The sequence below is a fragment of the Pezoporus wallicus genome, unplaced genomic scaffold, assembly GCF_028554395.1.
Source record: "Pezoporus wallicus isolate ANWC-B61680 ecotype Strahan unplaced genomic scaffold, APGP_CSIRO_Pwel_v1 contig_8166, whole genome shotgun sequence".
NCBI classification, from domain to species: domain Eukaryota; kingdom Metazoa; phylum Chordata; class Aves; order Psittaciformes; family Psittacidae; genus Pezoporus; species Pezoporus wallicus.
The window spans coordinates 59,735-342,344 of NW_026638114.1; the positions used below are offsets into that span (position 1 = coordinate 59,735).

At 47.8% G+C, this 282,610-nt stretch overlaps 9 protein-coding genes and 1 long non-coding RNA gene across 17 annotated transcripts; 8 read left to right on the top strand and 2 right to left on the bottom strand.

The window, feature by feature from the left end:
* Positions 1–7,690: 7,690 nt before the first annotated feature.
* LOC130599169 (uncharacterized) lies at positions 7,691–16,467 on the top strand. The gene is made up of 3 exons (XR_008972179.1): positions 7,691–10,217; positions 13,480–13,611; positions 16,225–16,467. It is a non-coding gene; the product is annotated as an uncharacterized LOC130599169 (long non-coding RNA).
* Positions 16,468–19,995: 3,528 nt separating this feature from the next.
* On the top strand, positions 19,996–93,963 carry JADE2 (jade family PHD finger 2). 3 transcript variants are annotated; one of them, XM_057409411.1, is made up of 12 exons: positions 19,996–20,067; positions 27,435–27,492; positions 30,420–30,505; positions 41,349–41,506; positions 59,541–59,710; positions 69,812–70,023; positions 74,354–74,521; positions 75,034–75,150; positions 80,940–81,401; positions 85,385–85,502; positions 90,077–90,205; positions 91,794–93,963. In XM_057409411.1, exons 2-12 carry the CDS (start codon positions 27,435–27,437, stop codon positions 92,642–92,644), a joined length of 2,529 nt encoding a protein of 842 aa, XP_057265394.1. In that variant the 5' UTR covers positions 19,996–20,067; the 3' UTR covers positions 92,645–93,963. The 3 variants fall into 3 exon arrangements, with proteins under 3 accessions (XP_057265394.1, XP_057265393.1, XP_057265396.1); XM_057409410.1 differs by lacking the exon at positions 19,996–20,067 and adding an exon at positions 20,493–20,723; XM_057409413.1 differs by lacking the exons at positions 19,996–20,067; positions 90,077–90,205 and adding an exon at positions 20,493–20,723.
* A 20,022-nt stretch (positions 93,964–113,985) lies between these two features.
* Positions 113,986–128,424, bottom strand: SAR1B (secretion associated Ras related GTPase 1B). Of its 2 annotated transcripts, none has more exons than XR_008972180.1 (7): positions 123,983–124,062; positions 120,412–120,531; positions 119,566–119,631; positions 118,920–119,023; positions 118,630–118,761; positions 116,785–116,971; positions 113,986–116,620 (listed from the first exon to the last, which is right to left on the bottom strand). XR_008972180.1 is itself a non-coding variant. In XM_057409416.1 (7 exons), exons 2-7 carry the CDS (start codon positions 124,038–124,040, stop codon positions 116,855–116,857), a joined length of 597 nt encoding a protein of 198 aa, XP_057265399.1. In that variant the 5' UTR covers positions 124,041–124,056; positions 128,362–128,424; the 3' UTR covers positions 113,986–116,854. The 2 variants fall into 2 exon arrangements, 1 of the variants encoding a protein (XP_057265399.1); XM_057409416.1 differs by adding an exon at positions 128,362–128,424 and having other exon boundaries at positions 113,986–116,971; positions 123,983–124,056.
* Positions 128,425–128,513: 89 nt separating this feature from the next.
* On the top strand, positions 128,514–154,095 carry SEC24A (SEC24 homolog A, COPII coat complex component). 2 transcript variants are annotated; one of them, XM_057409415.1, is made up of 23 exons: positions 128,514–128,657; positions 133,794–134,315; positions 136,555–136,722; positions 138,151–138,228; positions 138,558–138,724; positions 139,811–139,983; positions 140,907–141,009; positions 141,782–141,908; positions 142,252–142,361; positions 142,741–142,853; positions 143,477–143,595; positions 144,222–144,277; positions 144,585–144,791; positions 145,101–145,221; positions 145,798–145,956; positions 146,418–146,591; positions 146,996–147,106; positions 147,466–147,641; positions 149,006–149,143; positions 149,680–149,784; positions 149,931–150,023; positions 150,556–150,659; positions 151,063–154,095. In XM_057409415.1, the coding sequence occupies exons 1-23, from the start codon at positions 128,585–128,587 to the stop codon at positions 151,175–151,177; spliced, it is 3,312 nt and encodes a 1,103-aa protein (XP_057265398.1). In that variant the 5' UTR covers positions 128,514–128,584; the 3' UTR covers positions 151,178–154,095. The 2 variants fall into 2 exon arrangements, with proteins under 2 accessions (XP_057265398.1, XP_057265397.1); XM_057409414.1 differs by having other exon boundaries at positions 128,522–128,657; positions 133,779–134,315.
* A 2,709-nt stretch (positions 154,096–156,804) lies between these two features.
* On the top strand, positions 156,805–161,333 carry CAMLG (calcium modulating ligand). Its single transcript, XM_057409417.1, has 4 exons — positions 156,805–156,988; positions 158,243–158,685; positions 159,401–159,466; positions 161,024–161,333. The coding sequence occupies exons 1-4, from the start codon at positions 156,832–156,834 to the stop codon at positions 161,213–161,215; spliced, it is 858 nt and encodes a 285-aa protein (XP_057265400.1). The 5' UTR covers positions 156,805–156,831; the 3' UTR covers positions 161,216–161,333.
* Positions 161,334–163,628: 2,295 nt separating this feature from the next.
* Positions 163,629–182,436, top strand: DDX46 (DEAD-box helicase 46). Its single transcript, XM_057409418.1, has 23 exons — positions 163,629–163,739; positions 166,040–166,222; positions 166,491–166,631; positions 167,008–167,125; positions 168,028–168,193; positions 168,476–168,627; positions 168,932–169,045; positions 169,693–169,858; positions 170,211–170,331; positions 170,671–170,846; positions 171,275–171,396; positions 172,105–172,183; positions 173,981–174,063; positions 174,778–174,942; positions 175,292–175,454; positions 176,254–176,447; positions 177,020–177,157; positions 177,832–177,981; positions 178,633–178,827; positions 179,162–179,380; positions 180,590–180,734; positions 181,306–181,379; positions 182,107–182,436. The coding sequence occupies exons 1-23, from the start codon at positions 163,723–163,725 to the stop codon at positions 182,152–182,154; spliced, it is 3,129 nt and encodes a 1,042-aa protein (XP_057265401.1). The 5' UTR covers positions 163,629–163,722; the 3' UTR covers positions 182,155–182,436.
* A 6,713-nt stretch (positions 182,437–189,149) lies between these two features.
* CUNH5orf24 (chromosome unknown C5orf24 homolog) lies at positions 189,150–202,225 on the top strand. 2 transcript variants are annotated; one of them, XM_057409419.1, is made up of 2 exons: positions 189,150–189,270; positions 197,537–199,573. In XM_057409419.1, exon 2 carries the CDS (start codon positions 197,540–197,542, stop codon positions 198,104–198,106), a length of 567 nt encoding a protein of 188 aa, XP_057265402.1. In that variant the 5' UTR covers positions 189,150–189,270; positions 197,537–197,539; the 3' UTR covers positions 198,107–199,573. The 2 variants fall into 2 exon arrangements, with proteins under 2 accessions (XP_057265402.1, XP_057265404.1); XM_057409421.1 differs by lacking the exon at positions 189,150–189,270 and adding an exon at positions 199,809–202,225 and having other exon boundaries at positions 197,537–197,966.
* A 1,904-nt stretch (positions 202,226–204,129) lies between these two features.
* Positions 204,130–207,047, top strand: TXNDC15 (thioredoxin domain containing 15). Its single transcript, XM_057409422.1, has 5 exons — positions 204,130–204,195; positions 204,283–204,692; positions 205,200–205,363; positions 205,564–205,694; positions 206,209–207,047. The coding sequence occupies exons 1-5, from the start codon at positions 204,144–204,146 to the stop codon at positions 206,403–206,405; spliced, it is 954 nt and encodes a 317-aa protein (XP_057265405.1). The 5' UTR covers positions 204,130–204,143; the 3' UTR covers positions 206,406–207,047.
* Positions 207,048–207,834: 787 nt separating this feature from the next.
* Positions 207,835–231,134, top strand: PCBD2 (pterin-4 alpha-carbinolamine dehydratase 2). Of its 3 annotated transcripts, none has more exons than XM_057409424.1 (4): positions 207,835–207,981; positions 210,373–210,504; positions 227,464–227,544; positions 228,960–231,134. In XM_057409424.1, exons 1-4 carry the CDS (start codon positions 207,886–207,888, stop codon positions 229,053–229,055), a joined length of 405 nt encoding a protein of 134 aa, XP_057265407.1. In that variant the 5' UTR covers positions 207,835–207,885; the 3' UTR covers positions 229,056–231,134. The 3 variants fall into 3 exon arrangements, with proteins under 3 accessions (XP_057265407.1, XP_057265408.1, XP_057265409.1); XM_057409425.1 differs by lacking the exon at positions 207,835–207,981 and adding an exon at positions 209,099–209,125; XM_057409426.1 differs by lacking the exons at positions 207,835–207,981; positions 210,373–210,504 and adding an exon at positions 221,002–221,067.
* Positions 231,135–262,041: 30,907 nt separating this feature from the next.
* On the bottom strand, positions 262,042–268,313 carry PITX1 (paired like homeodomain 1). Its single transcript, XM_057409423.1, has 3 exons — positions 268,146–268,313; positions 265,240–265,445; positions 262,042–262,857 (listed from the first exon to the last, which is right to left on the bottom strand). Exons 1-3 carry the CDS (start codon positions 268,306–268,308, stop codon positions 262,318–262,320), a joined length of 909 nt encoding a protein of 302 aa, XP_057265406.1. The 5' UTR covers positions 268,309–268,313; the 3' UTR covers positions 262,042–262,317.
* Positions 268,314–282,610: the final 14,297 nt, after the last annotated feature.

Genomic DNA, 282,610 nt, shown 5'->3' on the forward strand with positions numbered 1-282,610 from the left:
AGGGCCTTAATGCGCTGCAGTTCATGACGGTAATTAGTTGGATTAAGTTGTACTGATATAAACAAAGTAATAATGAGATGCAGTGAATGGAATGGGCAGAGCTCATCCTGTGCCAGCTGCAGAGGCACTGTGGCGGTTTGGGTCCTTGGGGAGGATGTTTGCAGCCACCCCATGAATGTCCTGCTGCGGTGGTGGCTGCTAAACAGAGCAGGGTGGGGAGCAAAAGCATCACTGACATCTCGGGCGGCAAACTGGTACCAAACCCCACATAGGTGACGGCACCCACTTTTAACATGAGAGATGAAGGGCTTGGAGGAAAAGGTTGAAGCAGCAATGCTAGAAGCAGAAAATCCGCTTGGATTGCAGCGTTGCTCTGTTTTAATTGCATTAATTCCAGTTCCTTATGCTCGAAGGCATCAAATTTGTGTTGAAATTATTCAAAGCCAAGCTGCGAGTCTCACCATCAGAACGCTCGTTACGCTTCTCTGTGACCTTCCTACTATGAACCCCACCGTATTGTTGTTATTTTACATCTTCAGCGTATTATTATTGGGCTTCTGAACTCTGCTGCAGCTTGATTTATAGAAACTGCTTAGTCACTGGCAGCAGAGCAGTGCTGGGAGTGGGAGTGATGCTCAGTGGTGCCTCAGCAGAGGCTCCTGCCAAGAAGCAGCCGCTGCCCTTGAGACATCATTGAAAGCTGTTGCATGTTTCCCTCTCATGTCTGACTTCTGGAGCTGTTGCAAACCAAACCGACCTCCTTCCCCATCAAGAGCCAGGGGTGAAACACATCACGGCTTGGTTAATGCATCCCTTCCAATCAGCCAGGGCAGATTTAATGTCCTTTGCATGAAAAGCCATCTGTTGCGCTTTGGGAGCGATGCCCTAGGCTCTGGGGAGGTTGTGCCCCTGTGAAGTACCAAGGAGGGATTCAGGCTGCAGAAGGAGCAGTTTGAATGGGCAGAAGTAGTCAGCAATGCGGGAAGGAGCTGCTGTGTGGCCAGGTTGGGATGGGAGGGAGGTTCGGGCTTGGCACGGTCCATGCACTGGGCACTGAAAAGCACTTCCAACATGAAATCCAAGGGGATGGTGCCTGCTGCTTGATCACATTAATTATGGTGTCTCTGACCCCACTCGGGAGCAAATGCTCTGAGCAGGAGTTGCAGGACAGGCCCTTACAAGAAGGGTGCTTTTCCCAGGTTGTGCATGCACCAGGGCATAGTAAATGCAAATAACTTACAACTGTCTCAACAAACCAATTACAAACCTGTTTCTTTCGGTTATTTGCTGAGTAATGACTATGCTAAACTCTTTATAAAGCACATAGAAAATCACAGACCTCGCCTCTGTGCCACGTATGCCCTGACCGGGTAGGGAGCGATGCCTTGTCCACCACCTCTTCAGTCAAACTGCTTTATTCCTGCTGCAGAGCTTGATGCTCTGTGTAGCAGCAGCCCAGAGCCCTTCAAAGCCTGCACCAGAAAAGGCTTTAAAACAAAAGGTATTGAGCACTTCCATCCTGATGTCTTCCGTGGACAGGTTTAAGAACCATCGGATGACGTGTGCCTGTTTGCAACGGGCTGCTACCCTGGGGGTTTGAATGGGATAGTTCAAAGAGCACCCATCAGTTAAGTAGCTTAGTCTTTAATTTCATTCACACTGGAGTAAGCCACGGGCAGATATTCTCAGGGAGCTAACGGGAGAAAAACAATGGCTCTATTTGGCAGAGGCCAGGGGCTGAAAGGTATCAAAGGTATAAAGTCCTGAACTGCTGGGAACACTTGAAAATAACAGATTAGTTCTCCTGACTCAAGGCTTTTATTCGTTTTGACTTATTTCCTTGCCTTTTCTTCCATCCTGTGTTGTGGTGACTCGGTGTGAAAGGTCTGTAATAATGTTTCATTGCTGTAAAGTCACCAGATAACCACTATTCATCCGCTGGTCTAAGCCGGTTCCAAGTGTTTAGAATATAGCCAGAAATGGGCTGACCTCGATAGAAGAGGGTGAAATAAGAGATGGGAAGAGCATTAAAAAACCAGGTACTGAGGAATCATACACCAGAAACCAATGTTTTATATCTCTGTTGGAAATCAGAAATGGCACATGGTGACCTGGTGCTGTACAGAGCTATTGCATGGGATAAGTGGAGACACAGCAGCACGCTTCTACCCATCTCCTGTTCCAGTGGTTGCCCTTGCTCACAGATATGATGCTGGAGTTGGTATTTTCAGGAACTTTGCAGCTTACTTGGTCTCATATCTGACACTTTCTGGTCTTTATGTGGTCCTCTACAAGTGCTGTGAGCTGAGCATCCTGCAGTAGCGGATCTGAGCTGAGGTGGGAGCCACCATCTGGTTCAGTTTAGGCTCTGGTGTTAGAGCAGCTGGAGGATGAGGTGCGACCTCTCACAGCCCAGTCTGGAGTTTGCCAGCTCATTCAGATGCCCAAATGCTGCTCTATAGAGCAGAGAGCCTCATCTTGGAGGCTGATTTCCTCTCATAGCCAGGGCATCTGAGGACTAGAGACATCAAGGCTTGGCCTAATAATAAACCTATTGACTTCAGGCATTTGGGGGCAGAGATTCAATAAACTTGCATTTCGGTGAGCACAGGGTTGGCCAAGTCCCTTCTGCTAAAAGCACATCTCTTCTGAAGCAACCAGGGCTCCAACTGCAGCAAAATGGGGAGGGGATAAAAGAAGTGCTGGCCTGGCAATATTACACAGTCCCATCTCAGCCTGGGTCCAGTTTTGAGCCATTCTCTGCCTTCAGCCCAATAGTAAAGTCCTATTTATTTACTTGGCTCTGCTGTGTTAATGCAAAAGCCACTTAACACAACAACGAGAAGGAAGGACATTTGCAACCAATTATGGTATTGCTGATCAGTCAAATGGTGCTGGAAATTGCATGTTGAAGTTCAGCCCAGGCAGCTGATCAATTACCTGGTAGCTTGGCACGGGTGCACGCTATCAGCTTCATAAATCAGTGTAATTCAGTTGCTACACCAGAATATAGATGTGTACTCGATATGGCATCAATATTCCATAGTGATGGTTAAAACTAGTTGGCCAAAAGCTGTGCTTTCTTATCTGCTGTGCAGCCCCACTGGTGCTCCAGCAGCCAGGGTGGAATTGGGCTTAGTTGTTCTTTAAATATACCCCTGGGCATCATTTAAAATCATGTTTTTCAAGCCTTTCTTTTCTTTGCAACCACAAGGGAAGTTAGCACTCCAGCACGTAATTCAGGGCTGACCAAATTGCCAGCCTAGCTACCTGCTTCAAGAGGAAGACTTTCTCTTGGGTGGCAGATGCGCATCTTGGCTGCCTTATGCACAGCTTCCTCTTCTTAATTAGCTCTGACATTTTAGTGATCATAATAGGGGGTTGGTTTAGAAGTGAAGGCTCAAAGCCCTGGGTTTGTGCTGAAAGCAAAGTTTGCTGTAAGTGCATGGAAACCAGGGCACTTCTAACAGTGATGGGCTGGAGCATGGAACAACACGAGCTTCTGGAAGCACTGACGGTCGCTTCTCCCACACCTGATAGCAGCAGTTTGTGCTCTGTGCTTGTATAGAATCATAGAATAGTTAGGGTTGGAAAGGACCTTAAGGTCATTCAGTTCCAACCCCCTGCCATGGGCAGGGACACCTCACACTAAACCATCTCACCCAAGGCTTCATCCAGCCTGGTCTTGAACACTGCCAGGGATGGAGCATTCACAACCTCCCTGGGCAACCCATTCCAGTGCCTCACCACCCTCACAGGAAAGAATTTCCTCCTTAGATCCAATCTAAACTTCCCCTGTTTCAGTTTTAACCCGTTACCCCTTGTCCTGTCACTGTAGTCCCTAATGAAGAGTCCCTCTCCAGCATCCTTATAGGTCCCTTTCAGATACTGGAAGCTGCTATGAGGTCTCCACGCAGCTTTCTCTTCTCCAGGCTGAACAGCCCCAACTTTCTCAGCCTGTCTCCATACAGGAGGTGCTCCAGCCCCTGATCATCCTCATGGCCTCCTCTGGACTTGTTCCAACAGTTCCATATCCTTTATATGTTGAGGACACCAGAACTGCACACAATGCTCCAGGTGAGGTCTCACAGGAGCAGAGTAGAGGGGCAGGATCACCTCCTTCGACCTGCTGGTCACGCTGCTTTTGATGCAGCCCAGGATACGGTTGCTTTCTGTGATGCAAGCACACACTGTTCATTTTCTCATCAAGCAACACCCCCAAGTCCTTCTCCACAGGGCTGCTCTGAATCTCTTCTCTGCCCAGCCTGTAGCTGTGCCTGGGATTGCCCTGACAATCTCACCCTCACTCTTGTCCAACTGATCTTTGTTTGCCCTCCCGTTCTGCACCAGTGACAACTGCAGTTCACTGGTAGTTCCCAGCTCTGCTGTACCTCTGTTACCAGTGCATGTTCGTATTTGGGAGCATGCACAGGGACCTGAGCCATGGCTGCTGCGTTAGGTGCTTTGCAGAAGCAGGGTTTAAAGAAAGGCAATCCCTGCCCTGAGGGACCTGTGTTCTGCAGGCAGTAATAACAGCGGTCATACAGCATACAAAATACAGATGTACAAAAGGCAAGGACCCTTCTTGGGTGGTGTGACTTGGTTGGGCTGATGCTTGGCTGAGAATGGAGGGAGGAGAGAAAACCTTAGCTCCTCCGCTGCCCAGCCATAGGCAAGGTTGTGTTTGGAAGGGATTTTTGGCAGGAGGGAGTTGCAGGGATGGTTTTGGAGGAGGAGGAGGAAGGAGTGGCTGCTCAGATTTTATCGGGAAGGTTTTCCCAGGCTTAAAAGAAAGCTGGGCAGAAAGTGAGGCTGCGCTTAGGGAAGGAGCTGACAGACAGATTCTAGAGGCTGGTGGGGCAAAGGTGATGGGCTGGCCGTATGGTAGGTGGGTTATTGGTTCAGCGAGGTAAGAGGAGATGTGGAAAGGTAACAGGAATACAGAGGGGAAGGCAAGAAGCTTCTGAATTATGTAAGCAGAGGACCAGAGTGACTGTGGAGTGAATTGATGTGGTCTTGAGGGCAGCTGCTGGAACGGGAGATGACGATAACTGATGGATGAAGAGGGAGGCTTAGTGGAGAACAGAGAGAGAGAAAGGGGTTTAGATGTTTATAAAGGCAAGCTTGAGACATGGTTCCAAAGCAAACCAGCCTGCCTGTGGTGGGTGAGACTGTGGGCCTAAGTGAGAGGTTAGGGAGTCTCTGAGAGAGAGATGTTGTCCCTGACTGAGGGGGAAAAGAGGGAGGATGGCAGCAAACAACCTATACCTGGCTTACCAGGAGGGGTAGAAAGCGGTGATCTGAGCTGTTCTGTGGAGCTGTTGCTATCTCTTTGCGTTATCGGAGTGTTTTTGCCATCTATTTTTTGATGAATGGATCTTTATATCATTACTGATCCTGGTAACTCGCCCAGTGCCATAGAATACAGGTGGCTGCGGGGGGTATTCCATCAGCCTGATTCTCCATCATCTCCCACCAGCTTCACACCAGCGAGGTTCCTTTTGCTGTTTCCACTTCCTAGCAGAAGAATTACTCTGGGAATATCTTGCCTTGTGGTGGTTTGTCCCTTCTGGCTCTGGCCATCACCCCGATAAATGTGGCAATGGTCAGTGGAGAAAAGAGCAATGATTAAACCCTAGATGCTTGCTTCCCTTTTTCCAGTTTACCCTTTTGAGTTCTCTTTTCCATTTCCCCATTCCCAAGAAGAGACGCACTCAAGGAACGTTCCCCTTAATGTCACAATGCAGAGTAATCCCTAGAGGAGTCTTTCAAAGATGACTTTGTATTTGTCCTGTCAATGCAGGACATTGGCGGTTTTTCTCCTCCCCCAAACATTTACATCTGGGAATGTGATGAAGTTGATTTTTATTCTTCCTAAATCTGTTTGGCTGGGGAAAAAAAAAATTGCTTTTATATTGATTTTTCAGTTTGTTCCTGTTGGAGTATAAAACCAGGGTGTAGAACAGTTGGGTACCGGGCGGGGGGGGGGGATTTATCAGTTGAAGTTGGAGAGCATCATATCCCAGGATGGAATGATGCAAATAAGGTGTGAAAACCTGGATCCAGGTAGCAATTGAGTAGCAATATTTCCTTTAGTTTTCCTTTATTATGCGTAATAGGGTAATTCATACTTTAAAGAGCAAGCACTGATTGCTCCAAAATAGGTGATGACTTTGTGATCCTTTTCAAATCAGAAGCCATCTGCAAAGTATCCCAGACTGGTTGGGGTTGGAAGGGACCTTAAAGCTCATCCAGCTCCAACCCCAGGGACACCTTCCACTAGAGCAGGTTGAACATTCAGCTCCCAATGCTATAACACAGCAAGGAGGATCTGCAGGAGGACTTTTCTGCTGGGAAACAGAGCCCCAGGTGATGGGCATCTCTCTGTTCAGGCTCCTCTCTCTGCTATCCCAGCTGCGGTACCACGTTTGCATAAGAAGCAACAGGGTGAGTAATGCCTGCCTCTGCAGACATCAAATGCTGCAGGTATTTTGTGGTAAACCTGATGCTGCTCTGGGCAGGGAGGATGCACTTTACTCTGAAAGCAAAGGATGAAAGCCTTTGTGGCAAGGGCTGGGCTTTGAGAGCGACTGAGCCCGATCCCCTGCACAAACAGCTGTTGTATTATCGCAATAGCTCATCTCCCAAAGCACCTGGGGCCACGGAGCCAGCGCACGCTGCAGCCTTGCAGCCTTCTGCTGGTGCTGCTGAGTGTCGCGATCCTACTCCAGCAATATATTGCTGTTCAATGCAATGAAACAGTGGATTTAAGGGATGCACCTCTTCAGGTTGCTTGTTCAAGCATGCTCAAGGTGATACACGGTGAAAACCAACCACTCTTAGATGGCTTGCCTATAGCTGTGCCCTGAAATGGCTGTATTTGCCCAATTCCTGAGCTATAGGTGTGTGGTGATGCAGACCTGGGGCTGTTGTCACCAAACTTGAGTCTAAGAATGGAGTAGATTTGCACCATTCCTCTCTGTTTGTAGGTGAAAGTGTTACTTGAGAGCCAGGGCATGGATGTAGCTGGCGGACAGACCTTGAAGCTGGGTGCTGGGTTATTGCCACTTACAACACTGGAGCAAAACTCTGTGTTTTCTTACATGGAGGTAAGGCTGCAGGTCCCTGGATTAAAAGTGCTATTAAGGAGCCACATTAGAAACATTACAGGGTGGCCAGTGTGCAGAAGCTTCCTCAATGAGTGTGTGCATTGGTGAAAGGGCAGGAGAAACGACGCAGGAGGATGTTCTCGCCTCTATAGGCAGAGGGAATGGATTTCCTGTGGAGCAGCCAAGAGTTTCTATTTACTGTGAAAACTCCCAATCCCGCTCTCCGTTTGGCAGCAAGATAAACCGCAGGCACTTGGTTGAACCGAATGCTCCAGAGGTTTAATTACCGCCACTCGCTAATCGGAATCAACACGGAGCGCAGTCCGCAGCGCCCAGCTTCAAGGAGAAATGCAGTCAGTAAAAGGAAGAGCCATAGCAGGCGCTCAGGTTGTTGTGGTCCTTCCCATAGCTGACCTAGCAAATGCTCTCTTTGAAACCTCAGGTTCTCCCTTAGCCGTTATCAAACTCCATAGCTCCTTGTTACTACACTCTTCTGTATATAGTGTCTATAAATGGGGCACTGAATTAAGGGAGTTCACAGCCCTGGAAACTAAATTTGCTATTTTTCCTGGTCTGAACTAGTCTCAATTCTGGCAATTATTCAGCCACAGAATTGCTGTATTACTGCAGCTTTATGAGGATCTTGGTTGGAAAAGGTGTCAAGAAGGCAGGTAAAGTTTTGGTGTGATCTCTGGCAGGGGCCCCTGCTCTGTGGGATGAATCAGGCATAGAATCCCAGATTGGTTTGGGTTGGAAGGGACCTTAAAGCTCATCCAGTTGCAACCCCTGCCACAGGCAGGGACACCTTCCACTAGAGCAGGATGCTCCAAGCACAGGTACTGCTGGCAATGGAGCTGCACTCCCTGCCTTCTGCCAGGGATCAAGCCCTGGCTTTACATCATGGGATGCTCCCAGGCTGGAGATGTTTATGCGGGAGCTGCTGTAGGAACCACATAAGTTGCTCTAAACCCTGTTCTCCATTTCCTTCTGTATAAGCAGGAGTTAGGTTTTCTCATCATCAGCAGCAGCAGCACACTTTGTATCCTGCCCCTACTGATTCATGGCAATAAGAGACCCTAAGAGCAATCCTTGTCCAAAGCAAGCAGCGTCCCGGTTAGTGCCAGCACCTTCCAGCACTGCTATTTGGGCTTTTTCCATGCTCTTAATCTTATAAATTGAATCGAGCCTGATGATAGAAGTGACTTCCTGGATATTGTGTAACAGCTTGTGCTTGTCAGGATGGGAGACAAACCAACCTGACCTTGAACTCCGGCGTTTCCTCCCAGCAGGTAGGAGCTTCCAACAGCCTGCGCTGATGTGGGGATTGCCAGAGGAGGCTCCTGGTCTCCTCAATGCCCTGGGACAGCAGCGAGGCTTCCATGGCAAAGGAGCTTTGGAAAATGCTTTGGATTCCCCTCTAGGGACTGGAGGATGCCCTGGAAAGCACTGCGGCAGGAAGGCAGCAGCGTGTTCCCGCTCCAGAAAGGAGGCAGAGAAGGAATCCCGTCCCTATCTGGCATGGTTTAACCTCCTGGGATTAATTAAAGGCTTTCTCAGTTTTTCTTTCAAACCTCACAACATTCATCTCTCCCTCGCTGAATAGGGAAAAGCAGAGGCATCTTCTCTGGTGAATCACCAGCCTGGTCCAGTGCTCAGTTTTACGTTGCAGTAATAGCTTTTCCCTAAGGGAATACCGCAGGAAGGGCAGACTTTGGCTTCTCACCACTGGAGCATTACATCATTAACACGAGCTGGGAATCTGAGCGGCGGGAGAAACAAATGTCCCTAAATCCAGCAATCCCCCTTCCCTTGGTGCTTCTGTCCCCTCTTCCCTGCCCATGGGTAGGGCAGGTGATGGTGGTGGCAGAGCCAGTGTGGGGCAGGGGACCACGTGCATGGCGATGTTACAGGAGCAGGGATGTGTCCTGCATCCTCTGAGCTGCTGGCAGTGCGAGGACTGGAGACTAATGGAGCTCTGGGACAGCGAAATCCTTCCTTCTACAACTCAGGCTTGTGGTGATGGATGCAATGGCAGGGAAGGAGCCACATGTCTCAGTGCTCTCTGAAACACACAGGGTCTTTCATATGGTTTCCTAATACCAGAGAAAGATGAGACCCGAGTCTCTAGTTCTTGAGCATCCTGAAGAAGCACCACAGCTCCTGGCTCAGCAAGCCCTGAGTACATGCATGGTCTCTATCCACTGGCCCTGCAGACCCTCCGGCTATGCCCTGGCTGCACAGTGTTTGTTTCCTGACCCCATTACCTATTCCCGTTTGCATTTCAGCTGCTTAGGCTTGATTCTTTTAAGCCCCCTCTATCTGATTATCAGCAGCCCAGCCAGGCAGATAGGAAGCTTCCTGCGGGATCCCCGGCAGCGCTGCAGGAGGATGTTTTGCCTCATTTATGCTCCTGGAGGTGACTGATCGACAAAGGGGCAGCGGAGAAGTTATGGGGGCAGTTCAAGGCTCCCCTGTGGTGCAGGCTCGTAAGTCTGGGACACTTTGCTGCGTGATGCTTTTCCTTGCTCCCAAGGGCACGCAGGGAGATGCAAACTTTGTTCCCAGGAGGCGTGGGTGACAGGCACCACATGCAAACCTGCATCCGCACCGCAGGATGCTTCTGGGAGCAGAGAGGAGCGCGGTTGCTGCTGCTGACCAGCGCAGGGACACGGTGGCATGGCAGGGTAGAGCAGATGGGTACTGAAACCCTGTGCAACCCTCCCAGAGCTGCCCTGCTCTTGCTTTGCGGTTTCCTATTGTTATCCTAACGCCGTCCTCCTCCTCCTCCCCCGCCCAGCTGGATGAAGAAGCCTCCAGCTGGCCTAGGAGGCTTATCAGCTCTGTCTGGCTGGGTGTTAACAGTCGATTTGCATAAGTACCTGTCCCCATCATATGCTGCCTGCCTTTGTGACTCATGTGCTTGTTTGTTTCTCCTTCAGCAGCCACGCTTGTGCTGGGCTGCTCCCAGAGGTACCAGGGCAGATGCCACCACCCCGGGCACTGCGGGATGGATGCTGAGCATCCTCCCTGGCTCACCCACTGCCCCTGCCCTGCGGGACCAGCTTGGGAATGACCCGTGGAACTCGCTGTTTTCTCCTGGTTGTCAAGGTAGAATTGAACTTGAACCTTTGCTTTCACACTTCCAGATGGGGAAAGCAAGGCTTCCCCTGGGCTGCAGTCCCAGCTTGTATTGCAGGGCAGGGTGATGCAACAGTGTGATGGGTAACTCTCCTCCCTGCTGTTAGGTGGGCATGAGCTGGGATCCTTAAAGGCCTTTCTGAACTCAGGCCTCAAAGGCAAGGGCAGCACAGACTGACTCCTGTGCATTTGCTGTGCTGCAGCCATCACTACAGCTCTGCTCCGAGTGCTGGTGGTGACCGTGGAGTCACCTCCTCAGGTAGGAGCTGAGCGGTCTTGTTTCTGCTCATTAGCTCTGAAAGGTGTCTCCATCCATAATAAGGAAGTCATTAGTGTGAAACTTCCACTACCAGGTACGATTGATTAGGAGATTATAACCACTGTAAAGGAGGGGATGCGTTGCATATACAATGCATTAAAGTCCCAGCATGCTGCTTTGGTTGTATGTCATTTGTGGAGCTCACCAGAGAATGGCTCAGGCAGATGGGTGGCTGCTGAGACAAGGAGGCACAAAAGCACAATGTAATCAGTCCTAAGTAACTTGAAGTTTGATGGCTTTGTAATGGACAATAACTGCAGTGCTTGAAGGTAGATGACAGGGGTTTAGGTCCTTAGGACCTTAGTACAAAAAGTGTAAGAAAAACAGAATAGAAAAACAGGACCTGGGGATGGGGAGCATCGGGGACTAGCAGATGTCCAGGATGGGCACAGTTACACTAACTGATCTGTAGGACAGGATGATTGCTGTGTTTGTGGTGTCAATGAACCCATTAAGCTGGTGTAAACATCTACTGGGGAGTATCAGGGACTAGCAGATGTCCAGGATGGAAGCAGTTAAACTAACTGATAAGTAGGACAGGTTTATTGCTGTGTCCGTGATGTAATTAAGTTGGTGCTTCAAAGACTGCCAGAAGTGATGAAGATTGTTGGGAGAAGTAAAGGACCCTCAGAGACCACCACCACCTTTGTGCATGCATGCGGGGAACCTTCAGGAAAACGATGTAACCCATGTGTAGCCTCATGAATATGTAATGCATGTATGCCCAGGGACTACATAAGGATGGCCTGTAGAGCAGCAGGGCGATACACGTTAGGAGGAGCTATCCCTTGTGTCTCCCGGCACCGCAATAAAGAATACCCGCTTATCGACTTGAAACCCTTGTTGGTGAGCTTGTTCCTGGAGTTTTCTCTGAATCACTGCTCGGAGCCTGTTTGCACAGGGCAAAGGTAAATTCACATCAACAGCTTGTACATCCTCTGTGGAAGGGCTCTAAGCCCATCCTAGGAGATGGACTCCATGGCTTTGGAAGTCCTCATGCTCTTGTTGCTGTGATATCTTACAAACAGGGTGCACAACCTTGAGGTCCTCTGTGCTTGCTGTTCAGTTTGGGATCCCCTCTGCAAGGAGCTACCAGTACTGAATAAGTTCTTCTGCATGTGGCCTAGAAACATGTCCTGGTGTGTTCTGTTTCCCCTCCACGGCTGACGAGCCAGGGAATCAGCTGCCCAGCCAGCCAGCCACTTCTTGTATGTAGAAGTTAAACACATATTTGCAGCATTCATCATCTCACTCATCGTAAAGTGCTTTTGACAGGGCATTGGTTGAGCTGTGCCAGGCGTACATTGCTCTTCTGACTGGGAGAGTGGATGGGGAAGTTGGGTGAGAAGAATGAGGGGTTCAGCTCAGCACGTCAATCTCGGTTCTGATTGTGCTGCCTGGGGTGTGATATTATGGGGCCAACTGAAGCGTTCTCTGCAATGGAGAGAGATGAGCAAGAGTGGAGAGGTGGATAACCAGCAACTTGGTATGAAGATAGGCTGGGAAAGTTGGGGCTGTTCAGCCTGGAGAAGAGAAGGCTGTGTGGAGACCTCAGAGCAGCTTCCAGTATCTGAAGGGGGCCTATAGGGATGCTGGGGAGGGACTCTTCATTAGGGACTGTAGTGACAGACAAGGGGTAACGGGTTAAACTGAAACAGGGGAAGTTTAGATTGGATCTAAGGAGGAAATTCTTTCCTGTGAGGGTGCTGAGGCACTGGAATGGGTTGCCCAGGGAGGTTGTGAATGCTCCATCCCTGGCAGTGTTCAAGACCAGGCTGGACGAGGCCTTGGGTGAGATGGTTTAGTGTGAGGTGTCCCTGCCCACGGCAGGGGGGTTGGAACTGGATGATCTTAAGGTCCTTTCCAACCCAAACTGTTCTGTGATTCTATGATTCTAATATAATCACTGAAGAGGATCAGTGGACTGGATTGTCCAAAGGAAAATGCAATGAGCAGCAGAGGGAGGAAGAAACAGGCAATAACCACATGAGTCATTCAAGAAGCGGCTGAAAGAGGAGCAGAACCACAACAGGTTCAATTCACAAAGCCAAGAGAGGGCTGCAGGGATTCCAGGTCGGTGGCCGTTCCGGCTTTAGAGACACGATGAAATGGGATGGCTGCAGCTTCCTTGGATTTACTTTGCTCCCAACTAAGCAGCCTAAAAGTGAATTAGAAAACTACAAATCCCATAAAACGTGGCTGGGTCAAACCCAGAATGACTGAAATAAAATTAGCAGGATTACTCCAGAGGAGCCTGGGGCAGTGGATGCTCTCTGTCTGCTCCTCCTCCTCCAAAGTACTGTGCTTCTGTGGAAGTGGAGAAGAGAGTTCATGTGGTGGTTCTGGTGTTATCCAGTCTTGGGACCGCCAGCAGCACATGGACCTATGGTACAAAAAGCACCTGAGATAGACAGGACTCAGCATCTTGCTCAGCAAAGCAATTTGTCAATGTGCATGAATGGCAGCACGAGCCTTATTTCAGTCCTGTTCTAACAGGAGACAAAAAAGACCGGATCAATGTCTTCCATCAGAGGAGCAGAAGGCGGAGATGTTGGATCTGAAATCTTATTTACCCTCCCTCTCTCACAGCCCTTTGTACCTTCTGCTAATAAGTAGTGCTGCACATGCACAACTTGATCCAAACCCTGAAGAAATCAATAGGAATTGCCAGGTGCTCCATCCTCTGAAAACCAGACCGTGCTTTTATGTGTCTAAACATGGGGCTTTTGGAGCCAGCTTTTGGGCATCCTTTTGAGAAGCTCGGATTGTGGCATTTTGTATCAGGTCCTGCCTGTGTTCAATCCTGATGAATACTGTGTGAAGTTGTAAATCTCAGGAAATCCTTCACTTTCCACCTTCATCTCTTTTCCCCAAATGCATTAACACCTGATTTGTCCTTTTGGCTACTCTTAGGTCCTTCCGAGTCATCATCGCCCATCCCACATCCCTCTCTGCTCGAAGCATCCAGGATAAGTTTGCTGCTTGGGAACATCGCTCAGGAGATGGAGTGTCTGTGGCAACCCCCCTATGGTTAAAATCAACCCTGTAAGCAAACCCTCATTACTTTATTTATGACTTTTGGATGAGATAATGGTTTTCCACTTTCAAAAAGGAAGGTCTCCACTTCAACACTTATTTTCTATAACTCCTTTGGCATTTATATTGCAACAGGAGCCTATTTGGTGACATTATCTGATAAATATCGTGTTATACAGCTGCAATTTACAATGCATGTATTTTTAACAGAGCTTCTAAGCTAAATTAAATGCTTCTAAAATACGGTGCTTATGGAAAACTAATGCCTGCTCTAGCAATTTTGGTTTTCAGGGTACACTCTTTTTTTAAACCCAGATACCATCTTTATCCTGTCAGGCAGTAAATTATGCACTTGCACTTTCATAAACTCTCCCCTTGGGAACTTAGTCAATGAAATGGAAATGTCTTTTTCACACCTTCCAACTCCGGAGGAATACAGGGGAATAGCCAACTCGGTTATGAACTGAATGCCTAGAGGGAATCCGTCTAAAATGTGGTTTAATGCAGTCCTGATGCATGTATTGCTTCGCATACGTCCTGCTCAGTGCATTGAATCGCGACTTACATCCTTAATGTCTCTCTTTGGTTTTAATTGAGAAAGTAATGGCATGTTGTGTGGTGGGATCTGCAGGTAGGAAGACACCCACTGGTACCTTGGCTGTTGCCCTTAGCTGTGGGAGGAGGAGAACCCTGTTGGCTTGCTCAGGGGAGTAAACCAGAACTGCTTTTACACCTATGTGGATCCTCTCCTGCATCGCAGGGTGGGAATGAGCAGGGAAAAGGTTTGCAATGGCATGTCCTGCCTCTGGGATAGCCTTTCATGAGGGAGGGAAGAGGTTCTTAGGTAGCTGGGCTAAATGATCCTTGTAGGTCCTTTCCAACTGAACTATTCTAAATCCACTTCTATGTTCATCATCCATCACCCAGAACTGCTGAGTTTGCCCGTAGCAGTCAAACATCTTCATGTGAAGGTCTGAACAGCTGTGTTATCCCATCTCCATATCTAATGTGGAAAGTTTGAAATGCCTCCCGAAAGGGAGCAAAGTGGGGAAGTGTGTAGGGGAAGTCTTCTGGGATGCCTAGGGATGTATCCAAAGCAGGAGGAGCCACGACAGGTCTTCTGTCGCAGGAGCATCACTGAAGCTGTTCAGCTGATCACTGATGCTCCTTATTTCCCCACATCCACCCTATGAAAACCCCAGTTCTTCCAGTCTGGGGACTGCAGGAAACATGTGATATACTAGATGTACTTTGCAATAGAAGTGAACTTACAGGAAACAGGGAAACCAAAACCAGCAGAAAACCAAGCTTAACATTTGGCAGGAAAAAAATCAGTGCATAAACCCCACAAGAACGTGAGCATCTTTGCACAAAACCACTTACCGATGCATCCCTTAAAGGTAATCCCTTCAGACAGAGAGGCTGCCATTTCTTTACAAGATATTAAAGCAGCTGTTGCTAGAACATAGGGAATGTTTGAGCTATCCATCAAGGGAAGGACATTTGTAATGTTATATCCACTGTTTTTTTTTCTGTTTACAGTTTATTTTGGTACCAAATTCCTACCTACTGCAGGTAATTGAGACTGCAAACAAAATCTCACTATCCTCTGAGCTGCCAAATCACATTTTCTTCTCCTGTAAGCACATTTTCCCTTGGCTTCAGAGAGGAACGCAATTATGCCGAATGAATGAGAAAAGGGATTAGTTCATATAATGACCATAGCAGCCATCTCTCCCTTGATCTTTCCTTAGTAGCTCACTCTCGAAGATGGGAATGATTATTATTGTAATTCAGAACAGAGCTTGTTCTTTTTCCTTCCGCAGCATCTGCTTCCTACTCTCCAAATTAACACCTATCGCAATAAAAACTAAATATCCTGGCTGTAGGTGGGCTATTGGATGACCCTACCTGGGACATGGAGGCAAGTTTCATCATCTTTGTGCTCCCCTCCTGGAATGGCTGTGTATTGTTCTGGCCCTTGATAGAAATCAAAGTAGCCATGAGGCTATATTGATGACTTGAGGCTATATTGATGACTTGAGGCTATATTGATGACTTCTGGCAACCAGAGGCTTCACAAGAGGGTATCCAAGGCAGTAAATTACCAGCCATGTGTCTCCTGTGCTGTTTTCAAGTTGTGAAACAGGTTGTTTCTGAAGGTCTTCAAAACAACATTGGACTTTCATGATAGCTGGGGACTACCTGCACTCCCTTGGACATGCCCTATCCGTGTGTCTGGCGCTAATTCACTGCAGTAATCAAATTCGATGCCAACAAGGCAACTGGGTTTTCTTCTTCCTTTCCATGAGATCCGTCTGCACTGATTTTTCACGGGTCCCAAGCCTTGGTCAGAAGCTTTATTACACCAAAGCATTGGGAGATGATCTATTTTATAAGCTTTGCTGTCCTAAAGCTGCTTTAACAGTTTTGTAGTCGTAGCTGTAGGTGAGCCAATTCACCCCTAAAGTCAATGTGTTCACACCTTGTCATGCCAGCAACAGGCTTTAGCTCTGCAGAACTCATCCAAAGCTCATAGAGATTCCATCCTTCGCTTTCAAATACCTGTTAATTCTACTTAGGTGCTCATTATTGAGAGGTTACCTATATTTTTCCTTTTAGATTTGCAAAAATAAGCACTGGTGAATGAAGATGAAAGGAAAACATTGCTGTTTTCTTCCCTGGAGATTGTATTTCTCACTTGTTGCATAACTGCTTATTTTAGCATCAATCAGCTGAGTCTTTGTTGTGTAGACAACTCTGTCCTTTCAGAGGATTTGTGCAGTATTATTTCCTTTAAAATGCCTGGGTTTTGGTTGTTTTTATTATTAGATTTATTTCTTCTCTGGGCAAATGCCAGCTGACAACGCCTGTAAGTGTTACATAAATGTCATGCTATGTAAGCTGAGTATCATGCAGATCATACACACGACCTTTCTGCAGAGCTATCCTTCAGGTGTTACCTGTGTGTTTTGTTTGTCTGTGTTACATGCATGCACCTATATATGAGTTTTGTTTAAGTGTGTATATATGGTAGGCAAAAATCTGCTAAGCTACTGACCAGGAAAGTACTCAAAATGCAGAAATGTCCGAACTCTTGTTGGCACAACTTTCATCTGCACCCTATTGTTGAAGCAGGAGATGATTGTAATTGCATGTTGACACGCTGTTTTTCTTCTGCATCTCTATATGGTGTGCAGGGAGCGAGATGCAGCGAGGGGCTCCGCAATGCTGGCTTGTTCCTATTGTTCAGCACACGATGCTAGGCCTGAGCTCAGCACATTATCCACATGTCTGACCACTTCTGGATTCCGCAGCAGTAGGAAACACAGCTCCACTCTTTCTGTGTGCACTTTCCAAAGCCAGAACAAGGTGCTCCTCTTCTGCATAGCAAAAATGCTTCGAGGTTGCACCGAGGGATGCTGTGACCTGCAGCACACAACCCATCTGCACCAAGGAACTGGGTTTTGATATTCCATGACCTCCTTTAGAGGGGTTGTCCAGAAGTCCTGGAGGAATGGCCAGAAGGGCTGTAGGGTTATGGTGCGCTGCACAGGACCATTGCCAGGTTCCTCCGGAGACAGGATTATTAATTTCCTCATGGCTTTTCCTACAGTTCTTTCCACTACCCTGCGTCAGTGCTTCAGCACCTTCATTAATCCTTCCCCAAACACCCGTTATGAAGATGGGTCAGGGTGACACATGGATGGATTAAGGTCAGTTTTGACTAATTCGGGGTAGTCCATCTGAGGAGCAGAATGTCTGCGTTTTCAGAGCATTTAACATGATACAGCACTTCGTGCATGCAAGCGCAGCACCCGCTGCTTCCAGCTGTACTAAGATGGATGTCAGCAATTCAGGCAAAAGGTTTCAGGCTACACTGTGGGCAACACAACCCTCAGCAGCCAGAAGTTTGGTTTAATGAGTTCGTTTGCGTTACGAAGCCTGTGGCAAGAGCAAGGAGAGAATCCTGCTCTTTGGAAGAGTTTTATCCTGTCCTCAGCCTGTATGTTAAAGCCCTTTTATCGTGCTGTGGGCAGCTTTTGGTTCTGAAGATGGAGATCTGGCCAAACTTTGTTTCCTATTTGACTTACAGAGCAGGTCCATGGGCTGCAGGTGTCATATGGAAAACAGATTGTGAGTACATAATTAAGAACTGCATTAGAATATGCACGTGCAAGAAAGCTCCATAAATTGGTATGGAATGCCTCACTTTGGATGTTTGTGACATTGTGACCAAGTAACACAGTGACCTTCAAAATATCCCTTAAGGCAGCCCGTGCACTTAGCTGAAGTGGGATCCATAGGTGAACTCCTGGCAGGGAGTGCACTGGGTGCCAGAGCAGCGGGGCTAACAGCTGCCAAGGCACTTAGGGCCGATGGGGACTGACAGAAAGGGGTTGTGTTCATGTGTCCCATTGCTGCTGCACTACAAGGGAAGGCTTTTCTTACCTGGGGGCTGAAGTTTCAAGTGAGCTGCTGAGCAGCGCCTTGAGAGACCTCAGCATCCAGAACCAGGCATGATTTTTGCTGTGTGCTGTAAGCTGCTGTTCTTTAAACCCAGTAATAAGGCTAACTTGGGTGGGTTTATCTAAAACACCATAAAGGCCATCTCACACCAAGTTGTAAGACCCTATTTCTAGAGTTACAGTCCAAAAAACCACAGCAAGCCTGAGGATGACCGACACAATACTCCTTTGCTTTCAGCCTTGGAAGAGCCAAAGGACTTGGAGCATTCAGACCACAGCCTGCCGAAGCAGAAAGTTGCAGCCTAAATTCCTTCAAGTTAGGTAAATTATAAGGGCTGTGCAGTGGGGAGCATCCGCACGCCTCATCTGTGGTGGTTCTGTGGTCCCAATGGTTTTGAACGACCGGGAAAGCTGGCTAGCTGAATGGATTTACGAGACGATGGCAGCCTGTGACTGGAAGAACATCTTTAACCTGGATTTAAACCTTCTGCAGCAACTGAAGCAGCGCAAGACAGCTCCTGCAACGTGTTTGACTGGAGGGCCTCTGGGACTGAAAGGATGTGCACGGTACAGAGCATGCCATGCAATTAGCACTGTTTTAACTGAAGAAAGCGGGTCTATCTCACAGCAGCGCTGCGCTGTTGGGAATCCTGGGGAACGAGCTCCCACAGGGCAGAGCCTGAAACTCCCCTTTGGGGGCCCTGGGGTGGGGGTAACCTGGGACATAAGTGAAGTTTGGGGGGGGGGGTTCACACATATACGTTCTACAGACACACATACACAGTCTATAGACACACACATACGGTCTATAAACATACATACACGGTCTATAGACACACATACACGGTCTATAGACACACATACACGGTCTACAGACACACATACACGGTCTATAGACACACATATACAGTCTATAGACATACATACATGTTCTATAGACACATATGCACAGTCTCTAGATGCACATGTATGTTCTATAGACACACATACACGGTCTATAGACAAACATATATGTTCTATAGACACACATACATCGTTTATAGACAAACATATATGCTCTATAGACACACATACACGGTTTATAGACAAACATATATGTTCTATAGATGCACATACACGGTCTATAGACACACATATATGGTCTATAGACACACATACAAAGTCTATGGACAAACATATATGTTCTATAGACACACATATATGTTCTATAGACACATATACAGTCTGTAGACGCACATATATGTTCTATAGACACACATATACTTTTATAGACACACATACATGGTCTATAGACGCACATACATGTTCTATAGACACACATATATGTTCTATAGATGCACATACATGGTCTATAGAAACACATACATGGTCTATAGACGCACATTACATGTCCTATAGACACACATACATGGTCTATAGACGCACATACATGTCCTATAGACGCACATACATGTTCTATAGACACACATACATGTCCTATAGACGCACATACATGGTCTATAGACGCACATACATGTTCTATAGATGCACATACATGGTCTACAGACACACATACATGGTCTATAGACGCACATACATGTTCTATAGATGCACATACATGGTCTATAGACACACATACATGGTCTATAGACGCACATACATGTCCTATAGACACACATACATGTTCTATAGACACACATACACGGTCTATAGACACCCACATGCAGACACGCACACGGGGCTTCGCTGCTGCAGCCCCTCCGTGGCCCTCCCCGGCAATTCCCACGCCGCCGGCCCGCCCGCCCCGCGGCCGCGGAAGTTTGCTACGCGGGGAAGGGGTGTGTGTGGTGTGTGTGTGTGTGTGTTTGTGTGTGTGTGTGTGTGTGTGTGTGCGCGCGGGTGGAGGGGGGGGCACGGCTGGGGGGTGTGTGTGTAAACGGCTCCGCACCGCGTTCCCCGCCCGCTCCGCGATGGGCAAGAACCGTCTTTTTGACGCAGGAGAAATGGCAAATTTGAAGTACGTCATTAATATGGCGCCAAAAGGGCTGTTTTTTTTTTTTTTAAAGTATAAGCTTATTTTTTATTATTTTTTTTTTATTTAAGGAGCGGCCCCCGTTTACGCGTGTGCGCAGCGCGGAGCGGAGCGGGGCTGGGCGGGGGGTGGGGGGGGAAGAGCCGTGAGTGCGGGTGTGTGCGGGGCCGGCTGCGGGGCGGCTCCGGGGCTCCGGGCAGCGCCATGGGGCCCCGGCGGCCGGCGGCGGGGTGAGGGGCGGGCGGCAGCGGGCCGGGATGGGACCGGCGCTGCCCGCACCCGGCCCTGCCGCTGCGGCGCGGGGAGGACGGACGGGAAGAAACTGAACGTTTGGGGCGGCAGCAGCGGCGGGAGGGGGGGAGGGTTGGGGTTGGGGTTGGGGGGGGGGGGGGTGGTGGTGGTGGCGGCCGCCGCGGAGCGGCCATCTCGGCTGGGAGCGGGGTTGCATCCATGGAGTTACCGGGCGGGCGCTCCTAAAGGAGGGCCCCGGCGGCGCGGCCCCGGCAATGACACCGGATTGAGGCGGTCGACGGGGGGCTCTCCCGGCCGGGGACTGCGGGAGCATCCCCCGCCCCCCGCCTCCTCCCCGCCCGTAACCCGAGAGACCGGCTCAACTCTTGGAGGACACTCTGCTGGCAAAGGTAAAGGCGCGGCGGGCGCGGGGCTGCTTTTCCCGCGGGAGGGGATTCCGCGGCTTTTGCTGCCGTTGATTTATTTCTTGAAAATCTTCATTTTTGATTTATTTCTCTTTTTTTTGTGTGTGTGTGTGTGTGTCCTTTCCACCCCCTTCCCTACCCCCCCCCCACCCCCCCACCCTCCCCAAGCGCTGCGAGGCGGGGGATGTGCAGCATTTCCAGGGGCGGATTGCGCATGTTGGTCACTCCTGGTTTAAAGTGTACGAGGGAGGCAGCGGGAACGTAAACACCAACTTTTCCAGGGTCGGCTCCCGGCTCCGCCGCGGTTGTTTTGATTCCATTCTCTATTTACTTGTTATTTATCTCCCCCCCAACCACCACCACCACCACCCCGAATTAATGACTGCGGCAGAGGCAGCCCTGCGCTCTCCTTGCCCGCCGCGGGGCGGGAGCGCGCTCCGCGGCTCCGCGGGGCGGTGCGCGGCCCCGTGGGGGGGGGCTGTGTTGAGGATCCGCGGTTCCCGCGGGCGCGCAGCGCTGCGCGGGGCCGGGATGGCGCTGCCCGGGGGCGTGGCGGTGCCGGCTCCCGCCTGCCCTTCCCTCGCTCCATTCCCCCTTCCTTCCCCACCGCCTGTCCCCGATGGGTCCCCGGGATGCCGGGCCCTGGAGGCGCCCTCATCCCCCCCGCCCCGCGTATCCCCCAGGGACAAACGCATCCCCTCCCTGGTCCCCGTGCGCCGTGGGGGTCCTGCGTAGTGCGGTGCCGTCCCCCCCCCCCCCCCCAAACCGGAACCGGGCACCTGCCCTCGGGCTCCCTCCTCATCCTCCGGGGACCCCGCGCCGCTTCCCTCCTGCCGAACGGGGCATCCAGCGCTTTGCAACGGGATGCGGGGTGGGATGGAGCCCTTACCTGCAGCCCCGGGGTGGGATTGAGGTCTCAGCCGCCCCAGGATGCAGGATGGGATAGCTCTTAGCTGCCGCCCCAGGGTGGGATGGGGTGAGATAGAGCCTTTACCTGCTGCCCCAGGGTGGGATGCAGGGTGGGATGGGATCCTTACCTTGGGCTCCCTGGCTGGTGGAAGCACCGAGCTGGAGTTGGGAAGCGCTGCAGAGGCAGGGGAGCTCCTGAGTTGTCAACCTCGGGTGCAATTAGGAGGAGAGATATCATATATATATATATATATATATTTTTCCATACCTGTACATCTTGAGCGCTGAGTGGGAAGGGAAGGATGGCATTCAGAGGGAAAATTCCCAGCTCCTGCTCTCAGCACCCACGGTGAATATTGTTTACTGATGGGTTGGAGCTGAGACCCTCCTACCGCTGGGACATTGCTCCGAGGGGGTTTTGCTTGGGAAAGGCAAAAAATCGGTGATCTCAGCCTTTCTCCCCGGGGTAAGGAGCCCCGCTCTTAGGAATGGTGTTTGACCTTTAAGGGTTTATTGGCTACTGAGGTTAAAATAAGCTTGAGATAGAAGTAAAAATAGCTTGCCGAAAGGTTAAATCAAAGGTTAAATTTGTTTTTCCTAGGAAAATTGAGGGCTGATGGCCAAAAATGAAGGCTTGGAGTAAAGCATGGGAGAGTACACGTTAGGTCTGTAGGCAGGGAGATGCTGTTCATTTGAAGTACTGGTGGCTGCTGGTAGTGTTTGACACCCAAGTTTGGGAAGTTGGTGGATGGGTGGTCCCCAAAGGAAGGGATTTCAAATAAGATCTGGTCTTTGCCTGTTCGTGGGTGTTTGGTACAAAGAGTGGTGTGCTCATAGCAACTGTTGATTCTCTGAGGTGGGAATGCTCAGAGACCTGTAGGATGGGGCAGCCGACTGCGGGCAAGGAGACGGGTCCCTGTATCCCTGTGTCCCCGCTTGCTTCCTCCTGCCCAAAGGCAGGGGTGGCCCCAAGTGCCCGCAATAACCTTTCTGATTACCTGTGCTCTGTCTGAGCTTGCTGAAGAAAAAAGCATGGCTAATTAGAGGGTAAGGAGTCAGAAGAGGCAAGCAAAGTTATAAATGTCAGTAGTAAAGGAATAAACCCCAAAGCATCCCCCTGTAGACGTGGAAAAGGGCAAAGCACAGGAAGTAAACGGGGCTTGGTTTGTTTTAAATTTAAATGAGATGAAGTTTTGCCCCAGGGAGCCCAGGCAGGGATGCAGGGGAGGAGAGGAGGAATGGCTCTCCCTTCACCTGGGCAGTTGAGTTCTTGCTTAAGAGGTGGGAGCTGACAGCAGGCTGTGGAGGAGGCAGAGGAGCTGCAGGGACAGGCTCCCACCGCCCAGAAAATGACTGTTCTGGGTACCAGGCTCGTGCCTTTCCACACTGACACTTCACAGGGTTACAAGGGAGGGTAGGAGAGGAGCAGTGTGGCTTCCCCGCTCTAAGATGTAAGGACTGTGCACCAGGATCTGTTGGCACAGCCGCTGCACATCCTTCGGTCAACAAGTTTGTTCTGCTGTTGTTGTGAAATAGGGGCTGTGCCTGCATTGGAGGATGCTGCTGCTCCGTCAGAGCCTCCTATAGCAGTGCTTGGCTCCAAAGTGGTTAACGAAAGGGAAATCCTATGGGGACAACCGTTGTACCATCAAGGCTGGGACCTTCCAGCCCTCCACCCTTCCTATAGTTATGCTTGCTTATACCGGCCCTCTTATACTTTCTAACAACTGGCTGGTATTCCTAGACAGAGCAAAGGAATAGTTCAGGCAGAGGGGATGCACTGAGAGCAGCCCCTCGGCTCCACGGTACCCACCGGGGTGCAGACAATGGGACGGGGGGGTGCAGGACCGGGTGTCCCCGGGTATTGGGGGTCCCTGTGAGCGGGGTGCGGGCCGGCCGGAGCGGTGTGGGTGCCGCTGGGGGCACTCTCTTTCTGTTTGTGTTCCTATTTCTGTGCTGGAAGAACAAACAGGGAAGTGGTTTTTCTGCAGTCTCATTGCAGCTCGCAAACAGAGCACATCATTCAGCCGGTGTTGCTCAACTGTCACAGCGTCAGAGGTGACGGCAAAGGGGGGACCGAGCGCGGCGCATCCCCGAGCCTGCGGGTGGGCGCTGGGGAGAGGCGATGACACGATGACAAATACTTGGGGGTTTTTGGGTTTCGTACTGCAACTGATGCAGGTTTCTGTGCCTGTTCCCTGTGGGAGCAGTGAGCGCAGGCATGGATGCATTTCTCTGCTCACCACAGTCCAGAGTAGCTCATTCTCACAAACAGCCCCTGCATAGGCTGTTGGGATGCTGCTGGGAGCTCCCCTGTGGACTCGATGTGCCAAAGAGTTCACAGGGAGCTGGGAGACATCGCAGTTCCCCAGGGATTGTGGAGGGGTCCGGAGAGGGTGAGGAGCTGTTTGCTGGATGAGGCTGGATGGTGGTTTAGTGTGGATGGGAGCAGTGGGGAAGCGGGACAGGAGCTCAGGGTCTGAGCATCTCTGTGTGTGAAGAGTTCTGCTGCCTTCACCTCTCCCTGGTTGCATGGGCTGCATCTCCAAAAGCTCCTTTCCAGCCCCTCCCCTGCTGGACCAGGCAGCCTGAGGCCATCACCTCAAATCTTTCTAATTTGTCCTTGGCGCTAGTGATTTACATTTGTTTAGGCTGATGGGGGGCCATCATCTTCCCGGGTTTAGCATCTATCTGCCTTTCTCAGCTTGAACAAAGGCGATGCTGCGCATGTGGTAAGTTTGCAGGCAGTTTTTGGGTTCGCAGGCATTAGAGCTGGGCTTTGCCTGTGGGTTTGAGTTGCGGACACTTCAGGGGGATGTTCATTTGTTTAGAAAAGAAACCCACATCTGTTTCTGTTTGAATTTTCTAAGCAAGCATACATAGAAACCTTCCTCTTGGTTTCTGGCTCTGTAAGAGCTGGGTTTGGGGCCAAGTTTGACCTAACAGTGACCTGCTCAAAGTATTACAAATTTTGTTGGTATTTGTTGATGACTTTCATGATGATGCCATGCAGGGAATGGGTCACTTCAAGGTGAAATTAGCTTCTAATGTAAACAGAAGAGTCGTTTTGGAGCAGAGACTGTGTCTTGTGGAGACTCCAAATGGCTCAGATGCGCACCAAGTGAATTGTTTCTATGAGCTCGGTGGGGGGTTTTTGGGGGCTGGAGCTCCTTCGCTTTGGAATGGGTGGGATGTGGCAGTGGGTCCCTGTGCTGGGTTCCAATGGCTTAGCCAGCCACCATCAGACTTTATAACCCTGTGCTCCAGGTGGAAAAATGGCTCAGTTACTACTTCTACAGAAAATCCCTCTGTTAAGGACCATACTATTTCACTGCTCAAGAAGATGAGTCCATCAGAAAACAGCATCTTCTTAGCACTGCCTGGAAGTTACCATTTTTTGAAAAGGCTTGGCTGAACCCTGTGGATTTTGCCCCAGAGTTTGCTCCCTTTAGGCACACAGCGCCTGTGGGGCTGTTCTGTGCCATTCCCATCCCAGGCAGCAGTTGCTTTTCTTGCTGCTGTGTTCAGAGATGTCAGCGCTTTGCTCAAGCCAGGATTTCATTCAGAGCAATTTAATGCAATTTGGTTCAGAGGATGCTGTCTTGGATCCTGCCAAACAGTGGCAAAATGATTTCCTGAAGTAGAGCTGCTATTTTACCTGCAGTGTGAACCACTGCTGTATGTGAATATAAATCCATACTGTTACACAGTGAGCATGTAACAGTATGTTGTGTAGGACGGAAGCAGGATGCAGGGGACCAAGCTCAACTAAAGGGACGAGCAGTGCATCTTCTCACATCTGTATCAGAGCCAAAACCAGTCCCAGCATCCTGACAGCTGTGCTGTACATTAATCATGCACCTTTTTCCCTCCCTTGGAAGGAAAGGGATGCCCACGGCACTGTCTTGCTGTAAAGGCAAAGATGGGAAGCACTGGAAATCTCACTGGTTATCAGTAGCGTTTCTTTGCTTCAGCTCAGGTGTTTCTTTTCCCCATTGACTTTGGTTTATTTAATCTCTGTGACGAGGAACTCCATGAGCAATAAAAGCATAGCTCCAGCTTTGTGCTCTGTTAGCCACTTCAAACCAGGAGGAACCAGTTTAGAAGGTTCAGGTCGAATTCCCACTAACAGTAAGTAAACTGCAGTTAGAGCCATCTTCAATATCGCTTTCCCCTAGCAAAATCTGGTGGCTGCTTGCAACAAGGCTGGTTTAATAACATCTGTTTCCCCTGGAATCCATGGGGGAAAGTATTGATATTGCCATACTCTTAAGGAACATTTTGTGCCTTACCACAACACTGGTAGTTAAAGGTTTATGATACTTGGTAGTATTATCCCTTATAATGGTGTGATAAAACATAGCACATATAGTGTAAAATACAGGTGTTGCAGAGGTTCTATATGCTTATGTGGGACTTTTCCTGTTGTTTGGGGGTATGACATGCTCTCGCCTCCTATCCAGTTTGAGTGCTTCTAGTACCTGCTGTGACCAAAGCACACAAGAGCAGTGTTTTATTATCATTCCCACTTCCCAGTTGAGGGAAGCAGCAGTGTGTGTGCCATGTCAGCACCCTGAGGTTCTTACAGAGTATCTCAGAAACCACTAGGAAGGTGTCCATGAGGTTAACATTGTTTTCTGCAGGTGTATTTTAGCTCACAGCCTCTTGGAGAGGTCTCTGGTCCATGGGTAGCCCTTCCCACCCAGCGCTCCCTAAGCCCTGTATTGGGGTCACACTGGTCAGCCACCAGCCACACTGATAAGCTGGGGTCTTCAGAAGTTTAAAATCTCTTCTTCCTTTCTTTTTCCCTTCCTCCTTTCTTTGATCCCTTCCTTCTGTCTTTTTCCCCTTCCTTCTTCCTTCTTTCTTGTTCCATCACCTACTGATAAAGGTACTTAACTTTCAACTCCAAATGCTTGGTTCCTGAGGGGCAACTCCAGGAGAGCCCTCTGATTTCAAGTGTTTCTATGGTTTGTTCATAGTCACAAAGCAAACCAGCACCCAAGCTCGAAATGGGTCTTCTGTCCTCCCAGTTGGTGCAGTGGTACCCAGTGCCATGGTTTGTATCTGAGCGGATGGAGAGCTCACAGCAGCTGTGCAGAAGCCACTTGCTCACCCCCTGGGGCTGCACTGGAGCAGGCAGAGCAGCTCTGGGTGATGGGAAGCATGCTTCAGGCTTGGCTAGAGTGTGCTGGCTGTGTGACAGAGACACCAGAAGTCTTAGAAGTAGATGCTGCCTGAGTGGGAAGATGAGTCAGAGGGTAAAACCCCAGGCTTATTGTACACAGGGGTCCTCTTCAGCTCCAGGATGCTTGGACTTCCCCCTGCAGCCATACTGAAAGTGTGCAGGGTTTCTGTTCTACGTGTGCACTTCTCAAAGTTGCAGCCTGGATGGGTGGCTCCCAGCGGGGATGTCTTTTGTCCCATCCGACAGCATCATGGTCCCTGGTGGGGCATCCTTAGGCGATGATGCTCTTGCAGCAGCAGAGCCATTGGTTGTGAATCCTTCATAGGCAAATCACCATGCAAAGCTGGGTGATAAGAGTGTACTCGCTGGTCCCCCTAGGAGAAGGGAAAGCTGGTTGAGATACTGACACCCTTACAGAAAAGCCCTATGAGGATTGTTTTCTTCCTGTTTTTAAGCCCCTGGGTAGGTGTGCGTGTGAGGGTAAGTGCTGGCTGGTGCTGAGGTAACTCCGTGTGTTGATAATGCAGAGATAACAGTGACTTGGTGCTGAGATGGGTTTCCTGGACATCACATGTAATGTTCAATTTCTTTTGTTACAGATGGAAGAGAAACGACGCAAGTACTCGATCAGCAGTGATAACTCAGACACCACTGACAGTAAGACCTTTAATTCAAGGCTTTGAACGAGATTCACCTCCAGCAGGGAAAAGGCTTGAATAATTAACTTTGCAAAGAGTGGAGGAAGCTGCATTTACTGGGAAGTCTCTGCACGATGAATTGTGTGCGGGGCTGGGTTTGTCAGAGATGCAGCAACAACCTGATAGCAATTTAAATGCCTGGCTGTGGCTCCTCTGTACTGATGAGAGTGTCTCCCTTCTGTGAGGAGCCCGGGCAAGGGAGAGCTGCTGATGGCAAACCTGCTAACGAAGCAGATACCCTTTATAGGCAAGTTGTCCTTTCCTGCTGCAGCCTGAGACTGGTTAGCTCTTGATTGAGTTGTACTGGGGGAAAGGGAAGTTTTTAGTGGAGTCAGATTAAAACCGGAGCCGCCTTGTTCCCTCCTTGTGAGCTGAAGAGTGATGTGGGAAAAGGGATGAGGTTCAAGCCAGCAGAGCTTGCAAGCCCACGCTTGCTATTCACCATCTACCTCACTTCATCCTCATTCAGGAAGGCACAGAAGCATGTGCTCAACAATAAACATGGATTTTGGCTATAAATAGAGCGCTTCCCTCTCCCACTTCTTCCAGGGTTTCACCCAGTGCAGACATACCGCAGTGCCTTCGTGTTCAGTACCCTCCAGGCACCAGTCTAATCCCTTGTCTGGGCTCCCGAGTTTCTCCCTGGTTCCCCTTGGTTTCTTACGAATGTCACAGTAATTTCATCTGGGCCGTGCTGGGATTTTGCTCTCCACACTTTACAGGATCTGGCCGCTGGATACCCGAGACCGAACGGGACTTTGCTAAAGACACTAAAACTTCTGGGCCTTTTCCTAACAGGATGATGGGGAGATTACAGGGGGTTAGGGAAGGGCTGATCTCGCTGGGTTTGACTGCCGTTCCCACAGCTATAGCCAAAAAAACCTGTCAGCCTGAGTGCAGCTCGCACCATTGCTGCCGATGGGAACCTGCTGTTTGGCTGCTGGAGGGGACCCCCATCCCGCTGGAGCCGTAGGGAGGGGGCCGGGGGCTGAGCTGTGCCTATGGGAAGTGCTTCAGGCTCTGCCAGCGCCGCTGGCTTCTCGTACAAGGAAACATCTCTGTCTCAGAGGAGGGTTTGTTTTGGAAGCCGTGCTCCCAACTTCCCCTCTCCTAATCCCCACATGCTCAAAGGCTTACGGAGCCGAGCCGTGCTACCTGGCTGCTCTGCCTTTCGGGGGTAAGGCATCTTTAATCACAGTATTGAACAACATGGCCTTATCTCTGTTGGGCTTGGATATTCCTGCTGCAGGTGACATCTAAGCTGTTGACAAATGCTCTCCGGCAGGATAACTGTAAACAAAGTGATGACCTTCCTTTTGATTCCTCTGCCAGGAAAGGATGGCAGTGGCACGTTATCTACCTCTGTGTAGCTGTAGCACCGCGCTGTAGCTAGGGAAGAGGGGGCAAGGTGGATGTAGTGCCTCAGTCTCCCAGTAGAAGCTGTGGTTCTGGTGCTGCGATGCTCTGAGGAGCTCACTGAGTCCAGAGGCATTTCCCGGTGGCTGCAGCAGGGGACTTCAGCCGTGGGCTTTCCCTAGGGAGTCCTGTTGTGTACTGAAATGATTAAAGGAAGGCGTTTGTGTGGAGCCCACCAATGATACCTAGCTTGACACTGCAGTCAGAAAACCAGGGGTGCTTTGGGGACGACTGATGCTGTCAGATCTGGGCTTCATTTCATGGAGTACAAGAAAGAGGGTGCAAAGAGCGCAGGGTGAACCAGTGCCTCCTGCCCTGCCAGCAGAAATAGGCACGTGAGGTTTGTCTGGGCTCAGGAGGGACTCAATGGCCTGAGCTGGCAGAGGAAGGCGCGTTTCCCACCGCAGTGATACTGCATCAGGGACAGCCCTGGTCCCTCGGGACAGCTCGGCCTCTGGGCAGAGCTCCTGAAGCCCTTGTGTGCATGGCTCCATCAGGTCTGCCAGTTCCCTGTGTGCATGGTGTGGTTTCCTCCTGCTCAGCCATCCAAGGGTAATATCAGTGTTAAATAGACTTACTGATAGTTAATTTGCTGCACCCCCCAAAAACATCTCTATCTACTGGAATCTGGAGGGGTCCTGCTCTACAGAAGACCCAGCTGTCCTCCTCATTATAAAAAGATTCCAATAATTAGTTTATTATTTCTTATTACAAAATACATGTCTTTGGGTTTTTTTTTAGTGATAGTAACACACCTGGGTTGGAAACAAAGATTAATAACTTCATGGTCCCAGCACATTCCAGGCTTCAGCTGCCCTTGCCTTGTGGAAGGTGGTAGCAGTGGTGATGATACTGCTCCAGTCAGGATGGTGAGAGTCCATTCATAATGCTCCCAGAGGAAAGAAATCCCAAATCCCAAAGCAAATGCTGTCTTCCTGCTGAAAAGTGTAAATTCATTTGCTTGATGTGTCCTGTTGCATGGTTCCCACCAGGTGCTGAACAGGCATGGGAATGCTCAGTCCTGGCATGGACCCAATTTGGGCAGTGTTTCTGACTATGGGGTCTGAAGTCCTTGAGCAGTTCAGGTCCTTTTCTGTACACATCCTTGTTAGAAAACTTCTAGTCTTACTTCCTGAATTCCTGATCCCAGCAGATCTCAGGAATGAGCCCTTGCTCATTCCCCCTTAGAAGCTGTTCTTACTTCATGTCTTTAGGTTTCTCATTTCTAATGTTTGCATTCCAGAAGCCTCTGCTTCAATCATCTATAGCAGCAGGAAAGTAACGTTAATCTCTTTTGGTGAAGTACCCTGGGATGTGCACACCAGTAATGCCACGTCAATGTATTACTGCCTCTTAGTGTTGACCCAGAGCCTTGGTTGAGGCTGTAGGAGTGGCAGTGGGGTGGGGACAAAGATGGGGAATAAAATGGATCTGTTCTCCAGGTAACCTGTCTCTGTTGCCTTATTGCAGGTCACACGACCTCTGCCTCCAGATGCTCCAAGATTCCAAGTACCAAATCCCCCTGGTCACGGCAGAAGGAGAAGAAGCCCTCTGAGGTACGTGGGCTTTTGCCAGAGGAGAGCTTTTCTTTAGGGAAAAACCAGATGTGCATGGCAACCACAGCTGGCTGCGGGTGGTGGGTACCAGGACAGGATATCCTCCAGGATGATGGAGCCAGTGGTGCCTTGGCCTTAGCCTTGTGCTTGGTTCTGCTGGGAGGGAGCAGGCAGAGGTACCCTGCAGACATCACTGACGGAGGGTGAGGGGTTCTTGTGCTCACTGCATCCCTGTTGATGCAAGTGGGGAGAGGTGGAGTTTGGTGGGACTGGGAGGTCCTGCACTATCAGAGTAGCTACATGGCTGAGGTTCCCTGGTTTGGTGCCCGCCTGGATGCCCTTTCATTAATAGCTCAGGTCATAGCACTGATGCCAGGAAGGGTGGCTCAGTGGCACAGGGCTCCTCCCCGTGAGCAAGTGGGAGGTTCAGGGCTGTGAAATGAGACACGGCACAGCTGAGCTGCAGATGAAGTTGTGTTGGGTTCCTCCTGTCACGGGGCTCAAGGGCATTGAGCTGAGGCCATTGGTGCCTGACCTTGCTGCTGGGTTTTCCCTTGCTCCTGGCTGGCACAGGGCAGTGCTGCCTGCCCCGGGGCATTGCCCTGGTTGCCCTTTCCAGCTCTGTGTTGCAGGGGCTGCGACCAGGTCGGGGGAACTCTGCTTCCCAAGGACTGTGCTGGAAGGGATGATGCTGTGCCCTGTTTTCCCTTGCGTGCCTCGGATACATTTTCACTAGACATGGAAACTATACCAGGCATGAGCTGCTGTTGTAGCAACTGCAGTGTTTAGTGGTGGTCACCTTCCTTTCAAGAGCAGCATGAGCAAAGCCAGAGGGACATTGTTCTTGCATTCCTTTTCCTCTGGACCGGGGTCTGGAGTCAAACAGAGCTATGTTTAGAAGCAGGTGAGGCTGGCACGGCTGATGCCTGCTCACAGGCTGTAAACTCCATCCCAAGCCCCTATGTTACACCTCTCCTGAGGCTGTGGCTAAGCACAAACCTCTCTAACATCCTCCCTTTGCATCATGCTGAGTAGAGATTTTGAGGTTTTCCTGTGGTCACTGCGTGAATCACAGCTGTGCTTGGCTCTTGCCACTCTGACACATTTGCATTGGTGCATCTAAGGGATCGGCGATGGACAGACTTTAAAAGTCTGAGTTGTTTGTGCTTTGGATAAAGAGAGGGGCTGAAAAGCTGTTATTACCAGCGGAGGTAGTTGGAAACACTCTAGAGAACAAAGAACCAGGGTGCAGATGTCACTGGCTGCTGACAGGGCTGTCGGGAAGTTGTGCATTAGGGCTGGTAATGCCATTTTTTGGTTATAGATGTGTCTCTTGAAATGGGTGAGGGTGTGATCTGTGAGCTGATCCCTCACTGAAAAAGTGAAGCATTTCGGGCATCTCCTCCTGCTGGGACACTGTGAAATAACTGCCCATCCCTGTGCTTGATGGCAATAAATCATCAGATTTGACATGGAGGTGCCTTCAGGGGTCCTGCAGGGATGCTCATCAGTAGACCTGGTCACATGTGCAAGGATGTGACTTGTGACACCCACAGTTTACTTGTCTGCTAATGAAGTTACTGGGTGGAAGTCCCAAGACTCCCAAGTGAAAACACTTCTGCACTTGAAGGATGTTCAGACCCGGATCCAAGTTTTGCTGCTGTACAACAGCTGGAGTGAAAACTAGATCTCAGTCCACAGCACCCGGCGAGACATCAGATGGGGAGCCTGCAGGGGCCAGGCTTATCTCTCTGCTTCATGCTCTGTTATACCCAGAGGATAGTTCTCAGTGAAATGTAGCTCTGGAACAAATAAAGTGAAGCAAAAGCTTAACAGTGCCCAGCTTAGCAGCAGTTGGGACAGAAAGTGAACCTCGGTGCCACATCTGAACTGAAACTCCAGGGGAATTTGGGGAGGCCGTGAGTAATGACTCAAGCTGGAGTTGGGCCAGGATGCTCAAGCTGCCAAACCATCTTTTACAAGAGCATGGTGGGAACCTGAGCAGATGGGAGCAGCCCAGGTCTCAGCTGGCCTCCCCTTACCCTGCATCTCCTCTGCAGCTGCTGGCATCCAGCTCTGCCCCAATTCAGCTCCAGGTGAAACCCAGGGGTCAGGAGAACACGTCCATGGGGTTGGATGTGGACTGCCACACACAGCAGGTCCAACACGTGTAGCAGCACATGGTAATGGTTTGGAGGTCATCCCAGTGAGCGCTGGTTTATGGATTTCCTCTGCGACAGCATCTTCCGTGGTTTTCCATGAATGACCCAATGTTTCTTGCTGTGAGCATCCAAGTGTGGGATCCACTGTCTGTCACCTATGAAACCTGCAGGGTTTGGCATGTCCCAGGGGATTTCTTGCAGGAGCCCTGAAGCATTTCAGGCACAGAGAGGGATGGGCATTGTGTCCTGCTGGAGCAAGTACTGGGAAGCGTAAAGCATAAACCACACCGCTGTCAAACAGCTTCACGTGAAATAGTGAAGTACCTTTCTCTTTGCTGTCTGTTGAGGATGGCAGCCACAGGAGGGTAACAGGGAGAGCATGGTAAATGTATTGCAAGGAGGTTCTGGGGACGTCCAGAGGGGTGGTGATGCTGGAGGCCAGGCTGGGGGAGCAGGGGTTTGTGTGCATGGAGAGCTGTCCCTCTCAAAGTCATGGCCCTGTTGGTCTGCGAGCTGCAGTCTGCATTCCCCCTGCCAACCCGAGCAGGAGATGAAACGACTCCAGAGCATTAGTGTTCCATAGTTATTAGCCAGGTCAGGGGGTGATGTTTATTATGAAAGACTCTGTGAGAAGGGATTAACTCCACACATTAAAAACCACCCGATACAAGGCATCTGGAAAAACAAGCTTCTTAACGTGGAAAAGTACTGAGCTGTTTGTAAACATCCGCCAAGGGGGCCATTGCCAGCGAGGGTGATTATATTTATCTGTGCCTGTCACGGGGCTCTGCCCGGGCTCTTTCCTGATGTGTCCCAGGCACCAGGCCTCTGTCCTGGCTGCCTCCCTTGCAGAGATGACTCTTGTCCTCTCCTGCCCCAAGCATGGGCAGCAGAGACCTCAGGGCTGAGCTCCAGTGCGATGCCAATGGTGCCCCAGGCATGGGCATGGCTCTGCTGCCCTGCCAGTAGGCAGAGGATGGATGTGGGCAGGTGCCAGCAGCTTCTTGCATCTGCATTGATAGGAGTCTACCGATCTGGTCATTTTAATTAATCCCATTAGAGCTTGTTTGTCTCTGAACCTGGACGCAGATGGAGCGTGGTGGTCGGTACGCATGCCTGGGTGCTGCTGGCCAAGGAGCTCAGTGAGGAGGTGCTGCTTGTGCTCCCTGCTCCAGGAGCTGGAGGGAGGAGGATGCTCACTCAGGTCCTCCCTTGTTTTGAATGCTGAATCTGCAGCAGGGAGTAAGATGTGCCTGAAGTGTGGATTTCTGCTGCTTTTAGCGGCGCATTAGTGCAATCCTGCCCCCGGCTATAGGGCTGCTGGGGATACGAGCGCAAGCCTTGCTGGTTAGACTGCAGTCATCAAGCCCTCTCTCCTGTTCCTGACAGAGAACAGTTGTCAGTGTCTAAGGAGAGAATACAGGAACAAGGCCAGTGTGTAGTGATAGCTGCCAGTTCTATCCGCCAGCTCCCAGCCATCAGCAGCCTGGGGACTCCCTCAGATGCTGCCTCTGAATCACTGCCTTAGCCGGGGTGTTGGTCCTGAGCTCCTCAGCTACTTGGGATGCAGACCACTATCCTGCAGTGAGTTGCACTGATAGAAGATACAGTGGGGAGGAAAAGAATCCTGCTTTTTGTGCTAACCACCTGCCTGGCAGCCCTGCCGCCACCCTGTTCCGAGCTGCAGAGCTCTGTGTGGTCTCAGCTCTCCTCAGTGGGTGCTGCTCCTCTCGCCGGACATCCTCATCACCCTTCTCCTTCGGTCCAGACCTTCTGGAAGCAAAGAGACCGCAGCTGCAGGCAGGGTTCAAGATGAAGGGGAAACCACAAGATTTATACAATTTACATTATTTTCTGCTTGCCTTGTTTAGATACTGCTTCCGTGTTTTGAAAGATGCCTTTTTATATCTCTTTACAAGGATTTAACCCTTTTAGCCAACATCCTCCTTGCTTTCCTTCTAAAACCTTCTAAAAGGTAACTCTTAGTGCATTGAATCTTGGTTTTCCCCCTGCGATAGGTATATCATGGCCCAGTGCAATGTGAATTTAGTCCCAGGGCTTTCCATGCTTGACGAAGGGCTTTTATGAGGATGGCCAAGCAAGACTGGACATGCTTTTGCTGGGCTGGATGAGGAGTAAATCCGTCTGTTGAAAGATTTGACCGCAGTGGCTTTGTCACTTTTCCTGAGCTGACATGGGAATAGCAGTCTAATACCATTGTCTTCTGAATGCTGAGAAGGGCCAAAAAAAAATGCTTCTTGTTCCTATTTTAAATTCTGTTGTTCATTGGATCTTTAGCATTCAGCATTGTGAGAGGAAACAAGGCGAGATGAAGAGATAGCAGGCTGGCTCCCAAATGAGCACGAGAGTAAGTATTTTTTCCCCCACAGGCAGATAGTATCACTGCTTACACACACAAACCAGGCATTGCTGTGCTTCAGAGCCTTGCTACTGAGCATCAGTGCTCCTCTCCTCTTAGAAAGGGCTGGAAAACTGTGATATAATGGCAGGGAAATAGGGCTGGAGGGGAGCAGGGCTGGCCAGCCAAGGGCTGCACCCGTGGAGGTGCCGGCTCAAGCTGATACGAAGACAGTTTGTACAACCAAAAACTATTCCCAGGGCTCCCATTGTTCCCGTTGTTTTCTCTTTCTCTGAAAATCCTTGTGACTCATGAGCTACAGCAAACAATTTTATGCTTGAGAGAATGAAGGGCTAATAGCACTGGCTGGAAGTGAGCAGGGAGCCCTGCAGATGAGGCAGCCGGAGACACCCCTGGTCCTGATGTGGAAGGAGGAAGGGGGTTATGGTTGCGGGGTGCACAGGACACAGCTGCTTTGGGAGAAGAGTGTTGTACCAGAAGCTAATCAAAGCCTGTTATGTTGGTGTCAGAAAGCATTCCCACATCCTTTATATGCTGACCTGCTGCTGCCAGTCTCGCTATGGAGAGGTGGTCCATGTGAGATGCCGTATGGCACCATGGATGTGAGGGCACTGTGTGAGCATCGCAGATGTGTTACAGGGTTATAGGAGGTAATTGATTCAGATTGGGTTATAGGAGGGAATAGATTCAAATGTGAGATTTGAGGTGCAGGCTGTGGTCAACACCTCTCCCGTTCCCCCTCTTCCTCCTGAGCACATTGTGCTTTCCACCGTGCACTTGATTCTGAACGATGGGCTTCATTTCTCTTACGCTTCAAACCAGTGCTTTGCAGTGTGTCATGCTTTGGAAAGGAGTGTTTTATCCTATAAACTGTCAGGGATATAGATGTTACTGTGTGTTAAAAGAATTGTATCCCATGCTGGGAATGGGAGAAGGGCCGGAGCTCATCCTTCCACCCCTAGAGAAAGGTCTAAAGGCCCCAAGGGTGCAGGGGGAAATGTGTAACCCAGTTCCTGCCGCCTCAGCAAGCCCTGTGTGGGGGGACCTGTCCTGCTGGAGCCCATCTGTGCCTGGCTGAGCCTCCTGCTGCCTTCAGAGCCGGTTTCCACCCGGGCTGCTTTGCAGACCTCAGAGCACCCATGTTGGGTGCTGCTGAGGTCGTGCTGCCTCGCTGGGTGCGCTCATCCATGTGGATCCTGCGTGGCGGTCCCTGGGCTGGCTGCTGCTTCCAAAGCTAATTAAAACCAGTGCTAGATGAGTGTTTCTTCTCGTTTCGAGTTAAAGCCCAAACCAGATAGGGCTCTTTGGCTCCAGCCCAGGAGCTGGTTTTGTATGAGTGGAAAGTCTTTGCTGCAGGATCTGAATGTGATGTTTTCGGGTTGGTGTTTGGAGTTAAAGGAGTAGTTGGCAGGCTCAGACCAATGGTGCAGCCACTTGAAAAGCTGAGATCTTGACAGAGCACATAAAGTGAGAGCTGAATGGTGGTGAGATTGATGGGCCACTCTGTTCAAAGGGATTGTGAGTGAGTCAGAGAACCTGGAAATCAATATGAGGATTGCACAGAAAGGTGGTGAAGTACAGACAGGGGCTGGTCAGCTGTGGAGGACACAGGAGGAGGAGAAGGAATGCAGCTGCAAAGCATTGCAGTCTGGGAACCCTCTGCTAAGGGAGGGATGGGAGTGCAGTTTGTGATGCTGTGTGGCATTCCCATTGCCCTTCCCTTCATAGTGAGGCATTGTGCACCATGGCTTCTCCTTCCAGGGGTAGGTGTTTCTCTTGGAGGTGGTCCAGGTGTTGGACAAGTAGATGTTGGTCCACGAAGAGCTCATGGAGGTGCCTCGCAGCCATCTCGGGATGAAGGGAATGGCTGTGTCTGATGGGTGAAGCAGTAGATTGGAGCTAAACAAGGGGCATGTGGCTCAGGCAGGAGCTGAATCCAGCCCCTGCCTTGCAAGTCTTTGCCATAACCACAGGAACATCCTTCCCACACCAAACTGGGTCCAAGTAAAGCATTAGGATGTGAAGATATGTAATATTTAATTAGCTTGGGGGGATTTTTTTATTTTGAGATAATATCAATACAGCTTTTGCTTCTCAACAGCAGATCACAGAAGTAACAGAAAAGGCTGATGTATCCTTGTGAAATGTGATGGCTTTGGTGTCCCAGTGACTTTTGATGTTCCTGAACCTCCAGGACCAGCTGTCCTGGGGGAGACAGTCACTCCAGCACTGCAAGCTGGTGGGATGAAAGGATGGGGGGATAGAGGTCTGCAATACAAGCTTGCCTGGCTGGTGAGATGTGAGTACCAAGGCCTGAAGGCTCACAGACCTTAGAAATGAAGCCAGGCTGGAGCAGTTGGATCTGCAGGACCAGGCTGTGGTGGCACTGGTGGTGCTTGGACAGGAGGGATGAGCTCGGGTCTGGTTTTGCCCAGTAGTTCTTTGGTCTGGGGAGCAGTACAAAGGCATATCTTGGGCTATTGCAATTGCACTTCTTTTCCCCATCTTTAAAGCTGATGCTAGCAAAGGGCGAGGTTGGCCTCTGGGCATTGGTGTGATGCATCTCCGAGCATCACTGAATCCTGCCTGCGGTTCCCGAGCAAGCAGAGGTAATAAAGGGAACGTCTCGGTTTGGCCTTCGCTGTTGCCACGGATCGATAGGCAATAAACCGGATCCGCTGCCGGCCTGGAAGGGGAGGCCAGAGCCTGGCCAGGGCTGGGGTGGGGGGGAGCGGGGCAGCCGAGACGATTTGTCAGCTCCTGCAGCCGGGGAGAAACAGTAAACACTCTATTGAGGGAAAATTGCTTGTTTTCTGGTACCCAACTTCCTCTTCACCGCCAGGTCCTCGGTTCATCAGTGCCCAATTTATCCTTTATTTGCTTTTCATAAATAATTCAGAGGAGTTTGAGTAGAATAATTGAGTCTTTTCCCAACCCTAATCCCAGACAATTCAAAACAAAAAGACATTTAGATTACAATTTGAGCGTATTAGCTGTTGGGAGATTTCCAGACAACTGATCTGCTTTCCTTTACAATTTCTGTGCCGTTCCGCTCGCTTCTAAAGTGTTCTGCTTTGATAGTTAATAATTTGAGCATTCCCAGCTCTTCATGAAAAGACAGAGGCGGCGTGGTGATAAAGCGAGGCCGCGCACGCTGCCTTTGGATGGGCAAGCTTATCTGTTTTCCAAGGAGGAACTAAATAAATGAAGTCGTGAGATTGCAAATCCAGCCCTCGATGTGGCTTATCGTCGGCAGGGAAAGAGATACAATCGCGCTGATTTGGCTTAAAATTAAGACTAAGCTTCTGCGCCGATGTGAGCTGAAAAGCCAGAAGGGATGAGTTTGGGGAAGGCTTAATGCAGGAAAACATGAGCCTGGGATCTGCTCCATGCAGGGGGGAGAAATGAGACCGCGGGCTGATCTCCGTGCTGCGCTTTCCAGTGCAGAGGCTATGAGGGACGTTTGGCGGTTTGCTGGAGGGTTTTGCATCTGCTGAGGGTGTTGCAGAGCATTGGTGAGGCTGGTCCTGCTGGTTCAGAGTGGTGGTGAGCAGTGTGGGATGCACGGGCAGCTCAGCTGCCTGTGGGATGCTCCAGGGTGCTGGACCACCAAAGCCGTGACCCCAGCTGACAGCTGAGAGCACTAAGGAGGTTACCTAAGTAATAGCTCTAAGCAGGGCAAAATGTGTTCAGTTTCTGACATGAGGATCTGGTTTATTTCCTACCCGTGGGCAGCAGCCCTTGGGGGGACCAGGCTCCCCAGCAGCTTTGCCAGCTCCTCCTTAGGCAGGTTGCACGATGCAGTTCAGGCGCCTCCGTGATGCTCTTCATCAGCAGGAGGAAGGTGATGGGCCAGGCATTGACATAAATCCACTGTGGCTGCCCACGCCTGGTGTTACAGCAGAGTGATGGGGCTTACCACCTCTCAGGCTCTTGCCTGGTGCTGACTTTGCAAAAGAGAGTGGGGATCCTTGTTTGGGGTAAGGCTCTAGAAAGGTGCTGCACTGGGTGCCAGCATCCCAGGGAGAGAGGATGCCGGGGGTATTTATGACATGGCTGGTCCCTCTGGAGGGCTGGAAAGGGCAGTCCTGTGCTGGCTGCCAGCTCGTGTGCCTGCAGCAGCAACATGAACATGCCTGCTGCCTGCCCTGTGCTGCCTGTGGGGCCCTGGAGGAACTGTGTGTTTGTGTGCCACAGAGGAGTGATGCAATGCTCCTGCACCCCGTGGCATCGAAGGGGGTGTCCTCAGGAGGTGGTGGGGTTGGCAGTAAAGGAGGTGGAGGGCACTTGGATGTCAGCAGGGTCCAGTCCAGGGAGGTTTGAAACCTATTGGGTGCCCAGCACCTTTGGAAGCCATTCCGACCTGGCTTTGCCCACAGATCCCAAGGGTGAGTGTCTCCAAAACAGTGTTTGCTATAACAGTTTGGCAAATGGAGCAGTATAGAAGTGGTGCATCACTCCTGACATGGGGCTGGTGGCTGGAGCAGGGAGCTGGCACCATCCCTTAAACCGCCCTCAGCCACATGTGGTCCAGGCATGGGGGAGCATCTCATCCATCAAAGCAGAGCAGTCAGATGTGAGAAGAGTCACTTGGGTTTGTGTTGTCCTTATTGAAGATGGGCACCAAACCTCGGTAATGGGAGATGCTGTTTGCCCGAGTTGTGACCCTGGCAGTGCAGGGGTGCCAAGAGCAGAGGGCGTTTCTACATTGTATTTTAAGCACCAAGCCACAGTAGGGTTACTTTGCTTGTGTTACTCTGCAGCCCCAGAAGGGCTGTGATATCTCACATATCCCTTCTCATGTTTAATTAACGTCTGGCTTCGTATTTTATCATTCTGTTAAAGTTCTCACACTGGCAGTGTATTAAAAGGTTACTGTGGCGTCTGGATCCATGCGTTTGTAGCACAGAGACTTGAAGGACCCTGATCTTTCTCAAGCTGAACCTAATTCTGACTGTAATATGTAGGCTGTTAATTATGTTTGTTGAAGGATGCGCTGAGGCTGTGTCTGGCCAACTCACATCAGGTTTATATAGGCATAGGCAAAAATACCTCCAGGCAGATGCATCAAGAGGTACCAGTAAGATTCAAAGAGGACCCAAGATGGAAAAGGTTGTTTATGTATTATATTTAACTCTAATTGGGTTAGGAGCTGAGACTCTGAGGATTAAATAAACTGACCTAAATACTGGTCTCAGTGGTCTTAGTTAAAGTCTGGTTTCCTGTATCTCAGCCGACTTGGTTTCCCAAGTTCTCTCCAAAGGCAGTTATCTTTGTATGGAAGGTGTCAAGCCATATTTTATCATTTATTGTGGCTCTGACAAAGCAATACTCATTTGGGGAATAGACCCTGGGAATTGAACAGTGTCTGAAGAGAACACCTGATCCATCCCAGCCCCACAGAAGGTTAATGCAGAAGAAGCAGGGATGGGGTAGACAGAGCGAGCTGGTGTCCAGGCATGATTGCTGGCACTGTTAGTTATTATCTCAGCTAATAGCAGATGGTGGAGAGGAAGAAATCATCCATTTTCATTTACAATTTATTTTTATGCTGCAAGAGGCAGGATTGCTCGAGTCGTTGCTGTCAGGCAATCCTCTGCAAGGAAAATCTTATTTACTGTGAGGGGTATTTTTGGAATCAGTTTTTTATTGGAGTATATTGGGAGAAGACTCTGCAGGGCCAGAACTGAGGTGGAGAACAAGCCCATTCACTGTCCGAGGGGCTCGGAGGGTTTTCATAGAGGAGGGGGCCAGGGCTGGTTATCACAGGAGGTTTGTTGGGGCAGGAGAAATCTGTGTGTTTGGCTGTGGATGTGTAAGCAGGAACCTAGATCACCTTTTAGTGGATGTTTTCCAGCTGTAGCATAACCCCTCATGGCTATATTTTGCCTTGTGATCCTTGGTGACCACTGGAGCAATTGAGCCCTGATGATAGGGTACCTTCAGCTTTTACGTGTCCCTGCTTGGGGCAGTGAGGTGATGTGATGGGGACACGAAGGTGTTGGGGGCAGTGAGGTGACATGATGGTGGTCAGGGCTCTGTGTTTCCCACAGCTTCATTCACATCAGGAGCATCGTTTTCCCCAGTAAGGCTGGTGTGGAGAAGCCCAGTTGCTGCGCATCCCTGGGCATTTGGAGCGGATACTCTTGTGCCTATGTTGAAAACATTGATCCCCTAAGAGGAAGCAGCCTCTTGTTTCTTCAGTTCAGTAGCGATGCTTGGTCTGTGTCTCAGCCAGGCTTGCACCCTCTGCCAGACCCCTTCACTCTGCCTGTTGGACCTTTTCTTTATTCCGGTGCAGGTTTTCCGTACGGATCTGATAACAGCCATGAAGATCCCTGACTCCTTCCAGCTGAGCCCCGATGAGTACTACATCCTGGCTGATCCTTGGAGGCAGGAGTGGGAGAAGGGTGTCCAGGTGCCAGCGAGTGCCGAGGCCATTCCTGAGCCTGTGGTCAGGTAAGTGAGTGGGGTCCCATGTGCCTGGTCCTCTCTGCCCTGGTGGGATGGACACCATCTCGGGGTGCATCGGGATCCTGGGCTTGCACAGAGATGCGGGGGACCTCCTGCTGCATCTTGTCTTAGGCATTTGCTTGCTGGAAGTCCCTCTTGTGTGTGCAGCAGGTTGCTGTGCCGGGTGACCGGCTCCTTGCTTGCTTTTTACTGGGGAAGTTTTAGAAAGACCTGATAAAATCAAAGGGAGGATAAAAACCTGCCAAGAGAAAACCACCCAGAACCACCTCTGCTTGGCTGCTTGATGCATCTCGGTCTAGAAACACATGGCTCTGCTGCTGTTTCATGGCAGGGGTGCAAGAGCTTGGACTAAAACCTTCCCTCTTTACCGTGTAAGCTGTCTGTGGAAGTGTGATGGGCATGCGAGGTTCCTGGCTTGGAAAAGCAGCTCGGGGAACAGAGGAGCATCTCGCAGACCTCGTAGCGACGACGTCTATCGGCCTAGCCCCGTGTCTCATTAGCTATTTTAAAATAGGGAACTCAGGTTTAAAATAGACACTTAAACAGCTGCTCGGGCTAAAAAAGAAGCGACGTGGGGGAGCTGCTACCCATCCGCTCTGTGTGTGGGAATATCCCGGGGTGATGGGTGAAGCGCGGGGGAAAGGCTGGAGGAGGGAAGCAGGCAGGTTGGGAAGGGACCCCAGAACTGGCAGGGTCAGACCCTAAACCTCACAGGGTCGGACTCCACAGCTCGCAGGCTTCGCAGGAGCTTTGCAGCTCCCCCGTTCCCTCCGTGGTGCGTGACCCTGGGTGCACAAACACCGCTGACAGCATCGTGATGCTGGGGCTGCCCGCGGGAGCCAGGCTTTGCTGAGGGGCTTGGGCAAAGCTGGTGGAGGCTCTGCTTGTCCCACAGCAACAGCAGCTGCTCCTGCAGCTGCCGGCCCTGCTGCTGAAGTAAACTTTTGTGTACGCTCCCCTTCCTCCCCCCGGGGAAAACAGAGAGAGAAATGAAACTTTAATGAGGCTGAACACATCAAAAGGGAAGTTGTAAAGGGGCTGTTGAGTTGATTTAATCCTTGGGAAGGGAAAAAAAAAACCCAGACAAAAAAAAAAAAGCCCAGCAAAAAAATAACAGGGAAAAATCCTCCTGTGTGTGGAATATCTTTTTTTAGTTGTCTTTGATAGCTAACCACAGTCTGGGCTCCTCAGTGCTCTGCTCCCCAGCTGAGGCCTTGTGCCCGTGCTATTTGCAGCTGAAAAGTGATAGCCTGGGGCTGCCGGGGCCGGTGGTGCCCATGGGAAGGCAGCCTGACCTGTGGCTGCTGCGGGCGCTGCTTCTCCCTACTCCATCGGGTGCCTTTGCATCCCAGACCTCGGAGCCCAGATTCAGGGCAGGCAGGCTGTGGATGTGCTCCTCTGCTTTTTGCCAAGCCCTTGGTTTTAGGGATCCTGGGGAAGCTTTCACAGTGATGCACATTCCCACACAGGGACGCTCCTGAAGCGATGCTGGTGCGGGTCATCCCTCCAGCATCCCCATCCCACTCTGTCCTGTTCTAGCACCAGCCCTTTCCCAGTATCTTTCACATGGTTTTGGGCTGCCCTCATGTCTCCTCTCCATCCTCTCTCCTCTAAACTAAGCAGATCCATTTACTTTCAGCTTCCATCTATGGCTGTGTTTTCCGGAGTTGTGTCATCATCTTCCAGGCTTCCCCTGGTCTCACCCATGTCACCACAGGGACATGCCCGCAGGCTTCGGAGGGGACATCAGACACCCCACCACAGCCTGGTGCTGCACACTTGCCTTGAGCATGGGTTTCACTTCCACCACCAGGTCATGCTCTGAAGAATTTCCTAATGCTTTGGGTTATTTTGCTCGTTGGATTAGAATAGAATCATAGAATAGTTAGGGTTGGAAAGGATCTGAAGATCATCCAGTTCCAACCCCCCTGCCATGGGCAGGGACACCTCACACTAAACCATCTCACCCAAAGCCTCATCCAACCTGGTCTTGAACACTGCCAGGGATGGAGCATTCACAGCTTCTTTGGGCAACCCATTCTAGTGCCTCACCACCCTCACAGGAAAGAATTTCCTCCTTAGATCCAATCTAAACTTCCCCTGTTTAAGTTTTAACCCGTTACCCCTTGTCCTGTCACTACAGTCCCTAATGAAGAGTCCCTCCCCAGCATCCCTATAGGCCCCCTTCAGATACTGGAAGGCTGCTATGTCCTCAGGCTCAGCACTGTGCCATAATCCTTGATGAGTTGCCTCTCGCGATGCTTCCAGCTCTTTCTCAATGCCTTTTGGAGTTCAAGCCTTGCTCTCCGAAGAGTTTGTGACTTCCCTTGAAGTCATGCTCAGCAGACTGTGAGCAAGAGCACCCATGTCTGTGTGAGGAAGCCTGGCCCTGCAAGAGGTGTCAGCACAGCCCACGGCCACCGGGAGCAGCTCCTGATAGGTAGTGTTGAAGCCTTGCTAAGTGAAGATGGGTCCCATCTGCTCCTCTCCTATCCACCCACCGCAGAGGTCCCGTCCCATGTCAGATGGTTCTTATCCCCTGTTACTTTCTGTCTGTATTCATGTAGGTTGAGTGTTTCAGTGGGTTTCCCTGAGTTTTATTTGTAGAGGCAGATATTGAGTGTCATCTCCTGCTCTTCTGAAATGTGACCTCTTCTTTGGGACCTCCCAGAGATCCTCATCAGTGGCTCCGTCACTCAGGTGGGTTTCTGCAGCCCGTCTGGGTTCTGATGTTCCCAAGTCATCCCAGACTGCTGTGGGATAATGCTGCTTACCCACAGCCTTCGCTTCCTTGGAGGTCTTTCCTCTCTTGTTGCTCCATCTGCTTGTCCTGCACTGTGTCCCATCTGCCTGAACCATCTCTTGGCTGGCAAGACAGCGAGCATGGCCTGAAGGGCTTTGTCCTTATTCTGAAGCCTGTTTGGGATATTCCACCTTCACTAGTGCAATGTGAGTGGAATGAAGATCTCATTTTGCAGCAGTGTTAATGGTTCCACCTGCTTTGTGCCATGATGCACATCCCAGGGGGATAAGCGGTGCCAGATTTGTTTCGAGCAGGACAGCATCTCTCCACAGGCACACCAAAGAGATGTGTGAGCAGTTCTCTCTCCCATAGCATCCCTGCCCTCAGTGTTCTCCCACTTGGGTGACCCTTGTGAGTTGGGGATGGGAGAGAGCAGCATTCAGATGAAGACTGCAATCTCTTTTGTATCTCCAGTGTTAGACAGCTCCCTCTTGCAGCTTGCCCTCCTTTGGAGAAATGTCAAGTGTCCTTTCACAGGAGATGACTATATTTCATCTGCCTGAAGAGAGCAGCCTGAAAAGGCCTTACAGCTCCATTTACCTCCCTGGTTTAATTGCTTTAATTTGCCCCTGTCTCCATCCCAGCAGCAGTGAGCAGGTGCCTCGCTGGTCCCACCTGAGCTGCTGCTTTCACTGCCCCACACCTCTGCACCGGTTTCCCCCCTTTGCTTCCAAACTTTCCTTCTTCCCTGCTCAAAATATGTCACATAAACCCCATGGATCCTCCCTGTGTTGGATATGGACAATCCTAATTCCTTTCTCTGCTGAAAAGCATCGCAGACTGGGAAATGCAGAGTCCCTTCCTCGCTGTCAGGGCAGCATTTTGCTTCCCCCCATCCCAAAGGTGTAACACAAGGATGTGACAGAGTATCCTGCCCTTTGTGGGAACCAGGGAATGGATGCCCGTGGCAATCCACTCCTCATGTTGTCACTCCTGACAGCCATTGCCCTGTTAAATTCCTAGAGGGAAGCAGGCAGGGAGAAGCCACAAGAGCCTCTGGGAGCTGGAGAGCCAGCAAGCACTGCCTGCAGCATCACACTGAGCCCATCATCCTGACCCCAGGGGACTGGTTCTTGGGCTGGGTGATTGGCAGCGAGCAGCTTTTGCCATGGAGGGTGTGAGAGCCTTTTCCCACTCCGGAGATGGATCTCACCCTCCGAAAGGTGCCTTGTATGCAGCCGCTGCTGCTCTTCCCATCTCCCACCTGAGCGCTTGGTACCCGCACCCTGCCTCTGGGTTTTGTGCCTCCGAAGCTGAAAATGAGATTGTTCTGAAGCATTTTCTTTTGCTGGAGCTGTAAAATGTCACAAGCTGGGGGTGAGGCAGGAGGGAAGAGCTGCAGTTTAAGGAGTGCTTTCCCCAGAAAGCATCATCTCAAAATGTCTCCACCAAGAGCCACCTTAAACCCGAGGGTCCTTTCTAGGTTAGCACAAATCGCAGTGCAGTTGTGAGGAAAGCAGTGGGGGAAGAGGTGCAGCATCTCTTGGCTCCGTGTCCCAGGAGGCACGGATGCTGCTGATGGCCATGGGTGATCAGGCAGCACAGATCAGCTGCTTCCTCTCCACAATCATTTCTGGCTCATTGCTGCTGAAAAGGGTTTTATTTTGTGTAGTAACAGGTCTGAGAATTGCCCAGAGCTTGCAGGGCTCCAGTGTAGTGAAAAAAGCCTTTTGCAGTCAGATGAGAGAGGAGTAGAGATGAGTTTCCCTCTGGCGAGGCAGGGAGCAGCAGGGTGGCATCCTCTGCTTGTGCATCCCCTGTACATCGCCCTCCCTGGGATGCAGGTGGTGATGGTGACGCTGCATCCCAGTGATGACACTACATCCCACCTCTGCTGGAGCCCATAGCTGAAAGATCTCCAGTGGCTTTCCAGAGCCAGAGGTGAGCCTTACAACCCTCCTGTGAATTGTTTCACGATTGGGTAAACTGAGGGACAGAGGTTTCCACCATGGGTCAATGGTAGAGCCAGGTTTGAGGTCCCAGCCTGGTGCAGGGCACAGCTGGGTGCTGGATGTGATGTTGGACTATCTCAGCACGACTTGAGTGTAAGGATTAAGCATAACAAAGTAATGGGAAGAGTTGTCACAACAGTTGCGGAGCATCAGGGCTGTGGGTACCACTCCTGTTACAAAAGGGAAGGAGAAGCTTTAGGTGAGCTTTGTCTTCCCTGGGCCACACCGTGATACACCCAAGAGGAAAGTGGACCTTGCTGGTTCTCCATGGGTGCTTATAGGAGGCTGCAAAGCCTTCTTTGGAGAGTGGGTGTGCCGGGACCTTACCTGGGCTCATCCATACCTACAGGCATCAATGCCAGTGCTGTGCATGGTGCTGCATTCAGCTTGCCCAGCAGAGCATCACTCCATAAAGCAGTGGCCCCTACATGGGATTTTATGCACCTGTACAGGCTTTAATTCCTCCTTTATTTAATGATTTAACGTTTTTGGCACACGGCTCCTTCCCCAGGCTGACGGGGCTGCAGGCAGGATCTAGAGGTGGCTCTTGGATCTCACATTAAGCCACATTAGTATGTGCTGTAGATTCTGTTTCCTGTGAATTTGCACACAGCGGGAGGACGAGCAGGAAGGCTGCTTCTTGCTGGCAGCCTTCCCAGATATTCTTGGCGTTGCAGATCTATACTTGCATCGTCGCTGTGGCCCTGTTTTAACAGAAAACAGAAAGTGCTGTGGCAACAGGAAGGCACAACCTCTGCGAGTACCAGCTCGGCGATGGCGGTGGCACCAGCGCAAACGCCGTCTGCCACGTCGGCACAGTGTTTGTGTCCCTGCCCTGTCCTGGTCCCCCTCTGGTCCTCCTCCTTCAATGACCACACACACAGGTAAAGCATCTCCTTGCTGCCCTGTGTGTGAAGCTGGGGTGGTGGTGCTGAGGCTGGGTTGCATTGTGGACCTGCTCAGTGTTCATCTCCTTCAGGCTGCATTGTTCTGTAGTGAGCTCCAGAGTCGCCCCAACATCTCCAGGAGGTCCAGCAGCTCTTTGAGAGGGTGCAGAGTTGTTGGCAGGGGTGTTTGTGTCGTGGTTGTGCAATACCAACATCACTTGAAAGGGAGTGGGTCCACTTGTGGGGTGCAGTGTTGGAGATCAGTGTACTGGGGTGGGGAGAAGTAATTGGTGCACCAGTAGCGTGTGTAGGGCTGAGCACATCCCTGCCCTTCTTCCCTTCTGCCCCAGTGAGTGAACACTGTGGGGCATCCCATTGGGACTGGACGCTGCATCCAGAACAGGGAGGGAATGATTCCATCAAAGGGAGAAAATAATGCTGGGAGCAGAGTGTGTTGCAGTGGGGAGCTTGGTAGCACCGAGGAGCTGTGGCCAGGCTGGACAGCAGCGGGGTGGCACGATGCGAATGTCCCAGCAGTGCCTGGCCTTCACCTCTCCCTCTCCCCTGGTGTGCAGCGGGAGCCCTGGATGCTGTCCAGGCTGTATCCCTGCGGCAGCGCGGCTTCCAGCCCGGGGAGGGCTTCCCGAGGCTGCGTTCTCAGCATGTACTCTATGAACCAGCACACTTTGTTCTCGAGTGTTGGGATTGGACTTCCTCTGCTCGGTCGGCGACGCAGGCTGGCTGTTGACTCATCAGCAGCTTCCCTTGGGCTTCGCTGCAGAAGGGGCAGGCAGGATTCTGCTGCAGTTTGTGGATCTTTTGGAACAGAGCTGCTGGGTTGGTTTTTTTTTTAACATGATCTTTCCTTTTTTTTTTTTTTTTAAGCCTTTTTTTTTTCCTTCCTTCCCTCCAGCTCATCATGAAAAATGTGTGAGTTTGGAGCTTGCAGATGGCACGCTGGTGCTCATACAAAGGGCTGTTTCTTGGGTCAGTTATCCCCATTCTGCCCTTAAATAAGCCTGGGTTCGGGTGTGCTTCAGAAATCTATGTATGCTTCCCTTTCTTCCCTTTCAAGATCTGAGGCTCTGCTCAGATCAAAAGAAGTAACAATCCCAACTGCTCTACTGGTAAATGTGTGGATCGCAAGCCCTGGGACGTGGGAGCACAGAGGGAGGAAAGCTTGATGCTGGTACACTCCCTGTGCTCCTGGGTACCCCCATGGTGATGCTCAGCCATGGTGAGGACGGGATGTCCAGTGGCACTGATCCAGGACAGCAAAAAACCCCATTGATGTGACATCAGTGAGTTCCCTCTGCAGCTCTGCTGCTGCGAAAGGGAGGTTTTCACTCGGGTCTGCTCAGGCAGCCCTTGTCCCCACAAGCAGCTGGGAGGGATGGGCTGTTGGCAGGGTGGCCTGTCATAGCATCAGAATGGTTTGGGTTGAAGGGACCTTAAAGCTCCTCCAGCTCCAACCCCTGCCACGGGCAGGGACCCCCTCCACTGGAGCAGCTTGCTCCAAGCCCCTGTGTCCAGCCTGGCCTTGAACACTGCCAGGGATGGGGCAGCCACAGCTTCTCTGGGCACCCTGTGCCAGCGCCTCAGCACCCTCACAGGGAAGAGCTTCTGCCTGAGAGCTCATCTCAGTCTCCCCATTTTCAGTTTAAAGCCTTTCCCCCTTGTCCTGTCACTATCTGGCGCTGTAAAATGTCCCTCTCCAGATTTCCCTTTAGGTACTGAAAGGCTGGTCTTTTAGATGCCTGATTGAGGATGAGATGAATCACCTCTGTGTCAGCAGCAGTTTGGTGGCTCAGAGGGTCTGGGCAGTACAAAAGGCGCTATTGGTGCTGTAGAGGGCTGTTTTCGGTGCCTGAGAGTGCTTTGCAAAGAAGTAAGTGGGATTTACTCTGTTACTTGTAATCATTTCTGGTTTACAGTCTGCTTGACAAGTTCTCGTGTGGGCTTTCAGCAGGTCCTCACCTTTATTTGCTGCAGGAAACATGTTAATCCAACCTGTTCTTACCTAGTGCTGAGCCACTTGGACTTTTACTTTGAATGTTTGCTAATCCTCCCAGTGGATGCCTGTGGTTTATACTGGACCAAGCACACAGAAAGTCAAGTGTACTTCAGCAGTAAATGTATAGAACAAGCAGGTTTGATTTCTCACTGCTCTGTAACGAGGTTTGCAGCTCTCAGAAGGAGCTCTGGTTTGGTACAGCCTTGGGAGCCTCCGTATCTCGCTCCATCACCTCCACTCTCCATTCACAACCATGGATTTAGTGTTTAGCTGGGCAAACCCTGGCAGATTTGATCACTGCTGCTTGCAACAGCAGCAGTAATTAAATCACCTGCTAGTGATTTAGCATACCTTGTGTCCCCATTGAACAACACAAGAAACTATTACTTTTAAGCGCTCTTCAGAGTGCTGGGAGGAGCAGGACAGGACTAGCTGCTCTGTTCTTGGTGCTGTGGATAATCCTGTTGGATTTAGGTGAAGCGTTGCTGGAGCTGTCCCAGGACCTTGGTGAGGTGGAGAAGGTGGTTTTGTTGTCAGTGCACTTCCAGATGTGTAAAACACCCCAAAAGAAGCGTAGCTGCAGAGCAGTCCGAGGATGGTGCTTGAGGCAGACGGGTCCCTCCTGGTGTGGGATGGGCTGTGTGCTGTTCCCAGTGACTCAGCGTCGGAGCTGTTCTCGTGTGTCTCAGGGTTCAGCCTTAGTGCAGTGATTCAGAATGCATTAAAGAAATGGCTGGATGCTGCCTTTCCAAATTCCTCAAAGCTTTGCTTTCCTTGGGCTGGATTTCTGTAAGGAGACATGTGCAGTGGCCACAGCAGCAGTCATCCTGCTGCCCTGCTCTGTATCTTGAGCTTTCCCATGCTCAGCTCCATTTAACAGCAGGGTCGGGGGGGGGATTTGGCTGGCTCCTGATGTGCTGTGGCTCGTGGCCACAGCCCCTGCTCAGCCCATGGCAGGTGCTGCCATCACCCGCAGCCTCTGCCTCTGGTCCCCAGAGTGGGATGCAAGCACAAGCAGAGCTGTTTGTGTTACTGGAATAATTGTGGAAACATTATCTGGCTGAGATAATTAATTCCAGATGCTTTAACGTTAGTAGCTTGGCTTAGGTTACATAAAGAAGCAACAGTTTTTGTCTTTTTATATCCAGAAAACATATACTCAAGTGTCCCTGGCTTCCCTAGCAGCCATTCCAAGGTACATATTGCTTACATGGAAATGAGCAGAATGCTAGCAGCCGGCTGGCTGGGTTTGGGGAAGGTTGGCGGGTGGCATGGGTGCCTGAGGGGCCACTGGGTAGTGGGGCTATGGGAGAAAGAGGAGAGCAGCACCCATGGGTGCCGACGCTGGCTCTGTCTTCCTTGCCCATGGGGAGCAGATGTTGCCTGAGCATCCTCTGGGGTCAGTGGCCACTGTGTTTTGCTGGGCTTTGGAGCCAGAACAGCAGCACAAGGCTGTGCCTCCTCACAGCAGCAGGTCGGAGTCCTGCTGCTTTTGATCATAGAATCCTAGAATGGTTTGAGTTGGAAAGGACCTTAAAGATCATCCGGTTCCAACCCCTTGCCACCAGCAGGGACAATGCCACTGTTAGGGCACAGAGAGAAAAGGGGTAAAGGAATAGGGAGAAGATCCTGGCACCACATCAGAGTTTGTGTGTATTTTGCTCTCAGCCCAGACGCTGCTTTCTTCTATCAACCAGAAACACATCTGTGTTCTGTTGTTCCAAGCAGCCCACCAGCAAACCACTGCCTGGCCATTGCTGCCTGCCCATGCAGCCCTGGTTTGCTGCTGCCCAGCAGCTGTGCACATGAAGCCTGCTGTGAAACAGTGCCCGTCCTCTCCTCCACCTCGGGAAGGTGGATGCAGCTCTGCAGCTTCCCAGCGCTGCACCTGGATGCTTCCTTGCCAAGTCCCTTCTCTGGTCTACATCACAGTGGTTTTCTGGGCACTGAATCAGAGCTGAGATTTAAATGGTTGAGCTAAATCTCAGTGAGATTTGGGCTGGAATGTAAACGTGAGAAAGACAGGGACATCAACGCTCTGGTCTTGATCTAGTCTGCCCAGGATCAGGCTTTTTATATGGTGATAAACAGCTCCAAAGGGAAATTGGACAAGCTGGCTGGGTTTCACAAGATGGCTGTTTAGTGCCTCCTGTTCACTTGTTTTCCTCTTTTTATCACATCAAAGGAGAGTGAATCACTTCTCCTTAGAGGATTACATTATTCCAGAGGCCTGGAAGGACCCACTCTGGTTACAGGCTGTTACTGGAGGAGATTTTAGACAGAGAGGAGAAAACAGCATTTCTCTTATTGCACCTGTTAATTGCAATTTGGAGCTTGAGCTTCCTTCCAGTAAAACTTCCAGAGCCTGCCTATATACATCTTAAGCTGCACATCAGGGGCCACCCACCCCCGACCTGACCATCCTGCACAGGAATGGGGTTAATAGAGGGACGTTTCCAATCCCAAACAGTGAGACCCTGAATCCTGATCCCGGAGCCAAAAGGAGTTTCCCAGCCAAGAAGCAGGCACAGGGCTGGCAACTGCAGGATGTGCCCTGTGGAGCTGAGCATCCCGATCGTTGGGAGCAGTTTAAAAGCTGGTAATGATAATTCCTGATGTTCACTGGATAGTGCTGAGTGTCCAGGGTTTAGCTGGGAAAAACAACAGCTAAAGGGATGGTTGGTGTCGGTGAGACGCGCTGTCCTGTGCTGATCCCTGCCTGGCCGAGGACACTGGGATCCCGGATGCATCCCAGGGTCCTCCGCGTATCCCGAGGTTCCCTATGCATCCCGGGGTCCCTGACACATCTCCAGTGCAGGAGGGATGGGGTGTGCAGCCTGCAAGCAGCCACCCAGGCATTACGTCACCCCGAGCCACACTCACTGGCTGCTGGTACCCAGAGGGCAGGACACTGCTGCAAACAGTGTTAACCCCTTCCTGAGCATCCCCAGTGCCACTTGGGTAACACAAAGGGACCTTCACCCGGCTGAGCATTGGCCAACGATGTCTGTGCAGTCAGGGGATGCTTTTTGGGCATGGGTGCTCCTGTTACAGAGCTTGGTGGATCCTTCCAGGGCCAAACGAAGCTGCTTTTTGTTCTCCCAAAACAGCAGCAAGAAGCCGAATGAGAGCTTCAAAGCTGAACCAAGTGTTTATCACCTGTGTATGTGTTTGGGACAAGCTTTACTGAAGGTTTAGGGTATATTAGAGAGAGTGCCAGCCCAGCCATCCATCACACCCATCAGCAGTGGTGGTGATGAACCGCATGGTTGCACCGGGCTGCTTGCTCAAGCATGGATGAGCACAGGAAGGATCAATGTTGTGTTACCTCCATCAACTTCTTTTGCTAGAAATGTGCTTTTTAGAGCCCCTTAACACAAGGATAGTTCATGAATGGCACAAAGTGGGGTGGCAGACTGGGCCACCAGGCCAGACAGCCACTGCAGGTTTCTCTTCCCACCTTTGACTCCTGGGCTGAGCCCTGTGCCCGCTCTGTTATGTATGTATGAATTTTTGTGGGTTTGCAGAGGCTGTTGCCAAATCTCGAGGGGTTTTGGCTCCAGCAGCCAGTGAGGAAATACTGCACATTCTTACTTTGCTGCCCAGAGTGGTCCCAGCAGTGCCAGCTGAAAACGGGGCTTTAAATCTGTTGATGCTCTTGTTTGTTATAATAAAGAGGTTTGTTGCTGTGACCGTTCACCCCATCCTCTGCCTTTATGTCACTGCTCTCCTATGGGCAAGCTATAGCACCTATGAAATCTATTAGCTTAAGTTCCTAAGAAGGTTGGGTCTCTGCTCCAAATGCCCTGCTAGATATTAATCACCAGAGGATGAAAAGCACCCCTTTAAATTGCCTTTTGAAAGTTGTCATGTGCTGCAGGAGAACTCCCCCCATGAGCAGAGCTGCTGGTGAGAACAGGATCAGCGTCCACTGAAGGCTGCTGGCAGAGTTCTCTTTCCACTGACTTTCCTAAGCTGATTTATTTATGGACGCTGGACAAGACTAATTTAGAGTGGGATGTAAGTAAAGAAAAGATGATTGACTAAAGCCTTCGTCGTAATAAAATGCAGTCTTTTCAGCAGAGAAACTGGATTAATTATTTCTATCTAGCGTATTAGAAGGGAGCATATAGGAAAAATTGCCTTCTCCCTTCAGCCAAGTGAAGCGTTCAGTTTACAGAGATGATTAACCATGGGAATTTGCTGAGTATATTTTATTACTGTGTAATGTTCTCCAGGGATACATGTGATCCTCAAGAGTGTTGGGGTCCACTTACTCCTTTTCCTCAAGTGCCCTTGAGACCCACTTTCAGACTAATGGCCCCAGGTTTGTTGTGCTTTTGAGGTTGCTCCCAATTTTCAACCCTTCGTTTAAATAAGCCCTTGATTGATACAGGGTTTGATGGGTTTTAATGCTGTGTCTCTGGCTGGATAAATAGAGGAGTAAATGCTCCTCCAGTGTAATCGAGCTTCTGCAGATGGTTTGGTGCTTGGGGGAGGCTTTGCCTTGGTGATGCTTTGCTGTGAGGATGGAGGGAGAGTCCCAGCATCTCAGTGGTGGCACATCACCAGCAAACACCAGTAGTTGCAATGGGCACACGTGTGGTCCCACCATCAGAGCCCTGCTTGGAGAATAGGTCATCCCTGAAGTGTGTTGCACAGGGAGGGCACACATCACCCTTACCCCAGGTTGCTGGGTTGGCAGCGAGGTGCTGACGGGAAGCCACTGTGATGGAGTGCTCTGGCTTAAGGAAGGCAACCAAGCTCACCAGGGTCCAGCCAAGAGGTTTCTTTGTGAGTTCTTTAAGGTGTATTTTGAAATGAAGAAAATCCTTGGGTAATCCTGTACTCCAGCTATGTGTATTCATGACAGGCCATGCTGTTCATTCATTTCCTGCTTTGGCACTGTTCATCCTCTGCCACCTGCCCAGTTTGGTGTATTTGAAACATTTCCCGTTGGGATACGGATCACCTCAGCTTCACAATGCTTTCCATCCCCAACCCAGGTTCGTGTACAGCACTTTGTCTTCTCTTAACACCCCTTGCACATCACAGAGCCTCGGAAGCTCAGGGTCTTGGCTTGTCTATGTTCTTCATAACACATTGCTTGCTACCTAGGACTCTTTTGCTCTAATTTAGGTGAAGAGAAGTGGTCTGGGGCTCTTTGGAGCATGTTCTTGCTTTTTCTGCATGCCTGGTTTGGTTGGGTTGGTTGTGCCCTGCACAAGGTCCCTGGCTGCAAGGTGTGTCACCGTCACCCTTTATATGGAACATACCAAAGCTGATAGAGCCCCATTCCTGTGTGTAAGGGAAGCCCTGATGACATCTCTGCCAGCCCCAGCTCTCAGAGCCCAGCAGGAGATGCTGGTTAAGGTGGCCTCCATGGTTTGTTCCCTTTACTTAGCTGTGTCTCCAGTGCAGTGTGTGGGCAGCACAAAGTTTACAGCTTTTTGGGCTCCAGTTCTCTTTGCTGTTGCTGTCGATGAGGAGAGGTGCACAGCATGGGCTGTTCTCTGTGTTGCTGTAAATCAGGGCATGGTTTTATCCAGAGGATTGCTCTCTTGTATTAAATCATAGAACCTCTTCCTGCCAGTGTTTCTCCTAGCCCAAGGCAACTGTCTCTGCAGTCATTGATCTTTGTATCTGAACATTTATATGCGGTGTGTTCGCATGGATCAGGGAGGAATGGGTTGCTCTTTAGGAACATGATTCTACACACTAGTCCAAATCCAGGAGTAAGTGAGAGGCTGTGCCTCTCCAGGCATTGCATCCTTGGTCTTCCCAGAGGCTTGGGGTGTCCCATGTGAGCCCCAGGCTGCCTCCTGCACCTGCTGGGATGGGAGGGATGCTCATAGGGACAGGGATAGCCTTTGGTGTGGTTTGCTGAGCCATAAAAATCTTGTGTTTTAACTGAGTGCTGCAGATGAGTCGGGTTGATGTGGACCAGGCTTCCAGCAGGTCTCTATATATAGGTTGTACATGCTGTTTACTGTATAAAACCCAATTCTGCAGTTATTTCCAAGGTGCTATTTGGCAGCACATACCAGCGCCACTTGAGTCACAGCTCAAAGCCACCCAGCAGGGCAAAGTGTCCCAACAAAAGGCAGTGCTGTCCCTATGGAGGTGCAGACCTGGTTCTGGAAGTAGTGTAAGAGTTTCTTATCTTGGGATTCTTCCTGAATCTTTGTATCTTAATTGACTTGATCTTGAGCAGCAGAGGAGCAAAGAGGCCCTCTGCAAATTCCAGTTCCTCTTCAACCAAAGCAAACTCCGTTTAATGGAGCAGTGTCAGGAAAAGCTGAATGCGGAGCTCTTTTGCTGGTGGTGCTGTTATCCCCAGTGAGGCTCCCTGTGATCTCTGCATCACCAGGGTCTCTGCAAAGCCAGGACCTGAGGGTCTAAGCATGCAACCAGGTTTTGGGGGGCTCGGTAGCATTCAGGTGGCTTCATGACTGGGGGGATTCATTTATCTCCCATGTGTGAGCACCAGGTTCAGCAAAAATCCTTTTCCATGAGCTAGCTGCGATGAGAAGGCGGAGGCTGCACACACACATGGGACCTGACCTGACCTCACCTGGGGTGGCTGCTATGTCCTGCACACCGGCAGCACTGGGAGCACAGCGCCTCGGCTCTTGGTATGTGGTATCATCTGTCCCACACTAGAGATAACCCAAAGGGGTTCCTCCAGTCACCATCCGCATCCTTACCACACTAAGTGCACTTCAGTGCCTGTCAATACAGCACACGACCTGCTCAGGCTGCTCCTTTGATAGGAACACAGAGCAGGAATCTTTGCACTTCTATGCCAGGCTAAAATTAGCGGCTCCTTTCTCCTGAGCATCCCCGGCTGGCCCGCGTCACCCCATCACCTGCTGCAGCCGGTTGTTCAGCAAGCAGCTTGTGTAACGCGGCTTAAGGAAGGCTTATGGCTCTTTCCAACAGGAATATTCATTGCAGTCAGAGGATTAGGGTTTTTTCTCAACAGCTTTGAGCTTTCTCCTGTAAGACCCCAGTGCTGACCCACCATGGGCCCTTTGCAAAGCTGGACCTTGTGGGAAGGAGAGGTTCAGTCCTTCTTGGACCAGTTCACGTTGCACCGTGACTCCTGTATATCTTAAGGGGTTGGGAGCTCCCTAGATGACATTCCTGAAGCCTGAGTAGGAGCACGCCTCGTTTCAGTGTTATTACTGCTGTTCTGCATTAAATACAGACATTGCTGAATCCCCAGGCCCTGTCCTAGATTACACTTGAGCTCGTTTTAAGATCTAGGGAGTGAGAGCTGTCTTTTCACGGGGTTATTTTCAGATCCTGAGCTGAAATTTGGAGGTGTCCTCAGGGCATTGGGGTACATCTTCATTTTGGGGAAGGTAAGGCAGAGGAAGCAAAATGAGCCCCTTTCTTGAGGTTTTCCTCTCCGAGCAATGGAATTACTGCTTCTCCCGCTGGTGGCTCTGGGAGTGCCTCCAACGGTTGTGGCTGCAGAGGACAGCAGTTAAACAACGTGTCTGGGTCTGGAGAAACTCCAGGTTCCTTTTCCTGCCCTGCCACAGATTTCCTTCCCGACCTTGGGCAAGGCAGGTGGGGTCCTGTTCACAGGGGCAATTGTGCACATATCTCTTGCCTTGGCACTTACAGGCCTTGGAGCATCATCTGGTTACATGATGGACACGATGGCTTTGCCCCAGGCACATCACAGAGCACGAAGCCCTCGATGCTCTGACATTAACTCACAGATCAGGACAGGAGGCAGACTGTGGGGGCCAGCGGGCTTCCCAGCTGGTGCTGGTGCAGGAGCAGGGCTGGAAGGGGGTGATGTGCTGCAGCAGGTTGCTGTTGGCTTGTTTGTTTCTTTGCAGCATCTTTCTGTGTCGACATTGGTGCCGGGGGTGGTATTTGTGGGGGAACGACACAACGACGCACACGTGAGCTGTGCAGATCCTGCAGCCAGCACCCAACTTTGCAGGGATCTCTCAGCTGGCACCACAGGCTGCTTTTCCTTTCCAGCTTGCCCTCTACTTGCATGCCATTACGCATGGCACTGTTGACGTGTGCATGGCAAGTGTCATGCCTGCTGCCGCAGGGCTGCCAAGGGAAGGCAGAAGAGCTGACAGCCAGCGCCTGTTCGCTTTCTGTGCAGGGAGCTTGCAGTACATGAGGCAGCTCCTCTCCCCATCCCTGTGGTGGGGAATAGAGAGTGCTCAGAGCCCATCTCGCAGACCACCATGGGATGTTCTCCATTGCTGAGCTGCCCGTCACGGTGTGAGTGCAGCACTAAAGTGCATGGTGTGCTGGAGGGTGTTTTAAATCAGAGGGTGCTCTGCCTGCAAAGGGTGCTTTAGGGAGCGGATGTCTGCAGAGAGGGGCTTGAGCATCTCATCCGAGCAGCCCAGGACCAGGATCTGGTCTCTGTTGTGCTCTGGTAAATTGCAAGATCAGTTTGTGTTGGAAGGGACCTTTAAGCCCATCCAGTTCCAACCCCCTGCTGTGGGCAGGGACACCTTCCACTAGAGCAGCTTGCTCCAAGCCCCTGTGTCCAACCTGGCCTTGAGGGATGGGGCAGCCACAGCTTCTCTGGGCACTCAGTGCCTCAGCACCCTCACAGGGAAGAGCCACCCTCATAGTGAAGAAGTTAATTAGCAGTAATGGCTTGCGTTGATGGCTGTTACTGTTCCTGTTAATTGCTGTTGCTGTTCCTATCAGTATTTGGACCATTGTATCCATTGGACCTCATTTTTCTCATGTAAGGGGTTAATTTCTGTAGATGAATGGGAAAACTGTAGCTGGAAAGTTTCCATTTAGGGTACTTAACAATTCACTTACTTAACAACACTGTTTCCTACAGCAGCGGTGGGTGGCTTCTGGTCGCCAAACTATAACTCCTCCATCCCACAGTCAGGTCCTGGGCTGGAGAGAGGGGAAGGACAGGGGGAACTGGGGCTTCCTCCAGTCCCCAGAGGCCTCTGGAGAGACTTGAGAGATGCTTCTGCTCCTTGAGCACTTGGGGCAGGGTGCAGTGGGGAGAGGGCGCTGGCTGAGCTCATGTTTCCTAGTGTAACTAGGATGGAACATTGTGCTTGGGTTCATCCGCTGGGCAGAGAGTCTCATATTCACAGAGGGCACGGCGGTGCCAAACCCAGTGTCTGTGTGCCACCATCCTGCCTGCAGGGTGGAAGGAGCTGTGTTGGCAGCGTGGCCGAGATGGCAGCGTGGGGAGCAGGAGCCCTTTCCTTAGCCCTGTCTCAGTGTTTATCCCATGGCTTGGGCGCATCCTGCCTTTCTGGGGATGTGGGATGCTCTGTGTAGCCATGGAGCAGGGAGGGGTTGGTACCGTTGTCCCCATCGCCAGCAGGCCCACTGGCTCCGGGCAGGAGCATCGCTGTTGGAAACAACCCTGGTCCTGTGCTTGCATGTGCTTTCCACAGCACATTTCCCAGTTTCACAGGCAGGACAGGGTACTTCTCCCAAAACAGGGTGTTTCTGCCCTGATGTGGTATTCCTGTGTGAGCCCTGTGGGGAGGAGCAACCCTCTTACATCAGGGGCAGCAACATGAGGTTGGTACCAGCGGTTGTAGCCGTAGGTTGAGTTACTGACCTGGGAATCCAAACCTGTGGGAGGCTGCTGCCACCGGGCTGGTGGGAATGCAAGGCAGAGAGGGAGAAAGGAGCCAGACAAAGTGGAAGAATGGCTTCATTTCTCATGGTGTGAGGGGGAACTGGGGAACTGATGAAGAGCAGGAGTGTGCCCACAGAGAGCCCGGCGCTGAACCGCCTGCTCGGTGCTGCTGGAGCCATGCAGGGTGCAAGCTGGTTTGTACCTGAAAGCATCAGTGGGTGTTTGGGATGGATGAGATGCTTGTGAGCAGCACTGGTATGGTTTTATATCTGATGGGATTGGTGTTATGCCACCGGTCTGCAGTGAGGAATACAATAGCAAATTCCTGCTTCCCAACCTGCTCCTTCCCTTCCTGATCACAGCCCGAGGCAGCAGGCGCGATGCCGGAGCCATTCCCTCTCTTCTACTGCTTTTCTCTGGGACACTGGGAAAAGCACAAACCCCAGGTCTGAGGTCCTTAGGAGGGGAGCTGGGAGCTGGAAAATCAGCTTGTTTTGACACATCCCAACTCAAACCATCACACAGGTGCCCAGACCAGCAGTCTGTGGGAAGGCGCTTGTGTCCAAGTTACAGTCCTCAGAACATTCAAGGCACAGGAGACAACACTGAGTGTGCAAAACCCCCTTGATTTTGTTGGCTTGCTTTCATTCTTAGAGCCGGGTTTGCAGACGGTGTGGTCACATCCTCCATGGCAAGAGATGGGGTACTTCTGCAAGTTGTAGCTCTCAACCTCTCCTCCTTTCCTTCCAGGATCATGCCCCAGCTCGAGAGCTCGCCTTCACAGGTTTCACCGAGCAGCCTGCCTGGCTCTGAGATTTCAGAAGCTACGAGGACTTACCTGCAAGGAGTGAGCCGCTATGACCTGGACGAGCTCGATGCTTGCTGGTTGGAACTTGTTAATATGGAGCTCAAGGAGATGGGTGAGTGTTGCTGTTGTTTATCTCCTTGCCTGGGCATCCCAGAGTGGGCATTCAGGCTTTTCAAGTAATGGTGTGGAACAAAAGGCCTTGAAGAAGAAATCTTTGCTAAGGCATTCCAGAAGAGGTTATGTGGATGGCTGCAGCACTAGATGTTGTGTATATCTCAGTGCTTCTTATTCACCCAGGGATGTGGTGCAAGAAGAACAGGGTAAACCAGATGATGGTAGGAGCAGTGCAGTGTGGGCTGTGGAGCAGGGGTCTGATTTGCAGCAGAATTGATAGATGCAGATCACTCACGATCATCATCACCTCCCATACTGACCGCTGAGCATCCGTACTGCAGGTGTTGGTCAGGATGGGGGTGATGAGCATGACCCCTCTTCCTTTGGTCAGATCTGAAAGCATTGCTCCAGCATTTCTCCAGCTGTAGCCAGCTGGGCAGATGGGAGTCAAAAGAAAGAGGATTTCCTACTTAAAATATCACTTCTTTCCCAGGTGTCTTGAAGCATCACAGTGTAACATGGCCTGCACCCCTGCTGTTACATCACTGCACATTCTTAAGATCCATTAGTGCCTTTCAGTTGAGTGCAAGTGCCTGGGCTTGGAATTTGACCATTGGCACTAGTGCTTAGCATGGTCTGCTGGGCAGATCCGCTGGCACAGACACATGGGTGTGTAGCCCTGCCAGGCTCTGGAGGGATTTTCCAGTCCTTGTTAGGTAAGGCTTGCTGTGGTGTGGCTGCTGCCACGCAGGTAAGAACAACAGCACAATAAACCATTCACCTTGCGAGGTCAGTGAAGGCTGAAGCGTGCCTACATGAAGCATTACTCCCCGTTGCAAAGGTCTTTCAAGGGTGGGACAAAGTATGTTATCAGTGCTTGAGCAGACAGGGAGGTTGTGCTGAGCCTCCCAGCTGGGGAGCTGGAGCAGGTTCAGTGGGATTGCAGGGAGATCCAGTTCAGTGAGCTCACAGGGAGCACAAAGCAGCTCAGAAGCTGACCACTGCATTGGCTGATGTAGGTTCCAGGAGACCTCTGTTCTTCTGGGGTACTCATGATTTACAGCCAGGTTTTGTTGCCATGAACTCTGGCACCATGAGGAAGTTGTAGGGGCTGCTCTTAAAGTTTGACTCATTAGCTATTATATATATTCTGTGTATTGGATTTCCCATAATCTCAGCCTTATGGAGCCCATAGTATCACTAGCAAATCACAGTCAGCTTTGCCTTCATTAACTGGCCCTGCATTAGCAGCCTCAGCTCTGTCATTAGCCCATCCAGGTTTTGAGATACTGGCAGCTACAGTGCAGTCCTTGGGCAGAGCAGAGGGTGCTCCTGGGCAAAGCCAAGTGGCTTGGTCCTGCTGAGCTACCTTGCAGAGGATCCACCCTTCCTAACACTGCAAAGCTGCCCTTTCTGCATCAAGAAACTAGCTTGTACCACACTGGACATCCTTCTGAATGCACTGTGCTTTCACTGCATCTCCTACTGCGTTTCTCTCACTGTTTCCACAGCGGGGAGGCCGTCAGAGGTGTCTCTGGGCTTCAGGGAAGAGTTGTCTCTATTCCCCCTCCCCTTTGTGTGTATTCCGTAAGTCTCTAGAAAGGCAGCGGGCAGAGGTTTGGCCTCTCCAGCTCAGTTGGGTTAAATCTGGCTCGCTTTATTATTTCTCCAAAGTATTAGGTTACCAGTGCAGTGTCTAAATGGCTTTCAGCTGTGGAGCTCCCATGCTAGTGGATTAACAGGAAGGTTGAGATGAGAGGGGTGCCATCGGGGCAGGGATGCCAGACAGGAGCTGGCTATCCCGAGTGGCACATCACCATCGGGCTGGCATGTGCCAAACCTGAGTGTGCTGGGGAAGAAGTGGTCTTGCTAGCAGCACTGCATTGGGAGCATCTGGATTTAGAAGGGGAGTTTGAGCATCACTGCAGCCATATGCTCCTGCTGTCCCTGCTCCTGGCAGGTGTGCTGTGTGGGCTGGCATCACAGTATCCCAGTGAGCGCACCCTGAGCCCAGTGTTGGGATACAGGCGATGCTTTTTGGCACTGACCCTCTGCAGTTCTGAGCAAGCTGCGTTTTTCTTTCTCAGCCTCCATGCCATTTATCAGCCAGTCACTTTTTTCAGGGATGGTCCTTAGGTGTTCATGCAGCACCAGGCTGGATGGGACCATAGTCCTTGACAAAGCCCCTGCGCCCTCCCTCCATAACCAACTATAGATGGTAACAACAAACCCAGGGGATTTCAGCAGTGGTAATGCAGAGAGCCTCACTGCCCGTCAGCTGATTCTCCAGCCTGTCTCTGTTGCTGAAAGAGCTCTCTAATTACTGACTGAGCCTTAAATATGCTGGGGAGAGAGGAGCTTTGAAAACCAGCGTTTGGCGTGTGAAATCCACTGCGGATATGGCTTCAGCCGAAAGAATTCTGGTATCCATCCCCCAGCCCCGGCGACTTCCCAAGCAGAATGAGGGCTAGTGCATTTTTTCCAGTGACTTGAAAGGGAAAACATGTGGCATTGATTAATATCCCAGCCGTGGCACTGCAGGGAGCTGGGTCTGCCAGGTAGGGACCGGGATGGGTGCTGATGCTCTTGGCTGTGGGACCATGGACACATCACCCGCGCTGCCTGGGCTTCTCTAGGGGAATGCATTTTCCTACCCGTGGAAGTGATGGGGTTTGGGTGCTCATAGAGGGAAGCTGCTGCAGGAAATCTGTCACTGCTCACCTCCCGGGCTGTGCTGCAGCAGGGGCTCTGCTCCCTCTGCTTCCCATATGGGAGAATCCATGCAGCCAGGCACGGTGAGGCTGGGATTTGGGTGCCCTTCACCACCCAGGGCAGGAGATTGCCGCCTGCCTCGGTTGGTCTGAAGGCAGTCCATAAATAGTGCTTTCTCCCGGAAGCCCTTGACATTAATGACACGCTGAGATTTCCAAACCAGCTTTGCTAATCTCGGAGATCATTAACGTGACTTAAGTGGAGAACTGCAGCCTCTCCTGTTCAGAGGGGTCCGGCGTTATCTCCCGGCTCTAAGAGATGTGCTGAGGTTTAAATTCCTCCTGGTGTTCCGCTGAGCCGCTGTCATGGGGCAGTCCAGGGGCACTGTTTGTCATTCCCAAAACAGTTAGTGACAAAGAAGGAGCCTGATCTCTGACTGGCTCCTGAGGAGCGGCGGGGAGGAGAGCTGGAAAACACCTATGAGATCATCCATCTCGCTTTGCCGTTAGCGCCGCGTTGATCCACGTAGCACGTAGCACATAGCACATGCCTTTTCCAGTCCTTTTTAGGTCACCCCGGGGATGGAATTTTATCACCGAGATCAGATAAAGCTCGGGATAGCTCCAGCTCTCTGCGCTCTGCCGGCTCCTCTTCCAATTAGGTGGAATTGCTCCAAAAAGCAAGTGTCTTGCATGTAAAACAGCTTTAAATAGTTCTAACCCCCCCAGTGCGATGCCTCAGTGCGGGTAGGAACACACTGTTGAAAGAACTTGTGTGTGCTAGAGGTGAAATCAATATTTAAGTGTGCCTGAATGTTTCATTTGCTGCTGCTGCAATACGAGATAGTAAAACAGTGGGTCTGAAGGAGGCTGAATGAAACCCTGAACCAGATTTATGTACACGCCACCCCAGGCAGCACAGGCCTTCCCTTTTACAGTGCTGTAAGTCTTCGTTCTTATATTACCGTTTTATGCTCTGTTTTGTGATCTCCACTAAATCCAAAGGTATGGGAAGAGCGGGGCTAGAGACACTTCAGAGGCCAAGGCTGAAGGATCCTTTTGGAGTGATCCGAAACACACGGAAAATCCTCAAGGAATTGCTAAAACTGTTGCCGGAATCAATTTTGCTGAAGGCAGAGTCGAAGTTTCCAAGTATTCCCTTTGACTTACTCCATATGGTGTATGCTGCTCACATATGCCCACCACAGCTTCTATCTTGGGAGCTGGAGGTGTTCCTGGTATTTTATGGCAGGAACATGCAAAGGTCACATGTATTGCTTTTGAAGCTCCCGGGGGGAATTCATCACTGCGTACTTGAGATATGTCTGTGCGCTAATGAGATGATACCTCCCTCGGTGGAGGTGAGGTTGGTCAAGTAGATGTAGAATAAACCAAAGTCAGTGGAGTAACGCTGGGAAAGATGTGCTCAATGGAGCAGAAGCTGCTGTTAAATATACGCCTAGGAGAGCGGCTGCTTCCCTCCCTGGCAGGGCTGGGAGTCCCTTTCCAAGGCTGCCCCATCCTACTGCATCCTTTTGGGGTACAGGGAGCCCCGATGCAGCATGTTGGCACTCCCCATGCAGCCACAACCCACCCATGGGTGCCCGTCACCATGCCCACTGCATGGGGCTACCCCAATAGCCATCATTGGAGGTTCTTCTATTACTTCAAGGATTTTGGGTGCTGTGCTGGTGCCAGAGGTGCAGCCCCATTCCCAGGGGATCCAGGGACTGCTGTCCTTCCTGTGGGATGCTCCCCAGCCCCAGCTGGCAGGAGGATGTGTGGGGGTCTGTCTTTTTTGTAGTGGGATCCGTTTCCTTTAACCACCATCCAGCCTTCCCCTTTTCAAGTGTCTTTTCCCCCCCACAGACCACAGCCATCAGGGACTGCTCGCAGCGATGGCTTTTCCACCCCCTTCCCCGCTGTATCCTGCACCCAGGCTCACCCTGCTTGCTGCTCCTCACTTGAGCAAGCTTAGCCCATTAATAATTCAGGGTCTGTTTGTTTGGGCTTCTTCTTGTTGTTGTTTTGAAGCAATCCTGCCAGTTTGGAGCTGTTTTATAACATGTCTGTGCTGCAGCCCACAACAAACATCCGCGCGTAGCCTGAAATCCCTATTCTTCACTGAGATCATAAGCTCATTGCACAAGTAATCATTTCAGCAGCAGACCGGTTTGGTGCGTGGATAGATGAAGCAGCAAATCCCCCACTACTTGGTGGTATATTACAAGCAAGAGATGTATTTAGTAGAGGTACCGATGTAGAGCATGGAAGTATCTTGGGAACAGATTTAGGGCTGGAAGCTGTTCTCAGTTACATCGCTGCTGATCTGGATTAGTGCTGTGGGTATCAATGGGAGGAGGACTCGCCTGAGCTGCCTGTAGGCAGGTGCCACGCTTGTGCTTGCTGGTGGGTTGTTGCTGTTAACATAGGGCTGTGTACCCCAGTTTAATGGAGGAAGAAGAAGAATAATCCAGGCGCAAATAATCCAGGCCAATTTTGTGGAATGTTTGCTTTTAGGCTTATCTGTAAGGAAATCCATAAATACTTTCAGCTGGCATTTCCTTAACGTCGTAGGCAGAGATGAAAACACCACAGGCCTCTGGAAGGGGAAGCTGAGCTTATTTATCTCTTATTTAACTGCCCATAGCAGGGGGGTTGGAGCCAGGTGATCTTCAAGATCCCTTCCAACCCAAACCATTCTCTGATGAGCTCCTTATAGAAACAGGTAAGCAGGAAAGTTGGGTATAGGTTAATCATAGAATGGTTTAGGTTGGAAGGGACCTTTAAAGCTCATCTGGTTCCAATTAATGTATGGATTAACATATTAATGGCATGAAGGCTATGTGTTAACATACAGATCAGCAGGGTTGGAGATGAGTGGGAGACGCTTTAGACGTTTTGCCTCCATGTTTTTCAGCACAGCCTTTATGTCAAGTCATTGTTTCTGCCATTTCCATAAATTCCTCGCAGTAATTGCAGTCGTTCCCAATGATATTCAGAGTTCTGCTGCTGGATGGAGCGAGGAGGCTTTCATCACAAGTGCTCCAGGACAGCTCTGTCAGTGCCGAGCATCGCTGGAGAGAGACAGCGGCTTAGAAAGTGGCTTCTAAAATACTCTGTCATCATCATCTTAAATTTGAGCAATAATTGATGTCGGTGGGTGGCAGAAAGGGTGATAATTGGTTTCTGTAAATCTTTTAAGTGCATTAGCAGGCTGTTTGTAACAAAATATGTGGAAGTTTCGCCACGGATGCACCTCTCGCGCCGGTTGCGTGGCGCTGGTTGCTTCGTCGGTCACGCTCTACGTTAAGAGCCTGTTATAAATAACGTGGATAAAAGGTTCATGTACACTCATCTCCCAAGCATTGCGTGCCTGCAGGTGATGGGTTAGGGGTGGCTGAGTCCCGCATGGCCTTGTGTCGTGTTGGGGTGGTTAGCTGTCATCCCCTGACCTATTGGGATGCCCTAGGGAGCACCCAGGCTAGGGCAGGGGTAGCTGGTGTCCCCATGGGTGCCTTATTCAGAGGCAAGTCATGCTTCTCCCAAAGCATCCTTTTGCACAGCAGTGCCTACACTCAGTTCAGCATCTAACCAGTGACTTTTATGTTTGGGCTGCTTTCATTCTCTCAGTCTCCAAGGGGGGAAGGATTCTCTTTGCAGGGGCAGAAGCTGAAGCGAGCAGGTTTGAAGTGACCCTGAGTGAGCTGGAAGGAGATCTTAGGAGCCTGTGGTCCCTGTGCTGTGTCTGAACACCCCGTCAGGGAGCTGGCATCCTCTCACTCTCAGTGTTTCAAAGACTAAGAGACAAGCCTGCATCTTCTAACAAGTGCTTTCCTGTATTTAAACCCAGTAGTTTTGCTTGTTTCTATATACTGAAAAGTAGACTCCAAGGCTTATAGCTTGATAAACCAGCCTGCGGTCCTGATGACTGTTTGTTCATGAGCTGTTTCATCTCCAGGTATCCTCCCCAGCATAAAAGGATTTATTGTGTCAGTAAATTGATTTTAGTGGCACACACTTTAGTCAGGAATAGGTCTCCCTTTTGTGAAAGGTGCCTCTTCAGCTGTTTTTTTTCTCCCTGTGCAGCGAGTCGGCTCGCTCTGTGAGAAGGAGCAGCTGAGGATTCATTTAGCAGAAGAATATTGCTCCTTCATGCCACATAAATTGTGGTATTACAGGAGTAATTATAACGGAGGGCGGCGTTGTGTAAAGGGATGGGCTTGGTGGTTCTCCCAGACCTGGTGCCAGCCAACGATCCCAGCTCCTTTGGGATAAAGGAGGTCATCATTAACACGCTGAAGTGCTAATGGGGAGAGGGTATGGGTGGTCCCCTGGAAGGGGTGGTGGGACATGGAGCCTTTTACTCCTGTGTCAGTGTTTTGAACGCAGCTTTTCATACAAGAGCTTGGTGTACCAGGTGTACCAGGTGAAAATACCTCTCTCTTGGTCAGCAGGTAGCATCCACAGTCCCGATGATGGTCTCAAACATGACTTAGCCCATTGATATCGCTGGATTTATTCATTGTAGCCAAGATCAGTATCTGGGTCTTGGCTTATCCTTCCCTGGGGACAACGTTGGTGTCACTTGTACAGTACACAGGGAGTGTTGTGGTGGAGCGTTCCTTGGGGTTTCCTATTTGGTTGTCCACAATCAATACTGAGAGCGTTTTTGCAGCCAAAAAGATGGCAGTTTTATGAATGGAGTGTAATCGCACAAACTTGATACGATACAGAAGGAGATAAATGGAGCACAAATGGAAAAAGCACTTCACCCCCAGGCCCCATTGTTTAGTGTTTCATAAACGATTAATCGCTTCATCCCCATCCAGTGCAATTGTCAGTTCAATAAGCTCCGAGGTATTCTGAATGACGCTTGGCAAACGGATTCCTGATGTAATTACATCTAAATGGAGTGTGAGAGCGTGTGTGTGAGGGAGGGGAGAGATCTATATATCTCCATGTAGTGGTATAGCAACTACACTGCACGTGGGCTGATGCAGAAACCTCACTGGGGTGCTGGTGGTGCTCCAGTGTGTGTTTAGGGATCAGTTTCTCACCAGGGTTAAGCTGGAGATGCAGCGGATGGAAAGTGCCGGGGATGGGATGGGAGCCGGTTCTTTCCACTCGAGGTGAATGGGAACAGTGGTGGTGCCAGCACGATCCCAGCCCTGCAGGCAGGTCAGGGTCATGATTCCTGTGGAAACCTCCCTCCCTTTCCTTCCTCGTGCTGCCTGCAGCTGCCGGCTCTCTGCCTGCTCTTTTCCCTCCTCACAGGGTGGCTCTGGAAGGTGTGTGCGGAAAGGCACTGGGACCACTCTAATGATCATTGTGCCTTCCAGAACAGCAGAGAGAGCAGAGGCTGGAATGGTGGGAGAAAGAAAGGGAGTAACTCCAGGCTGATGCTCTGGTGCCTGGGATCATTCACAGATGTGGAACAGTGACCCAGATTCTTGTTGGGCTTAGAGTCATGGCTTGTGGCTCTCCACAGAGCAACTTCAACTTAGGTGATGTGTTTATAGAGTATATATAGAGAGAGTATATATATGTTATAGAGTGTATATATATATATATATATATATATATATATATAGCAAATAATACCCTGGCTTTACCTATAACCCACTACCTGCCATGTTACATCCAACCGGCACGGTGCCACAAGCGAGCTGGTGGCTCCATCCCAGCTCCGATGCGTGGATCTTGCTGTGCCACCGTGCCAGCACATGATGCTTCATCACCGAGCTCCCAGGCAGTCTGTGCCAGCCTGGAGCCATGCAGAGATCCCGTGCCCATCACCAGGGCCCCTTGGGAATCAAACAGGTACCGGCAGGTTCCTCGGCGTGTTGCGGCACAGCAGCCCCAGCGCTTGAAAGGGCTGCGATAGGGAACAGTGTTGTCTGTCTTAGATGGTATCTCAGACTCGACAGAGACATGTAAAATGCCAGGCTAGATGTTTGCAGAGACTTGTCAAGCCAAGGGAACCCGTGCCAATGCGAAACACTGGGGAAGAGCAGAAGCAGGCAGGCATTGGTGCGCCTGCTCGCCTGCGGGTTGCTTTCCCCCTTGACAGAGATATTTCAGCCAGTCCATGGCCATAAGGGAAAGGTGCAGCCCCACCAGCCCCATCCAGCCAGAGGTGCTGGGACTGCTGCCCAGGACCCCTTCCTTCCCCACCTCTCGTAGCCCAGGGTTCAGCCCAGGATGGGGGTATCACACCGTGGCTCGAGGGATGCCCAACATGGCGAATTTCTCCCTGAAATAACTGCTTCACATTGCTATTTCCTCAAGCCTTTTTTTTTCCCCTTCTCTGCTCATAAATGAGATATTTTCTGCCGTTGCCTTGCAACAGGAATGGTGAACAGCAGCGCGGGTCAGGCTCCTGCACTGCCTGCTGCATACTGGAGTATCCTGGCCGTCATCGTGGGTAATACACACAACTGAAATACAAAGCTTAAGTGTTTTGTATTGCATTCTGCTGTATCTCCATTCCCATCTCTATGTAATCATCTCCAGTGATGAAATACTGCTCATGGGGAGATGGGGTGTGGTGAGGACTCTGCCTCCTACCCCTCGCACAGAACCTTTCTCTTGCTGCTGACAGATTTTTTCCCCTCTTTGTTTCCTTTACCTGGAGTGACCTCATATAGTGTGTGTGGCAACAGGAGCTTTGTGGGCAGGTGAGAGGCAGCCTGTTTGCAGCCAAGCATCAGGCAGCAGCAGCCCCCTGTAATGGTATCCAGGTATCCCACTGCTGGAGGCTGCTGCTCTGTGAAAGCCTCTCCTGGTTATTGTGTTGCTGGTTATCACTGTAGAGAAACCTCTGGTAAAGCACCTCTGCCACTTCTTTCCACTAAAGATACTGGTGTAGGGGGAATAAAAGGCACTGCAGCAGATCCGAGCCCACCTGTAGCTGGGTCTGTCCTTCTGGTTCTGCTAAACCCAACCAGGAATAAGCCCCTTTGTTCTCCGTGTCGGCCTTTGGCTTCCCTTTCACAGCTCCGTTTAATTCGCCTCAAAAAAGGTCAATTTTCAGCCTTCACAATTAAAGCATTGACTTAGTGTTGCCAAAGCTTGTCCGAGCCCTCGCTGCAGAACGCATCTCTGCAGAACTTGTCTCCTTGAACACTGAAACTGTCAGCCCTAATTATCCGCATTGCTTCAGCTGAATGGGTTTCGTTCCTCTCAGCCAGCAGCAATATTTTGTTACTGTCTATGAAATATAAACTGCATCCTGAGTTCGGAGCAGCCGTTTTCTGAATCACTGCTCTTGCCATCGCCGTGGATTTGCCTCTTGAGTTGCAATCTGAAACGCTCAGCCCTTTGCAAAGCGCTCCCTGAAGGCACCGGAGCTGCATCAGTGACTTCCTCTGCCTTCTGCCTTGCAGAAAAGCCCGAGCTGGATGAGATCACCCTGGAGCGAGTGTTGGAGGAGCTGGAGACCATGTGCTATGAGAACATGAACATCGCCATCGAAACAGAGGAGGGCTTGGGCATCGAGTACGACGAGGACGTGGTGTGCGACGTGTGCCGCTCGCCGGAGGGGGAGGACGGCAACGAGATGGTGTTTTGTGACAAGTGCAACGTCTGCGTGCACCAGGTGAGCTGAGAGCAGCAGCTCTGGGCTGCCTGCACGGCGTGATTCTGTATGGAGAGGGGCTGTGGGCAAGGGCCTGGAGGGACAGGCCAAGGGGAATGGCTTTAACCTGCCAGAGGGGAGACTGAGCTGAGCTCTTAGGCAGAAGCTCTTCCCTGTGAGGGTGCTGAGGCGCTGGCACAGGGTGCCCAGAGAAGCTGTGGCTGCCCCATCCCTGGCAGTGTTCAAGGCCAGGTTGGACACAGGGGCTTGGAGCAAGCTGCTCCAGTGGAAGGGGTCCCTGCCCGTGGCAGGGGTTGGAGCTGGAGGAGCTTTAAGGTCCCTTCTAACCCAAACCCGTCTGTGATTCTGTTATTCTGTATGCTCCTCTGGGTTCCTCCCATCCCCAGCGTTCCCACTGCCCTGAGCTGTAGATCTCTGATAGGCTTTTCTGATGGGTTCCCAGTGCAATTTTGGTGGAACAAGGGTAGCAAATGAGGTCTTGGACAGCTGACAGGCTGCAAACTTGCTATTCTTAGTTTCTTAGCCCCAACCCTTCATAAATGCCCATAGAAATACACAACAGAGATTGAAAACAGCCTCCTGCTTTGCCCCTCTTCCTTATTCTCTGATCTCTGTCATGTTTTATTTTATGTCTCCTCCTCTTCTTCTTTATCCCATCTTTCTTTATTAAACTGCAGTGAGATCTTTAGCACCATGTGCAGGACTGGCTGCTGGGCTGGGAAGGATGTGGGTCTGCAGCCCCACAGTCACCCTGCTCTCAAGGAGGGATGGGCATGCACAGACCTCCAACGTCCTCCTCTCCCGCAGCATACCACAGGGGTAGCAGGACCTGCCAGCTCCACGAGCACTGGTTCTCGTTGCAATAGGAGGGTAGGGTTTCATTTGATTGTGCTGCCTGCAGGGAAATAGCTTTATTTTTAGAACTGAATGCAAATGCTTCGTGCCCTTCCTGGGGGGGAGCCTGCGCTGGGGGAAACCTTGACAAGGAGAAAGCAGCCGTGTGAGGGTCTCCATGGGTCCGGGGAGGTTTTGCTACTTGTGCTTTGAGGGGAAGCACTGTGTGGTGCTGGGATAGCAGCAACAGCTTCTGGGCTTCACCCTCTGCATGAAAGGGTTTTTGTTGCTCTGAAGAGAGCCGTTTTGCTCATCTTTTGGGCAGCGTTTCCATCAGCGCTTCCTGGAGGTGGGAGAGCACTGGAGATATCTATAGTTGCGGGAGGTGGGTGTTTTGAATGGTTTCCATCAGTGAATCAGATTCCACAAAATGCCAGCATGAATTCAGGCTTGGGGTTGAGTGATGTTGGGTTGGGGCTGGGTTTTTAACAAGCCCAGGTTGCAGTGTCAGGCTGTGAGCTGACCGCTGCGGGTGGGCAGAGGCTCAGGGGGAGGTGGTCAGCGTGCACAGGGTGTCATGGGGCCATACGGACCCTGGCTGTCAGAAGGGGATGCAGCAGGCTGGATTTCGAGGCTGCGGAAGGAAAAGGGGGATTTTCCATTGTTTTCAGGGAGCAGAGTCCAGCCCTAAGCCTCATGCCAGCCCATAAGCTGCCTGTGATTCGATCTCTGCCCCAATTTGCACCCTGAGCCACAAAGTCCAGAGCCACAGCATGGGATGTTACATGGCATCACATTTCTCACCTAACCTGCCCCGTGCCTCTGTCAGCCCCACATCCCAAACCTGCTGGGGATGATGCTTTCCCAGCTGAGAAGGGGAACTGGGGGTCCCATCAGAAGCAGCCAGAGCCATGGTTCATCCTCCTGCATCCCATCGGGAAGGGGCAGAGGCAGGGTTGCACTCAGACACACGTTGGTAGGTGCTGGTGCCGGAAGGTATGGTTGTAAACATCTCATCTGCATGAGGCAAGCCACGAGGCTTGCTATTAATTAATTCCTGTGAAGCGTAGCTTCTAGTAAGCACATGCAATCTTCGTTCCCAGATCTTCAGTGAGGAGGAATCTTCCCCCCTGCTGCTAAATCGTTGTGGTTCATTGCTGTCACGGTGGCAACATCACACTTCTCTTTAGCATAGGAGTGAGCCATCTCCAGCTTCCAACCACCGTGCAGGGTCCTGTCATTACTGAGCTCCCCTTCCCTGGTGTGAGGACGTGGCCAAGCCCTCCCTCTGTTGCATGCACCACACTAAGCTTCCCTGTGGCTCAGCATCCTCCCCGGTTTTTAGCATCCCTCTCAGTGATGTTGCACCCGTGACAGGCACAGCAATAAAAATAGCTGCTCTGCTCCTACTCAGCATTGCTCGGGCTCCGTATTCCCATAGCACCTTCTGGCTGGTGATGGACTGGGAGAGCGTGTTTAGCTGATAACCCACCTCCTATCTAGAAGCACTCCTTGTCCAGGTCAGAGACGCTGTAGTATTTGCTGCTCGGAGCAGAACTGCACCTTCAGCTGCTCTAAAACCTCCAGGAGTAAAGAACTGAGAGCCAAGACTCTGCTAGAGATGCACAAGTGGTCATAATTCCTGCTTTCCCCTGGATTTTGAGCTCAATCTGCCAGTTTATGCTCCTGACAGTACATACCAGGCTGCTTTTTGTTTGGTACTAAATCACATGGTTTATAGAACTCTGTTACAGAAATGGTTTATCTCTCAGGTTTGGAGGTGCTGTGAAGCACACAGTTAGGTCTCTGTGAGCCATGTAGACATGCAACAACAATATTACCTGCCTTAATACCTTGTTATCCCAATAATCTTTTCATGAAGTGGCTTTTTCCCTTTGGAAATCACTGTCTTGAGTCGATTTGTGCTTCGGGGCAGCCAAAAGTCATAGAATCATAGAATCCCAGACTGGGTTGGGTTGGAAGAGAGCTTAAAACTCCTCCAGCTCCACCCCCTGCCACGGGCAGGGACCCCTTCCACTAGAGCAGCTTGCTCCAAGCCCCTGTGTCCAACCTGGCCTTGAACACTGCCATGGATGGGGCAGCCACAGCTTCTCTGGGCACCCCGTGCCAGCGCCTCAGCACCCTCACAGGGAAGAGCTTCTGCCTAAGAGCTCATCTCAGTCTCCCCTGGGGCAGGTTAAAGCCATTCCCCTTGGCCTGTCCCTGCCTCTCCTTGTGAAAAGTCCCTGTCCAGATTTCCTGTCATTATGAAGTCTGTTCTTGGCCAGCAAAGACTGAGGATGTGCTTTTCCCACGCTCATGCCTCTCCGTGTGCCCCCTCTGCCCCTGTCACTTGCAGTGGCGGTGACCTCCAGCAGGATGAAAAGCTGGTTTGGGGCGGGGGGGGGGGGGTAAACTTCAAGCATCAGAGCTGACAAATGCCTGGGCTCATTCCCAGCCAGCAGCACCGGGTCCTTACTGCCGCTTCCCTCCTGCAGGGATTCAGAGCAGACAGCTCTAGTATGAATTACATCTCCTCGCTTAAGATAGTGGCACAGCCCCGCGTTATGCCCGAGGCAGTTGTGTGCCACTCGCTGAAAGCCTGAGTGCAACTTGCCAGGACCTGCTGGTTACAAACTGCCTGGTTTTAGGAGTAGCTGTTTAATACTGTCATGAGTTACAGCCGGAGTGGAAAGTATTTTATCACCATCACTATGGGATAGGGCTTATCATTTGGCTCTTCCCCAAGAACGGAACAGAAGTATTTATGAACGCTTTGGCTTCTCTGTGTCCTGCACTATCTCAGCAGGTCGGGGAGCTCCGTGGGTGAGCCGAGTCCTTTAGTTCCAGCTCTCTTGGCTGTAGACTTGTTCTTGTGTCATTTAGATTTATTGTCCTTGATGTTTATTATCCTCTATGGTTCCTCCTTTCTGATTCATATGTGTGACTATCGCTTTCCCCTTTTTACCTTTCTGTAGTTATTTTCACTTCCCCTCCAGGCCGTGTTGGGGTGTAACCAGTGTGGCCATCTTTCTCAATGATGAGGTTGTGGCTTTTCAGCCCTCAGCTACCTCAGAGGTTTCTCCACATGGCATTTCTTACTCCTCTGAGTTGTTGTGGGTCTGATAGCTGTCTAGAAACAGGCTTTGCCCACAGAGCAGAGCTGCTGGTGTCGGAGCAGCTGGGTTGCCCACCCCAGACCTAGAGCCAGGAGGATGCTTGGCACGATGCACAGCACATTTTTACACTTAGCTTTTAGTTAAAACCCCAGACATACTGATCCAGCATGAGTATCTGTGTGAAAATAGGGAAGGTAGCAATGAAGGAAGAGCTTAACCTCGCTGTCAGTGACTGCAGAACTGCTTTACATTAGGACGCCCAGATGCGGTGGGAGGAAGCCAGCGGTAGTGAAAAAGGGGGGAGCAAAGGAGGAGGTGTGGGATGATGCTTTACCTGCTCTTAGATGCCCTAACCCTCCTGCCTCCTGTCTGCACAGGCGTGCTACGGCATCCTGAAGGTGCCCATCGGGAGCTGGCTGTGCCGGACCTGCGCCCTTGGGGTTCAGCCAAAGTGTCTACTGTGCCCGAAGAGGGGGGGAGCGCTGAAGCCCACCCGGAGCGGGACGAAATGGGTCCACGTTAGCTGTGCCTTATGGATACCTGAAGTAAGATGTTTCCCGACCTCCTCTTGACGGGCGGGCGGGCGGGCATGGACCTGGTTTCAAGTCACAGCCCAGGATGTCCATTAATGGTGTAAATAGCAAGTCCAGTTTGGGTGACGGCTGTGATACTGGTGGGTCGCCAGGCTGTGTGTTTGATTAGCAGCCATGGGGCAGCCTATTAAGGGAGGACACAGAGGTGGGGTGCAAGGGCAGAGAGGTGGGGGGCATTCACAAGACCTCCAGGTAAGGTAAAGCTCATTCCATGTGCCCATCTGAGATACACAGCAACAGCCGGGTGAGGAGTTAGTTCAGAGGAAAGACATAGATCTTTCCTTCCATTTCCCCCAAACTGGTTTCTGGGTTTGGGGGTTTGGTTTTATTTTCCAGCTTACAAGTGACCCTGAAAAATAACAAACAGGAAATGGATCCCTCATTCACACTACTACAGATACCCTCTTGTGGGAGATTTGGGGTGGAAGGCAGGATTTACAACTTGTCTTCTGTTTCGTGGCCAGGTTAGCATTGGATGTCCTGAAAAAATGGAACCCATTACGAAGATCTCTCATATCCCAGCAAGCAGATGGGCTTTGTCCTGCAGCCTTTGCAAGGAGTGCACTGGGACTTGTATTCAGGTATGTAACCTGGCACCAAAGAAACTCAGACCTCTGGGGTTGTGCCTCTAGTTGCCACTGGAGATTCTCGACATGCTGGAGGATGTGATCTGGCTGAGGCTTATTCCTGCTCGGAGTAAACCTAATGACAGGGAGCAGGAGCGCCCATCAGATATCATGAGGTGTTTGCAATCATTTAATGTATTGGGTGCTAGGAATCTAGATTAACTTTCTTTGCATAACACAGTGATGTTGCTGTAGTGACACTAATTACCAGGGCTGCAAATGACCTTGGTTTGAAACCAGGAGCCTCCAGCAGAAAGGCTTGGCAGAGCTGCCGGGAAAGTGGGATGCTCGTGGGATACAGAGCCCAAGTACTTCACAAACCAGTGGGAAGCCTTTCTGTTGGGGGGATATCAGGGAGCCCCAGGATTAGGTAGTCCCCACCAGCCTGCTGGCTTGGAAAATGCAGTATTTACCATGTATTAATCATAGGATCATAGAGTAGTTCAGGTTGGGAAGGACCTTGAGATCATCAGTTTCCAACCCCCCTGCCATGGGCAGGGACATCTCACACTAAAGTAGAGTATACATTCCCACGTATAAATAGAGTATTTACCATTGCATTCCCACATTTTCTCCTGTTTGCCACACCTAAGCAGACATCTGATTGCCTGCTCTCCCTGCCGCAGGAGGGTAAGTTCTCTTTTCAGACAGAAAGCAGGATGCTCTGGGTTTTCCTATTACAAAAGTGGGACAGAGCTTCCTTGGCCGTGAGCTCTCTTCTTGGAGAGCAAAGAAGAGAAGCTCTCATCCAAAATGCAGCACTCTTGGTGTGAGAGCATCTGGGAATCCTTGCTGTGATTCTCCCTGCTTCCCTGTGCTTGGCCGGTGCAATATCCCAATGGTCCCAGGGAATGGGCGTGGGGATCTGCTGTTCTACAGTGCCTGTGCCTGTTGCTTTCACTGGTAAAGCCGGCATTGAAGCAGTCTTGGGGTGCAGGAGAGGACAGAATAACCATTAAGCTCTGAGAAACTGGGAGAAGGTTTGGGATGTGGACCAGTCCAAACTGATCAGCTCCAGTACAGCAACGGGAGCTGCACCTCGGAGGTTGGTGTTCACAGCACTCACTATGGGAGATGAGGAGCAGCTGGCTGGTTGCAGAAGGGGTGATAGGAATAGGAGGTCTGCAGGCTCTGTTGCGTTCATGTCGCTGCTCTGGGTTTAATACTTTAAAGGGAGCTATTTAAAAGCAATCCCCTTAGCTTGAAATGAAATCTCACAATACTTCTTTAAATCTCTGGCGTTGACTCACATCTTTTTTGATGGCTCCGGGTGGATCTGCTTATTCACCCTGCCAGATGGAGAGACTGTGTCATAACGGCAACTGCTTTCAAAGAACGGAAGGGCAGGGAAGGAGGCAAACAGGCTTGGCAGCATCAAAAAGAATTCAGCTTCTCTGAGGCTTCATCCTCTTAGTGCCGGCATGGCATGGGAGCTGTGAGATCCCGGGGACTGAATGGATTTGCATTAAAGGTCACCTGAGATGGAACAGAAGCTTTATTGTCTCATGAGCCGGCAGCTCATGGTTTATAAGGCTTCATGAGATTGCCACCACAGTGCTTGCCGAGGCCACCCTTCCATGCTCGGGGTGCTTTTGCTTCAAGGAAAAGGGGGAGAAGGGGGGAAAAAGGGCAGCAGAGCCTTTATTTAAGGATTGATGGGGTAAATCAACAAGTTCCTGCACAGGTAAATAAGCACACTCTGTACTCATCAGCGGTACAGAGCTCTGTTTTGCAAGCTTCTGTTTATGGAGCGTGTTTTTGATCAGTGCCTGTTTATACAGGTGTAATCCAACCACCTTTGTCAGCGTTTTGGGTTCAGGACCCAGCTCTGACAGGAGGAGGTTGTTCTCTGTTCCAGCACTGAGCTTTTCTTGATTCAGGAATCAGGTGCTGCAGGTGGGGCAGGTTTGGGGATGAAAGGGAGTTGTTTCCAGGAGGGGGGTTTCCAAGTGGCTGGTTGGAAATGGGCTTTGTTGGACCAGGAGGTGAAATCTGGAAGGCAGACTGGAGGGGTGGAAGAGCATCATCCCAACGGAGCATGGGGATGCTCAGGGGCAGCAAGGAAACACCCACCTGGACCACATGGGCAGAGACAAACGTGAGATGTTTTTGCATGGGGACCTCTGAGCATCGAGGTGTTTTTCCTCATCCAAATCTGACCATCAAAGGGTCAAATCCCAAGGGAAGGGATTCCCACTGCCTGACCTTCCTGCTTCCTCATAATGACTTCCCTTGCTTTCTGGTACAGAGCTTTGAACGCGGTGTAACTTGTCATATCCATAGTTGAGCCAGAGCTCCTGGACACTGGGCAGGGATGCAGCCCTGGCGTCACCCTATCCCCGGCTCCTGTTAAAGGGAAATCATGACTTCATGGTGGTTCTTGTGGTCAGACACCAGGACATGCCAAGGGGAGCTCGGTATCCAGCAGGAATTTTTTCATTTGCATTGCTGAGATGGAAAAGAAAGTGCCAGGAGTCCTGACCACGCTTCCTTGGGACCCAGCTCCCTCCTCACCAAATCCCTGTCAGAACAACTGGAAGTGCTCACCGAGGCCTTTCAACACAGTACAAAATGCCAGGTCCCTGTTAGCTGCTGGCAGGCTTCTCCAAAGGGCACAATCTTTTCCCGTCACCATCTTCCAGCTTTCTTTTTGTTGTTGCTTTTTGGAGGAAAAAGCCCTCAAAAGTATCCTCCACCATCCAATCGTTCCTTATTGCTCCTCTTCCCACTGCTCCCCTTTGAGCTGCTTGTGCCGCTGGTCCCCATCCACTGGGATAACTGGTGCAGTGGTTCCCGGATGCTGAGAATTGCCTGTTTGGGCTGAGAAACGCTACCAGGATCCAGACCATCTGTGGTCACTGAGCATCACATGGTGGTGTTGGTAAGGATGCAGGAGTGTCCTGGCTGATGGCTTGGCTGCAGTTCAGCACCGGTAATTCATTTTCCCTTCCTGAGTCCCCCTTGCAGGTCTGTTGGAGGAGCTGCTTCCTTCCCCTCCGGCCCCAAACTGCATCAGAGCACCTCTGTAAGCTGGAAAACTTCTGTTTGAGCTCCCTTAGCGCATAAAACCATCCTTCTGTTTCTTCCCAGTCAGTGGTTTGAGGACTCATTATCAGCCCACAGTAATCTCTGGTGCAGTTTTCATCCTCTCTGTCTCGGAACTGTTTGGGAATGGATTTGTCTGGATGAGCAAAGTGAGCTGAGATCCTCGAGTGAAAGGTCCTGTGAGATAATCATCAATACCGAAGCAGACTTAGGGGCTGGGCCAGTCTTTTGAGCCTGGTTTATTCTGCATGGCAGATCCCTTCTCCCGCGATGAGCTGCTTCATTCCAGCGCTGTTCTGGGGTGGATCAGTGTGGGTTTATTGTCAGTGTATGGAAGGTCCTTGGGTAGCCGTGGCTGAGCAGGTACCTTGCTCTGTTGCCCTGTCAGCTGGGCTGCCTGATGATTTTCTGTTTGCATTTTGGGCACAGTTTCTGCCGAGTGCTGCTTGCCATCTGTCAGAGGAGAGATCCGGCACGGGTGACATTCCATGTGCTTTGTTCCTAAGGTGGAGTGATGGTCTTTCCTGTTAGCAGGACATTGTCCTGGCAGAAGCCACAGCCCTGTTGTTAATGCTGTTGTTAGCTCTGGTGGCAGAAACATCCTTGCAGCTTTCCTTCACTCGCGTGGTTCACTGTGGTGGTGAGTTCTGTGCCCACTCTCTCCACTCTAGATATTTATGTGCATAACAGCACAAAAGGATGCTGTAGCTTGAAGCACCCCCAGCTGTTAATGCCAAAATGGCCAGGATGAAGTATATCAGAAGTACATCGGGAGTGAATCAGGAGCTCCATGGTAGTGCCATGCTACATCTTGGCTGCCAGAGAAGAAAGCTCAATTATGGGACCTTCCAGCTGGCAAAGTGTCCTGAAAGTGTTGTTAAAGTGAAGAAGGGTGAATCTCAAGTCTCATTGCATCTCCTTGTGCCAGTGGCTGCAGAAGTGCATGCCAGAGCTGTAAAAGCCAGTGTGTGACACACTGACTGCACCGAAGAAATCTGGAGGCTTCAAGTCAGGCTGAGCTCCCTCTGTCCCTCCTTCATCACCAAAACTGAATACTTGAGGATGGAGCTAGTGCTTCAGCCACGTGGGAGGCTGCAACAGGGCTTGTCCTATGGGTCCTGTGATGCCAGGCTCCACGCAGTTGCCGGCAGCATAGAATCATGGAATGGTTTGTGTTGGAAGGGACCTTAAAGCGCATCCAGTTCCAACAGGGCAAGCAGGGATTAGGAGTTCATAGCCTGCTTGCATTTGATGCCTGCGGGAGTTAGTGCCCAGCATCACTGCCTGGAGCCATGCTAGTACAGTTCAGGGCTCGGCCATGGGAAGGCTGCATCCAGCTCTTCCCACTGGAGGCTTTGGAGCAGGGCTTGGAGAGCCCTGGAAGTGGAGGGCTTGTACAGCACTTGCTTATGCTTTTCTTGGCCCTGGTATCTAGGCAAGTCTCTGCTTCCATAAGCACCAGCAGCTTCATTAACAAAGTCAAGGGAAAACATCTAAAAGCAGCAGTGTCAGAAGTTCACACGCTGGGTGATGGAGCAGGCATTCAGGGCCGATGGGATGAGGATAAAGAGCCGTACAGCTTCTGCTCCTCAGCTCCTAACAGAGCATACGCTTCCTTTCCCTCTGTCTGAGAACTGAAGTGCAGCAGAGCCCCAGTTAAACTGAATGGTTTGTGGTCAACATCCAGGAAATTTCATGTGCCTCCGCCTGGTCCTTCAGGCCACAGCTGCATCTTCATCCCCCACAAGAATAATTCTTCTATAAACACTGAAATACGGTGCCTACAGTAATAGCCCACTTAAAATGTCTCATTATTGCAGTTAAGCTGGTCATTAGCAGCTGGAATAGACTGATTTCTTATGGGTTATGGTAGAAATAATTACCTGATACTCAGAGCCATTAAAAACCAGTTAATGAGTAGAGGGGGAGAAGGTGCTGACATGGACACAGGCACAGCGCTGGCTTGGGGGGGGTGTTCTCTGTAGGAAACCAGGCTGAGGTTTGTTGCCTGTGGGATCCAAAGTAATATAAACTGTGGGGAACTGTTATAATGTCAGTGTGATATAAGTTTGACAGCAGTCCAGCCGCTGTGCCCGTTCGGAAAGGTTCATTTCGTGATGTTCTGCTCTGTAGATGTTGAGTTGCCCTTTTTTTTCCCCTCCCCTTTTTTAATGGAGCTAATTAGAGGCTGTGTAATTTCCAGAGGAGAGCAGCATCGTGCTCCGGGAGTGTTGGCTGCCTCTGAGATCCCATGTTCACTCATAAGCACTGACGTGTTCTGTATGCTTTCAATAAAAACAGCATATTCACTTTAGATGTGGTAACTGGAGTAGTTTAAGGGTGAAATACAGATTCCATCAGGAGAAATCCATTGACAGCCTGCGAGCATCGCGCTGTCGTCTTCGGCTGTTGTCATGTCTTGTTGGAAGAACCATTGGAAGCTCCTGCTTATTGTAGGTGAAGGGTGAGCAGAGCCCAGCAGAGAGAAGGATTAAAGCAGGTGAGGTGGGAAGGTGCCTGCTGATACCTAGTGTTTCTTCTGCTTGGGTGTCTGGCTCGTAGGTGTCTAAGACTTGGGCAATAAGGAGTACCGGTTGTGGAGCATCCATAGCTTCCCAGTGAGGGCTGTCACTCAGATGGGTTTGTGGGAAGCAGTAGGTGCTTTGTCCTGGCCATAAGCCCTGTCCTTGTCCCCGCAGTGCTCCATGCCCGCCTGCGTCACCGCGTTCCACGTCACCTGCGCCTTCGACCACAACCTCGACATGCGGACGATCCTAGCAGACAACGACGAAGTGAAGTTCAAGTCCTTCTGCCTTGAGCACAGCACCGGTGCCACGAAGCTGCCCGAGGAGGCGCGGACAGAGCCTGACCAAGCGCAGCTGGACTTGGAGAAGGTCACGCTGCGGAAGCAGAAGCTCCAGCAGCTGGAGGAGGACTTCTATGAACTCGTGAAGCCTTCGGAGGTGGCGGAGAACCTGGACTTGAGCGAGTCGCTGGTGGATTTTGTCTACCAGTACTGGAAGCTGAAGAGGAAAGCAAACTCCAACAAACCGCTGCTGACACCAAAAACAGATGAAGTGGACAACTTGGCCCAGCAAGAACAGGACGTTCTCTACCGACGCCTAAAGCTCTTCATGCACCTCAGGCAAGACTTGGAGAGGGTGAGTACAGCTTTTCCTTCGGTGGTGTGCCCATACGCTCCATCAGGGCTGCTTTAATGTGTGCTGGCATTTATAGTCTATAGTAAAGTGGAACTTGACTCAGTTCAACTCCCAAAACAGTCGGGCCCCTCCATCTAGAGCATTATCAGGAAGAATAACAGTGCTCAGTGTGTGCATCATCACTGCCAAAACACTGACACTGATGAAGGAAGTTAGTGGCAGCCTCAGCTGGGGGTTCAAAAGAACAAATGTTTATGGGGAGAGGTGCCTCGGTGGGGTCAGGTGGATGGGAGGCAGATGATGCTGCAGCTTCTATCCACTCTATCTTCACAGTCTCAAACCACAAAGCTACCCAGTGCCTGCCCCTCAGATGCTCTCCAGCAGCAAGGCACAGGAACACCTCATTATGCTCCTACATTGAACATCAAAGAGAGGGGAATGGCAGGAGGGAGCAGTGGGGCCAGCTGGACCGGGCATTCCCTACCCTGCTGCAGCCGAAAGTGGGTCAGGTCCTCAAGGAGCTGCTGGTGGAGGCAGAGCCGTGCCGGAGGATGCAGATGGAGGATGCAGGCACCTGCAGCTCCCTGTGGAGCAGGGCATCCTTGCGCAGGGGAGGGAGCAGCCACTGCCACGGCAGCTTTTGGGGTGAGAGCAAGCATCCATGGAGGAGCAGTGCCAGAGCAGTGCTGGACCTCCCCTGGCTGTGCTGGCTGCTGCAGCATCACTGCCTGCCTGTGGATTGGGCTGTCATGGCTGCATGGATGGAAGGAGCAGGGATGGGGTAGAGCAGGCTGGAGAGGAGGAGGAGCAGTGGAAGCAAGAAGCAACAAGGGGAAGAAGCACAGCACAGCACCCTGTGTCGGACAGCAAAGAGTGGCCAGGGGAGGGGATGGATGCACTGGTGCTGCTGCTGGGTGGGGGAAATGGGCATAGCACAGGGCAGCAGTGAGACAAGGAAAGGCAGGACAGGGCTGCGAGCCTGGCATGCAGGGGCCAAGCTCCTTCTTCTCCTTTGCTTAAAACCTGAGCCCTGCCTGGTCCCCCCTTCTCCTGCTCCTGCCAGAGGGGTGAATCCGTGGCCCCTGCGTGATTGCTCACTATGCAGACACCATGGAAGGGCTCAGGGAGTCACTGGGAGCAGGCGAGGAGGGAGGAAAGCAGGAAAATAGCATTGCTTTGATGCAGTGGATGTGGTGCCCTGAGCAGGGGTGCTCAGGGTGCTGCAGGGGACGTGCTGCTCCCCGGGAGGCAAAGGTGATGGTGATGCTGTCCCTGGGGTGATGCTGCTGCTCTGCACCTCTGATCCCTCTCTCCAAGCTGCTGTGGGTCTGTGGCATAGTTTAACCCTTAGAGAAAAGGGTGGTGTGGGTCAGCACCATGTTCACATCCAGGTGGGGGTTCAGCTCTGGACCAAACCATCCTGGTTCCTTGCTGCACCCACTTCCCGGGTGGGTCTCAGAGCCTGAGAGCCTTCTCCTGTGTAAAAGCAATTGGATTTCAAGCTATTGGTCTCTTTTCTGTGGCCCTTTTGGCCACTATCCCTGCATACATCATTGACATCAGTCTGTGCCTCATTTGCTCCTGCCTGTACTGCATCATGTTCCCACCTCTGTGGTGGTCTGGGCTGGTGCCACTGTTAATGGGTCTCCAGCACCAAGCTGTAGGCAACAGGCTGCAGCTGCCAGATCCGGGGGTGACAAGTTTAACTCCCTTTCTTCCCTCATCTGCTTCTCTGTAGTGTAAATCTAAACCAGGCTGCTCTGCCTCCTTCTGCTTCCACTTGCTCCCAGCTGCAGTGAACCACCGTGCATCACTGGGTACAGTCTGCAGTGCATCGCTGCATCTCTCGTACAGCCCTTTGCTCCGGGAGCTGCCTAATTCAAACCCATGGCATGGCAGCTTCTCCTTGATGTTTTTTGGTGTCAAAGCCACACTTTTTACCAGATTTCCTCATTTACCACAGTAACCTCCAGGCTTTGTGGGGTCATTCCCCGTCAGCGTTCAGCCTCTGCTTAGCAACTCCCTGCCAGGTTTCACTGCCTGGCCCTGGAAGAGCTGTTTGTTTGCTCTGCTTCTGAGACAGGGAACAATAAACACTGGCCAGATCAAAGTCCAGTGGGTGATACAGGTTTAAATCCAGTGCATCCCAGGTATCTGATCCTGCCTGTCAGCGCCGCTCACAGCCGCCCCTTTTCACTTACAAGTAGTGAGGCAAAGCATCAAATAGATGTTGTAGAAGGGCAGCCTGGAGGGGTGGCTTTGAGAAGGTGTCCGCAGGGCATCACATTCAATGTTAGTGTTCTCAGTAATTGATCTGTCAGGAACAGTTGTAATTCTGGGGCTGATAATGGTATCTGGATAAGGACTGGTGCTTTAATTCAGCTTTAACATAAAGCTGTAGTTTCCTGTCTCTCGTACCATCCAAGCTTGGCTTGGGGAAGCAGCACTGGGTGGTATTTAGCTGTGTAAGTGTGTGTAAATACCAGCAGTCTCTAAGCAGAGCACAAGTGATGTTTTCTTCCAGGAATATCAAATCATAGGGAAGAGATACCGCCAAACACTTGGAGATGCAGGTTGCCAGAGGCAGTTGTTTTTCTCATGAAGAAATTTGGGGTTGATGTTTTCTCCAATCCAGAACAAAAATACACAGCATTAGCTCACTGCTCTGCGTTTACAGCTAGCTGATTCGACAGCAAAAGGAGCAGCTTTTTCTCCTGTATTCCTACGTGTTCCCAGATTGTCCTTAGGTAAGACTGGTGCCATCAGGGGGTCATCCTGGTGCCTTCACAGCCCTTGGTGGCAGACACTAGGGATGATGTCCTGGCTTGCTTTGTCACTGTGAGAGGCACAAAGGCTCCTCACCGTGTAGGAGCAGTTCCCTAATCCTGGAAATGCCCCAGCCTTCCTCTGCAGAGCAGGGATTGAACATGAGGAGAGGGAGGAATCGGAGGCATCAGGGTCTCAGGTGCGAGTCTGGACATACCCACACACATTGCTGCAGTGCCTCCAGTCGGGCCCCCTCCTCCTCACTTCATTACAGGCAGTTTTCTCTTTCAGAGCACCAGGAAGCTGAGTAAACGCTGTCAAATCCTGTTAGAGCTGCCACTGGCATTTTCTGTTTCGCAGCTGAAAGCCTGTTTCCTCCTAAAGCCTCGCTGCCCGGTGCAGCCATGGTGACAGAGCCCGGCTCTGCAGCCACCCTGATACAGGGCTGGCAAACCCCATGGCACTGAGATTCATCACCAGGCAGATGCCAGTGGGTACCACGCGGTAGCTCTGTTGTCTCAGAAGGTGTTCATCAGCATCCCTGTGTGATGAGCAGGGTTTAACCACTCCCGTGCTGGCTCACATGAGCATTTATGTCTGGTGCTCTGCTGTTTGCAATGGGGACAGAAGGCAGCAGTGATTTGCAGGGGCAAGTGTGAGTAACCATAGAAAGGGGCTACATTTGGGGTAGGGGAGCTGCACCAGCTGCTGACCTGGGCCAGCATCACCTGCATATTTTGCTGTATTTCCTATGCTCTGTCCTAGCTGCAACAAGTACTGAATGTGAATTGTGAATGATCATAGGAGTGCAGACTGGTTTGTGTTGGAAGAGACCTCAAAGCTCCTCCTGCTCCAACCCCTGCCACGGGCAGGGACCCCTTCCACTAGAGCAGCTTGCTCCAAGCCCCTGTGTCCAACCTGGCCTTGAACACTGCCAGGGATGGGGCAGCCACAGCTTCTCTGGGCACCCTGTGCCAGCGCCTCAGCACCCTCACAGGGAAGAGCTTCTGCCTAAGAGCTCATCTCAGTCTCCCCTGGGGTAGGTTAAAGCCATTCCCCTTGGCCTGTGAGGTGAAAAGGACCGGATCCCAGGGCGTGTGGATTTCCCAGGGCAGCAGAAGCAGCAACACAGTTTGAGGGGACCCAAACTTTCCCCTCAGTTTGGGTCCCAAACCAGACACTGCCTAAACCTGACACTGTTTCTTGTGCTTCCGTAGGTTAGAAATCTGTGTTACATGGTGACGAGACGGGAGAAAATGAAGCACACCATTTGTAAGCTGCAGGAGCAGATCTTCCATCTCCAGATGAAGCTTATTGAGAAAGATCTTTACCCAGGTCAGTACCGCTTGCCAGAGCTTGTTCTCACACACTCTGTCCCTGCTGTCCTCTGAAGCCAGACGGGTGCCTAAGGCTCAGACCCCTCCCCAAGGGAACCAGAGCTCCCTCTGCCCAAGGTTGGTTTGTGTGTTGAGTCTTTACCCATCTCCAGTTTTGTTCAGAAGCACCCAATAAAGCCGTACCCTGGGTGACCGGAGTGATTTCACAGATGCCTCTTGATCCTCCTCTCCCCAGGAGTCTACCAGAAAGCCCAAGTGTTTGGCTAGGCAGTGATGCTAAGGCAGTGTTTGGGGGCTTTATGGAGATGGAGCTGTCTGGCAGGAGACAGCAAATCCTGCCCGCAGGGCTGCTGATGCTGGGGCTGGTTCACAGCAGCTGGCTCCCTGGCATGGGTCAGCAGCCCTTGCTTTGGACTCATTGCAGATGCCTTTGGCTCTGTCAGGAATCAGAGGTTAAGCTATCAGTGGGGTGTCTTTTGCTCTGAGAGACCAGCTCCGTTAGCACTGCTTGACTGCAGTCCTCTCCTCCAGATACCTGTTGGTGGAGAACATCATGCTGCCGCATGCAAAGCCTCTGGCAACTCACTGTTAAGGAACTGAAATAAAGTTGGTTTCCTTCTGTCCTACTTTCTTGCCTTTCACACAAGCATTCCCGGAGCCCGCAGCTCCTGCTGTGGTGGCAGAGCAGAGCAGACCCTGTGGCTGCAGAGCAGTTTTTCCAGCAGCAGCATCTGGCGCTTTGGCAGGCGCTTCCAGCAGTTGTTGTGTTTGTGGCTTTGGAGCCGCGTTTGAAGCCATCACATGGTTGGGGTTTCTTCAGGAACTGTCTGGGCTGAGCTTTCCTTGACAAAAGTTCCCTTTGACGGCAGTTTTGGAGCCTGAGGAGGGTGTGCGTTGAGGTGGTTGTGACTCGGAGCCTGGGCGAATTCCTCTGGAAGGCCAGAGCCAGGCAGGGATGGCCGGGACCCCAGGGTGTGCTCCAGGGAGATGTGGCTCCTGCACACCTCAGGCCCTGTGACACAGATCAGTACCACTGTGTGTTGATGCTCCATACGTCCTCACGGAACCAGTGACTGAGGTCACCAGGCTGGACAGACACAGAATGGTGTTCCCAGCTGTTGGAGACCCCACATCCCAAGAGCCGTTCTCTGGCACATGGGAATGTGCTGGATGGTGCTCCCCACAGGGATGCTGCTGGTGAGGAGGGAGGTCCAGCTCAGGAGTAACGGGTGGATAAAAGACAAGAGCAACAGTCTCAGCTCCTGCAGGCAGATTCCATGCCCTGTTCCCGTTGGGCTCTGCAGGTTTGATGGGGGATCACAGGGACTTTGTGATGTTCTTCAGTTCATCTGGGCGAACCTGGATTAGCATTTGCAGCCCTCAGAAGGTGACAGGCACAAGGGTGCTTTGCCAGGAAGGCTTTTTGAACTTGGCTCCCTCACAAACCAGGTGTTGGATGGCTGGAAATGCCCTTGGGGAATCCAACCTCTGGTCATGCCCGACCCAGTCTAGCGCAGCGATGGCGTGGCAGCTCCTCCTGAGGAGGGCTGCGATGGGGTGCAGATGCCAGCCAGGGAGGGGAGCTGTGCTGGGCTCTGCTGCTCGTGTTCTGGGGCTGTCTGCACCATTGCCCTTCCTGCAAATGGCATGCATGTACTCTGGGGAAAGCACAACTGCCTTTACCATGATGCTTGCTCTGCCTAAAGGTGAGTGATCAGAGGCAAACCCACAGCGCGAGGGTGGCTCAAGAGGTGATTGGGGTGCAGGCTGTGGCGTTCACGTTTTGATGCAGATGCTCTCCTCTCCTGCACCAAATGGATGGTGTTTGCCAGTTTGTTTTCTGCTTTGAACCAACTGAGCTGAGCTGCTCCTGGGATGGGCCTGAGCCATCCCTGCGCCTGAGCAGGGATTGCTGCCTCTGGGACCTGACTCCTGCAAGTAACTGATGCCAGGGATAGAGCCTGACCGGGGGAGTTTGGTCCTGCGATCTTCAGGTGGTTTAAGCATCTGGGTCCTTCCATGCCAGGGGGATGTTAGGGACCCAAGTGCCTTTCAGCATCGGTGTGTAGGGTCTTCCAAGCTCAGGAAGCGTTCCCTCACCAGGGTGTAGCATCAGATCTTAAGCTGCAATCCCAGATGTGGGAAGTGAGGACGGCCTGGTGAGCTGTGACAGTCGCAGTGCAGGCAGGAGCACCTTACCTCCTCCCCAGTGCAATATGTGGTCCTCATATGCGTGCTCATCTCCAACTCCTGCCCGATGGAAGGAGCAAGCCCCGGGGCTGGTGGCATTGTGGCATGGAGGGGTGGGCAGTGAAACTGAGGTCAGAGAAGGGCTCAGCCTTCCTGTGGCAGCTACACAGCCCTGCCCGTGCATGGCAGCACAGAGCAGAGCAGTGTTGTGTGCATTTTCTGCTTCAGCTCCTTCCTGTCTCATCCTCATCCCATCCTGAACGTGCACCATTATAGACCCCAGTGCTACCAAGTGCTCCCAACACCCAAGGGTTTGCTAAGCCTCCTCCGTGCCAATTGACAATACTTGGAGCTAAAGATACTTGGCACCAGTGGGACCAAAGCTATGGATAATTCACTGCTGCATATTCATAGAATCACAGAGTCCCAGAGTGTTTGGGTTGGAAGGGGCCTTAAAGCTCATCCAGCTCCAACCCCTGCCACGGGCAGGGACCCCTTCCACTAGAGCAGCTTGCTCCAAGCCCCTGCGTCCAACCTGGCCTTGAGCACTGCCAGGGATGGAGCCTTCACAACTTCCTTGGTCATCCTGTCCCTGTGCCCTCACCACATTGCAAAGCACTGACTGGTGTAAAGGTGGGGGGACTGCTCCTGTAGCATCCCCTCCCAACAGCTCCCCACCAAGCTGCTCTGGGTACCTGGGGCTTCTTGCAGGCAGGAAGAAGGCGCCATGATTTTGCCTGATTGAGGCCCGTTTCTAACTGCTGTTACAGCACTCATCGACAGAAATCTGTTGGGCTTATTCCAGAGATGGTTTTGGCACAGAAGCAGTTTTGGAACGGCTCCACCTAAAGCTCAAAGCTTGGAGGGGTTCATTTCCCCCACTGACAAGTGATCATTTGAGGAGGAGATTTCTAATAAAATCAGTGTAAGATGAACCCACCCCTCTGCCTTGTATTTTTCTTGCATGGAACGGAAAGTCAACAGTGTCTGGCTTTGAGACACGGCTGCTATTTTGACAGGTTCCTCTTCAAAAGCTGCTGCTCGGGTTTCTCTTTAGCCCCATTGTGCTGCCTGAACCGAGCCAGAGCTCTGGTCTGGAAGCCAAGTGGAAAATGTGTCTGCCCTTCTCCAGTTATTTGGCAGGAAGGCAGCGAACACCAGCTTAGCTTTTGCCTTCCTTGCTCTCAGTGGGTGCTCTGGTCAGGAGGGGGGGTCCTGGCTTGGCAAGCCCGGGGCTATAAATCCTGTTAATCCACACTCAGGCAGGTGCAGTGTGAATTCCCTCCCCTGCTCACCCCATGTATTTCCATCACAGAGGCAAGGGGAGAGGAGAGGTTATTCCCTCTGACCCATCCAGCCCATGGCCTCACTGCTGAAGCTGTTTGTAGGTGCCTAACGCATGAACCAGTTTGTTCCTTAACATCACTGCTCTGATAGCTGCTTGTGCAGGTTCAGCCACGGGCCAGACTCAGTAACTGCGTGTCTTCCATCAGCCACCCTCATCTTGGTTTTAGGGCAGTATCCTTCCCCCTCTGAAAAGTGATAGAGGTTTTAGCGTGGACTTCTCTGGGAGAGTGACCTAATGGAGTAAGTAAAAGCTGTTGAAGTGTTTTGCTTGGCAATACAAGTTGTACTTTTATGGGGTATTTGTCCTGTTTACCCAAGAGGAATAAATCCAGTAGAAGTTCAAAGCCGTTTAGGAAATACTGATTTTTAGCTGAATGGCTACATAGCTAAGAGTCATACGGCTTTCCATAGGCAGTGCTGGCCGCCTTCCTACTCTATTTGCTTATGCTCAATATACTGCTTCAGTTTTACAACTTTGGGTTGTTTCCACCCACTATGAGTGTGAGCAGTTACTATAGCCAAAAGGTCAAATTAAATCAAGGTCTGCTTTAAAACACTGCTGGCACCGTTGCTGTCCAGCTGCCTTTGCAGCTGAATCCCTCCAGGAGATGCTGTTGTTGGTGATGGGTGGCACACAGCTGGGTTTGGGGGTCCTCATCCTCCTGGAAGGAGTCTGAGCAGCGTTTGGGGTTATGCAGATCCTCACCCCAAAGCACAGATCCAGGAATGCATCTTGGTGGTGCAGAGCTTCCAGTGAGTCCCTTGCCTTCAGTGGGATAGCCCTGTGGCCACACTAAGTTCATATCCAAGGCTCCAACCTTGTTTTTATATAACCTATAGGATTCAGATCTTCTTATTGCACATAGACCTTAGCCTACAGTTGCCCAGGAAGCGCTCCCTCTTTGGCTTGGAGTTGGTTGCAGGTCTGGTCCAGCTGCCCACTGCAGGGGTGTGCCCCAAGGGGAACTTGCTCACTGCAGCATCCCTGATGCCTCGTCTCACATGGAGTTTTCCTTTCTTTCTGCAAAATGCCAGAACAAACTGGGAAGAAGACAAAGGGTAAGAAAAGTGACCCGAGGAGGAAAGGAAGAGATGGTAGAAAAAATAGTCCTGAGAAGAAAGAGAAAAGGAAATCAGTCAACGAAACTGTATTGGGACAACTGGGTAAGTCTGATTTTAGGGACCCATGCTGCTGGAGGCTCCCTGTTTTGGGGAGCAGGGTTAAGAGTCCCAGCCCCTGATCCCTCCTGCATGTACATTGCTTAGTTACACCCGAGGCCATGGGAGCCTCTTCCATCTCTCCCTTTGTGGGCATCAGCCTGAATTATTGAGGTCCTGCGGGAGAGGCCACGTTGGAGACATGGTACTCAGCAGGGAAGGGGTGTAAAGCGTCCCCCCCAGCCCTAGGGCTTGTTGGATTGGGATGATGTTACAGACCCTGTGATGTGCTGCTGCTGAAGCATGATTTCGCTTTCCAGTGATAAAATCAGACTTACCCACCTGGCAGTAGGGCTGATCCCCTGCGTCTTCTGTGCTGTGCACCCATGGTGGGTACAGCTCATGGGCTGTGGATTTGCATGGCTTAAACTGTCCAGAACCCTGTGGTTGTGCTGGTCGTGCCAGCAGCATCCAGGAGGCAGGCACAAAGTGAATCCTGTCTCTTGAATTTGCTATGGGAGATAAGGAGATGCAGGCTGGCTCTGTGGATGCTTCACCCACCTCCGGCTCTTCCCCATCAGCCACAACCTGCTGTTGCTCAGCAACAGATGGGGCTTGGGGAGAAGTAAAAAACCAAAACAAAAAGGTCTTTTTTGATAAGATCCTTGACAACTACATATGGTTTTTTACACAGAATTGGGGTTTTGTGTGACTTCCTCTGTCTGCTGGCATGCAGGGCAGGATGCGATGGGTTCCCATGTGCTCAGCTTCCCATGGAGTTTCTATGGGAAGTCTGGGGGTCTGAACCACCCTGCCTTGCTCTGCTTTGCCCTTTGCTCACCCCAACTGTTGCTTTCTGTTCGTCTCCAAGCTGTTGGGCTATGGGCAGGAGCCCCTTTGGTAACAGCTTTTGCGCTCATCTTGTCTCTGTGCTGTTCTCTGCTAAGGAAGCTTTGGCTTTGCTGGGGCAAATTCCATCAAATGATGGAGGGTGGGAAAAGCATCTCCAAGAAAAGCTGCACTGCTGCGAGCCTGGAAAACCAGGCATCCCTCCGTGAGTTCTCAGCCCTGCCTCCTGCCCTCCCTGCCTCTGCACACAGGTTTAGCACTGGCCCCACCACCCCACTGACTGCTTGGCTCCGGTGCTGCCGGGGGCTTTGGCAGCGCATGGTGGCCCAGCTGCAGCATCTCCCTGGAGAGCCCATGGACCCTTGCTTGAGCACTGGTGGCAGTCACCAGGTTTTTAGGCTTACACAGGGATGGCTTTTCTGGCACCTTTGCACAGGGATGTGTTTTCCACCCATGCTAGGGTGTGCTGGGGCTTGGCATCTTCACTGCAGAAAGATGCTCAGTTTATATCTGGGGAGGTTCATGGGGTGTTGGATGCGGGGAAGCACTCGGGTTGTTGTGCTGTAAACCCCAAATTCATCACTAGTGCTGGAGTGAACCCTGTTCTGTGTCCTGATGTGGTGTGTTACAGTTGACCTCTTGGGTGTCTCTCCACTGTGGGGTGTTGTGGTGAAGCTGGTGATGTCGAAGGGCCGCGTGGCTGTTCCTGGCTCCTGAACCAACCTTCCACGTCTGTTTTTTCCAGGCTTATCAACCTCCTTCCCCATCGACGGGACCTTCTTCAACAGCTGGTTGGCGCAGTCGGTCCAGATCACTGCCGAGAACATGGCCATGAGCGAGTGGTCCCTCAACAACGCCCACCACGAGGACAGCACCCCCGGCCTCTCCGAGGAGCTCCTGCAGGACGAGGAGACCTTGCTGAGCTTCATGATGGACCATTCCCTGCGGTCCCCGTTCAAGCAGAGCGAGGCCGCAAAGAAAGTGAAAAGCAAAACGAGAACGAACACTAAGAAAAAGCTGCCCCGGAGCAGCCCCCCCGCTGTGGGCGGGAGCCACCCGGAGAGCTCGGAGCTATGGACTAACAGCACCGGTGACTTGTCGGATGATGCCACCAAGCCCTTCGCTCCGGATTCTAGACCGAGCAAGGTGGAGAAAGGGGCTGCGAAGCTTCCCACCGACCGCAAAGGGACGGGCGAGGTGAAAAAGGCGGCCAAGAAGGGCTCTATCCCGAAAGCCTGTGAGCCTCATCCCGGGGCACGGGGCTGTGTGAGCAAGGAGGAGGAGGAGGAGGAGGAGCCGCCGCGCTGCGCTCCGCCGGAGCCCAGCCCCGCGCCCAAAGTGCCTGACTCCGTAGGTAGCCCCAAAACCGTCGTGCGGTTTAAATTACCAAAGGAGAGCCGAGGGCCGAGGCGGTCGCAGCCCCCCAAGCCCGACGGCGCCGGCGGAGCTTCCTTGCGTCGCTTCGACGCCGAGACGGACGGCTACTTCTCCGACGCCGAGATGAGCGACTCGGATGGGGAGCCCCGCAGGGCGCAGCGGGGCCAGCTGGATGCGGCCGGCGAGGACATCGTCAGGATGAGCATCCTGGCATCCTAACTCCTCCCCGGCACGCCTCGCGCGAGGCCTCACGCCCAGTTCCAACTGCCATGTCTGATTCCTGCCTGGGATCATAGCAGGGGGGGTTTTTACTATGTGTATATAGTTGGAAATTCAGCACTGTTGTCTTTCTCTTCTCTGTACGCCTGAGATACAGCTTCAGCTTCACCGACATCGATGACCGTGACAGTGGTGGTCCCTCCCCGGCTCCCTGCCAGACCCCGCTTCCCAGGAATGCAAGCCGGCATCCAGCAGGACCGATGCTGAGGGTGCCAAGGGCGGAGGGTGCTGGTACCCGTGCTCTCTGCAGGGATGGCAGTGTAATTAATGGGCATTATTTAATGAGGGGCAGATTCCTGCCCGGGATGGTTGCCCCCGGAGCAGGGAGCGAGCAGAGGGTATGGTGGTGGCTAGCTGCGGGAGGGGATGTACCCACCTGGGTACGTGTATATGAGGAAGTAAATAAGTGATGCTAAAATAAATACTGACTAAAGCACAAAAGCTTGTTGGAGGGAAGCGCTTGGGGTGGAAGAGGGCAACGTTAGTTTCTGGTTTTAGGGAAAAACCCCTCGGTCGTGATTTTTCCCTTTTTCCATCTGGTCGGGATCCGTCCATCAGCCAGGATGTGAAATTTCTCCTTACCCCTGCCCCATGGATCGACCCCCTTGAGGTCACTGTTAAAACAGACGTGATTGACTGGGGTGAATGGGTACGCTGAGAGCGATGGGAAATGGAATGTGGGGCAGGATGGAGGAGAAAAGCATCCTCTGTCAACACCGTGGGGAGCTGGGGTTAACCTGGGAGGTTGAGCGAAGTTTTCCTGCCCGTGCTTCTCTCCAATGGCTGCCGTGGTCCCACTGACGTTTGAAACCCCCTTTGCACAATGAAACACTCGGCCCCGAGGCCGGGCAGGCCATCACCGAGGGGAAATGGAAACGCTTGCCTTCACCAGTTTGTTTTCCTACTAAACGCCACAGTGGAAACGGTGAATTGATTCCTCCCCATCCCTTTCTTTGTTATTTAATTCCCTTAAATCCTGGGTACAAGCTGTTGACTCGTTGTGGGAGGGTGATTCACAGAAGCTGACATTATAAATAGTACAATAATTTAATGCATAAAACGTCCCAAATAAGCCTTAAATGTTGTTTAAAAGCCCATGGTTACCTACAAGTCAGGCGAATTTCCATGTTTGCACTTAATTGCACCATTACTTCGGTTTTGGCTTCAAAGGTCACAGTTAAAGTCGTGCTACGTGTTTTATTGGAGTGACCCCAGTGTGAGCTCAGGGAACAAAGACAAAAGAAAAAACACACACAAAAAAAAAACACAAAAAAAAAGGAATTCACTGAAACTTTTGTTGTTGTTGTTTTTTAAAAATAAGGTTTAAAAAAGAAAAAAAAAATAAAATAACAAGAATCCAGATAACCCAAAACCTGGGACACTTCCGCAACCGGTTCAACCCGTCACGAAACAAGCAACCCTGCAGTGGTCAGACCAATCCGTCAACCAGTTTTGTGGATGCCAAAGAATCTTTTTTGACAGTCAGACAGCACAGCCACAACCCGGAAACTTGTCACGATAGGAAATAATCACCAATTGGAAGTTCGATTTAGCAACAAAGGACTAAAGACACACTCATAACACACTGCTGCGGCGTTAGGTTCCAAGCTTGCTCCGAGGGATGCTGCTGCTCCGAGACCGCATCCTGCCGTTTTGGTTTCCAGTGCTTTTTGCTCATTTCACTGTGAGCTTTCTGTTTTGAAACTCTTGAGACTCCTTCACTTGACGTTTTAGGGTAGATCATCTGTTACCAGCCTTCCAAAGTCCTGATTAGTGATTAAATTGCAGCAGAGATAAGCGATGACAGCCTAGCTCATCCCAGGCATGGCAAAGCGGCTTGGGCTTCGGGTCGGATGCTTGCACCCAGCCCTGGCTAAGCCCAACACTAACCCGGCTGAGACTGACCATGCCTGGGGAGGAATCTTCCTCAGATGGGAAAAATGTGACACATGTTATTAGTGGGGGGGGAAGAAAAGGGAAAAAAACCATCAGAAAATCAACAAAACGAGAACCACCTTTGTTATAAATTAGCATAATCCATTGAGGTTGGGAATGAAAATCTCATTAATTAAGGCTCAGTATGTTCGGATAATGTTAAATACAGTAAATAGGACTTAGTTTATCTTATCAGGCTTGCTAGCTTTAGCTACAGTATCCTAGTATAAGAGTCATAACAATAATCAATATGCTGCCTTTTAATGAATCTTGCTTCCGTGTGCTTCACTCAATTATGGTTAAATCAGAGAAAGCAATCCACAAGTTTCACTGTACACAGCTCCATTCATCAGCTTCTGCACTACTTGTCTTCTCAGTACAGGAAAGCAAAGAGGGGGAGACTTTAAAGAACAACCAACCCAGCGCCACCAGCACCAGGCAATAAAACAGCTGGAAACACTCCCAAAATATCAGGCATTGTATTTTGCCATTGGGAGATGGTGTTTAGGTAGGGAAAGGTTAAGGGGGCTGGTGGGGCATGTCCAACCTGGGGAGAAGAACGGGGTAGAGGGGATAGAGAGGAGAAAAGGGGCTCTTGTGAGCCATGGGCTGGGGGGAGGACTGGACCACTCTGGTGCATCCCCTGCCCAGAGCATCCTCGCCACCGCCTTGGAACAGGGTAACCTGGCGTTTCCAAGAGAAAATGCACAAGGAAAATATTTTTGATGTACTGTAAATGTATTTTGAAATGAATAGAAAGAAAAAAAATAATTACTATAAAAGGGTTTATTTTAGTAGAGAAATATTGTCTTTTAAGATGTATAAACTACAGGAATTGACATTTGCACTGTAAGAGCACCCGTTTCCTTGGAGAAGCAGCAGCCGCTGAGATGAGGATGCAAAGAGCATCATGCCCTCATCATGGAGCACAGCCCCAACGTCAACCCCAGCCCCGATGGTGGTGGGAGTTCCCTGAGGACAGCTCCCATTCTGCACGCCCATTTCCCTCCATTCCCATTTTTCAATTACTTTTAACTATTCTTTCTTGGTTTTGCACCTATTTCCCCGGGGCTGGGTGCCTGCTGTCCATGGAGCTCATCCCGAGGCGGGTGCAGGACGGAGCCGGGAGGCGAGAGCGGGATGCGGGACGATGCTGCTGCAGGGCAGGGCACGAGGTTTGGTTGTTCTTTAAGGAGCTCACCCCGCAGTTTGCACCATTCCACATACAAACAGACCGACTTCACATCAGTTACAGGAAACGATATGAATGTCGCAGGAGGAGAAACCCTTCTGTTTTCTTTGTTTCAAAGAACGTGATGTGCCATTTGTTAATACAAAAGAGAAATATTGAAAATATATTGAAAAGAGCAATTTTAAATTATTTTTGGCTTATGTTGCAATATTTATTTTCTTGTATTAGAAATTCCTTTGTAGAGAAAAAATGTATTTTTCATTAATGCAAAAACCTATTTCTCCTTTTTGTACATTTTCCATGTTAGTTAATCCTTAAAGCAATATAATGTTCTCAAACTCGTTCTGTGTGAGACTGTATTATGCATGCTATTTGTGTTGCCTTGGAATAGCTCTGTCTGCCATTATTTTCATCCTGTTTAGATACAGTGTATGCTTTAATACACATTGGGACCATGGCCCATTGCTTATGAAAGAATCCCTTTGCATTCCTCAATGTGTTGGCAAATGCAGTCAATAAAGCAGTGTTTTCTGTGTACCTCCGTGTCGGTGTAGTGAGCAGATTTACCTGGGGACCAGCGGGCTGACCGGAGCATCCCAGGGGATGCAGCTCTGTGCGTGGGAATGCATCTCAATCTGAGATGGGTCTTCCTAGGGTCATGGGGAAGAAGAGAAGGAAATACATCTTTGAACTACCACAGCCTTGCATTTGGCTCTTAAATGAAAAGGAAAAGGATCGGTTTATTGCAAACTAAGGATTTGATTACTGGGTTGTGTTATTGCTCGCAGTGATGATGACCACCCCAGTGATGAACTCCTGGCTGGTCCAGAGCATCCCTGCTTCTGGCGCCTATATTTGAGGTATTAGAGGTGGCTGGGATGGTCTGTCTGGCCGTGTCATGGGAATGGATATGGGAAACAGAACCCAAATGCGTGGAAGTAAAGGAAGAGAAAAGAATATTTGGGGCAGCTAATAGGAGGATGTTGCCTCTGGACCTCCTTTCCCAGAGAGCCCATTTCACAAGAGTCACAATAACAGATGACAATGAAACCATCGTCAGGTGAGAGCCATCAGCCATGAGGATCACTGCTGTTTGTCCAGGACCAGGGCTCCACATTGTCCTTCTCTTAAAGCCCAACCTGGGAAATACTTTCCCAATAAAGTTAGAAATATATATATATATATATATATATGTATGTATATAGAAGCACTTACAGCACACAGGGCTTCCCTGTGTTGCTTGCTTGGGGTTTGCCTGTAGTACCCTCATCACAGATAGTGCTGAGTGCCTTGATCTGGAGTGAGCAGGTGAAGAATCATTTCAGTTTAATGGCAAAATAAATGCTAGGCTCTCCCCTGCCTGTTCTGCATAAGGATTGCAAGTGCCACCATAAATACTAATGGGGCCAATCTGCCCCAGTGGCAGTAAATCATCGGCGACGGATGTGAAAGTGAATTCATTTCCCTTCAACTTACCCTCACAGAACTGCAGCAAGGCCTGGGTTTATTGTGTTTGATTAAGTGCTGGTGGTGTAACATAATTTCCCCTACCCATTAAAAACGCCGGTGCTTGCACTTTGCCATAAACGCCTTTAATGTGATGGGAGTATTTAATATTTACTCTTCCGAAGTTAATACATTTAGGGGAGACATTTTGTGTGCTAAAAATAGCTCCTGGGTCTTGGATTTCCATGTAGGGCTGTGAAATGATGTGTCTGCTGTGATTGCAACAGATGAGCAGGGAAAAGAACTCTAAAAGAAATAAACAGGCCGATGACTAACCCACAAAACAAGGGAGAAGTCCCGCTCCGGCCAGCGCCGACCCTGGCTGAACCAGATGGCTTTCACAATTGCTGCCTCTGCCTTTCATGCCTTGCTTCACTTGACAGACCCATTCCCTGTTCATTTAAGGCACAAGTTAAAAGCGGACTCGTGTGTGCGATGGGGAGGGTTTAAACATCACCTTCCGTGGATGATCAGCGTGGGGAAGTGGGAGTGATGGAGATGGGGCTGGGTTTGCTTGTGGGCAGCTCTTTCTGCTCCTCTGCAGGCCCCATACACTGAAGTTCACCCACAGAAACAAGCGGTTTTGGGGGCACAGGGTGAGACCACGGCTTTGCCCGTATCCATCCTTCGGATGGAAAGGCACTTTTGACAAGGGCCTGTAGGGACAGGAAAAGGGGGAATGGCTTTAAACTGACAAAGGGGAAGGTTTTCAGGCTTTCTGAGGCATGAGGATGCTGAGGCACAGTCAGGCACAGGGCAGCAGCGCCGCTGTTCATCCGCATGGCAAGAGCCAAACGTGAGCCCAGCCGTGAGGACTTTGGTCATTCCTCTGATCCAAAGCCTGCGAGCATCTCCCAGTCCTCTGCGCACTAGAGAACAGCTCTAAAACTGGTTTATACAAATACAGCAGGAGGAAGAAGGACTATAAACAGCCAAGCTCCAGGAGTGCAGGCTGGGCACCGGCACAGCCAGAGCAGAGCGTGCCTCCCCACACCAACAGCAACCACAGCCACCTCTCACCAGCCAGCCATGTGCAGCGTTTTCCACCCCAAGCATTAAAGAGTAGTCATTGATGATAAAGTAACTGCCCCACCGGACACCAGGGGAGGTGATGCTGCTGCCTCCAGCTCACAGCGGTCCTTTATGGCTGGAAAACACAACCTGAGCTTTGGGACTCAGCAAATACTGTCCTCCCGGGCCAACCAGGAGGAGCAGCTCTGGTGGGAAACACCCCGTAAAGGTACTTCCATCCAGCTCCCTTCCATCCATAAAGGTGAAGCTGGATGGGATACGGCAGGGATGCAGCTGGTTGGGGAGCTGCCAGCCACCAGCACTTGTTACAGAGGTAACTAAATGTGATTGTCACTGAAGACACCCTTAAGCGGGGAAAAGACTTAACTGCTGACATAGGTTATTCTCAGCACTGGGGAGGGGTTAACGGTAAACCAAAGATCCCTTTGGAGCATGAACTGCTCCCATGGTGCCGAGCAGGAGCCAAGCAGGAGGTGGCTGCCCCGGCCATCACCTTCTCCGAGGAAGAAGAGGGAGATGCTTCAGGAGAGTGATGGGGGAAAGCCCTTGAGCAGTGCAGGCAGCAGAACCACGCTGGGTGAGGAGCAGCAGAGCTGCTCAGGTGCTCGACATGGCACCAACAGCCCAGTGCAGCATCCAGCATCCCCTGGAATGCCCAGCTATGGTGTGAACCTGCCCCCCGCCATGGTCCCTCAATGGGCATTGCTGATGTCTCGTGAATGACTTTCCTATCAAGTCTTTTGTTCAGCCTGTCCCTTACAAGCCTCCTCTGCTGAACAGCTTGCCAAATGCTGCTGGGAGCAAAGCAAGGAGCAGGGAGCAGCTCAAAACCTCAGAGGGATGAGGTCTACATGAGCTTTGCAGCACTTTAGAAGAGATTTAAATTGACTTAAACAGGGGAAGTTTAGATTGGATATAAGGAGGAAATTCTTTCCTGTGAGGGTGCTGAGGCACTGGAATGGGTTGCCCAGGGAGGTTGTGAATGCTCCATCCCTGGCAGTGTCCAAGACCAGGCTGGATGAAGCCTTGGGTGAGATGGTTTAGTGTGAGGTGTCCCTGCCCATGGCAGGGGGGTTGGAACTGGATGATCTTAAGGTCCTTTCCAACCCTAACTATTCTATGATTCTATGACTTAACCCTCTCAGGCCAGCAAAACTTCCCAGGTTGAGCAGGGATGGGAGCCCCTCCGTTCCTGCACCCTGCGGTGTTCTTGTTCTTGCAGATTCCATCATCTTACACCTCGTATTTAGATGTTGAGTGATTATTGAACCACAGCATCGTAACCGCTCTGTACGACTCCACAGCTGTGACATTTCAGGGTTATTGCCTTTGCAGCATCTGTAATAACAGAAGGATGAAGAATGTCAACATGTGGATGGGACAAGGCAAATACGCACCGAGTTGTTCGACACGGGGAGCAAAGGTAACGCGGGTGTTTCCCGTGTGATGAGTGTAGCAGTTGCAAAGGGGAAAAGGAGGTTGGCTCTGAGTGGTTTTGTTGCTCTGGCTCTCCCTGCTCACCTCCCCTTTGGGTCCAGGCATCGTCTCAGCAGGGAAGCTGGAAAAGAGCCCGTTAAATGCAGGGCACAATACACCAAACACCAGGAAACCCGGCAAAGCCTGTGCTGAAAGGTCCCTTTTGCCTCTCTGCTTGCGAGGTTGCGTTTGGGTTTGATGGTGAATAGCAAGAGAGCGATGGTGAGCTGCTGAGCTTTCATGGTGGTTTTCTATGAGCTTCTTCAAAGGTAAACGTTGGTTAAAGTGCCTTCAGAGCAAAATTAAATGGACTTTTGAAGGCTGTAATCTTCACTGAGAGGACTGCTTTGGACGTGCAGCAGCAGGGAAGCTCGGTGTTAGGATGGGTGCGTTTGCAGCTCCTGGCAGAAACACCTTCTCATAGAATGCCCCAATAGGCAGCAGAATTAAAAGGGAGTCTGGAGAAGGAGCTGGAAAACGTTTGTTTCGTCATTCCAGGGGGAAACGGCCTGGACAAATCAATAGATTCTGTTTCTCCTCTTTCTTTCCTCTGTGATTTTTGTTCAGCACCACCAAAGCTCTGCTTCCCCTCCCGGGTGCAGAAGGATGAGACCAGCAGGAGAACATCTCACCTTCAGGGTAGCTCATCCCCAACCAACAACCCCATCTGCACCGTAAGCCAAGCCCAGCTCCCCCCGAACCATGCACAAGCAAAGATGGAGGGGCACAGCCTGGTGCCTGGACTATCAGTTGGAGTGGGGACTCTTTGTTTCATTCCAAAGTCCTGGAGCCTGCTCATCCGCAGGGATTACCTTGGGCCTGGCTGCTTTGATGGACTGCATAGAGTAAGAGCAGGTTTATTTCCCAAATGAAATAGTAATCTCAGTGTAACTCTGCTTTCCAATGGGAGGACACAGGATGCCATTGACCAGCTTATGGGACTGCTGGCTGGCTTTTCTTATATACTTTATAACCTTTGGCATAGCCAAGGGGTGCCATCTCCTTACAATTCAATGGACAATGCTGCCTAAGCAGACAGAATCATTTTACACTAACTAACAAACACGTGGCCAAGCAACCCAAGGGCAGCACTTCCCTGCTAGCCAGAAGGAAATGCACTTGGACCCTAACAGAAATCCCACTCTGGCTGATTTCCCAGCCTGAAGGTGTTTGCTGGCTGCTGAGGAAGGGCTGGGATGCCGGGCGCTGCCAGCACTGAGCTCATTCTGCGTTTACAAACCCACTTCGCATTTGAGGTGTCTGTGTGTGTCCATGGAAGGGATTTGTGGAAGATGGGGGGATCATGGAGCAGGGGAAGATTTGCTGCCTGGGGATGTGAAGGGCTGTATGGCTGGGGTAAAGAAGCGAGGTATTAGCTCCTTATTGAATGACAAGAAAGAACCAGGAGTCAGTTCCCAGCAAGGACTGAAACACTTCCCAGACTCAGCTGTTGACTGAACCCAGCTCAGGTGAGCTTCCAGTGGCAGGAGCAGAGACAAAACAACTCCGTTCTCTGCTTCACTTTGTGCCCCTTTGTCTTTCCTGGGGAGGGCATGGGGCCAGGAATGTGTCCCTGCTGCGGGACCAGGGCTGTGCCCCGCTATGGGACATGGCTCCGTGTGCAGCGCCTGTCCCCAAGGATGCTCCTGCGTGCTGGTCCAAGCTGAAGCGCTGCTGCAGGGGGTAGCTTCAGTTGTGTTTGCTCTGAAGTTTTGACTCATCCCAACCTGAAACTCAGAGTGAAACCGACGGGGGACAGGGAGACCTGAGACCAAAACCAGGGGGAGGCTGGTACCCACGGGAGGAAGGCAGCGGGGAGGCTGAAGAGGACCGACATGGGCTCACTGGGACCTCAACAGTCCTGTGTGCTCCCAGCCTGGCCTCCCATGGGTGCTGCAGCCCCTTTTGGAACCATGGAATGGGCTGTATTAAAGGGACCTTAAAGCTCATCCAGCTCCAACCCCTGCCACAGCAGGGACCCCTTCCACTAGAGCAGCTTGCTCCAAGCCCCTGTGTCCAACCTGGCCTTGAACACTGCCAGGGATGGGGCATGCTCCAAGCATGTCAGTCCTCCAAGCAAGAGGACTGACAAACTAAGCTCGCCTGTGGAGGAATTTGTTTCTCATCCTGTGCCACCATCAAATGTAAATCTAAGGACTGAAATGCTGCCTCAGCTGACCCAGCCCAACCTCTGCTCTTCTAATGGCCAAGCCACATTCCCCAACCTCCACACTGGCTTTGCCGTGCTCAGCTGAGCCCTGTCAGAGCTCAGTGCAGCTCAGCAGCACGGGGAGATGCTTGCCTCCCACTCCTCTATGTGCAATTATGACCCCAAATTATCAAGGCAGGGAACCCAGCATCTCCTTCCTGAGACACGGGTCCTGCAGTTCTGCCTGTCCCACTCAGGGCTCAGCTCCCCGTGGCCATCATCTCCCCTCGGCGCGGTTCTGCCGCCTTCACCTGGGGCAGGAGACACCGGGAGCATCACCTTCCCCACGCAGCACGAGTCAGCTCTGCAGCGCAGAGCCGGTGTCAGCCCCACACACAGGATCCCAGCGCTCTGCCCGCGGGCTGCTGCGGAGAACCAGCCCAAAGGAGCGGGTTTGGCTTCCCGGCAGCACCGGCCCCCTCCTTCCTTCCTCCCTCCCTCCCCGCTCCACCGCTTTCAGCAGCCACCGGCCCTGCTCGAGAGGATGCTGCTTCTCCCAAGGCACCGCTGTTGGTTTGGGGCTTGTGGTCAATGTGGGCCCGCTGGCTCCAGAGAGAGAAACTGGGGCTGCCCCCCTCCCTCCTCAGGGTACGCGCGGCTCTCCAAGCAGTTTGGGTTGGGTCTGATGAGGTGGAGAGGGGCTTTGCCCCAAGAGAGCTTCCCTTTGTTGCTGCGCACAGGCTCTGTGCTGGCAGCACAGCCCTGCTTGAGCCCCTTCCCACCCCAGCAGTGGGGACAGGGATGGGAATAGGGACAGGGATCCCCAAGGCACATCGGGCTGTTCAGCATCACTGCAGCCTGAGGACCGTCAGCTTCCCTGTGCTCCCTGCATGCAGTGCTCTTTGCTGAATGATGAAAGCAGCATAAAGTTGTTATCACAATAAATCTATGGCTTCTCATGTCTAATTCAATGGCAAAGTGGCACTTCAGCCCCGCAGGCTGAGCCATCGCTGCTGCTCCAAATGACACAGGATGAATGGGAGCAGAAGAGACCCAGAGAGATGCAGGGATGTGCACAAAGGAGCTGCTTTCATGGTAGCAACACATGGGAATTGCTCTTTTCTGCAGGAAAAGTCCCAGCAGGTCACTGGCGAAGCTCCTGATGGAGTGTGCTTCCAGCCTGGGCACTGCCGCCTCCGTGGCAGACATCCCAGTACTGGGAAAAGCATTTATGGGACACGCAGTGCATGGGCTGGTTTGAAGCTTCCATGGGGATCACACTGAGTGCCTGCAGAGCGGCTTCATGCCCATGGGGCAGCCTAGAAGAAACCACCCCACCACCCGTTGTGCTGCCCGTGGAGGGGCAGGTCCCTGCTCCAGCGCTGTTATCAAGCACCACATTCACCATCAGTACAACAACCAAAGCAGCAAACCACAAGGGAAGGGTGGGGAGACGCTGAAGTCTGTGTTTGTTAGGTACAAACACTGCTGGGCTGCGCAGCGGTTACTTCCCCGCATGGTTTATGCAGAGCAATCGTGCAAATCAATGTAAAGCAGCACTTGCTGTAGAGACTGAGCAGAACCCTCCCGATGGCAGGAAGAGCATCACCCCCTTCCAGCGCCCGGCCCCTCAGGGGCTGCCACATCCCCTGTCCCGCAGCTCAATAGCACTGTGGGGTCCTTGCTGGGTGAAAGCCATGGACAGCTCCAGCCAGGAATGGGTGGGTTTGAACAGAGGCTCAGCTTCTTCTGGAAGGAATTGCAGGCGCTCGGTGCGTTGGAGCAGCAGGCACAGATGGAGCCTGGGAATGAGGCCCTGATAGCCCAAGCCTGAGCAGAAGGGGTTTCTAGGAAGTGTGATGCTTAAGCTGTGAATTTCCCTCCGTAACTGCGATACCTCCCTTTGGTTTGCCTGATGCAGATGTGAACCACAACAAGAAATGCCTTTAAAGCCCAAACAGCCTCGCACCTGCTCTAACGTTCCCTAACGCTATTGCTGAGAGAAGAACGATGAAACAACACCAATGGCATCAACCACCACCAAAAAGCCAAACTGCGGTGAAGGTTTCTGGTTAAAGAGCATCTCCTCATGCAGTTCCCACCTGTGGGTGCAGAAGCTTTTGGGTATTACAGCAGAGCACCAGCACCAGCATTAACCTGAAATTAAAAGGGGGTTTTAGCCTTGTAAGAGAATCCTGCAGGCACAGCTATACTGAGTAGCTTATGTGAATAGAATTTAATGCTGAAAACCCCAGTTCCTGGATTGGAATGACATGGGAAGACAGAGAGACACTCACTTATGTCCTTTACAGTCACAATGTGTGGCACCAACCATTGCCAACGCTCAGGCTTAGGACGCTCACAGCACGGCAGGATCCCTGCATGTGCTTATCCTGGACAGGGACCATCCTCTGAACTCTGCTTCCAAGGAAATCTGATTTTGGAGGGCTACCAAGAAGCTGGGGTGTTCATTGATGGTTTGAATAGGGGCTTTTTGCTGGTGCTCCTGGGTGCTTGGGACCAGTGAGAGTGACGGAGGCGGAGGGTTTCCCACCTTAGGCCAGGCAGGACCGCAGTGAGCCTGGCTCCGAGGACCACAGCAACACCCCTGCATTCTGCACATTTTATACTACATATTATGAAGAACCACTGCTCTCACAGCTCTCTGACATGAGAATGGTTCCTTGGGAATCTCCCGGAGTGCAGAAGGGAAGAAGCCACCCAAATCCAGGCAGAACACCACAGAATCCCAGCCTTCCATGCAGCATCCACCCTCCATGCAGGAACCCGCTCCCAGACCTCCTTCTCTCCCTATTCACATCCCACATGCTCATGGTTTCTAACCAAAGGCCACTGTGAACTGCGCTGAGATCACCAGCTTATTTTACGTTAGACACTAAACAGACATAAATGATCACTTCAACTTAATTACATAATAATTAAGCCCTCATATTCCTGTCATCTGCTCCTGTCAACGGCAGCCGGAGCGGAGCTGCTGCTCCTCTCAAAGAGCCGTCACTCATTGCTGCGAGCTTCTGAGAGGTGTCAAAATAGGGGTGATCCTGCCTGCAAAGCCAGGCACGGGGTGCAAACAAGGATCGTGCTTCACTTCGGAGCCCTGCTGGGGAGCGGGGGCTGTGGGGATGGAGAATTCCCACACGCTGGCAGCGTGGGGTAATGCACCGGGCTCCCAGCACAGGGTACCCCATGGCCCAGCAGTGGCACCAGCATTGCACCCGCATCGAGTGAAATGAGCTCTTTGCCTTGTGTGGGATGTGGAAAACAAATGTATTGAAACATGTTAAATGTAGGGCTGGCAAGAAAGCTGGAGAGGGGCTTGGGACAATGGCCTGTAGGGACAGGACAGGGGGAATGGCTTTAACCTGCCAGAAGGGAGACTGAGCTGAGCTCTTAGGCAGAAGCTCTTCCCTGTGAGGGTGCTGAGGCACTGGCACAGGGTGCCCAGAGAAGATGTGGCTGCCCCATCTGATACATGAACAGTGCCAGTGGGGACCTGCACCTTAATATCACTGTGAGTACAAATGCCTTGATGCTGACCTGCATCCTTTATCTTCTCCATCCTCAAGAGCGCGTTTGGGATGTGGGTGCTGGAGGAGGGCTGGCTCATGGCACTGCAGAGCCCAGGGCAGCCATGGCGTGATGCTGGCGAAGACGGATGTATCAGGATCCTGAGCACGCCATGCAGTGGGGTGATTACCACCATGGAGCAGATCACACTCCGTGTGCTGCTGGAGCAGGAGCAGCCAACCCTGCATGGCACCATCCTCATGTCCCCACCATGCCAAGCCTGCCTGGGGATGCTACAGAGACCAACCCAGGCAGGAAACAGGCATCACCCCCAGGGGAAAGCAAAGAGAGATCCTCACATCCCCGAAGTGCAAAAGCAAATCTGAGCAAACCCACTTAAATCTGCATCACAAACACGACCCCTGCACCCCGCTGCTTGTACAAGGCAAAGCTGTCACCGCATCGCTTTTCCTGGGTAACTCATCGAACACAATTGCTGCTCTTTGCCTGGGTTGGCTTGAAATAGGGGCTCATCTGCCCTTTCTTACCCCTGCGTTTGCCTTTGTGCTATTTGTCTTCATAGAGCAATTCAGCCAAGAGCTGCAAGGGATGATTTGCGCCTTGGAACATAATTCACCCCTCAGACCAGGCTCCGCGCTCCCAAGTTCCGGAGTTCACTGCACACCGCTCTGAGCTCCTGAGCAACAGCAGCCTGGAGAGGTTAAAGAGTTTACAGCCTGCTGCCACCTATGGATGGAAAGCAGAGAGAGCAGGAGAGCTCCCGAGGGCATCCCGGCCTGGAACGAGGGCTTGGACCGAAGGAGAAGAAGCGCTGACAGTGGGGAAGATGCCATCGAGACTTGGGATTCTCCTTCCTCGGACCAACTGAGCAAGGTGCAGGGCACGGAGGGATGAGGGAGGGCGTTGGGAAATCCACTGCTCATCCTGTGGATACACATAGTCCGAGGAAGGAAATAAACCCTTCCTCTGGCTTGCTGGATTAACCGGATTATGGTGTCTTTATTGACAGAGGGTAGCTTGCCCTCCCCTTTACCTAACTGGTCTGATGTAATGAAGTCCTTAAGAATAGGAAGTATCTGCATTCAGATTGCTAAAGTGATAATTCCTGCAATAAAACCTTACCGCACACATATATGTGTGTGTATATATATATATGTGCTATAACATCTCATATACATATGAGATGTTAGAGCAGCTCCCAGCACCTAAAGGGGCTCACAAGAAACCGTGGCAGGGTTGGAGCTGGAGGAGCTTTAAGGTCCCTTCCAACCCAAACCACTCTGGGATGCTAAAAGGGACTGCAGCACCCATGGGAGGCCAGGCTGGGGGCAGAGAGCACTGGCTGTCGAGGTCCCAGGCATGCAGCTCATCTCTCAATGGAACCAACCTTCTACATTAAGCAAAGGGGAGAGCACAGGGAGCACGGTGCAGAGGAATCACTGCAATTCCGTGTTAAGAGGCACTGTCATACATACACCAGTCTTAGGGCTCATACACACGGCATTCATCTGTTGCTCTGCTTGTCTGCATGCACACCCCGAGAGTGGAAAGCAAAGTGCAAGCAGGCCCAGTCGAATCCACTGGTCTCGGGGATGCACCACAACCACTTGCTCTGCAGAAAGAAGGTTGAACACTGTCAGCACAGGGTTAAAAGACATCCCATTATTTTATTCCTCTTCTTAATTTCAGCTTCTTGAAAAACCTGTTTTGCTTTTATCCTGACTCATTTCGCATGAAGAAACCATTGTTCTGAACTGTGACTCATCAGTTTGCATCACCCCTTTCCAAACCCCTCCAGGGCACACGGGCTTGGAAGCAGGGAATGGCAGCCAGCCGCTATTTACCGCTAAATAGGCACTTCATTGCTGCATTGACTCATTGCTGTTTAAGCCTCTTTTTGTTCCAGCTTCCCAACCGTGAACCCAGAGCCATCGTTCTGTTTGCTTTTGTAATCACCTTTTACGAAGGGCAGAGGCAGGAACCACTTCTTACTGACAGCCCGGCTCCTGGTTAAATACAAGTACATCAACTTGTAAGGAAGAGGCAAGGATCTAAGCGCTAGTGCTGAAATACCAAGCCTCCAAAACCCAGCAGAAACACAGCGGCTCATTACGGAGACATTGCTCATCTGGTAGAACTCATGGGGGAAAGCGGCCACCATCCCAATTATGCACTTCATTGAAACCCTTACACAGATCCGTTTGAATCCAAGCCAAAGGGAGCTCTTCCGGAGCTCGACTCCCCTCTGCCACCCAAGGGTACAGCACCCCTGCGCAGCAAATGCAGCATCAGCGACAATGTGAGGGATGAGTGTGTTTTGAATGAGGAAAAAATAGCCTTCAAATTCACAGGTGAAAGGCTTGATCCTGCTTTTCTTACGCACCCAGACCTCAGCAATGCTCCCTGTGTACACCTCCTACTAAATGACTATCAATAAAGCAAAACAAACTAAGGAGTTTGGATGCCTTATGTCCTCTGAATCCCGCAGTTGTCAAGCCTAAATGATGCTCAGCACTTTATCCTAAACACATGATGCTGCACTTCCTTGTGGAACATAAATCACAGCTCCGATATCCTGGAGTGCCAACTGGAGTCAGAGGGAGCTGCAAGCTCAGGCAGGGCGCTCCAGCAAACTCCTGCCATGGTTCCTTTGGATTGAGCTTCATCCTGAGGGCAGGATTGCACAAGGCATAGAGCAGCCTTAACAGTAACAGGAGAAGGCAAAGAAAGAACAAGAACATCACTTGAAAACCATGTCCAGCCACGCAGTATGGGGCATGGCTCTATTTTCATGGGGGAATGAGCTGAATTTGGGGTTTGGGGGTTTTCTTTGGCTCTTGAGCAGCAGCAACATGACAGCTTGCATGGGGATGCTGCTCCTTCCACTTCACCTCATCTTTTAGTCTTAGGACAAACTTCCCAAGGAGCAGGGCTGGGAGCAGATTATTCCCTAGGGAGATACAGAAAGAGGCTAAAGGGAGCAGACACAGGGATGCAATGTGTCTATAAGCTACATTACAGAGGAGAAAGACAAAGGTTTGGGGACATTGTGTGTGAATGGGAGGTCTGCTCAGGCACTTGCTGCAATGAGGCAGGGGTTGGATTGCCACTGCTCTGAAACAGTAAAACCAGGAATCGCATAAATCCAGGATCTCATTGGTGGTTTTCCCCTCCATGCTTTCCTTCTCCCTCCTTTCATGACTTCTTCCCCCAGTCCCCAGCACAGGCTCTGGTTTTCCACTCACCTGCCTGCACAGGCTGCTGCTTGTCCCAGCTCCTGCCCGGTGCAACCCAGAGCACAGCCCTGCCACTCATCCCCTCTGGCAATGGGCTCCGGATCCCAAGGAGGCTCCCTGAGCCTGCCTACAGCAGCGAGCTACACCCAGCATGGGTGCTGGATGAGGAGATGCTGCGCTAGGGTGACCTGAGGGAGGAATCCAGCATCTGGGGCAGGAACATCACTGACCTTTGGACCTGGGATGCAGGCTCGGCACGGGAGCTGATGCAGAGGTGCCTGGGATTGTCCCAGTGATGCAGAAGGGACACATAGAATCATAGAATAGTTCGGGTTTGAAAGGACCTGAAGATCATCCAGTTCCAACGCCCCTGCCATGGGCAGGGACACCTCACACTAAACCATCTCACCCAAGGCTTCATCCAGCCTGGTCTTGAACACTGCCAGGGATGGAGCGGGCTTGGAGCAGGACCAGCTATTCATTCCCCATGGCAGCCTTGTACCATGCTGGTCCCCATCAGTACCACCTACGAAGTACAAAAGCAAAGTATACACAACCCCGTAACCCATTTCTCCCCCATCTTCTTGTCCTTATTTCACAATCTTATTATTATTATAACAGTATCTTATTATTTCACCCCTTAATTATTATTTTGCAGAAGGAATCCAGGTCTCAGCCACATCTGTTTAAAGGATTTCACATCTGGACTGTACGAAAGAAAATACTACCTCTTTTTTGGATTCCTTTCTGTGAAGGGCTCTTACGTGCACAAGGTAAGGTTGCATTACACAAACTCACCCCCAGCACATTCCCCTCTTACCTGGTAACGCACCGGGTGGATTCTTTGCTTTATTACTTGACCTGCTTCCCTTTCAATAAGCATCTCCCAGCAGCGCCATGTCCTGCAGTGGGTTCAGATCCACTGCATGCTCCCAAGGAGGTGCAAGTCCAATGACAGCCGAGCAGGTCAGGCCAGGACTTGAGCAGCCCCATCTCCACAGCGGGTGTTTCATAATTCCATGTTTATGGAGACATAAATAGACCCCATCCCAGTCACATGCATGGGGATCTGTTACACGCTCTCCGCTGCAGTCAGGCTCGCGGCTGTGAACTCCAATGAACCTCGCTGGTTTTCCTCATTGCTCCCCAAATAACAACGGCAAGCAACACGTGTAAGCGTTATCCTCACTCTCTCTTGCATCCTGACAACGGCTCTGGGACCACGAGCAGAACTCCTTCTCCGACTGAAGGCCCCATGGCAAATTCCTTCCCATGGATTGTAAGCATCAAACTGCTGAGGAAAAGCTCTCCCCAAGAAAGCCAGAAGGGGAAAAAGTCCTGTTGGTTTTTAACCTCAGGAGGCAATTCCAACAGCAGATGAGGGAATGAAAGGGTATTACAGAGTGGTAACAGCAGGTAGAAGGATGGGAGGGAGACCAAAACAAGGCTATAGATCCAGAAGGAGACAGATTTTGGGGTGCAAATCTCAAATCAACACAAGCTCCTTCTGGAGCTCTTCAGAACCAGCTGAAGAGTCACAAACAGAGCCAGTGGATGGGACACGCTCCCTAAGACACTGGAGTGAACATCTCATTTGGCAGGAACACCCAAACCGCTTCACACCAATGCTCCGAGTGCCTCTGGTCCCAGGAACAAAGCAGAGGCTCCAAAGAAAGGCAAGCTGTATTATTAGCTTTGCCTCCTGCTCTGCATAAACCCAGCTCCGCAGGCAGCACCCAGCTGCTCTCCCTGCTGTAGCTGCACATCTGCATTTCCCCAGTGTCTCCTGTAATTACTTATTCACCAGTAAAGCAAAAGCTTTCCATTTGCCCGACTGCAAACTCCTCCTGAGGTTCTCTAAGCCTTTAAAACCTGCTGCAAGCACAGGCTCGCACTCAATGTCCTCTGCAATTTCATGTTAATGCCTCTTAGTAACAGTATCTTGAACAGATTTATTTTAAACCTTGTGTCTATATATATATATGCATACATATATATTTACATATTGTATATTACATGCATACACTTACAGAGCAAGGAATAGAAGAAGTTAAGTGGCACATGCAGGAGTCTTTCACAGCTCCAATTGCTTTGAACCTAAACCAAAATCCTGCTGAGAAAGCAGCGAGGTAACAGCATTTGGGCACTGGGGCTGGAACCAACAGTTCAGGCTCAAGATGCAGCTCCAAATGCCAACAGGTATAAAAGAGCTTCAGATATGGGTTGAAGTTTTGCAGTTCATGCTTATCTCTGGTCAGAAGAATCAAGCAAGTGACCTCAGCTTTGTCCTTGGGAAGGGCCCACCCAGGACCAGCTCAGCTGTAGGATGCAGGATGGATTTCCACATCAGCTGACAAACGATGGCATGACCAGAGCATGCACAGGCTGATCGAAATACAGCTCCTATCACTAGTTTCTCTCACTCCCCTTTGCTTTCCCAACCACCAGTGTTTCCCAATACCAGCCCTGGGGTCAGCCCACAAACAAGCTGTGGCAGAGCAGCACTGGGAGCCCTGTTTGTCATTGCTCTCCCTCTTACCTTGCTGGCAAGAGAACATCTTTCAACCCAGTTAATGTTTCCCTTCCTCCATTGCATAGCCAGGAACTTGGTCCTAGAGATGCTCACACAACCCACAGGGCAGCCCCCAGCCATGGTCCCCAGTGCTGACGCCTATTTCCTGCTGCCACAAAGCTTTTAGGTTCCAACAAACCTCTAACAACGATTTTAACTTAAACCAAATTCCAACCTCCCTTGTAAGAGCCACATTCTCATGGGGGAGCAGCTTCCTTCCCTCAAACCCCATGGACAAAACCTGAGCTACTGCAGATCCTCTCGACAGGGTACCCCCTTAACTCAGCTTCTCCCTCTGTACAAACTACTGCAAGCATCATCCCATCCCTGCCCAGGCAGCAGCTTGTCACTATACACCCCATGGCCATAAAGTCGCTGTATCTGCTCATGGGTTAAGGTACTCAAGTACCATCAAATTGCTAAGACCACATCTCCAATAGCTCATCTCCACCACAACCTATTGCAAGGGGCTTGCTCCAGCTAATGCTGCTCCTGGAGTTGATCAAACCGCTCTGATAGTGAAGTAGCATCTCTGAGGGGGGAAATATCTAGCCAAACAATATAAATTCTTATTCACCTTTGGCAAAATGATCCATTTAGCCCCAATACTGAAAACATGCCTTTAAATCCTCCTTTTACAAGAATAGCATTTATTTACATGGCAATTTTAGGAAAGAGAATCAGAAATTACAAGTAGATCCAAGCTTTGCACCCACTCCACACATTGCAAGTTTTTGTGTTGCTCTTTTAACTTGTTATCTACTAAATATTGTCATAGTTGGGTGCAACACAGCTGACAGTGAATGGCATACACTTAGAGCAGCTTTTTTGCTAAGAACGCAGAGGAGGTGACCCAAAATACCACTGATTTACACATGGTTTGTGTAGTACCTTCAGTAGCTTGCATGCGATGAAGGCTCCTGGCATCACTCTAGGACATGATCCCAGGTAAAGGGGGGCATTGCTTCACCCCATGTTGCTGGTGGCCACTGAGAGCTCTTCCTATTCAGGCAGTGACCAAAAGTGAACAAAACCCTCTAGACCCCACCTTCCTCACAGGTTAAGAGCCCTCTGCCTCACAAGGATGTTGAGGCTGGATTAGCAGGTAGAAAGCTTTGAGATCCTGGAAGGAAAAGCACCAAAGGCTCTAAAATATCATTACCAACTTCTTCTGTGATGGGACATGTGCCGTAAGGAATGGGGTCATGGGAAAACCAAGGGATGTGCTCCTTTAATTACTATTTGACCATAACTGCTCACCAAACACATTGCTAATTCTAGTTCAGAAGTGTCAACTAAGAAATCATTTGAAAAACATAAAGGAAGGAGAAGATAGAGTTCAGATTTAAAGCAGCTCTCTATCACAGCAGGTTAATACTCCTTCCCGTGGGCAGTGCCCAACAGCATGGAGTGGACTCAGTTTGATACATACTTAAACTCAGTGGCAAGCCCCACTCCACGCATGGCAGATCCCAGAGGGCAGCTGGATCCTGAGGCAGCACCATGCGCCTGTCAGGTCACATCCTTTTATTGCATTTTAGAACTGAAACAAAGGAAACACTTTTAACATGGTCAGTTTTCCAAGCGGAGGATTTGCTTCCATGCACACATGAACAGAAAACCTAGCAAAGGAAAGACTGATTTATTATTATACCCAGCTGAAGAACCCAAACTCACTGGCAGACCATGTACCAGACCACGCACTTTTCTCCTGGGTTTGATAATCTGACAAGAACTACCAGCTCAAACCAGAATGGGATAACACAATAACATGCACCATGTTAAGAACATGTTAAAGACCACTTTCACCTTTAGCTTTTCTTCTGCAGTTTATTATATAAATTAGGCTTTTAAACATGTATAGCACTCACATTTCAAAACAGAAAACATTCAGTTCCACGCTGAAATACTGTGCAAAGAGTGGTTTATCTCAGTGCAAATAAGTTACATTTCCCCACTGACAGCGAGTTGATGAGGCTGGTTTTAATGTAACTCCTGTATCCCTAATTAACAATTACATCACCTGCACTGGATCAGAGCATGTTGCAGTCAGCACCGGACTTTGGTTGGTAACTACCAACCACTCTTGACAGCACAAACAAGAGAATAATTCGACTTCAAGCAGACCTGTGACCACCACCATCATTTTCCTGACCTCAGTTATAAACAAGTGGATGCCAAAAGCCCTATTTCTCTTTCAAGCCATTATTAGAATACAGTAAAGCTCGCAGGCATGCAGGTGTTGTATTCCAGTGAACGCCATAGGTCACCTTTGGCACATCAGACAGCACCTAAACACTGAATACAGGAGTTAATGCAATAATCTTGATCTGGCATTAGGATAAATGAGAAAGCTCAAACATCCTTCCCGTCTCCAATGCCAACTACTGTTGCTGAAACATTCATTCAACCAAGCCTGAAGTACAGCAATGCCTCTCAGTTACACAATACGTACTAAACCCCGAGTTTAATTAAATCCAAGCAGAATAAATCTTATCCGACCCATAGATGCCACTGTATGGGGTCACCACAGTGAAATACAGGCCACTTTGTCAGAAGTGGGTATTAATATCTTAGAAAGATGAATTAACTTCTTTTAAAGAACTGTTACGACATAAAACCAAAACAAGACACTTCATAAATAACATCTTTATTAATGGGTTTCCTTTTTCACATTCTTTCAAGTGATGTTTCATTGAGTTCTGCATAGTCCAGAGTGGGGAAAAAAGAAATCATAGCAGCAGGACCCAAATGTGAACGTTGCTTTGTTCAAGTTAAGACTGGTCACAATCACAGGAGTAAGCAACCTCCAGAAATAAATGAATGGGGAGATGAGGAGGGTACGGGAATGAAAACCACCAGAAAAACTCTCATCACTGTATCTGTCTATTAATGAAGTCTTCACACAAAGACACACAACACCCATTCACGTTCATGTGCACAGCAGAACACAAACCACAGAAGAAAGATACTTCCTCTACTGAATGAAATGAAACAGAGCAAGATTGTTTGTGTATTAACAGAGTGCTGATCAGCTGTTCCCACAATGGGAACCATCACAATACCCACGTGGATAAACACAAGGTGGAGAGCTGGTCATGCCCTTATTACAACCACATTTAAACTAGCATCCTACAGGAGGAAACATGAAAATTGGAGTATTCCCATAATACTAAGAATTACTCTTAACACACACTTTCAAAGCACTATCACCTCCCTTCTCTTTTCTTAATACTATGATCCTACTGCTAATGTTATTCACAGTCAGTTGGAAGAGAAGGCGATGAGGACCCCCCCGTGCCCACGCAATGGCTCAGCCTTTGGAAGTGGTCTGCAGCAAAAGACCTCCACCTCCAGCTTCATTTCCATAAAGCACAGGCAACGCAGTCCCAAGTCTCCCACACCACCACAATGTGACTCTGCAAGTAAGTACTTTTAATATTTACACCATGTACTGATTTAGATGCTGTTCTCTGCATTATAACCACCATCAGAAAAAGCTAGAGGGGAAAATAAAGAGGCCTGTCCCCTACGTGACAGCTACAGGTAGTAAAGACTCACATACTGTCCACATGCTGGTGAGAGGCCATTTCTTACCTCCCCTTTTGATTTATGCATCAGAGACATTGCAGCTGAGCACTAGTTTAAATGCAGAATCCTCTTATGTTGGTCATATGATTCTATGATTTGGAAAAGCTATCAGATACCTGTCACTCTGAACTTTACCATGCACAAACTAGGCTTAACGCTTTGCATATGATTGTGCAGTAATAAGCTTCAGTTACAATTTGCATTAGTTAGGTTCTGAATTATTCATCTCATTCAGATGCACAGTCCAGGACTGTGGGGAACTGATCATCAATATTCAATCAGACAAGTTCAGATCTGGGCAAGGAGTAAGTCTCCTTTATTTGCTAGGAGTCTGGCACTGAAGCCCAGCAGGTCAAGGAAGTTATTTATGAAATCAAACCAGTCAAACCTATTTGCTGCCATGGATACTGCAAACAAAAAGCCCAAAGTATTTTGGAGAAGACCTACAACAGTTGAGTAAAAGGGATTCAATTAAAAACACTTGTCCAAGGGGAAAATGAACTACACAGTGAAACTCAAGCCCATCGCAACGAAACAGCAACTCCAGGGCTGAAACCCTACCTCCCTTTAACAGATCAGAGCAAAACAGCCCCAGCCCAGGGAAGCATCAACCACAGCTCCACGGCAGTGTCAGCCAGCACCAAGATGTTGACAGATACATGTGCTTCTATGCCCTTTCTTTGGCAGTAACCTGCTTTCTCCTTGGGGAACTGATGCACTCAAAGACAGGGAAACCCAGTCACGAGTCTGGAAATAAAGGCTGCAGAGAACCCAAATCTACCCCAGAAACAAGCCACGAGGGCAGCCAGCAGCCACACCGGCTGGGTGGCAGGGGAAACACACCAAAACCAACCCAGCTTGGCCCAGTTCAAGCCACCAAAACTAAACCTGGCCAGTTGAGTGTGGGCTAATTCATTTTTACAAGCAGCAATGGTCACATTTTCTTTGCTCCTGGCAGTTTCACAGGCAAACCTCCTGGCAGACCCCAAATCTGACTGAATTGGGAACAGAATATTTAGTGCAATGGAGTCCTTAATTTCTTCTTTCTTGTGTTGCTTCAGGGGTTTAATTCAAGAGACCAGCAGAGCAAGACCACTTTTGACATTAGTTCAAGATTCACACGGCAGGACTGATGGACATTACTTGTACTTTTTAAAGGTGGTGGTTATAAGGGCATCAGATCAGATTCTTCCCTTTTACTAATGCAAAACCCTAAGCTAAATGCAACTTGCTAGTCTGAAAAAGCCACCTCACTCTAACACACAATGAAACTACTTTGTGGCCTCCTGTGTTTCAGGAAAATATCCCACATATCCAGGTCATCAGGCAGCCTCACTGGTTAAGACACATTAAAAGGAAACATTTTTCCATTGAAGTAGCCAAAAATGGGATTGGCATTTATTGCATGACGTTGCATAAGAAAGTGTATTATTGAAAACCGTAAGGCATCATGCAATTCTCCATCAGCTATTTATTGTTCCTTGAAAGATGGTTTATAGGCTTTGAAGTTATAAAACCAGTTTCAAAAAAGTACATAAAAAAATTTAAACATAAGCATTTAAATATTTTTCACATGTTTGTAGGTTGTCTTTAAGCGGTTAAAAAGTGCACTCGAAACGTACTGTACTGGAAAGTTGCTCGGACCAAAAATGGTGCTGGAGGCTTGTTAAATTAAAAGCTGCAAAAGAACATTGCATGGGATTAGAAAGCTCACAGGTTGTGGCACTTACAAACCTGCTTGAAGTAATTCCTCAATCCTCACAATTTAGCATACATGATACAATTAGCTAAAAATTGTGTATTTTTAATAACTGAACAGTCAAATGAATTCAAGTTACATACACTGAGTGATCAAATAAAGAGGAGACTCAATAGTCAGACACGGGACAGAAGGTACTGATGGGATTTGGCATTATTCAATGTACTGTGCCATCCAGCGGAAGCCTTCTCCGTAGCCTTGTCTCTTTAGCACACTGCACATGAACACTTCTAGCGGCCTGGCGTTCAGTTCTTTCAATGGTATACTGCCCTGCAGGGAGACAGCAGTGTTCCAAGTTACAGTACTGGTATAAAACTCAACCTGGAGAGGAGAAGGTTCTGGGGAGACTTTAGAGCAGCCCCAGTGCCTAAAGTGGCTACAGGAAACCTTGAGAGGAACTTGGGACAAGGAATGTGGGGACAGGCCAAGGGGAATGGCTTTAACCTGCCCGAGGGGAGACTGAGCTGAGCTCTTAGGCAGAAGCTCTTCCCTGTGAGGGTGCTGAGGCGCTGGCACAGGGTGCCCAGAGAAGCTGTGGCTGCCCCATCCCTGGCAGTGCTCAAGGCCAGGTTGGACACAGGGGCTTGGAGCAAGCTGCTCTAGTGGAAGGGGTCCCTGCCCGTGGCAGGGGCTGGAGCTGGAGGAGCTTTAAGGTCCCTTCCAACCCAAAGCATACTGTGAGTCTACAATTTGCATTCTAGTTTCATATACTTCACTCTCTCCAACAGCAAGCTATACACAGGGGGTTTGAGTGCTTGGTTTTTAGATGCAGTTCCCTGCTCTGGTCCTAAAGCTTTCCAAGCAGATGAAAAGAGCATTTGTTACTAATTGTAGGAATGACCATAGCAAGAGCACAAGCTGCTTGCTTGCCAAGATCAGCACAGTGAGATAAAGCTGTTGCTCAACTGGAGATTCACAATGGTATTCGTACTTCATAGACTACGTGCAGTGTTGTCAAAACCAGGGCAAGATAAAAAAGAATAATAAGTAGTCAGCAGTAACTGTTTATAGCCCAATACACCTATTCTAAAACTAACCTGTCATCTTTTACATAGAAAAGAAGGTGAAGATTTGCTCCTGCTCAACCTAAACACTGTTTCAGAGCTTTGAGGGAAGCATCCAAGAGTGCACAAGCAAAGAGGAGTTACAGGACCTGTGCCCTCCTCAGCAGAGCCATCCTGCCAGTCACCTAACAGGAGCTGGGACAGGAGCCGGGACAGGAGCCACACTGGAAGAGCTCTGTCAGCTGCACGGACATGTCTTTCCAAGGGCAAAGGAGAGCAACTTGTTTCTAGTGCCCTGTATCCAAATGTCTCCTACAAGCAGCAGGCTGTATTTAAATTAAGAAGAGCTGCAGTATCACAACAATCTGCAATACAAATCTGCCTTGTTGTTACAGATACCAGTAGGAACTTTTTTCCTCTCACAACCTCAAAACTCAGCCTTTTACAACAGTGTAAACCTATTGCTAAGCTTCAGATAAACATGTTAAGTAACAAATTACTTAGCTGTACTAAGTCTGCATTTCAAATGAGAAAAGTCACTTACTGAAAGACTCTATCTGGTTTTCTCATACAGCTCTCACTACAACTATAGCCTCTGAGAACTTGCCCATCGTTTAAAAACACTGCATAGGAAAGCTGAAGTATTAAAAATTATCCTGAGTACAGTTAAGCTCTCTCTAAAAAAAACTGGCATTGAATATGATGTAGAAAGTTGTAGCAGGAATGCAGCTAACAAACACACAGAGATCCCAGAATTCATTCTGTATATGGTCATTATGTACCAAGTACTTTATAAATCAAACCCCATTTATTTGATGCAGTTGGAGTGAACTGAAGTCAACACAAACGTAAGACAAACTCACTCCTTAACAAAAAAAAAAAACAACCACAAAAAGAAAACCATAAAGGAAAAAGGAGCATTACCTTTCCTGTTGTCTGGCCATAGAGGCCAAACGTCTCTCGTAACCTCTCTTCACTGATGGCTTCAGGTCTGTCAATCTTGTTACCAAGAATTAGGATAGGCACATTTGCAATAGTTTCATCTGTCATTAGTGACTACAAAGGAAAGGAGAAATGAGGAGAGATTAATGTAGAACAAGAAGGTCAAATTACTATTACTCATGTCCAGGTGGCAGCAGAGCTCTATTGGGTACTAAGAAATCACTTCAAACTCACAGAAGTTAAAGTTAGAAGCTCCAAAACCTTAAACTTACATCAAGTTCTTCTTTTGATTCAAGCAATCTTTCGTGATCTGCACAGTCCACCAAGAACACGATGCCATTAATTGCAGGCAGATAGTTTTTCCACACTCTGCGAGCTACAGGAAGGTGCAAATGAAAAACAAAAGGAAGTTATCCCAAACTTCAGCGACGCGCATCAGGAATTAAGAAGCAACAGGGTTCTTCTAAGTCTTGGTTTATGCTGCCACTCTTGAGGATGCATTTTCATGTTTTACATGAAATTATTTGAAATAATGGAGCAAAAGTATCATTCCCTCCACAGTTACCACCACCCTATCCCATGTACACACTGATGCCCTGAAACTTTTCATGCTTCCTGCCCCTAAGAATTACACCAACAAAGCTAAGTTTGAAGCATAAAGCTTAGAGGTGAGCGTAAGTCAATCGAAGTACAGAATCCCCTTCAAAATACAAGTATGAACCAACAACTGCAGCTCTTGCCAAATTGTATTTGGGATTTGTGATAAGTGGTGAGACAAAAGAGCAATGAAGGGTTTTCATGCTATTAAAGAGTGTGGGAAGTCAATCTCTGCAGCACGGTCATAGCTCTGATGTGAAACAAGCCGACTGCAGACAGCTGTAACTCAATTCAGTGAAGTGAATCAATGCATTCTCTTACCTTGAGCATGTCCACCCAGATCAAAGGTAGTGAAAGTCATGCCAGCAATTGTCAGCTCTTCTGAAGCTAGAAACAATTATTTCTCTGTAAGAATTATGCAGTGGATGGGAACAGGCTAACCTTTTAGCAGGTACATTTTACTTTGTCTCTTGGTTCCTGACAGCATTTTGTTAAGAAGCAAATCAGAGTAACACATTCTCAAACTCAGTGACGCATTTGTGTAACGACATGTTATTAACCATTAGAACACATGTGGAATATCTACAATGCTAACAGGAGGGAATATTCATACATCATTTATCCCTACACATTACACAAGCAACAGTTGGCTTTGGCATCTGGCTTGTTACATTTCGTGTGTAATACTGTTCAAGGTTTCTCCTCTTCACATCTTTCCCCACTTATCACCTCCTTATTGGACTTCCCCAATTCAGAGCTTTAACCCGTGTTGAACTTTTCCTCTTGCAAGAATACCAGGACAACAACTACACAGCAACCCCTGAGCCAATAAAAATCAAACCAGGATACATAAATGACCTCAATGCTGGTTTCCCAGCTCCACAGAGAAGCTGCTCACAAACAGTACAAGCCCCAGCTTCCCACAGCTTCTGTAATCTCAGCTCTCAGGTCCATCATTCTGCTTGTTACTTACTTTTTTATTTTAAATATGCCACATTGAACTATCACACACACTTAGTTTTGAATACGACTTAAAATATCTACAGATCCCAGAAATCCCTTTGTTTCTCCACGATTACTGTTAGTCTTACGATGCATACACAGACCCTGCACTTCCTGCAACACTACAAATACTGTCCAGCTACTGAACCAGTGATATTAACTTACTGGGGTGTAACGTGGGGACGTGCTGTCCCAGTCTGTCATCTTTGAGCATGTGCAGCAGTGTAGTTTTCCCAGCATTGTCCAGTCCAAGGAACACTAGCTTGCCCGATTTCTTGTACAGTCCTAGAACACAGAAACCCCCAGTGACTAATCAGTTAAACTGGAAGGAGCTCATTTCTAGCATTAGAGATGATTTTACTCCCAGGAACAAAGTGTTACAGTACAAAATCCAGACCAGCCAAGGTCCACTGTGTGCTTTATCAATGCCCTTTATCCATGTTCTCTTAGTCATATGAACTACGCTCACACTTGCTCCCGTGCCTACTGCACTATGTGCATCATGTGCTGCTTGTGGGATACTCAGCAGGAAGGGGAGATGCACGCAAGTGATATAAATGTGTCACTTGTGTAAATGCACTTACATGTTCTTAGGAAAGCCACAGCAGAACAGGACTAAATCTTGGCAGCGCAGCTTATGCTGCCCCAATAGGCGAAGAGTTTTGCTCACAGATGGTGGAGAGGGAGCATACAGGTACAGCACCAAGAGTGGGCTCTGAAATACAGACCAGCCTGGACCTTAACAGAAGAGGCTTTGTTCAGCTACCAAGGACAGAAAACTTGGAGGCAAATATAAAGCCCAGGCTTCAATCAGGGTATTACAGAGAAACTGGTTTCAATGATAACAATCATATCAGTGTATGTATGAATTCTTATGTTGGTTCATGATTATTTTGACAAGAAGAAACATTCACCCATAGCCCCAGCTAAAGGGTGTGGATATAACCTGAATGGCATCATCAGGGCCCTTCTGACACACTTGCTGGCATGTGATAACGTTTGCATAACAGCAGTAAGAGATTTTATTGTCACTGCTTGTCATCTTTACAAAAATGACTTTTCCTTCTTTTTGTTTCGCCTACTTGTAAGCCCAGTGAATGCAACAGTTGCTGTGAAGGAGAGGAAGGACATTTGAAACATGAACACCATATTTTCTGAAGTTTGACATTATTAAAGGGCAATTCTCTTCTAATTTGTCAACACCACAGCCTATGCCAGGATTATTTTTCACGGCTTCAAAGTGATGGACATTCAAAGTAAGACCTGGCAAAGACAAACCACATTTCTTAAATACCATGTTCTGTACTGAGAAAAATGCTAAAGTAAAAAAGTGTCTTAACTTTGCCTTTTTAAAGCAGAAAATCCTCCCTTACTCCCTCTTCCAAGACCTGTGGCTGGATACCACGCACCTCCTTAGGAACCACTACCAACCCCAACAGCCTTCAGAAGACTGCACAATACACAACAGCGGGTGAGGAAATACATATTATATACATGCTGAAGTTACAGTTCCTCAAAATCAAACCTGAGCTCTGGTCCTAACGGAATTCTCTCTTCTTTCTATGCAAGAATAACTGCAAAATACAACTAAATATTGAAATGTGGGAGGTTTTTACATCACTAGGATCTTTTACTATAGTCATAGCATCATGGTGCTCTGCAATAGGCTGAAGTTTCATTTACCACCACTATGATGATACAGAAACATTGTGAAGCACACAATCAGATTTATTGCTACAGCTCAAATGTCCCATTGCCACAGTCCCTGGTAGCTGTCCAAAGGGCACGTTTACAGCATCCCTTGCTCTCCCTGCACCAGGAGGGCAGTGGGCAGAGCAGTAACATCAGTTTCTGGAGCCCTCATTTATTCTTCTTGTTTAATGTGTTACCCTCAAACATGTTTTACCCAGTGGGGTTTTAAGAGATGCTGTTGCACAGGTGGCTGCTCAGACAGCCCCACTGATGCCACATGTGGCAGACATGCCTCTGCCTGGCTGACCTTTACACTGCTGCTGTTTGCTCACCTCTCCCTCTGCCTTCAAGCTAAGCCCTGGGATCACATTCCAGCACAGAATGTTATGAAGGAATATTCATTACTGCAAGTTACACATTTCTCGGCTTATTCTATTTACGAACTTTATTACTACAGGTACTGTAGAGTGCCCTCACAGCTCTTTCAAATACAACAACTCTTACTTTCCAAACTCACCTTTTCATGTACCCAAATATGTATTAACTATTAAGCTATAGAGTGGAGGATAAAGTTATTAGTATTGACAAAGAAAGGAGGAGTGGGCAAATATTTTCATATATTAACTTACACCACAGTGAGAAACTCCAGCTCACGCCTATGAATGAAACAGAATCTTACTAAACCATAGTAAAGCAGTAATACTTTTGGCACTCTCAGCCTGGACATCCAGGAGTCTCTGCTCCCAAATCAGGTGAAACATTTCCTATTCCCAAGTGCCTTTCATACAAGCACAAGATGAATGAGTAGCAATACTTCAGTTATTAGCTGCACCAAGACCAGAGTTTATGTATATAGATTAAACAGGATGATTTATGCATTCTAAAAGCATATGTGTGCAAAGATGTACTTAAGATGTGATCTTATCAGCCTGCTGACAGGACAGTGAACTGCAGGGAGTTTCCTAAATGCTATAACCAGCCTTCTTCAACTGTAAATGCAAATGAGAATGCACAGAGAAAGCAGTTCCTCTGAAATAAGAGGGACACATTGAAAGTAATTCTGCTTCCCACTTCAAGCTCCAGTACCCTTCACCAGAATTAGCCTTTGCATGCACAGGAATGGCCAAGTGGGCCAGTGAGCAGCAATTACTGCTTGGGTAAGGAAGAGGAGATAAGAAAGATTAGTCAACATAGTTAAAATTTCACTGGCTAATATTTCGATAGCAGGCCAAGGGTCCAACATGCAGCAAAGTTGAAACTTTCAACTGATAAAAGGCAGGTGGCACAGCTCACTGGGATTCCTTCATCCCCAATGCTTTTTACCCACTCCAATTAAATCCTTCGAGCCCGTAACTTGTGCCTTTCACCTATGTGATCTGTAGCTTCTGCTCCTTGTTTCAGTACCCAAACATTCTTTTTCTTCATGGCTGGCTTGGTTTTGTCATCGTTTTCTTTTCCCCCGCCTCCTGTTTTGCACAAGCTAATATTTCACCTTGGATTGATAATGGATTGTAGACTCTTTTGGCCAGGGAATACTTTCCTGAGGCTCTTCAGCAGGTGACAGTGAAGGCTTACACAGATTTCAGTGACACCAGTCACAGAATAACGCACTGCTGAACATGAGCAAGGGCTTCAACACCCAGCACTTATTCTGAAGTGATATCCTCACATGTGAAAGAACTGAATTAAAATAACCCAGTTCAGGTCTTTATAAGAGGAAAATCAGGAGAAACTCCCTATGAATCACCTGAATTGCACCAGCTCAAATGTAGTATGACTAGAAAAACTAAACCTGTTATGTTCATAGAAGAAAATGTAGGTTTCTCACAAGGTTGAAGGATTAATGTAAGACTGAGCAGACTGCATGCTCTGGAAATACTCAGTATTGATAAGTGAAGCTTCTGTTTGAATGTTACTGAATAGACACCAAACCAAATATTATTTAACCAGCAGCTGTGTGTGAAGATAACAGAGGGGAACAGCCATTTTAGACAAGAACAGCAGAAATAAATCAGACCAAATAAACCAAACAAGGAAAACTTACCTAAAAACTGTAATACGCTACTGAAACCGCTGTAAATCCAATTAAATATGAAGGACATCGCTGAATCCTATAGTCTGAAATAGAAAATACAATGCATTAAGATTTGTTAGAACAGCCCATTAAATATTACAAGTTATTTATAGGAAACAAAAGTAACTCAAAGTCCTGTATTAAAAACAAACCCCAATTTTGTTTTGGTGAACTGTATCACGGACCAGTCAAGTGACCCCACAATGCACTAAAAATCTTAGTGCAGAAATGGAAGACAGAACCCAGATGTTGTGAGTCAACAGCAAAGACCTTTTCGTCCCCCTGGAAAGACTTCCGTGGACTGAAATCTTTGCAAAAGGCAAAACAATTCTATCTTCAGTACAGTCTGGTGGAGATGTGTGATGGGCCACTGAAGATTTCAGATGGGATCTTCACATATGCTTTCCAACTAGGAGAAGGTGGCACTTTTGAGAGGGCAACAGGAGGATGTCATTGCAGAGCCACCCTTGGGAGCTGCTGGGGGTCGAAGCAGAGATAATAAGAGGTGAAGAAGCTTTGGGAAGTAGAACCCCAGAAGTCCAATACCAAATAAATCCCTACTGTCTACACAAAACCTGCCTGTTTGCCTTGTAATGGGGAACAAGTACTTAGCACAAAGTACTGGAATTGCCATTCAGAGACCTGTAGTGTCCTGCACAGGCTGCCACAGTTTAAACCTTAAATGCTAAGGTTATGCAAACACCATGTTTCCTTCCTTCAGCTTAGATTCAGGAAGAGAAGAACAAGCTGATAGCAGCCAGGATGACTATAACCACACCTGGAGAGCCCAGAAGAACAGGTCACTACTACCAAGGCGATGCTTTGGGGCACAAGAATAAAGCCATCACTGGGTTCACTGCACAGCCATGAGCAATTCCTTTCTTAGCTTTCATCTGAATTTCCCCATTATCTAAAGTAAGGATAATCACACTGAAAGCACCAGTTTGACACAGTGAATTAGTGTCTAGCATTAAAACCTCTCAGAAGACTAAAGGCAACATCCTTAGAAGCATTTAGCCAGCTAATTCCTACTGGAGTGCATAACCTGCTAACATCAGAGGATGCTGGAGTCCAACTATCCTAGAGAAACTGGGCTGCATTGCTAAATGCAGCTGGTAGAGGTATCCACACAGCTGCAGGCTGTATGGCCACGCTCCTTTTGATGCTGCAGCAGCACCTTGGAGCATCAGAAAACGACTTGAGGGCAGCTCTGAACATGGAGCACAGCACATGGTAGTCAAAACATAGGTCAGAACCAGACCAAAATCCAGTTGTCTGAGCAATTACACTCATGACAAAGAACAGAATTTCCCCACTATACAACAACAGGTCTGTCATGGGACGATAATATGGAAAGAGGAGGAGAGAACAGCTTAGTGACAAAATCTGTTCCGATGCCAAAGCCCTGGGAGTCCTGGTTTCTCCATAAGTAACCCTGAAACCACTGCCCACATCCTACATTATCCTGAACAACACATCAGCTGCAACAGGCATAGGCTTCAGGAATACAACTGAAATACACTTGGCCGTGCTTAAACACCCAGCTACACAACGTCACCACTGAAACTGTCCCTTGCACGGCTAAAAAGCAAAGGTCAAGAACAAGCAAACACAGAACACACACGTCAGCAGATTTATTTATTGCCTGAGCAAAACAGCGAGCGGGAAAAGCCTCTGTGGGGCTCTGAAAAAAAACATCGACTCAAATAACCTGCAAATCAGGGCAAACAGCGTGATGGAAGAGAAGTGCTCAGGTTACTGAGGTGCGAATAACTTCAGAGCCTTTGGTCGTATTAACCTCTCCCATCAAGTCAAGTTATGGAGAAAACAAGATCTTTGTGCCTTACAAGACTTTAAGGGGTAAGATTCAAACGATTAAGCTGAACAGGATTACTTTGCAAACACAGCTGAAGTGGCATTAACATAGCTTAAGTTTCCATCACCACGAGGAAAGGGTGTTGGAAACAGAGCTATCCAAATACACCCGGAGCAGCCTTTGTATCAGTTGGCAGTGATTGAAGGAAAAGGCTTTTAAAACGAGGCAAAAATGGGCAGTTAATGGTAAAGGCACACGGGTAGTATTTGAACAGAGATATTAAATCTGCCCTTATCACACAGGAAAAGTAACCACATCATTCACAGCAGCGACAAATCAAACCATTAAATAAAGCCATAGCAGGGCTGCGCTCTTTGACAGAGTTGCTGCTAACACATCCAAATCACAGATACACCAAACTAAGGGGAGAGCTGAGGCTCTTCAGGACACACACACTCAAACTCGCAGGCTCACGCTAAAAATACCATAAAAGCAGAACAATGAACACTCGGGCAAACTATGGTTTAGTGTGAGGTGTCCCTGCCCATGGCAGGGGGTTGGAACTTGATGATCTTAACGTCCTTTCCAACCCTAACTATTCTACGATTCTATGAATCACTGTCCACGGGCCACAGTGCAGACAAAACCACTGCTCGATGGTTATTCCTATGATGCTATGATTTCAAGGGTTGCCTTGTAAATGATCAGTTCCAAGCAGGCAGAAGCTTTTAATGCAATGTGGTGCTGGGCACAAGGTTGATACCAACTTTTTACAGCTATCGCCAACTTCCTTATGCTTCCATCAAAACAGGAAAGCTGATTTTCTAGCATGACATCAATAACAGAAGGCTATCACTTCAAAAGGTATCCACTGATCTTGGCTACCATTATATCATCAGCAAAGCATCATTTGGTAGCTCACATGGAGCCCTATAAGCCACTCCCTAGATCAAAGAGAGGGCTTGCTTATGGGAGACCACAGGGATGTGGAATTCCTACCCTTTGGCAACATTTTGAGGCAGCCTCCTGAATGGAACATCACTGACAGAGAGGACTAGCAAGAAAACTCACACATTTCTTTTATAGTATGAAAAAGAAGATTTTCCCCTTGTACTCTCAACCTGCATTTTTCTAGCTATAGATTTATCATGTCACTTCTGAAGCACTTAGAACAACACTTGCTTCCAAAGCCTGTGAAGCTTTAGATAAGAGAGGGTATCAGGCTTTTAAAGACAGGTTTATATCCCTTCATGGAACAACAGGGAGCAGAAGCAACACCCAGACTGAACAGCTCTTGCGGTAACTGGAAACACGCTGTGCTGTGCCCGGTGGGTGCCGACAGCAAGAAAGCTCTGCCTGCCCCAGCCATGGTTACAGCTGAAAACACAACACAGGCAAGAGCTTGAAGTCTGCTCTTAGGGGTGGACTTGCAGTTTTACAAGCCGGATCTAAACTCGATCACTTGAAGCTGTAATTCCACATATAATCCTTTTAGCATCATAAAACATTACCACAGACAATAAAAATCAAGATCAGCGAATAAGCTGCTATCTGCCCTGCACAGCACAGTTTATTCTAGGATATGAAACCGCACTTGGATGTGGTACCTTAAAAGTTGAGAAAAGGGACAGAGTTGGAAAGGGAGGGAACAGCAAGGATTTTCTTTGGGCATTTTAATCATGTTTTTGATAGCAAGTCATCTTTGAGATCCCAGAAAGAGAAATCATCACACTGATCCGTTACTAATCCATTTGGCAAGCAGAAAGATCAGATACTGCATGGGAAACGACTTTAAATTCAGTTCTATCACATCTTCTGCTCTGAGCAACCTATTTGCAGACGACAAAGATCTCAAGCACACCCGAAAGAGCATCTTATCTGCAAGGACAGCACAGCCACATACACACTGGTGTCAAAGGCAGTGAATGCAGTGGCTCAGCGGCAGCCCGGCCCACCAGCACCAGCTGTCAGAGCAGTGGAGGGCCTACTACAGCAACTTACTTCCGAAAACAATAAACCTTAAAAGCCCTAATTGCCAAATAAATAACGCTACTCAGCACATCGCTACGATGCTCCAGGCGGCTGCACAAGCGGGCTAAGAGCACCTGGAGGCCACAGGACATCGCACCCCCAGCACCGCAGGCCCCAAGGGAGATAGAACCAGCGCTACGCGGAGCTGCCCGCCCCCCGCGGCGGGTTCATGGCCCGGTGCCCCCAGCCCCAGCCCCAGCTCTCCTGGGGCGAGCAAGAAGGGGGAACCCAGCCCAAGGCCCCTTCTCCGGGCCCAACCACCGCGGGCCGCCCTGACAGGATGCCGCCCCCCCCCCCCCGGCTCACCGCCGCCACCGAGCCTGAGCTGCGGACGCTCCGCTCCGCCGGCACCGACGCACAACCTCGCGGCTGCGCCCCGCTCCGCCCCCTTCCCCGGCAGCTCCTTCCGGGCTGGGCCGCACTCACACACACCGCGGCGGCCGGGCTCGGGCCCGGTGCAACGCCCCAGCTCCGCCGGGCCCGGTGCCTCCTCTCTCCCTCCCTCAGGCCCACCCGTGGCCTCTCCCTACCTCTGTCCCTGCCCCTTTAAGGCGCCAGGCCCCGCCCACTGCCGCAGCGCGCCGTTCCCGGAAGTGCCACGTGTACGCGGTGCGCCTGCGCGCGCCGCCCGGTAGTTCCGGTGCGGGGCCGGCCCGTCCCGTTCCTCCTCCCTTGAGCCGGGCCGGGCGCCGCCACACGGGCACAGCCGAGCCGAGCCCGCCGCCATGGCCCAGCCCGCCAGGCCCCCCGCTGGCTACCCCAGCCACAACGGCGCTGGCCAGCAGCCCTACAGCAACGGTGAGCGCGGAGCCGGTGCAGGGCCGCAGGGCCCGGCGGTGGGGAGAGGAGGCCTGGTCGGGGGGTGATTCCTGCCCCGCGGGGGACGGGAGCGGGGTGGGTCGGGTCCGGCTCCTCGGTTCTCCCCCCCCCCCTCCACCGCGGGAGCTCGCCCGGCCCAGTGGGGGTGCGGGGGGCTGCGGTGCGGTGGTGGCTGGAGCGCGTCCTGCCCAAACGAGCACTAAGGATAAGGTAAAGCCTCTGCCGGGCAGAGCGAACCCCGTCCCGGTCGGTTGTCGGGACGGAGGCACCCCCCCCCCCCCCCGGGTCTATTTCCGCGCGTGACCCGGCAGAGGCTTGTGGAGAGCCGAGGCGAGACGTTCGCGGGCCGCACCGGGCGCTCCTGGAGGCCGTGACACAGCCGGGGCCGCAGCCTCGGGCCCTTTGGAGCGGAGCTGTACATGTGGCACTGTGGTTATCACCGGCGGGGGGGCGGGGGGGCTCCGGCTGCGGCGCAGCCGAGATTTGCCTTGTCAGGGGTGTAAAACTGATACCGCCCTGTGCCATGAGTGAGCTGCGATCCAGGGAAGTCCTGACCGCTTTCTTACCCTCCAAATGTGTCTCTGCAACGGGAAAGATGAGGGGCGATGGGCACAAGTTACTTCTGGGGGGATTCCAGTTGGACACTACAGGAAAAATTTTCCCAATGGGAATACCCAGCCATTGGAATAATCTAACCAAGAAAGCAGTGGATTCTCCACTGTTGGACACTGTTGAGATTCGGCTGGACAGGGTGCTGGGACATCCAGTCTAGGTCGGGTTTTGGTTGGACCAGATGCTCCCTGAGGACCCTTCCAACCTGGAGTTCTGTGATGATTTTTAAAGTGAGATATTGAAGTTTCTTCCCATCAAAATACGTCTTTTGAAGGTGACACCAGCCTTTTCAGCCAGGAGGAAAGAAGCACAAGACAAGCCTTGTCTCTGTATTTGTTTTCTTTGCCTGTGTGGAAATCAGTGCTGTTGGAAGTGTTTCCTGATTTCCCATACCCAGCCAGCATCCTCCATCCTTGGCTCCTTAATTACACACGTCTGCATTTGAGTAGCTGGGCTGCATCATAAGCAGTTCAGTTCTAATGAGATCTTCTGATTTTTCTGCTGTGTGCATGAGTAATTAAATGGTTTGACTTGTCTTCCCCCTCCTCCTTTGCAGCTTATTTTCATCAAAGTCATCTGCAGAATGACATTCCACAAAGAGTTGTGTTGTTGTATATAGGGTCGGGAAAGTGGGAAGTGTATGAGCACAGGTTGGAGAGAGCCTCTTTTCTGGACAGCTTCTGGTCTACGTGGAGAGTGTACAAAGAGGACGTTAGCTAATGGAGTAGCGAAGTGGGATGATTTACTGACTGGCATTGCTTTATGTTTGCTGATTCCCCTGTAGTCGGATTAAGCACGTAATGGAAGTTCTGGAGAGGCAGTTGGAGGAGGAGGAATTTCAGGCTGCCCGGCTGTCAGGTGTATGAAAAATAAAGAACTGAAATTCAGAGTTAGGCAAATGCAAGGTAATAAATTTAAACTGTTGTTATGGTGTTAGAAGATTTGGGTTGCTGGCGTTTGAATAAATAAGAGTATTCAAGCATGGACTGTTCTTGGCAGCGTTTAAAATACACGTTGAGGAGGTGCTGCCATCCTTGACCTTTACAGTAAAAACAAGGCTTTTTGTAACAGTCTGGAGGGTACCGAGAGTGCTGTGGGGGTACTCGCAGCGAGCTGTCAGCAGGATGATGAATTGGTTTACAGCTGTCAGCTCTTCCTCTCCACTTGCTGCTCGCTTTACTGCTTGCAGGTGCCTCCCCGAGCTCGCGTGTCTGTGAAGGCAGTAAATTGTCACAGCAGCACTGTGTGCTGACTGGGAAATTGTTTAGCATGGAGCATTGGGTTGCTTAGCAGCAGCCTTCCTCTATTTCATCCATGGTTTTCTTTTAATAGGACCAGCATTCCGTATTTGTTTAACTGAAGGTTACTAATTTGCTCTCCAGTTAATAGACCTGAAGTGCAAACAAGAAGGAGAAGCAGTTCTTTTAGGACTCTTTTCCTCTCCTTACTTGATGGCACTTCAAGGTCAGCTGTTGGGTTGGAAAGCAGTGGGTCAGGGTCAGATGAAGTGGGTGCTGGCAGTGGCACATCCCATGGCTGTTCAGTTGGGATGGAGCTTTTCCATCTGTTTATCCTTGCATCTCCCTGGAGGCTGGAGAGGTTGTGGCTGGTGATAGTGAGATACTAAAGAACTGGCTTGGAGGAGGTGACAGTGAAATTGTGTGGCAGAAAATGATTTGAATCCCAGCCTCCTGTGCTAATAGTTTGACTCCTCATTTTATAAACCCACCAGGCAACCTTCAAATGCATTCTGGTGCCATTCCTGATCTTTTAGAAACATGAAATGGCCTTGTGTTCCTGTGGAGGCATCTTCTGCTGTTACGTAGGTGGCCTTTCTTCTATTACTAAATCATCTGTGGTCTCCAAGTGTCAGTTGTTTTGCTGCCATGCAGGTATGCAGCTCTTCATTGAACACTGAATTCCTGGTTGGGTTTTGGCTTCACAGAACAGCACAGAAAACCAGCATCAGCATCTGGGGAAAGCTGAAGGGCCTGGATGTTCTCTGGCTGAAGAGGTCAGGGCAAGATGGGTACCTGCCAGCAGCAAAATAGCAAATCCTGGGATTAGGTACACTGTGAAGCCCCTTGGAGAGGGTTTGTGCCTCTCAGTGCTGCTGCTTTAGTTTTGTTGGCAGCTTTATGCAGGATTGTTTTGGAAACATGAACCACATGCAGGCTATCAAGGCTTTTTTGTTGAGCTTCTGACATTAAAAATTGAAATTTGGAACATTGTGCTGTGGTGGATTTGATATTTTATTGAAAACATAGAAAATACCAAGTCAGTTTTGGATTTCACCTCACTTCTCTTGCTTTATTCTCGAGCTTATTTCTTAAGCAGGGAAAACAGTGTGTAAGACATCAGTGCAAGTACACTGATTCCTGCCTGGTCTAGAGAGTCATGCTTGAAGGTGGACAATGAAGTTATGAAGTTAATTTGCATTTGTTTTGTATTTTTCTTACAGCTTATAATAATATTATATCAACGTACATGCTGCTGCAGACAGGAGGCATGGCATCGTGTAGGAATTCTTTATTCTTAGAGTTAGCAAGTTTCATTTACAATGAGCATTGTAAATCGATCGTTGCAAACCCATCTGGTACAATGCAGGGTAGTTTTGGAAGGTGGATCAATTGTTAGTGTTTTTGACTGCAGGCTTTTTGTTTAGACACCATTGATCTTAGGGAATTATTAATTACTAAGATTTATGAGCAACATTGTAAGGACAATTGGGTATAACTGGGTCACCTAACTGTGAACGGTAAGTGGCATATTGAGATTAATGGGTGGAGAATAATATGGTGTGGACTTCTTACACATAAATAACAGAGGCAGTGAGGGTGAGATCACTGTACTACTGCTTTGGCAATGTAGTGAGTGTGGATGCTGGTGATATTCAGTGCAGTAACAGCTGTTTGTGACCCACAGCCTAAGGCTTTCTAGGAAATGAGGAGCTGAATGGCCGGTGCACTGTTTGTCCTAGTGAAGTATTCTGATGTATGTTGTGTTTAGTTTTAGTTATTGTCAGAAATGCTGAAGTTCAAAGTTATTTTACTTTGGAAATGGGAGCTTCCACACCTGCTGAAATGTAACTGGAATGTTGAATGAGAAACCAGTTGTCTTTGTTTTAATGTTAAATGAAATTCTATGAGTTCATTCTGGTGGCAGCTGTTCCCAGTACTTGTATAGTAAATATGTATCTAAGATAAATATATATCATGGGATCATAGAGTGGTTTGAGTTGGAAGGGACCTTAAAGCTTCTCCAGTTCCAACCCCCTGCCACAGTCAGGGACACCTTCCACTAGAGCAGAGTGCTCCAAGCCCCTGTGTCCAACCTGGCCTTGAACACTGCCAGGGATGGGGCGGCCACAGCTTCTCTGGGCAACATGGAAAATAGTACAGAGTTGCAAAGAAAAGAATTGTATCTCTAAACCAGGATCTCTGCTGTCAGGTGTTTAGCTGTGTATGTGTGATGTCTCTGGTGTTCAGCTGTGTGTTTCGGGGGTGAGCAGGATCATGATACAGCTGGCACACTGGAAAGTGGTTTAGTACTTTTTGACGAGTCATGGCTGGCTCCGGCATGTGTTATCTGGTGTGTTCTGCTTAGAAGGATTTCACTTGAAACTGTATAGTTTGTGGCAATGTTAGAAACAACCTGTAGTAGTGATTTTCTTGATGGAGCTCTTGTCATGCTGGAAATCTCACAATATTCTGTTTCTGTGTGAAGCAGGAATCTGATAATTCTCTTGTTTCCTCTTTGGACAGTTACTAACCTTTTTTCAATGTTTTGTTTGCTTCAATGAGTAAAACTTAGTACAGCTCCACCAACCCAAAAATACATAAAGCACCATTAACCCATCCGGTTTTATCTTCCTGATTGGTGAATTATTTTATGATGAAACTACCCTTCATTCCATCTTCATGACTAGCTGGCTGCTCACGAGTGGTATGTGTATGAATAGTTCTCTTACTAAAATTAACTGCAGAGACTTCCATAGATTAACTCTGTCACTTGAGATGCATGGAGGTGACCTATGCTGAAAGTGGCTCTTTGTGGTAAGCTGAAGTTGAAGTTAGTGTCAGTCGTCAAGTGAAACACAGTCATGATGCAATGGATGCTTCTGTTTTCGGTCTGCTTGCCTGTTCTGCTACCAGCTGTGTGGGAGAGCTCTCATCTTTGGTAGGCTTGGTTTGGGTGTTCCTGAGGATAGAAATAGTGCCATGTGTGATTTTTAGTCCAGGAGGATGGATTGTGCTCAGGCACTGGAATGCTGAGTGGTTGTGAGGCTACTGTAAAGCAAAACACTGATGTAAGTGTTGATAGCAAAATACTACCACATTCATGTCCTCTGAAGCAGTGTCACACCTGGTTGTTAAGAATCCAACATAAAAATGGCTTGGAGACTAAAATCCCCAGGAAAGAGATTCCCCGGAACAAGTCTTTTTTTCAGAAGCAATACCCAACACTGACTTTCTAAAGGGTTTGTAGTTTTTTCTCTTCCAGGTCCTGTTCAGAATCAGCTGATGCATTCACCGGATGGCCAAGGATACAGCCCTTCAGTTCCAGGATCGTATTCCCATCAGACGCCGGCCAAGGTTCCTCCACATCCATCTTTGGGACAGTATAACTATAGTGGCTCTCAGAATGTTTCTCAATTAAACAGTTACCAAGGACCTGGGCAGACTCTCAACAGACCACCACTGGCACCTTTTTCTGGGTCCCCAGTACAACAGACAGGTCCTGCTCCACAAGTGCTGCTGCCTCCATTGCAAAACTCAGCTGCTATATCATCTGCTGGTAGCTTTCCTCCTGGAGCTACCCCATTAGTGCTTTCAAACTGGCAGTACAGCCAGGCTCCCACAAGCCAGCCCCTTGGGTCTCAAACAAGCCATTTGGCACATGTGACGGGGACAGGGTCACCCCAGCCACTGTCATCGTTATCAGGAAATACAAATCCTCCAGGAAGTTATCAATATGCTGCTTCTCCAGGAGGTCCCCCGCTTCAGAACAGCTACATGAAGCCAGGTAACCATAACCTTCTGATATTTGACCAATGTCCCTTTCTCAGTGTCCTTTTAAAAGAAGAATTGATTCCACAGCAGTGTTTTGCCTGTGCAATGAAGTTGTAAAACAGAGCATTTTGAGCAAAAGGACAGCACAAATACAGGGGTGGTTTCTTTGGATTAGAAATGGAAGTTCTGTGTACCAGTCAGGCATTTCAGTTGGCTGCAGCAGGTAACTCCTGAATGCTCTTATGGTTTTGGGAAGCTGTGTGTGGGTAATGGTGTTTGTGTGACCTTCACTGTTCCTTGGGTTACATGCTTCAGTTGAGCAGGGACTTGAGGACTTCCTGGTTGAAAACTGTGGTCCTCTTCAGTGAGTGTCATCTTTTGCAGCTTAAAACTTGTTAGCCTTTGTGTTACTCACTTGGTTGAGGTAGTTCAGTGAACAGCCTCAGTCGGGTTGATGCAAACAGTCTGAGCACAGCCTGGAAAGAAAACTGCAAAGCAGTTCTGTGCCATTGAAGTAGAGCCCAGTTCAATGGGAAGCTTCCTTCCTCCAAACTTGTAACTAATAATAATGGTCAGTGTTTAGAAAGTCCTCTGAAAGTGTCAGACTTCCCTTCCTGCTGCTCATGTGCTGCTGTGTGCAGTGGTGAGAAGCTTTGCTAACGCTAGCCAGCTCCATTATGCAATTTGTGATGATTATGGAAACGAAGTGGATACTCAGGTTTCTCTTTGCTAAACTGCTGTTTGTTGTTCTAGAGGATTTCTGACCGAGCCTGCAAATAGGAGATAGATACAGAAATACTGTAAATGTTCAAGCAAATGTTTTCTCTCATATTTCAGCCTCACCAGAGCTTTTCCTTGATGCTAGCTTTGTGTTCCATGCCTGACTCATTTTGTTATGATGTTCAAACTGTCTTAAGCTCACAGAGTTTATGGAACTTATGCTGGCAGTTTATTGGCACAAACAATTAGTTACTTTGCAGTTAGCGAGGAAAATGCTGAGACGTTTTGGGAAGCGGCATATGAAATGAGAGCAAGTGTTTGGAATGAGAGAATTCCTGTATCCTTTTGATGGGGAATCCTCCTGAGCAATTCTCCTGGTAGGTTTTGTAGAGCAGTGATAACTTTTGAAAGGAGTTTAGCTTGTTTAGTGATCACACCCATTCTCAGAACAAAGGTCTGCCAGCTCCCTGCCTGCATGGCCAGCTACGGACAGCCTCTTAGACACAGAATCTCTTCCAAGCTCTGTGATAGTGTTGCCTGCATGTAGCCATTATTAATTAACTTTGGAGTATCAAATACAACCGAACAAGCAGATAACTCCACTGGATATGATTTTTTCCCCCCTTTTCCTTTCATTCTTTCCCTTCTCCCTTAAATCCTCTGTACTGTGCAGGCTCATGAAGCTGCATATTTTGTGTGGTGGCTTTTTGATCCTGTTGAACTTACAGGCTTCTGTACCACGTTGAGACCTGGTAACACTGGACAATTTGGCCTTATCTTTTGAAAGGCTACCTTTTATATTAAAACACATTGGTGCCTTCCTAGAGTTAAAGGGCAGTTATACTGGCCTCTGGAATAATAGGGAACAAAGGGGTGGAAGTGCTCTTAGGATTTGGTATTGTTTGAAGGGGAGAAAAGCAATTGGGTTTCGAAATGTCTTGGCTGGAGAAAGTCCTAGGATTTTAAAATAGAAGCAATTAAAAACTTCCCTGTGACTCTTAACACAGAGGGTTAAACGTTCCAGAGCAAAACACCTCACACTCACACAGCAAGTTCATTCAAACTGAAAATTGCTGATGCTTTCCCAAGAGAAATCGTTTCCCAAAGTAATTTTAGTAGCTGTAGAATGTGGACATTGCTGTTTTGCATCAGATTATTGAAGTGGAAGATGAGCATCCTGTCAAAAGGAATGTTTAGACCCTTATTAGTTCATTCATATGGGGCTATATGGTAACTTTATAAAGTCTAGCCTTAGTAATTGAATTGGGATTCTTCTTCTACTGCTGAAGTTCTTAATAGCAACAAAAATGTGAAAGAGTCATGGATAATAGCTACAGGAACCCAGTATGAGAAAAGTGCGACAGAAACAACCTGCAGTCGTGAAACCTTCTACAACCATATCAGGATTTATGTATCTCATGCTGTTTATCATATGAATAAGAAGCATAGAGTTCAGTCTGCATTTTGGTAACAAAGCTTCTGTGACTTCCTCATCTGGGTTAAACTCTTCCTAAAACTGAATCTCTTTACAGGATCTGCTCCTCCACCAGTGACTCAGCCTTTAACTCCGCTCCACCCTCCTGCAAGGCCACCCTTAGGGCCTCCACCTGTTGGTGGTCCACCTTTAATTAGGCCTTCAACCTTGACAGCTGGACCACCTAATACACAGTCCCTGCTAAACTCAACTGCAAGTCAAGAAGGTAAGAAATAACATGGTCTGTTTGAATTTGCACATTTCAACTTGCTCTAATGTGCAACCTCTAAAGTCAACCACACTGTTCTGTTAGAGACTCAAATGGTAAAACTGATACTAATCCAGTGTAATTTTAGCTGTCTATAGCTTCCTGTATCGTTTTATTCTTCAAGGAGAGATAAAATATGGATCCTGCAATTCCTTGTAGTTGTGCCTGATTCTTCCCTTGTGTGTAAAATCACTGAAACATATATCTTGGATTTGTTCATTTTTGGAAGGTAGTTACTAGAGGCTTTTAAGTGTCATCTGTTGAAGGCACATATAGAAACATAGAATATCTGACTTTCTCTGTCTCCTGTGGGCCCTTCACAAATATACCATCACATAAGAACTCTGTATCAAACAGACCTGCAATCGTATTGCATTTAGTGCCCTAGGATGGGCCATGTGGTAGTCGTCAGTTTTATTTTTACATGCATAGTTGGTTCTGTCAAAGCTGTTGGTTCCTCGCATGTTCAGATTGACACTTTCATCTATGTGATAGCTGTGTGAGGACAAGAATAGTATATTCAGATTTAGCTTCGTTTTCAACATATGAAGTGTGCTAGAAACTGCTTGGGTTAGAAAGGCTTTTCTTCATAATGAAGAGAAACGTTTCCAAGGCCCTGGAGAGACAGCAATGTTTAGTCTGTGTGGTAGGTTTATTGGCGCATACCAGCAAGATTCAGTGTATAATGCTAGTTCCTTTCATTGGGTCATCTTTAAAGATTTCAATGATGATAAACTTGAGTTCCTACTTCTCCTTAGCAATAGGTAGTTGGTTTTATATATTTAGACATAGTTACCTTACAAATAACTATCCTTTGGGAGCATTCCCTCAATTTCAAGGTTTTTCTTATCTCTGCTGGGGTTTGTATCTTGACTGGTATGTGATTGTATCAGAACTGTTGGTGTTTGGTGTGAGCAATACTGGACTAAGTGTGTAAGCAAAGGGAATTTAGTGTTCCTGAGAGTTATCAGTGGGAAAAGTTCTTAAGGGAACTCGGCACCTGAATTCCAAGGTACTTTGAAAACTGCAGCAAGCCTACAGATGCTTCCTCTGATGAGGAGGAAGTGTCCCCTGTCCCCAAGCAAGTGTATCAGCTTGGAGGTTGTGGTGAATACCTGACGTAAAAGGTCATTCAACCAGAGGTGTAGGGACTTTTGCTCTCCTTAAAAAAAGATTGTGGTGTTTTATGAATGTCCTCTGTCATGGTCATGTCACCAGGGGAAGAGGCCAATATGTATATTTAACTCCGTTTCATCCTGTGGCAGAAGCAAAGTAGATCCAAACTAATGCTAATCTTAATATTCATCCAGCAAGTAGGATTTCTTTGCAGTTACCTCATTACAATTAGTAGCTGGTGAAAGTTTTTACTGGGATTGTCTTTAATAGGTGATGCTACATCTGCTGCCAGTGATGGGGCTGCAGTGCAGAACAGCTACGATGCACTAGAAGGTGGTGGCCTCACAGGTAAGGCTTTGGGAGTGGAAGTATTTACTACTACGTAACTTTGAAGAGGCAGGGAAAGATAGAAGTTTAGGCATTCATGTACAAACCCATACACTTGGTTCCATGTCTGTCGTGAAACTAAGTATGAAATGTCAAGCCTTGACAAGTACCACATCTTCTCCTGTAAGTATGGTAAAGCAGTGAAGAGCACTTTGCAGAACTGACAGCAGTGGTAATGTTTATGCTTAGAAACTAACCAACACCAAAAATCCCTTCTGCTCTATTAATGCACTGAGCTAGCTGTGGTTCTTCAGCAGTTAATTTTAGGTATTTGTCTCCTCTGCCTCTAGCAACTCCACATCCTTCTCTTGCACCCCCAAATGTTAAGATGAACAGAAGTGTTGGGTATTCTTACCCTGCCTTACCTCCAGGCTACCAAAATACTTCTGCACCCGGAGCACCAGGAATGCAAGCATCTGCTTTGCAATATCCAGATGGATCAAAACATTTCCACCAGGTAAAGGTTGTCTGGTTTTCATCTTGGTACTACCTGTCCTGTAAAGAAAAGGTGGCAGTTGATGTGTGTTGTGCATCTGTGGGGTGCTGCTTTGATGGTTCACTGTGTGGGGTGCTGGTTGTTCAAGGTGACAGACACAGCCTGAAAGAAATGCTTTTGCTGATGCCTTGGCACCAGTTTGGAAAAGCTGTGTGCCAGCTCCTTAGGAAGTGTTCTATCCTTGAATCTGTTCAGAGTGCTTCTCTTTTAAAAATACTCAGCTGCTTTTGGCATGGTTTTCTTCCCCTGGGTTGCCAGAGTTAGCTGAAGGATTTGGGTTTTTACTGAGCTTTCGAAGTGAACTTACCAGCACTTCTGCCAGCTGAGCCTCTGAAGTTCCAGAGCTTGTAGCAACTGTGTGTTGACGTTTACCTCTACAGTGTTACATACTTAAGTCCAAGTTTATGTAACAAACTATTCAAGACCAGGTTGGACGAGGCCTTGGGTGATACAGTTTAGCGTGAGGTGTCCCTGCCCATGGCAGGGGGGCTGGAACTTGATGATCTTAAGGTCCTTTCCAACCCTAACTATTCTATGATTCTATATTGTTGTAATATAATGGCAGTTAATATGTAAACAAAAGAGAAAAAAATAAGGATGGGAAATACCTCTGTTATTTAAGTTAATTGGGGGCTTTATTCATTGGGATTGTTCAGCCTGGAGAAGAGACCTTACAACAGTTTTCCAATGCCTAAAGGGGCTGACAGAAAGTCTGGAGAGGGACTTTTTAGAAAGGCCTTTAGGGACAGGCCAAGGGGAATGGCTTTAACCTGCCAGAGGGGAGATGGAGATGAGCTCTTAGGCAGAAGCTCTTCCCTGTGAGGGTGCTGAGGCTCTGGCACAGGGTGCCCAGAGAAGCTGTGGCTGCCCCATCCCTGGCAGTGTTCAAGGCCAGGTTGGACACAGGGGCTTGGAGCAAGCTGCTCCAGTGGAAGGTGTCCCTGCCTGTGGCAGGGGTTAGAGCTGGAGGAGCTTTAAGGTCCCAGCACAAACCATTCCATTATTTAAAGAATTGGTGTTAATTTTGGAAATTCTCTTTGGCTCTAGCCTGCCCTGGGCACTAATCACCTAAGTGCATCTATGGGTGCCCTGAGTCTACAGCAAGAAGGATTAAGACCTGTGAATCTTCTTCAAGAAAGAAATATTCTTCCAACAACCCTCTTGAAGGCTCCAGTCCCAAACTTGCATGAGGACATCCAGAAGCTCAACTGTAATCCTGAGTAAGATTATCCATTTGCTATAAATTCCTACTTGTAAACATGTCTTTGAGTAGAAAACATTGAAAATGGGCTTCGCTGTGTTAAGATAAAGGTGGTAAATGGTTTAAACTGACAGAAAATTGTGTGTAGAAGGTATGAGTTAAGATATGTTTTTTGCAGGGCAGTGATAGATAGGTACATTAAAAAAAAAAACTTTACAATATGGCTGGCAATAAGCATGACTCAGAAAAGATGTAATAGAAGTTAACTCATTTGAGTGAGGCATACCACAGATTGACAATCCAGAAACCTCTGTATTAATAGTAGCCTTTTAAACAATGGAGTAAATGGAATGTCAAACAAGCCACTGCCAGTTGTTTATTCAAGTAATCTCTCTGAGGAGACCAGCCAAGCTGCGTATAACCTGGTATTCCTGCTTTGCAAGGCCTTTTATGATCGACAAAGGAAATAACAGCATCTTTGTGAAGTTGCTCATACAAACAAGCTGAACAGGAGTTGCAAAGGTGCTGTGCACATCTGCACTTGTGGAAATGACTGAGTTCTGAAGTCTCTGCTTATAGTTGCTAAGTTTTAAGACAACCTTTTCAACTTTGCTGGTTCAAATTTGTGTGTAAGGCCACCTTAGACCGGTATCCCAAAATAACACCGTATATAAGGGTTTGGTGTAACTTTGAACATTCTTAGGTTTACCTTTGACTTGAGTGACTGACAGTTCTGTTTAGAGTCTGTGTATAAAGTAAGGACTCAAAGTACGTACTGTGGGTCAAGCTAAGACTAAACCAGAACAATTTGACAGAGCTGGAGAAGATGGAAATTCACCATCACCATTTATATAGAAAAATATAAAGGATGCTCTGTACTACTGAAATCATCATTTTTATTATCTGAAAGCCTCTAAAAATAACCCTTTGTCCTCCATGTAGGTTGTTCCGCTGTACCCTGACTAACATTCCTCAAACTCAGGCCTTACTGAATAAAGCCAAACTTCCTCTGGGGCTCCTGCTTCATCCTTTCAAAGACTTATCGGTATGACAAATATTCCAACCTTTAAATGCTGAAATCTCAACTGTGCCTTCCCTTGAGTCCAGAGCTGGACAGTGAATTATAAAAGAAGAGCAAGTGTGGCCCAGAAAAATTCCCTTGGTAACGGACATTTCCCTGCACCAGGCAGATCATTGTCATGTTCCTGGATTTATCTCCCTACCAGTTTTAAACTTTGAAGCCTCACTTAATCAAAAATCCCAGCAGCTTAGAGCCAGCACAGCACTGGGACTGTGACACAAGGCAGCACATTTAATTGCTTAAATAGCTTTATCTTGTCACATAGCAGTTGTAGTTATTGATTTCCCATACCAAACCTAGTCCTAATTCTAAACCTAATTAAGAGTTAACAGAGTGCAAAGGGTTTGGATGTCCTCAGATAGCCAGGAGACTCTGAATTTAGCAGTGCCTCTTTTAAGCATTGTTATTTTTCACAATTTGAATAGTTTTTCAATTATGTGGGATGTTTTTTCTGATTTTTTGGTCTTTATTGGGCATAGGACTTGGTCTTAAGCCACCAGTGTAAAACTCAAGACCCGAGAGGCTTGAAAAGAGAACCTGCTCACTTGAGTAGGTTAGAGCTCAATTTCAACCTGTTTATTGAGGAGTTGTGAGGATGCTGTGAGGTTGCAGAAATCCTTTTCTTCAACATGTCTGCTTTGACTAGCTAAGCAAGAAGCACAGTATAGATAATGTAATCATAGATGAATAGCTGCAGTGTGGTAGTGTCTTAAAACAGGAAGCTTTTCTTTTCCAGCAATTGCCAGTGGTCACTTCAAGTACTATTGTGAGATGCCGCTCCTGTCGGACATACATTAACCCTTTTGTCAGCTTTCTAGACCAAAGGAGATGGAAATGCAATCTGTGCTATAGAGTGAATGATGGTAGGTATTAAATGTGTTTGTTGCTTTGAATGCTTAAGGTGAGCCTTGCCCACCTTGGCCTTTGAGACTGGACTATTGTTGGCCATGAGTACGAGGGGTTGTTGTCAGCTGAGGCTGTGAGACATGAGAAATGCTTCCCATGGGCAAAGACAGGGTGTCACTAATGAAGCACAGAGTCTGATGTGGTTTCCCACCCTAGCAGGTGAAAAGTAGCTGCCCTGCTTAGCATAGTTCTCCAAGAAGCATTGGCCAGCAGGCACAGAGAAGAGTTGATGTATTTGTTTTAAAATGCAGCCCAGCTAATACTAGTGTGAAGTAATAATATCTAACCTTATCTGCATAGTTCCTGAAGAATTCATGTATAATCCTGTGACAAGAGTTTATGGAGAACCTCATAAAAGACCTGAAGTCCAGAATGCTACAATTGAGTTTATGGCTCCATCTGAATACATGGTAAGGCTTTATTTACTTCTAGTTGTCCTCTTTTATTTCCAAAGGGAAGTCAGAAAAAAGCCTTGTAATAGACAATGCTTTCCAGCTTAGTAGAGCAGTTCCTGCCTCAAGGAGTGTATCTGAGAACTCTTGGGAAGCACTTCAGAAAGTTCTTCTCTAAACAGTTATGATGTCAAAGTTCTTCTATATTTAGAATGTATTTGGGGTATTATGGAAGAAAATTGTACTTCTAGATTACCCAATAAGAGACAAATGCATTCAGAAGTTGTAGCTATCATCTGTGCGCTGTTACAATAGAGTTGAAATTTGCAGTGGCATAAATAAACCCCATCTAATAAATGTAATTTTGAAAATTGAAGTTAATCTGTTCTTTCCTCAGCTGCGTCCACCTCAGCCACCCGTGTACCTCTTTGTGTTTGATGTCTCTCATAATGCAGTAGAGACAGGATACTTGAATACAGTCTGCCAGACATTGTTAGACAATCTTGACTTGTAAGTATCTTAGAATCTCCTATTTTTGTTCCTCTTATGATGCTTGTGGCAGGCATCAGTGTGCCTGTACTGCCTGTCTAGAAGAGAAATTTCCTAGAATTGGCTAACAATGGTGAGTGCTGTATTAAAATGTAGTGTAAAGCTGTAGTCTTTTTCCCATCACAGCTGCACTGGTATAAAAGGTAATTTTGAGGCTTGTTTCTCAATCTGCCTCTTTCTTACTTGCTTCACCAATCCCCAAAAGGAATAAATATAACATTTATGATGTCTTTAGAATGTATTTTTTAAAAGCTGAAATTTAGGTAAGGATCTGCTTAAAGAAAAGCATACATCTAATATATTTTTGATAAAATACATGCTGTTTGAACTCATCTAAATGCTGCTTTGCATTTTGCAGCTTGTTTCTTCCATTTCCTGTGACCCTCTTAAAAAATTCATGAGTGTCTGCTAAGCAGCTCTACTATGAGCTCCTGCTCCAAACTGACTGAGTCAAGCTGTTGCAGTGTAGCTGTAAAGCTAACTACTTGGTAACAACCATGGAGAAGTGCAGTGGATGGTTCAAAAAAAGCAAGCCTGCAGAAATGAAATTCCATCTTGCTGAACACCATATGTCTCATTTTCAGGCTTCCTGGGAACACTAGAACAAAAATAGGCTTCATAACGTTTGACAGCACAATCCATTTCTACAGTCTTCAGGAAGGTCTCTCTCAGCCTCAGATGCTTATTGTTTCAGATATTGAAGGTATGCAGAAATAAATCCTGGGATTTGTATCTACTGATGCTGCTGGGTTTGACAGCCCTTAAAAAATATACCTGGTGGAAGCTTCTAGACCAGCTCATTAGTCTTTCCAGTAATGGTTTTACAAGTAGCATGTATTTGTGTGTGTCTATGAAGCCCCTGATGTGTGCGAATGCTGTGGCTGTTCTTGACTTTAAAACATGAAGACAGCCTTCTAACCTTCACTTTAATGTTACCTGGATTTCTCTTGTGATCCCCCAAATACTGATGCTTGGTCAATAGCTATAGATTCTGTGCTGACTGATGCTCAGTGCTTGTTCTTCTGCCTTTAGTTTCAAGTCACCTTGCACTGTATGTTATAGGTAAGGCAGAATGAACACTAGAAAGTTCTTTGCTGTGCATTTTTACTTGATAATCTTGATTATCCTTCACCCCTGTCGACTGCTAATCTAACAGGGTTAGAGTTTCCCTATGGGAAAAGAAGAAATCTCCATAGTGATGTTTAAATGGGTTTACACACTGATACTGTATTCTTTTTTCAAGAGGTGTAATGGTTGCCAAATAGAATTGACGGAAGATTGATGTGTTTTTAAAAGTAACTAAAACAGGTTTTTTCCCCCCTCTTCCAGATGTATTTATCCCAATGCCAGAAAACTTATTAGTGAATTTAAATGAAAATAAAGAGGTAAGAACTTTAGTGACTTTCACATAGTTTGGGATATGCTCGATAATTTCTGTGTTACTTAATGCACTCAAACACCCACAGTTTAAATGCAAAGTTTGAGGTGAAAGAAAGAGGTCTTTTACCTGTGTGACTGTAAACTTTTGCTACCCTGAGACAAGACAGTACTTGACTTCTGCTAGGGCTTTTTCTTCACTACCTTAATATTAGATGTGTTAACACATGTTGTTGCATGTTCAGCAATCAGCTCTATGAAGAAAGAAAACTCCAAAGGCTCCTGGTCTTAATGCTTTTGTCTTCTCAATTGTAGCTAATTCAAGACCTGCTGAAGGCCTTGCCACAGATGTTTACCAAGTCCCTGGAAACTCAGAGTGCCCTGGGGCCTGCACTACAGGCTGCCTTTAAACTGATGTCCCCTACTGGAGGTAGAATCTCTGTCTTCCAGACACAGCTTCCATCTGTGGGAATGGGAGCGCTGAAGTCACGAGAAGAGCCAAACCAAAGAGCAACAGCAAAGGTGAGGGAAGCAAAAAGGTTGAGAAATGATTGCCCTCTTCTGTATGTGTAGGTGGTTCTGGAATTGCCTGTTCTGGGTTAATGCTGTGGCTCTCTTGTTGTGCTAAGCTTCCTTTGTTAAAGAAGTGGAAGGAACAAAAATAACCAAAGCCAAGCACTATAAACATGGCTTAATGATTAGATTTCTTTTAATGCTATCACTGTAACCAGTGATGGAGAGTCAACTGTTAGTGTCCCTGAAAAGAGGCAGTACATGTGTTAATTTGTTTGCATGTCCTTTGTATTTTGTAATACCCCATTGTATTAACAGGATATACACCTGACGCCATCGACTGATTTTTACAAGAAGTTAGCCTTGGACTGCTCAGGGCAACAGGTTGCAGTGGATTTATTTCTTCTTAGTGGACAATATTCAGACTTGGCTTCTCTAGGTAAGTCATATTAAGCCATTCTGGGGTGTGTAACTCTTGTACTTTTGGAAAATATATAGCATCTACATTAATATTTAGTACATGAACCTGATTTGAATTAATCTAATGTGATAAGATGCAAATTAATCCTTGATGAGCAGTGACAGTGAATAGAATGTAATCCTTCAATCTTTCCTGATTCAACCTAGCTGTTTTCATATTCTCCCTTAGTGAGTCAGGATTCTTGTGATCCTGGTATAAGTGGCTGAAATACTTTCCTCCTTTTATGCCTTTGAACCGTCAGTGCAAACATCTTTAGAGTAACTTTCATTAGCATTTGAATTTTCTTTTCTCCGTTTAACCCAATGTTCAAGTGACAATGTACCTGTAATTTCAGGTCAATGGACGATTATTTCGTACCTGAAACTCCTTAAATACATAGAGTTGTGTTACACAGACCTGTCTTTGAAAACAGGTCTGTAACTATGTAAAAGCTGTTTGTGGGTGTGAACAGGGAGTATTGCATTCAACTGGTATATTTAAAAACCACAGCAGCAACTGCCTGCCCTCTGCCAAAGCGTGTTGGTTTTGTTTCAGGTTGTATATCAAGGTATTCTGCAGGTAGTGTCTACTACTACCAGTCCTACCACCATAAACACAACCCTGTTCAGGTGGAGAAGTTGCAAAAGGAACTGAAGCGATACTTAACTAGAAAGATCGGGTTTGAGGCTGTCATGAGGATAAGATGCACCAAAGGTTTGAACACAGATTTTTTTGGACTGAAGAGGGGAGAGAGGGGAAGGAGCATTTGCTGTTACTTGGGAATGTTTTGAGGAGTGTTTCAGTACCAGGAATCAGACCAGTTATTAAAGATTGTATTTGCAGCATCTTTACTGGCATCCAAGTTCCATTTTACAGTGATTAAAACTGGAGGTTTTGTTGGACTGCTGTTTCAACAAGGGAGTTCTTTTGTAGTCTAGAGACTTACTACTATCCTGCATTGATTTGACTTCCAAATGCCTGCTTTCTGCTAGGGTTTTTGGATTCTGTGGATTAGTTGTCTTGTCTGGGATATTTACCTTTCCTGAAGACACTTTATTTCATTGGGAAGGATCTTAATATTCTGATACAGAGCCGTCTATGGCAGCTGTGTAAATGGTGTCTGTACTTCACAACTATGAACATAAAACTGACTCAGTACAATGCTTGTCTTGTAGGTCTCTCCATTCACACTTTCCATGGGAACTTCTTTGTACGATCTACAGACTTGTTGTCATTACCCAATGTGAACCCAGATGCAGGATATGCTGTGCAAATGTCAGTAGAAGAGAGTCTTACTGATATGCAGGTTGTTTCCTTTCAGTCAGCTCTCCTGTACACATCCAGCAAAGGTAAGATGCACAGGTAGTGTTAGCTGCATCAGCAGTACAGTACTCGGATGAGTCTCTTTGTGTCTGTTTATCAGCTGCAATTCAGTGGCAGTAACTCACATCAACTATTTTATCTAATATCAAGATCACAGCTGTGATGTATTCCAGCATGTTGGTGATGTTATTGCTTCTTCCAGACCAGGAAGTTTCTTGGGAAACTTCTGGTCTGAAAATAGGTAGAGTTAACCCAGAAACTGAGAAATAACTGGTTTTAGAAGCTACTGGAAATGGCCTGATTCACCACTTGTATGATAAATTAGATTAAATCTTAGGGGTTTGTTGCTATTGAGTAATCACTGGCATTTGTTCTGTTGTTTCATAAAACAAATGCAATGTGTGGAGACTACAGTTTTCTTCTCTTACAGGTGAAAGACGGATTCGTGTCCACACTATGTGTTTACCTGTTGTGACAACACTGAGCGATGTCTACCTAGGGGCAGATGTACAGGCCATAACAGGGCTGTTAGCCAATATGGGTAAGCATGTTTGGATATGTAGGGATGATATCCCTACAGCTCTGAGCAGTAATCCTCTGGGAAGTAACGTTACAAGAAAAGATTCTCTCTTTCCAAGAGTGCTTTCTAAGTTGCAAACCTAAGAGGGTTTTAAGGCTAGGCTTAGGTAAGGTGTCAGTATAGATGTACGTAGTCACCTTAACTTAGTCTGATACATCATCCCTGGCTTTTTCTGAATCCCTTGTCTTGACTTCCTTGATAGTCTACTAAAAGCTTATTAAGATGCATGGAAGTACATGTTAATGAGAAGAAATAACACGTGACTGTATTCCTACCAAGGGAGGAAAGCCTCTTATGTGAGCTCTGTACTCTATTTTTAGCTGTGGACCGGTCAGTCTCCGCTACGTTGAGCGATGCTCGGGATGCTCTGGTCAATGCAGTGATAGACTCTTTATCTGCTTATCGCTCAGCAGTCCTGAGCATTCAACAACCTGGTCTCACAGCCCCCTCCTCGCTACGGCTCTTCCCACTTTATGTACTGGCACTCTTAAAACAGGTAAGAGCTAAAAGGAAGCTGTGCAAGGGGATGACTGTTTGGCATGTCAACCTGAAGTAAAGGGATGTTTCTTTGATGTGCAAAATAGCATCTTCTCTTTCAGTGTATTTAGGACTCAAAATTGGAAAGTTGCTTGGTTTAGATCATTTAATAGAACCAGCCTTTCTCAAGATAACAATTCCATTTCTCTGCACCCCAGAATTTAATGACTTGAAAGGTCAATATAGAACAAAGCATATTTAATTGTTTCTCAGGCCTGGGTAGATAACTTATGATTTTACAGGTGCTGAACATGTGTTTTTACCTTGAAGTCTGTTATGTTATGAAAATGGAGGGATTTGGAGATTTTCATGGAGTAAATACATCAGGGTAACGGACAGGCCTTCTCTTACCTGCAAAGGGCAATAGGGGATAGAGATGTTTAAAGATTACCATTATGGAGAGTGATCTAGCTGAGAAGCAGGAGTTTAGAAGTATGCATAAGATCAATGGTATAAATGTTCTAAACAAGGGAATAGGAATCTTAAAGGCTCTGTCTGGGCTATAGAATGTGGCACTGGTAGAGTGTGTTTTCAGTAATAATTCTTGTGCATTTCTGGCAACGTGGATCCACACGGCAGTTCAGTGTGGGTATCGAGAGAGCTGCCTGGCTGTTCTTGCCAAAGGTTTAAAGCCTTTCACAATATTTGCTCAATGTAAGTAGTTTTTGATTGGATTTCCCTGAACTGATATTTGAGGTCATTCTAAGCATTGGACAAGCTGGCTTCCTGATCTAGAGAGAATTTTCTATTCATGTCCCTTGATAAGGAATTAAGCAGCGTGTTCATACTGACATTTGAACTTCTTCATGTAGAAGACTTTGTGTTTGACCCAGTGAAGAGGGAGGAACAAGCCCTTGTTTCAGTTATAGCTGTTTGGGGTTTTTTTGTCCCAACATGTAGGACTACATCTTTATTGTAAATCCAGAATTACCAAAGATGCCATATGTAGAATCCAATTGTAAAGTGCTCCAATATTTATTATTCTAAATTCCATCAAGTAGCATTTTTGAGGTGTGTGTTAGAAGAGATGCCTTTCAAGATGCTTTTATCTCAGCTGTAGTGCTCCCTGGAAAAGATTGATGGTGCAAGGTCATGGTTAATTCTAGAACCCAGCAATGGGAATAGGGAGACTTGTATGATCTGTGAAACCCTTGAAAGGACAACAGAGAAGTAAAATAGCAGTCCTAAAATACCATAACCAGGAAAAAATACTCGTGGCTCATCTCTACGACTTAAATAAGTTATATATGATATGAGGGTGTGTTAGATTCTGCTTATCTCACTTTGCTTTAACGGTCAAATGAAATGCCTGATTGTTTGCAGAAAGCATTTCAAACCGGGACGAGCACACGTTTAGATGAACGCATTTTTACCATGTGTCAAGTGAAGAACCAGCCCCTTGTTTACCTCATGCTCATGACACATCCCAGCCTCTACAGAGTCGATAACCTCACAGATGAGGTGAGTACTGGTCTGTTTGTCTGATCCTAGAGTTATTTGTTATTTGGGACTGGAGCGATGAATTCTGGAGAGAGGCTGTGCTCTGGCTATGGATGGATGGGAAAGGTTTCTTCTAAATTATTCCACTTTTTGCCTTGTGTCATTATCTTTTCACTATAAATCACATGTACATAAAGACAGCATAACATGCATTTCGTCCCTGTGTGGCTTCCTTCCTTGTAAAATGTCAAAGTAGCTCTGTGAACAGTGAATGTAAGAGCCTGAATAATTACAGAAATCACATCTTTTGTACACAACAAATCTGATATTCCTGTCCTAGAATTTAATTATCTGAAGTTGAAGTACACCCTCTCTGAATAAAACATGAAGAGATTTACTAGTAAATTATGCACTCCAAGTATGACTTGAACTGAGAAAAAGTGTCCAGCTTCAGTATTCGGTGTAACCCATCTTATTCTTATTTAACCTTCTGTTCTTGTGCTTGTTTCAATGCCTCAGATGTGAACCACTGTTTTCCTTTTTGCCTTTTCCTTCAGGGGGCTCTTAACATAAACGACAGAACTATACCTCAGCCACCCCTTCTCCAGCTGTCAGTGGAGAAGTTGAGCAGGGATGGTGCTTACCTTATGGATGCTGGCTCTGTAAGTTGGGTGGTGGTGGTGATTTTAAAAAGTACCCACATTTACTTGACATGTTCTTTCTGAGAAGTCATAATGTGGAGGAGACTGCTGAGCTGTGGTTCCGTGTTGGATTAATGTTATTAATGTTACTGCTGGCTATCTTTCAGGTAATGTTTCTGTGGATTGGGAAGAACTGTGGGCAGAGCTTTATCAGCCAAGTCCTTGGAGTTCCCAATTATGGCTCGATACCACAGAACATGGTATGTGCTTGTTTTGCTGTTCATCAGTGATACAGTGCTACCAAAGTATTATTTTCATGAGAACTTCAATACCTCTATTCAGGTATTAGCCCTTTAGTTATTATTCACTATAAATCCAGATTCAGGGAAATAAATCATTTTTGTTGCCTCTCTTGGAGTTTCTCCAGGCTAAACCTTTATAGCTATTCCCAGGAAAGCGCAGTAAGAAGAGGCTGGCAGTGAGTAAGTTTCTCAGACTTGTGGGAGCAGACTGAGAATACTTGCCAATAGTAAGCACAGTGGGTGAGTGGGAAATCCTTTGGTTTCTGCAACAGGTATTGATCACAGCTCAGTCATCACTGTTCTGACAGCTAATTGCTATTTACTATATTGCTATATTAGTTTAGTGTGCTTGACTGTCTCAAGCCCTTTCAGATGTAACTAGACAAACTGTGTGTGCCTGGGTTTCCTTTATACTCAGTGAGGACAGAGTCCTTTCACTGTTCTTCTGAAAACTGTCCTCTATGTATTAATGATTCCCTTTGCCTCTTAGACACATCTCCCAGAACTTGACACTGCAGAATCCATCAGAATAACAGCTTTCATTTCTTGGCTGAGAGAACAGAGACCTTTCTTCCCTATACTATATATAATAAAGTAAGTATTTTTTAACAGTATTTGTGCTTCTTTAGGGATCTGTTAATATATATTTCAGTATCATATACTGGACATTCTTGATGGAAGTTTGAAGTGGTGCATGCTGTGCCTAACAGATTGGACAACGGACATGACGTTATAAGTTGACTCCAATTAGAATTGCCACAGACTAAAAAAGACTAAATGTCACAGAACAATCTTGAGTTAATGTCAGATAATGAAGTGAATGCTGATAAATACACTTGTTAGGATTAATGAGAAGGGTTATTTGAGATCGTCATTTCATATGTCCTTATGCTCTTGAAATAGCTTTGCCAGTTGAGCTGTAACTTTATGAATGCATTGCACTGGTGGTCTTGGCAAATGTTTATTTCACTCAAACACTTATATTTTCATTTTGAAGGGATGACAGTCCATTGAAATCAAGTTTTCTGCAAAATATGATTGAAGACAGAACAGAATCAGCCTTATCATACTATGAATTCCTCCTTCATATACAGCAGCAAGTGAATAAATGAAACGCTAGCCTTTGGCTCACTTCTTTAAGGAAAGATTTTGCAGTAAAGAACGATTGTGCTTGTAATATCTTCATTAAATCTGTGGCCTGAGGCAGTTGATGAGAAGTTCTCACTGTGATTTCAACGAACTAAAGCAAATAAAGGACCACATCTGAGAATCAAATGTGCTACTACATAATATTATACCTTAAAAAAAAGGAAAATCAAACTGTTGGAACTGGTTGAGCACCTTTAATTTGCTGCAAATCATGTTTTTACTGTAAGTAGTTGCAGCATGAAGTATATTTACAAAGGCAATACTGAAAAGGTGAAATACATTTTGTAAAATAAAGAGTTCTTTGTTGTTCAAAATGTATATTTCTGTAACTCTTTGCCTTGTTCTTGTTCTTTTTTTTTTTTTTTTTTGCTGCTAGATACAAAACCTCACAATACTGATCATGATTTGCAGGGAAATTGTTTTAAGTGCATCCAGTGATTACAGACAGAGCATCTCAGTGTTCAAACTTAGTAGCAATGAACAACTGTTCATTGTGAAACGAACAAATACTTGTGAAGTGTAGAATCCAGGGATTGTGGCTAACAGGACTAAAGGTGAGCTTAACCTGGACATGATGGCTGAGTTTGATAAAGCTTTTAATAAGTCAGTATTCGAATTAAAAAAGAGAGGAGTGGGTTCTGTATGAGAACATCTTAATGTCAGTGGCTGACACAGCAGCAAAAGTAGACTTAGATGGCAAACGTTGTTTTTCTTCAGTGAAAGGAATAGTTGGCATTTCAGTTTGTGAATGGGTGGGAGGGGAAGGGCAAGGAAGGTTCTCTCAGACCTTTTGGTTTATGTTTAGTAGACTTTCGGCTCTTGTTTACATTAACTGAATGTTTAGCCCCTAAAATCTAGTGTGTTTCTGAAGCAAGTTTGTGTGGCAGCACTTCAAACCTAACGCTTTGAGACCGCATTGAATATCCTGAGGTTAAAATTCAAAAAGAGATTCTTTTTCCAAAGACAAACATATTTTACATTGCATATTCGTGGGTGGTTTGAGACACACTTGAAGTTTTCTGTTCGTTTTTGTTTATAATGAGCCCAGGTCCAAAGCCAGGGTGCACCAAATAAGAGCTTTAAATATACTCTCAGATCCCTGCCAGAGCTTCAGAGGGAAGGTGACATTGGCCTTGAAGTGAAAGTTTATATACGGAAATACTTAGATCATTTTAAGAGTGCATTGATCATTGTCCTGTGGTGGAGATTAAGCTATCACTGATAGCTACCAACATAAAGAGTATTGAAGTTACAGTATCCCAATGCCTGTGGAACTGTTTCATATGGACAAATCTTGGTTTGCTTTTTTGTTTGTGATAAAGGACTTGCAAAACCTACTTCCTAGGGCAAGTAACTTGCACAGGTAAACTGCTTGTAAGTGTTCAGACATGCACTGTGATGAGGTTAGTTAACTTACATTCGTGATACAGATGTCCAAGGGCATCATAGGTAATCATTTGCTGCCTTTTCATGCTGTAGCTGCACGTGGTTGTCAGGAGTTGCCTTACTTCAGGGGAGTTCCTTGAGGGAAGATGTTCTTGTCACTTGAGCACAGGAAGGTGAATTTCAGAACAATGTCTAAAATAGCATGAAAAGACTATTAGAGAATCAGTTGAAGCTTCCCTGTCTGCTCCCCCCCTTCAAATAGGAGTATATTTACTTGAAGAGCTTGTCAGAGAATTGCACAGTTTTGAAGTCATAGTGAAGAGGTTTTTAAGTTTTCACACTCTGATTTAACCTTTTTCCTGGGGGAAAGGGGTCTCTTCATTTAAATCATAAATGGAAGCTATGCACTTGCATAGGTTATGACTTAAATTTGTGGGTTTGGGTATACTACCACTCAGATGTTGAAAATCATCCTTGTACCTTAACAGCCCCCCCAAAGTGTCTCTTACTGTGACTGTATTTTGTTACTTATATCCCTTACTCTTTCAAGACATAAATGTTGGAGATGGCCTCATTGCTTTATGTACACCAGACTAATGGCTAAAGATGTCAATCTTTGTGGCAATTAACAGCTTTGAATTAGAGTCCCTAAGTTTTACAGAGCAAAACGTGATAAGAATCAAATCTTGGAGTCCTCTTTGCTTTGGAAGGAATTCAGTGTTGAGCTTTGTTACTATATTCCCTATCAGTGGGAAAGCCTGCTGGTTTACCCTCTATTGCTGTAGGGGCAGTACAGGACGGATGAACACAGAAACTACTTATGATTTGTCACTTTTACCTACAACTGGAAAATAAGGACACTGAAGATGAACTGCCAAAACGGGCAGGAGTGACTCTGGTACTGAGATCTCAGCACCACAACTCGACCACTGAAAATGGTCTCTATTTTTCCAGTTGAAGACTCTTTGTTGAATTCTATCTGTATTTGACACATTAGTGTTCAGCCAACATTGTTACCATCCATTTTAGTTTGCTTTCATTCTCGTTTTTAATTTAATCTCTTTGAGTCTGACTCCACATAGACTGTGTTGCAATAATTAGAATGATTCACTTTTATTTAGCATTAACTTCTTAACAGAATTTAATCAAAGATACAGAATGGCTGTTAAGTAAGGGACCATTAAATGTGATTTTAAGGTTCTGTTTACTATTATGGATGTAATCCTTATAGTAAATTTAATTTTGTAAAGTAGTGTATAATATTGTAATATTAAATCTTTGTTTTCTGAACTCAAACATATGATCTTCAGTATGAAGTGATAAATCTTCCCCCCTTCTGAATCTGAGACAGGATTTACTTGTCCGCCTTTTTACAGTTTGTAATTTTCACTGTTTTATTCCTGTAAAAAGTCATTTGTAACACATGCAAATGCTTATTTTATCTGTGCTAATTTATCAGATTTGGCTACTCAATAAAATTAATTGAAAGAACTCATGCAAGTCCACCAGTGCTTTCTTAGAAATAACGTATTCGATCGACTGAGTGAAATTCCATGTACCGTAAGTGAGAAATTTTATTTTTAGATAAAACATATAATATTCAGGTGATTAACTGATTAATTGGTGAAAATCTGTCCCTGCAGAGCACCTCTGTCAGTCAGTGTTGGTACTCCGTCCTGACTTGGGATGTGTTCTTCCAGCAAGGTGAGTGGGGCCGTACCCCACTGTGTGGTACCCTACTAGCTGGCTGGGAGTTGGTCTTAAGAGCCAGTTGCCACTGATGATTGGAATTTAGCCTTCAGCAGTGATCCCAAGTGATCAATTTTATCATAGGTAATCCTGTATCTTCATTTAACATCCTATCCTTTCAACACCTTTTTGTAAAAGTCATTCCATCTTATGTTTGCCCATTTTTTCATGAGCTGTCATCACTGCTGCTTCTGGTTCACCGTATGGAAGTTAATGCATGAGCTTGGTCCTTCGACCTCTGTATTGAGCAGGTTTTGAATACAGAATCCTCTCATATTCCTTCTTAATCACTTTGTATTGTAGAAATATTAACTGCACTTGTCAGCACAGAGCTCTTCCCCCAGTGTAATGATTTGCCCTGTTGCTGCTGAATTCACCACTCGGCAATGAACTAGCAGCCATTCCAGCACTGGTCTGTGGAACTCCAAACAGGATCTTGAAGCTGAGTTCTGCTTCTGTGTGAAGTGCTTGTGGCGCAGTCTGAGTTTATGAGTGCAAGTCATTCGGTGTCAAGGATGTTGAAGGTAATTAGTTTGACATATTGATGGGAAGCATTCGTGTCACTGTCTTCAGCTGGTCTGGCTTTCAGGTACTTCTCATCAGAGTGCAGTAAAGGGGAGAATCCTCTCCCTCGTCCTGCTCATGCTGTGGGGATGCAGCTCAGGAACTAGAGACACTCCCTGTTCTATGATGTTATGGTAAATCTGGAATCCTTGAGAGGTCCTTGTTCCCAGTATGTACATTCAATCCCTCCAGCTGTTTATTAACGGCAGTGCAGTGACACCATGCTGGGAATACGATTTGGGAAGCTGACCCTTGGGAAGTGCTGCCTAGCAGTTCCCTAGAAGGCATTTCCCTACACTATATAGCTTTCATGTACACATAAAAACAGCTGTTTGGCACTCCAGTAAACAGCAGACTCTCTCCACTCCTTTGGAATGTGCCCAGAGATGACAAATGACTCCCTAAATCCATCTGTACAGCACACCCAATGATTTTCCAGCAGAAAACCTCCCCCAGCCTGAGGAGCAGCATGGTGGGGAGCTTCTGCTTGTGGTTTAAATATTGTGTGCCTGAAATCGAACAGCTCCATGAGCTGATGATACGCAGACAGACTCCACAACTCGTTAAAGCTGTAAAGTAGGTATGCTTTATTCGGTGCTGAGGCGCATGGGGGATGGCTCCTCCAAAGGCATGCGCACCTTTTCTTTGCCACTCAGTTTGTTTATATTGCATGTAATGATTACCTAAACATGAGATTACTTCACGCCTAATACATATGCAAAACCTATTCCTGTCTAGTATTATAATTAGTTTGCTGGCATTTGTCTCATTGGTGCGCTTGCGCAGTGCCTCCTGGTGGTGGTCGTTAGGGGGTCGTGAGGATGAAGGCCTGGAGTTCCTCTTCATCACCATGAGTCACCTCTTGCTTTCACACAGACTCAATAGGGTTTCGGCTCCCATCCAAACCTCAGGTTCGGTACAAGCCTGTTTTATGTATCTTAAGGCAGAAACTTGTCAACTTTGCAAATGTTGTTACTCTGCTTATCTTTTGTTCCTTTTCTTTCTATGGATACTGCTTAAACAAGAATGTCTTCAATGTTCCTCACACAAGTTATGAATCTCATCTACAATCCTGCCTGGCAGCTGTAACTCCTACAATTCTGCTTCACCATTCTACCAATGTTGACTCCTACGGTTCTGCTTTGCCAGGCACAATGACTGCTTCAGCAAGCAGGCACAATGTTAACCCTTTATTCCCAGCAAGCAATGTGATAAATGTTAAGCAGGCACAATGTTAACCCTTTATTCCCAGGTATCACTGAGCCCTGTGAACACCTCTGATGCCCTGCTGCTTCTGTACAGTTTTAACCTCTAGTTATGGGTGTGAGGTAAATATTACTTTGGTTAGAAACATAAATGTTCGCTTTCATACTTTAAGCTTCTATAGCGAACGCTGCTTTCATCTCTGTATGATAAGGAGAATGTCACCACCCTGTACTGGTTTTACATCGCGTTGTTAAGCGCGTTTTCCTCACCGAAGGCAAGGCGGAGGTACCTGATGTACTGACACCACGGAAGGAGCGGGCCACCGGTAGCTCCGGACCGTGGCTCCCCGCCTCGGCCGCTCTGTTTCCCCGCAGCACGCCGGAGCCCTTGCCCGGCTGCCGCCGTTACTCAGGCTCCCCTCAGCGCGGCCATGCCCCCGCTCTGCCTTCCCGCCTCCTCACTGCGCTGATTTACCGCCTCGTCGTGCCGGGCACCGCTTCCGACGCCGCGGCGGCCATCTTCAGTGCGGGCACCGCATGGGCAGAGAGAGTGGCTTGCCACAGGTCCTCCCCGCATACTCCTGCGTGCCGCTGCCCTCACTCAACATGGCGGCGCTTGCTTCAGCGCCGGGCGGCGGTGGCGCATGCGCGCTGATACGAGGAGGCCCCATTGTGCGGCGCTGAGGTAACGCCGCGGCCTTGTTCTACCGGGGATGGAGGAGGACGGCGGGGCGGGAGCGGCCCTCGGGGCCCCCGCCGGCCTCTCGGCCTCCCAGCGCAGAGCCGAGCTGCGGCGGAAGAAGCTGCTGATGAACTCGGAGGAACGGATCAACCGCATCATGGGCTTCCACCGGCCCGCCGCGGGCAAGGGTGAGCCGCGGGGCGGCGGTGCTGTGAGGGCTCCCGGGGCTGCGGCCGCCTCCTGCCGTTACTGCTGCCGCATCTCCTCCGGCGGCTGCTGCTGGAGCCCTCAGCGCGATCATCCGGTTTAGTGGTGCTTTAAGCAGAGCAAAAACATTTGCGGTCCTCAGGAGACCCGGCATAGAAACGCTCTCGGGCCTGTGGCTGCTCTGCCGTAGTGAGCACACAAGCTGTCAAGTAGTTTGTCTCAAGTCTCCCCCGTGTTTGCATCCGGTTACTGCTTGCTTTCATAGTTACGTTTTTATAGCAGAGTTTTCTCTGATTTGGGCAATAACCAGGCATTGGATGCTTGTGTTTGGCACGCAGGATTTCCTTGCAGCTTCCTAGGAGGTCGTTTCATTTCTGTACATCGAGGAGGCCAATTGTCTCGTCAGGAAAGGGTTCCCACATTTGAGTTCACAAAGATGCCCACGAGCCATGAGGCAATCTGCTTTAATACTGAGTAATTCTCTTTAAGTGTTCCTCTCTGGTAGGACCAGCCCTGTGCTGCACACCTCCTGGTTTGGTTTTGTTCTCTGGCATCACCTTTTGCTATAAGATGGGGTCTTCAGGCTGGATAAAGAACAGGTTAACACAGCTTTGCCTCTGATAATAGAGAAGAGCAAGCCAAAGTATGCTGCTTCTATCACTTGCTTATTTGCCAGTCTACTGCGGCTTCTGTGTGGTTCACTTTCCATAAATCTTTGTCCTTTTTAATGTTGCTCCATGTATTTGAAACATCTTTCCTCTTGTTCATGCAGTGTTGTTGCTTAAGGAAGTCCAATGTCTGCTGACTGGCAGCGTCAACTTCCGACCTCATTGCACAGCTTCTGTCTTGTGCCTGCCCCACTTCAGAAGAGTGCCCTGCAATTCAAAGCATGTGCTACACAAGGGTTCTTTGTAGGCTGGTGGAGAGGGTGTAGCCAGGGCTGTGCTGAGAGCAGTTTCGGTCTGGTCCATGCTGCGTTCTTCCATTTTCATTACCATCTGTGTGTAACTTGACTGTAAACCTTTCCTTTGATACACAAGGAGGCTGTGTATCAGCCGAGCCCATTGCTTTTAAAATGTATTCATCAAATGGCTTTGTGTTGAATAATTAGTACATTTATTAATCATAAATCTATCTTTTCACTTTGGAACAGCAACCCGAGTCCAGAATGGCTGAAGTGTTGTTCTACATACCTGATGTGCATAACTCTTGTGGTTTTTGTTTCTCTTCTCTAGATGATGAAAGTCACACAGAATCAAAGCTCCAGCATGAGCAAGATAAATCCATTCCTTCCGTTTCCAAGCGAATTGTGCTTGGTGACACTGTCTGTAGCATGGCAGGCACAGCTGACCATGCAGCCGGCATGACAGACCTCAAAGGGGAGAAGGACTTGTTCACTAAAACATCAGACCTTGTCAATGAGGGCACAAGCGAGCTCCGTCACCGTGGCAGAGGGGAACTGCCACCTGAAGCTGCAGCACGGCCACCTCGACACGGATTAGACCAGTACCTGTCCAGATTTGAAGAAGCTCTGAAGCTGAGGAACCAGCTGATGAATGAGAAGCCAAGCCAAGAGAATGGGAATGCAGCGGAGGAGTTTGACTCTTTCCGCATTTTTAGATTGGTGGGGTGTACTGTGCTTGCCATCACAGTCAGAGCGTTTGTGTGCAAGCACTTGGTGAGTGCAGGGAAGCAAACAATCCTTTTCTGCTTTGCTAGTGTACTGCTAACTTACTATGAAATACCCTTTATCTAGGGCTGAAGTTTTTCAGTTGTGACTGAGTGGGAACTTCAGGCACTCTTTGTGTTTCTGGCAACTGTATAAAACCTAAAATGATCTCTAAATTCCTTGAGATGAATCTGTGTTACCTTACACAGCCTCTACATAGCATACCTTTGGCCAGTAGTGTTTGAGGAGCACAACCACTGCAGTAGTTATTGCAGCTTACGTCCCATCTCTGTGAGCATGAATCAACTGCTCTTCTAGATTGGAGTCTAGAAAAGAATAATAGAGTAAAAACAGCAGCAGTCGTCCCATGATAAGCAGATCCTACTCATGTATCAGTCTCCTGAGCAAAGGAATTCCTCAGTGCTGCAGGTGCTGCTGATACATCACAGCGGTGTGTGCCTGGTCCAGGCTGCCACCTCCTGGCTCTCTGGGCTCGTGTTTACACGCTGCTCTATGCTGCTGTGATCTCAGGGGTTTAGGCTCAAAGAAACCTTATTTTTGACATGTAAATTGTCTGCTTAGCCTTGTAGTATTGAAAAATATTGTTGCTATTGTCCACAAATTATCTTTCTACCTAATTTATGACTTGAGAAGCTTTAAATTTTTGTGTTTTCTTAGCTATTACTTCTGACCATGTTAATTTTTCTATGTTCTTTTCTTTCAGTCAATATTTGCACCATTTCTTACTCTACAACTTGCTTATATGGGCCTGGCCAAGTACTTTCCAAAGGTATTTTTTTAATTATTATTTCAGAATTAATTTGAAATGTTTTAAATTTAATCTTGTGCTTAGAATGTATTAAGACCAATGCATGTGAGGTTTTCTTCCCTTGTTTTAAACTGTAGGATTGAGAGTTACTGAATTCTGATATCTTATAGTGCTTTTAATCTTCCCAGATTTAGTCCAAATCTCTTTTAAAGTTGCTGGGGAAATGCGGACTAACAATGCTAAAAGCATCTGACCAGGAAAAGGCAGGTAGTTCCTGCATGTCTTTAGGAAGCTTCTCTCCTAGACGATGCTTTTCAGTGTGCTCTATCAGCAAACTGGTCTGCATGTGATACCTGGAGAAAATCTGGGAGGGTGTTCCTTATAAAATGAGACAGTCCTTAGGCTTTGAGGGCTCTGCATTCCATTCCTAGGATCAGTTTGAACTGCAGCTTGAAACGAGACATGTATTTGTGTGAAACTCGCTGCTTATTAGCAAGATTTGCTGTATCACTTGCTTTATATGCTTACACTGGTTGATTGTGCTCAAGTATTTGGTTGATGACTTTGTCAGGTGTGCAGCACAAAGCAGATTTTAATGATGCTCAATACATAGCTGAAAAGGAAAATTATCATTTTAAACGGAATAAGAGATTACCTGTAGAAACCAGAATAAATCAGCATTTCTTTTGTAGTTAAGCAGGATAATTGGAAACTAAACTTCATAGTAGATACACTAATCTGATGTGTCACAACAGAAAACAGTAGAATTAGCTTAGACTTGAGTAGCTCATCTGCTGCAGCTTTTTGATCTTGTTTCTGCTGTCTTCAAAATCAGCTCTTTAAGAGGCTGTTCCTTTCCACAGCTTGTTTTTACTGCATTTGTATCCACGAGGGCAACCAGTTGGTTAGCCTTCAGTTTTCTCTTATGAAACCCAGAAAGAGTCTGGAAAGCTTCAGGTAGATTGGATTAAATTAAGATATCCAGCAAATATCATCATTTCCTGCCTGTCAGGCTTTGCCTCCTTGGTATTCCCCATCTTAAGATCAGCTTTCAAAAGGTCTTGGGGCGTTTCTGGGTTCAGAGATTAAAACTGCCACATGGAGCCATCCTAAAATAGAAGGAAACAGTTGGTTTTCAATCCTAAATCATTTTTCTGTGTTAGAAAAGTAACAGTCTTTTTCTTGCCAAGTAGTGTGATGAGATGAATCCTGTTCTGCCAGTGGAGATGCCTGGCTTGGCTTCCCACACCCAGATTGCCCTTGTCTGGGACTCTCCCCACTCCCACAGAAACTGCTGCACAGCCCCAGTGCCAGCACATAATGCGTGTGATGAATTTGATCTGCTGTTACCAGCCTTTCACTCAGCTCCAGCACATCCAGCACAGTGTGAATCTGTCGCTGGGATAAGTGAATCCTGGAGCATGTCTGGAGAGAATCAATCCAAACCTGCTGCTCTTCCCAAGGAAGTTGGAATGTTCCTGGCTGTGTGTGAAATTGGCACAACACCCGTGGCATGTAAAGCAGGATTGGATTATAACACAAGAGCTAACATAACACTGTGGGGTTTTTATCTTCTAGTATGAGAAGAAGGTGAAAACGACGGTGTTAACTGCTGCTCTCCTCCTGTCTGGAATCCCTGCAGAAGTCATTAGTCGCTCCATGGACACCTACAGCAAAATGGGAGATGTTTTCACAGACCTCTGTGTCTATTTCTTTGCTTTCATCTTTTGCCATGAACTCGCTCTGGCTTTTGGTTCTGAAGAACCATGACGTAGAATTGACCGCAGTAGTTACACTAAAGCTTTCTGGACTGTTTTCCTTTAGCATCTGACTGTGCAGACAGGTTTCAACCTCCATTAAAATTCTTAACCTGGTCAAATACTTGAAAGGAGCCTTAAATCCAGTCATTTGGGGAAAGGAAGAGCAGGGTCCCAGACTGCCAGTTGTATTGGGTCAGTTTATTTAATGCTGTGTCTGCGTGTTACAAATGTGAAGAATAGGGGGCAAGTGTCAGTGGGTGATTTATTTGGTTTAGTTTGATGATGCCCTTCTCAGCCTCCTTCATAAGCATTTACAAAGCTGCCTTTGTCATTCTCAGTGAGGACAAAGAGAATCCCATAGAGCAGAACATATAGATACCTATCTCCAGTATGACTGTAGCTAACAAGAACTCATTTTGTGGTGTTCCCATTTTCTTTAAGCAAGTTCTAAATAAATCCCTTTCCAATTCCAAATGTTGAACCAAGTAGCTGCTTCTGGAGGAGGTTGGTGAAACATGCCACCTTGTTGTCCTAATCCTTGCCTTGCTATACATTGTGATTGTGATCCATTTTGATGGTTATAGTGCAAAACAGCTAAGCAAAAACACCGACAAAGAAAGTCCTGTTCTTTACGACTGTCATTAATCGAAAAGTAGGAAGAAACATAACTCTTCATCTCGCCTGTTTGTGAGTTTCCAGCAACCTAATCCTAGTGCAGCCATTCCTGTGCTTTCGTCCTCATGCCTTTACTTTAAGAGTTAATTTCATGAGGGGAAAGCTGTATATATTGGCAACCAACCCGCAGTATCTGTTGTTTGCTCTGCTACATGTAAAACTTAAAAGGGAATTATTTGTTGTCCAGCTCTTTGCAGGACTGCAGAAGACACCTTTTAATATGACATTCATCTCTGCAGTTTGTCTCTGTTTATCCTGTAAATAGGTTCCTAACAGAGGAGTTCTGCTCCTGCAGCATCATACCCAGGAGTGCTCAGCCTTTGATGCAGCAGAGCTCTTCATCTCAACTCAGTTTGGGGTGTTTCCGACCTTGCCCCCTTGAAATTGCATGGACTGTTCCTGTTTAAACCCTGTACCACAGGTGACAGTGAAATCAAACCCAGGGCTTTGAGCTGCCTCCCACGTGAACATGGAGGAAAGGAGAACAGCATTTGATGTCCAGCCACATAGATGAGAGGTTGACAAATACAACTGAATCCTGTCTCTGGTTAACGTGAGAAGCTCTTGAATGTGTTTGTTCTCAATCTTGCATGAATTTTGCACAGGGAAAGGAAGGAGGTGTCAACTTAAACACTGATGATCTCCAAACTTTCTATTGAAGCTAAATTTGGCAGTGTTGTCGGCTTATAGCTTTCTGCTTAGAATCTGGACTTTAAGGCAATCTCAGCCATGCCCTTTTTTAGCACAGGGAAACACTCATTTATCTCAGTATCTGTCTGCAGAAATACTTTCAGGGAGCAGAAAAGTTTGACCATGGCTCTGTAAAGCAAAGGGCTCTGTGTTCTGCTGCCTTTTTGTTCAGGCTTCCTGCTGTTCCTGTAGCACAGGATTTCTGACGACTCCATTAGATTCAGGTTTGTTTGTGGCATGAAAACAAGAAGCTTATGTTTCGATTTGGCTATTTCCAGGCTGGTTTTTACTGATTCTTTTACAGGTGCCCACAGCTGGGCTGCAGAACGTTCTGATCTGGTTCTATTACCACAGATATTTATTCAGAAGCTTTACATTTGTTTCTTTTAGACAGGAATTTCAGCAGGTTGAAATGGCTGTCAGTTCAGTTCAGGTTGAGGTATGTACATAATGAGTTTGCTCTGAAGTTGCACTTGTTCTGACTCTATTTATGTGCCCCAATGTAATACAAATAAACTGCCGAAATACCCTGTACTAACATCTCCCAAAAGCAATGAATTCTTAATCCTCAGTGTGAAATGTTGATACTCATCAGCTAAACAGCACAGAGCTGCCCCACCTGCGGTGTGTTTGCTCCGTCCCTTGCACCATCCGATATCCAAGGAAAGATGAAGTGGGATTTCTCTTCAAGCAATGGAATGAATCTGTTGTGAGGCCCAACCTGGAACGTTGCAGCTTGTTTTCATCCGATGGTTTCGGCTTGCCCTCGGCTGCATGGGCATCGCTCCGGGTGACCTGTGGGCAACACCTGAATCCCTTTTGTTCCGTTTTTATCCTCTCTCTGTTGCTGTACCTGGTTCTGGTCCATGTTCAGTGCCAAACTGAGTGTTTTCTATTAAAAGGATATTTGTTACCCGCTTCCTTGGCAGCTTGGCCTGGCTCGGGAGGAGGGAGACGGGGACCGGGCCGTTGGGATGTGCCGGGCGCTGTCCGTTGCAGGGGCACTGCGCCCTCCAACCAGCAGGAGGCGCTGCAGGTGCGAGGCGGCAGGAAGTAGGGGGGCCCTTCCCGCCGTGCCTCTCCTCGTCCCGGGCGCTGGGGCGCGGAATGGCCGCTGCCGAGTAGCGGAGGGAGCGCACCGCCACCGCCGCCATGGGCCGGGAGTCCAGGTGAGGCAGCGGGGGCACGGCGGGCACGGACAGCAGCGAGGGGAGCGGGTCCGGCGGTGCGGCAGCGCGGTGCGGGTGGCTGTGTAAGGAACAAAGGGCGGCGAGCACGCCGAGGGCCGCTGGGGCAGGCCCCGGGGCTGGGCCGGGCCCGGCCCGGCGCGGAACTCGCTGTGAGGGCGCGGTGGAGGCTCGGGGCCGGGCCTCAGAGCGCCGGGAGCAGCCGGGCGGAGGAGCCCGCGGGTCGCGGACCTGCCCGGGGGCGTTGGGCCCGAAGAGCCGGCGCTCCCGGGCACGAACCCGGCTGACCCCGCTTGGCCTTTGCCGGCTCGCTTTGAGTCAATAGCCGTGGCGTCGTTACCCGGGTTGGGTTTTCATACCCGGATTAGACGGTTTTGCTCGTTCTCCCGAAGTTTATGCAGGGCCGCGCACCTCCTGTCCTCTCGCAGCGGCTATGAACACCTGAGGAGGTGCAGCCCGCACAGCGGTGATGTGACCGCCTACTCGGGTGTCTCAGGTCGGGCCCGATTTGGAGCTGCTCACACCTACCAGGCTTTAAACCAGCTCCGTAAGTTACACGTGCTGCTGGGACACGTCTCTGTTTCCTGGTTTAACCAAACCATCAGGTTTTAACACCAAAGCGGTGCCTCAGTAGGCCCTACGTGTGGTTGTTTCCGCAGGGTAACAGCTTCCGAGAGCCACAGCTGAGATTTATACAGAGAGAGGCAGAGGAGGTGAAATTTTAACGACCAGATTGGGTTCAGATCAGTGATTCTGCTCCTATAGATGGCTCTGAATCAGTTTCAGACTGGCTGGGGCAGGCGTTGTTGCAGCAGGGCATGGTTAGAGACTCAGGCTGCAAAATCTCCTGGGAGCTGAGCACCAAACTGCTCCCACTGAAGAAGGAGCCCTCTCTCATCACAGGACAGCTTCTCTTGTGATAGTGACAATGTCTTTTGTTTGGGCTAAAACGAATGTAAGAAATGGGTTTAAATGTGTATTCATTTTCTATTCTAGTGCTTACAAAGAGTTCTAAAAGCGAAGGCATTGAGTGAGTGGTGGGTGGAGATGGATGGGGTGGGCTGCATGTGCTGCAGCTGATGGTGGGCAGTGACTGGGGCTTTTGAACCCTGAAATCATCTCAGCTTTATTGCGTACCCTAGGGGAAAAGGTAGTACTTTTGGTTGTCTAAAACTCAAATATTGGAAAGGGGGAGGCATGGGGAGCAGATCCTAGGGCATTGTGTGGCTTAGATGCCAAGGAAATCAGCGGTACCTTACACTGACAAATGTTCTTTGCGTTCAGTTATGCTGTGGATTGGCAGGGTATGGATATCATGCACTACCATACTGATGCCAAGTGTATGTGGCACCTAAATATATCAAGGTGCTGAAATAAGCTTTATTTTTAGTGCCAGTATGGTTGTAACACAACTCTGTGTGGCAGGGACAGAAGGAAAAGAAGGAGATGAGGGCTTGAGGTCTTGTCTTCTCTCTTCTTGCTTCCCAGGCTTGTTGGAAGAAAGGGTCTGCGGGCCCTGGGCTATAGGAGGGTGAGCAAGGGCATTATTCTGGCTTGGTGACTGAAAACCAGGAACTGGAGGAAGAGGAGATGGTCACCATCGAGGTCCCTCTGTGACTTCCAAGAGTTTCCTATGGGGTTCTTAGCCCTTCTCTTTCCCACAGTGTGGTTGGGATAAGAGTGTTAAATGAGGGGAGAAAAAGATTCCCATCTCCTTCACACACCGCTTGGGCCTTGCTGACTTCTTCAGACTTCTGTTGTGATGTTGCTGTGTCACATACGCTCAGGGGTTTATGCTTCTTGAATTGCAGCTGGGCAGCATTTCTGTTGAGCAGAGGTGCAATGTGCGTAGCTAACCTGGATAAAAATGCTATACTGTACAAAAAGCGACAAAGAACAGTTGTGTTTGCTTGTGACGTTTTGAGATGGCTTCAAAGAGTCTTTGTCTTTTGCTCTGTGTAAGGGAAAGTAGTGGATTTCTGGAAAGGCAATTGTTCTTCATGTCCTAGTGTTCTCATGTGCTTACAGTAGTACTCTAAATCAAAGCAAAAACATGACCAACACCTCTAATTCCATCATCATTAGGAGTAGACATATATGTACTGATTAATATACATAAATATTAATCTGTTTGGCAAGATGATTACAAATGCTTAGAGATTCAGGAAGCCCAAGTAAGATAAGTAATCATTTTTGGCCTGTCCACTTATATGTGACCAATACCCTTTAACTGCAGACTGCTCTCACTGTAACTGTTCCTTTCTCCGTGTATCCATGGTCAGGCACTATCGGAAGCGTTCCGCGTCACGGGGACGCTCTGGCAGCCGCTCCAGGAGCCGTTCTCCATCTGACAAGAGGAAACGTGAAGACAGACGTTCCAGAAGTCGGGATCGAGACCGGAGACGTGAGAGGTCCCGCAGCAGGGACAAGAGGAGGTCTCGATCGCGGGACAGGAAGCGCCAAAGGTATGGCTTCCCAATCCCAACCAAATGGGATAGGAATGCTTGTCACCTGAACACTGATGTCCTTCCACTGTGATTAGTGTGCTGTTGTCCAAGATAGGTTTTACTATGTTTAATGATTTTGGCAATTAAATGGTTTCTTGATGCTGGAGTTTGTAAGTTCTGAGCGGTCTTGATGATTGTTGGATTCCATTCACAAACTGTTCCTCAACAGCAGCTAAAATTACACTGTGATCACAGGCTAAATAAATGCAATTATGTTCAATGGCAGACGTTCAAGAAGCAGAGAAAGGGAACGGAGCCGAGAGAGGAGAAGATCCCGGAGCCGAGAGAGGAGGCGCTCTAGAAGCAGGAGCAGAGGCAGACGGTCTCGATCCTCCAGTCCAAGCAAGAACAGGAAAACAGAAAACAGGTATTTATGTCCTCCGGTATTATTGTGACAAGCCGTCATAGAACTGTTGGTAGCATGGAGGGAATCATCAGACACAGCTTTGGTTTGTAGAACAAGGAGAATATTATGTGACTGTACTGTTATGAGCTGTTCCCACTGCTTAACATGTCTGATGCAGCTGGTTGGGAGAACCAGTGTGAATTGGGTTCCAGTAGGTTCTGCGTTTCTGGTAGTTAAAAGGAATATTTCCATGACAGGAAAGCAGTGTGCTTTTTAATGTATTTAAAAGCATGAACCAGTACAGGGTGTTCGGAGTTCTGTTTCTATCCAGCACATGTGTATCTTCCCCCTGAGAAAAGCTCTGATGTTCTCAGAACTCTTTTATCTTCCCTTTCAGGTCAAGATCTAAAGAAAAGACAGACGGTGTGGATGTTTCCAAAGAAAAGAAAAAAGACAAAGATGACAAAGAAGATGAGAAGGATAAAGATGGAGCCCCAAATACCGTGGCTACTGAGGTAGAAACTTCTAATACTTACAAATTTAAAATATAAGAATTTAAACTAGGAATTAAGTTAGCCATAGATTAGTGCATTAATGAAAGAAAACCTGTTCTTAGAGCTGGACAAAATCCCCACTGAATGAGAGAGCATTCTCTTCAGTAATGCACACTCCTGTCATGGGGTATGCTTCTGCCTCTTGGCATGAAAAACCTTCTTCTCAATTCAAGATTTCAAACCTCTTAGACCTCATAGACCACAAACCCCAGACAAGCCTGATCTCTCATTTGTCACAGATGAGGTGACAGCAGAGGAGCTGAACATTCTGTTGTCTGGACGCAAGCAGGAATCAAAGAACAGGGGGAGAGGGAAGCTCACTAGATTCCATGATACAAAAAGTTGTGCCTAGATGAAGAATGCCCAAACCAGCAGTTCTAGCTGACTCTTCTAAACCAGAAGGTTGTTACTAGTGCTCCTTTGTTAGAAGCTGCTGCATAGTCAGTGAGGGCTCCCCATGCATAAACCAGTCCCAGAGGACCTTTGGAAGTAGAGGGTAACAGGCTAATTCTTTAGCCTTTCATCAGTCAGTGGCTACAGTGAGTTGAAAATGACTGGTCTGAGTCACAGTGCTTTTTCCTAGTAAATTCTTTTTCCTGGTAAATAACTGAAAGTTTAATTTTTTATTATGTTACAAATGAGACACAAGCTACTCTCATGAAAATAAAACAGTTGACAGCATTTCTTACTTGAAAACGTTATAGTTGATGTTAGTACTTCTCATTGACTTCTGTTGTGATAAGTTGGTGGACTAGTTGGTGGGTGTCAAGTCCACACTCACATAATGGTTATATTTGTTTGAAGAAGCATAGACCAAAGCCAGTGGCCATTAATTTTCACTCTTTGATTGGGTTTTACCATAGAACTTTGATCAGAACAAACTAGAAGAAGAAATGAGAAAACGAAAAGAGAGAGTGGAGAAGTGGCGGGAAGAGCAACGCAAGAAGGCGATGGAAAACATAGGAGAGCTGAAGAAGGAAATTGAAGAGATGAAACAGGGGAAAAAATGGAGTTTGGAAGATGATGATGGTATTTATATTACAGTTAAAATACTATTGTTGCTAGAATTACATTGTCTGTAAAGTATTTCATTACTTTTCAGAACTGTAAAATAACAAAGCCTAAACGTGGTCATGGCTTCAAATGGTTTAAGATACAATTGAGATTAACAAACTGGAGAGATTTATGTGAGGCAAAATGGTACAGTGATAAAACTGGACTGTAGTTTTAGTGTAGACTAATAGCTTAACACATGTGAGCACTCTCCTCTTACGCTGTCTGTTTTATTCCCATCTTTCTTGTTCATATTAGATGACGAGGAGGAAACTGCAGAAGGAGAAAAAGAAGGCAACGAGGTTGAAGATGAAGAGTTAGATCCTTTAGATGCTTATATGGAAGAAGTAAAAGAAGAGGTGAAGAAGTTCAACATGAGAAGCGTGAAAGGTGGAGGTGGGAGTGAAAAGGTAAAACCTCTTATTAAGCTTTGTGTTTTAATACCACAATGGCTTTGGAAGAAAAGGGGGGAAATGCAAAAAAGCAAGAAGTCATTTAGATGCACTTAATGCCTTTTTGCCTTAGCTTTAATTTCTTGGTGTTTTTATCAAGCTCTTTGTATCAGGGATTATTCTGATGAAATTTCCCTGAACAAAGTGAATTAAAAAATCCCAAACCACCATAATGAATTCAGCAGTACAGATGCTCTGTATGTTTTATGCAGTGTGGGTTTTGCTGTATATGATAGCACAGTAATTCTTACTGTCTTTATAGAAATCCGGACCAACTGTTACCAAAGTAGTAACTGTGGTGACAACCAAAAAGGCAGCGGCAGAGTCAGAAAAGAAGAAAGGGGAGCTCATGGAGAATGACCAAGATGCAATGGAGGTAATGGAAGTGTCTTGTACTTCTACTATGAAAGGCAATGTGCTGCTTTTAAGAGACATGAGAATGGGGATAGTCCTGGGATTTATCCATTTCTTAGGAGAGAAATATTTAGTTATTTAATTTGCAGAACCACAGTCACAGGATTTTTGATCTTGCAGTTTCTTGTTACTTGTACTGTTGTTACAGTTTAGGAAACAGTAGGAAGGAATTTGATTGTTTCTAGGACTACAAAATGTGGTGTCAAATCATGTGTTCAAGTAGGCAGCAGCACACTTAAGCCAAATATTTATAAGCATTTTCTGTTACACTGGCTGTAAGTAACAAATGTGTTTTAGTAGGAAGAGGTGGTGCAAGTAAGTAGATGTATGCTGCCCTCTCTGGAGGTGGGTTCAGTGAGTTGGCTGCTAGTTAGTATTCATGAAGTCATGAAGGTGATACAGTAAGCGGTGAAAGTTGAGGTTTGGGAGGAACACGAAAGAAATGGGTGACAGAACAGTTGGGATTCACACTGAGAGTGGGATTTTAGCACCTGGTTTTATATGGTAAGGAGTAACTTGCTGCTGAGTGAAGTTCCTCCACAAATGGAAAGCCAATGCCTATTGGAATACCATTCATACTAATTATCACACAAATTATAACCTGTGCAGTATTCCTCAGAAGAGGAGGAAGTTGATCTCCAGACTGCCCTGACTGGCTATCAGACCAAGCAGAGGAAGCTGCTAGAACCAGTGGATCATGGAAAGATTGAATATGAACCTTTCAGGAAAAACTTCTATGTTGAAGTACCAGAGCTAGCTAAAATGACTCAAGAAGGTAAGGACAGAAACAATCAGAATGCCTTGGGTCCTGTTAAAGAAAAGAATGACAGGTTTTGATGTGCAAAGAAACAGCAAATTCTTTTGGACTATAAAAAAGAGCGTTTGGAGCAACTTTGTCTAGAAAAACACTGAGTCAGATCACTATTATGGATAACTTCATATAGTCATGTGTGAGGCTTTGACTGTAAAATCTGCATCTGATTTTTTCACCCACCTCCTGTATGTATGCATAACAAGCTAAAAGCTGTTTTTGTGGTGGTGATAAAATCAGTTCTTCAAGAGTATCTTGATCAAGGTAGTAGAGAAATGTCAAGTTTGGCTCTGTTGTAATGCAAACTCTGTTTCAGAGGTGAATGTGTACAGGCTGGAGTTGGAGGGGATTACAGTCAAGGGAAAAGGCTGCCCGAAACCAATAAAAACCTGGGTGCAGTGTGGTATTTCCATGAAGATTCTCACTGCCCTCAAAAAGTAAGCAAGCACTTTATGAACTGTATCATGCTTTGCTCACTGTGTTCTGTTGTATGTTTATGAGAAAAACCTTTTTCTTTGTCACAGTGAAACACATCCATGTCTGTAGATGTTACATTTATAGTCATCAGAGTGCTTATTGGTCTATATTGGACTGTTGTAATGAAACTGCCGTTTGTATCATGCTTTTGCTGCTCATTTTAAGCTGTATTTTTGAATGGCATTGCTATGTGTATCAGTAAATATGAATATACAGATTTTTTAGCATGACTTCACAATTCACATCTATCAAATCCTACTTTGCTCTTTAAAGTATCTTTTGTTTTTCCTTTCTTCAAGGCATGGCTATGAAAAGCCCACTCCCATTCAGACCCAGGCTATCCCTGCAATTATGAACGGCCGTGATTTGATTGGCATTGCTAAAACAGGAAGTGGAAAAACTATTGCATTTCTGTTGCCCATGTTCAGACACATTATGGATCAGAGAGCGTTAGAAGAAGGAGAAGGTCCCATAGGTACACAGTTCTTACTTTCATCATTACTATTTAAGTAACTGAAAAGTCAAGCATATTCTTTAGAAGGGTCTTCAGTTCTTCTCTTGGCTAAAGGAAGGAATATTTACTTACTACTGTCTATTAATGACTGGCTTTTTAAAATGTAATTAATGATGACCATGATGTTGTTTGTGATCACTGGGCTGTCTAATGCTGTTTCAAGAGCACTCGTGTGTCCCTGTATCTGGGAGATCTTACTCCTTTGATTTTGAAACTTAGACCAGATTTCCACCCCCTCATATTGTCTGAATTTGTATGTCTAGTTTAAAATGTAATTTCAAGAAAAACATAAGTAAATTCCTGTAAACATCATTACAAAAGATTAACTTCTATTGTATAAAGAACACCTCTTGTATTACAATGGCTGATGGAAATGCTGTGCATTTCAGCTGTCATCATGACACCTACTCGTGAGTTGGCTTTGCAGATCACCAAGGAGTGCAAGAAATTCTCCAAGACACTTGGGCTTCGAGTTGTCTGTGTTTATGGAGGGACAGGAATCAGTGAACAGGTATGTAAAAAACACACATAACTCCTGAACCTTAATGTTACGCTTGCAGTGAATTTACTTTCTCTGTCTCATAAATCCAGTACATTTGCAGCCTTCATTATAGATTTTCTCTGTATGAATGGTAGTAAGACACGAGCTTAAGCGTTTGCACATAACATAGCCTTAAACATACTGATCTTGAAAATTCTAAGAAGTGTTAGTTGTCCTTCAGCTTTGGTTGCTAGAGGCTACAATTCACAATAGCAGAACACTTGTATAGCAGTGTATGTTGTTAGCCTGGAAAAGGGAAGGCTCCTGGGAGATCTTAGAGCAGCTCCATTGCCTAAAGGGGCTACAAAAATCCTGGAGAGGGGCTTTGGACAAGGGCCTGTAGGGACAGGACAAGACTTTAACCTGCCAGAGGGGAGACTGAGATGAGCTCTTAGGCAGAAGCTCTTCCCTGTGAGGGTGCTGAGGTGCTGGCACAGGTTGCCCAGAGAAGCTGTGGCTGCCCCATCCCTGGCAGTGTTCGAGGCCAAGTTGGACACAGGGGCTTGGAGTAAGCTGCTCTAGTGGAAGGGGTCCTTGCCCATTGCAGGGAGCTAGAACTGGATGAGCTTTAAGGTTCCTTCCAACCCAAACCAGTCTGGGATTCTACGACACATGTTTTTAAAAAATCATAAAGCAAAACCCCACTCTAACAGTTTGTTCACTTTGTTTTAAAATCAGATTGCTGAGCTCAAAAGAGGTGCTGAAATAATTGTTTGCACACCTGGGCGTATGATTGACATGTTAGCAGCTAACAATGGTGAGTAGAAAACCTTTTCCTACGGAGAGTTTTGTATATTTGTTGTGTAATTCTAACAAATTCAAAGATCATGTATTTTGATAAATGGTCTTACGGAATTTTCTTATATCTCTTCAGGCTGCACTATCTTGCTATTGAGAATATATAGCAGTAGTAATAGGTTAAATCAAATACTGGTTTGACTTTTTTGGGGAGGACAGGAAATAAATACATTCTTGAGTTTCTGAGAATGTTTATCACTGTTAAACTTAAGATGTGCTGGTCCAAATTCTTTACCTTCAAGTCATGTAGATAAAGGTTATGTAAGAGTTGCTTATTTTGTCTGCCCATTGATCCTTTATTGTCATTAGCGTAGCTCAGCAGTTACCCGCTTGCACATAAGAGCCTCTGACTCTGCCCTTATCTGTTGGGTTTTAAAACCAAAGAAGCCCTCCCTAAATAACTGTTCAAAAGTAAAAGAATTGACCTTATATCAAATATTCAGATTGATTCAACTGAGCCACTGCAGCTTTAAGAGGTTTTGTCCTAGTGTAACCATTGCATGCTTATTAGATAAAGTTTTATTATTAAATTATTCCACATCAAAACCTCTACTAAACTGTTGACATTATTTAACTTCTGTGGAAAAAGTACCTTCAAGACATATAGAACTGGGCTTCCAAGACTTAAATCGTCAAAGGTAGGTACATTAATGCTGTTCCCAAGTAATTTTACAAAGTTATTATTTGGGGATGAAAGTGTTAAGATGTTAACTAGATATGTAGATATAAAGAAATACCTATTTTGTTCCTAAAGTCTGAATTCCTTATCTTAAAAAAATGCAGCGCTAAATCTCTACCAAGTAATTTGAGGATTCAGCTCCAATTTGCTGAAGCTGAAAGGACCAAATTCTGCTTTAGTTTGATAGGCACAAGTCTGCGTGGTAGTTGCAGGAAGTGTGAGCAATCTGTTCCATTCTGAGAGCATTTGACAGTGGCGCTCCACAGCTGTTTGGAGCTGAATGTGTTCACATGTTTATATCATTTGAGAATATGATTCTTAAATCCTTCAGTTAAATCCTTCTCGTGAAAGGGAATCTCTTGGCCATTTGTTTGGGAAGGGTGCTAATTATCCTGTCCATCAGAATCTCTAAATGTTCACAGATACACAACTTAGTTTGTCTCCAGCTGTCCCAGAGTTTGGGGTGGTCCTTAAACTTAGTAGTGTTACTGGGTAGGTTTCAATCTTTATATATTCACTTTGAAAAGACTGCTTACTCTGTTTTATGCCTATTACTAGCAGTTAACTTAGTATGATTATCCTCAACTAGTGATTTCTAGCTCCAAAGAAGCATTACAGATGATATGTATGAGAGGAGTTTGTCTGAGGCTGCAGCAGTTAGCACTGGGCTTTGCCTTCCACACATGCGCTGTAATCTCTAATATGTTTTTTTCCAGGTGTCGCTGTCAGATAATGGCTGATGTGGCTCCTTGCTTCATCTCAGTCTTAGTTTTATGATGTGTTTTGGCGAGGGCACTTTTCTGAATTTTACAGGTTCTTCTGGCCCTATGATGGTATGCAAGAGAAGAGTTTGACAAACTAAAAGGGCCTTGTGCATACTTACACGTTTCCCACAATGTATTCCTGATTAAAATGAGAACACGAAAATTCACATTTAGTGAATTTTTTTATAACAATAAATTAATGTCTTTGTTAGAAGATAGTGAGACTATAAAATATTTTAAAAGTTATTCCTGAGGGGAAACTTGATGTCCATTTGATTTTGTTTCCCATGTGTTTTTTCCTCTCCTTTCACAGGTCGGGTGACAAATCTCCGTCGAGTCACATATGTTGTACTTGATGAAGCAGACAGAATGTTTGACATGGGCTTTGAGCCTCAGGTAAGTAAGGATATGAGTGATGCTGCCGTAAGATGTTCTTTGCCACTTACAGGATTTTGCAGTGCTGTGTTATTATTACACTGTCAGTGAGTGTTCAAGGAGATGTACTGCATACGGGCAACAGTTTGAACTGACTTTATTTTCTCTATTCTCCCTAATGCTTTGTTTTCAATAATTTCTTATGTAAACTTGCTATTTTTTTACACACTTGTTTTGGATACTTTTGGCCATCTTGTAGTCCAATGTAATCCCTTGATGCAAGTGTCATATTAGTAGTTGTAGCCTGCTTATACAGCCTGATGTCTCCTGGCAAAGTCGTGCAGGACACAGGAACAAAATGCTGGAAGCATTAGTGACAGATTACTTGCTGGCAGCTTTGGCCATCCAGGACTCTTTCAGTTGCCATCAGGTTATATTGTCCTCCAGAACTAGAGAAATTCCTGTATTTCATCTCTTGAGCTGTAGTGTTTCTGCTGCATGTCTTAAGCTTTCTGCTGGGCTGTTGTCAGGTTGCTTATTGCCATTTCATATTCTTTCTCATCCAGCAAGTTTTCCCTGTCTTCCAGTGCCAGCATCTACATCCCAAGAGGAAATCTGTGAAGAAAAGTTTTGTAGTCTGTGTAGTGCAGATAGCCCCTGACTTCAAAAGATGACAGCTTTATCTGTGTATGAAGTTCAATTACAGCACTAACAGGGAATCTCCTCTTAAACCAGGTTATGCGCATTGTAGACAACGTCAGGCCTGACCGTCAGACTGTCATGTTCTCTGCTACTTTTCCCAGAGCTATGGAGGCACTAGCTCGGAGAATCCTCAGTAAACCCATAGAAGTGCAGGTTGGAGGCAGAAGTGTTGTCTGTTCTGACGTGGAGCAGCACGTTGTGAGTATCGCACATCTGCCTCACTTACCTTCTTATTTGCTCGCACAAAATTACTCCTGGCAATATTGAATATAGGCCAATGTAGCCACAAAGCTTTTCGTTTCAGAAGTTTAGACCTTATTAAATGTGAACTCAGAATAAACTAGCACCCCAGTCTGCAAATGCACAGTGATCACTTTGGTTTTAACTTTGTTTTATCCCACTGAGCTGAACAGCACTTTTGCTCCTGGCTGTAGAAACAGCCTGAAAAGGTCATTTCCTGTTCCTGATTACTTTTATACACCCTGAATGTGTTTAATGACTGAACATACAAGTTATACTCTTCCTACTTTGGTATGTCTTTTTCTAGATTGTCATAGAAGAGGAGAACAAGTTTTTGAAGTTACTGGAGCTCCTGGGACACTATCAAGAGAAAGGATCTGTGATCATATTTGTAGATAAACAAGAACATGCTGATGGATTGTTGAAAGATTTAATGAGAGCCTCTTACCCTTGCTTGTCTCTTCATGGAGGTAACCTTAAGGGTTTATATTAGCAACTCAAAACAAGAAGACTGATATTTGGTAGTTACAAAGAGAAGCTACTTAGTTCCTGTATAGTACCAGTTGTTATTTCTTCCTAAGCAGGTTTTGCTTTAGAAGTGGGAAAGAGATGTCTCTTGACTTGGAATGTGCAACAGAGTTGTTACTGAGTGTTAACACCTCAGGGAATATTACTGCTTGCTATTGTAAAGTAGTGAATGCCATTGGGGGGGATATTACATGATATTTTTACTTGAGATTGCACAATAATAGCAGCTGTTGTTTCGCTTTTCTGCCATCAAGTAGTAACAGAACGGAAGTAGTTTAGTAGCAAGAAGAGGAAATCTCTTTAGAACACTGTCCATCCCAGAACATTTTAAAACTGTCGATATATAATGCTCTTAAAAATGCAGTAGTGAATAAGTACAAAACCACTCTTCATTTAGTGGAAGAAGGAAAAATACTCCTGTTCTTCTGAGACTTCTGTTGCCTTTAGAGAACAGGCAAAGCCTCCAGATGAGGTCTCAACTGAATATAAGAACTTAAATAGAAAATAATATTAAAAAAGCATTTGAAGATCCTGGTGTGGTAAACAGCTTTTGATAGCAGGAAAAATGAAAGTTCTGTTATTCTGGGTAATAGACTAAGATTTATCATTCTGGCTAATATATTTTGCCTGTGAAAGTGTGAATGTACTGTGAATTTTGCTTTGCTTTTGATTGAAGTTGGTGTTTGGATCTTTGGTACAAAGCAGCGCTTGATAATGAACTGTGTGTCTGGTTTCTGGCAGGCATTGATCAGTATGACAGGGACAGCATCATTAATGATTTCAAGAATGGAACCTGCAAACTTCTGGTGGCCACATCTGTAGCAGCAAGGGGTTTGGATGTGAAACAGCTGATGCTGGTGGTCAATTACAGCTGTCCCAACCATTATGAAGATTATGTGCACCGAGCAGGAAGAACTGGACGAGCTGGCAATAAAGTATGTATCATCACTTGCCTGGTTTGGTTTTACTGAACATTTTTCCTTACTGATTGCTTGATCAAGCTGTTCCTAAGGGATAGCTACAGAGGGAGTAGTTTATGTTACTGGTGGGAAGAGGGTTTTCCTTTAGAGTGCATATAAGGGTTTTGAGTGATCATGCGTAAGGTATATTCTGAATTTCAGTACTACAAAAGTTGGAACGTATTTGTTCTTCTGATGTCTTGAATGTTCTTTTAAATCCTATCTGTTGCCTGAGAGTTTGGGTGGTTTTCACTGTTGGAAATGTGCCCTACTAAATTTGTAAGATTTTATTTTCCAAACTTTTAACCTTGACAAGATTGAAAGGAAAAACTTCCGTTTCTATCCTCTGTGGTTGATTACCTCTGGGTCAGCTTTCTGGGGAATCACATTATTCATTCTGTGTTCCTGATAAAAGAGTTCAAGCAGGAATATCACATCTGCTTTTATTGACCAGAACAACAGCATCTGTGCAGGGTGCTTCCATAAATTTAGAGATAAAGTGCCTTTAGAGGCTTTTCTTTATTATCTTTTATATTCACTTTGACTAGGGGTATGCATACACATTCATTACTGAGGATCAGGCACGGTATGCTGGTGATATCATTAAGGCTTTGGAATTGTCCGGGAATCCAATTCCTACTGATTTGGAGAAGCTCTGGGCTGACTTCAAAGACCAGCAGAAAGCCGTAAGTAATTCTTTCTTCTGTAGTGGGCTTTGGGCTGAGTTTAATGTGTGTGAACGTGGGTGTAGTTGTGCAGTGTGTATACGTAAGTCATCTCACTGGCATCACTGAGCCCACATGTGTATGCTTAGGTAGGTGTGGAAATGGTTTTGGGATTGGGATCTTGAACGTCATTTACAGGACTGTTCTTGAGAAGTTAAATACTGTCATCTGGTATGTGATAGGGAAACAGTGTGTATGGGGTGCTTTGGCTTTTATCAAAGTCCACGTAAAAGATAATGAAGTTCTTTTCACAGAATTTGTATTGTTATTTCTAGAGCTCTCGCCATCAGAGGATCTTACTCATGCTGAGAAGAGTGACTTCAGAGTTTTTCCAATAGAAAAACTGGAGGGTTCTTTTTGACTGCACTTGAAAAGCATTTAAATGTGTACTTCCAGAAAATCCCAGTAGTGTATTGTTTCTGTCAGCTGAACGAACACTGCTCTTTTATTACACTTCATTGTAAAATACCACTGTTAAATTTGAAGAGCTTTCTGAATTTTCTGGGATTTGCTTTTTTAAATAAATAATTTAAAGTAAAATTTAGAATAAGTATTTATACATTTCTGTAGTTATTTTGTGACTCTCAATTGGGATTTTAAACTTCCAAGTACAAAAGTGCTGTTTTTGCTTTCAGGAAGGAAAGCTGATTAAAAAAAGCAGTGGATTCTCTGGGAAAGGTTTTAAGTTTGATGAAACTGAACAGGCTTTGGCTAACGAAAGGAAGAAGCTACAAAAAGCAGCTCTTGGCTTGCAAGACTCAGATGATGAAGATACAGCTGTGGATGTAAGCACCTGAAAACAAGATTTACGTTGCTTAAAGATTTACAGTGTACTTGTTTGCCTCCCAGTAGGTTACATGACACTTTGCAGAACACATGGATTTTTGTTACTCTGTGTCCTTTGCTACTGACTTAGTTAGTTAAATTCCATTAGTAGGTCTGGATGTACTCTTTGGTATAAGGTGTAAATAGCTTTGAAGATCAAGATCTCTGAAGATCTACAAAGTCTCTTTCTGACTTACTTGTACTTTATACTTAATATGTGTGCTTATGTAAATGTCACATACATTTTTTATTATAAGAATCTTGTATAAATGAAATAAGAATGAAATGAGAACGATTGCTGTCAATTACAGTAATTTTCTTTTTACTTGCAGTGTTTTAAAGAAATTAATTGTAGCCTTTTCTATGTCTTAATCCTTATATTAGACTCCTGGTTTATGACCTTGGGAGTAAACACTGTGTTCAAGCCTTTTCCTGATTAGTAGATCGTTTGTTCCTTTTGCTGAGTTGTGATTCTGAACCAGCTTCTACCATTTATTATGAGATTAATTTCTTTAAAAGCATATAAACTAAATGCATCTTTGTGATTTCTTCAGGCTGGTGAGATTACCTAATGGTAAATGCAGTGATATAACAACTGTTACTTTCTTTAGATCGATGAACAAATTGAAAGCATGTTCAATTCAAAGAAGAGAGTAAAGGACATGGCAGCCCCAGGAACGTCAGCTCCTACACCATCCGCTGGGAATGCAGAGAAGTTGGAAATTGCTAAAAGACTGGCTTTGAGAATCAATGCCCAGAAGAATCTTGGAGCAGAGGCACAAGTATTGGTCCCCTTCCACTTCAAGGTCAGGCTCTTTACAGAGCATTTCCTATTACTGTTGTTGTTATTGTTGTTGTCACCGCTGTTCAGTTCTTTGTCCTGTGGCTGCCATTTCATTTAGTGCTTCTGCACACCGCTAACAGTACTACATTATTTAGCTCATCTATGCTGCGCTTACTCCAGTTACAAGTTGCAGGACTTGTAATTGAGCTAATATGATAATAACATTTAATACAGAACTGGAAATACTGTGTCTGCCCTGGAAAAGGGTTAGTTCATTACTAATAAGATTACGCAATTGGGTTATAAAGGACTTCTTTAAGCTATCTCGTTCCCAACATGGACCTGTTTTTTTACAGGATGTGATGCAGCAGGCTACAAACGCTATCCTGAGAGGAGGCACAATTCAAGCTCCTACTGTATCTGCCAAGACCATTGCAGAGCAACTGGCTGAAAAAATCAATGCTAAGCTCAATTACGTGCCCATAGAGAAGCAGGAGGAGGAGAAACAGGATGGAGGACAAAACGAATCCTTTAAGAGATACGAAGAAGAATTAGAGATCAATGACTTCCCACAGGTAAGTAACCACTTTGCTATAATCAAGTGTAAGGGACAATTATTTAACAAAGGCTATCCTCATAGCTTAGACTATGATTATGCCAATACAATATCTTGTCTCTATTTCCTATTATGCCTAATTGAAATTACTGCACTATCTGTTGTCACTTCCTAGCACAATGCTTTGGACATATTCCAGAGAATATCACAAAAAAAACCAAGTGTTTCTTATCGTACAGAAATCTTTCCAATGACTTCTCTTACATCTAAATCTTTGTCACTATTTAGCTTCTTATTTCAAAGGCCATACTACTGCTGATGCTGCTCTTTGCTTTTGTAATGACCTGTGTATTTTTGCCAGTCAGAGTATTGCTGCCTTGATCTACCTCATTTGTTATTTTGACCATTTGTATTCCACATTATCAAGCACAAATTCATCACTGAGAATCATCACTTTCCCTGGGAAACCTCTAAAGGGAGAGGGACTCATCTTGTACTGCATACATGTGTTAACACTGAACACAGTGCAGATCCAAGATGATAAAGTAAGATAAAATCGGTGCCTAAAGCAAAAAGTCAGCTGACTGTGTAAGCTGGTTTTTATAGAAGTACTACGCAACCATTCAGTACCATCACGTGTAAGTTACACATAGGGCAGCCTCTTGATGATGGGCGAGTCATTTTATAAGGTACCTCTTAGAGAGAGAATATGTAACTGGCAGTGTTTATTCCTTAGGCTGTATTTATGGAGATTTGAAGCTTTACTTATTTTTGTCTTTAACTGGTGAACTGGGTAGGAATAAATGGCATTTATTTTGATAAAGGGAAGTACTTGCCGCCGTTAAGAGTATATGTTTGCCCTTGAAGTCTAATCCTGTACAAAAAGTGCTAAATAAAATACTCGAGTGCTGTTTCAGAAAATCACAAGAAAAAAAATACAAGTTTTAAACTTCCAGTGTAGCCAAGTGGAAGGTCCTTAGAGTTCCTGCTTCAATAGTACTACGCATCCCTTTTCTTTTCTCCTCCTTCTATAATTTTATCTTGCTGACACAAGATGAAGGTCTTTCTACCTATACCTGCATGAAAACAAGTGGATGAAATTTCAGTGTGTGTTTTTGCAATAGAGTGCTGTGACTGATTGCTACAGCACAGTGCTCCTCTTTGTCTGTAATGTCAACTGTGTGATGCCTTTCTCCATGTTGATCCTCCCATATCCTTTACCTTGCAGACTGCCAGGTGGAAAGTTACCTCCAAAGAAGCGCTACAGAGAATCAGTGAATATTCTGAAGCTGCTATTACAATCAGAGGAACTTACTTCCCTCCGGGCAAAGAACCCAAGGAAGGAGAGCGAAAGATTTATTTGGCTATAGAGAGTATGTATTCTTTTTATAAATATTGTCATTAAAGATAGGAGTTTAGTTTTGTGATTGGACATGGAGTCACTCTAGTCATAATGTCTGTGGTTGCTCATTTAAGAGACCCAATGTAGTTACTTTGCAGTTACTGAAGAAACACTTGCTTATCTTAATATGCTTTGTCAAATAATCTGTGGGGATGACAGAGATGCTTCTCCTCAGAATAAGCACAAAGATAATCTGTGCCATTGTGAAGTAAGGAAGAAAATAGAATTGTGTGGGTTTTGGCTGTTAAAGGTATAAAGAATTACATCAGTGCCAACAAAAATCTTGCAAATCTTACAGTGGTTGAGTAGAGTAGAAACCTCTTGTCCAAGATATTTTTGAATAGTGTAATTTATGATTGTCTGGTTTCAGTATCTTCCTTAGAACACAGCCTAGCTGTGGCAGTCTGTTCAGTACTAGAGTGTTCTTCAGCAAATAGTTGAGGATACTCAGCAAGCTTTACGATGTTTCTGAAAATAGCCAGCAGTGGGTATTCTGTAGGCTTCACACACAGAAAATGCTTAAGGTATGTTTTTGTCTTCAGGTGCCAACGAACTGGCTGTACAGAAAGCAAAGGCAGAAATCACGCGACTTATAAAAGAGGAGCTCATCAGATTGGTGAGTGAAATACCCAGAATGCAGAGGGAAAGTGCCTTAATTTATGCTTTATGAGATCCATTTCCACAAATGGTGGCACTCAGGCTTACATTTTTATTAATATCAGGGACCTATCGATCTCAAAGACTGTTTTGCTGAACAGCTTAGAAAATACGTTACTGTGCTTAGTCAGGCAAACACACAGCTGTTATCCAGCCAGCAGATGGAGATAACACATTAACAGAGCTTTTTGAGTGAAAACCCCTCAAAGAGTTAAGTCCCAATACATTTCCTTATTTCAGCACCATCAGGCAGAGGAAAGGAGAGGACTACTCCCCTGATTTTAATACTTTATATGCATTGAAGGATTTGTTTTGCCTTAGCTTTACAGCATACCCAACTAATAATGGCTGTGTTCAACATCCTCCTTTTTTCAAATGAGATATGTCTTAAGAAATCACATTCTTGGCTTTCTCTAGAATAACATTCAATGCTACTACACAACACAGTGCCTTTGGCTTTTTCACTTCAAGTAGCTATTGAGATCAGCAGTCAGTTCCACTGGTCCTGCTGAGCCATTACTGAGTTTTGTTTCTTTTGCAAAATCATAAACCTCCCCATAAAAGTATTTTCCAAAGCTAAGGAACTGCTTATGCACATATAATACGGATTTATTAGTGGGGGGTTCATTGCAATTCCTTTCTCTGTTTTCACTTTTAACTGTGATTTTGCTCTCCTTTATTTGCAGCAAAATTCGTACCAACCAACCAACAAAGGAAGATACAAAGTTCTATGAGCATTTGGAGTTACCTGTGTGCCAGTGGCTGGTGCGTGACACTTGTGGCTTCTGTTGTTTTTGCTGTTTACACTGCTTATTGTAAATTAAGGACTTTTTTATTTTGTCTTGCGGACGTTTTTTAACAGAAAATGGATATTTGCTGAACCATCTGAATTCTCTCCACTAAAGTTATCAGTCTTAATGCAGAGCAGTCTGGGCGGAGCATGATTTAATTTAAAGGTGCAGTTTATATACTTTTCATCATAAAGAATATAAAATAAACCAGATTTTGATTTTTCTGACAGACTGTACTGTTCAGTGAAACAGTGTTGGGATTCATGTTGGAAATTGTACCTGCTTCATATTGTGGGGATGGGTCACATCACATACACTGGGAATATAACATACCACCAGAATAAAGGCAGGATTTTCTCCTGATCCATAGCATCTCTCTGGCTGCTTCACACACATTTGCTCCCTGTACAAACGTCCCCCAAGGTCAGAGAGTCTTGCAGTGATCAGAGAAGTGAATTTTACCCAGAAATACTTGAGGTCTAGTTTTAAGATCTTCTTATCCTTGAAACGTCCCATTTTGTCTTTATCATCCAGGTAACAGAATATACACCTCTGTGGGGTTTTTGTAAAGTGGAATGTTTTGTAGTATGAAAAGACTTCTCCTGTTTTTTTCTAAACATCAGAATTACAGGATTTGATTTTTTTCCCTCATTCTCTGACATAGGAATGAAAGCCTGCTTGGTTTAAAAATAATTTGTCAGGAAAAAAAGGAGGAACCTCTTTTGTAATGATATATGACTTTGTCACTTTTTTATAGTGTTCTTATGTAGACATTCAATGTGATTTTCCCCCCAGGGTTGTCATCTTTATTACTGTTAGGACATGGCTCTAAGTAAAAATTAATAATGATGTTTATGAGTGAATTCCACAAATATTGACTATCACTGCAGTCAGGGACAGGCAGGACCTTTCTTCTTGAGGTCTCATCCCCATAACCATTAGAATTCATGATGGACACTTACTACTCTTAAGCAATTAACTTTCCTGTCTACTTACCTGCAGCCTAAATGGTCACAATTTGAATTGTATCATTGTAGCAGCTGAAAGACTTTCAAGATGATGACTTTCAAAAGGGCTTTTATAGAAAGCTTTTCTTACCTGACACGTTGAGAAGGGATGTGTCATTTTAAACCAGCTGTGTATATACTGCTTTAACCTTGGTGAAGACAAATCATACAGTCTGCATCATGTATAAATTCACAACTTCTCTTTCGAAGCTTCAGGTAATTTAAATGACTCTTTCTGTTTGCATACAACTGTCTGTTACTTGAACGTCAGTGTCTCTTATCTGCAACATAGGAAAGGAATGATTATATCAGCTTAACAGGATGCATTTAGGATAAGAACACCCATAATGTAGCACTTGCCCATGTTAATACAGTGAGTAAAACAAAGAGAAGCAGCACACACAGGAAGACTTCTCAAACTAAATCCTGTCAAAATCTCAAACTAAAGCCCTGTGGTTCCCTTTAAATACATCGGGATTCCTTCCCTTAACAACTGGGGTTTGGTATGTTTCATGCAGCCTGTTTGTTGAACTGTCTGACTTCTTGACAGTGTGTCCCCAGAAGAGTGACAGATTTGGGTGTGTTTAATGAAGAGCACTCTCAAGTTTGGACAGACGGAGACTTCCTTAAAAACCTTGTTTCAAGATGTTCATATATATGTGCTGGTATCCTAAAAAAGGCATGATGGAGACGTTTTTGTGACTTCCAGCTTTGCACTGTTGGATTTCAGAGACGCAACCATGTATAATCTTTCACTTCCTGGGGTTTTTAAATGCAATGTCAATATTCCTATGTTTTTTTTTAAATTCCAGCGAAAATAAAAATACTTTCAATGTATGTTTTTCAGAAACTGTCTTTCTGAATAGCTCATCTGTTTGCTGCACTTACATTGAAGAGATGTTATAGTAATGAAAAATGTTATATTTAGCTCTTTCCAGAGGTATCCATGGATATAGGCGAGATCTTTATAAACATCACAGTTTGGCTGCTTTCCAGGGAATCTGCCCGAGGCAGATTCCTGTTGCCAATTGTTGGAAGAGCACAGGAATGTTGTATTTCTTCTTTATTATTATTTTTAATACATAAAAGCACAGCTTGTTCTGTTATTTGCCCAAGGTGATGTGCTACCAGCTTTCTAGGTTGCCTTATGTTTTCAGTGTTTGAGTCAACAGTCGTGGTTTGGGTGGGTAGGTGATACAGGTATTTGGTACTAGATCATGAATAAGTTTTTGCTTGTGCCTGTCACAGTAATGTGATGTTGTCATCATGCAGCAGTGATGGCAGGGTGATTGCTGTTCTCAGGGAACAGGACGCTGGCACTTTCAGGTGTAGGTAGGTGAAGGTGTGTGAATCTGGAGGCAGTGGTAATCACTGGAAGTAGCAAAGGGGAGCCTTGGGCCAGCATTTTCCATGGCAGCCTCCACCATAGCCTGAGATCCAGCCTCAGCAGGTCCACATCAGTTAGGAAGGAAGTTAGTCTGTGTCAGGAGAAGGATAGATCAAGGTTCTTGCTCGCAGCTGTGCTGGCTCTGTCGTTCTCCTTGCAAGCAGCCCTCCAGAGACTCATACAGCAATATTCCTCACCACACTGTGAAGGTTAAGGACAGCCCCTCTGCTGCAGTGGTTTGTGTATTCGAGCTGATACAGCACATGAGGCTCCTCTCTACACAAATGAGTGGGTGAACAGGCAGAGGTTTGCTCTGTGCCCTAGCCAAGAAAACACAAAAGGAGGACCACAGCCAGTGTTCGGGGGGGGGGGGGGGGGGGGGGAATCACAGCAAGATGAAAACTGTGTGCAGTCACAGTTCAGAATTTTATACTACCCCAACCACACTGCACATCACCACCACCCTTCATTCTGTTAAATAGCTTAAGGCCTACACAACCTGTTAGTCTTTTATGCTGTGAAAGTTGTAACCACAATGTAATGAGTAGATCACAGCCTGGCATGTTCTGTAGCTGTTCCCTGCCTTGGCTGCTTGAGATTTTACTTGTACAATTAAAGCAGTGCAGACTATTTACTGTGCATTTGGCTGCTGATTGAATAAAAGATTCTGAGGCTCAGCATGCCATCTGTAGGAATTCTTCTCAAGGCTTCCAAGTGGAAGACAAAAAAATAATGATTCTTAAGCAAAGCTTTGCTAAAATTCTGAATTGTAATAGCTGAATGTAGAACACCAAAGGCTGGATTTGGGATCTTTGTAAAGTAAGAAAAAGAATGACAGAGTCTCAAGGAGAGTGAGTGCATGTTGGTATTTCAGTCCTTCAGATGTGTTTATGTTCATAAGAAGCAGTGTTACTTTGTGAAGCTAGTGGCAGGGTTAGAGACAGGTAAGTGTATGTCTGAGGATGGATACTGTGGAGCTTGCAGGATTAGTTTTCCATTTTCTGCCATGGACACCCACTATCAATGATGTGCTACTGAACACCTCTATTAGAACCTTTCCCCAGTCTGCCCAGATAGGCGAGTGAGGTAGTGTTGGTGTAAAGCCTGCCCTTGCCATGAGCCTCCTCGCAGCGAGTCACTCGTGCACGGCCCCTTGGCGGTCTCCCAGCGCGGTCTGGTCCTGCCTGCGTGCTCTGGCCTCCTCACGTGATGCTCCAGGAATGCACTTCCCTTTGATTATTTTTCTTGACCCAGATCTCTTCCAAATATGGTCTCAGCTTAAACAAGTTGGTGTTCTTGGAGCTCGGGCATTTGCAGAAGAAATCGTGGCTTCCAGCTTACTGTGGCTGTAGGGGGGGGAGCGGAGGCAGGGAGCAACCTAAGAATGTGAAGATGAAAGGCACACAGCTGGACTCCAGTCTGTCCCAAAATGTACATTTTGCACAATGTTTATACAGTGCTAGGCAGGAAGATTGGTTTTCATCATTTTAGCTACAGTGGAAATAATTGTTTTTAAATAAATGACCATTAGGCTGAGTGATTGCCACCCAAACATTGCTTCTCTGAGACTTCGCATCTGAAACAGGCTTAAATCTTCTTCTGTTGTCAAACAGATACAGAATTGTCAAGCTGACCAGCATAAGCAGAGGTGAATTAATGAGCATCTCAGAACTAAGTTGTTCTAGTGAGCTAAGGAATTCTTAATAACATGATTCTTAAAGTTATTTTATACTTTGGCCATTCTGACTATGAAATTCATCATCACAAACATGTTTCATAGAACAATAAATACCACCAGGCAACTGTTGTGAAACTAACTGCCAAGCAAGGAAAATGTTGTATTCAGTGAAAATCCTTAATCCCAACTAAAACCTGTGTTTCCTCTGCCTGTGCACGTTAGCAAGGAAGTGAATTTGCAGAAATCACCAGCTCCAGTAATTCATAGCTGAATGGACAGGAGGTGGTGGCAGTTACAGTACTGAATTCTCCCTGCTCGCTCAGCACGCTGCATAGCTGAGGACAGTGAGAAGCTCTTGTGTTGGCAGGAGGACGAACTCGTGCTCTTAGGCCCTTCCTCTCCCCTTGAAGACGTGGAGATTGCAGAAAGAAGAGGAGAACAGGACTTTGCAGTCCAGCTGTAGAAGGGGCAGCATTTCATTGCATCGTTTACCTTACAGATAATGGATGTAATCATTTGCTACTGCCAGTGAGAGCAGTCTAGAGGGAGCAAAGGAGGAAGCAGATTCACAACCTGAGTAACAGCCGTGTTTCAGGCTCTGTGGAGCTTGACTGGTTTATGTTTTGTTTGGGTCCTGTTTTCATTAGCACAGCTGCTACCAGATTCATATTTGAGCACTGTGGGCATGGAACCTTTCACTGCTTCACGTTACAGGTTCACTCCCCTACAGTCTGACTGCTTCTGTGTTCTGTTGAGATCATGGTTTCTTCTTGATAAATCAGGAGCCTGAGCATGGCCAGGTTTCCATCCCCTTCCAGTCTAAGATATTAAAACATGATAACCAAGGAGGTATCAAACTCAACCACTTTTGGCTGGTGGCAGCATTTCCAACCAAGAGTTAAAACCAGCAGAAAGGTTTGTAAATAAAGTGAATCATTTGCTAAATTAAGCTAAATAAATGCTGCTTTCCCCTGCTGCTTACATTGCAAGTGAGGATTCCTGCATGCATTAGGAAGCACTGGCAGAAAAACACAAACCATCGTCTTGGCAGGATGTTTCACAGCAATTTTCAGCCTGAGGAGCTCCAAGTACCATAGCAATGGAATACCCGAGGGTTGGAGTACAGCAGTAAGCTCCCCAAACAACAGCACGAGAGGGAAGTACATAGAAAAACAGAATTAGCCCTTTGTAAAAGCTGCAGGTTCTTTTTTTTTTTGCCTGCTCTTTTCTGGTTTTATTTCCTAAGACCTCATCTGAATAACGCAGAACAGCTTCCAGACCCTTTCATATGTCACTTTGATACGCGGATAGACTCCACAACCCGTTAAAGTTTTAAAGTAGGTATGCTTTATTCGGTGCTGAGGCGCATGGGGGATGGCTCCTCCAAAGGCATGCGCACCTTTTCTTTGCCACTCAGTTTGTTTATATTGCATGTAATGATTACCTAAACATGAGATTACTTCACGCCTAATACATATGCAAAACCTATTCCTGTCTAGTATTATAGTTAGTTTGCTGGCATTTGTCTCATTGGTGCGCTTGCGCAGTGCCTCCTGGTGGTGGTCATTAGGGGGTCGTGAGGATGAAGGCCTGGAGTTCCTCTTCATCACCATGAGTCACCTCTTGCTTTCACACAGACTCAATAGGGTTTCGGCTCCCATCCAAACCTCAGGTTCGGTACAAGCCGGTTTTATGTATCTTAAGGCAGAAACTTGTCAACTTTGCAAATGTTGTTACTCTGCTTATCTTTTGTTCCTTTTCTTTCTATGGATACTGCTTAAACAAGAATGTCTTCAATGTTCCTCACACAAGTTATGAATCTCATCTACTACAGTTCTGCCTGGCAGCTGTAACTCCTACAATTCTGCTTCACCATTCTACCAATGTTGACTCCTACGGTTCTGCTTCGCCAGGCACAATGACTGCTTCAGCAAGCAGGCACAATGTTAACCCTTTATTCCCAGGTATCAATTTAAGGCCTTCCATGCTCATGTAGAGCCTGTGATTTGAAGGTTTGTGGCCCAAAGTGGCCCAAGGGTGCGAACAGCAGGCAGGAAGGGCTGGATGAATACAGAGAGGCACCAATGCAGTTGTGGTCATTAACAAACAGGCGGATAAAGCAATCTGCTGGTCAGAGCCCTCCACAAAGTCACACTGTTTTGCTAAAAGGGACACTGAAGACAAAAGGGTGGATTATGGAAAGTGCTGGGCTCTTAAAAATCCTCTTTCAATGGGATTCTCATGGAAATAATTGAAGCAGCAACTTTATACCTGCTTAAAGGGATAAAGGCTTGTTTATAGTGAAGTGTGACTGCAGTGCTGAACTCCCTAGGACATGATGGATGAAACAGGGCAAAGTATTTGACAATCAACAATAAATACCTTGACTATAATGCATTGTACCACGCTCCTCCATCCGAATCAAAGTAATGGGAATACCACAAATCCTACATCAGCTTCCATGAACATGCTTCAGCATTTACAGTATTTGGACAGGGCTTGGAGGAACCTGCTCTAGTGGAAGGTGTCCCTGCCTATGGCATGGGGTTGGAACTGGATGAGCTTTAAGTTCTGTGATTCTGTGATTCACTTCACCATACAGTAAATCAGCGCTTTATCCTTAGGAGCCAGGTGCAAAGAAGCATGTGAATAACGGAGAGGAATAGCAAAGGCAGCTCAACGCAGGCGCTCCCACGCCTTGCCACGGAGGCGATGGCGCCCTCCCGCCCGCTAGAACAAAATGGCGGCCGCTCCCTCACATTGAGCGCTTCAGAGGCGGGAGGAGCCCCCCGCCGGCCCCGCCCCGCGCACGCTCGCCGCGCGCCCCCGCGGCGCGGCCCCGCTCGGGAGCGCGCCCCGCCCTCCCTCCCGCCCGCGCCCGCCGCAGCGCCGCTCCCTGCAGCCGCCCGGCGGGGTGTGGGGGAGGCGGCCGCTCGCTCCCGCCCGCCCGCCCGCCGCCGCCCCGCAGGCCGCCCCGATCCCCTCAGGTAGGTGCGGACCGGACCCGCGTCCCCCGGGCCCTTCTCCGCGGGGTGGGAGGCGGTGGCCGGGCAAGATGGAGACGCGGCCGGCGGGGGAGGGGAGCGGAGAGGGTTCGCTCCGTTCCGCTCCCTTCCGTTCCCCTCCGCCGCCGGCCGCGTTCGGCCCCGCCGCTGAGGGGGATCCCTCGGTCTCCATACGGGGGGGGGGGCCCGGCCTGCGCGCCCCGCGGGAGTGGAGCTGCGCCATCGCCGCCCCGTCCCTCTGTCCCCCGCCCGACGGGAGGGAGCCGGGCCGTGCCCTGCACCGGAGCGGGGCTTTGGGCCGAGGCCTGTTTCCTGTTGCCCGCACAAGGCAGGTGACACGGGAGGCGAGCCCCCGGTGACCCACCGGCGGCGGTGGTGGGGCTGCGCCGCCCCTTTGTCCCCTCAGCTGGCCCTTGGCCTCCGCAGGTGGAGCCGGGGCCTCCCGCTGCTCCCCACCGGGGCCTCGCCGTGCTCGGGAATTGTTGTTAATTCCCCCCAGCACCCATGGCTCCCGTGGTGGGGATGGTGTATGTGTGTGTGTGTGCAGTGCTTGTACTTGGAGAGTGTTTCCGTGAGCGTGTGCGGTTGTAACGCATGAATGCAGTCCACGGGTGTATTACCTTGCCGTAGTTAAGTAGTGCCTCCATTCACCTGCGTGTCAGGGTGTCTGGATACCCGCCGGTGTGTTCCTTCTGTGTTTGCGTTCCAGAGTAATCCCTCTAAGTGGTGTATATGCTTGCACGTAGTTACTGAGAGTTTACTACACCCTTATTTGTGCATAGTCCTTCTGGGGTAATTAATTAGTGAGTAGTTGCACCTTCACTTCACGTGCATTTCTCTCTGGAAAAAAAGTGACAGTTATGTTGATCCATGTGGTTATTTTTGTGCAGTGAAAGAGTTGGAGTAACACTTGGTTAATACAGTTCTTAAATTATGGTTTATTTCTGTTTCACATTCCACAGTTGCTCTTTGTAATCTGTCTGTATCCTCCAGGTTTTAGATGCAACCTTAAACAGAAAAGTCCCGTGTGTTTGTCCATTGACCGTTGTTGAACAGATTCAGGACTTTGCCTTTCTGCATTCTCACATAAGTGCGCTGCAGTGGTGGTGTTTGGGTGTGCTGAAAGGTGCCCGGAGCCTTTTGCTCTAAGTCCTGTGGAAGCGCACATCAGGCAGATGTTTGATCCATCTCTTAAGCTCCCAAATCCTTTTGTGGAAAGAGGCTAGGGAAGGAGGAGAGGGTAGGTGAGAACACCCACTGAGATGAATGAGCACCTTGTATCTCTCCGAGCTATTGTTCCAGGCTGCATTAGGTCTGTTCCCTGGGGAGAGGAACGGGTGGGCGAGAACACCCACTGAGATGAACAAGCATCTCCAGCTCCTCAAAGCCGTTGTTGTGGTCTGCTCCTGTTTAGCTTGGAATAGCTCCTTGAGGTGAATGGACAATTCACAAACACGAACAGTCCTCTCTTTATAAAGATCTCTACCTGCTCCATCATTCATATGCATATGTAGATTGCCTTGAAGTTTGGTAATGAGAGAACCGCAGGATAATCAGGGTGCAGTTTCACAACCTCACTCCTCTAAGCCAGTCTATCTGGCCTGATGGCTGCCTTCATTCTGTGCTGCCCCATCCCCAACTGTGGGAGTTTTCCCCACCTTCTATTCCCTGTGGTGTGTTTGGGGCTTGTTATGCCCTTCATTCAAGTCTTCTAAGTCCATTAAGTTGTCAAAATCAGCTTTGTGAAGTCTGGTGAGCTTTTTTAAGTAACTGGGACCAGGGGGGAGTGGATCAGTGGCAGCCAGTGAGGAACATGGCTTAAGCTGACCTGGGAGCTCAGTCTTTCTGTATGCTTATAATGGAAATTTGTTTCTGTTCGTCTCTTGCCTCACTGCCAGCCAACTGGTCCTTTTGCTTTCCTGCTGGATTGGTTTTCACCTGGGTCAGAGCCCTTGTGTTGGTTTGTCCTGCTCTTGCACAATAGTGTTGGCACAAGGAGTGGGAACATGGGAGAAGAGGAAAGGGCAAGATTGTCCTGTTCAGAAAAAATACAGATTCAGAGTGGTTTCTATTGATTATGAAACCAGCCTGTCAGTTGTGTCAGTGTAACTGGAGGTGTGCACTTAATTAAACCATTGATGTGATCTTCCTTAATTTTTGTGAAGCTCTTAACCTTTTCAAGTGTCCTGTTTCTCATCACATGTTTATATGATCTTAACTTTGGGGTGGGAGAAGTCAGCTGATGTTCTTGCTGATGTTAGCATCTAATGAAACTCTGCCCTTAGGTATGACTTATTTGGTTTTTAAGGTCAGAAAGCCTAACAGTTGCTTGCTTGCCTGGTTTCTCAATCAAATAATGAATGATGCCTAAAAGTTCTCAGTTTACTTGACGCTTAGCCTACCTAGTGCCTGACAACATCTAAACTTTGTGGGAGCAGCACTGATCTTTGTCTTTAATACAAAGCTGGTGGTCAGGCATTGGAGAGCAGTGTTTCTCCAAGGGCATCTGAGTCAAAAGAACTCCCAAAGGCACAGAGATGCAGCCAGGTTACAGCTCTCTGGTAAGGACCAGGAATCACAGCCCCACTGGAAGGGAAGGCTTCCCCTCTGCCTGGCACATCTTGGGAGAAGAGGAATTTGAAGGGGTGGGTATATCGTCTCCAAATAACTCTTCATTTAACTTCAGTCATGCAAGAAAGTGACCCTGGGTCACAGGGAAGGACTGTACTTGTAAGTGCTTGTGTTGCTTAGTCCTTTTTTTTTTGCACTGAGAATAACTGAGAAACTTTTCAAAATCATGTTTAGTTTGCAGTCTCATGTTGTCATGTGGTAGCTCTAGTGAGTCACTGCTGTAAAGAAGCTGTTGTGTGTTTTGGCTGCTTTTAATGTATTTTACCTAGTGTCAAATGAAAATCATGCAATCAGCTGTGGAAAGTGCTTCATAAGCATGGTTTGGTGAAAGCGGTTATCCAGCTTCAGAAGTAGAACAGGTTCCAAATGCAGGGTCAGGTGTTAGAGTGCATATTGTGCCACTGATAGGATTTCATACTTGGTGTTTTTAAAATATTTACATTTATGGGAATACACGTGGTAAGGTGCAACATTGTGAAAATGAGCAGTTACAGGTTTTTAAGACTTGGGGAAGGCCCTACTTCAGCAAGGGTTAAGGTGTAGAAAAGAAGCTGACAGTGAAAGGGACACTTGAAGAACATTTAAAGTGATACAGTTCATTCTTTTAACTGAGTAGTGAAAGTGTTTCTTACACTAAGAGGGAAAAGCAGAACTGATATCATATCTCTGTTGCAGTCTTGAAAGGGAAAATATCCCTGCTTCTGCTGCCGCTTAAACTCTCCTCCCTGCAAAGTAAAGGAGCCCTTTGGTATTCTCCAGGGCATGCAGCCCCTGCGTGTGGCACGTGGCACAGAGCGTTCTTTATGCAGCTGCGTTCTGAACAGAGCTGCTCCTGTGCTCCGCTCCAGCCGCTTTACTTGGTAGAAGTGACATGCAGGGTACTAGTGCAGAAATAATACTTGTAGCTGCTTGTGGTTTTAGGTAGTATGTCATGTGCTTTTTGTGTGTTGGATGATGATGAAAATGTGCTGCTGTGGCCTCCTACAGCTCCATCGATTCTGTTGAAAGTACTGTGGGCTCGGCAGAGCAAGCCTTCAGAAAATGAGTGGGGTTTTATGCACAAACCCTCATTGAAAGCAAAATTGTCCCTGTTGGTGATAGGAATGTGCTTTTCCTGATATTCATAATTTGGAGAGCTGTAATATAGGCGTGCTTCCATCTTTGTTCAGTTTTGCTCTGATTCAGGGTGTTTTAACGTCAGAAGCATTGTCGACTCAGGGCTGTTTTGGGGCTGACCAGGTTGTAGTTTGAGCAAGCAGGTTGGAGTGGGTGAGACAAGCAGCAGCAGCAGGCAACTGCTCTGATGTGGGAACTGAGTATTCTGCTTGATGGAGGGTGTTTTTATGACAAGTGATTTGTGTAGCTTTGATCTTACAATATTTTGTAGTGTACAAGACATGAACAGGGGGTTTCTGCAGGGTTTCAAGCTTAGAGAGAGATGGACCATACCATAGCACAAGCTTTAGTAGCTGTAAGCTAGAACTGTGTAGTGTGTTAACATGTGTTTAGGGCTACAAGGATGCACTCTGTCCATCCAAAACCTGTAATATTACTGGAATTAGGTGTAATTACTTAAGTTTCTTGGTTCATCTGTATCGCCTATAAATATGGCTTCTGTTTCATCTCCTTGCAGAAGAAAACAAACCATACCAAGCTTGACTGTGAAGTACAAAAAAAAGCAGCCTCATATGTTGTGTATTGACCAACCAATAGGCCTGGCTGTCATCTGAGTAAAACAAAACCTGACTCGCTTTGCTAGTGCTGCAGCAGGTAAACCTTGCAGTGCAGCTGTGCTTTAAAAGGAGAGCTCCTTGCCATGTCCAGAAATGCCCATGCAGCAAAGCTTTGCGGGTCTCGGATGGATGGATTGACCTGTTTGTTTCTTTATTTCTAGCAGTGGTGAAGTTTCTGTGCTTTGTTACACATAAAGCTCTAATGCTGCCTCTCTTTTCCCAAAGCTAGCTTATCCGGTTCTCTCCTCCCTTCCCCAGCATTTGTATAGAAATAAAATACCAGAGGAAAAAGGATCCATACAGAAAATCCTCTACAGCCAGTTCCCAGTAAAAACCTGTTTGAAATGCAACTAAATGTTACCTCAAGGCCTCATCTTAACTGTTTGTTTACACAGGGATGTTCAACCAGTCAGTTGAATCAGTTTAAAAACTGATTTAAGTAAACTGTTACAAATATCTTTTACAAGTTTAAACCAAGTAAGTTCTATTCTACTGGAAACTTTTGTGGCTGGTTTTGTTTAAGGCGGCTTGCACACAAGCGTGTGTGTGTTTAGCTATACAGTTTAGCTAGTGTTATTTTTAAATTGGCATAGCTTTGCATTTTATACCAATTCTGATTTATCCCGTGTATCTCCCTGCCAAGAAACCTGCTTCCACTCTACAGATGGACTCATTACATTCTTTTATTCCCTGCTGTAATGTGAATGAAGTAAAATTATGCTGGAGATGTCCATGTTAGGGGAATTAAGCTCAATTACAGATTTCCTTTTTAAAACGTAAGAAAAAAAAGTCTTCAAGCTCCCCATGACCCAGCAGAGCGCACTTCCAGCCTGGAAAGCCAGCCATGTGCTGAGCTGCATCCCCAGAGCAGGTCGAGGGAGGGGATTCTGCCTCTCAGTAGAGGAGACCCCCCCCCCCACTGCAGTCCTGTGTCCGGCTCTGGGGCAACAACACAAGAGGGACAGGCTGAGAGAGTCTGGGATTCTAGGATAAATCAAAACCCACAGAAAACAAACCTCGGCTCCTACTTGAAATTTTCATGGTTTGATGAAAACCGGTGCAAGGTGAGGGGGGAAGCAGAACAGAAAAAGCTCATTGGCAGTTTTCCACCAAGATGGTGGGGTTTTTATACTTCATCTGGTAAGAAATTTGAAACAGTTACTGATTTGTTTGGCTTTCTTCTCTCATCAGTTACAGTGATGCTGGCTGTGGCCAGATGGAAGGTAAACGAGCATCAGTCAGGTTTTGTATGTAAAGTTAGAACTCTCAGGGATATTACAGTAGATACGAAACACATGCAAATGATGATGAGACTCCAATGTTTGGCTGCTACAGCAGGGTATATTCACTGTCTAGGAGTACCTGCGATGGTTCTCCCCAGGAAAGATGGATGCAGTCTGTAGGAAAAATCCCCCTGGGTTGAGGGAAAAAAGGTGGAGAATAAGAATGTAACATAAGCAGGAATGACTCTGAGCAGTGCTCGGTCTCCTGAGAAATGCCAGGGGCCCCCACATAATTCAGTGCCTTTTCCCTGCTCTGGTGTGTTCCCCGGATACCAGGCAGCTGAACTGATCCTTCTTTGTGGCAGTCGAGCTCCGAGCAGCTTTTTGGGGCTGAAGCCAGTGTTTAAAGGGAGTATTCAGACAAGAATGCTGGTAACTGCTCCAAGTGTCCTCCAGTGTATTAGCAAAGAGATGAATAGCCTTTCAGAGCTGCTGGGCTTACTCTCTCGGCAGCAGAAGTACATTATCAGAACCGGTATGTTTGCAGTTACGCATCCTCAAAAATCTCAGCTATTTTTTTGTGGGCCTTATTTTAGTGGGGTTAAAGGAAGGTAACGTTTTTTTTGACTGCTAATGGTAGAAAATCTGACGTTTCCTTTTTTTGTGCTGCACAGAAAAGTCTGTCTGGTCTCCTGACCTGTAGCTTGCTTCCTTTGTGCTTTGTTAACCACAGGCCTGCTAATTATTCTTAGCTGTACCGTTTGCTAGTCAGCGTTTGCAGTAAGTGTGGTTTCATGTTTGTTCCACTGTACCCCATGCATCACAGCAGAATTGCAGCATTTGGATAATCTCTGTTAGAACCATCTAATATTTAGACTATATGACTATCATAATTTCACTATTTGACATCAAACCATATTCATATATTTGCCCAGGAGTAGTGCATACACTGTAATGAGCATTTGACAAGCCAAGGTAAATTGGGTGTTACAGCAGGGAATGTATCCATCGTAATCGGAAGAAAAGGGCACAAGGATTTATTCCTGAGTAAATAGACTGTCTGTGCTGTCTGCCTTCTGGCTGGGAAGAAACATTCATAACTGCCAAATAAATTCAGTAATCAGTGGCAGAGTTTAAATTGGGCTGCTCCAGGTGATATTCCAGAGACACTGCATGGAAAGTGCAATAAATCTTCCAGACCTTATGTACTAGAGAAATTTATCACAGGAAGAAGTATTTGGTGCCCTCAGCATGACTGTAGGGTGCAGAAATACTCTGATGTGCCAGATATTGATTGGCTTCATCTTCTCTGTAGCATGGCTAAATATTATCTTAAACTGAGTATTTTCAGCTGATTTAACTTGTAGAACCAGTATAGTTGAATGGGTGAAAATATTGCCGTGTTGTTCCTTGAGTGCTTTGCTGGCTTCATACAGTATTGCCCCCGTTAAGAAATCTGATCTGTGTAGTTGGCATTCAGAAGCATTAATACTAAAATGTTCTAGAATACCAGTAATATTGTTAATTGTTGTGATTCTACCCCAGTACATGTGCTACAAGGATTTGATATGATGGACATAAGCAGAACCAATTCACTTAGAAATAGTTCATAGAATCATAGGCAGGGACACCTTCCACTAGAGCAGCTTGCTCCAAGCCCTGTCCAACCTGGCCTTGAACACTGCCAGGGATGGGGCAGCCACAGCTTCTCTGAGCACCCTGTGCCAGTGCTTCAGCACCCTCAGTTGCTTGTAACTATGACAGTGATGGTTCATGGTTTCTAGCAGCTGGACGTCACTTCATCCATTGGAACTGGGGTTAACCTGTGGTAACATGGTGAGAGTCACCCTTCTGCTGTCCTGAAGACAGGGCTTCGATCCTTGTTGAAACAAATAAACCTCTGTAAGCAGAGCACAGCTCAAGTCAGTTTTGTGTTGTTACCTCGGAGCTGGCGTTACCAGCAGTTTGTACCTGCCCTTCTAACTAGGACAGTGGTGGCATTTCTGCAGTCCAGCATCTTGTACTTCATAATAGATTCATTTCATCCTTCAGCTGTCCAACTGTGACACCATAGTCTTTGCTGAATGCCTTACCTGTTTCTTTCTTTCATATCAGTTGTGACAAGAAATGACAAAACTGATCAGTGTTTTATTAATCTGCTGTAAAAAAAAAAAGTCCTTAGAAGCCTTTGTATACATAATCAAGACAATGACACCATACTTTTCCTTGGCTCACAGGTGATAGGTTATTCTTACAAATAGAATGGTTAGAATTTAGATGAGATTCAGTTAGAAAGGTTTTAAAACCATAATGGGTGACTGAATATTGTATATCTTGGTGAAATGCTCTTGTCCACTTCCTTAACATACACTTCTTTATCTGTCTGAATAATATGTGGTTTAAATTGTCTTTTGTAACCATATGTAAAGGCTATATATATCTATCAATCAATATATATAATATGTATATGCAAAACCTCAAGTGAAAGCTTAATAAAACTCTTTTACAAGTAATTGACTGACATCAATACTGTTTACTACAAATAGACAAAGTAGTTTGGACTAACTTTAAGAACCAGAGGTAGCTTTTATAAGATTCTCACTTGTGGCACTCTGCAGTGTTATGTACTGATATCTATTTGTCTCTCTTATTTTTTGGTAGAAAATGATGCACCCTGTTGCCAGCAGTAATCCAGCTTTCTGTGGGACCGGCAAGAGTTCTTGCCTTAACGAAGACAATGTGAGATCTGCTGATCAGTTTGACTTGTATGCCACGCAGCAAAGTAAATACAGCCACGCAGTCAGCCACAAACCCATTGCATGCCAGAGACAAGATGCGTTGAACGAGTCGCACTTGCAGACCACAAGTGGCAGGAGTATAGAGACAAAAGATGAACTAAAGAAAAAGAAAAACCTCAACCGATCTGGGAAACGTGGAAGGCCATCAGGGACCACAAAATCAGCAGGGTACCGAACCAGCACAGGTCGACCCCTCGGGACCACCAAAGCAGCTGGATTTAAGACAAGTCCAGGCAGACCCTTGGGTACAACTAAAGCAGCAGGATACAAAGTCAGCCCAGGCAGACCTCCAGGTAGCATTAAAGCTCTATCACGGCTTGCAAATCTAAGTTATACTTGTGGCAGTGCAGCTTTTCCTTATCCTATGGTGCATAACAGAGGAGTACATGCTGCTGGGGAGACTAGCAGCAAAATCAAACAGCCTAATGAATGAAAGGAGGGAATTAGGAACTCCTTACTAATCCGCTTTACTCTGAATTTTGGCATGTTTCTTGCATTTGGTTGTAGTGTTTGCCTGAGTTTCTAGCTTTTATTTTTGTTCGGATAATGCCATAGCCTGCGGGTGCAATTCAGTAACTAAAAGTAATGTTGAGAAGGCCCTGGCTTAAAGGGGGGTTTGTGGGTTTTAAATGATCATTTCTAAGAAAGTCTGAAGTGATGCATTATGACTTGGTGTCAATACTTAAGTAATGTCGTGTCCCTAGTTTTACATTTAATTTCTGGAAAATCTAGTTGTGTGGTTATGCATTAAATAAGTGAAATAAGGAGGACAGAATTAGCTCGCTCTTGGGTCATGATGTGGCCTATCCCACAACAGGGAGCTTAGCCAGATGAGTTCTTACTTGATAACCTGATGAAGAAAGCAGCATGCTGCATTTTCCACTTGTGCAGGAGCTTCTACAGACCTCAAATAGACACTTAAAAACTTAAACAAACAAAACCCCAACCTGTTTTTAAAGTGCTCAGTTCAGGTGGCTTTTGTTTTTGGAGCTGCAGGAAACTGAGCATTTGTACAGGACATTCACAGAGCCTTATTAATACAAGCTCGTTTGCCTTTAGGTGATAGCTGTTCCTTTAGTTCTGCTGGTACAGGATTCTGCTGTGTCGTTTTGAAATGCCTAATAGTACCTATACCAAACCACAGATAATCCTTTGAAAACTGAAGTATTTTCTAAGACATTAAGTACTGTTCATTCTAGTTACACACTTGATCAATATTAAACAGTATGTTCTTAAATCTGTAAATAGCTATTTACACTGGGTTTTGCCTTTAAAATCTGTGCTTAGGTGGCAACAGTTTAATAGCTTTTAAAATACTAACCTATAATGTTTACAAATACAAACACTGACAAAAGTGTTTTTAAATAGACACTGTTGCCAAGTTTTCATACTTCCTTTCGCCAGATATTCCTGGAAATACAGTTATTTTGTTGTTTGTCACTTCTGTTTAAGTTATGGAAGCTTATATATCTACCAAAGGACACCATTTTCATGATTTATAAAAGCAGACTCTATAGCTGATGCAAACAGGATGTAGTTTACTGCCCTGCTAGACCCCAGTTAGAAAGTAATCCATCTATGCATGCAAGCTGAAAAAAGTTGTTCTGCGTTAGCTATAAATAACCTTTCTTGTCTCAAACTAAACCCTTCCCTCCATCCAAAAGAAATGTTCCATTTTTCAACTGGGTGCATTTGATTTTTAAGTGTGAGAGAGTGTGTGTGTATATATGTGTGTGTGTGTGTGTGTGTAAAATACTCTCCTTTAGACATCAGAAAATCACTCCTCAATGTTGCAGCTTGTTTGTGCTACATTTATTTTACTGGAATTAAAGCTTTTCCTTTCTTTCTTCCATCAGGAAGAAAGGTTACATTTAAGTTGTTTCCATACATAATATGCTATTATTTGCTATTATTTGTAGCTTAAAATATTTGGGGAGGGGGAATATATATATATAAAGACATTGCAGATTTGGGGGAGCATAAAAGTTTGGGTGAATTGAGCCTGTGCTGAATGATGCTGGTATTTTTTGTTAACATAAATGCTATTCTGGCCTGCTGTCATTTTGATGAGACCTCTTGCTTTCAGTGATGACAACTTACGAAACAGATGTCATGTTTCATACCTTTTTTGTCAGGAAAAAAGCAGCAAGCCTTCAGGTGTTCCAGTGATGCCTAACACATATTGAGCTGGACTTTATGCTGTACTTTACAATAGGTGTGTTGAATTGTTTTGGGGGAACTGTGTATGCACTGGCAACTAAGACAATGAACCTCAACTGTACTGGATGGCTCCTTAGGCGATAGAGGAACTAATGGCAGCTAAACTGCTACTAAAAGGTAGAGTTTCTTCATGCTGAAACTATGAAATCCAGTTATACGTTCTGTTCCTCACCAAACTCTGAAGTCTGAAACTTAGCAGTCTTTCTCAGAACACTGTAACTTCTGACACATGCAAAATGTTAACGTGAGTTAACCCTCAGGATCTGTGTTGTATTGGCTGGTTTTAATCAGATGATTTTTCCCCAAAAGACTGCTCTAAGTTCTTTGCTGAGCTCAGCTGGGAAAGCAGTTCCTCTTCAGCTGAATGTAATAACGCAGGAGCATCCCACCTCACTGGCAAGGAGCGCGTTGCATGTCAGCACTGTACCTTGGAGAAACTCCACTTCTTACCTCCTCCTGTTGATCCTGTTGCTCCTATTTGTTTCTCACTCGTGCATCTCCTCAGTGGTGCTGTGCTGTGTGTCAGGAGATAACGCCGATGTATTGCTGTTCTGCTGGTATAATGAATTCTGTATTTGAGTATGCTGATGAAATAATGAAATCAGCTAAGCAATTCCTGTTCATTACAGTGTTTATTAATTACATCAGATGGAATATAATCCCAGTAAAAAGCAATTAATGTTGTCAATCGTGGAATGATGAGCATAAAGTAGAAAAGTGTTCAGAGAGCCTGTAATGGGCTCCTTGGCACTCTGGATTTAGCCAGGAGACCCAGAAGGGCACTGCTGGGCATTTCCAAATTCCAGTTGATTTTCTGTCTGGCTATAGCTTCCTGGTGCCATGCAGCGAGGAGAAGGAAAATGAAGTTACAGAGGTTCAAAGTGAACCAGAAATGGAATTTTCAAATACTTCTGCTTTTCCTATGTATAATCTGCAGAATACATTGTGCTTTTTTCAACACTTTTCTTTCCATGAGAAACACTGAAACAGCATGTTAATGCCTAAACTTTATTAGTACCAATGGGAAAACTGGCCTTTTCCCCCCATAGGATGAAAACATTACTTGTAAGGTTAAATTGCTTATTTTATATTATCTCTCATAATTCAGCTATTGGTAAGCTAGGATCACTGTTGTGTGTTAACACTGTTCAGAAGATCTCCATGTCAAGTTTGGGTTTTAAGAACTCCTTTTAATTATCAAGTTTTTAACGTCTTATTTATACATCAATGAAATGTATTAGCTTGCTATTATTCCTTCATGATGCTATAAGAGTTCACTGTTTAATATACATATAGTAACTACTATTCAGTTTCTGATTAAATTTACTTAAACTTTAAAACCAAATAATTTTGCTACTATAAAGTCTTGCACTGGACATATTCAAGATGCTCGCACCGTATTTTGGCAGAAGAAAAATGAGACACCATCAGAAGTGCTGACTGATAGCAAAGATAGTATCTTTAAAGTCGGCAGTTAGCTTTGTCATTGAGGCAATGTTCTTGTATCTTGGATTTAGTTGAAATGAATCGAAAGGGGGGTTGGAACTCGATGATCTTAAAGTCATTTCCAACCCGAACCATTCTATGTATCAAGAGCCATTAAAGATCTCTGTTCTGAATGAAAGATCCTTGAGTTCAGTCAGGACAAACCCAAGCCTTGTAAGCGAAAAGCGATGTGTCTGTGAAAAGAATTACTTGGAACTACAATACGCAGAGTAATTCAGATGAGAATTGAACTCCCTCCCCCACGTTTGAAGAGCTTTAAAAGGCAGAGCAATGTGAAGTCATTTGTCTGATGGTTTCATTAGCTGTGACTCTGCTGTCTTTGTTATATGTATAATAATGTTTCACGCTTAAGAGTTGACAGTTAAAACAGCTGATAACAATCATAAATACTTTAAACTGCAGACTTCATTTCTGACCACAAAAAAAAAGTTTATTCTTCTCTATTTTAATGCATATATTTTAACACTGCTTAAATATATTTATGACGTTAGTAGAGATTAGACCTTTCTCCTTGTGATTTTTTTTTTTTCTTCCCAAATAGAAACACCTGTATTCTAAAATTTGAACCACTTTCTGATACTTTAATCTTTCATCATTTGCTTTTCCACAGGTTTACTTTGGGGGAAGCAGTAATCAAATAACTAGTATTGGCACCCCATCCTCTGCTGTAAAAAGCCTGATTAGATACTGTGTATGTTTTTATGTCCATGAACTTGAGCTACTCGTGTGCAATTATGTGTATGGGAATGGAGTAGTGTTCATGATCTGTATTTACATCATCATATGGATGTATATTTATTAATAAAGTTAATACTTTAAAACCTAACTGTTTTTTCCCTATTTTTTCTATTTTTTCATTTAAATCCTGCATGAAGATGCCTCTTGGATATGGAAATGTGTTTGTTCTCCTGACATCTCGGTCAGAGACAAGTGACGCAAACTGGCACTGAAATGTTTTGGGGTACCTTGTCCACATTTCACTTCACACCCTTAGATTAGTGTTAGGGTTTGTCCACTGCCTCTCGAAGTGTAACTGACACTGATGGACTGTGTTCGTGCCTGTGTGCACTTCAGAACGTACACAGGGTTGGTGAGTGTTGGGAGGTCACTGTGTCGGGTGACTGGATGAATGGAATTAAATTGATGTTTCAATTAAATAAGCCTGCCCTTTCAGTATACTTTGCTTTCTGAATTCCAGCATGAGAGGTGTATTGCTTGCTACAGGCAAGTCCCGTAGGTTTGAATTAAGGCAGAAAGCCTGAATGAATTGCAAGGTATCAAAACACAGGGGAATATTGGTTATTTTAATGAATTGAAAATACTGCTACAGTAACGTAATTGTTCTTACCCTTGCACTCAAATATGAGAAGAGGGGAGGAAAGGAGTTCCATATAAATAGTAAGCTGCTAACTTCTTTTTTCCTCTGTTGCACATAGATATCAATTTGTAATGCTCATAAAGCACACTTTCACAGAATGGTGCTCCTTGTTCATTATTCTGTGATGAATGAGATCTGTTTATCCCTGTATTCCAGCAATATTCCAGTTTCTCTTTGTTGGTAAGATGTGCTTTGCATACCCCCCAACTCCCTTTTTTAGTTTAGTGTAATTTAGTTTTCCCCTCTACTGATGTTTTTCAGTGATGGTGGGGAAGCCAGCCAGTGCTACCTAGCAGCCAGACTCTGTCCTCCCTTGCTCTCCAGCACCCTCTGTTTTCTCCATGTACTTCAAAACGTTTCAATACAGGGTTGAAACATTTAAATGTCAGTTGCAGACGTTTAGGTTGCTTTTAACTGAAAAAGACATCTGATGCCAGTTCAGTTTGTTTCTGGCCATTCTGGTGATTCTATATACGTGGCTTTCAAGATGACTGGGTATGTCCAGCACAGAGTTCCACAGCACAGTTTGCTCCCTCCTAGCCTAAAAATCAGTTCCTGGATGCAATACCCTGAGCAAAAGAGATCAGTTTATTGATTGTGAAGAAACTGTCAGTATTGGGGTATTGTCAGTCATGGATTATATCGTACAAGAATCCAGGTTTTTTGGCTGTGTTGGAAGTTGCCTGACTGCTCCCATGGCCACTGTGTTCTCTGCCATGTAATGAAATGAAGATTTTACATCCTTTAATGTATGATCAGACACCAAGGCTTACTTGCTTTGTAGCAAGGTTTAGGTTCTATTTGGAGCTTTGTTCCTCTTCTCACACCAAGGTGCGTGTACAGTTAAAACATATATATTACATATATTCAGTATACGGGTTAGTTATGTCAAAATACATTGATTTTTCATAGAATCACAGATGCTCCAAGCCCCTGTGTCCAACCTGGCCTTGAACACTGCCAGGGATGGGCCAGCGCCTCAGCACCCTCACAGGGAAGTTTTTTCCCGGTCTCTAATCTGTGCTTCACTGCGGTGGGTGGGCGGGCAGGCAGATGTGGCTACCGGGACGCCCCGGCTGCAGCAGGCCCTTGGGTTGCAGGTCCCCGCGGGAGACAAACCCAGCCCGGTGTGTGTGGTGCTGGAAGAGGCCGGGCCCGCGCAGAGCACCGGCGTTCACGGAGCCGCTCCCGACCCCAGCCGCTGCCCCGCGGCCAAGACAAGATGGCGGCTCTCCGCCCTCACTGCGCTAGGCACGCACACGCACGGCGGTGTCACGCCGGAAGCGGAAGTGGAGTAGGGCCCCGGCGGAAGTGGCCGTTGTCCGGGGAGACGCCGTGGTGCTGAGGCGGCGAGACCGGTACCGGGATGTGGCGGCTGCTGCTGGCGCTGGCCTGGCTCGGCAGGGCCCTGCCTGCAGGTGAGGGCGGGGGGTGCCGGCGCTGGAACCGCGGTGGGCTCTAGGGCCCGGTCGGTGCGCAGAGCTGACATCTCCCTCCCGGCGCAGGGGCGGCGGAGCAGAGCACGGGAGGGCAGCCCCGCTGCCAAGGGGGCGGCCCCGCGCAGGACGGCGGCGAGCCGGTGCGGTACCGGACTGCGGAGATGGCGGACGCGATGCAGGGCTGCGGGGTCCCCACGCCGCAGCAGGCCGTGGTGCTCTCGGTGGTGCCCGGGGAGGCGAAGGACGGCCCGGAGGCCGCCGGGGCTACCGGGGTTTGCGACGCGTTGGCCGGAGGTGATGCATGCGGCGCGACGGGCAGCCAGTCCCGGGAGCAAGCCGGGCTGGAGACGGTGTCGCCTGCGCCCGCCGAGGAGACCAACAGCACCGACAGCGCCAAGGCTCCCAAAGTGAATTGTGAAGAGAGGAACACGACTGGTATGGAGCGCCTAATGCTGCAGATCCTGAACGTGTCGCAGGTGGGTTACCTTTCAGCACCATGTGTGTGTTGCTTTCAGTGTCTGGCTGTGTGAATGTCCTTGTGTAACATCCTCTGTGCTATCAACAGGAGGAAGTGTCTGGCCAAGGAGGCCTTTTGTGTCATTCTGAGCACAAAAAAATGAAGATAACATCTCAGTCCACATGCCTGTGTCTCATCTGTATGCAGTGAACCATCAACCTTTGTGCTGCATGGATTAGTGTGTCTCTCTGAAACTGTTAGTGGTGCTTATTGCCAGCACCTATTTCTAGTTTGTTTCTTGTAGTGGCTGTGTGTATATATACTGTTAAGTAATAAGCTTTTAAAACAACCTTTTAAAAAGTTTAAATGTAATTCTTCATCTATTAAAAAGGTTAAACAGAGGTGCAGCTACTTGATAAGTATTGCCGAGAGTCTAATCGATTGCTGAGTGATGTGTTCCTGCATAGAATTCAACTCTATCAAATACATAATCATCCATATTTGGTTTTCTCCTTCATTTTCTAAGGACCTGATGGAGTTCCTAAACCCAAACAGCAGTGACTGCACGTTGGTCTTGTTCTACACACCGTGGTGCCGCTTTTCTGCCAGCCTGGCACCTCATTTTAATTCCTTACCTCGAGCGTTTCCAACTCTTCGCTTCCTGGCCCTGGATGCATCTCAGCACAGCAGGTAATTTGCACTCCCTGTCTCTAGCATCAGTTTATTTCCTTTAGCAATCTGTCTTTTAAAACAGGGAGGCTTTTTTTTTTTCTTATAAAGTGTCAGTTTAATTTAGTAAAACTGCCACTTTGTGTGTTGTTGGTATCTTTGTTTCTTCATCCAGTGGATCCCTTCTCCTTCATGCATTGTATTTGCTTTATGTCCACCAGTTTATCAACGAGATTTGGAACTGTGGCTGTACCCAATATCCTCCTTTTCCAAGGTGCTAAGCCTATGGCTAGATTTAATCATACAGACAGGACACTGGAAACACTGAAAGAGTTCATTTTTAATCAAACAGGTAAGTGAATCAGCCCTGATGTGTCATTAGGAGGAAGAGGCTGGTTGTAGCTCCAAGCTGGGCTTTCCTCTCCCTGCTGTTTGTTCTTTGAAATTAATTTCATGAAGACCCAGCAGAGGTTTATAGAATCCATTGCTGTAGTGAGCTGGGCTTCAGAGTGTGCTGAAAGCAGGAACTCAACTCACTGGGCTGCTGTCACAGAACAGGGGGAAACAGCGGTGTTTAACTAGAGAGGGTGCTAGAAGGTTTGAGCACATCCTCTTGCCCAGCAGGTTGAGGGAAGGGATTCTTCCCCTCTGCTCATCTCTGGGGAGACACCCCTGCAGTCCAGTGTCCAGCTCTCAGACAACAACACAAGAGGGATGCGTTGGAGCGAATCTAGAGGAGGCCACAGAGATGCTGTGAGGGCTGTACACATACTGTAGTCTGGGATCAGGAACAAAGCTCCAAATGGAACCAGCTTCTCTGTGTTTAATGGTTATTTCTGGTGTTGATCAAGTGCTTTCTCTTTCAGGAATAGAAGCGAAAAGTGACGTGGTTGTTACCAAGGAGGACTGGGAAGGGCCCCTGCCCAGCGTTCTGACAAAGGGCATAGACTGGTTGCTCCTGTTCTCACTGCTCTTCCTGGCCAGCTTTGTCCTCTATGCCACCGTGCGCACGGAGAGTATTCGGTGGCTGATCCCGGGACAAGAGCATGAGCATCAGGAATAATCTGAGATCCTGAAACAGGAAAAGAATTTCCTGCTTATTGGTAATGCAGGAATTTGTATGGACTACAAGCACAGAAGGACAAGCTGTTGAATTTGGTGGTTGTAATTTATAACGTTGACTAAATATCTGCTTTATTCATCAAGCTGTAAAAAGCGAACATGTGGCAATTACTGTGGTAAGTAAACAAATATGAAAACCATGAACTAAACAAGTATTTCTTAAGCTGATCAGCTTATTGTTCCTGGACTGTAACAAATAGGTGGTGCAGTTCTCCTCTCCTCTCCTGAAGAGGTCCTCAAGCTCCATCGATCAAGATGTGTACAGCATCACCCTGGCCTGGCTGTGAGGTGCTGCCTGGCACAGGAGCAGAGGCACTTCTGCTCTGGTACAACCTGTGGATCTTTTTCAGATCCTACAGACATAGGAACTAAAGCTGTTGTGCGGTGTGGTAAACACATAGAATTAGGATGTGTTGACCACACAGATCATTTTTGGGTTTTGGCTTGTGTATTCCTGGAATGTTTCAAAGGAAACCACGGGTGAGTGGTTATGGTGCTAATTGACTGTCAGGAAAATTAACTATGAGAAAAAAGATGGTTTGGCCTTACTCTTTTTTTTTAATAAATCAGGTTTTTAGTGTAACCTTTTAAGTCACTTTCTCACAGGACTAAAAGCATGAACTTCTGAAGTACTGGTCACCTGCCCCACTTAGCAAACCCAGATTTGGTTGCACAGGCTGCAGCTGAGGCTATGCAAAGAACTGATACGGTTTCTAGCTATAAATAGTGTGGAAGACTTTGAATGAGGTATGGACTGGTATTTTGTGTGGGGGCTTGGATTATCTGATTGCGTGGCATTTATACACAGGGGAGGCTTGACATAGTACCCTGACAGGAAGCTTTAGAGTGCAAATTGAGCTGAAATGAAACAAAGACACACAAACCCAGTAAGATTCATTGTTTGCAGAGCAGTTATTTATCAGGTATTTTTCTGGTGGATGTGTCTTTCCCCTTTAGCAGCCTCAGGCTCTGTATTTCTGTGTATGAGAAGGAAACTGTGCAAACACAACGTTGGTATTGCTGCAGCTAAAGCCAGGCTGTAATTTACTAATAAAGAATGAAGAATCTGAATGAATGGGAGCGGTTTTGCCTCGGCCAGGCAGTCAGTTAGAGAGTAAGGGCAGGACCTTCCCCAGGAATGGCGGTAATTCCTAACCCATACCTGGATAACGGGTGTCACCTGGCCAAACACCGCTGTCTTGGGAGCAGCGCCCCTCCGCTGCGGGAAGCGCCGGGCTCGGTGCAGCTCCCCTTGCACCGCGCTCGTTCCGCTCCCAGCAGCCGCCGCCCGCGGGCCGGGGCCGCTGTTGCTCGGTTCTCCCCGGGCAGCGTGTCCCGGTGCACCGGAAGGCAGCGGTGGGGGCACCGCTTTCTCCCCTCGGGCCGGCGCTGCAGCGGGAGGCGGAGCCGGGGCCGGGGCCATGGCAGGCGGCGGGGCAGCGCTGCGCAGGGCGCTGCTGGGAGCGCGGAGGGCGGCGAGGCCGCGGGGAGCTGCCGGTGGGAGCCGCGCTGCCATGGTGAGGGGCGCGGCGGAGGGAGGGCGGCGGGACCGCGCTGGGCCCTGCCCGGGGAGGGGGGACCGGAACTGGGATACGGCCACGCGTGCTTGGGGTTTGAGCCGCGTGCGTTCCCTGCCTGCCATGGCCATGAGCCGCGACCCTATGGGCGAGTGTTTGTGTTTTACATGGACCCAATGGGTAATTGCAGCTCAGGTTCAGACTCTCACGTTGTACTAACGTTTTATGTAACTAACAGCTCTTTTCCCCTCAAAATGAATGTCACCAATAGCCAGGCTAAACTCGCCGTATCATAGTGTGTCGCAGGTTGGGTGCTGTCATGCTGTGTGCTAAGGTACTATTTGTGTGCTGATGCCCATGCCTTGCTGGTCTCACTGCATGTGCCCTGCCCGTGGCATGGTGTTATGTATGCAAAACTGTGAAGATGCAAGTGACATCTCCCACCTTCTCTTCTCTTTACAAGCAAGTTCCTGCTGCTTTCTGCTGCGTTTCTGCATATAGTTGTGATGTGTTGGAGGGGCTGATTCAGGACATTGCCTTCCCAACCTGTTCCTGAGCAAAACGCTGCCATCGCTGTGCTCCAGGGCTTGCATCAAGCTCAGTCTCTGTATTTCTATTAAGATCTGTATGATTTCATTCCAAGTCACATGAGCATTTTCTCATCATGAGCATTTTCTCATCACTACCTGTGTGTCCGGGTGAGGCCTTAGGAAAGTAACTGCAACATCCCTAAATCTAACAGAGAACATCTCTGCTGCCAGCCAGAGGAATGAACTTTGTGCTGCCTCCTGGTCACGGTCCTGGACTTTGCTATCGCAAATAAAACCCTCCACCCCCATTATTCCTGTATATTATCAACTAACTTCATCCCAATGCTAGATAATGTATTTCAAGCCAGCTGTTAGCTTTGGCAATTCTTGTATCTTCTTGGAAAAAGAAGAACATTAGAAACTGATGTCTGCAACTGCTGTTATAGCAACAAATCTGATAGGTGTGTTATTGCAAGTCCAAAGTTGCATTTGAAGCATAAAGAGCTGGAATTAGCTCCATTTGGGACCTGTAAACCCTGTCTCTTGGGCTGGGTGTATCCAGCTGAACACAAGTGGTGGCAGCGATGCTATGCGATTGATTTATGCCGTTTGGGGTTGGTTTTGTCCGTTATTATTGGTGAAAATGTTGCTCTTTGGCTGCCTGCCCCTTAAAGCCTCGCTCGGGACGCCTTAATTGCATTAATTCCTGCTCTGCTCGGGCTCACAGCCCCATCTGGTGGCACTGGGGCTGCTGCTGGTCTCTCACCAACTGGCAGAGGGAAGAGATTCCCTGAGCTGATACCCACAAACCTGCAAGGTCTCTGTGAAGCTTTGGGGCAAAATTGCTCATCCCTTTTGCAGACACTCTCACAAAGCTGTGCTGGCTGCTGGTACACGCACGAAAGCAATCGGAATGTTGCTGCGCTGGGGAGAGAGGTTCTTCCCATGCAAGCGTTGTGCTGGGAGCGTGGATTTGAGACCCATCGGTCACAATATGTCATATAGGTTACTGCTTTTAGTCTCTGCTTTGAGGGAAAATATCAAGCTTCTTGCAAATGCCCCATGGAAGCTCTGGCATCACACACAGCTCCAGCACTGATTCAGGTATTTAAGCAGGTAGTTTGATCTGTGCTGCCTGTGCTTGCACTGGCTTCAAACAGGCTGCTCTTGCTTCAAATCAGACAGATTTAAACAGAAACACTTTGCAGAATTGCGTGCTCGTAGCAGTAACTTGTAACTTCCCATGTTTGCATCTGTATTGTCAGTTTTCTTCCTTTTCACTGTTAAGGAGAGCTCTTTGTTGCTTGTAGAACAAGCACCAGTAGGAATAATAGCGCATGTTAGCCTTAAATTATCCTTAAATCCATTCCTGCTTTTTTAGCAATAGTAAAAGAAATAGTATGAGTAATATTCCTATTTTCTTGGAAGTAGTAAAACACAAGACAGATAGAATGTAATCTCCTGGTTTGCTTCTCCCTTTTAGCCTTATCATTGTACCTTTAGAATATAATGTAAATAATCCTTTATTTATATGGAAGATTGGAAAATGCTTCAAGTGTTACAGCATCTGTACCAATTCAGATGAACAGGAGATGGGTACAGGTACATGGTGTCCATGTTGCTTTCTGTTGCTTTTCCCTAGTTCTGTGCAAAAGCGTTTAGCATTTAACTGACCAAGCTGCAGTGGTGCTTTTGGGCTGCTTTAAGTTAAGCTGCTCTATGAAATGACAAAGTGAATTTCCCACCTCCTCACCTTTCTGCAATCCATAACCATGATTTCATTGTGTGGTTTTCTTATTGTTGAACAAAAGAGAGCCTCAGCCTCCCCCGTGTCACGTTTGTGTTCATTTCTCCTCAATAGTCTTCACAGGCCCACTGGTTGACGACGGAGGAGAGGAACCAGGTTTTACTGGATCTCAAGGCTTCAGGCTGGGTGGAGTTGAGCGAAAGAGATGCCATCTACAAAGAGTTCAATTTCAAGAGTTTTAATCAGGTAATTATTGCCAGATACCACTTTTCATATAAAGGAAGCACAATGGCTTTGATTTCCATGCGCTCCGGATGGGAAAACATTTATATTCAGAAATTCGGGAATAGCTGTGTGGAGCCAAACCCTTGGGTTTGCCTCAACGGGTGCTCTCTGATCCTGAGCTCATTAGGTGGAGGCACTTAATTCTGGTTTGGAGGTGTTAAGTAGATTTGTTCTAATGTTACAGTTTCTTGATTAGAATATCAGGGTCAGGGCCATTAATATGGGATTAGAGAAATAATATTTGATTCTGGGTTGTTTTTTTCCTCATTATTAGTACTTCCAAGTGAATACTGGAAATATGTAAGTGATGGGCAATGGAGTTCATTTTCATCAGGGAAAAACTCAAGGAAAATGGGTAAATAGAAGACTTTTGGCAAATAAGGTAGGGAGAATGTGATACATTCACTTTCTAAGCAGGAAGACAGAGTTCCATTATGTTCTTGAATGAATCTGTGATTCTGTTTTGAATCTTCTGTGATCCTATGAATCATAGTAGCTGATCTCACAGTGTGTTCACCACGTCACACTGCTGGTTAGACCTCACTGGGCTTCTATTAGGTGTAAGGATCCTGACCCACATCTCAAACTCACAAGAAGACACCTTGGACACAAACTTGCTATAGGAATACTGAGTTTATATCAAGATCTGCAGTCAGCTGCATCCCCCTAAACAACTGAGGAGTCATGACATTGCTTAGACAAGAATCATGCTCCAAGAGCAGGCATTTCCCTTCTGTTTTGTTTCTGCAGGAGAGGTGAGCGCTTCCTTGGTAGGGAGAAAAAACCCAGGGCTTTGTTTGGGCAATGGCTCTTGCTGAGCTTTTCCTTACTATGGGAGGGACGCAGCAAGCTCCAGGCTGAGGGAGGCTGTGGTTTGTTGGTGTGTAGGGACCAGGAGCTATGCAGTGAGCTGTTTATTTACACAGACCTTGTGCCTAAACCCGGACCGAGATGTTTTAGGAAGCCACAGTGAGCTAGGTAAACAGCACTTTGGAACACTGGCTCTTCTCTTGCTCTTTCAGACAGTAGCTATCATGGTAAGGAAAGCCCAGGCAGTAGAGAGAAGGTGAGTGAAGTGCTCCCTGCCCCTTTGAGCTGGGTGAAAGCAAAAGAAAACAACTGCAGAAGAATCCAGCTCCTGAGCAGGGCAGTGCTGGACAATGAGCACATCTGGAGCCACGAGTACATGATTTCCTGGATTGCACTTCAAACCTGAACGGTAATACAGAACACATAGAACTGCATCAGCTGATTCAGAGGGCAGCAAAGGAGGGAAGCCCGTGAGAGGGAGCTCAGATGAAACCTCGGTGAGATACTTGGTAGAGCAACAGGGAGAGACCAGCACATTTGACACCGGTTGGATAAAGTAGCTCTTGGAGGAGTTAAGATTTTCAGCCTTTGTGCTTTGACTATTCATGCAGTGGCATTTCTGACAGGGAATGGGTCAAAGTCTTTGTTGGCTCTGCACAGCTAGAAATGACTTATTTTTCTCCCTTAACTAAGAAGTGGGTTTGCACGCTGTAACTAAGGCAATTTGGTCAGGAGGACTTAAGCAGTGTGCCCACAGAGAGGTCAAGAGACAAATCTGTGTGTTGCACCAGCAGATACCTAGGAAACCCACTGCTTTGGCAAACATTTACAAAGTTGTGGGTTTTTTTTGGCTGTAGATTCATCTGATAGGGTCATATCCATGTCTTCCTCATTTGAGGATTGGTGAAGTGTACCAGTATAAGAAGCTGATTATATTCAAGTATGCTCATTAATAAGTGATGAGCTATACATTTATAATTCAAGATGCAGAACTGCATCTTGAATGGTTTGGGAGATGTTGGTGCAGCCTCTTTCGTTCTTGGTTGGCCTTTATGGATGTCAGGTAAGGCAGAAAGGAGAGCGAAAGGCTGGGAATTGACTTCACAACTGAACATCAAGCTGGGCAGGGGGTTCTGGGTGGAAGAAGGTTCTATGTGAATATCTGAGGGCACAGTTTCACCTGCTGATTGTTACGAACTAGCTGCAGTGTCTCCATGTGCGGTTGCAGAGGGCAGAAGCCAGTCCTGTTACACCAGTGCAGGAAAGGGCTCAGTGTGCGGATCCCCAGGGTGTTAGGGAATTAGGGAGCAAGAATTTGCCTTTCAATAAGATGAAGCTGGAAGTAAATTAATCTTATGCATGTGTGCTTATTGATGCTTAGAATGACTGTTAGTAAATACTGTGTTGATTACAACCTAGGGAACAAATGGCAGAAGTGGGGCTATACCCATGAAAAATATAGAGCTTGTAGGAACAAATTCTTTCAGGGAATAAATGTTCTGTTTGCAGTATTGAAAGTATGAATATTTAATAAAAGTCAAAGGACTTGGAAATATCATTTCCTTGGTGATCTTCCCGCTGCCCTGTTACAGATGGTGTAAAATCAGGTGTGTAAAATACTAATAACAGCAAAACAAGGCAGCTGAGCTGACAGGAAGGGTATTCCAGATTTATGTGTTGCAGATGATATTGGGATGATGAATGTATTCATTGCTCTCTATTCTTTATTGCTTCTCGCAGATAATGTTCATGATGCATGGAAAATTCTGTGCCTTTAAAATCTATGCCAGGTTTACAAAGTCTGTGTATGTCAACAGATGTTAGGAATATAAACACAACTTTCATTATGGAGTCGTGCAAATGTGTAGACATGAGCTTGCTTGATGTGTATTATTTTCAGCATGAGAATGAAATGAAACTTCTGTGAAACAAGAGTTATTTAGATTCCTGAAGCTTTCAGGCTGAGATTAGCTCAGTTAAAAGCGATCAGCGGCAGGGTCTGCCTTTGTAAGGCTGACAAGCTAATGACACTTCTGGCTTATGGAATTTGTAACCCACAGCTTGAAAGCGCTCGTGCTGTTTGTTAGTCCAAATTTGCAGGAACATAGAATCATGGAATGGTTTGGGTTGGAAGGGAGCTTAAAGCTCATCCAGTCCCAACCCCTGCCACGGGCAGGGACACCTTCCACTAGAGCAGCTTGCTCCAAGCCCCTGTGTCCAACCTGGCCTTGAGCACTGCCAGGGATGGGGCAGCCACAGCTTCTCTGGGCACCCTGTGCCAGCGCCTCAGCACCCTCCCAGGGAAGAGCTTCTGCCTAAGAGCTCATCTCAGTCTCCCCTCTGGCAGGTTAAAGCCATTCCCCTTGGCCTGTCCCTACAGGCCCTTGTCCAAAGCCCCTCTCCACCTTTCCTGGAGCGCCTTCAGGCACTGGAGCTGCTCTCAGGTCTCCCCTTAAGGAGCCTTCTCTTCTCCAGGCTGACCCAGCCCAGCTCTCTCAGCCTGGCTCCATAGGATACGTGGTTCTTTTCTCGAGTCTTCCATGTCTCTTGTCAAAGTCGGTTGGATTTGACCAGAAGGTTTAAGGGGCAACTGCCTGTGTGATTACATTTCCTTAGGTAATCACGCCAAGGCAGAAAATGCAGTTAGGAAATTACAAAGGTGGGCAAGTTTGCTGATGGTCAGGTTCAGCATTTACAGCTGCTTTCTTTTATAGGGTCCGTTTTTAATTAAGGTTGTTTTTTAAAGAAAAGGAGTAAATCATGTAGGAAGTCTGCATAAGACCTCTAACGTCATTTATGAAATGACAGGAAATCAAATGCTCTAAGAGCCTGAGAAGCTGGTTTAAATACATCTTGTGTTTGGAGGCTGCAGGACCCAGGCGAAAGATGAGCCTGAGTGGAGAGGACAGTGAGGAGATGCTTTGGAGCCCAGTGTGCAGGGAGAGTGGAAGCACATGTGTTGCGTTGCCATTGCGGAGTCTGGGGTTTTGAGTAGTGATTTAAAGATGTGCAAAACCTCTGGAACTATTAAATCAGTTCTTATTCTCACTTTGCATTTCCTTCCCAAATTCACTAGCTCACTTGCTTGTAATCCAGGGAAAAAAGTAGCAGACAGAGCATGGTATGGTAGATGCTTTGATTTCTTTTCCCCTCATTGAAATGCTGATTATTTTCCTTTAGCTATAGAGAGACATGCTCAGATTTGCTCCTTTAAATTCATCATCCTTGTTGTATTATGCCAGTTACACATCAGAATGAATTTGGTGGGATATGCAGTGGATACTCTAGAGTTATTTTGATGGGGGTACTCTGTGCCAGTCCCTGTAATGTAATCGGTGTCGATATTTCAGCTCCCTGCACATTGCTTTGTCTTCTGCATCGATCAAAGAATGGAAAAGTTGTTCTTATATATGTAGGCTGTGTATTTCATTGCTGCTTTATGCACTTAATCTTTTGGCTGTTGGGCTGAAATACGTCCACGCCTTTTATATATTGAAAACATAATATCCTTTAACCTACAATCTGCAGAGCTGAAATGAATTTCATGTTAAATATTCGGTCGTGGGCCACATCTCCAGCTTTTTATATGCCACAGTGGTCTTGTGGGGTTTTTTTTTCTTCTCCATTGTCTGATAGTGAGGTCATTTTCAGTCCTCTGAGAAATTTTATTCCCAGCCAGATGCGGGCCATATATTAAAAGTAGCACCTGTGGCTAATATCACAGCAGCTTACCATAAATTTACATGGTAACTAGGATTATATCTGTCAAGACTGCTAAAAAATGTCTAGATTTAATTTGATTTCCAGTATTGAAGGAGCTCTCCAACATTTTGCTTCATGAGTATATTTTAAAAGTAAAAATCACTCCATTGTTAAGTTTTATGGCACTCCCAGTGCCCATTAAGTTGATTTGTTAAATGGAGGTCAGAATAAAGCAAGTTGGCTGCGGGAGGATCGGAAACCAACCCAGTTGTGACAAATTTGGTTCTCGCATGTGAATCTTCTCAGAGCACGGGGAGTGATTGGATTCAGGCGCAGCTTATGTCAGTTGTGTTTAACCTCAAAGCCTGAGCAGCCTCAGCCCCCGACTGTCACTTGTGCTAAGCAAAAGGCGAACTTGTTTTCATTCATTTGGGGGGAGAATCGCTATTTTAATGGAGTGTTGGTCTGATAGAGTTTTGCGTTCGTTTGCCCATTGAATGGAAATGAATTACATTTTTTATCCGCCTAGGTAGGTGCTGGTTTTCATATAGGCTTTCCCAAACTGCTTCGTTTTCCATTATCCTTTGAGTCCTCTCCCATATGCTGTGATTTGTGCACCTGCGAAGTTATGAAGGTATTTCTGGTGGTAGTTAGGTTGTTCACTAACTTCCCCGCCTTTATGAATGCAGTAACGGAGTTACAATAAATCAGAGTTATTTATGAGTGGATTTAGAGAGTTGAGAAAAATCTTTGTATCTGAGAATAATGAATTTCTGGCGTATCTGCCCGTTGACATTTTCCTTTATTAGAAACTGATAGCGAAGCTTTGGGGACTGGCAGAGGTTAACGTGCAGGCTGAATGAACTGGCGCTGAATGTAGTGTCTGGGAGCGGAGCACAGTAAAAATATATGATTCCTGGATGCTCGCACCTTCCTTGAGCTTATTCTGGTGATTGACGGAGGAAATAACGCTCTCGCCTCGGCTTTGGAGGGTCAGGGTGCAGCTGCAGGACCTGGGCTTGGTCCTGCTGCGCCACTGCCTGGCACTGCCCATGGAAGGCAGGGAGCTCGGGCTGGGGGTGAAATGAAAGGAGAAGGTTTGGGACATGGCTTGTTTGAACGCTTATGAGTCTCCTACCATGGCTGAGGAGGAGATGGCACCGGTTCCCTGATCAGCATGTCCTGTGTCCAGTGATGCTTCCAGTTAACTGGTAGCCAGTGGTGGGAAATGATGTGAGTGAGGAAGTCCGTATTGGTGGAAGTATGTGATTGGGTTGCATCTAGGCAGAAATGAAATCCTTGGTGCTGGGAATTGGGAAATAAAGGATTCATTTTCTTCTCATGGGCAGTGTATGTAAGATCAGCCTGTGCTTCAGAATGTTTTCGGACCAGTGCTTTGCATTTGGCAACATTCTTCTGTTCTAAATAGAGTTGCGTTAGTGCACCAGCAGCCTCTTACATCTTTTAAAGGCAAAGTCTTCACCACTGGCCTTTTCTTATATGTCTGGGAACCTAGTTTTGTCCTTCAGTCCCTTTATTAGACCGTCACAGTTGTAATGCATGGAAGAAATTAGTGGCTGATCAGTGTCAGGCAGATGGTGAGCAGTGGTTCCTCCTTTTCGTACTATGGCGTATCTCATCTCCTCTTTGGCCGGGTCTATGCATAAAGATCCCACCATCCTCACATCCCATCTGCCTGTGACAAGCATCATAACAGGGCCAGTGTCCCCATTCCACTATCATCATGGCAATTCCACTGGTGTCAGGCTACGAGGATTATTTAAGATGTCGTTATATTAATCATATTTAAATGAAATTAATTCATATTTAAATTGAAGTCTCAAAGTGGGCACGTGTCCTTCATCGCCACCATGCACAATGTCCCATCCTGGGTATTGCAGAAGTTGCATCAGTTTAATTCTTTCTTGTGATTGAACCGTAATTAGGGATGCTCATTTTCTTGATGTGTTAAGTCATATTTCCCCTAGAATAAACTATTCTTTTATTATTTATAATTACCAGGGGCAATGGCATTTCTAATTGCTGCATTCCCCCCCCCAGAGGAGATCTGTTGTATCTCCATTTAAGCAGGCCTTTGCTTAAATCTGCCCAGCTGACCTTTGGGCTGCTCTCCAGTTGGCTCTAATGCAGCTGCTTTGCCTAAGAGATGGATTTATTATCACTCAAGTAGAAATTATTACAGCGTTTGCCCTGCGCTTGTTGCATGCATTGATCTCAAAGTGCAAAAGGAATTATCTGTCAAAATGCCTTTTGGGTTTCACAAGCTGTCTTGTAGCTTTGGAGTGGAAGAAACGTTCCTCCTCTTTTTCAGCTGCCCACATTGATTGTTCACTTTGTCTGAATTAAGCAGAACAAACATTCTACCGGCCATGGACGCAGGGCTGCTGCACGTTTGTACCAACAGAGAGCAAGTATGAGCAGCGCAGTTTGATTTGATCTACAGTTTGGGCTGTTTCCTTGCTAAAACACCTTTGGAAAAGGAATGGTAAATCCAATGGGTTTGAATTCAGTTGGACACCTTTGTTTGGGAAAGAGCAAGTCAGGCTGATGGTGCTGATGAAAAGATGATCGCTCAGAATAATTCTTTTACCTTTTCACTGAAGGAGATCTCATCTTCTAGCTTTTTATGCACTAAAATGGGTTTTTATGGGAATGCTGGAAAGATGCTGATAAAGTGCACGCAGCGCATCCCTCAATCTTGGTTGTTCCACCTTTTGCATCCCCTCGCTTTCAGGATAATGCCTGTGTTTTCAGACCATGAATTGCCCTTTCCCCCCACAGCTCTCACTTTCCCATATCCCCCACAGGAGACACACGCTTTGGGATATGGTTTTCTGCACTTGCAGTTCGAAGTGGGCTCGGGCTGGCAGAAATAAACCGAAATAAAACTTCCCCACCGCCCCTATTTCCAAATGAACCATTACTCACCAAAAGCACATCAAACCCACTTAGCGGACATCCGTTAATCCCGCCCTGAGCCGTCTCGGGCTTTAATGCACACTGTTTTACACGTTAAGGGGTTTGAAGTCGCGGGCCGGCGCTGACCTCTCGCATCTGCTCTTCTCGCAGTAGGAATCTCCGCTCGCCGCTCCCCGTCAGGCCGGATTAACGTGACGAAGAGCAGCGCTTCTGCTGGCTGCAATTTCAGGGCTTGATCAGAATCATTTCTTTCACAAACAATCACGGCTGGCTAAAACGTTACATCTGCTCTCCCAAGCCACTGCCAGGGCCGCGGTTTATCAGGGCGAGGAGAGGGGAACTGGTTTGTGCCTCTTCTGTAAAGCTGCAAACCTGCTTCGTGTAGGTTTTCTGTAGGGAGAGCTTCCCTTCTTCCTCTTCCCGTTGCCCTTTTCTTCCTTGAGTTTTGTTGGGCTGAGGTGAAAAGTTGCCTTGGACAAACATAAAGCTTAGAGGAGGGTTGGTGGGAGCCCTGTGCTGAGTCAGCTCCACACTGTTAGGTTCATTTATCGCTAAGGGTGCTCTGTAAGAATACATTTTGTATTCCCAGGATTAGAGAGAGTCCTGATTTAATGGTTTACTGTGATTTTCCTCATGCTGTGATGAGAAAAGCAATAGGTTTATATATGTCTGAGTATGACCAAGGCGTCTGAGGCTGGGAGACTCTTTACTCAGTGATACACTGGGTGGGTGCTTGTAGCAAGCAAAACGACTGTCAGTTGTACAAGTCCAGGACATTGTGTTTATGCATGTGTCTTGTAATGCCTAACTTAATAAACCCAGAAGTGCACAAAGGGTTTTCCTTTGTGCTGTGCTCCTATGAACTTCTAACAGAAATTGGATGTTCACTGGAGAATTAGTGTTTGTCTCCCCTGTGAGCCAGTCTCTCTGTTTCCAAATGTTCTCATGTATAAACGGTGTAGTAGTGTCATTTAACGTAGCTGCCTTTGTCCAGTTCTCCATTACCTGCTCCAGCCACTCGTCCAAATACCAGAGACAGGAGATGGATGAAGCACAGGTCCAGATTGACCTACAGATTGCATAGGGAACAGTGGGCATGGTAAACCAGGTAACCCTCTGCTTAGAGGTTGGAGGGAGCCCTGAAGAGAAACTGTTTTTCTCTTCTACTATAAAAGGCTTGCAAGCATGAAGATCCATTCTAACAACACTGTAGGATTCTTTACCAACGTAGTTGAGTGAAATGATTCCCTGACTGGATCTGCAGTAAATGTTCCTCAGTTTGCTTTACTTCACAGCTTTAGGTCTTTTTAGATTCTGGCTTGGCCAAGAGGGTCAGTATAAGACCTCTTCAAATGCCTCGCACCTCCATCACGAGTTCTTTGTTGCATGTTTGAGTTGCTGACCTTGTCTTTAACATAACAAGGAGAAACAGAAAAGCTGACAGTGTAGTGGGTGAGGATGCTGGAAGATGAAATGAGCTGGTCATGAGACCAGCCGCTTCTCTTAATCCATCATAAAGCAATGCCTTTCTTATCACTCCTTGATGTTTTCTGAGAATCATAAATGGTAGAGATTTAGAGGATTATCAGAGGCAGGATATGATTACCCTTGAATACTCAGCAGAGAAGATCTTGGATATTAAACTGGTAGTGTGTGTAATCTTGGCCAGAAGACCAAGGAGAGTTTTGCCTGAGCACTCCCTGTGATATCAACAGCATGTATGGCATGTGAGCTTCACTTTCATATCTACAGAATGAAGTCATTCCTTCTCATACAAGTAAAAAGAAACACTGGGGAAAACAGTGGTATTTCATTCTGTAGCCAGGCCTGTTCCATCCAGAACGTGGTGCAATGGAATAATGAACTCCTTTCTACACCCATACCTGAGCCCTATAAAAGCCAGAGGATTTGAGCACCTTTTGGAAGTGGAGCATTCACTTCAATTAATTCTTGCTTGCTCTGGTTTACAATAGCTTCATGTCATGGGCTGGCACTGAGAGATCAAGGACAGTTCATTGCCTGAGCAACAGCATCCTTGTGCAGTATGAAACACATCAGTGAGCAGAGTCCCTTAGCAGGGATTGGAAAGCTTGGAACTGGGGACTGACTGCACCTTGTTACTAGTTTATTTTTATAGTGGTTTGTGTGATGGTTTTATTAGGGTGCAGCCACGGGTTTGATTTGCTGGGCCAAACATTTGTGTTAACAAGTGAAATTATCATTGTTCCTTCAGTTGCACAGCCAGGAGAGTTTATTATTCTAAGTGACTGATTGCTTTAGCAGGTGCTGGGTTAATGGGGGCTTTGCTGTATTATTTCATGTTTTTAGGTAGGGTGCAAAAAGCTCATTTTGAAAAGTCATGTTCCTTGAAACAGCTATTTTATTTGGTGTAAACCTCCTAAGTGCAACCTTCCTATTCCTTTTTTCTTAGCACAAAGCACACAGAAATGGCTTGCGAGGTGGAGAGCTGCATTTAGCTGACTGTGGCTGGAGGATTTCTTCCATGTTCTAATTCAGTCCTGAAGCTGGCATTATTTTCCTTCATTTTCTTAAAAAAACAATTTAGACATCTGCATGTTTTAATGTGTAAAATAACATTTGTGAGTCTGTGTTCACCGAAAGTGCTAAGGAACTGGGGAGAAAAAAGGCATTTATTTTGCATATTTCTATACAAAGTGATGTATCACAAATTCCACAGCTCCTTGTTCCAGGTTTGGTTGGGATTTAGGATGTCTACTTTGCAGTCATCTTTATGGGCAGCTATAATTATTTGTATCTTATAAGCAAATGAATGTATTTTTTAGTATGGTTGTATTGACTTTTATCACTCCCAGAAAGAAGTTTCTATGCTGCTTTAAGACATCTCCGTGTTCCCCTACTTCTACTCCATCTAGTTGGAGGAATAGGTGGTTAATTTTGGTGTGAAGTCTGTTCGTTGAATCACTGACAATATTATCTGCTTTCTGTTCGTGAAATCCAGGTGCAATCACTTACTGTAATAAAAATGAGAATAGGGAAAATGAGCCTTGGCACTGAGGCTGCTGGAAAAGTCAAGACGTGACGAGGAAGAAGGTAATAGAAAGTAACGTTTTGCATCGTGTTATCACCGATAGGAGAAGAATAGGTATAAATTCAGCAGTTATGAAAATCCTGATGTAAACGGGCTGAGAAAAGATAAATGTTGAGGGGGTTTGTGCAGTTGAGGTTTTATTAAGCACGAGGGAAGACAAAGGCAAAGCAAGGAGAAGGCTCTGAGAGCAGGTCAGTGCTCTCTGCCTTCCTCTCGGACCCTCTTCTTGCATTGATCCACATCCCTTGGCCTCAGCAGAAAATCTGCATCTGCTTTTCAGACCAGTTGAACCTCAGATGGGGCAAATTACGCTTGCACCTGCTTTATGGCAAAGTGATGTCATGGATTGGGCTTGGAAGAAGCCTCTGACTTGGACTTCTTCTGGAGAGCTGCATCTTGAGCATCATTAGGACCATGTCACGTCTTGTGCAGCACCTGGTCTGGCTTGTGCTGAGTGAGCATAAACTTCCCTTGGCCGTGAGCTGCTCAGGCTTTTCCTGGGACAGCATTCCTGGAATTGCCTTCTGTCATCTCCTGCAGCTCTTGACATTGTACCGGTACCTGTGTGAGAAACGTTCCCGTGGAGGAAAGGCCATGCCTCCGAGCTCCGCTGCTCTCTGCCTCCATTTATTCTTCATGTTCTTGAAATTGGTAAATCATATGACAATAAACAGAAATACCCTCAATGAAGAGAGAAGGGGAAACTGTTGTTTATCTGGTCAGGTGGTTTAGATTAGCAGTGATGCTGGTCTGTATTATGTTACTTTAAATCATAGTGTCCCAACAGGACATAAATTATGAAGATTGTTACAGTATGTTTCATCCAATGTAAGATCAACAAATTGGAATAATTTTTGTAATAGGAAAATCAGTGCTTTGGCAAGGTTATTGTTGGGGAATTAAATTTAACTTGAGCTTTGCTTGCATTATTTCTTAATATATAAAAACTATTTGCATAATGTATGAAGTATAAACATTTTTCGAATCAAAGGCAAGGCTGCCTTTTCCAAGATTACAGCGAGTGGCAAACTACTTAGAATAGATCAGTGTTTGTGCTTTTGCTGTCAAAAATGTTTGATATAGAGCTGGCGAGCTAGTTTCTTCACCGACATAATTGTAAACAAGTGTTGGGAGACAGAAACAGCCTTCTTTTGTGGGACATGGTGTAAAGGTTTTCACATACGCTGCTGCAGGTCTAACATGGACAGCAGTGTTTACAGCTAGAATAGGACTATAAATAGGTAAGTTTTTGGGAGGGCAAAGCAGCATTTCACTTTTGGATAAATGATGTGTGCAGAGAAGCATGGGGGATGCGAGCGGTCAGCCCTGGCTTTGAAAGGAATATTGTAAATGCAGGAAAGCACAGAAATGAAGTAGTTGTGGGGGTTTTGTTACAGCTTCATATGTTATTATGAAGACAGAAATGGCATCTCAGTGCATGCCAGTGTGTTGGTAGTGTTCCTCTTCCCTCTTTTCTCTTTATTAGTGTCCTTCAGGGTTAGGAACACTGCTCTCCTCCATCACGAGTGATGCGTTGGGAATGATGCTCAAGCTATTAAAGAGGAGAAAACCAGATCTCTGCCAGTGGTTTGCTGGGTGGTTTTCACCTCCAGACCATGCTGGGGGTGCCTGGATGGGGTGGGATGGAGGGAGTAGGGAAATGCGGGCACACTCTCAGTGGATAGGGATGTGAATAAGCTGAGTTCAGTTCTTTTTTGGGGTGTGTTTTAGTTGCATTGTCTCCTGTTGTTCTTGGAATTATATTTAAAAGGGGGAGAGCAACGGGAAGGTGTTCCCCTGATTTATGTCAGGGGTGAATCCAAACAAGGCTTGAAAGAAAAAAAAAGGAAAAGGGAAATACCTAATGCTGCATGGATCCAATGCCTGTGGGAATGGTTCAGGTAGGTTGATGATGCCAACAGGGAAGAATCCCGAAATGGGTACATGGTTTTGAGAATGAATGCCTGTCCTCCTGTGCTGCTATCACTAGTTGGGTTCCTCTCTTTTGCTGTTTTAACCATGGTGTCACTCTCAGGTGAAGAGTGTGGTTTTGTGAGTCCTTCTTAATGGAGTAAATGGAATGAAACCAGCATTTGTCTTCAGAGCACAACATAAAACATCATGGCAACCCTTGTGGTGAGCTAAGCATAACTTCCAATAGCTCAACATTAAAGAACTTTTTGCTTTTATGTGCTGGCCTGTAGCTCGCTCTTAGGTAGCAATGTCAGCTGGATGTGTGAAAGCTTCTGCAGTTTGGAAGTGAACCTTAATGATTCGAGTTTATTGTTGTTATAAGTGTCAAGCTGCTAAGGAGAACATGTGCTGTATCCTGAGTATTTTTTACTCTGGGTGAATGGAAAGCAAATGTGTGAAGCACAGTCTTCTCTTGCCTTGTATGACAAGGACTCTATAACTTGTTTTACTTGTTCATTCCCCACTGATAAATGATACAGATGAAGCCTGTGTGGGTGGGGAAGGGAAGACAGGTAGCCCTCGTACCGCAGAAGGTCAAGGTTAATGCTACCTCCAGCATTATAATGACAGATGGGAGGCAGAAACCTTAATGTACTTGTGATTAGCATATGGTTTCCTTGGCTGAGTGTCCGAAGGATTTAAGAAGCCCTGGTCCGCACTTCATAGCGTTCACATGTTAAAACAAACAAATAAAAAGTGTGTATGGTTTTATTGTTGAGCCTTTCAGCTGTTTCCCTTGAATATCTGCGCTTTTGAGTCAAGTACTGTCAGCTGCTGTGTTCTGGAGATGCACTGGGGTAATCCATCACCAGGGACTCGCGGGCGGGTGATGTATTAGCACGACATATCGACCTGTGTTCCTCTGATGTATAACTCATCAAGATAATGTTGGCAAGCATTGTACAAAAGGCAGCATGTTTAAAAAGTATTAAGATGAATTGATTCCTTGCTTAAGAAGTGTGAAAGGAAGAATAATAGCAGATTAGCTCTGGGATACTGTGGTTCTCCCGGAGCCGTGCTGCGTTGTGCGGTGCAGAGGGACGGATGGAATTTCATCTTTCCTCCCGCTTCTGACAGCAAAGTGTCTGGCCCTGGTTTTCCCATTCTCAGGCAAAAAAAAGTCGCATTAAATCTTACGTTGTGATCGTGTATTTCAAAAGCAGTTTGGCCAGTCTTGGAGAATTGTGTGTTACCTGATTTGTTTGGGGGTTTGTTTTACTCTTTTAGGTTAACTCGTTCTAAGAGTAGCCCTGATTTTTATCTCATAAAGACGTACTACGGCTGCCAGTATTTAAAAACCATTTTGGAAGTGATGTTATGACTGAAACACCATTAGTTTTTAGTTCCTTCTTTCATGGTCTTAACAGGCATGAAGGGAGCTCAAGGCATGTCATTGTCTGTGTAGGATTGCTTCACTCGCTGCTGCTGCTGTGGCTCTTCGTGGTTCCCTGCAGGGACTCTGCAGTCTGCATTACTTAGGTGACTTGATGTACTCATTTAACGTAACCTGGATGTTATTTTAGCCCAAATGTCCTAAAAGGATTAAGTTGAAAATGTCTGTCTTATATGCCTGTCACTGAAATATCCGAATACTTTATCATACTTAGTACATCGACCCTCACTTAATACTTCTTTATGGCTTCTAGAAAATGCACCAATCCTTTCTTTTTCCTCCCTTTTAGTTTTGAAGGCAAAATCGATAAAAGTTCTTGTTAGTGACCAAGGGGCTGCAGATCTCTGTTATTAATAGTGAAAGTCAGGACTGTGTTGAGTCTTACTGGCGTGAGTAAAGTACTTGTCCCACTTTCATCAAGAAACGTGTGATGGTCCGATAAACTCTGCCCACCAATGCAGGCTTGGCAGTGATCTTGCACTGCAGACTGCAGAATAATTCCCATTATTTTTAATTCACGTTGAAGAAGTGCAGACTCCTGCTCCAATTAAGGTTGGTTGTGTCGCCGGAATGTGGTAATTACTTTAATTGATCACAAGATAGTTTCCTTGATCACCAATTAGACCAAATTACCGATCAAGTTTCAAGACGTGAAGAAATGTCCAAACTGATTTTGTGTAATAGTGTTTTCATATCCAATCAAACCTAAATATCTTTTCCTTCCAGAGCCAATTGTATTTTCCCTAAGCAAGGTTACGGCTCTACAAATATAAAGGTGATTCATCAACAATAGCGTTGCAATGCGTTTAATTAGCAAAGGAAGTATTTAGGACCTTAATGGAGATTGCAGCAGTGAAATTGCTTGGTAGAACCGTGGCTCATTTATTAGTGGGAGATGCACTTTGTGTATCATTAAAATAAGCTAAAATGCAAGAAATAAGTTGTTTTGGGTGATGGAACTAGATGATGGTAAGGTCCTTTCCAACCCGAACCATTCCATGTGCAGAGAGGGACACCTCACACTAAACCATGCAACTCAAGACTCTGTCCAACCTGGTCTTGAACACTGCCAGGGATGGAGCATTCACAACCTCCCCGGGCAACCCATTCCAGTGCCTCACCACCCTCACAGGAAAGAATTTCCTCCTTATATCCAATCTAAACTTCCCCTGTTTCAGTTTTAACCCGTTACCCCTTGTCCTGTCACTACAGTCCCTAATGAAGAGTCCCTCCCTAGCATCCCTTTTATTCACCTTGAAGGCATTTGGTTGTTGTGGTGCACCGGTTGGAAAGGATTTGGTGGTCCACTAACTGGGAGGATTTGTAGTCACAAAGTGTGAAGGAAAGTCTGCAGAGCAGATTAATTTAGTGGACTCATTTGCTTGCATGGCTCACTCCATTGGGGCAACGATTATTATCACACAGTCAATGAACTGTGTTTGTGTAGTGTAACCTGTGTGTATGCATAGGCGGGGGAGTACCTGGGATGGACAGACACCAGTAGAGCAAACACGAACCTAGTAGGGATCTTCATAAATACAATGTATTTTTTACTCTCATTGTTTGTACAAAGGCAATCCAGTTGCTGTTTTAAACTTCTGGGGACATTCCTGTTACAGATTCCTGTACTGGAAATAGCATTTGTATGGACACACTAAAACCATTTAAATCAAATAATCATTTGGCTTTATTAAGGCAGAAGTTTCCCAAATCATTTCAGACATCTAATGCACAACTTGCAGCTTTCTGCTTCAAAAGCTGCTGCTGAAACATTTGCAGTTTTTAAAAGCAGTTGTTCGCTCCAAGTAAAACTAAACCGAGGGAAGTCAGGTTTTCCTGAATTTTGGAATGCTCTTGGGTCAAAGAAAAAAGCTTTTTAATTGCTGACAGTTTGGTGATTTCCAAATGACAAACCTCATTGGAATGATTTTCTCTGATTATAACGTTTGTGTTCGTTTGACTGGCAAAGCAGCTAACAAAGTCATACTTCATCCAGGCACCAATTCCTTTCTTTACTTAAAGGTTTTTGTAATTTGTGAGAGGAAAAAAGACTTGAAACTATTATCAACCATTATATGTTATTCATTGACCACATGTTTGTTTGAAATGGCCATCGCTTGGCAGAATGCGGGCTACGTACGTTCTCTTCCATAAGTTAGCACTAAAAACCTACCTAAATCAGGTAGAGTTTTGTTGAGCTTGTGTTATAATATGAACCAGACTATAATGTGGATGTTACTTTAGTTTTGCCTGTTAATTCAAGTCCTGAACCTCAGTAGATGGAGCTGGGTATGAACAAAGCCCGCTGACTTAGAGGCGTCCTGCTCACGGACCGAGGCCCTTTGGGCCCCGCTGTGTAATTGCATCCTTGATTTACATGGACATTCTAATTTTCTTCATAATGCAGTGATTTGCCCCGAAGTATTTTTGCAAGAGCCTGCTATTAGTTTCTTCTTGGGGCTGTGATAAAACCTGCGTCCTGGGGGAGCGTGCCATGCAGAATATAGGGGCAGAGCATGGGGAAACCTATTTTAGTTCATTTAAAGGGGAAATGCTTTCTCCTAAAGCAGAGGGGCAAACCCACCTGTCCCTTTTTTCCCCCCAGTAAAATAAACAGCAAAGATAGTTACATGGAAGGATGAGTTCCTTGAAGTTGTATCAGTAATACTGTGGCATGATGCTTAATTAGAAATGACACGTTTCTAAGATGCAGTAAGTGATGAAGGGTTTGGGGTGGATGTTTAAAAGCACTGTTGGATGCCAGAGGTGAAATCATTGATCTCATGCAATGGCTTTGAATCCTGGAGGAAGTAGCACTGAGCAGTGATTTACCAGGGTCTGAAGGAGATGATTTCAGCAGTCTCAGGAAATGCTCCAGTGGTGTGAGACGCTGAAATGCTCCTTTAGCACACACAAACCTGAGGTACAGCAATCTGGAGCATCTCTAGGAGTTTTGGAGTGAATCTTGCAGATCCCCTGCCAGTCTTGGCAGGTGAGGGTGTATTTTCCTCTTTGCTTTTTCTCTCCTTAGGCTTTTGGATTTATGACACGTGTTGCTCTACAAGCAGAGAAGATGAATCACCACCCAGAATGGTTTAATGTCTACAGCAAGGTAACGTGTTCACCAGCTCTATTTACAGGCATGGCAAGTTAAGGAGACCAAACCACTCTCTGCCTGTAGCTTATAATATACAAGATAAGGGAATAGAAATAGATTGTGTCTTTATAAAGAGATTTGAGGTTTTAAAGAGACGCCGAGATATTTGTAGTGGTGAGGAATCAAGAATCAAGCTCTTTGTGGTTGCCGCCAGCTGCATGGTTTGGACCTATAACTTCACCTCTCAAAATCAAATAGAAGCCTTTAAACTCTTATTTAGCCATCCTGAATAAATCACTGTTTGGAAACTACTCACCAACTCTCATTCCTTTCTGTGTGGCAAGTCAGGAGCCCAGCAGTGTAGGGTGGTAGGGTATCTGTGTAGGTACCTAAATGGGAGCCTGGCACTCTCAGTTTAGGTTTGATTTTCTAAATCTTATAGGCTCCCATGTCTCTACATAGCAGCTTATAACATTTGTTTATAATATTACCTAACTCATGGTGGTCTCGTGTTTACAAGAGTTACAAGGTACATGGCAACCCTCGAATGAAAGGTGCTGTGTGAAAGGGGAAATTATTGCTCTCCCTTTATTTTTATTTCCTAATACTTCTCATTGCATTGTATCAAGTTGGTTTAGCATTTGGTGAATATAGCAATACTGGTAAAAATACACTGAAAGGAGGTATGGACAAGCAGCCTGTGGCTTGGAATCACTAGAGCAGGACATCTCCACCTCTATTCCCTGTGGCAGCATCGCCACACCAGCTCCTCTCCATCAGCCCTTCAGGTCCCCCTGTTTAAGGGGACATTAAATGACTGCTGAGCAAAGACCTACTCACCTGCTCTTCACCATTTTTGGGTGTTTCCAGACTATTCACAATTCATCTTTTTGCCCAAAATCCCAGTCGAAGGCAAGACAAATGCACCGCATCATCCGCCTTAGTCTGCACAAACCGGCGCAGGCAGCTGCATCACAGCAGAACGCACCAGCCCGTTTGTTTCCCTTCTTGGAATTAATCTGCACCAGGCATAACCAGTTCTTCACCTCCAGGGTGCTGGGTTTTTAACCAAACTCTGGAGCCCCTGACTGGGCCGTTGGCAGCTTGGTTCTTCATGAAACCCATCTGTGGGATTTAAACGTGAAGAGTGAGTTATTTAATCAGACGCCTCTTCTTGGGTGAAGCCCAAGAACACCAAGCCTGTTTTCTTCTGTGAAGGGGCTCACTTTGGTTACACTTCAGGCTCTATTGAGCATCCCCACCTACAACGTCTTCTGGTTTACATGAGCAGAGCATCCAGCTCGCTGCTGGTGGGGAGCATCATGTAAAACCAGCTTGCCAGAGGCACGCAGCATTCCCGATGAATTGCTGCTCGACTGTGTCTGAGATGAGAATGGTTTTGTAACCCCTTTCTTTTCCTTTTCTGACAGGTTCAGATAACTCTGATTTCCCACGACTGCGGTGGACTGACCAAAAGAGATGTGAAGCTGGCTCAGTTTATTGACAAAGCTGCTGCCTCAGTGTAACCAGGATGTAAAACACTTCAATACGGCGTCCACCAGTATTATGTAAATAGTATCCCTCATTCCTTGTAACCCTTATTTCCCAAATCTCCTGAGACAGGATGCTTTGTAAAGAGTGGCTTAGCTTTCTTGGCCTTTAAGATCTTAGTCTTGTGACCCCTCTGGATGCCTGTGCTTGTCCTTTGCTGTCGCTGGCGCTGCACACGGATGTAGCAGATAAATCACCAACAAGTAAATTTTGAACAGTGCTTTTCTAGAACCTCTGACAAGCTGGAATGAAAGCAGGAGCCCAGCCACAGGGGCCGGTGTTCCCCAGGCCCACAGGAGCCTGCTCCGTGCCCAGGCACTTCCCTACTATAGATTTATACATCTCTGCACTTCGAACAGTGGGAGAGCAGCCAGGCTGGATCAGTCCCTCTGAACTGGTCCCTCCATCTCTGCAAGCGACCCATGGCAAGTACAAGGGGTGCTGGTGAGATCAGTGCAAGCTGCTGCTGCTTCCTTGGAGTTGCAGCTCAACTGGCAATTACAGCTTTGCAGTTCAGTGTTTCTTCTGTGCTTGTCTGCTGGCTCTTTGAGCCCTTTTGCACGCACAGTCCAGCAGCTATACCCAGCAGCAGTGTGGCTGCCTGAGAACCCTTCCCCATCTCAGATGCAGCACTGGGTCCTGCAGCTGCTGAAAACTTTAGCTTTTGGTCCAGCAAGTACAAAAAGAGCCCAGATTCACACCATGAAGTGCAGCACGTGGCTGAGTGTGTGGCTGGGCCGGGTCAGGACTCATCACCTTGTGGGACTGAGCCATTATTTGTGTTGTAACACTCATACCCACTGGATCCAGGCACCATCCAGAGCTGCCGGCAGTGAAGGAAGCGGCATTAGCAGGATTCTTGCTAAGCTGGGCTCTTCTGGAGCTATGCTCACCCTTTTTTTTTCCCCCTCTGTAGCTACAATTACTCATCGCCAACATTGTTCCAAGAGCTGCAGATCCCGCTGACGAGCTTTAATTTCTGCCTTGGTTTCAAAGCCTTTGTTTTTATCCGATGATCCTCACCGAGACAGATTTCCACTGCCGGCAGGGAGGTTTCAACCTGCTTAAGGCTTGCAGAAGGGCCTCTGGGCTCCGCAATCCCGCTGCAGTGTCCCCGACGTGTACTGTCATGCCCTGCAAGCAGCTCTTGGATGGGGGAGATTGACACCTCCCAAATGCCTGAGTGCATTGCTCGCATGACACAGCCACCAGCTACTGAGAAGGGAGATCCACGAGCGCCAGCGTCTATATCGGGGGGGTGTACGCGAGGTGTGTGGTCTCTCAGATATGTGGGATGCAAAATGCCACATGGCTGCCACGCGAGTGTTGCTGTGGATAAAATAAGAAAGGTATTTTTTGTTAATCCTTAGCAAGTGCACTGTCATGTGCTAATTGGTCACAGGAAGCAAGGTGACCTATAGGGATGTTGGGGAGGGACTCTTCATTAGGGACTGTAGTGACAGGACAAGGGGTAACGGGTTCAAACTGAAACAGGGGAAGTTTAGATTGGATATAAGGAGGAAATTCTTTCCTGTTAGGGTGGTGAGGCACTGGAATGGGTTGCCCAGGGAGGTTGTGAATGCTCCATCCCTGGTGGTGTTCAACGCCAGGTTGGACAGAGTCTTGGGTGAGATGGTTTAGTGTGAGGTGTCCCTGCCCATGGCAGGGGGGTTGGAACTGGATGATCTTAAGGTCCTTTCCAACCCTAACTGTTCTATGATTCTATGTTGGTATTTATTATTGGTAACACTACTTGGGGGATCGCGTTAAGACCTAAAAAGACCCAAATTCTGAGTACGTGCTCCCAAGTTCGCTGCTCACAAAGTGCCTTTCCCCAGTGAAGTATTTCCCTGATATGGTTGGAAGCGGTCACTGTTGTGAGGGATGAACAGAGCTAAAACAAACAGGGAGGCTGGGATGTCTCCTGTCACTGGTGGGGGAGTGAAAGGAGCTTCCCCCAAAGTTGTAACAACGTCTCTAACGAGCTGTGAAAACTCTGTTGTTAGCAATGGGTACCGAACGCGTGCGCTCCAAATAAAACCAATCACATCAAATTCCTCCGCTGTGATTTGCTTTATTATTGTACAGATGTGACAAAGCTGTTTAGTTTTCAGAGAAATTGAAGATAAATAACGTTTAGCTACTGGGAGGTCTTTGCTTTAGAATATTGATGTTTATTTACATACTCCGAGGCAAAAAGAATCCCCACCAGCCAATTGAGCTGCAGAGCTGCAGCGTCCAGCTATGGCAGAGCTGTGCAGCCGTGGTGCTTGGAGGAGCCTGAGCAGCAAAGAGGCAAAAACACCCCGAAAAGGGCAGGATGTCTTTGAAGCACTCGGCGTTTCTAGGTCAGCGCTTGTTTAGCCACAATTCCCTGTTAACTTCTGGGCATCCCACAGGCTTGTGAGTGCCTTTTGCGAGCGTTGCTGTGCAACACCAACAATAATAGATGAAAATAGGGAATAAACGGCTTCTGCTTTCTTTTCCAGCGAGTGCTGGCTGCAGGGGCAGCCTCACCAGTGAAATCCTGCCGCTGCTGATGCCATGAAGAGGTTCCCTCAGGGCTCCCAGGCAGTGCCTTTGCCTCCATCCCTGCTTGATTTTGTTTGGCTGCTGCCCTGTGTGAGCTGGGAAGCTTCACCCTGCCGGAACCCAGGGGTTTCCTTCATGGTAAAAGAACCTTTTATTTTGGGGTGGTGCTTTTTATGGACAAGATTCTCAGCATTTCTGAAGCGCATCCCAAAACTGCAATGAATACCCATTGAATTCCACCTCCAGCCCCATCTCAGCAGCATCTCAGCCCTGTGATGCTGAGGAGCCCTGACCCACCTCCGTGTAGCTCCTTAAATCCACAGCACCCAGCTTGCAGCCTCTCCATGCTCCTGCATCTCCCCAGCTCTTCTCCACCAGCACTGTGCTGCTGGTGTGTGGTGAGTGCAGGATGCTGAGGACCATGGGGAGGGAGCTTCCCTGACAGAGCTGGAGCTTCATAGCAGATGTACACAGCAAGGATTTAATGACAGGTGCTGGATTTGGGCCAGGAAACAGCCTAAGGCACCTTCTCCTGTGAAAAGCATCATCAGCTCTGCTCTGAACAAAAGTAGCCAGGGTGCAGGGGTTGGGTCTTTTCCAGGTGACGTGATGCTCCATAATGATACAGGTCAAGCAGTATGCAGCTTTCCTGGCTGTGCTGGCTGGTGTTTGGTCCCCGTGTGCCTGCACCCCAATGCTCTTCCTGCAATCTAATCCCATTTGCCTCTTCACTGAAAGGTTCAGCTCATGGCTGGCAGCCACCAGCTTAAATATTCCCCTGGGATGTTTGGGGTTTTCTTTGCTTTAACACTGATTGTGGCTTGAAATATGTGGATAATCCATCGTGAAATCCAGCTCCTCCTTGCAGGTAACTTCCCTGTGCAGAGACTGATTGAACTCACTGTGTTCCCCCCAACCCAGTGTGGGAAACACCAACCCTGGGAGACCATCATATGGTGCTCTGTGACCACAGGAAATTAAAAAGCAAAGGCTGAGAAAGCCGAGCAGGAAGGATGCTGGCAGCATGCGAAACGGTTGGGATCACTGCTCCGGTCCTGCGAGGCTGGAGATCACACCTTCACAGGACTGCCTCTGAACCAGGGCCAGGGATAATCCTTTCCTCTCCCTAGAGTGGGAGCTCAGGCCCAGTAAACTGCCAAAATCATATTGAAAGGGGTGACTTTGGCCCTGGGAGGGCTCTGGGGATGGAGTCCCCACAGGCAGCTCTGCAGGGTCAGATTAGAAAGCAGCAGCCTGTGCTGGTTTGTGAGTTAGGCTCAGGCTGTGCTGGGATTCCTCCTGCCCTTCCCCTTCATCCTCCTGACTGCCCAGACTGGGGCGGTGGTGGAGTGCCTGGGGAGGAGGTTGGTTTGCTCTTAATTAACCTCTCTCATCAAGGGCTCTTTGGACATCAGAAGGCTGAAGAGGATGTGTCCTCACCCAGCTCCTCAAGGCTGGAAGGACAGACTGACGTGGTTACTTCCCAGATGCTTCCCTGTTGTCTGTGACACATTCCCAACTCCGGGATGGGGCTGGAGGCATCGCAGCATCCCTTGGGATGTTTCCCAGCTGCTGTGCCAGTGGTAACAGCCCCACCAGCAGCCCTTGGGGTTCAACACAGGGAAACCACAGGGCAGATCCCATTGGACCAGAGTTTTTTGTTGCTCTCTGTCCCCACAGCGGCCTGGCCCTGGCTCAGGGGTGCCTGCAGCGTCCCCACGCTTTGGTGATGAGCACAATTCCTGGCTTTGCCTGATCCCTGCTCCAGCACTGCCTCCATGCCCAGCCTCACAGCCTGTCAGGTCCTCTCCTCATTGTGCTTTCCAGTCATGCAAAGCACAGTTTTGACAGCCTTGCGCTTCACAATCCTCTGGCCTTTCCACCCTCAGCTTGACGAAGGGATTGCCACTTAACTGAGCCCGATGAGTTCTGCGTGAGCTACCTTCAGTCTTCCACCGTGTCTGCTCCAAGAAACAAGTATTTGTGGTTTACACAAAGCAGCACCTTGGGAATGGCCAAACGTGTGTGTCCTGGAGCAAGTGCTCGCAGAGTGCCCAGGCTGGCAAGCACAGAGATGCTGACTAATTGAAATAAGTTGGCAATTGTTAATTGTCCTTCTCCTAAGGAGCCAAGGCAAGAATCAGACATGGGTGTGAGCTACCCCATTGACATCAAAGGCTGTGCTCGTGTCAGCGCTGCTCGGGCTGGTGATCTGCTGCAGGATTGGACCCTTTGGTGAGGAGCTGACAATTCGTTTGCACATGAACGCTGGAAGGAGTCCAGGCAGGGCTGTCAGAGCTCTTCCAGCTCTGCCCTTGTTTCTGATAGCAGAAGGGCACCGAGTTCTGTGCCTCCCTCCTGGGCGATGCTCATGATCTGCATCGTCTCCACCAGCACCATCTCCCTGGCTGTGGGGACCAACCACTGCTGCTTGTTGTGCTGGGGTTCCTATTTGGAGGTGAGGTTCGGTACCCAGGAGGGGCTGGATGGAGGGGATGGGGGTCCAGGCCCTACAGATGCTCAGGGTGGCTTCCAGCCTGCTGTTCCTTCCCTGTGCCACTGCCTGCTCTAGCCCAGGGCCTGGATGGAATGCATTTCAGCCTCAGATCCCTTCACTTATCCGATAATGATCATTCTTAACATGCAATTGTTCAGCCCTTTCCATGGCAGCCCTTTTCTCCATGTGGTTTTAGCACAGATATAGTTTAAGCACCCTTTTAATACTTCATTTTTACATTGAAAAATCGCTTTTGGTCATGCTCCTTGATTTCCTTGTCTTACACAAGCCAGCTACTGTATGCAAACCTCTGAGCCTTAATTATATATCCCAGTAATATATAGCCAGGCCTGGCTAATGTCAAGAAACCCAGTCACTAATGCTGGACGTTTCTGAGAGCTCCGCCTGCAGGACCAGGCTCTGTGAAGGGAAGCAAATGGCTCTGAGGGGCCAGTGGGGTGCATGATGTGCTGGGAAGTGACCAGGACCTTCCTGTGCTGGGCAGTGAGCCATGACGATGGCTGCAGCAGGGTGAGCTTGGCTCGCGTTTGAAATGGTCCCCATGGGCAGAGGGATGTTGTTGGGGGTATTGAATGTGGAATTGCTGGTTTGGTGCATGGGGTTTGGCAGCCACAGGCACCTGCCTGGGGTCACCTCCTCCTTTGTCCAAGTCACAGATGCTTTCTTCATCACACTGAGCCTTTGCTGAAGCTGTTCATGGATCCCATCCCTTGGGAGTGATGGAGACTGCAAGAGCGGCTACAACAGCTCGGATGCCATCATCCCCCTCGTTGCCTTCCTCCAGCACATCTTGCCCATGGGCACCACCACTTGGACCCATCTGGAAGGGACAAACAGAGGTCTCCAGACCTCCCACCTACTCAAGCTCATCAAGCACAGCAGCAGGATGAAGGTAAAGTGCTGGTCAGTGGTTATATCACAGCAGACATGGGGAATCCCAAGCCCAGGAAGAGGGGAAGGCTTTGCTGTACCCAGGTATTGGGGGCTGCCTGGCTTAATAGGGACTGATGCTTGTGGTAGCTCATGAGGAAAGGCAAAAACTTATCATTCCTGATTCTTTAAGCAGCTTGGCTGTTGGTTTTCTCCCTGTTTCTTCTTCCCCAAAGGAAGAGGAGAGATTTGACTTTTAACTACATCAAAGTAGGCACAAAAAAACCCCAGCCTATAGGACATAGGCCACATCCTATTCTTGCTCATGTATTTTTCATGTGTAATTTTCCTTCCATCACACCACCTCCTCCTTAGTTTTCTCCTGGTCACTCTGGAGGTTTGCTTTGCAGCAAGGAGCTTACGTGGGCAATGAATGCTCAGCCAGCATTTCTGCGTGTGATTAATTGGCTGGGTAGCCCACCAGAAGTGGGATGTTTATGGGCACAGGGCTCTTATAATGTTCACTTCTGAGCCTCTGTTCCTCTGGTTTGCATCGTAAACTTCACTTGTCACCAGACTTTTATATGTTAATTATTCTGTGTCACTGGGAGAAGGGGGAACACGTAGGAGAGCATGAAATAACGAATGGGTTAAGCATGGGGGATCAGATGCTCCAGTTTGGGTTGGCTGATTATAAGGGAGCAAATGGATGCGTGGCAAAACAGGGGGGCATTTAAATGAGGGTAAGCATGTGTTTGTTGGGTTGAGCCTCACGCTATGCATATGAGGAACTGAGCCAGGAGATGCCTCGTCTGGGGACCACAAGGAAGAAGCTGCATAGGATAAGATTTGGCACCGTTCCCCCTGAGACACTTTAAATGTTGAGGTGCTTTGAAAAAAAAGCCCTGCTTGGCACAAACCTGCAAGTTTAAAGAGCTTAAATGCCTTGGAAAACCTGGGCAGCACTAGGGGTGGGTGGAAGTCAATGGGACTTAACACCTGAGGGACTGGGGCCACTGGGAAATCGCATCCTGGCTTGGGGTGGGAATGCCTCGAATGGCACTACCAAGGGAAAGACACCAAAGAGGAAAACTCTTCAGGCTCTCACAGTCCCTTTCCTGTTCCAGGGATGCTATAAATGCCCTGCAAAACCCTGCAGCGCCGCTGCTTCCCAGCTCCAGGGGCATTTGGTCCTTGCTGTTGTGTCCTGACCTGATGGGACAAGTGCCCTGAGCCGCTTGGCATCCCAAGAGACAGCACCTCTTTGCCTGAAACTTGCTTTAGAGTGTGCTAGGGCTGAATGCATTCTGCTGAAGGTGCAGGAGGCTGTTTATGCCTCTGTGTGCATTGGTGTTTATTAATTAAAGCTTCAATTAGCCCTCAACAGGTTAGCAGTATTTAATGCAGGGAGCTCCAACATGCAACACATTCTTGGCACATTTCCCTTTATTAATTAAAAACCTCTTTAAAACACTCTGCCTTCCACCTCGGAGCAATAAATTTCCACCTTGAGGAAATAATTTCCTTGTTGTATTCCATACAGAGACGTTCTGTTTGCTGCAATCCCTCTTTTAGTGTAGGCCCCATTCATCCTCATTTCAATTTCAAAATAAACTCCCAAAATGCCAGGTTGTTCCTTAAAAAAAAGGGGGGGGGGAAGGGAAAAAAAACACTTTTTTGCTCTTTTACAAATATATTTGGGATTAATTCCCATGTAGTTTACTGCCTGTGCAGACTGCAGACCACAAAGCTCCTTAATAAAAGCTCAGAGGACTCCACAGTGGTTCCTGAAGCAGCCGGAGAAGCCTTGGCAATTGAAGCTGATGTGATGGTCCTGCATGGGAGGCACTCTTACAGCCCTCCTGCTGCCCCCAGCCCTGGGTGGCTGCTTTGCTTTATGACCAGATGCCACAGCCCAAACCTGCCCCATGCCATGACATAACGTGGCAAAAATGCCGCCTGAATTTGGGGGTTGAATGGCTTTTGTTCCCTGCTGCGCCTGCTGGAGCGGCCTCCGTGTGCACAGAGGCAGGAAAACCTTCCATTGGTTCCTCCAGGAATCTCCATGGGTTTAGGGCGGTTGGTTTGGGCTTTCTGAGGTGGTTCTGCAGACAACACAGCTCTGTGTGCTGTCTCTTTTGGGTGCTGCCCATCCCATGCGTAGCGTGGTGGGATGATTACCTAGACAAGTATGACTTGCAAAAGTAGGGAGCTGCTGCAGGAATCCTTAACCCATCTCAGGATCTTGGCAGGCAGAGGACAGGGGGAAGAGCCCCTTGTTCTAGCTCTGCACAAACGTCCCCTCCAGGCGGTACCATCCAAGCAGCCGGATGCGATCCAAAGCATTAACCTGAGATGCTGCTGGCAGTCAGAGATGATGGATGGATGGATGGACAGTGCTGGGTGTGATGCTTCCAGGACCAACAAGCAGTCCTTGGTCTTGCCACTTACTCACCACTGAGCCCTACGAGAACCATTTCCCAGTCTAAGAGACCGACGCATGGCCACAGCCTCTGCATCGTGGTGGTTGCCCCTTCCCTCCCCTTAATTCCCAGCACAACCCTGTGGATGCAGGTAAGGGAGCTGCTTCAGAGGTGGTCCAGGGAGGCCGTCACCTCCCGCATCCCCAGCCCCACTTCCCAGCCTTCATCCCTGCCGAGCATCTCCCTCGCCCGTGGAGCACACCTTTGTTTTTCCCTGTGCAGGTTTACACAGAGACTCTTGGCCAGATGGTGCAGTGATGCACACCCTCATCCTGCTGCTCCTGCTGATGTTTGTATTTGCCACGCTGGGACATGGATGGAGATCCCAAAACCAGAGACACTAAAAACTGGGGCAGGTTAAGGCTGCCTTCCTCAAGCTGTTCAGTTTGGTGACTGCAAGTACAGAGCATTTTCTACTCTGTCTCAGCCAAATGACTGAGTGCTGCTGAAGAAGCTCTTTGATTAACCTGTGGTTTCATTAGGGAGAGTATGAACTGCTCAACAGTGATTTCCTATTCCAGATCCCTGGGAACAATTGCTTTGATAGACAAACTTCCTTACCCAGCATTGCAAATTCAGAGGGGTAAATCTGTGAAGCTGTAGTAGCTGATTTAAACCCACACCTCTGAGGAACAGAGAAACTGCTCAGTTTATAAAGAGAAAGAAAAGGAAGAGGAAGATTTCATACAGCTTCTGGTTATGCTGTGGTTTGGAACTCACTCTCTGGTCTCTCTTACATTTGCAGGTCGATGCTTGGACGGACTTACAGTGCACGATGGATCATTGTGGGTTTAGGAGCAGCCACGTGCTCCTGGTCGTGTTTATCCCACTGAGCAACCTCCTCTTCAGGATCTCTCCTTGACCCCTCTCTCCCCCCACCACCTGTGAGCTGCAGGACTCACGCACATCCCTGCTGTCTGCCACCGGCAGGGTTTGACTCAGAAGTGCAAGGACTGCAAAGCACCAGAGGTGGCTGCTGCGTGGGCTGAAGAAACAGGAGATGCTGAAAGAGCAGGGGAAGAACACGAGCAACCAAGTCACTCTGGAACAGGTGGGCTGTGAGTGGGGAGCACTGGCTGCAAATGTCAGATGTTGAACAGCACAAGCTGTGGATGAACCTTCAATGGAGGAGAAATTACCTTTTCCTTCCTTGCTTATTTTTATACCAGCCCAGGCTGTGCATCCTATTTGCCTTCTTGGTTGGCTTGTCATAGATGCAGCTGAAAGGGTTCATAGAATCATAGAATAATAGAATCATAGAATCATAGAATCATAGAATAGTTAGGGTTGGAATCAGTAAGATCATCCAGTTCCACCCCCCCTGCCATGGGCAGGGACACCTCACACTAAACCATCTCACCCAAGGTCTCATCCAACCTGGTCTTGAACACTGCCAGGGGTGGAGCATTCACAGCTTCCCTGGGCAACCCATTCCAGTGCCTCAGCACCCTCACAGGAAAGAATTTCCTCCTTAGATCCAATCTAAACTTCCCCTGTTTAAGTTTTAACCTGTTACCCCTTGTCCTGTCACTCCAGTCCCTAATGAAGAGTCCCTCCCCAGCATCCCTATAGGCCCCCTTCAGATACTGGAAGGCTGCTATGAGGTCTCCACACAGCCTCCTCTTCTCCAGGCTGAACAGCCCCAACTTTCTCAGCCTGTCTCCATACAGGAGGTGCTCCAGCCCCTGATCATCCTCGTGGTCTCCTCTGGACTTGTTCCAACAGTTCCATGTCCTTTTTATGTTGAGGACACCAGAACCACACACAATGCTCCAGGTGAGGTCTCACAAGAGCAGAGCAGAGGGGCAGGATCACCTCCTTCGACCCGCTGGTCACGCTCCTTTGGATGTAGCCCAGGATACAGTGATGATGGTACATAGCGGTTGAAGCATTTTAAAGGTGGGGGAAACCCTCTTGATGTGTTTGGATGTGTTGTGTCTGAGTTTGTTTAACTTCAAAGAGAAGTTTAACAAGAAATCCTTTCTGATCATGTCGAGCCAAGAGCCCCGTCCAGAAACGGCTTGGACTCGCTGTCTGCAGGCTCTCAGGGGAGGTCGTGCTCCTTTCCATGCTCTCACAGCCCATCCCTATGACGTATCCAAAATGCTTCTACAGGCTTGAAACACGCGCTGCAGCGTCTGCACGAGAGCTGTGCACTGCTTGATAAAGGGCTTCTGCAAAGCTGACTTGAAATGGATGCAGTAAAGCTGTCACTGAGATGTAAATGATTGGAGCAACGTGCCTCCCTGTTTCCCCCCAGCTCTTCTGCTCATTCTTGCCCTTAGCAAATGTCATTTAAAACTAACCAGCTCAGGATGGCTTGGTTGAGTGCTCTTGTTCAGAATCACTGATCCGAGTATTAGACTGGGTGACCGATTTGGGCCTGTGGTTTGGGTCCCAAGGGCAAGGGTGGGTGTCCCTGCTGAGCTGCAGGACCTGCCTGCCTGGATGGGTGCTGGAAGATCCTGGGTTACCTCCCATGGGATGGCATCCCCATCCCCATAGTGCCCTGGAACTCCAGCACTGCCTGGCATGTCTGCTTGCTCTAAAAGTGCATTAGGGATAGGGGTCACAGACAACCCCATTTCCAGCCCATAGCCAGTGTGAAGCACATGGAGGGGTCTACAGGGTGACAGTCCCAAGGGTCGCCTCCTTGAGAACAGCATCTTCTTCCTGGGGTTGTTCTTTTTGCAGCTCAAGATACTGCAGGTGAAGATGTCAGATTGCTTATGGATGACATCAAAGAGAGTTTTTGCCACTCTGATATCACCATTGTGGATGCAAGGCTGGGAATAGAGCCCAAGCCCCCAGTGCTCTCCCTGCCAGCTCCCTCTTTCTAAGACCAAGCAACCTCAGCCTAGGGAAGGAGCTGCTGAGTTGGAGCAAAGCCGTGCTAAGGGAATGGATTGTGATACCTCTGAATGAAGCAGCTCATGTCTGTGCTCTGATGCTGATTAGCATCTTGGAGCAACCCGCATGGGTTCATCTGGCAGATTTAACGCAAACACGCCACATGGATTTGGGTAATTGGAGAAGGAAAGAGGAGTGCTGCAGAGCAGCAGCCGTTCCTCTGCACAGCACAGGGTGTACTGGTACAGAGCTACAGCCCCAGAGCCCTGGCACAGGGACCCTGATGGTGGTGCCTGATGTGCCTGAGGTGATGAATCATCCACCCTGACCCATCGTGGTCATGCAGGCAACAGGGATTAGCAGAGGCTGCATGGAGGTGGGCTGAGTGAGCAGAGCTCTTTCTGCTGCTGCCATGGCCCTGCCTGCCTCTGGATCCCAGAGGTCTCGTGGTTCTCCAAAGCATCCCTTTCAATGCCAGCCCTGGCTTGCTGTTTGCAGTGGGTTTGTGCCCCAAAGGGTGGCTGGTGCAAGAGGGCTGCGGGCTGCTAACAGGAGCTCCTTGTAAAAGGGCTGGGGAGAAACCAGCAGCACGAGCTCCTGCTCAATTTGGTTTTGCTTGTTTTCATTTGTAACAATTCTGTGGTTTACGAGGGAGACTTCCTAAAACTCCCCCACATGATGGGAACACGTGCGGTGCTTTAATGCATGGGGCGACCCTTTAGTGGAGAAACAAGATGAAAACCTGGTTTTCTCCGACAGCTACACGGGGTATGGTCCAGTGAGCTGGATAACCGGTGGGATGTGGGGCATTGACCTTCCCCCCGCCATTCCCACACCGTTCACCCTCCAGAAATGCTGCCTGCATAGTCTGAATGTATCAGGAGGCTGCTCAACCCCTTTGGATAGGTTGGGCAGTGTGAAACACCCCTTTGACCGGTGTCTTTGGTGCCCAACGCACACGGAGTGATGCTGCCCTTTGGCTTTGTCCTGGGGAGGCTCACAGAGCAACCAGATATGAAATGGGGGTTCACAGCAAACAGAGCCCTGTGTATTAACGAAGGAAATTAATGTGCTTTGGGAGCTGGCTGCCCCTGCACTTCGGGCTGGTGTAAATTGCAAGCAGTCCAAAAAAGCCAGGAGAGCTGCACCGGTGTAAATGGGGCTACACAAAATAAAGAGGAGAGGCCCCTTTTGTCAGGCGATGGCTTTTCCTCAGAAGCTAAATGATACATAATGTTTATATAGTGTTTTGCCTCTCCTAAACGCAGGCTAGACATTAATTGATTCCAGGTTTGCTCTGTGAAGCAGGTCAGCTCTTTCCACTCTGCAGATAAAGGAGCCCTGGGGATGCTGGGGTGCCCATGGAGGCGGGGGGGGGGGTCAGTGCTGGTGCTGGGGCACCTATGCTGCTCACTGCACACTGCCACCCTAAATATACACCACTTCTGATGTATGGCGACATCAGCTGTGCCTCTGTAACCCCACTTACATTAAGCCTGGTTCAAATGAAATCTGTTTACATCTCCGATGCTCGAAGCAGGACTTAACCAACCTAACGCTGTTTGTGTTCAAAGCCTCTTAAACCCCCGTGCTCTGACCAGCTTGAAGGGACATATAAAGTACTCGCTGGGCCCTGGCTGGGGTCCAGGGAACCGTTTCAGACTCCCACCCCCCGCCTCTCCCTTTCGCTTGTGGGGCCCTTTAGAAAAAGCATCACACATTTTAAACAGCGATGGAAAAAAAATCATTTTAATTCACTTGTGTTTACATAGCATCGGGAGCTTGCAGGGGTTGGAACAGACAATTATTGATGGTTTAAACTGGCCTGCTAAAAACGTTGCCTTGGTCTGGGAACATGAGCTTGAGCCCCCGGCGCTGGTTTAACCAAGCACTGGCCTCACTGGCTGTGCATGGGGAGACAGGAAGCGTGAGTCCCATCACTGTGTTTCCTTTTTGGCATCTTGGAAACAGCCTCCTGCCCGTTCTGCTGGTGTTGAGCTGTGAAAACCCAAAGCCTGACTCTGGCTGTTGCTGCTTGATGCCATTTCTGGATGCCCAGTGTGGAGGTGGTGGGTGGCCAGATCATAGGGAAATGGAGCAAACTCAATCTCTGAGCACTGCTCTTCCACTGCTGTCTCAAAACTGACCTGCAAAGACTCTGTCCAGTCAATTCCATATATTAGGTCCAGCTTTTTGGGAGCATGGCCCTCTATTTTGGGTTTGGACATGGTGGGAATCAGACTGCGCTCCCCTAAAGCAGGTGGAGTCATGCCCGAATGTCCACTGCGTGGACATGAGAGGGAAATCGGGTCCCATGTACAGTGCCCTGTTGTGCAGACGAGGTGAGATGAGCAGGCACCAGCACACCTTCAGCACGAGTTTGGCCCACGTGTTACACTCATCCTTGTGCACATCCATTGGAAGATTCAGGCATGGTTTTACTGGTCTATGGCACAGCGGGATCTTGCACCTATAAAACTGCTCTTAATTAGTTCTAACCAAAGTGATACTTATTTTGTCTTATAACCCAATAGGACCTTGTCTGTTTAGTATAAACCTCGCCCACCATCATTTTCTTGTCTGTGTATATTGGTGCATGATCATACATTGCATGCACATGCCTGGGGCTGTTTTCTGGACACCCATTGAGCTGCACTCTGGAGCTGCCCATGCCATTGCTGCTTTCCAGTCTGTGCCCACCCCACTGCAGCACTTGCACACGCGAAGCTCTGATGCTGCTGTGGTACTCTAGGAGGCCTGTGCATGAAGGACACAGCCCAGGAAGTGCCTGGGAGCCTGGTTTGGAGGGTGACAAACTCCAGGTCTTCCCTCTCAGTGTACCCAGTTCACACATGCCAAGGGAGGAGGAATCGTCCCCTATAACCGTGGCACTGACTGCCTCTGATCTGCTTTCATTCTGCTTTGCCAGCTGAGTTTGAAGCCATGGCTGTAATAGCAAATAAAAGAGAGAAAATGATAGCTGGGAACTAAGTCCATGCCAGCATCAGTTCCTGCATCATGTAGGCTCTGCTTTGAAGCTCTCCCCTCAAAATATTACCTCCGTGATCCCTGGGGATTACCATGCACCGTGGTACTCATCCGAGTGCCAACGTTACAAAATGCATAAGCACACGATTTGCCTGCCTACTTTGCAAGTCAACGTTGCACAACAGATTCTGGGGGTGCTTAGAGGCATATTGGTGTTAGAGGTTGGATTGCTGTTATTACCGCCACCCTGGCTCTAGCTGAAACAAGTGTAGGACTAATCTGACCTCATTAACTCAATCTGATGCATTCTAAAACCAAATCTGCAATGTGTGAAATGTATTTAAAAGAGAAAAGTTAATTCAGGTGAAGAAGAAGTTTGGAGGCTTTTGCATACGGGCCTGAGACTGGCTATTTCTAGAGGACTCCCTTGAGGTGTTGTGACATGTATTTCTCCAAGGGTGCAAACCCTGCACAACATATTATGTGATGGTGAGACAGGGATGGAGAAGGGGCTTCCCTCTGCAATCACTGAGTTCAGTACAGGCATTGGGTGAGAGATCAGTGAGTGACACACGGGCTGAGGAATGCTTCATGGGCTTAGTTGTCCCTCCGTGAATCAGGCAGGGAGGGCAGCCTTGATTCTGTGAGATGACCCCATCCCAGGAGATTTTCCTTGAAAAAGGCTCAAAATTCGTTCCAAAAATGTGCTATTGGCTGGAGTCCAGCACAAGAGGTCAGCTTCAGATGGATGACGTTCTTGGTATGAGGTTCCTAGGTAGCATCATGCTCTGCTACATAGAAGACATAAGACCTGGAGCTATCCCCATTGCCTGTCCCAGCCACATGGAATATTATAGGAGAAGGTTTGAACCCAGTGGGAACTTCCCCGAGTCCAAGGAGTGGAGAGTCCAGTGAGAAGGAAATTGAGAAAAGGCCTGAAAATGAGCTTTCTGTCCTAATGGGGATAATAACTGAGTTCTTCCTGCTTCTCTTGCATGCCCATGCATCAGGACTAATTCCAATTGATGAAGCTATTCTGTACTTATGCCGGTGCAGGAAGAGAATCCATCCCAGAGTTTTGAGACCTGACATTAATGCTTATAGGTGTGAGACAACACGTGAGGAAAAAGCAACGTGGACAATCGCAATAGGATGCACAACAACATCTCCAGCCAGCACAGGGGCCGGCTGTAGTGATGTTTCCTATCCAGTTTGCTGTTTTGAACCAGAATTGGGCATTTCTGAACAGATGCTTGTGCTTCTGTTGGCCTGATCAGACCCCACTGCCTGTGGGTTGGGATAGACAGGGATGGGCTTCCTGCTTAATGGTGAGGGTCAGGAAAACATCTGTTTTCCTTGTTTCACTGCAACCCTTTCAAGAGGGAAGGTTAGTGAATACAGTGAAGAACTGAAGGCAGGCTGGAGTACTTAGGGAAGAGATAGCTGGAGAGACACTTCACTGGTTAACTTTTGGTGGTGTTGAAGGGTAAATGTGATGTCAGGTCACGGTGATAAAAGCAAAGCATCAGACGCTCAGGCCAAAACAGGTTCCTGCTGGATGTTTCCATGCTCATGGCATCACCTGAAAGGATCTCTCAGCACTCCCAACCCGTGATGCACCGAGGGAGATGCTGAGGCAGCCACAGCTCTGCAGGCTGCGGAGCAGAAGATGTTTCATGGAGCCAGGGAGCTCTTCCCCACGCAGCAGGGTCTCGCATCCGTTTCCACCTATGAGCACACATCTCCCCTGGGAGCGCCGCGCATCACCCCCGGCTGCTCATGGGCACCGCAGCCGGGGTAAGCGGGGTAAGTTTCCCAGAGACTTTAGGGCCGTGACGCCAGGAGTCATAATTGCCTTGGCAGAGGCGGCCACAGTTGTTCGAACCTGCCCTTTCGCCCGTGAGTCAGAGTGGAAGTGCTGCAGTCATGGGATGGCTCGGAGCAAAGATGCAAAGCTGGGAGTTTGCTTTCAGAGCTTTTCATTTCCTTCAGGGCCTTGAAAGCCATCGGTGAGGGAGCAGGAGAGGCTCCAGCAGCTTCACATCCTGCCTGCAGCCTGCAAAGGCAGTGCCAGGCTCTGCCGGCTGCGATGGCAGCAGCAGGAGCAGGGATGGGGCCATCCCTGGAGCACCCCGCGATGGCAGTGCCGTGGCAGGGAAAGCAGCCGTGCGGTTTGTGGGTGTCTGTGGGCGAAGAGGGAGAGCCCTGGCACTGGTGACGTGTCCCAGGAGCCATTCAAGGCATGGCAGCCACCATCCTGCTTGGGGCACAGAGGGGTGCAGCCAGTCCTGGCAGTGGGATAGAGCTCCAGCTCCAGCACTGAGCCCCCAAGTATGGGGCTACAGATGTGAGTGTGTCCTGTTTAGGTCAGAAAGCATCAGGAGATGGTTCAGCAGGGTTTCCTGAGGATAACTGGCTTTAGACATCTTAAAGGACCTCAGCCCAGGGAGAAAGGATGGGAGCTGCTTGCTCTCCCAGCATCATGTCCTTGCCCATGACACCCAGCTCCATCTGAGCACAGGAAGAGAGGCAGAAAGAAGGGCTGGGGACCGAAGGGAGCATGGGATGGATGCTGATGGAGCTGGTGCTTCGCAAAGCCTCTGTGGGGAGGACTTGGCATGTGAACTGCTTCCAGCACAGGGAAACTGTGATGGATTACAGTCAGCCTGCTTCCATGGGATGGCTGAAGTGGTCAGGAGCTGGCAATGGCAGGGATGGCCTGAGCTGGGTATTGGACCAGCCTCGTGGCAGGTGGGAATGGAAACCCAAGTGCCAAACTCTTCCCAACCTTGGGGAGGTCCTGTTGCCTCCAGACTCCAAGTTCATGGCTCAGAGCCATCTCTCGTTTAGCCCCAGTGAATTACTGAGCCCCAGGAAGCCTACCTTACTGAGGCTTTGTACAAGTCAGGGGCTCAAATTGAGCAGGAGCTTGGGGAAACCATTTCCCTTGTTAAAATAAATGTATTAGTTTAATACGTACCAGGAGAGGATAGGGAGTTCTCCTTGTTAAATATTTACCAGTCAAACCCTGCTGAGGACTTACTTGGAGCAATTCAGCTTTAGTGATTTCCTTCTATTGTGGTCTAAGTCTCCAGCATTGCTGGGAAACCGCCCAGCAGGGCCAGGAAGGCTGGCGACAGACCCGAGCCCTGGGCAGTGAAACCATGGCTGGGATGGATGCCCATCCCTCCAGAGACACCCTGGAATCCCTATGGGTCCTCAGGTCCACCCTGAGACCTCCATGGGGATGCCAGGACCCACCTGGAGTGATGGAGTGAGCAGCTTGGGTTCCAAAGGGGTGCAAGGTGTGGCAGAGATGCCCAACGACCAGGCAAAAGTCAGTTAATAATAAGAGATGAATAGAGGCACAAAATGCTGCTCTGTGCCTTGGTAGCCCCTGAGAGCATCCCAACAGCGCTTTCCCAGATACAAGGCAGTGAATTTTAACAAGGAGAGCAATTTCTATGGGGTTTCATCCTCTTGGGAGGCTGTGTCTTTGAAAAGCACCCAAATTGTGAATTACCTTCATTTCCCTAAGATGTCCCTCCTGATGGTGGAGTTAAGCCGTATTCCAATAACCTTCCATAGCTCAGGATTTCCTGACATAGCTCTTCTATTAATAGGAACAATTTTGTATTTAATGTTATTTACATACACACATTTGCATTAATAATTTGTCATTTACAAGTTTATATTAAAGCAATCTCTGATGGTTCAAGACTTCTCAACACTTCTAATCAAGCTAAGTTCACATTAATTGTGTTCCTGGTGGCTTCACATCGTTTTGGAGCCCTGTTGCTTCCCCTTAAACTCCCTAAAGTAGAATGGAAGTGCTGGAAAGCGTGGGGAATCCCTATGGACATGGGCAAGGACCTGCTGGCTGCCTGTGAACACAGTGATGGCAGATTTGCCACTGTGTGTGTTTGAAGGAGTGACTCTATTAATAACATTAAGAGAAAACAGAGGCATCAGGTTTGCAACCAGAACCGTGGGTATTCCAGGGGACATCAATCCTTAGAAGTAAACAACAGCCCTGATTCAACAAAGCTCTTAAGCAGACGCTTAACTTTAAGCATGCACTTAACACAGGCTTCAGCGAGGCGTTAACATATGTTCTGCTATATAAGGAGGGACTTAAGTACCTACTTACAGTTAAGCTTGTGCTTAAGTGCTTTGTTGAATTGGGGCCAATACTTCAGCTCTCCCTCTGTCTCCCTAACATTAACCGTGCCTGACATCCAGGAAATTCAAACAGGGGCTGCTGTATCCACCTACCCGCATTCCTTCTCCCTTCAAGCACTGGCTGCAGCTAGTTTATAGCGGGGCTGAAGCGCTCTGGGCAGCAAGGTCAGGCCATCCCATGCACCTTTGTGCCCCCATCACTCCCCAGCCCCTTGTCGCAATGCCCATAGGGTCACTGCTGGAGTGCCTAAGGAGCCATCACACTTGTAAGTCTCTATGAAGACCCTATCTAAAAGACTTTTGTGTCTTCGTTTTTATTGTTTGGAGTTTTTTTTTTTTAAATCAAGCTATTTTTCCATTGTATTTTACATGTTCATAAATGATGCTCGCTTTCTTTGTGCTTATTTCTAGGTGCTTGGGTTTGTTTTACACCTGAGCACCAAGAGCTGCACTGTGCAAAGATTTCACCTCCCTGCTCAATCTTTATGCGTGAAAACTTCATTTGCAATCTTTTGCTTTTGTAGTTTTTTCCTCCTGTTACATCCCCATCCATTGAGTTGTGTCTATCAGCACGTGAAGATGAATGGGAAAGGCCTTGGCGTCTTCACCTGAGCCAGCCTGCACGCTCTGAGATGCTCTTCCAATTAGGTTGAGACTCCTCTTCTTGGCTTCACCTTCACTTCAGACTGAAGTTACTGGTGATGAAGGTCTTCTCATTCTGGGCACTGTAATGGCACTTTGAATCAGCATCACTGGAAACCCCAAAGCCCAACTCCCAGCTGTTTATTTGGCTTGGGATCAATTCATCATCATTTGTTGGCTTTTCTTTGCAGTGAACCAGATATCTCTGAAAACTGAACAGATCTTGGTTCGTGAGCCAGGGAGAGCTTAGTGAGCACAGGAACCAAAGTTGGTACCTCTGGACCCAAACCCTGAACCAAACACCCTGATCTGTAAGTGGAATCCTGCCTTTCTTGCAATCAAAGATTGGTTTATCGGACAAAGCCAAGCATGATGGATCTGTGGCCTTCAGTTAAACAGGGAACATTGTCTGTGCTATGTTTTCTTGAATTAAAAAATCAGTAAAGACCTCAAGGACCAGCTCTTCACTGCCTATTTTCTTTGCAGATGGCAGCATCCAAGTTCCAGTTATTTCTGTCTTGGAAAATAGGAAAAAAACCCTACCACAAGAGAAGGAATGTGAGTTTGCAGCACAGTTTTGTACCTGGAAGGCTCCGAGCCGGAGTGCACGCTCCTGATTTATGGTGTACTTGTTCAAACCACTTGTTCTTGTCATAACAAAGCAGATCGAAGTGAAGCTGGGTAGAAGGTCTCCTTCTAGCTGGCACTTCATCATGGCTTCTTACTCTGTCTTAGGTTCTGGGGGTTTACAGTTATATAAAACTTAATGAATCAGTATACTTTAGATTTCCTTCCTAATGCATATGGGTTTAATTAACTGCACTGGTTGCTTATTTAAGCGTTTTCATTAAATTGCTTTACTATATTTTCCTGCAGTTGAAGGGGAGCACGGTGGGGCCGATGCCATCTGCCACCATCACTTCAGCAGAACCTTTTCCTTTGTTCAGACCCATTCTTTTTTATTAGAAGAGACCCTCCTACCCCCAGTTCCCCGTGCACTTATTGCATTCTCCTCTTCTGACTGCACACTGATAAAGGCTTGTGCAAGGACCTTCATGTATGGTATGGTTTAGGGCTCTCTTTTACAAGAACAGGTTGTGTTTTGTCCCCCCTTTTTCTCCCTCCCCGCTTGCAGATTCCTTTTTGCTCCAGCTTGTGAATAAATAATTGCTGCTGTTACAATAGCTAGCAGCTCTGCGGGGTCAGGGGGTTGCTTTGGTTTAAAAGCCAGCCAGGCTACAGGCTCGATGCTACAGGCTCAGCCCAGGGCAGCAAGGACAAGGTAGGGGAGGCTTTTTCCTTGTTTTTAAGGACTAGCTGATCCATCTCACCAGGTCTTCGTAAAGGTCCTTCTCATAGCAGGGGGTTGTCTCCCTGCCAGTGTCCCTGCTTTACCCATGGCCTCATTTCTGGATCTGGTACCATTAGGGCTTCCCACGCTGAGCTCCCTCCCCAGCACAGAGGCAGTGTTTAATTACATTCCTCCTTGTTGCTTTCCTCCATCCTTTTAAGCTGCATCCTGCCAGTGTAAGTGCTCACTGTGAGTGGCCCCGTGCTTCCAAAGGGCTGGTGATCCCTGGGGGGGGGGGGGTGGGTGCTGCTTCCAGCATCCCTCTGATCCACCTCACACTGCCCCAGGGATGCCCATCAGGGACGGACAATACCTTACCCTCATTTTATAGAGAAACTAAACTGATTAAACTCACCCAATTGATTCGGGATGCTATCTGCACCCTGCTCCACAAAGCAAGCGCTTCATAGACATCGCTACTAGGAAAAACACCACTTGAAGAACATAATAGAAGAAGGGAAAACATTCGTCTTCAAGGAGTCTCATCCAAAGGTCGGCTTTTTGATTTGGAAATGCGCTGTTTGATATCACACCGGTTATCTGCCATCTCCCGATTAGGGAACAGAGCAAAGCATCAGTGCTCCAGGAGCAAACTGGTGTTTTGCAGTGGTCTGGGGAGGAAAACGCCCTATTTATCATTTTCTGTTCCCTGCTACAGGCATTACATGCGAGGAAAGGTGCAAAGAGAATAAATAACTTGCCCTAAAGGTACACAATTAATCCGTGGCAAAGCCAGCAAGAAAAATGCTTTTAACCATTGCTTTGCTCAAGCAGTACTTTGGGTGAGGGGGTTTCCGTTTGTGGAGGAGACCAAAGAGCTCCGAGAGTGAAAAGAAAAGAATGAGAAAGAAAGAAACACTTTACAAAGCCTTCTGTTTTCAGTAAAGAGAAACTAAGAAAAACATGAAAAAATGCTTTTAAATTGGAAAGGAAAATATCCCCCCCCCCCCCCCCAAGTGTTGTGTTTTTTTGTTCTTTTTCTTATTTTCAAAAAGGTTTTCTGATTTTTGGTTGGTTTTCTTTTTTTTTCAATGAAAAATGTGGCAAAGATAACAAAGATTTTGCAAAGCATCACTGAGTTATCAAAGTAACCTTTGGCTCAGCTGGGCAAACACCAGTCTTGGACCCTCGGCTGCATCCCAATCCCCTCCTGCCCCCCTTGCCTGACGCACGGGGACCCCAACCTCTGCTAACAGCCCCAGGACCCGCATGCAACCAGTTGGATTTGCCCAAATAGTAAGGAATCACCTGAAAACACCCCAAACTGGTGCAGAGCCCGGGCTCTGGGAGGCTTTCAGAGAGCGGCTTGACAGCCCTGCCAGCTCCAAGCTCTCTCTGGTGCCTTTTCTTCTTGAAGCAAGGCATAACAAATTGAAGCTGCTGGCTGTGGTAAACATTCCCTCCAAACATGCCTGTTCTTGATACCCCAAATGCAGATATTCAGTTGCGGAAGAAAATAGATGGGGGGGGGGAGAGAAAAAGAAGAGAAGAGAAGAAAAGGAGAGAGAGAAAAACCCCGACGCTTCCAAGACACTAAAAATAGACTCTGATCACTTACCAAATGGTAAAATGAAAATGATTTGCTTTGAATAGTCTCCAGAAAGGCTCAGATACAATGTCTTGTGGAGCAAAATTGAATCAGTTGAAAGTGCAGACGCCAGCTCAGCCTAATCCCTCCCAGCTGCTTTGCTTTCCTTTTTTTTCCCAACAAGCAGCCCCTAAAAGTCATCTCCCTAATCCTGCAAACTGAAATTCAATCTTGTCCTTTTTTTCTCTAAATCAAGTTTCAAGCCTGGGGCTTGCCGGGTGGGGGAAGAGGAGGAGGGAGGGCTTTGGGGTTACCTCCTTCCCCCTCGCCCTCCCTGCAGTAAACACAGCCTTGAATTCAAGGCAAGGCTTTAGACTACAATTCACTTGGCTTGAGCCAAACACACAAATCTGATGCCTTTAAAGCCCCTCCAGCAGACGGGAGATAGCTTTGAGATGCTCCCTAAATGGCTGTCTGGTGGCTGCCTTGTTTTGTTCTTGATTGGGGGCCCAAGGAGACCTTGTCTCTGGGTTGTTTTTTCTGCCTTTTTTTTCTCCCCCCCCCCCCTCCTTGGGTGTCTGCTTTTATCAGTGGATTTGGGTTGGGCATTTACCCAATGCAAAGACCAAGGCAAACAGTTTCTCACAGGGGCTGCTGATTGTGGCCAGCAGCCATGGAAGGGCTCTGCTATCTCCGGGAATACCGAGAGGTATTTATGACACTTTCCCAAGAGTTTCCCGACTCCTGCCCTCCTCTCTCCCCCAGCTCCTGCCACGTGTGCGGCTTGAAAGGGCGCAGCAAAGGGCTCCCAGAGCATCCCAGTCCTTGGTCTGGAAGAGCATGGAGCACAACTCCCCTTGCCTTGTCTGTCTTTGTCACCTGATGGTTCACTGGCACCCAAATTATTTTGGCATCGAGGGATCCTGGTTTGGTTTTGGAGAGTAATTGAGAATAGATGAAATAGTGGCAAAGCATTCAAAACCAAACCCCACTGCTCAGCATCCTGGTAAGCCAAACTCCTGGGTCTGAGCACTTCCAAGCTCAGGGCTTCAAAGGTTTTCCCCTCTTCAGCCATGCAGGTTGAGGCTCTTGTTTGAACCCAGGAAGTCAAACTTATAAGGAGAGAGTGGAGAGCTCAGGTGGGAAGTTTTGATATCACTTCTCTTACCCGGATAGAGCTGATGACACGAGATGTACCTCCATAACACCACTGCCGCAACCATGTGGCTATTTGAAGCTGGAAACTGGTCCCATAACATGAAGCACATTTCACAGAGGTAGAGATGATGATTTTATCTTTTCCTAACGTTCACTTGTCTTCATATTGCTAGCATAATTGTCTTGACCCTCCTGCCATGTCAGGAGCAAACTTCTTGTTTGCAACTAGCTGTTATTTCTGCTTTGAGACGCATGGGGTTACATGACATTTACTCAGACAATACCCGTTTTTCTCTCTGCATCCCTGTGTCCATCAGTCTGACACAGGGCTGGCTCACTGAGAGTGATAAAAGCATCATTACTGAAGTTACTTTGAACTGAATTACCTCTTGTCTAAGGGGGGCAGCACGTTGGGCACCCAGATTGAAAGGTCTCGTGTGTTGGTTGCTGGATTTTATGGTGTAAGCCAATGGACAGTTGAGATAAACACACAGAAACAATGGCAGAGATACACAGGTACACGGAGATGGGTTAGAATAAGTGACATCATTACATGGACAATCACCCTGTGCAGAGGGTGGATCATTTGATACTAATACAGAAGAATTGATGGTGGAGGGAAAGCATGTGTATTTGACATGGATTAGACAGCGTAGCCAGAGGTTTGGTGTGGTAAGTGTGGTTGTGATACACATCGGGATAAGTAGCTTAAATGTGGGATGTGTTGTGTTAGAGCAAGTCCCATCTGGGTGGGTGGAAAGTTTATGTAGGATCTGGCTGGGTAGTGGAGCTGGAATGAGGTGGATGACAGGCTGCATAGTGAATCCATGGGGTAAATATGCGGACAAGAGAGGTGCTGGCTGGATTTGCTGTAAAATATAAATATTTTAAAATGTAGAGCTAGGTATGGGGAAACTATAGAGGGAAAAAGAGAAAGAAAATGAAGAAAGGGAAAGGAATAAAAAGAAAGGAAAAAAAGAAAAAAGAGGGAAGAAAGAGAGGGAAGGAAGGGAGGGAGGGAGAGAGGGAGGAAGAAAGGAAGGAGGGAGGAAGGAAGGAAGGAAGGAAGGAGGGAATACAAGCAAATAGGTGTCTGTATATCACATACAGGTTTGTTGAATGGGTGTATAACAGATAAATGTGGAAGAGAGAAAGCTGGCTTGTGTAGGTGAAGTAACTGCTGGGTGGCTGGGTAGTTAAGCAGGGTGAATGTACATGGATAGATTAAAATATGGAAATGTGGGATATTGCAAGTAGATATTTTAAGTACGTAGGTATAATATGTAGCAAGTAGATAAGTACAGATATAATTGAAAACTTATCAAGACATGGAGTACGTGGAGACATGAACTGATCTCTGCTAATTAACATGTTTAGGTAAAGAGATATGTAGAGATATTCTGGGAGACATAAATCAAATAGAAGTGACATGAGCAGCAGTGGCACTTCCAAATCTAACATAGGAAAATGGGCCCAAAGAGGAGGTGGTCCACAAGAAATACTGTGAATATCCTGGGGTTAGGTCAGCTGAGCAGGAACTGGGTGGATGTGTGGATGAAGAGATGGGTATATATCGAATAAAGAGTTATTGGCTGAGCTTATATTAGCTAGAAAGATCAACTAGATAAACCTGTAGAGAGCAGATTAGTAAGTTAAAGGCCAAAAGTGAAAGAGATCAAATGGAGATGGACAAGTTTAGAGCAGACAGAACATGTGTTGTCTGGGTAAAGTGTTGGAAAGATAGCTGGAAGCATGGAATAAATGCATAAAGAAATAATACAGCTAGAAAATATGGGCTGATAGGGTGGACAGGGCATTGATTATAGGGAATGTGGACAGAGGGAGGAATGGATAAAGGAACAGTAACAGAGTTAATAGATGAGTAGTTAATAGAGTAATAGATGAGTAGCACCTGTGGAGAGGGTATTTTAGTCATCAAGAGTCTGTGCAAATACAAAGGCAGCGAAGTATGAAAAAGGTGATGTATAAGACATAAAGAAGCAAAAGAAGTATTGAGTAGATGCACACAAAAAAAAAGTGCACAGACAAGAAAGAAGAGTAGATATGGGAAAAGGCAAAAAAGCACTTAAGGAAGAGTCAGGTAAAATAGGCACAGAGTAAGTGGATGACATAAAATTCATACAGAATGAAGAGATTATGCTGAAAAAACAAGCTTGGAACAATTAGTGAGCTAACAGGTTGGACTAGCTATTGGGGAGATAAAGAGACAGAGGAGTATTCATGAGCTGGGAGTGTTGAGAAATTAGCCTGATGATCAAGTACGAATTAGAGGGATGTTAAGTGAGGGAGTAAATCCTGGACAGGATGATTGATGAAGGAGGATGTAGGTGAGGATAGAGATGAGTGGGTACCAGGAAGCTTGTGAGAGTGGGTACCAGTGAGCTGAGAGATTAATATGGAATGAGGAGAGAGATGAAAATATATCATTTACCATGTACTATGGAAATCCAGAGAGATTAATTAAAATTTGCATCAGATTGATCAGATAGGTAAGTACTCACAGGCATTACCTTAATGAGTATGTATAAAAGAAACTGCAAAAAATGATCATTAATCGTGGCATTAGTTGCATTGATGTTTTAGGCACGACAGGCAAAAGCAGCAGTGGTGAATACATTAGTGCTATAAGAAAGGACGAGGGAGATTAGTAGATGTGAGATGGATGATGTGTGAGACATGAATGTATGCAAAACAGGCAAAGAGGTCAGGTACATGAGAATACACGGGGAAAATGGATTGCTAAGTGTTATGAAACTCAAGTATAAACACCTACAGGGCTGTGTGGGAGAGAAAATGAAGTGATCTGCAGTCATCAGATGGACAGAAAGAGAACAGATCTGTTTGCATAAGAGATAAGCATAGAGAAATTACACGATCAAGGCTGAGATGTGATTCCCAAACCAATCTTAAAGGTAACCTTAATTCTAAATCCTGACACAAATCCAACCCTGGATTTAAATCTTATCCCGACACAACACTAAACCAAACCTAACCCTAACCCAACAGTACCTGAACGTAGCAATAACCCACAGTGCTAACCTCACCTAAAACTGTACACCCAATAACTAACCCTAGTACAAGCTGAGGCCTCCCACTGACCCTGATACTAACCATAATCCTAAACCAAACTTAACCCATGCCTCACCATAACCCAGCCATAACTCAAACAGAATGCTAAATGCTGAACCAACCCTATCCCTAACTCTAAACCAACCAAGCCAACTCTAACCCTAAGCAAACCCTGACCCTATCTCTAAGCAGTAAACCTTCACTCTATCTGTAACTTAATCTTAACCTTGCACCATAGAGGAACAGGCTGGAGGTAGGCAGGTATTTGTATGGGATAGGCAGGTAAGGAATGAGGGAGGAGGAGATGTAAGGCAGATGAATACACACAGAGCAGTGGAGCCATGGAAGGAACAGGTATTTATGTTGTCAGAGCACGTTGAGATGCATGGAGAGGACAGGTAACGGGGTTCAGGTCAGGAAAGTGGCCAGGACTGTGGGTTGGCAGTTTCTACCTTTTTCATATTATGGCCCTTATCAAATGTGCCCAATGGAGGTGCCAGCCCCAGCCTGGGGAGCTTTTAACCCACAAACCATGGGTAAACGCTGCTGTCTGCTCTGCCTGAAGCCCTGGAAATGAGATGGGGCCAGCAAGAGGTGCAGATCATTACAAAGGGCAGCCCAGCCAGGGTCTGTGTGTGGGGCAAGTGGTCCAGTGTAGAGCAGGGGTAAGGATTCATTGAAAGGAGCTGTAGGCTGGTGTGTGCACAGGTAAAACATGCAAAACCACTTAAGGCAAAAGGATGAGCTTTTGGAGGACAGGATCCAGCCCTATTTGATACTGTGCCAGGCAGAGGGGTTGCACAGGTTCTGTGCTGAACCCACTTCAGTGCCACCGCATCAGTCCATGGGGAGCCAAGACCCATCTCAGCAAGCTTTGTGAATGCAGAGCGGGAGGTGTAAGCATGCTTCCCTGCCTTAACAATAAAGAGGTTTCCTCCAGCTCCACATATCTGCAATGACTCATGGTATTTTATTCCCCTTCTTGCAAGGAACAAGCTGATGGTGTGGGCAGAGATGCAGGATGTCCCAGCCCTGGTGTCAGCTGCACTGGAGGGGATGCTCCAGAAAGCTGCTGGCTTTGTCGGTGTGAGGAGGGGACGCTGCTGCCTGTGTTAGCCCATTCCCGAGGAGGGGAGAGCAGGCTGGCCCCCAGCCTCCTCACCTGCCTTTCCAGCTTTGCTTTCAAAGGTTCCAAACCTGCCCCTGTAAATGTTTAAAGAGTGGGGTCTTGCTTTGTGAGAGCACAAGATTAAACGCAGGACCTGACTTCAAAGACAGGCTTGTGAGAGCACGACTCCCCAGAATGCTTCCTTCACCTCACTTAACTTCATGCTTAACTTTAAGCAACTCCAGTTTCCTGGTTTAAGTAGAGTGGGAGCAGTCGGGTGCAAGCAGTGCTGTGGTTATCCATGGACCACAGTCTCACATGTGGGACCAGGCTTCACCTCATGCCTAGAAGCATTTTGCTGGGTAGTTTCCTTGTATGCTTAAGTACTTTTCTGCATGAGCACTTAAATGAGGGAATTCTCCTTCTAGACTTTCTGGGAAAGAGGAAAGGAGGGAGTGGAAGGAGAATGGGAGTTTTTGAGGGCGCCCAAATGCCAAGAGCCAGCCTTTGGAAGGATTTGGGGCTCTCACACCGGCAGTTAGAAGAGCCTCAGAAGGAGCCAGAGTGGATACCTCTCATAGACACAGGTACTGGGTGTTTTTAAAGATCCCGCTGTGTACTTAGTTGTATCTTCAGACATCTAAATCCCTCTAAAAGTCTCACTCTTAGTGTTTAAATCCCAGGTGCCTAACTGACTTCTAGGAAAATCTCACACCGGGACTGATTCACTGCACCATTTTTTTTCAATCTGGTCCTCACTCACATAGGGCTTTCGAAAATCCCCCTGCTAATCTCCTGTACCCAGGCATGTATCACTTTGAAGCCTGTAAAATAAATTGCTTTGCGCTCCTGGGGGACAGCAGCTACTTTGTCCCTGCTCGGAGTAAATCAGAGCGTGCTTTCTTGCATATGAACATGTAGATTTGTTGGGAAGCTCTGAAGCTGCTGCCTGAGACTGGAAGGAGCAGCCGGGACCCAGAGCTGGTTGTCCTGTTGTTGTAGGGAGGCATCGCTCACTGCCATAGGGCTGCATCAGGGAGGAGCTGGTTCTGGGCTCCGCATTTACATCAGTGGGGTTCGCCCGTGGGCACAAGCTCCACTGATCTCTTGGGAAGATTTGCGAGCAAATTTCCTCATCTCTGGCAGAGACTGAACTTTGTTACCTGTTTTTTTTTGGGTTTTTTTTGTGCGAGAAATTGCTTGGGTGAAGAAGGAGGGGGAAAAAATGAAACGCACGTGTTGTGTTTTTCTGGTTTCCTATGGGAATTTTTGCTCGTTGGGAACTTGTTGGTAAATATGAACGTTGTGCATGTGCTTTCTTCATTAGAGCAACCGGAGCCGGGGGTAAACAAAGGATGTTTTCCCCGTTTCAAGAAAACCCCCTGCTCAAAAGGAAAGGCTGGCTCCCATTGAAACGGGTTTTGATAGGAAATCTGCCTGCAGCCCTCCAGTTTAATCAGCTTGAGAGCAGAGCGTAGCCTGTAGCTTGTTAATCAGAGCAGCTTGCCCGAGCGGCTCGCACAAGGGTGAGCTGCAGAGGAGGCTCGTTGCATAGCTGTGGATTTTAGTTTGCAGCTCTGTTAATTAAAACATATTTCACTTTGAGGGAGGTTTTTTTACTGTTTTCGAGGAGGGTGAGCAGAAAAACTGTTCTGGATAGATTAAAGGAGGGATGTGAAGCACTTTTGGTTTGAGGAGTAATAACTTCGCTTTGTTTGATGGGCAAACCCTAAGCATAAACAATGCGGAGTTTCTTAGTTTTGCTTGTTCTCAGTTCTTATATACAGGCTGGTTTATGAGCCCAAATATCTTGGCTGGTTTGATAATATCAAGCTAAGCTTTAACATACAAGCTGCCAGGCTGGAACAGAAAAGGTATCGCGAATTCTTGTTTAATTGACATATGAGTAATTCTTTACTTATAGAAGGGGTATACTAAAATAATAAGGCCTGAAACTGTGCCATTGAAGTTAATGACAAACCCTTCATAGGTTTCATATAAAGCCTGTATTTTTATTATCCCAGTTCCAGCGACTTTTGTTGCAAGTTTGCAACAAAATGTTAGGGCATTTCTAAGTGTTATTTTTATTGTACAAACCCCCATTAAAATCAATACTGAAGCATCCCATTAATTTAAATGGGACTTTGCATAGTTTGCTGAGTTCCAGGCCACAGATAAAGAAAAGTATGCAATTTGGAGTTAAACTGACCACAGCTTTTTATTAGAAGACATTTAATCTCGAAAGAGCAGCACAGTCTGAGGCATGAAGTCTTTGTGAACTTCATCTGGGCTTGGTGCAACAGGAGCCTCCCCCGTGTAGCAATTCCCGAGTTGGTCATTTGGGACCTTCCAGGACCTTACAGCATTCCCAAACAAACCCAAACAAACTTCTCCTCAGGCAGCTTTGCTTTGGAATACTCAGAGGTAAGCCAGGATGCCCAGAATAAACGGAAACGTTGATTTGGGTATTTCTCTGCTTGCCTTGACAAAGGTAAGGCTACAGGTCTGTGGACAAGAGTTTGGGGGTGTCTGCAGCACCCACCAACAGGCAGAGGCTCACCAGGCTGCAGCTACATTAGGTTGAAACAGCACAGCTTCCAGAAATCCGTTTGAGCTTCATGCACTGGAAACCACTTGAAGCAATGTGCAGGGTGAGGGATGGGAATCCATCGCCTCTGTGCGTGGAAACACCCATCAGCCAGGCGCTGGCAAGGAGAGTTCAAAAGGTATGGAGAGAGATAAGCTATAAGCGGGACCCCTTTTGGGGAACACTGGGAGCTAAAAGACCACTAAATAACTGCCCCCCCTCTGCTGCCCCCAGCGTGGTCACACACCTGGGAACATCGAAAGGCATATCCCTAGGGAAGCCTAGGCAAAGCAGTTCTAAGTCGTGCTTCAAACACAGCAAACCCTCAAATAATTCAAGCTCTAGTCATTGCGGGGGAGACCTAAATGCTGCTGGAAGCAGGGCATCTGTAAAAGCACGCAGGGAAGGTGCAGGAGCTGCTTTCTGCTCAGTGTCTCCTTGGAATTTTCCTTTCCCTCCGCCATAAATGTGTCAAGATGCCCAAATTTCACCCAGCAGCAGCGGGTCGGCTTTCCCTGGTACATTCCTGGGGACACCGGTGACGGCCTTGGGCACAGAAATCCATGCGGGATGTGTCCCTGCTCCCCCAGTTTGTTCCCCCGAGCCTGAATTTCAGGGGATTCATGACTCCGACAACAAACAAAACATGCGGCAGGGATTGTCTAAACTTGAGCACTGCAGTGATTTGGAACAGGAGAAAATGAACACCGAAAATGCAGGCTAAAATAAGCTTGCAGATCCCCTCCCAGATGGAAAACGGAGGGAAAACCGGTCCTTTTCCCGGTGTGGAGCAAGGTCCCATGGTTATGATAAGGATGAAGTAGCCGCGGATCCTCAGCTCCTCTCTGCTAAAACCTCCCCCCCCCCGGGGCTCCAGGGGCGCAGAGAGCTGAGAACTGTCGGGGGGGACCGGACATCCGCGGACGCGTAAACACCGCGCTGGGGCAGCGGGGAAGTGGCCCCGGCAATGGCTTGTCCCCCGCGGAGAAAAGCGGCTGCCGGCGGATCCGGCCTCCCGCCGGGAATTCATGGATTCGTTTGTTGGAAAAGCCGTATTTTAGATCAAATATTGATGGTCATGGCGGTAGGAATGGAGCAGGAATGAAATCAGGGCGGGTTGTGCTTGCAAAAGCTTAAGGGGGGAAATAAATCCATCGAATAACCTTTAAAATTCAGGAGCTCGGAGAATTTGGAGGAGAGAAAGAAAAACGCACCTTGGCCAAACGGGCCAAACGGTTCGGGAGGGACGGAGCGGTCCCGGGACTGCCTCGGGGTGCGGGAATGAACTTCAGGGTGCGAGGATGAACCCTCGGGGAAGGGAAAACCCCAGCCCGCGGCTCGGAGCGGGCAGTAACCGGGGCCGCCGCATCCGCCGTCCCCGGGAACGGTCCGATACCAAATTAACGGGGGGTTAATTCCAGGGCTGGGGCTGCCCTTGGGACTGGGTCTCCTCTTCCCAAGACGCGAGGGGGAGCAGGACAACGGCGCAATTCCCGGGGAGAAACGGTGGGATCCCCCGAAAATAACCCCATGGGGCGGTTGGGCTGGAGAAAGCTGCTGTTCTTGTTTAATGGATCTCTTAAACACAGCCAGAAAAGAACATTAAAGGCATTTCTAGATTTCGTTTTGATTTTGTATTTTTCTTTTTTTTTTCTTTTTTTTTTCTCTTTTTATTCCCATGCTCTTACTTTTGGGAAAAAAAAAAAGGAATTAAAATTACAAAACATAACTTATAAAACAATATTTATACCGCATCCTTATCCACAACAGCATAAGTGAAACATCCAGGGTAACGTTTACCACAGGTGTGAAATACACTGGGAAAGAAGTACCGGGTGCATCTGATGTTTCTTTGTCATCTACAGGTAATAAGTATCGACAAAAAGAAAATAAGCAACAAATATGCCTGCAATAAAACTTCATATGCGCTTTGTATGAGTATTAATAAAGATCATATTTATATAATTTTTTTTTAAGTTTTCTGTTTTTGCCAACAAGCACTTCTTAAAAGTATCTACATTTACATAAAAACACCTTAAGATAACAACACCTTAAGATCCGGGCGGGATCTTTTTGTTCCTTGTTTTTCCTCACAGTTAGAAAAGCAAGGAACGCTTTCAGCTTTGCTAAACAACCTTTCCGGACGCCGAGGCTCGCTGTTTCGTTAGCAGAGATGCAGTATCTGGATTCACTTCATAACAGACCATTTTTCGTCTCTTTCCCCCTCCCCTAGACTCTCTAAAACGGTTTTCGGGGTTTTGGGGGTTTCTTTAAGAGGAAAAGAACCCCTACGTTTCGATAAAGATGAATGATAATTTCATTATCAGGATAAGACTTTGGATGGGGAAGATGCTGAACAGTTTTCGCCTCGCTGGAGGGTTTCTGTGCGCTCTCAGAACCGGGGATACTGCAGTCTTTTGGAAAGGATGAAGAGGTAGGAACCTTGAGCTGCTTAGGATCAGGAATGACTGGATTATAGCTTCCAACTAAAGAAAAAACATCAAGAATCATGCATTTTAAAAACAGTTTATTCAACGGCCAAGGACAATGATCCGGCACAATGCAACGGTACATATAAATATAACCTTATATAAGTGGTTGACCCTTGTCATTATTACTTTTAATAGTTTCATACCTAATATTTTAACCGTTTTCCCGCAGAATCCGTTCTGCGAATTATAGGGGTTTTTTCTTCCCCTTTCCCTATTTGTTTTTGTATTTTCCGAGAGTGATTCTGGTTCTCAGTGGTAAACATTGACCAAACTCTGCCCGGGCGAAAAGCGGCCAAGAACCGTCCCACCAGCTCTTTACCACCGAGGCGTCTCCCTCCCTCCCTCCTTCCCTTTTCCCTCCCTTATTCCCTCCCTCATTCCCTCCCTCCCTCGCCGCCCTCCCCGCGGGGAAGCGGCCGCCTTACCAACTCCTGTGCAAGTTCAAGTAAACACATACAACCCGCATAATCCAGAGAAAAAAAAATTGCAACTCATCCATGTACCAGATTTCGGTGTCTCTTGCGAAAGTTTTCTGGTCCGTTTACGGTTTTGATGGTTTTTATTGTTATCTATTATCTCTTTTTACTTAAGCGCTGCATTGGTTGCATCGTTGGTTTGCATGAATATCGTCTTATCTAGACAGTCGAAGTCCGCGGAGCTTTTTGGGGGTTTATATTTGGTGGCGTTTCGGTTTGTTTTGCCTGTTTTTTTCCTCTCTCACTTGCTCGGGTTTTTCTTTTTAGCATCATCGGGTTTTTAATATTGATATATTTCTTTTTTCTTTTCCGTTAAACGTCGCTTTGCTTCTGCTTTGCTTTGTCGGCGATGTTTTGTCGGAGGTGGTTTGTGTCAAGTCCGTCAACTGTTGTACTGACAGGCGTTTAGACTAGAGCCGGGGCTTTGCAAACTGCTGTAGCCGAAGCTGGAGTGCTGCTTTGATTTCAGTCTGAGGCTGGCTAAGCTGGAGTTGCAAGTGTCCCGATAGACGCTGTAGGGCGAGCCCGGTGGCCCATAGGGACAGGCCGGGGAGGACATGGCCGAGTTGAGCGAGGACCCGCTGATGTTGTTGATATTGTTGAGGCCGGAGTTGGCCATGCCCGGCACGGCCGAGTGGCCCATTCCGGAGGGCATGTTCATGGAGGGGATGCTGCTGGGCGCCGAGAACATGGACTGCGAGGAGAGGGGGCTCATGGAGTTGAAGAAGGTGAAACTCTTGGTGGAGAGCGGCGCCGGGGTGAGGCTTTTGGTGGCCCAGTTGTTGTAGGGGTAGCCGGCGTACATGTCGTCGTAGGGCTGCATCAGCCCGCTGAACTGCGGCACGTAGCCGTTCTTGCACAGGTCCATCTGCTGGTTCCTCTCCCGCTTTCTCCACTTGGCTCGGCGGTTCTTGAACCAGACCTACGGGAGGGGAACGGCACCGACACGGCACGGTCAGAGCACAGGCAGCCGACAGCAATACCCCCACCCCGGGATGTGAAGGGAGATGAGAGGTCCCCCTCCCTGCATCCCCCCAACCCCGCAGGACGGAAGTCCGGCTCCGCAGGGTGCTCCGCGCACAGCGGTCCCTGCGCGCATCCCTCTGCGCTCCGCTGGATGCGCGCAGCCGCCGGTCCCGGAGGGTGCCCGGTCCCCCCTCGCTCCGCTCCGGTCAGGGCCGGCTTGCCCCGGCTCCACCGTGTTTCCGAAGGCTAATGCTGTGTAATAAAAGCCCCTTGTTAGAGATCATAAAAAGAGGGATTGGATTAGTATGTTTAGGTTTGGGGAGAGAAAAAAAAAATCAATCCCCGCATCGCCCTTAGATGCAGCCTCTGCTCTTCCATCTACTGGGGTTTACAGCCCTGAGTAGGCAACAGAGAAGAGGGGCCGCTCCTGGTGTTTGATGCAAAAACCTGGTCCAGGCTTTCTCTTATATTTATTCTTCTTTTATGTTAGCCCTTGGAAAGCGGCAGAGCCTCCCGCGATTGAAACCGGTCATTCCCAAAATTCTTTTTTCCAGGTTAAACATCCTGCATTGTCCCGCCTGCCTGCTTGCCCTGGCCTGCGAGCCTCTCCAGCTGCATCCCCCCCCCACAGTATTCCCGGCTTTTTCCCACCGAACCGTCGCCCCCGGCCTCCCTGCGGACACCGGAGCCACGCGGTTCCCTGCGCCCGGCCCCGCGGAGACTGTGAGCCCTCCGCAGGGACCGGGAGAGGACAAAAGGGGGCAGCGATTCGGGCCTCCTTCCCGGCGCAGAAATGGAGCAACTGCTATGAAACACCGGCCTCGAGGATGGAAATTTCGGGAAGGGGGAGGGAATGGATGGAGGAGTCTAGTTTAAAAAATAACAATAATAAAAAGAAGCCCGTATAAATAGGAAACGAAAGCCAACGTGTTCAAACCCTCTAATATACTCCTCGGAAGGTGCTTCCAGACAGGAATTTCCTGAAAATGAGGGTAATAGTTTTAATTATGGCTCCTAGACATTTTAAAGGAAAGCCCTCATAGCAAATTAAGGTTAGATTTGCAATCTGCAATCTCAGAACATCAAACCAAAAGATCTCTACACAGAGGGAGAACGAAATCTTGTTAATAGCAACTCACATATTAGTTTTGTTCGCTTTATCAAACATCCCCCCCAATATTAATGCTCCGGCTTTGTTTCGTTTTCAACTCAATTAGGACAATGCTTACAGATGCATTTGTCCCGTTGCAAATGGGTGTTTACTCTTGAAAGGTTTAAAGCCCAATCTCTGTAATCCGGTTTGGTCACTCGGCGTTTAATTGCCAAGAGAAAAAAAAAAAAAAGAAAAAAAAAGAGGAAAAAGGAAAAAAGAAAAAAAAAAAAGAAAAGGAATTTCTGGACGTTTCCCGTTTTCTCCCGTGTTTCTCCGCTCACCGGTAACGTGCTCAGCCAACGGTCCAGGGCTGTGCGGCCACGGCAGGAACCGCTCAGGGAAATGTCCCAGGGGGGGAACGGGAAGAGAGAAACGGTGACAGCCTGGACACGGCGGATCAATACATCCGAGCCGCTTGGTCCGGTCGTTCATTGCTAGGGTATTTCAGCAGGAAATCTCTCTAGCCTTTACCGAGGCTATATATGCATATGCACATGTATATACAGACTCCATATATATATAGCTCCATGTATATATATATATCCGCCATATTTATATAAATGTATAGCCACCAAATATATGTATGTATAGCCACCATATATATATACTTAGCCACCACGTATATATATGGTGGCATCGGCTCCAGGGCGTGTAAAGTAAAGTGTCTACAGCTCTATTGACTTTGAGGGGCCCTTGTCCTTCACTTCTCCCATCGCCCCTGCAAACGGAAGATGCGCGGCCAAGAGAGGCTGGCACCGAGATCCCGGGCCCGGGCTCAACCGCATCCAGCGGCCGCGATGGCGTCCAGCGGCGGTTTGGTGGGAGACGGTCGCGATTGTTGGGATTATCGGGAATAATCGGAGCAAGGGGAAGGGCCGCTGGAGCTGCTGGGATGGGGATTTAGGCCAACTTGAGCGGCTTCCTAGCCCCGACCCGCCCCCGTGTTGTTCGACCTCTGTTTTTCGGCCCGTAGCTGTCGCAGCCCGCTCAGAGCTACATCTCCCCGCAGCCGGGAGCTGAATTCCTCCTCTCCGGCCTGGATCCCAGTTTTAGTTATTAAAGCCAAGCGCAGGGCGGCAGGGTCCTGCTCGCAGACCACCGCAGAGCTCCCGAAAGGGACCGTATCTCTGAGACCCACCCGCTCCCAGAGGCCTGCACCCCGGCGAGACTGAGCGCCCCTCTTACCCGGACTCGGGGCTCGGTAAGGTTGGTCCACACGGCGATCTCCTCCCGCATGCTCATGTCGGGGTAGCGGTTCCTCTGGAAAGTGGCCTCCAGCTCCTGCAGCTGCTGGCTGGTGAAGTGGGTCCGCTGCCGCCGCTGCTTCTTCTTCTTCGCCGGGTCGTCGGCGGCCCCGTCGTCGTTCTTCTGCTCGCCGCTGCGCTCCTTTTCTGCGGTGGGGTGTCGGGGTTGGGGGTTTTAGTTTATTTGCTTTGTTGCAAATAGAAGTACAGGAGCACAAAGGCACACGCACCCCCCTGCACCCACAGCGCTGCCCGCCCAGCAAATGGGGGCACCCGCGACGGTCCTACCGGGTCCTGCACCCATCCAGCGCCTCGCAGTTAAACCCACGGGTTCCGAGGAAGGAGCAGGAAGCTCTGCCCGGGCCCAGGCACCGGCTGAGCGGCCAGGATAGGAGCGGGCCTGGGCAGCGAGAGTTACCAGGGGCAAGGGGTTCCCCGCAGCACCGACAGCTCCGCCGTCCCGCGGCACCTTTTTACTCCCGCAAAGCCGAGGCGCGATCTTTGCTCCATTGTCTTTGTTGTGCTCGGCCGCGACAAGAAACTTCGAAAGGGCCGGGGTGTAAAACCCAGCAGCGATTCATTGCAAAAGTCACCCCCTCTCTCGGCCCCTTCGTTCCCCCAATGAATTATTTATTCCCCTTCTTTTTTCTCTTTCGCCGCTTTTAGGATTTTTATGTTTGTTTTAATTCGAGCCTGGACGAACCCCTCTGCAAAAATCGTATCGAAAGAATCAAATAAAAGTAATCCAGGAGAGTTTTCGCGGTGGGGATTTGCGCGGGCTGGGAGCAGGAATCTGGCCCCGGCCCCACCGCAGCGACGGACAAATCCCCGCTCCCGCTTCGCAACGGCCGTTCTGGCTCTCCCAGCCCGGCTTTCGACCGGATTCAGCCTGCTTTAAGTGCTCCGAACAGGAGTCAAAGGCCTGAACGAAATGTGCTCCCTGTCCGGGCCCCGGCTGGAAAGGGGAAAGGTGCAGCCGGGAGCGGGAGGCTGCGGGGTCGGGGTCCGCGGCCATCCCCGTGGCCTCTGTCTGGCTTCTGCCTAAAGGAAACTCCTGTGGAAGTTTTCCCTTTGGAAGGTGTCCCCCTCCCCTACCATTAGAGGGTTTTATTCCAGCGGCCTCGGGCCGGGGACATTTCTACAGCCCCGACCTCTGCGAGGTAACAGTGAGTCTAAAAATAATCGCGGGCTGCATCCAAAGCCCGGGAGCACTCGTCCTTGCAAAGTCACCCCTGGACCGCTCCTCGCCTGAGCAGAAGCGGGGAGGGGGGGGGTGCTCCAACGGCTCAATGCAAACCCCAAGAGGGGCCGATTGCAGCCCGGACGGCCCCTTTCTGCCGTACGAGGTTTACAGAGCAAACAAGGCCTCTGCAGCACAGAACCCATCGCTCCCCCCCCCCGGGGCCACCGAACTCCCCGAACCTTCCGATCACATCGAGCCTTCCCAATCCAGACCGGGCCCGAGCTCGGGCCCTGCCGAGCCGCACGGCCCCACTGCGGCGGCGGAGAAACAGAAACCAAAATAACCCCGCCGAGACAAATCCTCCTGCTTTCGGCCGGGGAGAGCCCGAGGAACCGGGCCGAAGGGAGCCGGGAGAGACGGGGAAGCGCCGCGACTGCGGTGGGCTCCGTCCCCGCCGCCCCTCTCTCGGGACCGGGTTTAACCCTGCCAGGATTCCCTTGGAAAGGCGGCCTCCGCGGCGGGCTGTGGGACAGTTTCAAATCGCAAAGCACACCGGCTTTAAGCGGCTTTTGTAGCTTTTTTTTTCCTTCGCGTTAAAAATGCCAAATGTGAAAGGTATTTTGCAGCTTCTCGGGGAAGAAAAGCAGGAAGGTCCCCAGCCCTCCTCCAGCACCGAGGGGTCACACACAGGGGTAGGGCAAAATGGAGCAAATCTCCCTCTCTAATCTCCAATAATCCCCTCTAATCTCAGAGTCCCTTCCAGACGCCGGTCCCTAACTTTGTTTGCGAATCAGGCTGGGGAGAACAACTCAAACCCTATTTATCACCCGGTGCTACTTCGGGACCGACTCTTGCCGCAGCTACACCCCAGGTTCTTGCTCCGAAGAGCAAGAGCAGCTACTAAAACGCTAAAATGAAATAAGATCTAAACTCCCCCTATAAATGGTCTCAAGGCTTTCACGCTCTCTCTGCAGCTTTTGTTTCCTTCTCCCAGCTTTTCCCCTCGTCGTGATAGAAATGTCGCTACTTGAACTCAGTGCAAACGGGGAAATCACTCAGTCCTTGCAGCACATGGTGGTCAGGGCCGGGACCTTCCCCAGTGCCTCCGCGGCGGCCCGCGCTGCCTGCACTCGGCCCATGCAGCTGCTTCTTTACGGGGACTTTTTTCCTTATTTAAGATATTTTTCCCTTCCCCCCCCCCCCCCCCCGTGCCTCTTTTCACAGAGGGATCTTTTTCCATCCCTGCACCACCCCATCTGGAAAATAAACCCGGGCAAAAGCTGACATTACTTCAGAAACATCCACCAAAACCGCACTCCCCGAAGAGTCCCCCCCTTTCCCTTCCACCCCATCAATTAATAGCTGCAGTTTCAATTGAAGAGCAGCTCGGGAATGGGGTTTGGGATCCGTGCGGGCTCTCCCTGCGGGCTGTCACCGCTGGCCACGGCTGCCTGGAGCTCCGGATCCCGGGATCTCGGGATAGATCACGCCGGGATCACCGGCAGCTCTCCCCTCCCCCATATCCCCCCCATCGCCTCTGGTTGTGCGGGGGGTGCGGGCAAAGCTCCGCGGAGGGAAGGGAAGGGAATGGAAGGGAAAGCGCGGTGGGGGGGGAAGGGGAGGCCGTGCGGGGGATCGGGGGGCGCGGGGGGCGGTGGGTTTACCTGGCACCTCCGTGTCGGAGGATTCACTGGCTGAGTTGTCGATCGGGTCTCTGGGTTCCGAGGATCTTTGCAAATGGAAGCTGGAAGCCATGTCATGGGAGGGTTGGGGTCTCAAGCTCTCGGGCAGTCTCTCCAAATTCATTCCACCTTTAAAGGAATCCATGGCAGGGGCGCCGGGCTGCCTGGGGGAGTTTGCAGGTGTTTATTCCACACAGAAAGCAGCGAGAGGTTTGCTTATTATTATTATGTTTTTCTTTAAAAAATAGATATAAAACCAACAAAAGCAAAAGCAAATCCACTTATTACTAATAGGATTATTTTAAGGGTGTCGGAAGAAGAGCTCTGGGGGGTGCCTCGAAGCCGGCTGTCTCTGCTCGGGATGAGGCACGGCAGTCCGGCCGCATAGGCAGGGAAGTGGTAAAGATCCCTTATAGAGAAACGCGAGTTGCGAGTTGGACAGTTTAAAGCTAAAGAGATTAAAGTGACCTGCCCTAGAACAAATGCCTGTAGTTAAACGGGGCTCCTCCCCCTGAAGGTTAAAACCTCCCCGTCTCGCTAATGCATCACTCCATCTAGCGCTCACCCAGCCCGGCCGCGCGGGCAGACCTGCCTCCGCGCTCCCCGCCGATGTGCGCGCTCCTTGCGCGGCCGCGGCCAGGTCCGCGGCACCCCCTACCCGGCCCCCGCCGCCCGGCTGCGACTGCTTCGAGCTGCGCCCCCCTCCGTCCTCCATCCCCTCCCCCAAGCCCGTGAGGTATTAAAAATATTCCAGAAGCGAATGGAGAGGTGGAAAATCACCCCCCTTCCATCCCCCCCCCCTCCTCCGCAGCGCGGAGGTTGCGCCCCCGCGCAGCGCGGCACCTCCGCGGGTATCTCCGCAGCCAGCCCGGCTGGGCTTCCCGGCCCACGGAACCTCTGCTTCCAGGCCCTGAAGTGGACGCGCACCCTGCGCACCCCTCAGCATCCCTGCGGTCCCGCAGCAACTTTCAGTCCTGCGGCAAACACGGGAAGGGATTTGTGTCGGGATGAGGGGCCCGGGGGTTGTGTCTGAGCTGGTTTCACCCTTTTCTAAACGGGCTTTTTTCTGGCTGCAGGGTTTAGGAAACGCGGCCGGGGGCACAGTGCGTTCGCCCCCATCGCATCAGCTTCCAGCATTCGATCAATAACGAATGATTTTCCTCCCTTAGATGTACTCGCCGTGACTCTCCGGGGGGGGTTCTGCGGCTCTGACAGCCCGGGACCCCCACCCAGGGCCAGAGCTCCCCCCAACTCTCCTGCAGCAGCCACCGGTGAGCCCTGTCCCAGTGCAGAGCGGGGCCGGTTAGCTGTTAGCTGTGAGCCCTCCCTGTTAATAGCACTTCTGTGTCTGGTGAGGTGGGAAAACCCACCCTCAGCCCGGGGGGCAGGTGGGAACCGGGGGTACCGGTACCGGAGAAGGGGGAGAGGAAAGGGGTAGAAGGCCCCCGGTGTAACTCCGCCCGGGGAAAGGACCGTCTCTCCTCTTTATTTTCTCGGCTCGCTTTAACTGATCCATCCTGACACTCTATTTTGCTTTCAAATCAAGTAAAGATGTGGGAGAGAACTTTTGAACCGGTTTATGGAAAAGTGGAGGGAAGCGAAGTTCCAGCCGCGCAGGGTTTTCCCTACCGGGACGGGGTGATGCAGCCGGGTACCCCCCCCCCACAAGCGGAGACACCGGGCTTGGAGAGCCCAAAGCTTCACCCTTGAACCTCTGATGGAGTTCAGGGGATGTACAGGTGGGTGCTGGTAGGGTCAGGTCTCCCTAACCCTCTCATTTAATGTTTTCCCCTTTCCTAAGTGACATATCAGCGTCCATCTGTGCATCCACCGCTCCCGACTGAACTTCGCTCAGGAGTCTGCAAACGAAAGGGGTATTTCGGGCACCCGAGGGGAGCCTGGCTGCTAAAGCTGGACATGGTCTAAAATGCAAATATTTAGCAAGGCCTCTGCGTTTCCAGAGGCGCAGCTAATGCAGAAGGTGCTGGAAGAATGGAGACACCCCCCTGGGGAAAAAGAGAGAGGTGGGGATGGCCTTGGTTCCGAGGAAGAGGAAGGTGACAGATTCCAGACATGCACAGTGCCTGAGACCCTTCACGGTCCCTTTTATTCCCTCTGTTTCTGTGGGACAGATTTTTCCTTTCCTTTTCTTGTACCTTTTTAAATTATTTTTTTAAATTTACAGGTTTGTTTTTTTTTTTCTGCTCCGTAAATTTACTTTTTACAAACCCGTTTTAGTCTCAATTTTCCCTAGGAAAGGATCAGCCCCAGGCACCGCCGTGATTTCTCCGAGGCAGTGGCTGTGGCAACACCGGGTCCCGCTGCCTACCCTCGGCTCCTTTGGGGAGGGATCCCGGGCAGACACCCTCCATAACGGCAGACACCCTCCATAACGGGGCTGATCCTGCCGCATCAAGCCCTCGGGAGCATCTCCCGGCTCCTTCCTGAACTCCCCTCAAGTGCCGTGGGTCAGGCATTGACCACACACTGGAGCTCGGGCCGGCCGTCTCATACAGGAGGATATAGTTACATACATATATAACTATATATACATGCACACATATATATGTGTATATATATATTCTGCATATCTTATGTATGTTTTAGGTGGATTTAAGGACTCCTGTCGCACAGAGCCAAATCCTCCATGCACAACACATATCGCGACAACAGAACACACCCAACAGGGCAGTTGCCCCCCAGACTTATGCTTTCTCCTCATTCCTCCCCTCCAGACCCGCTCCGTTTCGGGATGTCGGGGACATCTTTCTGCCGGCAACCCGCTCCAACAGGCGCTACGTCACAGGTCCATCCGTTCGACGTCACGCTTTGCTTCCCTGACGTCACGCCTCACCTTTCAAGCCAGGCCATCCCCCAAGGCAAGCCTTGATGCCCCGCTCGGAGCAGGCGGCTCTTACCACCGACGGTGGCTCTATGGGTCACGCAGCACCGTGGTCCCTGGCTCTGCCTTTCCCCTACGCGTCCCCGAGCACTGGGGCTACCAGAGGGAGCTGCGGGAAGGGAGCAGAGGACGGGGCAGCCCCTCCAGAACACCAGTGCAGACCCGCGGTAGGGACGGTCGGGGCCGAGAGGGACCCGCGGAGCTCCGGCCGAGACACGGCCGATGTGCGCGATCGCGGGAGGGTTTTGAGTCGGAAACCTCCGCACCCGCGTAGCCACCGCTCCCCCCCCGTCTGGGGGCTGCACCGGGGATCTGTAAAACGCTGGAAGTCCGCAAATAAACCGCTCCGCTTCCTCCTGCTATAAATAACCCAGAGAGAGGGATGGCGCTTATAAATAAACCAGTGCTGGCCATGCCGGTGACAACCCCGTGGAGAAGAGGACAGGACGTGTCTGACCGAGAGAGGGACTCCATGTGCCCCGGGTGCCGGTGAGGGGGGATCTTTGCTTTCAGAGAGGGGTTCCCACCCCTGGCTGCCTGCAGTGGTTGCAGCCAATGCCAAAGCACCTGGGCCGTATATCAGGATCAGTCTCTGCCAGCTTTTCCTCTTCAGATTTATTAGAGTTGTACAGACTCAGATTCAGTCTATAAACTATTGGGAATTGTTACAAAAATGAAGGCATCTCCTCAAAAACGCGCCTCTGTCGAAAGGGAGAGGGAAGCCCTCTGAAAAACAGAGCTACAGTGAGGCAAGAGAGGACCCAACCCAACATAACCCAACCAAACCAAATCAAACCAAACCCAATCAAACCCAGCTCAACCGAACCCAAGCTCACCCAAACCAACCCAACTCAACCAAGAGAAACCAAACCAAGCTGAATGAAACCACAACCAATGCAGGCGAGCCAAACCTAGACAATTCAATCCCTGTCAAATCAAGCTCCAGCCAAGACAGCCAACCTCCACCCCCTTCACAGAGACCAGCAGCTGGGAGCTGCTGCAGGAAAACCACTTTTAGTAACAAATCCATCCCCAAAGTGCCCAGCGGGTGGCGAAGGGGCATCGCCGGGGTTATGAGAGGGGCTCGAAGGGTGCAGTTCTCCCCGCGCAGGGTCTGCAGCGCCACGACAGCGCGCAGTGGTATTTTTATAGCTTTCCTCTATGGAAATACCCCCTGCACGGGTGGATGAGCGTTTTGGGCCTCCAACCCCTGCTCCCGGCTTTCCTGCTGAGATGCAGGATGCCCACATTGGTTGGGAAGAAGTAGAGGCCGGGGATGCTCGCAGCGCAGGAGTGTGCGTAGCATAGAATGGATCCCCGCGGAACATAGAGCGCACCGGGGGGGGGGGGGGGGGGGGGAGGTTGCGTTTGTTGTTGCAATGCCTTGAGGGGGTGGTCTCTGTCGGGGCAGTGTCCCGGGGGTGTCCTGCCCGAAAACAGCATCACCCCAAATGCCATCTTACACGTAAGGTACTTGAGGGTATGTCTCAGCGCAAGGCCAGGCTCAGTGCTCCCCTCGGCCCGGGGGGGAACGGGGCAAACCCCAAGATCGGGGAACGAGTGCCGACACCCCCGACCTCTCCGGAGCCGGGTACCCCCGGGCCAGGCAAGCCGGCAGCGGTAAGCCGAGCAGGGAAGAAGCCCAGCCTGGAGAGCGTGTTAAATCGCTCAGGAGAGGAAGGTGGAAAATTACGCTGGCTCCCAGCCGGCCCGTCCTCCTCTGCGCAGCCAGGAGAGCAATTTTCCTAAGAAGTAGAGCAAAACGAAATCAGCCCCTTTTGGATCCGTAACCTCCGTCCCTCCGCGTGTCGGCCAAGCCTCCGCCTTCCGCAGGCGCGCAGGGCCCCTCCGCGGATGCTCGACGGAGGGTTTCCCGCAACTTCCCAACCCGCAATGTTCCCTACCCCCATTCCGCTTCCCTCGGCCTGCCGGCCGCCTCCCACCACCCCGGACACCCAACGGGGAAAACGGGATTTTCCCGGGGCATTTGTTCCAGGACAGCTCCCGGGGCACCTGGGGCGCCTCGGGTTGCGGCTCGTTCGGGTCCCCCTCCCTCCATCATCTCTATCTCCATCCCACCCCGGGGCTGCCTCGGGCGCCGGCGACCCGCGGCAGCGCTTGCAAAAACTCGGGATGAAAAAGTTGAAGGCTTAATGTTTTCTGACAGATACAAATGATACCCCAAGGCTTTCTTGAAATGCAGCGACTGACGGCTGGAGAAACGGTTTTCCTATTCGGATTTCTGCAGCTGGGAGCAGACGGGGGGGGGGGGGGAGGATCCCCTTGGCCCTCCTTTCCCTACTCTCACCCCCCAGAATAACACCATCTCTTGAGTGCCCGCCGCTGGGATAACTCCTTTTCGCCCCAAATGCCTGAGCAGGAGCTGCTTCCCAGCCCGTTTCGCATCTTCCAGCCTACGGGCACTGAAATCTGCGTTAGGAAAATAGGAATTTTCTGCGAGCAGCATCTCGGGTTTATCCCTGTCCGTTCGCAGGCTGATGGAAGCCGGGGGGTGAACAGCTGAGGAATACGGGGGGCTGTTTCCCTGGGAGGGAAAATATACAATATAGTCCCACAATTCCCTCTCCGAGCAGAGGAAACATGCTTTTCTTATTAATTGATGGAGGAAGGGGCACCGGAGTTTGCGAGGCAGCCTGCTCATGTTACTGTGTGCATCTTTAGATCCCGAAATGTGCCTTTTTTGTGGACTCAAAAAGATGCCTCTGAAGCAGGGTAATCAAAGGCCCGGGCACTCCGCTGGCATTTGCTGAAGTCCCCTTTTTCAGCAGAAAAACACACGAGGCTGCTCTTGGAATCCCCGATACTGTGTTTCCATGTGGGTTTCCCCCACCTTGTTTCGAGCGAGCAACCTCCTAATTGCTCCAGCATTTGGATGGGGGAAACACATTTCCCTTCAACAGGACATTTCCTGAAAGGCTGAAATATTCTAATAACGCGCTGGACTCTTTAATGTTCTCAGAAACAGCAGCGAACCTCTGCAGAGCCGTGCGTTTCCTGCTTTAAAACGCAGAATCAGAGGAACAGTTGACCTTTGTGTGCGCCCAGTTTCTTCTCTTCTATAGAACTTTATTTATTTATCGTATTTTTCTTTTGATTTTACTTTTTTTCGTATTTTTACTTAATTATTATTTCTCTTATATTTTTTTCCTTTTTTCTTTCCTTTTTCTTTTTCATTTTACTTTTCTTTTCTTTCTTTCTCCTTTTCTTTTCCTTCTCCTTCTTCTTCTTTTCTTCTTAATTTTGTTTTTCTTTCTTCTTTTTTCCTTGTCTTTTTTCCCCCTATTTTCTTCTTCCTTTTCCCTTTCCCTGCATTTCTTTTTCTTTCTCTTTTTCTTCTAATTTTTATTTCCCTTCTCCCCTCTCTTTTGCATTCCCCCCCACAAAGGCTGGTTTCTCCCCGCTGCCCTGCGCTTCCCGGCGCGGCTCTGCTGCCCGCGGAACAACCACCACTGAGATAAAGGCGCGGGACACTTTTCTTCCCAGTTTCATTGTGGGAAAGGCCGTATCTTAACGGGCACATCTCGGGGAGAGATAGGAACACGCTCCCTTCCAGAGAGCTGTGCTAATCAGCGCGCCGGGTTAGATATAAAAGTTCAGGGCAAATAAAACGAATTAGTTTTATTAGCACGTTTAGGAGGCGGTCTAAGGAAGGAATTCGGCTTTACTAGAGAATGTTTTCTCCTCCCCTTTTGTTATTTAAAAGCAACATAAATCCGAGCTGCTCCATCACGGGAGGGAAATAATGCAGCGCTCAATCCACGGTTATTTCCTCGGAGAAAGGCGCTCCCTTCCCTAACCCCGAGAAGAAGGCTATAGAAGGATAAATGCTCTTGGAAATACAGGGTTTAATAATAAAACTTGCATGAATAATAAAAGCTACTGTAAAGGACGCGCGGAGCCGGCCAGGTTCTTGTTCGGCAGTGGGAGGAAATATCTGCCTCGATATTCCTCGATATTCTCCCTTCAACTCGGCTAAAAGCTTCCTAGGGAAATGCAGCCTCGGGTCCAGAGAGGGATTTCCAGGGACATTGTCCGTATTTCGGGCAAATGAAGGATTCTGGGGAGGTTCTGTCAGTGAAGGAGCCCTCAGAAAATATTCGGAAGTCCGGTTTTTGTAGAGCAGCGGCTGGAGTTGGCGCAAGGAATAAAGCGGAGAACACGGAGCTTGGTTTGTTGAGTGGAAAATAGGTGTATTTTTAATTGGTATAAAAAAAAAGCAAGCGGTGTCTCGGTCCTCGATTCAGGCACAACAGCGGTTTGTGCACAGTTCGTGCCTTGGATTTTGTGTTGGTCTGCGGTGCGGTTGGCAAAGCAAAATTGGGGGGAAAGGGATGAAAGAGCAGAAAACGCGCCTGGTGACTATTTTATAACGTGAAACCTAAAAAATTACAGTCACCGACAGACACCTCCACGTCTGGTTAAGCGGGTTAACAGCAGGGGAAGAAAAGCCTTTTTTTTCCCTACTTCGGGAATTTCTCTCCCGTTGCAGGAAGCATTAGCCCGGAGCGGTGCTGCGAGGCACTCGCACTGCGTGTGCGTCCCAAAGACGGTGCCTGGGTTTAAAATAAAACACACACAAAAAAGGGGGAAAATAGGGGGGAAATAAAGCAGTGGGGCTGTAAGGAGTTATCTTCCTGAAGAGGGAATTCATCGACGGCCCAGACTCACCCCCGGGAGGGGCCGTTTCTCCTCTGCGGCAGCTCAGCCCTGACCGAACACAGCGGAGCTCCGCGCCACTCATACCCCCTCTCATCCCGGGGTTCCACCGCGCATCGCCCCACATACAGCGCTGCTGCCACCGGCCAGCCCCGGCCGATGGCACCGGGTACAAGGCTGTGCTGGGCTCAGCGGAGCGCCCCGAGCAGAACCGCTGGAGGCCGGACAAGATTTAATATATATATATTAAAAACCGTATAAAGTGAGGTAACCCCTCTGGAATTGCATTTCTCAGCGCATTTGTCAGAGCTGACGAAGCGCAGAGGCCCCGAAAGAATTTATACAAGGTATAGAGATGTCAAGGACTGTGCGGAGCGCGGAGCGGGCTGATCGCATCGTCCCGGCCTCCGCGAGTGTGGAGCCGACACCAAGCCGGTGAGGCGAGGGCTCGGTGAGAGGCGCTCCCCCCTTTCCCCACCACCGCCGGCGGCGTGTCCCATCCCGGCTTTGTTTTCCAGCCCCGCATCCCCACCGCTGCCGGCTGGAACCGGGATCGGGACGGGATCGGGACGTCCCCGCGGGACAAGCGTGGGGAGACGCGGCGGAGAGCGCGGGGCGGGACGGGGAGCCGAGAGCGCGCGTGGCGGGGCGGGACGGGGCGCACGGGGCCGTCCGTCGGGGACATGCGGCGACACGCGTGGGGCGGGCCCGGCGCGGGAGGAGGTAGCGGAGGGGTGGGGGGTGGTGGGGGGCTACGGACGGGAATGAACGGGAATGAACGGGAACGGGATACACGCGTGGAGCCGTCCCCGCGCAACTTACCGGGCGCTGCGGTCGGCGGCGGCGGGGGGCCGGGCCCGGCGGGCGCTGTGCGCGCCCCGGCCGCAGCTCCAGGGTTTTCTTGGGAGATTTCCCCGTCTCCTCCTGACGTCAGCCCCGTCCCAGGGTGCCGCAGACGGGGGAGGGCCGGGGGCAGGGCCGGCCGCACCGGGAGACCGGCGGCGCCGGCTGCCCGCGCCCCGCACCTCCGTCCCTCCGCCGAAGGCATCACTGGGCCAGGCATCCCCCTTCCTCCTCCTCCTCCTCCTCCGTCCCGCCCGGCCGAGCCTCCCTCCTGCTGCCGCCGGCCCCCGGTGCGCTGCCCCGGGCCGGCCCCCGGGGCGGTTTCGTGCTCCCGGTTACACGGCCCCCTGCCCTTTCCATTTCCTCCCGGTTGGTGCTCTCGTCCGAGGGGGCAGGGACAAGGGCCGCGTTCTTTTTGATTTACCTCTGAAACACGCTCCCGGTTCAGGATTTGGGCTTGGAGAGGGATGCGCAGCACTGAGCACCCCGGTGGAGGCAGCAAACGGCGCCGGGGGCAGGGGGATGCTTGTATGGGTGATACAGCACAGGCACACCGTGGCTGCCCATCCCCAGGCCCTTTGTCCAGTTTAATTTCCCAGGGATGCTTCTGGAGTTTCCAACACTTCTACCACATCCCTGGAAGGTCTCCTTCCAAGATAAAAACAGATCGCGACCAAGCAAACACGGTGATGGGGACATGCCCTGTGCTTTCTAAAGTAGAGCAGGTCACATACACATGCACACACGCTGTAACTGTAGATGAAAACCAAGGACAACGAATATGGAATGGATCAGAAAGATAAATAGCATAAAATCAGGAACAGTCCAGTCCCACACTTGCCATTTGTTATAGGGAGAAGAAGTAAATGGGATTCACATGTCGAGCATTAGCTGGTTGTTAGTCTGTAAGATAATATTAACTTTAGTGCTTGCTGGTTTACTCCAGTTTTCCAAAGGCAGTTCCAGGAGGCACCCAGCCTGTAATTTAGGATGGCACATACAGTGTGAAAGAGGCTTTGGCACCGGGGCCTACCAGCACATCAAGGTGATATTAACATAATAAAACGTTTGGAGAGGGAGTAGGAGCTCATAAATTAATGCATTCTACTGTTTTAATGCGGGGAGCTAACAATGCGTTTCCTGTTGGGCTGATAGTCCCTGCTGCAGCCTCACAGCTGTTTTAAAGGTGCTGTGAAATTGAAGAGAGGGAAGATGATTGTCTTTAAATCAATGTTTAATGATGTGTTGTTAGGAGAAAAGTCTTCCCCCGGCAGATGTTTACATGCTGAGGACGGAGAGAGCTTCCCAAGCTGGCTGCCTCAGGAGCAAGGGAGATCCGCTGTGTCCCACCAGTCTTGCAGAGGGACCTGGTGTCCTCAGCATTGTGCCACAGCTTGCTGTGCACCAGGAGAGGCTTAGCCCAGGTCTTTGTATGGGTACTAAGGAAGCTCCTCCAAGATGTTGAATTGTGGCAAGGTTTTCAAGTAATCTGAGTCATGACTGTGAGCAGGTGAATATGGCCAATGTCAAGAACATCCCACTCATGTCCATAGGTCGTTGATGTCAGGATCCTTCCTCCATAAAGATCAGATACAGGTGCTGGAATATCATCATATAATCACAGGCTGGATTGTGTGGGAAGGGACCTTAAAGCCCATCCAGTCCCAACCCCTGCCACGGGCAGGGACACCTTCCACTAGAGCAGCTTGCTCCAAGCCCCTGTGTCCAACCTGGCCTTGAGCACTGCCAGGGATGGGGCAGCCACAGCTTCTCTGGGCACCCTGTGCCAGCGCCTCAGCACCCTCACAGGGAAGAGCTTCTGCCTAAGAGCTCATCTCAGTCTCCCCTCTGGCAGGTTCAAGCCATTCCCCTTGGCCTGTCCCTACAGGCCCTTGTCCAAAGCCCCTCTCCAGCTTTCTTGCAGCCCCTTCAGGCACTGGAGCTGCTCTAAGGTCTCCCCTTAAGGAGCCTTCTCTTTTCCAGGCTGAACCAACCCAGCTGTCTCAGCCTGGCTCAGTAGAAGAGGGGGTCCAGCCCTCTGATCATAACCCCTGACGTGGGAGTCTCCTCCTGGAAAGTCAACCTCTGAGTGGTCTCTCACATGATGGTGACGCAAATTGTTCCTACATGAACAGAGGAACCCTTTGCAAATCGTTTTCTTTAATCATCACAAGCATTCATCTAAAGTAAATCTCTCTGTATTTCCAAATACAATGAGGAAACATTTGCCCTTTCCTTTATTTGCAGCCTTCCCTGTTAGCACATCCTTGGAATAATGTCTTAGAGACCACACTGCTTCTCTGGGAGAAACTGGGAGGTTTAGAACGTGACTGGATAGTAATATTTCTAAACGTCCCAGAAGAGGCAAATTGCAAAGGGATAAGCTGCTTTCTGTGCATGCACGTTTGTTTCGGAGCCAAATGGAAAGGAGAGCTCAGAAAGAAAACTGACAAATTGACAAATTATTTGGAAAATATTGTTCTTCCCAAGTCAGACCAAACCATGCAGGGGGAAGGAGTCAATACGGAGTTTTTCCCTTTCTATTCAAGTCCAGCAGCCCTCCCATTCACTCCGCTGGGAGGTTTGTATGAGTCAGACCTGCAATATCATCCATTCAGGGCAATGTTGCCAGCGCTTCAGCCTCCTCCCTGCTTCACTCTTATTCCCCACTGAAAGAAGTGTCTCCCTCAGATTTAGGGATGGAAGATCCAGAGCTGGATGGGATTCAGCGCTGTTCCTGTCCCACCACCTCACCTCATCCGCAGCCTGGCATCACTGAAGATGAGCTATAACAAAAGAAAAGGCAGAGCAGCTCTGTCACTTAGAAAACATATCTGTGAGTTCATTCAGCTCACTGTGAAAAGACAAAAGCACGTCAGAGGAAGGAAAATTAAGCATGAGGACTGGGAGAAGTCCTTTTTCCAGCCTCTCTGGTGTGATTCCAGCAAGTCCCATGAGGTTTATATGCCTGGAATCAACTATGCCGACCTCCCCCTAGGGCATGGGCAGGTTAGAGCAGGAAAAAGGTGTTAGGTAAATGGAAGAAACTTTACCAGAGTGGAGTTTATTGTCATTTTGATCCTTTTTGATCCTGCTCGTGAGAGGTTGCTGTAGCTGTGCCCTGAATCGATAATGCTGGACCTGATTTCTTTGGGGGTGCATTGTTTGCCTTGGTGGTTAGGTGGCAACACAGGAAACTCTTGTTGTGGCAAGGAAATCCCTTCACTCTGTTTAAAGCACTTATTTATCATCCTTGCAGTCTTTCAGTAATAAGAAAATGTGATATTTCTGCATCCCTGACTGTTAATGGTGAGTTTCATGCAACAACAATAGAAGCTGCAGCAACTGAGCACATCGGCAATTAGCAGCACTCAGAGAGTGGAAGATGCTTTGGAAAGAGATGTTGGGAAAGAGGTTCCTTTTGTGCGTGTGGCTGTGTTTATTCCCTGGTGACATGCTGCTAACAAGCTGCGAACCAAGCATCACCCACAACAAACAAAAACAAACAAACAAAGTCTTGTAGCGGGTGGTGATGCTCAGTTTAATGCTGTCAGGCCTTTAAAAAGAGTTACAGCCCTGTTTGTGACAACTGGGAAGGCAACATTGACTCCAATAAAAGTGCTTGTATATTCCTCAGGAACGACATTTGGAGATGTTTCCTTGAGCAATGTAGACAGTAATAGGAGTAGATCTCAATCAATGAAATATTGATGTACTTCTCATCTGTGCACTAGCAGGATTCCTGGTCCTGCAGCCTGTGGTCAGCTGTTTACTTGCCAGTTAAATCACAACACATTTAACGACTTTCTAGAGACCTGTCTGAGGACTTAACTGCCAAAGAAGGGATCCGGGGGATTTGGGCATTAGTGAAAACTTACTTAAGGTCTAAACAGTGATCCAAGTATCTCTGCTGCAGTTTATTGCATGCCTTACAGATTCGGGAGACAGTGATAAATGCCACATCCACCTTCAGAGTAACACCCTATATTCTCTCAAGGTAATTGTTACAGCTGACTCCAAATACTCTGCTGTGCTTTGTATTATTCATCCATGCTTTGGCAGCACAGCAGTGTCTTCGCTCAGCACTGTCTCAATGTCACAGTGGGTCTTACAGTGCTGTGGGTTGGACCTTGGCATTTACTTAAGCCAGCTTCTTAGGCCTTGGCCTATGGGAAAGAAAGACACTATAAATACAATGTCAATACAATGTAGACTTGATATAGATATAATATAGAATGCAGATATAATATAGATAGAATGCAGATATAATATAGATGTAATATAGATGTAGATACAGATGTATGTATAGATATAACAGAATATAAATAGAATATAGATACAGTATTTAAATAGAATATAGATAAAACATAGTATATAAATAGAATATAGATATAGATACTCACATCTACCTTCATCTGAGGAGTATCTAGCTTTGGCCTAAACAGGCCCCAAGCATATATTTAAGGGTAACTTTGTGCTCGTTCATGAAGAGGTGGCTGAGGGCAGAAACAGGCAGCATCCTTTCTTCCTCCCTCTTCCCCAGGGATTGGCTTTGAGCCATGGTGAGAAGCAGGAGAGGGGACTTTGGCCTGGCAGCTGTTCATTCCTGATGTTAAACAGTGCTGTGGAGCAAGACTTTCTAAGAGCCAGGACTGCCTCTTCTCCACCCCACAGGGCTTTCTCGGTCTTGTATTATTATTGCTGTATCTATTATGATTAATGACTTCTAAAGTTCTCCTAGAACTATTTAAGTGCCTGATGATCCATCTGAAACTCATCTCCACTCTGTGCACAGGTCCCAAGTGTTAATCCTTATAGGTGACCGCGCTGGCCTGCGAGTGGAAATGAGGTAAAAGCACATTGTTTGGCAGGAGCTCTGTATCAGCCAGTGCTTTCTGGCAGCGTACGCGGCGCCTCATGCAAATGAAAACTGATGGCTTAATGTTTTGTTACGCTTTTCCCACCAGAGTTATTACCTCCTAATTGCAGGGATTGATTAAATGGAAGAGAGAGCGCTCGTTCAGGGAGAGGCTGCCATGTGTTAGCCTTGAGCTGTCACCCGGGAGCGGGGGCCGGGGAGCTCCCCTCTCTCCCACTTTCTGCCCTGGCCATGCTCAGCACCAGCACCTCCCACCACCGGCGGGTGAAGGTGGGGTTGAACGCAGGCTGTCATTGCCCTAGAGGTGGCATTTCCAAGGGAATTCAAGCTTTCTGTGCTGTTCCAGGGACATGGGAGGATGCAGCCAACTCTGCACTGATTTCTTAATATGCACTCATTACTCATAGACCGACCGTACTAAGCTGTATTTAGATGATCTATTTAATTGGCAAACCTATCCCTGAGGTGTGCTGAATACAGTGATGCAGAAAGTAGAGGCGGCTTCCAAAGGGAGCCTGAGAGCAGCTGGCAGAGCCGATGGGACAGAACGTTGTTTTGTACACCTTTGTGTACAGAAAGCAGAGCTAAGTGCTGGGCTGAAGATGCTCAAGGTGGATTTGGTAGTTGCATGTATGAAGACCTGCTGTATCTTGTTATTCCCAAAAGCTTTGCACCTCATGAGCTTCCTCAAAGAGCTCTGCTGTGCACTCATGTTGCTCCTCCTGCCATCCTGCCCCAGTTCTCATGGGCCAGAGTACTGCCAAAGATGCTCAGAGCACCACACTTCTCTCCTGGGACCTATCTCTGGTTTAGGTCACTGTTTCAAAGCTGAACTGCCAGCTTTCTAGCCTACAGCAGATGTCTTGGTGCCTCTGCCTCTGATTTACCATGATCAGCAGCAAAACGCAAAGCAGCACAGAACAAGGGTCCTCAGCATCATCCCTCTACCTGCTTCCAAAGTCACCGAGGGAGTTTGGTGAAAGAAAGAGACACTTTTGGTGCCTGTTTTAACAGTGCAGGTGAAATGATGATGGACCCTTTATAGAGACCAGCTTGTCCATGTCACAGGGCAGGTTTTACTCTCCGTATGTGCAGGGCTGGGCCCCTGGGAGGTTCCATCCCAGGTTGGAAACAGTCCCAGGGTCA

Coding starts and splice junctions, on each gene's coding strand:
- JADE2 (XM_057409411.1), top strand. CDS start 27,435: ATGGAAGAGAAACGACGCAAGTACTCGATCAGCAGTGATAACTCAGAC. Junction 74,522..75,033: donor GTGCCTTATGGATACCTGAA/GTAAGATGTTTC, acceptor TTTCGTGGCCAG/GTTAGCATTGGATGTCCTGA. Junction 90,206..91,793: donor AACTGTATTGGGACAACTGG/GTAAGTCTGATT, acceptor TGTTTTTTCCAG/GCTTATCAACCTCCTTCCCC.
- SAR1B (XM_057409416.1), bottom strand. CDS start 124,040: ATGTCCTTCATATTTAATTGGATTTACAGCGGTTTCAGTAGCGTATTA. Junction 120,532..123,982: donor TAGCGTATTACAGTTTTTAG/GTAAGTTTTCCT, acceptor TCTGTGTTCTAG/GACTGTACAAGAAATCGGGC. Junction 119,024..119,565: donor TCTGGGTGGACATGCTCAAG/GTAAGAGAATGC, acceptor ACCTTCCTGTAG/CTCGCAGAGTGTGGAAAAAC.
- SEC24A (XM_057409414.1), top strand. CDS start 128,585: ATGGCCCAGCCCGCCAGGCCCCCCGCTGGCTACCCCAGCCACAACGGC. Junction 128,658..133,778: donor CCAGCAGCCCTACAGCAACG/GTGAGCGCGGAG, acceptor AAGGGTTTGTAG/TTTTTTCTCTTCCAGGTCCT. Junction 146,592..146,995: donor CCTGTACACATCCAGCAAAG/GTAAGATGCACA, acceptor CTTCTCTTACAG/GTGAAAGACGGATTCGTGTC.
- CAMLG (XM_057409417.1), top strand. CDS start 156,832: ATGGAGGAGGACGGCGGGGCGGGAGCGGCCCTCGGGGCCCCCGCCGGC. Junction 158,686..159,400: donor CGTTTGTGTGCAAGCACTTG/GTGAGTGCAGGG, acceptor CTTTTCTTTCAG/TCAATATTTGCACCATTTCT. Junction 159,467..161,023: donor TGGCCAAGTACTTTCCAAAG/GTATTTTTTTAA, acceptor TTTATCTTCTAG/TATGAGAAGAAGGTGAAAAC.
- DDX46 (XM_057409418.1), top strand. Junction 174,943..175,291: donor CTGACGTGGAGCAGCACGTT/GTGAGTATCGCA, acceptor GTCTTTTTCTAG/ATTGTCATAGAAGAGGAGAA. Junction 176,448..177,019: donor CTGGACGAGCTGGCAATAAA/GTATGTATCATC, acceptor CACTTTGACTAG/GGGTATGCATACACATTCAT.
- CUNH5orf24 (XM_057409419.1), top strand. CDS start 197,540: ATGATGCACCCTGTTGCCAGCAGTAATCCAGCTTTCTGTGGGACCGGC.
- TXNDC15 (XM_057409422.1), top strand. CDS start 204,144: ATGTGGCGGCTGCTGCTGGCGCTGGCCTGGCTCGGCAGGGCCCTGCCT. Junction 204,196..204,282: donor CGGCAGGGCCCTGCCTGCAG/GTGAGGGCGGGG, acceptor CTCCCGGCGCAG/GGGCGGCGGAGCAGAGCACG. Junction 205,695..206,208: donor GTTCATTTTTAATCAAACAG/GTAAGTGAATCA, acceptor TTTCTCTTTCAG/GAATAGAAGCGAAAAGTGAC.
- PCBD2 (XM_057409424.1), top strand. CDS start 207,886: ATGGCAGGCGGCGGGGCAGCGCTGCGCAGGGCGCTGCTGGGAGCGCGG. Junction 210,505..227,463: donor ATTTCAAGAGTTTTAATCAG/GTAATTATTGCC, acceptor TTCTCTCCTTAG/GCTTTTGGATTTATGACACG. Junction 227,545..228,959: donor GGTTTAATGTCTACAGCAAG/GTAACGTGTTCA, acceptor CTTTTCTGACAG/GTTCAGATAACTCTGATTTC.
- PITX1 (XM_057409423.1), bottom strand. CDS start 268,308: ATGGATTCCTTTAAAGGTGGAATGAATTTGGAGAGACTGCCCGAGAGC. Junction 265,446..268,145: donor CTCCGACACGGAGGTGCCAG/GTAAACCCACCG, acceptor ACCCCACCGCAG/AAAAGGAGCGCAGCGGCGAG. Junction 262,858..265,239: donor TTACCGAGCCCCGAGTCCGG/GTAAGAGGGGCG, acceptor CCCCTCCCGTAG/GTCTGGTTCAAGAACCGCCG.